Source organism: Plectropomus leopardus, chromosome 10 (assembly GCF_026936395.1).
Source record: "Plectropomus leopardus strain MGB_pleo_1.0 chromosome 10, ASM2693639v1, whole genome shotgun sequence".
Taxonomy (NCBI): domain Eukaryota; kingdom Metazoa; phylum Chordata; class Actinopteri; order Perciformes; family Serranidae; genus Plectropomus; species Plectropomus leopardus.
The window spans coordinates 36,063,089-36,351,446 of record NC_142185.1 but is presented as its reverse complement, the minus strand read 5'-3'; the positions used below and the strand labels follow the sequence as shown (position 1 = coordinate 36,351,446).

At 40.0% G+C, this 288,358-nt stretch overlaps 9 protein-coding genes and 1 long non-coding RNA gene across 27 annotated transcripts; 6 read left to right on the top strand and 4 right to left on the bottom strand.

Annotated features, from left to right (window-relative positions):
* Positions 1–21,090: 21,090 nt before the first annotated feature.
* Positions 21,091–23,946, bottom strand: LOC121948940 (ADP-ribosylation factor-like protein 4C). The gene has a single exon (XM_042494493.2). The coding sequence runs from the start codon at positions 23,434–23,436 to the stop codon at positions 22,858–22,860; it is 579 nt and encodes a 192-aa protein (XP_042350427.1). The 5' UTR covers positions 23,437–23,946; the 3' UTR covers positions 21,091–22,857.
* Positions 23,947–44,227: 20,281 nt separating this feature from the next.
* Positions 44,228–89,337, bottom strand: LOC121948776 (SH3 domain-binding protein 4). 3 transcript variants are annotated; one of them, XM_088083790.1, is made up of 6 exons: positions 89,116–89,337; positions 73,929–74,023; positions 66,642–66,849; positions 62,538–64,891; positions 47,980–48,168; positions 44,228–47,224 (listed from the first exon to the last, which is right to left on the bottom strand). In XM_088083790.1, exons 3-6 carry the CDS (start codon positions 66,763–66,765, stop codon positions 47,000–47,002), a joined length of 2,892 nt encoding a protein of 963 aa, XP_087939916.1. In that variant the 5' UTR covers positions 66,766–66,849; positions 73,929–74,023; positions 89,116–89,337; the 3' UTR covers positions 44,228–46,999. The 3 variants fall into 3 exon arrangements, with proteins under 3 accessions (XP_087939916.1, XP_042350168.1, XP_087939917.1); XM_042494234.2 differs by lacking the exon at positions 73,929–74,023; XM_088083791.1 differs by lacking the exons at positions 73,929–74,023; positions 89,116–89,337 and adding an exon at positions 70,710–71,095.
* A 27,086-nt stretch (positions 89,338–116,423) lies between these two features.
* pde1a (phosphodiesterase 1A, calmodulin-dependent) lies at positions 116,424–151,524 on the bottom strand. Its single transcript, XM_042495291.2, has 16 exons — positions 150,285–151,524; positions 139,168–139,194; positions 133,314–133,427; positions 133,035–133,217; positions 131,665–131,731; positions 130,156–130,272; positions 128,548–128,688; positions 128,237–128,337; positions 127,065–127,190; positions 126,837–126,938; positions 125,002–125,122; positions 123,603–123,684; positions 122,841–122,961; positions 122,064–122,248; positions 120,558–120,746; positions 116,424–120,097 (listed from the first exon to the last, which is right to left on the bottom strand). The coding sequence occupies exons 1-16, from the start codon at positions 150,911–150,913 to the stop codon at positions 120,042–120,044; spliced, it is 2,361 nt and encodes a 786-aa protein (XP_042351225.1). The 5' UTR covers positions 150,914–151,524; the 3' UTR covers positions 116,424–120,041.
* Positions 151,525–160,048: 8,524 nt separating this feature from the next.
* LOC148188604 (uncharacterized) lies at positions 160,049–171,077 on the top strand. Its single transcript, XR_015777736.1, has 3 exons — positions 160,049–160,423; positions 162,662–162,798; positions 170,644–171,077. It is a non-coding gene; the product is annotated as an uncharacterized LOC148188604 (long non-coding RNA).
* dusp19a (dual specificity phosphatase 19a) lies at positions 162,448–169,683 on the bottom strand. The gene is made up of 4 exons (XM_042494037.2): positions 169,383–169,683; positions 168,253–168,299; positions 166,290–166,442; positions 162,448–162,864 (listed from the first exon to the last, which is right to left on the bottom strand). The coding sequence occupies exons 1-4, from the start codon at positions 169,603–169,605 to the stop codon at positions 162,658–162,660; spliced, it is 630 nt and encodes a 209-aa protein (XP_042349971.1). The 5' UTR covers positions 169,606–169,683; the 3' UTR covers positions 162,448–162,657.
* Positions 171,078–174,910: 3,833 nt separating the features above from the next.
* On the top strand, positions 174,911–192,942 carry frzb (frizzled related protein). Its single transcript, XM_042495253.2, has 8 exons — positions 174,911–175,295; positions 182,144–182,392; positions 185,793–185,828; positions 186,021–186,080; positions 187,143–187,208; positions 189,764–189,968; positions 190,170–190,233; positions 190,870–192,942. The coding sequence occupies exons 1-8, from the start codon at positions 175,091–175,093 to the stop codon at positions 190,927–190,929; spliced, it is 945 nt and encodes a 314-aa protein (XP_042351187.1). The 5' UTR covers positions 174,911–175,090; the 3' UTR covers positions 190,930–192,942.
* A 134-nt stretch (positions 192,943–193,076) lies between these two features.
* dnajc10 (DnaJ (Hsp40) homolog, subfamily C, member 10) lies at positions 193,077–216,241 on the top strand. Of its 2 annotated transcripts, XM_088083786.1 has the most exons (26): positions 193,077–193,568; positions 196,981–197,474; positions 200,227–200,486; positions 200,984–201,149; positions 201,293–201,343; positions 202,255–202,337; positions 203,160–203,291; positions 204,172–204,265; positions 204,374–204,451; positions 204,974–205,017; positions 205,361–205,426; positions 205,756–205,821; positions 206,631–206,720; positions 206,810–206,920; positions 206,991–207,105; positions 207,347–207,474; positions 209,000–209,116; positions 209,210–209,311; positions 209,495–209,555; positions 210,740–210,834; positions 211,703–211,836; positions 213,006–213,059; positions 213,669–213,816; positions 213,988–214,110; positions 214,672–214,773; positions 214,853–216,241. In XM_088083786.1, the coding sequence occupies exons 2-26, from the start codon at positions 197,456–197,458 to the stop codon at positions 214,862–214,864; spliced, it is 2,451 nt and encodes an 816-aa protein (XP_087939912.1). In that variant the 5' UTR covers positions 193,077–193,568; positions 196,981–197,455; the 3' UTR covers positions 214,865–216,241. The 2 variants fall into 2 exon arrangements, with proteins under 2 accessions (XP_087939912.1, XP_042351178.2); XM_042495244.2 differs by lacking the exons at positions 193,077–193,568; positions 196,981–197,474 and adding an exon at positions 198,270–198,410.
* Positions 216,242–217,484: 1,243 nt separating this feature from the next.
* On the top strand, positions 217,485–222,250 carry nup35 (nucleoporin 35). Its single transcript, XM_042494941.2, has 9 exons — positions 217,485–217,806; positions 218,898–219,053; positions 219,150–219,277; positions 219,381–219,432; positions 219,880–219,988; positions 220,125–220,194; positions 220,809–220,937; positions 221,020–221,154; positions 221,941–222,250. Exons 1-9 carry the CDS (start codon positions 217,794–217,796, stop codon positions 222,016–222,018), a joined length of 870 nt encoding a protein of 289 aa, XP_042350875.1. The 5' UTR covers positions 217,485–217,793; the 3' UTR covers positions 222,019–222,250.
* A 3,563-nt stretch (positions 222,251–225,813) lies between these two features.
* Positions 225,814–247,267, top strand: ddx3xa (DEAD-box helicase 3 X-linked a). Of its 15 annotated transcripts, XM_088083774.1 has the most exons (24): positions 225,817–225,969; positions 226,067–226,139; positions 228,344–228,395; positions 228,687–228,734; positions 229,453–229,512; positions 230,957–231,049; positions 231,148–231,219; positions 234,901–234,990; positions 235,796–235,969; positions 236,249–236,372; positions 236,816–236,920; positions 237,007–237,106; positions 237,412–237,547; positions 237,735–237,832; positions 238,252–238,350; positions 238,462–238,622; positions 238,735–238,879; positions 239,047–239,191; positions 239,512–239,562; positions 241,467–241,648; positions 242,730–242,847; positions 243,011–243,161; positions 243,339–243,460; positions 244,072–247,267. In XM_088083774.1, exons 2-24 carry the CDS (start codon positions 226,095–226,097, stop codon positions 244,155–244,157), a joined length of 2,457 nt encoding a protein of 818 aa, XP_087939900.1. In that variant the 5' UTR covers positions 225,817–225,969; positions 226,067–226,094; the 3' UTR covers positions 244,158–247,267. The 15 variants fall into 15 exon arrangements, with proteins under 15 accessions (XP_087939902.1, XP_087939901.1, XP_087939904.1 ...); XM_088083776.1 differs by having other exon boundaries at positions 225,814–226,139; positions 229,456–229,512; XM_088083775.1 differs by having other exon boundaries at positions 225,814–226,139; positions 234,904–234,990.
* A 3,242-nt stretch (positions 247,268–250,509) lies between these two features.
* Positions 250,510–260,947, top strand: nyx (nyctalopin). The gene is made up of 5 exons (XM_088083785.1): positions 250,510–251,314; positions 251,488–251,558; positions 253,541–253,827; positions 254,563–254,867; positions 255,755–260,947. Exons 2-5 carry the CDS (start codon positions 251,537–251,539, stop codon positions 256,572–256,574), a joined length of 1,434 nt encoding a protein of 477 aa, XP_087939911.1. The 5' UTR covers positions 250,510–251,314; positions 251,488–251,536; the 3' UTR covers positions 256,575–260,947.
* Positions 260,948–288,358: the final 27,411 nt, after the last annotated feature.

Here is a 288,358-nt window from a genome sequence, read left to right as displayed (position 1 = left end):
GCATATTCAGGGGTAGGAATACTTTTTTTGTTTGCTTATTTTGTGTTTGCATATTTAAAATTAAGATTAATTCAGTCATTTATTCAACAATCTAGGCGAGACGTGTCGTAACTTGCTTAAAGCATTTTAATGAAAGACAAATTTTGTGAATTTCAGCTGGGGGAAGTCTTGAATTTTGACTTGGTGGCAGCGCTGGAAAAAAAAGGGTCATGTGGTCACCCAAAACAAATCATAAATATCCTCTGATGGCCAAGAATATCACTTCAGATTTCATGTCGGTTTGTTGATAAATTACTTTCAAAGACACATTTAAATCATTTATGGATTCGACGGGAAACAAGATTAAAACAAACAGATTTTCGGATTATTTTTAAAGAATTCACCCACAAACTCTAAACATGCCTTCAGTATAGACTTGCCGTCCGTCTTTGTGTGGCGTGTGAATGTGTGTGTGTGTGGGGGGGGGCTGCCAAACAAGGTCTGTCCCTGTGGATGGGGGGTTGGGGGGGCAGCCATGACATTCCTACAGCCCCGAAACAGCCCAACAGCCACAGACAGCTGGACTGGAACCAGCTGACCGGGTGCTATGTGAACGCCTTTCTTTGCTTTTATCCCAAAACAATAGATGGTGAGCGACTCGGTGGCCCTTTAATCCGGCCCTCCTCTCGCAGCGTGACCTCACGTCTTTGTTCGGGCTGTTTGAGCCGGAGCTGTCGGCCGCAGCTTGTGTGTGCTTCATTAGAGTCCTGTTAGCTGCTCTTCACTGCCAACAGACAGTACTTCTTAATTTGTGGAGTAGATTACAGCTTTCTGAGATGATGTTTTATACATTCGAGGCCTCGATGTGCTGAGAAACACTAAAGACGTCCTCTGAACACAACGTCAGAATAATTTATAAATACTTTCCTTTGAGATTCTTTTGCTTTTAGTTGGACCTCACAGCTCAACTTGTGATATATTAGAGGCAGGTTTCCGTCAGCCGTCATTATTTCCAATCCAAGGCCACAAAGGCGTGTTATGGAGCCATGATGGAAAGGCGAGCCCCTTATACGTGGGAGCGGACACGCAGGGCTCTTGGCACAGGCGATATAGGAGGTGGCTTTGAGCGCCAAGCGCTGATTGATAATAATATCCTGCGCCTCAGAGAGGGAGAAAAGCTGACACGTCAAAAGGAGGTTATAAGTTATCTACGTTTACATTTCTTTTTTCATAAAAAATATCATTATTGATTTTAATTCTTGTTGTTAATTTCATTGTTAATATTACTTAATATAAATGTTAAATCTTGTTTCAAACTAAATGCAGGTCTTTGTCTAAAAAAAAAGTTTGTACAGTACCTGCTTTACATGGCGTATATTAAAACTACAGACTGAATGCAGTGGTATAACAGCGTGGATTTACGCCTCTGTTTGAATCCAGCTGCAGGTCAGACAGCAGACACCACCAGCATCACCACATCCAGACAGTTTTATAGTGTAAATCCTGGTCTCTCTGCAACGTTGACATTATTAGTATTATTACTTAATATTCCAGGGGGAGCTAGCAGAGAGCACCAAAATGTCTAGAGCCAGCCCTGCGGCCAAGTATGGGGGATTTCTGTGAGCTGATAGTCTTTATTAATATCTTTTTTTGTCCATCTGTTAATCCGTTGCCATGGTGATGTCTAAATGCTGCTGCTGATTGATTTTCTCCTGCTGGTGTGAAGATGAATTGCCCTTCTGGGATAAATAAAGTTGTCTGAATCCTGAATCCTCATAACTTTGCAGTAACTATGGACTGACGCATTGTTTGTTTGGAGTTCTTAATGAAATCTTTTAACACACATGTTTCTCCTTTAGCTGCGTAATATTCTGCAGAATCCTGCTTATAAAACTATACTTATAAAACTCTCCTGACCCTTTGACCTTCTGACCCCAAAGCTGACTTATATCACTGTATCTGTAGCCTTTGTGTCTTTTCCCCTCAGGACCCGACAACCTCAAAAGCAGCCACGCAAGTGGAAATAAAGCCGCTCTGCTTTCCTCCCAGTGTGACCAACTGTGATTTCTGTGCGAGTGTCAGCGGGCGAGCGGACAGCTCACGGGTGGAGACGAAGCTTTCATCAGCGCCGTGTTTATGATATCAGCCAGAGACTCTCCGGTCAGCTGCAGAGACGCGGAGACAGGCCAAGCTTTGTCTGCTCTCACAGTGATTGAGTTGTCCGTCAGTTTTTGTGTGTCTGGAACATCTTGTGGTTTCTGATAAAGGCCAGTTCGCTTCGTTAGAGGAAGTTCTTGACTCAGCTGTTATCCAAACACATGCAGGGTGGTTATAGCAACAATGACGCCTTCAAAAAGTGACTCATGAATGTTCTGACCTGTCGCATCTATGGTTCAAGTCTGGTTAATTTTAGGAAATTAAAAAACGACCCAGCTAGGGTTAACCTTTTAGAAGCGACCTCACTTTTCTTTAGCTGCTGTCAGACACCTTTATTTCACCGTTTGACCTCAAACTGGTGTGATTACTTTAAAAAAATGAGAAAAATGGCAATGAGCAAGTTGGTATGAAATGTTACACAAACTGCAAGAAATAAGAAGATTTAGATTTTTTTCAGTCAAAATGAAAAAAGGCAGAGTCAATTCAGTTTCATCTATAAAGCCCTGAAATCAAACATGGTTGATGCAGAAGGGACAAACGCAGAGTTGTCTGTTGTCTGGCCAATAAAATATATCAATGAAGGATAAAAATGTATGTTGCCATGACAACAGTCCAAAATCGTCTCCCATAGTAATGCTGTTTTTTAAAATGTTTGCTAAGCCTTCCAACATGTGGCTTTATTATCTCAAACAGGCTTTAGTGGATGGAATTACATGAAGCGACACACTAACACCAACGCAGCCGCCTGTGTTTTCTCAGCGTGGAGCTATTTTCACTGCGAGCGCCAGCTGCAACGCATGTACTCTGACTGTTGGACTCCAGCCCCTCCGAGACTGGCACAGACCAGTCTGCTGCCTTCATGATTAAAAGAAATCATATTTTCAGTGATAAATCTGGGAGCTGAGGATGTAGAACAGTTACCTACAGTGACTGAGAGAGTTCTGTCAGTCAGGTACCAGATCAATTATTCTAATACAGGAAGTCACATTAGTTTCTTCCACTTTCCCTTAGCTCTGTCAGGACGGCATGCTGTTGGTCAACAGTGCAGTTTCCACCAGAGTTTCACTGAACTCCTGCGAGCAAATCCACTGTGTTTATACTGAAATAAATTTAGGAATTCAAACTTTATTGTCGACAAATGTGAGAATTTGCCCTCAGTTTCGCGTAAATCACATATAAGCCAAATGACAGGAATACATTCTGTGTCAAAAGTGTTCAGTATTAAACATCATCTTGTTGCATTGTTTTGTAGAAGGACGCCTTTAAGCACAGGCGCATGGTCTTCTTCTGGCATGCATACTGCAGCGTTTTAGGTTGTTTTTGTGGATCCGTGTACACCAGGACTGCTTTCACGGCGTTATCTTAAAAAAGTGGTCATAGGGCCGTTCTCTAAATATGGCCTACAATGTCAAACCAGTTGGCGGCTGTGAGCAGATGACGCTCACAGTGAATTTTCAACCTGCTGACTTGTAAATGGGAGCAAAGGTACTCATCAGAGGTGTTTCCACGAGTCTTGATTCAGATGATGATGAAATTCTTATTCAAGGCAGCACGGTCACTGTACATCTGGAAACATAAAGCTACACATCCATATTTTATCTCCATGTGCTCGCTGGCCGGCGTCGCCGCCTCCTCCTCCTCCTTTTGGATGCTGGATCTGCGTTTCCCTAATCTCATTCAAGTCTTTGTCTTTATGCTGACAGTTTAGCCCGTTGCCATGGTAACATCCAGCATGTGGAAAGAGGAAGCTGGCTTGCGAGAGAGGAGAAGCACATTAAAGCGTTGAAACGTGTGATTCCGAGCTTCACACCTCGCCGATGATATCAAGAAGTCATTATCACCTCTCAGCGGGGAGGAGGGGAGCGCACAGAGAGGACAGGATTATTCCTCGCTGCATTTCCAAAACGGGTTTCTGTTTGTGCACGTGTGTGTGTGTGTGTGTGTGTGTGTGTGTGTGTGTGTGTGTGTGTGTGTGTGTGTGTGTGTGTGTGTGTGTGTGCGGTCACTTGGCTCGTGGCCATTGGGACATGTCAGCTTCCTGTTCTCAAAGTGAGAGGGGGTGGCACTGTTTTTTGGCTCTGTGACACTGTAGGGAGGGTCTTGCTCTCTCTCTTACACACAGTTGGTATTGCTGATGTTTCTTCAAATAAAGACTACATTACCCATGAACACCATGCCTTCTTTATGCCATTTTTTAACGTAAGCTCCCTTTTCCTTTTTTTTTCTTCATTAGATATACATAAAGATATATCACATGTCATGTGGACATCCAGGTTCAGTTCAGCAGCAGTGGACTTCCACATCCACAAATTATGTTTCAGATTTTTCTTTGTCATTTTTGTATAAAAATGCAGCTCAGCAGCTGATAATCATGACGTGCAAGTTACAGTGAGTAATATTTTTTGCCAGTAGTCCGTCAGCTAACCAGGAACTTAATCTTCTGTTACACGTTTACCCCCTTTTTTTTCAACTTTAGTTCATTAAAATGGTCCAGAATTTAAAGAAAACTTGAAAAAAATAATTGAAAAAAAGAAAATGGTAATCATTCTTACAGTTTGACAAAAATTGAAAGATCTCTCAAAGCATTTAAAGGCTTGGTTGAAATGATGACTTATGGACTGCCAAAATATTCTTATTGCTGAAGGCGACAAATACCACCACTTTTGCGGTGCTTCTGGTGTTAGATCCCAACACCAAAGGTCGCTAAACTGGAGCCCTTAAAAAAGGAGCAGCGATATACAATTGCAACACACTCATCACATGTTGCCGCTTTACAGTAGACCTCCTCGTCTACATATTACGCTTTAGGAATCCTTATGTGTTTGCTGGCACATGGTTAGGTGCAGAAAAAAAAACATCACATTCAGACGCGAAGCAAACAGCAGATTCCTGCATCAAAGTCTGCGTCTGTTTGAGCCATCTGCGTCCCCTCCCGCCCACATCAGAGGACCCATGGTGCTCTCTGTGTAGCGTCTTTACGGGCTGCGTGTCATGCACATGCAATAGGTGTGTTTTTGGTTGTTTTTGGTGTCACGTTCTTCTTTTTTACAAATTTGGTATGACATGACTTACACCAAAATCACTGTAAAAGTGGTGGTTTTGAAGACTTTGCAATGAGAAGGGGCTGTTTTTGTAGCTAATATTTTTCCAAAGCTGAGGGGACTTTCAAACAGTCTAATGTAAATGTCTTCTGTCCTGTAATGTGATAAAGGAAGACGACATGTCGACAACCTTGTTTACACAAAGGAAGATAGTAAAATGAGTGAAACTATGAGCCTGTTAGTACATCACCGTTTGCATTTTTTTTCAAACTCTCAGTGTTTTTTTTCTTTCTTCATACAACAGAGCATGAAGCAAAGTTGTTTTTTTTCACCAGAAAGAGAAGAGTCTTTCCTAATTAAAAATACTGTCCCACACTGATGAAAAACACATGTTTAATTTGTGTTGTTCAACTCTTTGTAACCCGGCATGGAATTAAATGTGGTGTTCAAGTTTTTTGATTTAGTTTCATCATCAGATGAGATGTTGCTGCTCTGATGTTAACAAGCCTTTTTTCTGGTTTGCAGCCTTCATGTCGTTTAATGGAATTAAAGTTCAAAACAGCCTCGTTCGTTTGACTTTTAATAGATTCCAGCTCTGCTCGTTACCGACGAACACGAGAGGGGTCGTGATGAGATGAAACTGTAACCGAGTCAATTACAAGCTGCTGACATTTCAGGGATTTCACGAGAGAGCACATCTTTTTTGGTGAGAAGCGCATGAAACCCGTTCTGGAGCTTATTAGTGCAAATCATCAATTAGTCCAAACACTCTGTAGTTAATGTTCAAACGGCCTGCAGGAACACAGGAGCGCTTGTTTACTCTTCAGTCCTCGACGCTCAACTCACAATCTGCTGAAACATTTATCGGTTAATGTTCAACGCTCCTCCAGAGACTCAAACAGACGCACAAGTGGCTGTTGGTTAGCAGTAAAAGTCTGTTTGTGTTTACTCTGCCAAGCTGAGCCCCAGTGAGCTCTGACCTTTGACCTCACCCATCCCCCCGTCAGCTAACAGGCTGCAGACTTCCAGAGACGTCCTCAGTGCAGCAGTGAACTCCCGCCGTGTTTTTCTTTCACAGTGAAAAGTTTGTTACAGTCTTGTAGTCACAGAGCTCTGATGGTTGTCCACAAATATTTGGCCAAGACCCAAAACCCCTTTTTGTTCAGTAATGTCTTTATTATTTTCAACAATTTTCCATTAACAAAACCACACACACACACAAAATAAAATAAATTTAAAAAATAGTATGATTATACAAAGCAATTAAGGATAACATAATTAATGAGTAAACTATTTAAAAATAAGTAAGTAAATAACCCAAAAATCTTTTAAGTGTTGTCATTTTATTTTTACAAGTTAAAAAAAATGTAAGATTTATAGACTGGCTTAAGGTCACAAACCCTCGTAAATAAGTAAATGTATCATGCAGTCGTGAAAGGTAACTTTTGGCGTCTGCATGTTATGCCAGAATCACTGCAAAAGCGATGCTATTTGACTACCTCAAAATGACAACGGGCTGGTGTTATCAATGATACAGCATACACACAACTTTCTGCAACTTTCAGCAATGACTACACTTACATGCACAGAACATTTTCTGTTATTCAGAAAACCCATTACTGCTACTAAGCTGTTTTTATAACTAATGAGAGTGAATATTCCACTAATATTCCCGTTTAGATGCAGCCGCACTGCAGTCTCATTAACTTGCCCTAACATCAAAAAATAGAAAAGTTTTGCATAAAAATTGATTTTTTTTCTTCCATTTTCTTGTGTATTTAGTACAGACTTACAAAATCTTTCATCACAGACCTTCTTGATGACAAATCAGTTCCTTTCTAGGAAATTATAAATTATTATAAAACTACAGGATTTTTAAAATAGAGTTAATTAAGGGGTTTCATTTTCAGTTCCACGATATTCAGACACACACAGAGATACAGAGCAGATTTAGTCTCACTCGCCCATCTTGGGAAAGATAAAGAAGACATCTAAAGAAGCCTGTTGGTTGTCAGCGATAATCGCAGGTTTGCAAGTGTTTAATTTGAGGATCTGACCGCTGAGTCAGACTGTGACAAGAACGTCTTTGTTCAGTGATTTTTCACGTCAGGCAGTTGGAGAATTTGAAACATCGCTGTCAGGTCCACTAAACGTCACATGTCACCACAGCAGACAGGAGAGTCTCTGACACGGGAACACTTCGCACTGCGGTGTGTATTTTAAGTAACGGATGAAGAAATAGTGGAGTGGAAACGCAGAAAAAAAGGGAAGAACAGGAGGAGATCCTCTTAAAAGAGGCTTACAACCACATTTCAAATTAAAATTACACAATTCACTCCAGCTGTGAACAAATGTGAAAAGTCAAGAGAGTTCAAGCAAAGCAAAGATCTAAACAGGAAACTGAGCCAAAGACACTCAAACCAGAGTTTGAAAAAAAAAAACAGGTGAAAACCCATTTTTGGATGGAGCAGCGCTCTGAACGTCACATCTCGCTGCCAAAACTCGGTTTGTTTAAGATAAGTGTTCTCAGGCTTTGTGGAGCAGAGAAGAGCCATTAGTGGAGCGTCGCCTCTGTTGTAAAGCCCACACCTGCAAAGGTAGTGGATCAAAGTGGTCTAATAACTGGGGCACAGGACCAGGTGTGCCAAAAAACAGGCAATAAACCCATTAGACTGACAGAGGCCCGTAAACACACTGGGTGGTTGGGAGTGTGTGTTGGTGGATGTGTGTTTTCACACATTTTAAAGTGACCTGGTTTCTGTCGGCTGTTTACAGTATCTTCATTTATAAAATCGCTTTTGGTTTCAGAGGTCACTAAGTTAACCAAAGTGATCTCTTGGTTGCCAGACTCTTATTTGGCATAAACTGTCAACACATCTGACAGACACATAAAATGGATATGAAGTCTAAGCAGCGCACGGTGTGGTGGTGGGTGGCATGAAATGTGTTTAAACTGCATGCTGGAAACATGAAATCAATGCAAATCTTTACAAACCATCAAAGTTTTGTTCTTTTATTATTTTAGTTTGGTAAGGTTTTAGGGGGAAAAACTTGTTGAATTTAGCAAAAGATCATGTTTTCGGTTAAAATAACTAATTACAGGCCAAAAGTGACATCATCGTACATATTTTGCCCAGTTGTGTAAAGTACACGTTGATTTTTGGTTTCACACGGGACACAGACAGAGGGCTCCAGGTTGAAAGTACTTAATTAAGTTAAATTAAGTACAATTAAGTACTTAATTGCTAGCAGTCTGGTGACGTTTCACGCAACAAATTGTGCATTCTTTGTATCACTTCTTGGTGAAAATATCTTGTTTTGACATTGTAAAAGTCCTCTCCTATTTTCACTAAATTTGGAAGTCTTTCACAAGCATTGAAATCTTTGAAACCTGATAAAATCAATGTGGCTTCTTTTAAAAAATTGGGGAGAAAAAGAAAACTTGGCAAGCAATGAATTCTGCATGAACCTGGGAGAAAACTCTGTTTCAGAAATATGCAATAATATACGTAATTTTCAGGTTTTTTTAAAAATGTCTTTTCTTTCATTGATAATTATCCTGAACTTTTTTCAAACAAAGTTCTTGCTCATTTTGAGTCATTTCCTCTTAAGCTGTTCATTGCTTTCTCTTCGTATTTTTTAAAGAAATCAAGCCAATTTGCTCAAGTTTCAAAGGTTAATATTTGTCCCAAGGTAGGAACGTTTATGCCCAAAAGTCAATCACTGTTGATTTTTTGAGTTCTGAATTTTGGATGCTTTCTTGTTTTCAGCAGAATGAAAATGATGTTTTCTGTCTATAGATCTATAGAAACCCTGTTTGTTCTGTCTGACGGTGAAGTGTGTTGTGTGTGTTTGTGTGTTTGTGTGTTTGTGTGTGTGTGTGTGTGTGTGTGTGTGCTGCAGATTGATGTTGGCGGTATCAGTTGTGAGGCTCATTCATGAGGCGAAACAGAGCAGAAAAGTCTGCAGCATGGTGTCATGCGAGAGCCGAGAGGCCTTTTATAGACAGGTGAGTCTCATCAGCTGAACTGCTCACAGGTGATCAGGAGAGATGAGAAACAGCTGAGCTCAACTTCCTGTGCTACAGCAAAGAGTCTGAATATATCTCAGAATAAAGCGAAATATTTGTTCTCTTTATTTGTTAAAATCCTGTTTTCACTTTGTCATTATGGGGTGATGCATGTAGATTGATGAGGGTGAATTTTAATTTCAATCATTTTATCATAATACTGCAACTAGTAAAAAAACTCTTAAAATACCAGGGATGGAATACTTAACTGTACTTTAGTGCAATTTTAAGGCATTTGTGCACATCCTTTTTATACTACTTTGACTACTACTACAACTTTTACTTTGGTAATTTATCCTTTTTTTGTTTTATTTTATTTATTTATTTATTTATTTTACTAATTTTGAGGTAATTTCTCACTGCCTTCTTATTTTTAAAGAAATCAAGACAATTTGATGAGGTTAAAGAAAAGTAAACTGTTGAGCTCCAAACACACCAGTTACATTAAACAACACTCACTGGAGCCATTTTCATGCAACATGTGACAAACTTGGGACGAGAACGTGTTGGAATATTACTGTATATATAAAAGAGCTGGATACAATAAAGCTAAAAAGGTTTCACTCCATACTGTCATACCTCGAATATCATTTTTTCTTTCATACATTGGAGTTTTTAATAGACAGAGCTTGTCATTTATCAAATTAAAATTGTGGCCATGTGGACATGGACCGCCTGCAGGACTGAGGAGCCTGAGCAGAGTCCTCCATAAATAAATTTCTGATCAAACCTCCCGTGTTCAAACACAGAAGGTCCCTTTGGACATTGGTGCACATGTGGAGGAACCTGGGAAAAAGAATAAAAAAGCCAAATCTGTGAAGTTACACTTTTATTTCATCCTTTTTGTAAACCATAGCAGTAGTTTGTTTGTCCCAGGTTTCAGAAAAACGGAGAAACACTTAAATAATAAGGTCTGCATCTCTGGAAAGCTACAACAGAAATAAGAAGAAGGAAAAGAAACAGCGAGACGGTGAGTGGGAGGAGGCTCAGAGAGCGAACAAAAACTGGGGCAACAAAAAGTCTGCTGCATTTCCATCTGAAAGACATTTCCCCTGGAAGAAGGAGGCCCTCTGTGTCTGTCTGCTGGGCAGGGACGCTGGGAGATCCCTCCCTGCTGCTCCTCCTCACCGAACCTTCATCTGCCCACTCTGACTCCCAGATAACCCCGACTCTCCTTCACGCACCCCGACATCAAAGTCACCGGCTCAAAGCTCAGGTAACGTATCCATAATCCAACAGCAGATTCATCTGCCATTCACTCCTCCATCTCAGCGGGAGCAGTGAAAATTATTAATGACGACGGCCAGTATGGGAGCCAGGAATATCTGCAGCAACAAACACCAGTTACATATGATAAGAACTGTTTACCAGAATAAATACTTAACAAGAGATATTACCCCAAATTCAAAGTGAAAAAGTCCCAACAATTATCTATTTACTTTTTATCTTTTTTATTCTATTCATTTATTTATTTTTCTCATTGATTGTGCATCATTAGGAGGGTTAGCATTATTCATGCTTTGTCTGCATTTATGTAATATTTTAGTTTGATTTTGATCATGACACTCATATTGCATTGGATACTCATGTACATAGTACGTCACTTGCTTATTTGTAGGCATCTTGGGATTTTAGACTCAGGTGACCTGTCAGGTGACTTAAATGCTTGTAATTATGTGTTGTATCTCTGCACTTTTTCATGTCAGAAGAAGCACTTGGGGCCGAAACATCACACATGTGGAGGTAAATAAATGTTCACGGGAGCATTATCTAGTGTATGGACTTTATTTGTATTTTTGTGTCTGTTTTCTGTCCAACACTTTGTCCTCACTACTTTTGGATGTGTGTGCTGCTAGAACGTTTTTCTATTCAGTCAAAAAAAGTTATGCATGAACTCACAACACGGTCTCATACCAAGTCGTAACAGTGGACTTCCACGTCTACATGTTACTCTCTACGTATCCCTCTGTGTCTGCTGCTGATGTTCTGGGATGTCGCTACCGTCAACAAAAGCATGATGCACGTGGTTATGTTTAGACAACAACAGCACATGGCAACCAACGCCGCGGAGAAAAAAGGCATCACATTAAGACAGGAAGCAAACACCAGACTCCTGCATGAAAGTCCATCCTTCCCGCTCTATCGGCACCATCACACTCCTTATATCACGTTGTTACCAGCAGCATTTAACGCCACATCATACGCCATTCGGTGATGTATCATGCAGATGCGACAGGTTCTGTCCAGCCTTGTTCTGCACTGACACCGTCCAGCAGCTTATGCCACGGTATGGTATTTGATGACTTCAAAATTAGAACTCACTGATCTTTACTCATCATACATCAGTTTTTTGGGCCTGTTTAAGTCTTGCTTTGGCTGTGTAACCGTATATTTCCCATGATGCCAAAACAAAGCCTGCAGTATATAAGAAAACAGCATGTTCAGCAAACTGTTTCCGTTTTGCTTTTGTCAGGGCGCCGCAGGATTCACACGCTTAACTTCAAACTTCTGAAACTCTTCATTCAAGGTGAGATCAATGTTGTGGTTTGGCCAAAAAATACAAAGTAAACAGAGACTTTTTAAATCTTTCCTGATCAACCAAGTGCTTTGAGCCTAAAAAACAACCCGAATGAGATAAATCAAGCTTCAGTTGCTATGAGAAGATATTGTCGGGAAAAACAATAAAATAAAGTTTTACAGACATGTTCATTAAAAAAAGTAGCCCATCATATAAACTACAAAAAATAAATAGCTGGCTTTCAAGCTTACTTTTGATTTAAACATCAAATAGTTATAATTTAATTTAAGCAGCAGCTGATTTCTTAGCCCTGATCAAAGCTCTAGATTAAACCAAGTTTTAATCTGTTACTAGTCTAATTTTTCGGTCTCCAGATTTGGTTAAAAAATGACTCCTAAAGCTACTTTAATTCTCTGATTTAGGTTTTGAGTTTAGTCTCTGTTGCTCCTCAGTTTTCTGCTTCAGCGGCTCACCTGATTGTCTCCACCTGGCTGCACAGCTGCACCTTGTTAGTCATTTCTTCTTCCCTGAGGTGTGTTTGACTCGTACCCGAGCGTGTGCTGTCTGCGGGTCGCAGCAGTCTTGTCTGGGTACCTGATCGTCTCTTTGACCAGAAGTTTGAGATTAGAGAAAAATCTGATCATAAATAAACCACATTCACGATCATATATTGCACACATTATGTATATATATCGTGCACATTTCTTATTCTATAGTATGTTGCTATGTACACTGAAACATATAGAATCAATGTTTTATATATCTAAACCTTAGATACTAGTTTATACATTGTAATTTTGCACAAGGCACATATTTGTGTTTTATTATACACTTTTACACACATTACATACTCAGCATACTATACATATGTTACATCTTTAAAGTTTACATACTGGTGCGAAATTGAAGCATATTACATGCAATTTTGTTTTGTATTTTTACTAATGTACATAAATATTTCATAATTCGTATTTTAATACATCTTATTTCTACTTCTGTAATTCTCTATGCCCCCCAGAGATCAATAAAGTGTTTTTTATTCTGGTCAACGTACAGTCACTCATCAACATCATTTTCAGATGTATTAAAGACCTTCATTGTGTATATACAAATACATAAAAATATGAATAAATATTTTTTTTAAAAATTTGAATACCCCCGCCTTTAAAAAAAAAAAAAAAAAAAATGCACTGTGGTTATTAAACGTGGCCATGCATGTGATGTTTCCTCCTGCAGATGATGGATGTCCGCTGGCAGCCTCACTGAGCTGCTGTTTGATTATGCACAGTCTGACAGGCCTCTTTTGTCATCCGATAAAATGCATAATTTATCTACACTTTACTAAGCAGGAAGCGAAAAGAAAGGATTGTCATTTCCTCCCTGTGTGTGTGTGTGTGTGTGTGTGTGTGTGTGTGTGTGTGTGTGTGTGTGTGTGTGTGTGTGTGTGTGTGTGTGTGTGTGTGTGTGGTACTGGGGGGGGGGGGGCAGTCTCTGTGCCAAGATGAACGGTCTGGACTTTTAGCGTCAGTGTCTGGAGGAGTGTGTGTGTCCCTGAAGGCCTCGTCTCCTTATAGAGGCATGTTTCTGCTCTCAGACTAAACTGCAGCAGCAGGGCGACACATTCTTCAGCCTGCTCCAAAAACACATCACAGCACGGAGGGAATAAACCGACACAACAGAGCACAACGTGTGGAGGACCTCACTGTATCTCTGTCTTACCTCGTGAAACCAATAACACACAGGAGGAAATATATATCACGTATATAACGATACATTTTACATTGGTGTGCTTTCAGATACTGGACTTCTTCAACCTCAGAGATCTAACTGTAGAGTAAAAGTCAGCTAAGCAGAGGTTCTCACATTTGTATCAACTAATAAAAGTATCCAATGCCATTATTAACTCCTTTACATTTATATAAAAAAGACAGGTGTAAATGAATCTAGTAAGTTAGCATAGTCAGTGGGAATCCGTGTCACATTCACTTGTCTGTAGCAGTGACAGTAGATTTTTAACAGGAACTGTAATTACTGGATTGTTTTCACTGTTTTCAGTGTTGTTTAGTTTTAGGCAACAGAAGCAGCACATTCTCATCGGTGGACCTCCATGTCTAAATATTACACTCTGGTCATCCTTCTGCGTCTGCTGTTGACGTTGCGTGATGCTGCTATCTTGATGTCAACACAAGCACATGGTGGGATGACGCTGCACGTGGTTATGTTTGGTCAACAAAAGCACATGGCAACCAACACCAGGACGTCAACAAATGTTGGCACAGAGGGTTAGGATCAGGGGAAGACGGCACATGGTAAGGTGTAACAAAAATGCCAGAATGCCAGACTCCTGCATGAAAGGCCACGATTTGTCAAATCCATCCAACACCCCTCCAAATCTACAGGTGCCCTCGTGCTCCTTATATTCTTCATTTCCAACCTGACCTGTGTTTCAACTTGACGCCGTCCAGCAGCGAATCATGTGAACGTGAGCAGGTGCCGTCCAGCTCGCCGACAACACATCATAACACCAAAAATGGTTCTGTCTGGCCACGTTCTTGGTAGTGTTTCATTCTGGCACTAAAAGTGGCTTTTGGTGTTGGGATCTGACACCTAAAATCATTGCAAAAGCGACAGTTTTTGGTGACTTTGGAATGTGGATGGGCTGAATATTCAGCGAGGCAGGAAGTGCTCTGTAAGTAAAAGTAACATTACAGTATAAAACTGATACATAGCAAGTAAAGTCTTGCAGTCCAAATCAGCATAAGCAGCAAAATCAGGGTTCCTACATCCTAAGGCAAGTTAGATTTAAGACTTTTTTAATCACACTCAGAAAGAAATGTAAGACCAATTTTACAATAACCACAACTGAAAAAATAACAGCATGAATCTGCATCAGTCACTCTGGATTAGAGACAATTCTTAGTCTCCAGCAGCGTTTCATCCTGATGCCGTCCAGCAGCGTATCATGCAGACACATCAGGTTCCATCCAGCTGTGTTCTCAACTAAAGCCGCCTGACGGCATATCATGCGGCCGTGGAAGGTGCTGTCTGAAGGCATGTGATAACACTGCAAATGGTTGTGTCCTACCACGTTCTCAGCAAACGCTACTCAGCAGCATATCATACAGCTGCGAAAGTTGCATTCTGCCGTCAGGATCTTATGCCAAAATCAATGCAAAAGCAGCTGTATTTGATGCCTTTTAAATGACAACAGGCTGAAACAAAACGTGTATTTACCCTAAACTTTTGTTTGCCACAGATTCTATTTTCTGCAATGATCCAACAGACAATTTCCATTATTGTTTTGTAGAGGAAACCAGGGCGATGTTCCCTCTGGGTCGCCTCCAAAAAACATCATCCCTGCACAACTTGATCTTCTCCTCGCTGTTACCAAACAGCTTCAGGTACATTACCAACACCCTCTGAGCCGAAGTACGGCCAACGCTTTGTTTATTTGTTCTGCTGCAGTGATGAAGAGATGACAGCCAAAATGAAAGCAGCTCTTACAGGATGTTCAGGCTGAGAGCGTACAGACTATCTTTACAAGACGAACACATTAATGCAGATAACGGTGCATCAGGTTCAGGGCGCTTTTGTCCACATTGACTTGTACTCTGCTGGAGATTACAGAGGGGATGAAGGGGATCTGGCACCGCTGCTGTTGTATATTGTTGAGAAAACGGTGACACATACCCACACATGCAGTATACATACACAATGGAGAGGAGGCAGAACAACAAGAGCATGACCTATATATGCCAGGGACACCCGAACAATGCACGGCTTATCAACCCTCTGAACACACAATAACAGCTGCAGGAGCAAGAAAGAGCTGATCCACCAGGGACGGCAGCTCGCAGATAACCGTCCCACACAGTCTAAGTCTCAGCGTGTTGGCTGAAACCAGAGATGTGAAGTGACTGAGAGCATGTACTCTGTTCAAAACCACTTCAGAGAAACATCTACATTTTGCAGACTTTCTATTTTCACTTGAAGGACAGTTGTATTGTTTTACTCCCCTACATTTATCTGACTGCTCGTATACCCAGATTTTACAGTAATCTTTGAGGGATAGCATGAAATCTGGTCTCTATCTCATCAATCAGGAGACACTGAAAGTTTAACTCTGCGTCAAAACCTCAGAGTGGTTTTCCAAACATTAATTCTTCTTGCGGACTTCATAACATGCAAGTTTAACCCTTTGAATTTTGATAGAAATGTATTGATTTCTCCCAAGACAATGAGGAACAGAAGAAGAAATGGCCCCAAAAAATTGGCAAGAAATGTGTAAAAAGTCAAAGAAAAATTGATTACTGGTTTGAAGTATTCCTCTTCATGAGCACCGGTGGTTTGAGGGACACCAGAGGTGCTCCTGCTGCCTCTCTTTTTCACGTGATTTTAGATCACCTGTGTACACTTTGTAACAAATAAGGGATTAAATCTATTTCACCTTATAAAAGCCTTGAGCATTTGTGCCTCAGTGTGATGAATTGTGACAAAAAAAACATCTCAGTCTAAAAAAAATCTCAGTTTAACTTCCAGAAAATCCACTCTACAATAACTTACTTACAGTTACTTTGATATAAAGTTAACTGTACTCAGATAAAAGGTTTTATCCATCTCTCACTTGGGTTATCGCGGCCTGAAGACTGAGGTAGGTTTACCAGGGCGGCATTCATGTTTCCACAAACACCGGAGCCCTCAGGAGACAATAAAAAGCCTCTGAAACTGAGCTGGCTGTCGGGGCTGAAAGCTTTTACAGTGTCAGCTTATTATCTTTTAATTTCTGCAGTGATTGTAGCAGCACAAAGACACACTGCTCTGTAATCAGCAGTTTGTTTTGCTCCAGCAGAGACAGCTCTGTTCCTGCTTTAAGTAGATAATTGGAGAGCTGGGGGAGACACCAACAAAGACCACAGGAGGAGGAGGAGGAGGAGGAGGAGGTGGGGAGTTCAGAAGTGCAGTCTGCAACTGATTCTGACTTGAAAAGCAGAGTATGTAGTCAGAGGATATTATCACTGGCCGACCTAAACACGAGCTGAAATTAATATTAAAATCTAAACTCAACAATCAGAGGGTGTAGAAAGTTTGTGAAATCACCACAAACAAAGTCCAAAGAACAACAATCAGTGAATCTTCTGAGCAGCAGAACAACAGCAGCTTTAACCCTTTGAAACCTGCATTGACATCACTTTTTTTGTGCTGCGTTCAAACACCTCGTCATCTCGCAATTGTGTTTTTATCGTCATTTTGAAAATATCGAAAAGTTTTGTGCAAATCTGTAATGGAAACCCGCCTTCTGACACCTCACCGATCATGTACAGAAGTTCGTCAGTTAAAGACCAGAAGATCTGGATCAAACTCAGAGTTGTGTCTCTTTTCACTGAAAGATTTTGACTCTGTAATCCCTCAGTCTGGCGCAGTGACCATCCGTCATGTAGTCTGATCCAGGCGGACTTCACCAAGCAGCTAAACCGAAGCTTTGCCACAGCGGTGCCAGATCAGACATTATGTGTCACTCTGAAGGCAATGAGAAACAAACACGTGTTCCCCTCAGATGACTTCTTGTGCTTCAGGTTATAAACTGACAGCTTCTGCGTGCAGTTTGACAGAAGTCAGGCCTCGTTCTGCAGACACTGAAACCGTTCCTTCAGTGTAAGCAGGGCAGGCTTCTCTGGAGGCGCTGTATATTTGGAGGCCGTTGTTTTTTTTAGGCCACTCGTGTGTCTAACTGTGCTGCACATGTGGCCTTCGTTTTCCTGCATGTTTCAAACTGATAAATGGGTCAAACCAAAAGAGACTCTGCTGCTACGTTACTGGCGTCAAATATAACGAGTCACCATGGCATCACTTTGACCTTATGATTAAAATACACGAGAAGCATATTCACACAGCGTTATGTTTACTTATGGTAACGTGAACTTCAGCTGTAAACAGAAACTGAAGATAAATATTGACTGAAAGATGATTAACTGAGTTGGCCCCGTGTTGCAAATTTGGCTTGTTTAAAGAAATAGATGACTACGTTTCATAAATACCCAAAGACAGAACCGCACACTATTTATACCAAATTGAACCCCAGAATCTCCAAAGTTGCTACATGAGTCGGGCATGTACGGTTCACTGAACAGGTCTATTGGACACAGGCCGAGGGGCCCAAAGTGTCAGGCCTTCACATGCAAAATTTTACTCAAATGAACACATAGTGACCAGGAAGAGACTCGAATAACCACAAAGCTGTGCAAAGAAACTCCAAAGAGGCACAAAAGGATGATGAAAACAGGCAAAACTCCCTCAAAATGACAACAAAGTAACAAAACGTCCAAAGAAACCACACAAAATGACCTAAAAGAAATCACAAAAAGATGCACAGCGACTACAAAGAGACGCAAAACCACCACAAAGTCTGTGTGTCTTCCTCTTAGGTAGGCGAGGTGGTGGGGCCCTCTGAATATCTGTGCCCAGGGGCCCCTTGTGTTGTGATTCAGACATGATGTCCGGCTGAATGTGGGGGGAATAATGCAGGAGAGTATGCGGGGTATTAGACGGGATGCAGCAGGTGCAGCTCCAGAGAAAAGCTGCATGAAGATAACATACGTGTGATTAACATGACCGGACCGACACGTGAATGTTGGTGACTCCGGGCGAGGTAAACACGGACGTTAATGCTGCAGCCGACGAAGGGAAGCGGGTGAAACCTGCTTCCTAAAATCACTGGGCTGGTTCTGCGATGCTGTTGCCATAGCAACGGGTAGTCCTGATATGACAGGGCTCTCTGTTTGTCTTTCTGTGGGGAAACCTCTCCGCTTCAAACCCAACTACAAACCCAACCTGAGGGTGTCCACCAAACACTAAACTGATGGTTTTTGGCTTTTTTAACAGACTTTGATTTGGAGACGTATAACTCGACACACGTCGATGTCATGAAATCACACATGGGAGAGAAATGAGGAAAAACAAAGTTTTGCTACACTGATGTGAAACCATTGTTTTCTAATATTTGCCGTCTTTGTGGAATTTTTGGTAATTTTATTTCTCTGGGACTCACTGTAATTTAAGTGAAACCACGTGAGTAGAACTTTGCTTTTGGTAAAACAAACATTTTGCAAATTACTCATTTAATCTTTAATGTTGCAATTATATGTGTTTTTTTAAGTTAAATCTTAATCTGAAAAGTCACCAAAGCTGTCAAATAAATGCAGAGCAATAATATTTCTCTCTGAGACGTGGTGGACTGGAAGTATAAAGTACCAAAAATGTAAATGTATCTCAAAATGTACTGAAGTAAGCACTAATTACTGTCTACATCAAACATTCAATCACTGAAAACTGCACTCACTTGATATTTTTCTCTCAAATGCTGGTTACAAATGTCAGGTGTGGTGGATCAATACGCTAACACAACAGGTGTGTCTTGGGATGGTTGCGATAAAAATCTGAGCGAAATAAGTCTTAAAAAAATTCTTGATTTCTTGATTGATTTCTTTCACAACAACAACTTAACAAGGAATGATCCAAAACTTAGCAACAAATATGTAAAAAGCAAATTTATAGAGAGTTAGAGTAAGTAGGAAAGAAAATTATCTAAAAATATTAGCAACAAAGGAAACTAAAACACAAGGAAATGATCTAAAAGTGTCACAATGTATATGTATTGTGCAGCATATTTTGAATATTTAATTCTAATAATCATAAATATAGTTTCTGTATATTTTTCTCTTTTTATTAAGATAATTGTCTAATATCTCTTTCTCTCCTGTTATAATATTAATTTTCAGACTGTTTTCTTATCACCTTTACGATTTCTTGCAATTTACTCATAACCTTTCCCGTGTTTTGAAGAGAATTAAAGCTTTTTGCTCAGTTTTTACAGGTTTTAATATTTGTGAAAGGCGTCTAAATGCAGCACGAGTATAAACGATGTCCATACAGGTTTTAAAGTTAATCCTCCAAACAGTTTCCCCCTGAAGTCAGAAACTCTGACAAAACTGGAGCACATGTTGTACTTCACAGCAGCTCTGGCAGCAGAGAGGCTCTAATCCAAAAATATGAATATAAAATGATTTAAGTGAGCGCTGGTAACTGCACTCAGGACAGAAACTGACTTACTGGTGAGCACTGGTCCCATTGGAGCGCCGCTCGCTGCTGTAAACACTGTTGTGAAGCAGAAAATTCAGCACTGCAATGCAGATCCATAAATTTCCCAAACGAGCTCCGGCTGTGCTCGAAATGTTGCAACTCACGTGCAGAAATCTGCGCCGAGGCCTTTGTGTAACGTCTGCAGACTTCAGAGGGATTTCCTCTCATTTAACCTCCTGCAGGAACCTCTGACCTCTGTGACCTTTGACCTCTTTGATCCACACCTGTGAGGATCTGGATAAAGAAACCGATCAGGTCACAGGTTTGCAGATCGTTATCATCCGTCTCACTTCCTGCTGCTCGTGCTCCCATCATGTTTAATAAGGAGCCCCAGATCAAAACATACATGTAGTTTCAGATATAAGAGTTGGCCTTAGGGACTGTTCTTTATTTATCAGAGGGTGGCAGTTTGGTTTTTTTTACCTTCCCCAAAGCTACACATATTTTTTGTGGGAAATGCACGAGCCGTTCGTCCAACATGATGTATCCAAGAACCATCTGAAATCGGAAAATCCAACAATAATTTCAATACACTGATTTTTTTTACATTTCAGGCAAATCACTAAAAAATGTAAAAAATAAAAATAAGAAAATTTAAAAAATCACCAAAAGTTTTTTTTAATCACCAACACCTTTGCAGAAAAACTGTTTAAAGGAAAAATAAATAAAAATCTAAAGGATAGCAAAATTGCCATTTTTTTAATTAAAGAAAAATTTTAAGAAATAAAAACTGGGGAAAAAACAATTCAAGAAAAAAAATCAGCACAAATTTTTAAGGAAAACATAACTTCCAATAAAAAAGGCGATAAAATAAATACAGAACCATTTAAAGTTGCATGCCCTTCCCATAAGCCAAAATTAAAACAAACAAACAAAAGAAAACGTAAGTCAACCCAATGCTTAAGGAATTATTTTACATGCTCCCTCTTTTTGCACCAGCCACTGTCCTCTAATAAATAACAAACAGTCCCTAATAATGATATAAAAACAGCCCAGGATCGCTAGTTTATAAAGTTTTTAAGTGTAAATAAGATGCCAGAGTGAATAAAAAAAGCATCAAAACAGAGATTATTCATCAAAGGAGGAGGATCCCCTGGACCCCCTACAGAGGCCTAAGCCCCCAGTGTCCTCAAATCCTGGAAACGCCCCTGCAACCGCATCCTGTAAATGAAGAACAGCCACCAAAAACATGGATTTTAAATCTTTTAATATTCAAAAAATACTTCAATTTTGGCTTCTTAGTACATAAACCGCCTGGATCTGCTCCTCTGTTAATACAGTGTAGTTCTCTACTGTCTGTTAGGAAATGAAAAGTGCAAAGTAGTGGACACTGTGTCCTCCTCCCGTCCAGCACGCAGAGGAAAGGCTACTTCAATGCTCCCAAAGAAACAGTCAGCACGACATCCAAACTCCCGATGTCGGATCTCCGAAACAAACAAAAGATAAAGAGCCGGGGGCACGAGTGACCCGAGCCACGTGCAAAATCAAACCCCACAGTTCCCGTCCTGTGGGTGAAAACCAAAACCACAAAGTCCTCAGTGAGCTTTTTCTTCAGTGTTCAGAGTCCACGATAAAGCAGCAGATGGACGGGCCAGCCCGTCCCTCGTCCTCCATGCTGTCCATCTCAACAGTCTTTTCAAGTTTCTCCTCTTAATGTGTCTTTTTGGTTAATATGTGGTTTATATCCTGCAGCCTGCTGGGCACCTGAAAATCTGACAGCTTGATGTTACTTTATAAATTTTAGGAAACTGATCGCCTTCAAAAATGTAAATAAATATAACATTCAGTCTTAATTTGTGTTTACTTTATATCTGATTTTTAAGTTTACTTAAAATGTAATAATATTTATTTAATTTTGTGAAGTTGTCGCAACTCAAAAGTGAATTTTCTAATCATATCAGTCTTTCTACGTTTTAGAAACTTCAGTAAACTAAGTTTAACATGTATATATCTGTATTCTGCTGGTCGAAAACTTGTCAATCATATTTGTATTTTCTTTAACGTGTTAAAAAGAACTTGCAGATCTGCAAAGTTCATTATTTCAAGTTGCAACAACTTCACAAAATTAACTAAATATGCTTCAATTTTGAGTAAACCTAATGATAAAATATCAAGTAAACACAAATTAAGATTAATAGTTATAATTACAGGGTTCCCACACATGGTCATAACCAAACATTTTTTCTTAAAAACAACCAAAAAAATTAAGGAAGAAAAAATTGTTTACGGTTTCTGTAAAATTTGCCAAAAAATTAGAGAAAAAATGCTATTTTTTTAAATGAAGAACAAAAAAGACATTTAAATCAAATATGCCTTCCAAACATGTTTTCTTAAAAAAAAAAAAAGAAAGAAACTTAGGGTTTTCCATAAAAATCAGCAAAAAAAAAGAAAAGAAAAGAAACAATTAAAAAAAAAAAGAGCCTTCCAAACCAAAACCCTTCAAATTGGTGATTTTTTTTATATTGTCCATGATGAACAATTAAACAAACAATCAAAATGTTGTCGCCCATCAAAACTTATTAAAGTTACTTTACATCAGCTACAGAAAATAAATTCACTTTTATGTTACATTAATATCATTTAATTTATCACACAACTCATTTCCATGATTTTTCCAAAACTTTCAGTGAATGTTACTATTCCATTGTTTTTCAAGGTCTAGAAAATGTCATTGGGAAATTCCATGACTTTTCAAGGTTTTCCATGACCATGGGAACCCTGTATTTACTCTTCTTTTTCAAGGCAATCCGTTTTCCCAGAATATTTTGAGTGAGATCGACCTGTCAGATCGTGCTGAGTGTGCAGGAGCATCATTCAGCAAACTTCACAGCGTCAAATAATCCAAACTGAGGATTTTTTTTAAAAATCACTGCAAAGTAAAAAAAAGGTGTTCAGGGCAACACTGGCAGAACCCGGATCCTTCCAGTCCATGAAAACTGTCCTCAGACCAGCAGCTGTTACCGCTTCTTCTTCTGTTTCAGGGATTTCCTCCTCTTCACGATCATCTCATACAGTTTGTCCATGCCCTCGTGCAGCCCCTCACCTATGATCGCGCACGCGGGCTGGATGTGATAGGTGGTGGAGGGGGTGAGCTCGTGCAGAGCCAGCTGTTTCTCTATGTCCGCCACTGGCAGAGATTTGGGCAGGTCCTGCTTGTTGGCGATGACCAGCAGCGGCGTGCCCTGGTTCTCCGCGAACTTGGTGACTTTGTGCAGCTCGGTCTTCGCCTCCTCGAGCCTGTCCACGTCCACGGAGTCCACCACGTAAATGATCCCGTCGGTGCACCGGCTGTAGGACTTCCACAGCGGCCTCAGCTTCTCCTGGCCCCCCACGTCCCAGAAGTGACAGCTGATGCCCTTCGCGGTGCCGTTGCTCAGCTTGATCTTCTCCGTGTTGAAGCCGATCGTGGGGACCGTGTTGACAAACTCGTTAAATTTGAGTCTGTAGAGGACTGTGGTCTTCCCCGCAGAGTCCAAACCCAGCATGACGATGTGGAGAGACTGGAAGGCAGAGATGTTGGAGAAGCTGTTGCCCATGTTTTTTTCTTGTATCCACCGCCCGGTTTTAGGAAAATAACCCAGCTCCGGACCTCAGACCCCGCTCATGAATCCCCGTGCAGAAGCAGGGGAGGTGCGCAGGCCCCGGTGCGCTCTGGATGACTGATCGGCTCCGCTGTGGCCCTCAGCAGCAGCGGGGGACGCGGTGCGCCTCGGCAGGACGCAGCGCGCCGTTCATTAGTATTCTCCTCACGCACTCACATCCATTTGGCCACGAAGAAGCTCCACGGTTAAAGAGGGCTCCTCGAGGACACAGTGGACGGTGTCAGCGCGTGGAAGGACAACCGTGATGTCAACCTTCAGCAGCCCAAAGAAGCCGTATCCTCAGATTCCGGATCAAACGCTCCCTCTGGAAGCTGCGCACAAACACGTCCGCCTCCTCTGACTGCGCCCTGCTCCCGTCATCAAAATCCACCGATTCGTCGGCCGGTCGGTGTCGGGGCGCTGCGGTGCTCTCCGGTCGGCCGCTGCAGCTGCTCTGTTGTGAGTCTGACAAAACAAGACCGCAAAACAAGAGGCGGCCCCGCTACGCTCCACCCCGCCGGGACATGTGCCAATGAGGCAGCGCGCGTCCTCACGAGCTGCTGTGGTCCGGCTCCTGACACACACACACACACACACACACTAAAGTACAAACTTCACGTGCAGCGTTTGGCTCAGACCACACTGTAAAGATCTTTGTCTTAGAAATAAAATAAATTAAATTATATTCGTTTCTGAGATTGTCGGTTTGATTTGGTTTGATTTCCATCAAAAACATGGGAGGAAGTCAGTGAGCAACTTAAGAAAAAGTGACCTACGAATTCAAATTAGAAAAGACAAAAAAGTACAAGAAAATAACAAATAAAAATGGACAAAATAAAAATCACCAACAACTTTTAATTAAAACATGCCTTCCAAACATGTTTTCTTAAAATAAATAAATAGATACTAAATGAAAACAAAACAAAAAATAAAGGGTTTTATATAAAAATCAGCAAAAACAAACAACAACAAAAAAAAACAAAACATCACATTTAATAAGAAAAAAAATGCTTTCCAAACGCTGCCAAATTGATGATTTTTTTTTCTTCTTTTATTTAGAAAAAAAAACAAAACATTGTCACACACAACATTTGCTACGTTAGGCTACATTATAACTTCAGCTACAGAAAATAAACTCAGTTATGTGACATTAATAGCATTTAATTTAACACATTAACATGATTTTTTCCAAAACTTTCAGTGTTTTTTTTTCCTTGTTTCATGGCTTTTCCAGGCCCGGAAAATGTGATTTTGAAATTCCATGACTTTTCCAGGTTTTTCATGTCTGTTTACTTTCTTTTTTCAAGGCTATCGTTTTCCGGGAATATTTTTAGCAAGCCTGACCTGAAAATTAGTTTAAAAAAGAAAAGACAAACAAGAAAATGACCTGAAAAAGCCTTAATAGTTATAACAATTCCCCAAAATAATTCATAAAATATAGTTTTCTGGATTTTTTAAAATAATTTTGAAAAAAAATCAAACCAATCAGCTCAGTTAGTTCAAAGGTCGAAGCACCTTTTAAATACGTCTGAATGCAGCACAAGACAAGTGATGTCAATCCAGGTTTGAAAGGGTTAAATCAGAGGGAGTTCCACCCTTGTCTCACGCTGTTGTTATCATCTGTTGTCATGGTGATGGTGGAGGACAAATCACAGACAGCAGCGCCTCCTTCCGGTCTAAATAGAGCCTGAACATGAAGGAGATAAAATCTGCAGAGTTCAGTTCACTCTGCCTCTGAAAAAAGAGAAACTTCATAAATATCATCATCAAACTTCCTCAGCTGAATTACACTTTTCCTGAAATGTCATGCTTAAATATGCATATGAGACATTATTGAATAAGATATGCACTTTTTGCATACATTTCCGGAACAGAAATCAGATCTCAAATATACATAAATGTGCATTTTGTGAAGAAAAAAACTAATGCAAAAAATTATTTGTATTTTTTTGTTTCTATGGGGCTATTATAACAAAATCATTATTATTATTATTATTATTATTGTTGTTGTTGTTGTTGTTATTTATTATTATTATTATTATTATTATTATTATTATTATTATTATTATTTATTTATTTATTTATTTATTTATTTATTTATTTATTTATTTTTTAACAGAATCAGATCTCAGGCTTTCACCAACAGTGTCTGTACAAACTGCAGCACCACCTGGTGAGCAACACGAGATTACATGCAGGATCACAACACAATATTTAAGAGGAGATCTTATGCACGTGTTGAATTTTGGTTATTTTAGTTGGCAGTCTAATCATAATCATTTTAAAGGCTATGCTCTGATCGTCACTTTTCTGTTTGATATTTGTGGTTTGGAGAGAAATTTCTCTTCAGCCGTTTGATGGATCAGACAGTCATCTTCTCCTTTTAATAACTTTAGTGTTTAGATCGAATTAGCAACGTGAACACACTAAACTAAAGAAGATGACAAAATTATATTATATTATATTATATTATATTATATTATATTATATTATATTATATTATATTATATTATATTATATTATATTATATTATATTATATTATATTATATTATAACACAGCATCTTAACAAAATACATCTTAACCCTTAAACACCTGGATTGACAGCAGTCTTTTTTAACAAACACCTTTCACAATCATTTTCTCCTCTGACATCTGAGAAAATTGGTTTGCGTTCTTTCAAAACCATGAAAAACATAAAGAGCAACTTGACGATGACTGTCCTGCAAACTGTAAAAGATCAGAGTTCAGTATTCTCTTTTTATATTTATATTCACTTATGTTATGGAAAAAAACATATTTTTTAGTACTTTCTTGAGGTCTTTTTTGTTAAAACATAGTGGCATCATGACAGAAAACTGGCATTTAAAGAGAAAATGAATGAACATTTGATATTTATGATTAGGACTGATGTTGGTTTAAAAAAACTCAATTAAAGTAGAAAATGATTACATTCATTTATATTATTACATTATTGTTTTTTATAGCATGAAAAGCATGTACAAGGGTATATAATATTGAAGCAGGCCTTAAAAGGTTAATTATATGTGAAAAATCCCTCTTAATCTTTGATTTACATGATGCATCTCGCAGCACTCTTTAATATGCGGTGTACCACTTTCGTCCAGTAGGTGTCAGATCGTGTTTGTCTCACTCCTCTCAGCGCTCAGATGTTTGATTTCATCACCACAGAGCGCTGAGCTGCCATGTGACACGAATCTGAGCTCAAAATGTGATTTTTAATCTGGAGTTTATGCACATTTCCGGCTGCGTGTGAGACAAAGAGAGTGTGGCTGATGTAGGTGATAACATCTGAATACATGGTCTTTGCACGCGCGCGCGCACGCACACACACACACACACACACACACACACACACACACACACACACACACACACACACACACACAGAGTTCCAGGAAATAGCTGTTACCTGTTAGGACAAACAGTGAGAGGTGAACATGTGCACGCATGTCTTCCATTTCTCCTTCATCACTATTCCAGAGAGGATACCTGCAGGAGCAACTCTCCACCCACCTCCTCTTCTCTGGCAATAAATGCACACGCACACACACACACACACACACACACACTAGACTGTACGTGTTTGTGAGAGCCCTCTGCTGACTGCATCCATCCCCTGAAGCCTGATTCCCTTCCAGGGATGTCATTACCAGAGGCTGCTGGAGGATAAACATAAATAAACTCCATTTACCCTCAGCACAAATCACATCCAAGGTGTCTCTTTTCTCATATCGCTGGATATTGTTATCTTCACAGGAGCACAGAGGAGCCATTAACCCTCCGCCCACATGCGCACACACACACACACACACACACGTCAGCTGCAGGTAAAAACACATTAACGCTCATCTGCAGCTCTGACAGTTGTCTGCTCTACACACACATAACATTTACATCCGAAAACTACTGTTTCACTACTGTTTATGTCTGTGATCATAAATAAATCTATGTGAAGACTTTTTTTCATGACGCCCACTTTTACTTTCACTATGTTACTGGCTTGGCTGGCTAACAATCTTTTTATTTTATTTCACTTCTTTTAATCAATACAGTCCTGAGTCCTCTAAGACTGAAACCGAGTAAGAGGCTTTTTTTTACACTTCAGTTCTTGAGTTGGAGACTTGATGGATTTTTCAGGAGGCCTGTCATTATCATTTGGTTAAAATACACCATTTTTACAGATTCTACAGTGAATATTCATTTAATTTACTGTAAGGGAATAAAATGTCATCAAAATGCTGCAGTGTAAAGAAAAAATGTGGTGAGATGGAGGCTAATGGGTTAGTAGTTAGTTGAAAGTCAAAAGAATAAAAAAAAGTTCTGTCTTTTGGATAAAAACATCCAATAAAAATATATGTTAAACATCTGGAAAATATTCTTAAAATATCCAATAAAAATATGTGTTAAAGAATGTGCATTTATTTTTCCCAAATAAATGCATAAAATTAGCAGACTTTTTTTTGAGAATATGAATGACTTTACATCCTAAACTGATGCAGAAAAGACACAAATTGGTGCATAAAGATTCATCACAATGCAGGACATTAAGTGCTTGATGCTAATATTTACAAGTTAACCGTACGCGTCAGTGCGTTTGCATCGTAACGATTAGATCGATCGATTAGACTAATTTGTTTTGGTGCAGCAGTAATGTCTTCGCGTGGCTCCTCTGCTGGGAAACATTCGTAGATCTTAATCTCTGTTCTGTCTGCATCCAAAGGACCCACACGTGTGTGAGCCAAATATTCAAAACCACAATTTATTCATGTTATCAGTCATGTTTTGTACAGAAGCATCTTCATGTGGGCGCTTTCTAATCCATTGAGGTGTGTTTCCTCAGCTTCAGAAGCCTCAGTGTGTGTCTGAGTCGCCGCCTCTGCAGAGCGGCTTCAGAAACTCTCGACACTTCAGGTTTCTGTTTTGTCTGAATATTAAACATTCAGATATGAAGCTCAAAGTGGGTCATCTCTGCACAAACAGCCATGAGAGGATGACTGTTTGTGAATGAGATCCAGCTGCGTCATGTCTGCAGCAGAGACCCTCACCTGCCCCGCATGGACCTCGAGCGTGTCACAAGTAGGTATAATGTTGTGCAGAACATGTGAAACCAAGAACCAAACAGAGACTGAAGTGAGAACCAGGACTTAAGTACAAACCAGACTGACAAGGAGACGAAGTGCTGCTGCAGGAAAAGTTTAGGTGAGCGGAATCAGCTGATTGGCTGAGAGAAACTGAGGAGCAGGAAGGACTAACGAGGCTGATGCAGGACAGGAGTGTCGCTGGTAAACGAGGGAGAGACAGCACAGGAACACCAGAGGAGAAAAGCACAGTACCTGATACCCCAAAAACAAGAAAACCAAGTAACAAAGACAGACTTACTCATAAAGGCGACTTAAATGAGTCTGAAACATCGGAAACATTAGATTCTGCGCTCCCATATGAGTGACAATAACTGAAAAACCAATAAGTATTTCCACTATTTCATTTTCAACTTTTCACTTTTATTAAAGGACACATTTTTTAAAATCATCAAATCAAAAACAATCAAAAACATCTGACCACTGTTGTTCATTTTGGGAAACTGGTCACATCCTAATGCTAATCTTGCTGTGTGCATGCTGTTTGATCAGATTAGATTTCATTTTATTGTCAGAAATAACTCTGAAATTTCATCCCAAGATGCCAAGTGTTTCAAATAAATACACATAAATACAAAAAATACAAGCAATACTTCACCAAACACCATTTTTAGAATAATTGCTACAAATCACAAGAGACAATATGAGAAGTGGATGTGGAGCAACATTTTACTCGTTTCATTCAGTGTTTGACTCGAGCACACGGAGGCTACTTAGAGGCCAAATTCTGTTTTAATAGATTAACACACTTTGCCAACATGTTCAGTTGACTCTGAATCTCCTGTGTGGAGGAAAAAGCTTATATTCTTCAAGGTGTGCGTGTGCAGGGGTGTGTGCGATGGTAAGGGTTGCTAAAGTTTGTCAGGTGTGTTCGTGCACCCACATTCTGCTGAAGTGCACACGCAGCTTGTGTGAGAAGGATTTGGGTTTAATTTAAGAAACAGCTGTTTGTTCTGCGTGGTAATTCTCACTCCTTCAGTGCTGTTTTCTCGCTGCATTGGCTCCAAATTGATGCATTTGTAAATAAATGGTCTGCTCTGAAGTCGTCAACTACCGCCGCTTTTGTAGTTATCTCGGCGTAAGATCCCGACGCCAACCTCTCGTGTATGCATGACACGTCAGTGAATGGTGTCACCTGAGGACGGAGGACAGTACAGACTCAGTAGCTGTGTTTTTGTTCTCTGCAGGATGGTCAGAAGGCTCCTGGTGCGTCCTCATGACATGGAGTTGGATGGCGTCGGGTTGAAATGCTGCCGGTAACGACGTGATTTGAGGACCTGGGAGGTAGGGCAGGTGGAAGGCTGGTCTGAATGCGACGTTTTCTTTTGACACCTCAGCATAAGCCTCCCTCCCCTTATCCTAACCATCAGTGCCAGCATGTGCGCTGGTTGACGTCCCAGCGTTGGTCGTCATGTGCTGATGTTTCCCAAACATAACAACATGCAGCGTAATCCCACCACGCGCACTTGTTGACAACACGGTAGAAGCATCCCAGAACATAAAGAGCAGATGCAGAAGGATAGTGTGATATGTCGACACGGAAGTCCACTGCAACATGTGACGACGATGAGAACGTGCTGAAATAAAATCTAGCGGGGGCGTATTTATGGTGGAGGGGAGGCTGTGCATTTTCCCCCAGTCATTCAGGGAGGCTCAAGAGAACTATATGTAACTTTGGGGAGGGTTAAGATCAAATAATAATAAAAATGAAAGTCACACTTCAGGCATCCTCCTTCTCTGATAAAAACAATAGCCTCCATGAACAATCGGATGACGGGAGGCTATCAGAGCATGCACTTTTTTTCCCTCTTCTGCACAAAGTCTGATATGAGCTGTAGAATCAGACAGCTGCAGATGTTCAGGACACAGCTGTTCATGTCCACACATTTTGATTCAGCCACAGTTTGTCTTTTGACCCAAAAATCCAGAGAAAGAACATCACAGCACACAGGAGGAACCCCACAGGTTCTATTCTAGATGCTGTAATTGCATGAATATATTCATATAGTGGTGTGAACATGAAATATGGCCACAGAGAAAATACAAAGTTTCCAGTTTGTGTTGTATATTGCAGGCGTTGTGCGTTCACACCTCCGACCAGCCGAGAAAACAACAAAATATCTCTGCTTTGATGTATTGTTGTATGTAATGTATTATTACAGATTTGAAGGCTCAAGGTAATAACCATAAAAGTCTTTATACTTTGTGGAGGAAGTTTCTGGCTGATGGTGCAGAGCTGTGTATTGTTTTCCATCCTCAGCTGAGTGGAAACGTCTCCGAGCGGCCTGGAGGAGACTGTTGATGGAGCAGTTTGATTGCTGCAGCTGGAGGTGAGCGGCACATTTTGTGTTCTCCAACCTGAGGTACAGCAGCGTCTTAATGGCTCCTTCAGCCCGCCGCTGGGAGATAAAAGCATCGCTCTGCGTGTCCGTGCTGAGGTCTAATGGAGGCTGACAGGACGGGTTCTCCTCCCCGAAGAACGCATCTGGACTCTAGAAGCCCCTCAGATAAAAAGAGCGAGAAAGTGGCGGTGCAGTATCAAAGAGACGGAGACTTGGCCTGAATTTTTACTTTCAGTCTTCACATCTCAACTCAAGTGCTTCTGATGGAGGAGTTTTGTTTTTTTTTATTCTGCATGTTTCTGTGCGTGTAAACATAAACAACCAACCATGCACCGAATATTTCATGTAGTCGGTGTTGGAAATGTTACTTTTTAACCCTGTTTTAATATCGCACACACAAAATAATTTACATCCATATTATTTTCTACTTTCATTGTTATTTTTTTTCTACCAACATCAGTCCTGATTCTAAATATTAAGCATCCATTAATTTTCAAAACTTTAACCATTTAAATGCCAGTTTTTTGTCAAAACAATAATAATAATAGCTTTATTTATAAAGCACTTTTCACTTGAGCACAAAACGCTTCCCAAATAAAAATGTTTACAAAAAATAAGCCCCCCATGACATAACCAAAATTAAGAACATGAAAACACAAATAATAAAATAGCAGTGTGTACAAACACATATTAGGGTGCAAGTTCAAACTGTATTTGTAGGGCAGACTGTATTTTTAGGTTATGATGTTGTGGACCAGTGATCAAAATCTCGGTTTTATTGCTATTGAATTGAAGGAAGTTCGGTGCCATCCGGTCCTTGACATTAGATAAACAGGAATATGGTTATATTGTTCAGTTCATGTGGTTTAAATGACAGGTATAACTGTGTATCATCGGCGTAACAGTGAAAAGAGATGTGGTGTTGGCGAGTGATAATGTCCAAGTGGTGACATATACAGTGAAAATAAAATCGGTCCCAGATTAGATCCTTGAGGCACTCCACAGGTCATGCTCGCTGTTGATGATTTAATATCCTGAATGGACACACACACACACACACACACACACACACACAAAAACCTCTTAATTTTTAGGTAGTAGATGATTTTTTGCTCTGAACATAATTGGAAACTTTTTGAAATCAAACAGATATTTGAGTTTAAGTGCTTTTAATTTGATAAAGAGTGGGTTTGTTGGTTCTCTGTCGGTGGGTATCTATCATGTTTAATGATGGACATTTATAGTTTCTTCTTGTGCTGACCTCTTATTCCTGCATTCACAGGATGTTCCTAACTGCCTCCAGACTTTCAGAGACACTGCTGTGACCTGCAGCTATTCTTTTCTCAATCAGTGTTTCTCATTTGGATCCAACAGGTGGTGTTAATGAACGGAGCTCGCTGCGTCTCCTTCCCTGCAAACAATCACACACGGCTTTGTCCTCGCTGTGGCTGCAGTGATACATCTGACTGATGTCGGTGCTGTTGTCTGTGTTTGAAAACCAGCTGAATGCATCAGCGCTCAGACACCTACGCATGATACGCCACAGAAGGCATCAGATTAAAATCTGACATTAACAATGCAATAAAAGGAGTGCAAGGGCGCCTAAAGGGCGGGTAGGAGGGGTTTAGGTCCAACAAACCGTGGACTTAAATGCAGGAGTCCAGTGTTTTTTCTAAACCTTACCATGTGCCTCCCCTTCCTAATCCTAACTATCTGTGCCAGCATGTGCTTTTGTTGACGTCCCTGCGTTGGTTGCTATGTGCTTTTGTTGTCTGAACATAACCACGTGCAGCATCTTCCCACCATGCTTTTGTGCTGACGTCATGGTAACGGCAACCCAGAACATCAACAGCAGATGCAGAACGTATTTAGAGCGTAATGTGTAGATGAAACTGAAAACCAGCTGAATGCATCTGCTCTCTGCCTGACTGAGTCCAAAACAGGTCATGTTTCCTTATAGAAGGCAGGTTTCCATTAACCCACAAACTGCACAAATTGATAATTGCAAATATAAAATACACCTGTTGATTTAGAAAGAACTCCCATGTATCACGAAAAACTTTTTATGCTCAGAATTCGGAAATACTTCATTGATCGTCAGGGGGAAATTGTGGGAAAAAAGTAATTCCATGGTGAAAAAATAAACCAGAACTCTCTGCAAAAGCATGTTTAGGGAGAGCATGTTCAAGTTACTAATTAAAAAAACAAAAAAGTACTACAAAATAAAATAACTTTAAGTAAGAAAAAGTAAGAAAACAAGCAGGAGTGACTGCAATAGGCTGCATGCACATCAGCACTCTATACACTACACATGCCTGTGTGCTTGTCAGTAGGAACTGGCTCCCTCATGATGCAGCAGGAGCTACGAGAGCTGTTACTGCATCACATAACTCTGAGAAAGTTTTGAATCCACAATTCCTCTGTGAAATCGTGGACTACATCTCCCAGAATTCCCTCATACGTGGCCGCTCCCACATATAAGGGGCTCATTGGAATCAATGATGGCTAGTTTGGTGGCTGCAATAGAAATAAAGCTGCTGATGTTTTGAACATCCATCGCCATGGTTACTGGGATGTTGTTGCCAGAGGAGAAGATGTATAAAATCACTCAGTGGAAACACAGTCATCTCCACATTGTGTTTATTGAAATTTCGAAAATATTGTTTAAGTTTTGTGCAAATCTGTAACGGAAACCCGCCTGGTGATATTTCACAGACTGCAATTTGGGTGAACTCATCCTTTACGAAGTATCCAGTAAAACCAGAGCAGAAAGATGAAAAGTGATGAGAGGCCTCAGAGATGTTTGCTGTGAGGAAATTGTGTTTTGTTGTTTCCTTTTGTTTCCTCTCAGCTCGCACATGATTCATCTCCCGGACTCCAAAAATATTCTGTTTGTTGCATTTCTGACAGTCATTTATCTTGATGTCTTTCAGTCATTACCTCACTCTTTTTCCTTACTGTCTCTGTCTCTCACACACAGACACACACAAACACACACACACACACGCACAAACAGACAAAGGTTGCCATGGAGATTTGCATGCTGTGCTCCGGAGGTTGCCATGGCACCAGTTTTTACTCGGAGCAGAGTGTTCAGTTGGCTCTGTGGTCGCTCTGCCTCCTCCGAGCAGCCTCAAATTAATAAAAGCATTTTGTTTGAGTGTGTTGAACACAGCTCTGGGTGTTTACTGACTCCTGGAATGGATCATAATGACTGGGATGGAGGGAGAGGAGGATGTGGGCGAGACAGAGAGTGAGAAAAGGGCCGTGCTCCAGTGATGATCTATGATCGGATGATTTGAAAAACAACCCTGAAGAGGCTGTGAAGCGCCCAGCGCAGCGCTCAGGGTGAACCGGAGGAGGAGAGGCGGCGATGTGCTGAGTTACAGCCTCACTTCAGCTGCAAATAGGAAGAAAAATACAACTTATTATCTTCCAGTCATGCTGTTTTTACCATAAACTTTTGCTATCAGTCTCCATCTCTGAGCTGCTCATGCATTAAAAATGTAAAACCTCCCTGTGAGTTTGGGTGTACATTAAAAGAGAGTCAGCGGAGCCTGCAGAAGAGACACATCAACAGATTAATCGGCTGAATCCAGAGAAATTTACCATCCAGCGAGACATTACTTCATATTTTCAGATAAAGAGACTCTCTCTGCAAAGTGTAACTCTCAGATTTTGGAATATTTTATTCTGTTTGTTACTTTCCGGCCCAGAGTGAGTCGAGCTGCTGTTCACCCTGAAGGAAAATTCAGACACTAAAAATACACTCAAATCAGCCCCTACATCATGTGATTTCTAAATGATAATGTCACACTCAGATTGTGTGCAAAATAAGTTTAACGCAAGAATCAAGATCGATGGTGAAACGTTGAGTTGCTCTGCGGTGATAAAAGGCAGAGTTAAGCCAGTCTCGGGTGTAATGCTGATGAAACGTCTTATCTCTGTAAAACCATCCTCCTTGAAATCAAGAGGGTTACAAACCGACGAGGTTTCCAAGGAGACAAACGGCTAACGTCACCCGCAGCCTGTTGTTGACAAGAAAGAAATAAGGAGGGCGAGAAAAAGGCCGTGATCAGCGAGGTGGTGTCTGTGAGACCCTCCGACTCTGAGAGAGGTGTCGCCACTTAAAAGTGATATATTCTGTCCATCACTGCAGCACTCTGAGAGCTGCAGGAGCCGTTTGGCTTCTTTCCAGTTTTACCTCCACAGCCTGTTCTCAACAGCGAAACCTAAAAATCCAACAACAAAAGTCCCCGGCTCTGGTGTCAGTGAGGGGACTGTGTGTGCAGAGCGTGCAGCTAATCAATGCTCTGCATCCCCTCGAGCTCTGTGACGCTTTCCTCTGCACACCACTGACCGACCTAAACACTGCCAAACGTCATTTAACATTCTGAACACATAAATGCAGCTACAAGAATACGATAGAATAATATGCAAAGGTAAAACGGCATTAAAGCAGCACTATGCAACTTTTTGGCAAAGCACTGTTATCTGATAACTTGGGAACGAGACTCAACAGTAAACTCAAAGTTGCATTATGTCGCATTACTTGGGTTTTAGGAGGTTTTGTCAGCAGGGAGCAGCAGCCGGAGTCGTCACATACCGCCACTGTTGCAGTGCCTTTGGCGTAAGATCACAATGCAAAGAGTCACATTTCACGTCCACATAATACGCCGCTGGAGGTCCTCAGCTGAGAAAACGGCCGGACAGAACCTTAGTGTGTTGTTATATTTTATCGCCGTATGGCACCTGCTGCATCAATCTGAACGACAGACTTGAGAATCTGACCAGACGGAGCCTGACGAGTGCACAATACACCACAGAAGGCGTCAGATTGAAAATCTGCCATTAACAACGTAATACAAGGAGCACAGGGGCGCCTAAAGGGCGGGTAGGAGGGGTATAGGTCCAACAAACCCCGGACTTAAATGCAGGAGTCCAGTGTTTTTTCTACACCTTCCTATGTGCATCATTTTCCTAATCCTAACTATCTGTGCCAGCATGTGCTTTTGTTGTCTGAACATAACCACGTGCAGCATCATCCCACCATGTTCTCGAGCTGACGTCTTGGTAGCAGCAGATGCAGAACGTATCTAGAGCGTAATGTGTAAATGTAAAGGTTCAGTGGCAAATGACACATATATGACATCTTAAGATGAGAACCTGTAAGTTGTTCTCCGTCCTAACCTCTACCTCTGCGTCTTCTTATGATGATTTCCGAGCTGTTTACGTGTTACAAATTCACACGTGGTGTGATGATGCTGCGTGGTCTTTACGTTTACACAGCAGCATGGACTCTCACGACGGTCAGGATTAGGCAACAAAGTCACAGATGGTTAAGTTTCGGCAAAAGAGGCACATGGTAAGGTGTAAACACGGGCCTCCTACATGAAAGACCAGTTTCATCCGTCTGCGTTCTTAAGTGACACCACCTGTGCATGTTGCACATGGATGCAACCACTGCCCTCCGGCCGTACGTCTGCATATAATAACAACGCCACCAGTTCTGCCCGAGCGCATTCTCATCTGACAGCCGTGCTCTGGCTGGACGCAGAAGGTGGCTTTTGGTGTCACACTTGTACAACAAAAGCACTGAAAGAGCAGACGAATTGGACGAGTTCAGAGTGAGAATGGGCTGCCATTTCTGTCACTCTGGATATAACGTTGTTGTGAGACACACTCAAAGACATCTGTAGAAAATCCCTTTGAAATTATATTTCAAACACGGACAAATGTGGGATCAGATTTGCAAAAAATTACATCATATAGTTTTTTTTGTGTTGTTTTTTTCTTTTTTTTAGCTATCCAGAATCTGGATACAGTCTGGATATACCAGAAATGGATTTGGGCTGGCAGTGTGAACAAGCATGAGTCTCGTTTTTATTGATAGTTAATGATAGTGTTGTCACAGGAGAGGGGGTTATGGGTAACGATCACAGAGTAACGGAGGCTTCAGAGCAAAACATGAGCAACATCACAACATTGACAAAGCGACCACCGTCTGTGGTAAAGGTGCTGGTGTACGCAGGGCTGATGAGGGAGCAGGGGCACAGGTGTGTGGAGGTCAGCTGACTGGGAGTGGGAGTGGCTAAGACGAAGGTACAGTATCGGGTGGACAAGTAGAAAATAAAATGAACAGGTTTTTGGCCAGTTAGAAAGTGGACAGAGTGTGTACATATACACAAGAGTGTGTATTTGTATAGGCGTGAGTGTATTTGGGCTTTTTGTCTGATCAAAACAGAATTCTTTCACCTGGAAAAGCCTAAAAACTTGGTGGCAAAAACTGCATTTTGAGTTCAGAAAAAAAATCGATCCCATGACGTGAACATGTTGTGTTTGTGCGTCCTTCAGCAGCGTGTGTCAACGTGTAAACAGCAGCAGTCTGAGGCCTCCGCCTCCATCCATCACTCTTTCCTCCTGCTCCTGTTTGTGAGCGCTCCTTATCTCTCCGCGGACCCTCATACCTGAGTGTGTTCACTGCACACACACACAAAGGGTTAAGCGAGTCTCACACACACATGCACACACACACACAGACACAGAGGGAGGTTTGGTTTGTCGGTGCTGAGTACACAGAGAGACTCCCTGCCAGGTTTCGATCTCACTCACCTCTCTCATCAGAGAGCAGCTCCGAGAACAAACACACTTCTGTTCTGCTCATGTCAGCACACGCACAACACACACACACACACACACACACAGACACACAGACACACAGACACAGACACACACACACACACACACACACACACACACGCTGCTGGAGGGAGATTGTAAAACCGTTCACTTGTTTCTAGTCAGGCAGATATCCAGTTTATGATATTCATATATTAGATTACATGTAAGTCTTAACTTTTTAGTAAATATAAGCTTTTATGGACACACTAATAAATAACACATGAATAAATAGTAAATGACTCTAAAAGGCGTCGGTGTTTGACAGGAGCAGAGTGATTTACAGAGATTTTCAGACAGATTTGATGCCCCTGAGGAGTCCGCGTTTCAGTTTGTTCGCTGCAGCCGGCAGCCTCTGTTATTTATTTACTCCTCTGGTGGTGCAGACAGATTAAAATCTCCTTTGACTGATGGAAAGTGAACAGAAACACCGAGAGAAAAAACATCAAAGAGCTGCTGAGTTTCTCAGAGTAATAAAAACAGAGAAATGTGAGAACGGGCGAATCTGACTTCACTCTGAGGTCTGTGATACTGATTGTTTTTTCATCTCACTTCTTTCATTTTAATTAACCAACATTTAATTTTCAGATTGTTTTTTAAATTGAAAAGACTTCACTCCAGGGGCTAAAAATATAAAGATTGTCTACAAGAGAGAACTCATTGATGTCAGAAAAATAAAAATAAATACAAAAATAAACAAATAAATAAAAGGTTTATCCTCTGGGGAGCCGCACAGTGCTAAGTAAATACAACAATAATCCGCTTCTCAGACATTATTTATTCTTTAAAAATAGAGATTTCATCTTGATAGTGATGCTTGCAGTTTTTGTCCAAACGTTTATTACAGTTAATATTATTGTTGTTGTTGTTATTGTTATTGTCATTGTCATCATTGTTGTGGTTGTTGTCATAGTCATTGTTGTTGTCATTGTTATTGTTGTTATTGTTGTTGTCATCATTGTTGTGGTTGTTGTCATAGTCATTGTTGTTGTCATTGTTATTGTTGTTGTTGTCGTTGTTGTCATCTTCATCGTTTTCATTCTTGTTGTTATTGTAATTGTTATTACAGTCGTCCTTGTCGTTGTTGTCATCGTCATTGTTGTCGTAATCGTTATTGCAGTCGTCGTCATTGTCGTTGTTGTTGATACTGTTGTCGTAATTGTTACTGTTGTCGCCTGCATTGCTGTTGTTTTTGTCATTGTTATTGTTTGTATAGTTTGTGCATTTTTTGGACTGCACAGCACTTTGGTCCATTTTTGCTGACTAAAATGTGCTTCATAAATAAATTTGGATTGGGTTGGTTTGTGGGATTATTGCTTTTTTAGGAACGAGGGCAAAAACCAGAATATTTTGTGGATGTCTTCATATTCAGACATTAATGAGTCGGCTGAAGTCGGTCCGCTCTCAGATGAAGCGACAGGAGGCGTCTGTGTGAAGAAACGTTTATATAATATCAGCTGTGGACAATAAATTGATCCTTTTGGTTCATAAAATATCTGTCTGACATTTTTATCTCTGACTTCATACAGTATGTGTTCCCGCAGCACGAATAAGCTTCAGATGAAACAAAACCGATTAAACCTCCAAAAGAAGATGAGAAAGCAGAAGTTCAGAAGACGAGGTTTTAACAGACAGAAGAAAATGCTTCCATTAGGCGTCTCCGAGGCTCTCGGGCTGAGTGGTTCATCCAGACGTTGACCTTTTCTTGGAGCTGCTGATAGCTGCCACAGTGAAATGACAGCACGATGATAAAAAATGACTCAAATTACAGCCAGCTCCTCCTCAGCTGGCAGCCATGTCACAGCTCCCGCCACAGCCGCAGAGGTAGTTAAAGTGACATTTGGCCGCTGCCGATGACAGAAGGAGCCGCCGCTCTTCACAGAAAAACAAAAGACCACAATCATTGTGTCAGCAGCCGGCCGGGTTTCATTCTCTCACAGCTTTATTTACATTTTGCGAAGAAAATCGTAGTTATGTTTGGAAAATAAAAATGCAAATACTGTGTGTTTCTGTGAGTGTGACTTTCTGGAATGTCGAGAAACAATTTGTTTTGACTAATCTGTTATTGTTGTATCCAAAATGGGTTTTGTAGCATTTAGAGGCAGAATTTAATATTTTAATTTACAATATGTGGCCAAAAGTATATGGACACACACCCTTTTTAATGCATTTGGCCTGAACTGGGACTCTTAGTTCCAGTAAAGGAATATTCACTTTAATTTTCAATTCAGTTTTCTTAATAAAGCCCTTAATCTCACTTTTGCTTCAGAGGGCTACAACATCCCTCTGTCCCTGAAACCTCACAGCAACTAAAGAAAAACTCCCCCAAAAAAACTTTTAACTGGGAAAATAAAACCAGTAGAAACCTCAGGAAGAGCGACTGATCCTCTTCCAAGACGGACAGACGTGCAACACATGTCATAAAGAACTGTAAAATTACAGTAGATGACAAATGATGACAAAATCCTAATGCTGCAGCACACGCTGATATTTTAACACCACAACATACAAAAGCAGCATATCCGGTGTTTGCCAACATTTTTTCTGTGGAAGAAAGACTGAAACCAGAGGAGTCGAGCAGCTTCCAGCTGAACTTTTATGTTCAGACTATCGTGGTAACATGTCTGCGTGTCCATAAACTTTTGGCCTTTCACTGCATCAACTAGTGGTTATAAAACACTGACAGAGACTCGTGAGAGTGACAGCAAGTTTGGCCTTTTGTTGTACTCCTGTCTGGTCTTGACTCCAGTCGTGTTTTTATCCCAGAATTCTCTCTGTTTGGCGGCCACATATTCTTCACTGTTGACCACGTGCAGACCGCGCTTTTGTTCTTTTCTTCCACTTCTTGTTTTGTTTCTTAAATTTACTTTAAGCAGCAACATCCACCTGGAAAATGAGCGTTTCTGGGCTCACACAGCCTGCTGTACATTCCTCAGCTGTGGGAACAAACGCTGTCATGGCTGCTGTGCACACAGACACACAGGAAGGATCCAGCTGCAGGTAGTTTAGGGGAAAATGAGGATTTTCAGGGAGTTTTTATTAAATCAGTTTACAGACAGACAGACAGACGTGGAGATGCACCAACAATGTAGCAAAGCAGACGAACAAGCAGAGAACAAGTGGAAATGAAGCAGTATATGTACCACCGGGCTGATTAGAGGAAATGGGAAGCAGGTGGGTGAGTGGGCGGGAGGGTCAGGTGAGTGGCAGCGGAGGGGGAGGAGTTACTGCAGAGTTAGAGTCAGTGATGCGGCCGATGCAGGTGGAAAAGTCAAAGTATTTGATGGACGGGTAGAAATTGGGATGTGAGGATGTAAATATGTAACTTTGATAACTTTAAATCTGTGATGTTTGGAGATGATCCGACTTAAGTTTTGGGATTATTGGCCGAACGGTGTAGAATGTATAATTTAGAGAAAACTGAGAAATATTGACAAAATTTGATATTTTTAAAGCACAGGACCGCGGGAGCAAAGGTGCAGATGATAACAGACTCTTAAAGACTCCGTTTTTGAGAGAAGTAATGAAACATAAAGTTGATTGAGTGGAATTTGCAGCCTGACTGCCAATTTTTGTGAGTTTTTGTCCTCCTGTTTTTCCTGCACACTTTTAGAAAAGAAGAAGAAGCACAAAAACAATAGAGGTCCAGTGGTAAGTGTTGCTGCTTGGACCCTAAAAATAGGTTTCCAACTTTTTTATTTATTTATTAAAAAGTAAGTTGGATTTATTTCTGAAAACATGGGAACCTTTCATGGCTCTCTGATCACCACCTCAGACTTGATCTGATACTGTATGTAAAAAATAAAAATAACAAATAAAAAGTTTTGTAACCGTAGTTGATTTATTCATTTTATCATTTTATCATTTCATTTATTTACTTACTAACTTATTAACAGTTTACTCATTTATTTTGTTGTTCTCATTGACTCGTTTGTTAATGGCAAAATATCATGAGTGGAGTAAACGGTGTAAAAAAAAAATTAGCTTTGAGTTAAAAGTGGTACGCTCAACTTGATCTTGAATCTGCCGGATTTTTACTTTTCATTAATAACATTTTCATATTTCGCTCCAGCATATTTTAGGTGTAAAATGTGCTCGTGTGCCTCAGATATTGTTTGAGGAGTAAAAAAAAAAAAAAGAAAGATGGATTCGTGCTTTGAGGAGGATGAAAAGCAGCTTGTGTGCTGGTGTCTGCGTGGCCTCTCTGCGTCTCAGGGGAACTTTGATTTCCTGCTTCATGCTCGGTCACCACAAAGGGCCAAATTTAGAAACTGCATTATGGAAATGGAAATCTATCATTCAGTGAGCGGGAGGCGGAGCGGGAGCCAGAAACATCAAGACTCTATCCTTTATAAAAATGTTCAGCATGTGTTACCACTGTGATCCCGGACAAAGAAACAGGCGGATTATTAATCTCCAATTTTCCATTCTGACCTGCGCCTGTGTACAAAGTGAGACCTGCGGGTATTTCTGGGCTATTTAATTAGATTAATCTAAAGCCTTGAGCCAAATGATCACAGCGATAAATCTGAGGGACGTATCAGCCCGGACACGTTGGACATGACAACGAAAAGTCAACCCTCGCCCTCCAGTCGCCTCTTTGTACAGATTATCTGAGGATCTTGAGGCTGAGAGCGGAGCGGTGCTGTTCTGTGAGCCCGTCACCCTGGGGGAGCTCATTACCAGCACTCCAGGCGGGGATTTGAAGCATGTCAGCCCATACTCTGCTGTATTTAACTCCACTGCTTTTGGCTCCTTTTTTCTCTTCCATTAATCTGTGTATTTAATTAAGATCTGCTCGCCCCAACAGCACAGAGAGAGAGAGAGAGAGAAAAGAGTGGGAGGAGAAAATGAGCCTCAAACTTAGAGACGAATTCAGGGAGAAATCCTCCCAGTTATCTGAGCGAGGAGGCAGATCTTCTCCTGACAGCGTGTCACTGTGGTCACATGACCGATGACCGCACATGTTCACCTTATTCATTCTGACACCAGCCTGAAGATGTGCAGCGTTTGGTGCCGCCAAAACCTCTTTAGCCAAACTCGGGACGGTGACGTTGGTCAGTCCAGAATTAAATATCTTGAAGGCAGTTGGATGAGATTTTGTGCAGATATTTTTTGTCCCCAAGAGGTTTAATCCACATAATCAGCTGCGATTGGAGCTGAATTGCGGTTGAGCTCTCAGGCCACAAACCAAACAAGTTAGCAAGCAGCAAACGACTTAATGTTCACCGGTGAAAACATGGACGACCTTTTGGCACTGTGCTTTTCAAACACACTCTAGAGTTTATTTGGTACCTTTGTCTTCTTTTCTTCTTCTTCTTTAGTTGAATTTATGCGGTTTTATTTCCGGGTCAAAGCCTGGAAGCTCGGGCAGAACGCCCGAACCGATCCAGGTCCAACGGAGGCGTGTTAGTCCAGTTAAAACTTTAAAAACACACGTTAACCTGTTAGTCCAAGTAGAATTTCTCAAAGGCGGCTAACACGTCACCTTTCGCAAGATTTCAGAACGAGACTGTTTTTGCATCGGTTTGTTTGTCTGTTTACAGAAAACTTCAACACAATTTCCATAAAGCCTGTTAAAGCGTGCAGCACGGGGCAGGGAGGAGCACGATGAATTTGGGAGCAGATTTGAATCAAGGGACGGTTACTCGAGAAAACGAGCAAAGGAGCGAGGAGTGCGAGCAGGAGTTTTTTTGGACCGTGCACAGGTTATATTTTTTAAAAAGAGCGCCTGGCCTGAACTCTCTCTCCAGTTTTGCTTCAGTGTCGCTCACACCACGACTTCAAAGCCAACTGACCCAGAGTGAATCGCTGTATTGTGCACACGCACAATTTTCTGTCTGTTGTGAGCTCGAGCTCTTGAGTTTACAAAATACTTTCAAAAGTCAAACAGGTATATGGCCTAGTGTTCCCATTTTTTAGGAGAAAACAGAGTCGTGTGGAGTAAAATCTGAGCGGAGCGAATATTCTCACCGCTCCGCTCCGCTCACATGCTCGGGCAGATATCTGAATCACTCCTCACTTTGGTTAACATCAAGCCATTTGGTCTTTTCGACGGTCTGCACTCTTCAAGTGCCCCTCCAGTTTTCTGTTTGCGATGATCAAAAGGATGCGAGCCTTCTTGTAGATTTTGATTCTTGTTGCTGTGAGAACACGATCACTCTCTCTCCAGGAGAAATCTGCTGCTGGAAAAGAAAAAAAAACTTTTTCAGAGGCAGTTTGATCTTAAACGTAAGACACGTGAAACGACGAGGGCAGCGTGAAGATAAGCGGGCGAGCCGCTGGAGGTCGGCGAGGCTTCTCTGCTGCAGAATCCTCTTCTTCACTTATCTTTTTCTCGCCTGCGTGTTCTGACCTCGCTCTGTCTGCACCCTGAGGCCGGCCTGTCTTCCCTCCTGCACATTTTTGTCACATGCTGTATTTTCGGGGTATTTTCCACAAACGCAACACTGATAACACACAAAACACGGCCGCCTGTCGCTCCCGCTTCAGATAAGAGGAGCTCTTGACGGCGTCGGTGCTTTTACGGGGAGACTGTCACAAGAAGCAGGTGCCATCAAAAAAGTGGTGTGTACAAATATTTACATTTTATTTAGTCTTTTCCACAAAAGTATGCAGTCACAAAAAGGTTTTCAAACTCACCACATTATACAGTATGCAGCACAGACGAAAACCGAACCAGAAGCTTTGACAGTGTGATCACAACAGTGGTCTCAACATTGTACGAAGTCGTGCGTGAAGAGGCCGAGAGTCTTTTTTGGCAAACTTTGGTAAAAAGTACTTAAAAGAATTGAAGGCAAGAGACAAAAAGTCGAGACACGAGTGGCTGCAGTTTGTTATCTGGGGGGTAAGGCTCAAAATTTGTTGATTAGATTCATTGTTGACAAAAAAAATCTTGAATACTTTCTCACTGATTCTGGAGCTTTTCAGTCTCATCACAGATTTCTCGTTTTCGAGCGCCTCTTTGCCCCTCGGAACAGATTCGCAATAGTTAGTGGTTTAAACAGAGACGAGACGATACGTCATCGCTAGTTGACGATGGTCGCTTACATAAACGGATGCGACTACGACAGTCGTGGTATGAACTCGTCATGTGCCATTTATCTGACGGAGATCGAAAAGAATTAGTTTCAAGCCATAAAAAAAAACACTGCTTGGTTATCAGGCTGCTGTTTCGAGCGTGTGCTTCTGCCCCGCCGGTCCGCACCGACATTTAAGGAGGCAACAAGTGCAGCACCTTCACTGCTGGACACAAGATTTCAGGCATCATATTTCATTAAAGGACATGGACGTGTCAAAATGTGGGACTGTCATCAAATCAGCAATAACAGAGTAATGTTAGAGATGTAAGTGTAATACTAGTGATGCACTAAAACAACATTAAACTAAGATTTTACAATGGTTACTGTTATTTTAAATCTTTGTTAACAAAGACAACATGTTTGGGAGTTTCTTTTGTAGCTCGTGCAGCCGTCTTACCGAAGATTTCCCACAAACTCCTCCTAACTCTTCACCCTACCCTGGAAAACGGAGGGGAGGAGCCAGGTTTGGGTATGGTACTTGTTTTTGGTATTTTACTCTTTCTGTTATAACAAAAATTGTTTTTATTTTTTTGACATGCTGCAGTCACCGTGCTGCTCTGCTGCTCTGCTCTTTTCTGCTACATGAAGAAATGTGTCTCTTTTGGATCTTAAAACAGATCTAAACCGTCCTTTATCCCACAAATGATTACGTTTTTTAACACACAAACAGTAAGCAGTGTGTCTCCCTCTGTCCTGTCTCATCAAGGTGCAATATAATATATAAGGTTGCATTTACTGATGTGTTCATTTTTGTTATGTCCATATATGAAAATGTCAAGCAAATAACGCGTCTGTCTGTCTGCTCGTGTCTGCTCGTCTCTCGCTCCGTGTTTAGACACAGCTGACAAATATGTGGAATATGTTTTTAAAAACATAACCACAACCAGTATCGATGCGAGGCTATTCCTAAAATAAAAAAGGGAGCGAAAAGAGGAACTATTGGCACTGCAGTTTCGGCTCGCTGGGAAGCTTCACGGCTTCGAGGCATTTCTTGGCGATTTCGCCTCTTTTCTGAACCCTGCGGCACTTTGTTGTCTTTGCTGAGAAGTTCTGTGGGCGATTTCGAGCACTCGCCTTCTTTCTGAACTCGGCACGCTCAACCAGATGCGCTCTTAATTTGGCATCGGTTGATTTGACAGGAACTGGAGCCGGGTGGTCTCATCGTAATTCACTCGCTGCTCTTAAAAGAGTTCAGTCCCGATCTGTTAGGAGCAAAGAATTAGGACACACTGAGCCTTAAACTCACAGGTACGGAGAGAACCGACAGAATCTGCCGATGAAGACGGTGAGATTTGGCCAAAAGCTCCAGAAGAAGTGAGTGAGCGTACTTTGAGTTGAGGCCGTTCAGGTCGAGGACAAACTGTTGCGCTCCATAAAGAATATTTCAATTTTAAAAATGTCAAATGTAATTTTAAAATGACTCTTTTTGTCCACATCCAAACATTCAACTAAAGAGAATAAAACAGAAAAAAACAGCGAATTCTCTGAGAAGCAGAATCCAGAATCTTTTCAATCCAGTCGATTTAGATCCGATTCATCTGCCGCTGATTCATTTCTGTAAAATGACTATTCAGTAATTTGACTAAATCTTTTGGCACTGGTAGAGAGTTTGGCTCAAACAGGATTAATTAATAACTTTGTTTTTTTTTCGGTGCCAGGTGTTAAAAAAAACGCAGACGGACAGCCGAATGTTTGGAGGTGTGAAATGAGCGGGACCACAGTGAGAGAGAACCTGAAGAGAGAAGCAAAAGTGACTTTTCTCTTTGATGTACAAATAAATAGAAGAGATGTGACACGTGACAAGGCTACGGTAACAAGGATACGATATCTAAAAGTGTCTTTTCTTGAAAAAGTGTCTTTCTTGGCGTTCGATCCAGAGTTCTTAACCAAAAAGTTCAAAGTGTTGCTTTAAAAAACGCTGTGCCGTAACAAGAGTACAAAAATACAGAACTATGCCAGACAGGAACTATTAAAAGAGTCTCTGTGAACACTGCGAGCTCCGGACAGCGCTGTGTTGTTTGGCCGGCGGCCGCGGAGACGCGGGGGCGGTCTGGCGACGCTCCCCCGGGCACGAGGAGCCGAAGGCGGCACCGCGGGAACAAAACAACACGCGACAGCAGTAGTGGCGTTCAGAGTGAGCAGACGGCTGATATGCAGCATTTCAAACGGTGTTCAGAAGCTCCAGGAGAGCGAGGTGAGCCGGTGCGGGCGGGGGGGCACCGCCAGGATTAACACGGAGCGGCGAGGGAGGGGCTTCAGATGGCGTAGTCGTCCTGAGCGGCGGGGCTGAAGGCGGAGCTCCGCAGGGCGTCCAGGCAGTTGACGAGGATGAGCGTGCCGGTCAGGTGCTTCCAGCGTTTGGTGATGGGGTTCTTCATCTTGTCTAAGCCCATGTGCAGCTCCTGGATCACGTCTCGGTAGCTGTCGCCGATCTGAGCCGCCCACGTGACCAGGAAGTCGTACGCCGGCTTCCACATGGCCTGCAGACATAGAGAGAGCGAACATCGTCACAGCGCTCCTGCAGCTGAACGCAAGGTACATTCAAGACTTCTCAAGACTTTTTAATGACACTCAAAATAAAGTTTAGTCAGATTTGATTTTGCCCAAATCTTTACTGAAACATGATGAAACGTGAATTTAAAAAAAAAAAAAATCTACATCAAATGTTAGAATAACAACATTTTTTAGAGTGGAGCACATGGAAGAAAATAAAAATATTATATTATCATAAATGTAACAAAAGTGGAAAATATGGGGTAAAATCATTTTAAATGTATATTATTATTATTATTATTATTATTATTATTATTATTATTATTATTATTATAGTTTTCTGGATATAATTATTAATCCCTCAATCATTGTTTTAGCAACTTTTTCAAGATTCATTTTGTGGGACATTTAATTCCAAATTTATTTCATTCCCCCTCCATATTTTTGAATTATTGTTTTATTTATTGACTTCCAGGAGGCAGATCTATATAATCTGCTGGTACATTGACATTTATTTTTTATTTATTTATTTATTTTTTTTACAAATTTTCAGATAATTATCTTGTTCTTTTTACTTTTTGGGGGGGTAATTTTGGTTATTTCTTCTTTTGTTGCTCATTTTCTTTGCTCTGCTCAGGTTGCAAAGGGTTAAGTAAAGGGTTCCTGTTGCATTTCAACACGCTGCGCTTCAATAAATCAAACATTTCCATGACAGCAGTAGTCCCCTGTGAGATGGACGTACCTCACTGTCCACCACCCCGTTCTTGTCGCGGTGCGGCGCTTCATACGCGTCCATCTGCTGCCGCGAAACCTTGACGAGCCTCTCGGCGAGCTCCCTCCAGCGTCCGGCCACCTCCACGGCGGTCGTCAGGAGCACAAAGTCCATGACCAGCCGAGCCACGAGACCCTGACAGTCCATCTTCAACAGAGCCTGCAGAGACAGAGGACACAGAGGACACAGGAGGACTTGAGACTGAGAGCAGTTTTCTGGAGACTTGCAGGGTTTGAGATGTAAAGAGGAAGCAGATTCTAGCTGTGACTGGGACTCAGAGGACGGGGTAAGACAGAGGACAACACTGACTGAAAGCAAACACTACATGGAGACTCCTAAACGTACACGTACAGGTTTCATTCCACTGACTTGATCCTCTGTTATTTTCCAGCCCGCCTCCCAGATCCCCCTGCAAATCTGGGCTTTGTGCATTTTTCACATGCTTTCTGGTGGAAACAGAAATAAGAGCCTCGTGTTGGTTCAACGCTCAGGATTTAAGTCAAATCTGAGCCGAGGGGAGCAAGACGCCTGGGGACCAACGCCTGGGGACCAACGCCTGGGGACCAACGCTGGGGACCAACGCTGATGCAGACGATGCTGCACAGCAGGACACAACTAGTGCTGAATTCAACACAATTATAGATCCGTCAGCGTCTCCTGAATCCAACACACTGATGACCCGGCTGCAGTTTGTCCTGAGGGGACGGGAGAGAAGTGTCACGGTCATGGATGGATGACGTCGAGCTTTGTCCTCTGCACCAAAGTTTAAACGACGTCTCCATCTGCAGGTCTCGCTTTAAGTCGAGCAGTCGTTTTTGTTTTTTGTGCCGTGCAGCGTACTTCTGGGGAAGTTTTGGTCCCCTGATTTTGCTCTCGACTTTCAAGATACTTTTTGATCCACAGAGCTGCTTACAGGCTGAAACGTTTGCTGAGCCCTGTTCAAGATTTAAAACTTTATATGAAAAGAAAAAAAATGTCTCTTCCAATATTCATATTGAACTGCTGAAAGTGATTTGACTGACATTTTTCTGAGTACAGCCTCAGTATCAATACTACAGACCACTACATACAGATACTTTAAACATCAGAGCCAGGTCTTTTATTATGGGATAGAAAGTACTCTCTGCTACTCAACACCAGAAGAAAGTTGTCCTTTCACGTTATAGATTTGTTATAATTATCTTTAAAAAAGCTAAATTGTACGCCCTCAATGTCAAGACTCTGGCCACAAATGATGTCACCAGTGTGAGATGGCAGCGGAAATATCCAGAATATTTTGGCTTCACTTTTGTACAGAAGTGGAGACGTATTTTTGTATGCAGTCTTTGGTGTGGACGGGAGCCCGGCTCCTCCCATCGGCCCCCGTGACCTCCTGGACTCCATCAGCTCTGCTCTGACGGCTGGTGGGAACAGAGAGCGCTGTGAGACTCAGCGTGTCCCTGCAGCTGACACAACCTGCAGCACGTCACGGAGGATTTGCAAATACAAATATCACACATGCAAATACGTGTTTGCACTGATGAGTACACAATGACACACATTCACAGACACACAAACATTTATACGACCATGAGGATCGAGTCTTTATCGTTGGGAATTTTACAAAATCAAGACGCAAAGTGTTTCACAAAAGTCTAGAAAAAAAGGAAGATTAACCCTTTTAAACCTGAGAAAATTGGTTTGAATTTTTTTCTCTACCTGTCTCAAATTAAAATTTAAAAAAGAAAGAAAAAACACACAAACAACACAAAAAAGTGCAAAAAAAAGAAACAAAGAACTATACTTTCCCATCTCTTTTTGCTAACTTATAAGTTTGTTGCATTTTGCGGAACATTTCTTGCCAAATGACTGACGGCGTTTTCCTTCATGATTTGGAAGGAAATCAAACAAACGTGTTTACGTTTCAGAGGTTTCAGTGTTTGTGAGAAGCGTCTGAATGCAGCAGGAGACAACTGCTGTCGATCAGGGTCTCACAGGGTTAAAGATATCAATCTGGACTGGGACCGCTTTCCAAAAAAAGTCCCCACTGTCCACATGTCCTCATTCTCCAGGTCTTAAACTCAAACTGGTCCTCACACACACACGCACGCACGCGCGTGCACACGTGCACACGTGCGCGCACACACACACACACACACACAGAGGGACTGGCAGACTCAACAGAGCGAAGGTGAATTTAAAGCTGCACTTTGGGCCTCAGTTCAGTGTGCAGGAATGTGAGGAATGGCAGGATATGAGGGGGAGGAGGAGGATGAAGGGGGGAGACGGGGGATTCAGATGCCATGCTTCGGCGGCCTCTCTCACTTCGAGACCGGACCAGAGGACGAGATAGTGGCGTCTGTGGGCCAATCGGACGCTGCGGGAACGCTGAGCCGCCGCAGACTCGATCCATCAGAGAAAGTTCAGAGACGCTTTTTATTTTGTCTCTTAGCGACCGACTGACGGCGTCTCACGGCGTTTGTTTGTTTGTGTGCGGAGGGGAAGAGGCTGTCAGGAAGATAAACTCTTTGACAAAAGCACCTGTTTCCTCGCTGGATAACAACGGCAGGAAATCCCGCCAAAATAAAGGAGATCACTTCCTGTCTTACTACAGGTTGCAGTCTGTCGAGCTGCTCGGTAACAATATCCGTCTCAGTTTGTTCAGGACCGAGAGACAGTCGGGTTCATAAAGTCAAGCAAATATTATGATACAGAGTAAACATTAGATTGTCTCTGTAGTCGTCCATATTTACAGCTTAGTGTAGTTTAGTTTAATTTGCTCACAATTAAAAACTGCATAAAACCCAGACGAATAAATAAATAAATAAATGAAAATGCAAAACAAACAAAAAACCCTAAATTAACATTTTACAGAAAAATACAGCAAACAGATAAATGACAAAAAAAAAGCAAAAAAGTGTCCAATACTAATGTTTTTGTAATTTGTGGGACACTTCATGGCTTGTTGGTGCCATTTTTCTATCTTTTCTTTAAAGAAATCAAAGCGAACTGCTGATGTTTTAAAGGTGTAAATGCTTGTGAGAGGCGTCTGAGGGCAGGGCCAGGTTTCAAAGGGTTAACAGAGACAGCTGATAACCACCTTGGTGGTTCCTGTTAGCTCTGAGCTGCAGGGTTAGCGGAGCAGCTCAGTCACAGCCCGGCTCTGTTGGTTTTAGCTGCATGTTTTGAGGATAATTTAATTTTCTCTGCGAGTGTTTCTGCAGATGAGAAGATTGATTTCACTCTCACGTGTGCGCTAAATATGAAACCGGAGCCAGGAGACGTTTGGCTTAGCTTAGCATAAATTCGGCTTGTTAGTGTTTACAGTTTTGTCAGTTCATTAATAACCCGGTTTATGATTTAAAGAACACGCAGCAACAGATTCATCATCTTAATGAGCTGCAGACTTCCTGTGCACAAACGTCTGCTGCGAGCTGAGTAAAAATGTGGAGATTCTCAGCGGCCGATGTCGGTCGCTCCACTCGGTGAAGATATAAAAGCATCAAACGTCTCCGTTACAAAACGACAGACGGTGAAGTAAAGAGCGACTCATCAATATTTCCTCCTGCATCTCTCCCTGGTGCCTCGTTTTGCTCTAAGCTGACGATTAATTCATCCAGGTCCTTTTTAATTGCTGAAGTAAACCTGATCCCCTTCACAGAGACGCGGTCCTGAACACAGAGGATTCTGGGAGGTTTTACACACCATTAACCCTTTGAAACCTAGTGCGACATTTATTTGTGTTGCTTTCAGACGCCTGTCAAGCATTTAAAATGGAACATTTGGTGGGATTTCTTTCAAAAACATGGGAAAAAGGCAACAAGCAACTTAGTAAAAATGATCCACAAACTGCAGGATTTTAACGGATTTAAAGATAAAATTATAAAACACAAGGAAAAATATCTAGAGAAAAAAAATTAAAAATGGGAAAACTACATTTATAAATATAACAAGAACACATTTCTATCTGTTTACAGAGTTATTATAATATTTTAATCATTTTTTAAAATCTTGTCTGACAGTTTTTTCCCTGTTGTTTGCTTGTTTATTTTTGTTGTTGTTTTACTAATTTTCAGGTAATTTCCTTGTTTTTTTAGTTATTGATTTATTTTTAACTAATTTTTAACTCATTTCTTCTTATGTTGCTCATTGTTCTCTTCCTGTGTTTTTGAAAGAAATTTTCTCAGGTTTATCCTTCACCTCAAATATTTCATGACAACAGGACACATTTAATAATCTTCTGGAAATCACATGAGATAGATGCTTTTTATTTCTGCTGATCTTTCCTCATGAACACTGAATTTGATGTTTTTCATGCAGTTTTAGGCAGAAACCTGTTGCAGTAATAATATTACTTTTCCCAGTAACAAATTATTGATAAATATCAGTAACTATATTACAGTTACCCCAAAACAAATAACTTGTTACAACCGCACTCTTTTTTTGGTGATCTGAAATCCATCTCTCAGTGGATCACATCCTCAGATTGTAATTGTTACACAACCGAACTTGAAAAATGGAAACGCTTAATATTTAACGGCTGAAAATTTTCATCACTTTCTTGTTATCTTGGAAGATAGATGACTAAAACATTGTTGTTCCAGGTATTAGTGCAAAGACAAACACACCATCAGAGCAGCGCTGAGCGGTATGAAATATTTAGACCTTCACAGCTTCAGTTCTGGACCTGAAGACGTTCAATCATCTAAAGTCCACCGAGAGACCAGAATATCCAAGTCAAGAACGGACTGTCCCGCTCTGGAAAGAGAAGGCGACTAACGCAAGTTTTATTAAGTGTGTTTATTTGATGTTTTTTATTCGTCATGAAGCGGACCGGTCCGAGCTTTGAGAAGTTTAGTGAAGCTGCTCTCTGCTCTTTTCCCGGCTCGTCTTACGGGCTGGAAACGTTCAGGCTGCTGTAAATCTTTGATGGCGAGTTGTAAAGTATTTATCACAGAGCGTCGTGCCCTGCGAGTCTCCGGACTGATTTTAAACTAATAATTGCACTGCAGCAGGCGGAGGCGCCGTCGTTACGGCGGCTCCAACAGCTCCAACAGCTCCAACAGCTCCTTTGCAACGCAACAACACACCGAGACAGAGCAGGAGTTAATGCTGCGCTGTGTTTCTAAAATGTCAGCTGGACTGGGTGGAGGGCTTATGGGAGTGTGTGTGTGTGTGTGTGTGTGTGTGTGTGCGCTTTAGTTAAATGCCACAGAGTTTGTTTCACAAGCTCAGCAATCAGCACTCTGAAGCCCTGCGCCCCCCCCCACATAAATCATCTGCTTGTCAAAACCAGAAGAAAATTCCTGCAGACATATTTTCAGAGATAACGTTGATGTGGAGACGAAGCGAGCGCTTCAATCATGTCTGTCGCTGCACACCAGAGCCTGTGCACGCGCGCACACACACACACACACACACACACACACACACACACACACACACACACAGTCCCTCCCTGCTTTCACGTTTGGAGAAAGCTGCAGAACCAAACCCTCGGTGTAACCAACAAGCTCGCTTTTTGATAAATGACTCGTTTCTTCCGTCATCCTGTTCCTGTTTTTCCTCTCAATCTCTCCACTTCAATCTCATCTTTATTATTTTTCTATCCCATCTTCATTTTCCATCTGACTTCCTCCACCTTCCCCATTTGCAGCCTCTCCGCTCCATCTTAGCCGCACTGTGGCTTTGCAATTTCATTCCTCTTCCAGTCTGGCTTTAAAAGCCGCGCTCGTCTCTTCACCTTTTCGTTCACAGACCTCGACCTCAGGGGGATTAACCCTTTAACCCTTTGGATCGACAGCTGTTTTCTTGTGCTGCTTTCAAATACCTTTCCCGAGCATTTAAAACTCTAAAATGTGAGAAAAATGGTTTGACTTCTTTCAAAACACAGAAAAAAACATATTGTGTGACTTAGCAAGAAATATCCAGTAAAATGAAAAAACTTAGATAAGAAAAAGTAGAAAATTATCTGAAAGATAGCTGAGATGTCCCGGAAAAATTTCCAGAAAATGTATCATCATTTATCATTTAGAATTTCCATATTCTATTTCAAATAATATATATTACATATTTTAATTAATTATATTTAAAATTATGTTACAGAAAAGTTAGAAAAAATAATTTTTATTTTTTAGCATTTTTTAAAGCTAATTGTCTTGTCTTTTTTTTTTTTTTTGGGGGTATTTATTTTTCACATAACTTGCAAATTTTGCAGCTATGTTCTTTCCATGTTTTTGAAAAAAAAAATCAAGCTAATTTGCTTAAGTTTCAAAGGGTTAAAAATTTTGATTGAAATAAATTCAGATTTTTATTTGTAGCACTTTCTTGAGGTTATGTTCTTGTCTTTTTAAAAACTTTCCATTCTTTCTCTTTTCTCCTTTTTTGGGTCATTTTCTTGTCACTTTTTACTAGTTTCATGCTAATTTTGGGTTAGGGTTAGGGTTCTATCCATGTTTTTGAAAGAAATAAAGCTAATTTGTTCAAGTTTCAAGGGGTTATTATGTTTGCAGATGATATTTAGTTGTTCTCAGGGCTCCCTTTAACTCCCATTATTCTCCACAGTCTGCCTCCAAAATAACTCCAACATTCCCCACCAGGCCAAAACCTCCAGAGAGTCGCTGATCTGTTGCGCAGTCAATTATTCCAAAAACAGCAGCTGGCCACACCCGGCCGCTGAAGGAGGGGAGAGGAGGAAGGTAAGGGAAAAAAAAGAGGAAGGAGGCCGGAGATGGCGGAAAAACAAAAAGCTCGATTTGTGTACAAGAATGGCAAAGCGGAGAGCTTATCGCACATAATGGTCCTGACTGTCAGAGTCGTCCTGCACAAAGAGGAAGTTATTATTATTCCCCGCTCTACCTGCAGCGCCGAGCGCACTGCAAATAATTCAGGAGGGTCAGACGCTCGGCTGCAGAGCTGACTGAGAGCTTCAGAGGGAAAATCCTCTTTTAGCAGAAAGACACAACAAAGGTTCCACCTCTGTGGTCAGAGGAGGAGGAAGAGGAGCATGAAGGAGGAGCGCAAACACTGGAGGAAGTCAAACAGAAGAAGCAGGAGAGAAGCTGACCGCAAGATTTAGTCATATTCTCATCACAGGTGTCAGGAAGAGCAGGATTTAGACCCAAGGTGAGGGGTGAGGGGTGAGGGGTGGGGGTGAGGAGGTGGGGGGTGAGGGGTGAGGGGTGAGGGGTGGGTGAGGGGTGAGGGGGTGAGGGGGTGAGGGTGAGGAGGTGAGGGTGAGGTGGGGGTGAGGGGTGAGGGGTGAGGGGGTGAGGGGTGAGGGGTGAGGGGGGTGAGGGGGTGAGGGGTGGGGGTGAGGGGTGAGGGGGTGAGGGGTGAGGGGTGAGGGGGGTGAGGGGTGAGGGGTGAGGGGTGAGGGGTGAGGGGGTGAGGGGGAGGGGTGAGGGGGTGGGGGGGTGAGGGGTGAGGGGTGAGGGGGTGAGGGGTGAGGGGTGAGGGGTGAGGGGTGAGGGGTGGGGGGTGAGGGGTGAGGGGTGAGGGGTGAGGGAGGTGAGGGGTGAGGGGGTGAGGGGTGAGGGGTGAGGGGGGTGAGGGGTGAGGGTGAGGGGTGAGGGGGCTGTGAGTCTGGGACTGTCCATTTAAATGTGTGTTTGTTGCTGTGAGGATAAATCGATAAATCCAGCTGATAAGAGAAAAGTTCTGTAGAAAAATGTGTTGGAGGCAGAAATGTGTTTTATTGTGAAACCTGAATGTCTCTCGGCATGATGTGGAGGACAGGTTACAGGAGGACACGAGAGACAGACACAAAGAAAGACAGAGACGTAGAGATAGAGAGAGAAGGAGACGGGTGTATTTCTTTTTGTTTTGCATTTTTTAATTTCTATGTAAATCCCCAAAGACATCTGCAGCACTTTAAGACACAGAGACACAGAGACGAAGACAGAGACAGACAGAGACACACAGAGACAGACAGAAATAGGGAGGACCTGTGCAGGCTTGCCCATTTACAGTCGTTTCACAATGCATGTTGAAATCGAGTAAATTCCTCGCATTAATAAATTGGGGAAGCTACCAGCGTCTTGCATCAGCTGCCCTGAAATCACGTCTCTGACTTGGACAGTCTGGACAATCTTTGTCCTCTACGACACAACAACCTTTGATGAGTTATGATGAAAAACCAGCTGTGATCACACTGAGACTGTTTACATGCCCCAAAACCTCCACTCTTTGCTCTTATTCTGAAAATATTCCAAATAAGCTCTTTACATGTCTGCATTTCCTGTTTTCATGCAGCCGTGCAGACTGCGATTAACGTGTCCTCACATGTCGTTTATCACGTCGAAATGAGTCCAACAGCTGGACAGAGACGGAAAGACGAAACGCCAAAGCAAGTCTCCTGATGATGGCAAAAAAGTGAAAATGTATTCTCAATTTTCACAATAGAGTCATTTGGAAAGAAGCCACGATATATCGAGTAAAGTCACTTCAGCGCAGCTTGGAGGCAAACAATCAAAACTGAGTTTCAGACACTAAAACGCTCCCAAAGTTTAGGGAGCTAAAGAGAAGGGCGCTAGTTCGACGGGTTCAACATTTTCCACATCACAGTCTTTTTATTTCGTCTCAGTCATTAATCAGGGAGACAGCTTACAAATGTCTCATTAAAGAGTCCTGACCAAAACAGGCAGCAACAAGCATCAAAATAAGCCTCAATTACGGACTATTTCAAACTACTGATGTCCGCAACACAATCACAATTCTGCACAAATCCAATAATCAAACCCAGGAAACTGTTTTCATTACAGTTACGTTCAAGATTTTTTCCAAAAACACACACAAAAAGCGATGCAGTCACACACATCCAAAAACTGTTTTCAGCAGGAACCGGACCGATGACAGACAGAAAGCATGAAGGTCAGCGAGCTGCAGGCGTCGCGTCACCTGACGATGTGCTAATAAACTGCACTCAGCGTTTCTTCGTGTTTTGCATCTGAGAGGAACCAAAGCCGAAACTTCACGATTCAAACAAAGCGAAGTGCGGTCCGGCACGCCAACCGAGCCGGACATCGTCTGGAAGTTCTATTTTTTCTGTCAGAGTTTGGAGGCACATTTTGGGATAAGAGTGCAAAACGTGTCCCAACAACACCTGCGTGCGCTCATGCACGTGAGCCTGGAGCATGACTGCAGCTCACAGTTTCTGCAGCGCGGATCTGAATTCACAGAGAGAACCCAAATCGAGCTTTTTTAGGTCTGATGGTTTCACACACACACACACACACACACACACACACACACACACACACACACACACACACAGACACACACACACACACACACACACACAGCTCAGTGTTCTCCGTGGAACATGTTCCGCTCACATGTTAATATGTGGAAAACCAGAGGACGAGAACGTCGGCCTGAGTAAAATGAAATAATTATTACTCATTAATTATGATGAGTTTTAACCCTTTGAGACCTGGATCGACATCAGTTTTCTTGTGCTGCTGTCAGACTCATTTTGCAGCTGCTTAACACCAACAAATTGGTTTTATTTCTTTTGAAAACATGGAGAAGAAAATCAGTGAGCAACTTGGCGAGAAATGTCCCAAAAATTTCAAGAAATTAGTAAAAGGGGAAAAGAAAATGATCTGAAAATTGCTTTTAAAAAAAAACTTGAAAATAGAGAAAAAAAACCCATAAAACTCCGTTCATAGGTATTTTAATTAAATATTTAAAACTGTGTTACAGAAAAATTATATACATTTAGTCTTTTTTCAGTTTCCAGCACTTTTTGAGTTATTTTCTTTTTCTATTTCTATTTTCTTTACTTTCTTCTTTTTTTTTTTTTTAACTTTTTGTGTCTATGTTCATGTCATTTTCGTTTAACTTTTCCCCAACTTCTTGCTAATTTTTAGGCCATGTCTTATTAAGTCGCTCCTTCTCCCAGGTGCTCAGGTTTCAAAGGGTTAATCAAGCAAATGAATTGTGTAAAATGGATAAAACGGAGATCATGATGTGTTAGCAGAGGACGCCTGTCAGTGTGACAGCTGGATGTAAATGGTCGTGTATGTGCAGAGGAAAGTTCTGGGTCAAGGAGGATTATGGGAAGGACGGGGAAGTGGTTTGGACTGCAGGCGCCTGCAGGTCCACAACTGGAGCTTCTGTTTAGTGTCTGAACAATGAGGCAGGAAACATCTGCAGGCCTGAGATCCAACAGACACAATCCTTTCCATCACCCGCTGACAACACAGCCTCACACACACACACACACACACACACACACACACACACACACACACACACACACACACACACACACACACACACACAGATTAATATCTGATGGCAGCTTCATTCATACAGATGTTATTACCTGGGACAGGCTGTTCTCATAAACTGTTCACACATTTTCCTGCAAAAATAAAAGCACTACAGGTTGACCAGTATTGGTTTTTATGGTCGATACCAATACCGATTAATAGCAGTTAATGAGAGCGATAACCGATATTTGGAACAGATACGCATTTACAATAAAAAAATAAAATCTTTCTGTCAAAAAAAGTTTCAAAGCCTGTCGCACACGTTTGATCAAAACTGAAACTTTCACCATCATATGCAGCAAGTTCCCTGCAAATGTTTTTATAGTCAGGTGATAATTTAAATTAAAAAGGCCGACCAATTGTCTAGGGAAGAATGTCCAGAATGAGTTTAGTTTCCTTTTTTTGCAGCAAAGGGTCACAGGTTGGAGTCAAACCCACGGCCACAGCAGCAGGGACACAGCCTTTGTACATGGGGCGCCCGCTCCACCAGGTGTGCTAATCTTGGTTTTCTACCTTTGAGCCAAAGCGAATGCCACCTTCCTTTTTCTGTTTTCTCTGGTCATGCAGCAGCAGTTTCAGAAGTATCTGTGTCTTTCTGCTGCAGAGACAGACTACTTTTATGTGAGGACCCTCTTATATATAAGTGAAATACTTCTTTAAATCTGTCTTCTGACCAGCGGAGAGCGATCGTTCAATCCAGAGAAACACGTCTGGCTTAACTCTCCCCCTGCGTGCACTTACACAAAGACACCACAGACGCCTGCAGCAGCACGCCGAGTCAGACCGTTTATATTTGTAATCTCCTCCCAGACTACGTGTGATGTCACACATCACAGAAAAGAGCAACGAAGACGTCCAATAAAGTGAACGAGCTACAGGAACACCACAAAGTCGATATCGATGTCGACATTTCTGTCGAGCTTAAAGGTTCCTTTGACTCCTCAGTGAGATATGAAGATATCATCAGGTTAATTTTGAATTAAATACTTATTTTCTGTCAGACATTGAACATGACAAATATACTGTAGAGCAGCATCACCAGCTGGAGGACCTATTCTACTAAAACTCACAGAGGTCCAGGTACTAAAATGTCCTCCCAGCAAAGGTCAACATTTAGTCATTATATCCAGTCGGCACGCTGACACATGATGATAAAACTCAACGTGTGCTGCTGAGATTAACACTGAGACCTCTGACATGATACTGCTGCGCCTAACCTGTTTGTGTACGCTGTTCCTGTGAACAAGTAAATACTGCAAATATATTTAACCCTTTGAGAACTGGCTTGATTTCTTCCAAAAACATGGGATGAGAGCAATGAGCAACTTACCAAGAAACGAGTAAAACGTTCCAAGAAAATTACCTCAAATAAGCAAAAAAACAAACAAACAAAAAAAAGACACAAGAAAATGGCACAACAAAACTGAAGTCGATCCAAGTTTTAAAGGTCTAAATTTTGAGTCTTTGAGTAAAAATGTCACATTTCTCTGGTTTACGGGACCCGTCTGCAGCCATTATTAAAATACTCTAAGCTAATGTCTATCACTGTGATTTTCTGTATATTTTGAACGTTATGAGACAAATGCACAGGCGACACTGACCAGCCTGAGCAGCAGGATGCAGAACAGATGGGAATGAAAAATCTATATTTGTAACAAATCCACTGTATCTGCGACATGCACTGCTGCTGACCCCCTTTTCTCCACCCACAATCAAAGCACACCACAATGGATTCAGACATTTGAGCACAAAGAAGGCGACCACAGCGCTTTTGATTTGCTTCTCTTTCTTCTATAAATAGACGTCCGTCCATGTCAAACGACACACCGGCAAATCATAAAAGATTTTCCTCTGTGACATGAAATATTTGCAGGAGGAGACAAAGACGAGGATTTCATCTGACAGTGTTTAGACTCACTCTGCTTCACTCCGAGGCCCACACAAAATCCACTTTTCAGAGGACAAAAAATAAATAAATAAATCAGACGTTTGCACATGGAACAAACAGCATATTTGTGTTGGTTAAACAAAGCGGCCCCGAGATTTCAAATTTGCTGGATTGTTGCGTGCTTTGTCCCCGCGGTAACTGGTACTTTACATGTAAATCCTGACAGAAGAAACAGAAAAACAGACCTATATTCAGACATGAATGGAGCAGAACTCCCTCAAAGGCCATATTTTCACTCACCACCTTTTATTATGTTCTTTTCCATACTGCAGTTTCTCCGTCTATAAATGGTCCTAACTGGTGTTTACAACCGAGCGTAAATTACAGTGTTTCTGCTCCGTGTTACTTCAGCTGTAGTTCCTCTGTGACCTCTCACAGAGACTCTCAGCAGGATCACTCCACGACAGAGACACTAAGTCGAGGAACAGCAGGGAAGCTGAGCACCACTCTCTGAAAACCCAGTATTTCAGGAACCGACACAAATAAAAATGAAAATGCAAAGGTTTATGCAGCGTTATGGGCTATAAGCATAAGTCAGAGAGGCTATGATGAGGATGTTCAGTGTGTTTCTGCATCTCAGGATGAGAATGGCTGCCATGACTGCCTGAGGCGACAATGAAAATCCACATTTCCGTGACAGAAGACGCACAACCAAGTGCCTGAGAGAGTTTGTTAGCACACTTAAAGCGAACACAGCTCAGCACTTTGTCCTCTCTGAAGAAAAGCTGAATGCACTGGAAAAAAAAGAAGAAAAAAAAGCACGAGGCATGAACAGGCCTGTTCATCTGCTGCGGACACATCTGTTCCTTTGTTAGAAAGGCACGAAAATCCAAATTAATGGCTGACTAGGCTGAAAAACACCGGTCTGATCAGTGTAATTACAGCAGAGCACTTCGAGGAAGAGAAACTTCTATCACTGCTGAATGCAGGTTATGCTCTGTTTTTAGAAATGCAGTAAGAGTATGTGATATTGAAACTGAAGGAACGATTATTTGTTTTCTTATTTTACCACTCGTAAAATTTTGTAGGCCCCGTCACGTTTCACCGAGATGCATGAAAATTGTAAGAAAAATATAACATGCAAAGACGTACAAAAGAGTCTCTTGGAGCCATTTCCTAAACCAAACAGGACGTCAGCCATTCTGAATTTAATGTCCAGTTTTGGTGACCTTTTGGCCATTTACAAAGGGTCATAATTAGGGTCATGCAATAATTTATCTCCTAATCACTAAAAACATGACTGAAAGTAGCAATAGACGTTAACCAACAAGTAAGTGTGAAAATGAAATAACGTCTAACTCATGTTGTAAGAAAAGCTTTCGCACTGTGATGATACTTGGCCAAGTTTTCATTGAACAGTGTTGCCATGGCGACATGATATTTACCAAGAAACAGAAAGTTTTTTGTAAGCTGATTGTATTTTGGCCAATGTGCCCCAAATTTCAAACGTTTGATAAGACTTCAGGTCTGAGGACATCAACATGTCACTTATCTGTCAAGGAAGTAAGCCTTGATAGACAATTATCATTTAATTTACATAAAATCTGTGTGTTGTGATCTAAAACTGACATACAGCAGCATGACATCAGATTAATGTGCTCTCTAACGCCACATAGTGGACACAGGAAGTGGAAAAAAGTGTGAAATTCCACACTTTATGCAAACATACCATCTCACCCCCGAGTGCATTGTTTGACTTTTTAATTACAATCGCTTCATGCAGCCTCCTTCCAGTACCCCGACTTCTGCAAAGCGAGCGCCCGTTCATCGCTGCTTGCAGCTTTGATTTCTAAAAAGACTTCATACTGTAAAAAACGAGAGCGTGTGTCTGTGTCACTGTGCTGTTTTCTCCCTCGAGGGTGTTGATTCATATGTACATAAAGATAGAAAATTATCTTAGTAGTACACGCACTGCACACTAAACCCTGTCCTCAAACCGGCGTCTGTTGCTTGAGTTACAAAGTATTCCTTTGCCCTCCACGGCTCCTCAGGTCCCGATTAGACCTTGGTGCCTACACAGCAGTTATCGACTGCACTCCCAGCAGAATTAACAGACTGAACTGAAGCCTGAAGCCAAAAGCCTGAAGCAGCTGTGGGCAGATAACAGGAGGGAGGAAGATTTGTGCTCCGAGAGAGAAATCTCCAGCCGGGAGGATGCACACACAAACACGTGACCGTTTAATTTGACATGTGAAGGACAAAGGACGCAACAGAGACTTCAACATTTAAAACAGGGGAGGACAATTTGCATTTTCTCAAATCAGTGACTCGGAGAAAATGCTTAGTCATTGCAACAGAGGAGGATGCCAAGGGTTATAACTTACCGTCAGGAGTTCTTTCTGGAAGGACTTTCGCTCTTTGCTCTCTGCATTGTTGCAGTCCTCCTTCAGCTTCTCCAGCACCGATGCGACCCGCTCCGGCTCGCTGTCCAGCTCCGCCCGGCAGAAATGGGTCAAGGGCAGGTTGACGTATCCGAGGGCGTCCGCGAAAGCTCGCCAGTTGCCAATGTTCTCCATCAGTATAGTTCTTACGGAGGCGTAGATGTACGTGAGGAACTTGCAGGGCTTTAATATCTGCTCCAGCAACAAAGAGGTCGTGAGGTCAGGCCCGCTGAAGTAAATGGGCTTCACTTTGCCGACCACCAGCACGTTCTTCGCATGAACAAATCCCATTTTGCCCTGATAATACCCGATGTACCATTCCTTCGTCCACAGCTGGCCCTTCAGCTTGATCTTCTCTTCGCTCAACAGAGCCACAAAGTCTCCTTTTTTGTACTCCAGCAAGTACTGATTTTTTGTTTGTCGGATGACGGTTTTGATTAATTTTCCAAACTTCAGGTTATTTATTCTCCTGTCCTGGAACACAGGGTACTTGGTGGCAATGGCGAGAGGAGACAAGACGATCTTGCCCACTTCCTTCTTCTTGAGGAAGCGCCGCTGCCCTGATGTCTTTGGGCCTGCTTTGGGCGGCGGTGTTGGTGTCTGGACACAAAACTGTGCCAGTATACAATCTTGGTCGTCTTTGACTTGAATCCTTAAGGTGAAATCCGAAACATCTTCAGTGTTGCGTGAGGCGATGATGTAGACAAGCCGGCTGACTTTGCCCAGTTTGACCTGGAATCCCCGCACCACTCTGGCCTGCTCGCTGGCCTTTACCTCGTAGTTGGCCATGTTGGAGTAAACTCCCACGCGGAGGTCCTGCGGTTTGGACAAGACAAATTGGTGCTTCCCCCAAAGCTGCAGCACCACTGATGGAGCGGTCTGCGCCTGTTTGCCCACCTCGTTCACCAGTAACGTCTTTGGCGCGCAGTCGTGTCCAAACATTGCCACGACTGTCTTGAAGGACGGGTGAATGTGTTTGGGACCATACACGCCTAATGTGATCTTTTTTACCACATGCTCCCAAACTGTGGAGTCTGGAGACAACGACTGGGACTGAGCCACAACACACACGTACATGCAGGGTTCCAGGTTATCCAGGCACACCTGGACTGTGTCCCCATACATGTAAGCCTGAGGAATGGGAGTGTACGGCCCCTCTTTACAGTCACTCCTGACACACAGCACTTCTGTCGTCTCCCTGCTCTCCATTTTCACCACCACGGACACTTTCATCTCCAGGGTGATGGTGGTTTTGGTCTCCATGTTGCTGAGTTTGATCTCCACCACGGGGCTGACGGTGGTGCAGCGGTCGTTGTTGAGCTCCAGCGGGGGGTCGAGCAGAGCTTTGATCGAAATCTGCTGGGTGTCCCCCGCGGCCACGTGCCCCTCTGGTATGTGGATGCTGATGTTTGTGTCCGGAAGCTGGACGGCCCCTCCGGAGCTGTCCAGACGACAGACGATGTTGGTCTCCACCGGCTGCGTTTGGCCCCATCCTGGATTCTGACCCAGCGAGTCCAAGTCGTGGCAGGACCTGGCCAACTTGCGGTGGGTGAGCCACGCTGTCCGAAAGTCCTCCCTGCTCTTGAACTGCTCTGGCGCCGGTGCTTTCAGGCCCCCGAAGAAACCCGAGGAGGCCTGAGGGGCGTCGGACTGAGCCTGCAGGATGGACAGCTCAGACAGACTGTAGGACCGTTTGCTTCTAAAAAACGGGTTGTCCCTGCGCAACGTCTGCCCCACCCCTGCAGTGGGACTAAGCGGGTTAAAAACCCCGCTGCCAAAACCATTGATGGCGGTGCTGCTGGTGGAGTTGGGCACTGACGGAGTGAGCGTATCAAACAGAAGGAGGTCAACTGATTTCTCATTACTGTTCTGATCAAGCGAGCTCTGAGGACCTCCGTTTAGGAAAGGGTTTGTCGAGGTATGGGTTGTTGCGAAAGGATTTCCGTTTTGGAAGGTGGTTGGTTTCAGGATCACGCCGGCCCACTCTCCTAGAAGGTCCATTTCTTTGGCTGCCTCCTCGTTGCCGTCTCCCACAGTGTCGATCATCCCGCTGTCGCTGAACGACGAGTCTCTGAAGTTGATGGGCTCCACGTAGGCTGCGGGGATGTAACCCATCTCCGTGTTGTTGTGGGCGTACCACCACTCTCCTCCCGACGAGTCCAGAACGTAGAGGCGGTCCCCTTTAGAGAACTTCAGGGTGGTGAAGCTGGACGGGCAGTAGTCCTTGATGGCGACGACTTCCCTGGCAGCGCCAAAGGAGGCAGTCGCGTCCAGTCGTAAGGCACTGGGAGAAGGCACTGGACAAAAAAAAAAAAACACAACAATATCAGCCAGAGGTGGATGATACGACCTGGACATCAAATCTTTGAGTTCACAGGATTACAGCATCCTTCATAAGGTACTGATGCCAGAAAAGAGGTGCAGATTTATGGAGTAAAGAGACGTATTAGCATACATTGCTGTCTACCAGTGTCTTTTTCACATGTCACTGGGGAGCGTCCTAAAAGAGCTCATTAAATCCTCTCCATGGGGGTTAACACTTTGAAACCTGGATCGACATCACTTTTCTAGTGCTGAGAACAGATGCCTTTTACAAGCATTTAAAACCTTCGAAATGTGAGCAAATTAGTTTAATTTCTTTCAAAAACGTGGACGAAAAAGGGAATCAGAGACTTGGCATGAATGTCCCGCGAAGTCCAAAACATTAATCAAAGGTAACCTGATATCAAGAAAACTATATTTCTAATTATGTATTTAAAATTAGGTGACAGAAAATATATTTTTAATTTCATTTTAGTACTTTTTCAGGTCTTGTCTTTTCCATTTTTTCCTTTTGTCAAATTTCAGGTAACTTTTTACTTATTTCTTGCCAAGAAAAGTTTGAAGTTTAAAAGTTTGCCAAGAAAAACTGAATTTACGACATTTTAAAGCCTTTTAATAGTCATTTTCTTTCTTGCAAAAGAACAAGACTGAAACTCGGGCTGAATGATATGGAAAATGTCAATAAAATGTTATTTTTAGCCAAATACCTTGAAAATGATATTGCAATGATATTACATGGTTGACTATTGGTGCTTTCACAAAGTGATACTTGATCATCATTAATGTGGATATAATGACTAAGTTAGTAAAGGCAAACAATATATTTAGTTATCCAAAATCTAACACAATTTCTCGTCTGATTCCATGATATCTAATATCGATATATTGCTCAGCCCTACTTGAAACATCTTTCTGAGGCCTGCGTGCGCTAAACAGTCAATAAGAATAACAAAAGAGCTGCAGTGCATGCAGGGACATCGTCGTTATGCATCTTTTAAAAACACAGTGTATCCCACGCAGCGCTGGACTGTCACTAACAGATGCTCCAACAAAGTAGAGCACAGACATCCACTTAATCTGCCTCAGCTCAGACGGGAGGAAAACTCAAAGTCTGCTCACTAATTCATCTGCTGTGTGTGTTTCTTGAAGGGACGAGCTGAACGATCTGCGAACGCTTCAGTTTCACCTCAATATCTCAGCAACACAAAACATAAAGAGTCTTTTCTCAGACTGTCACAACAGTCCTGTAACCTGCAGCAGGTAGGTACACACACACACACACACACACACACACACACACACACACACACACACACACTGTGTAACTATTCACATGACAGTCCAAATATGACTACTCTATTTGTCTTGTAAACTGACATTTCTGTGCACACTGATGTAAGTTTAGTCATTTTGCACATCATTAAAAAGCAAAACCTTCACATGAATCAAAAAAGCTAGGGGTAACTGTAATTGCGATGATCTTAATTACATATTTAAAATTATATTACAGAATTTTTTTTTTTTTTATTTGTCCTGTTTGTTTTTACTTTCTGTTTTTGTTTGTTTTTGGTTTTAGGATGATTTATTTATTTATTTAATTATTTTGTAAGTTTTTTAAAGTGTTTTTTAAGTTATTTATTTTTTTTCCCTTTTTTTTAAATTTTTTTTTAAAAAATTTAAAAAAATTTAAACAGTTAAAGGCATTTTTCTGTTGGAGCAGCTGACCTTTGACGTCATTCAGACTGGCTTCTGACACGCCTTCGCTGAGATCGATGAGCGTCCCCTCGGACTTGCAGCGCGGCAGAGACGTGTTGTTGGTGGTGGCGGCTCTGATTCGATGGGCGGCCATGTTCGGACCCGTCGACCTGCGTGTTCAGGCTCCTCGGATGAGTTTCCTCCTGCTGGCGGCCAAGTCAACAGCCTCCCATGATCTCTGAAAGACAGAATTATTATTAGTTTTTAAGCACTTTGGGTCATTTCGTTGTTTTGTTTTTTAACTCTCTTTTCTTACTAATTTAAATTTTAATTAAAAATAAATTAATTTTAAGTGTCATAATTATACATGTCATAATTTAATTATGACATAACCTAATTTTTCTTTATTTTTATTTAACAAAATTTTTATTTTGGGTTTCTTTGCATTTTTTATTTATTACTTTAGACGCTCGGTGTTGTGTGTGAAACAGCTCTCCTGCCATCTACTGAAATCTGTCTTGCTGATGTTTAAAGTTCACTTCATGTTGTAACATTTTCAGCTCACTTTAAAATGAAAATGTTTTTCATTTTCTGCTTATGAGCTCTCAGCGCTACAAATCAGCATAAACTCTGCAATAAACAGCAGAATAAAGTGGATGTGCATAAATATGAGTGTGATTAAAGTTCTTCTAAATAACTCCGATCCTCTCAGGAGTCTAAAACGGAAAATTAATATAAACAGAAAAACAAATTTCACACAGCCGTCTGACTCATAAATGCAGATGTGTGACTGATGTTCACAGATACCAGATGATTTATCTACGCCCAAACATGATTTTATGATCAAAGAAACCGGTGAATTCTGTTTTTAAAAAAATGAATATTTAAAGTATTTAATTCATGTCATTATTGAGGCTGATTACAGTAGTTTTCAAAACATTTTACAAGGTCCCAACACATTTTCATGGACAAAATGTCCAGACTTTCCCCTGATTCTTCAAGGACCCATAAGAATCAGAATCAGAATCAGAATCAGAATCAGAATCAGAATCAAGTACATTTAAACATACAAGGAATCTGACTCTGACTCCCAAACTCTTTTCAAACATAATTTCATCCGTTCATACAGGAAAGGAGCGACGAAAACAGCAAAATATATCATTATACACAAGACAGTTCCATGACTTTTTTCCAGGTTTATCATGACCGTGCGTACGTTGATTATAGGAAAAACAGACTTCTAGATATAAAAACATTTAATGCCTTTCACCCTTGAAATGCCAGGTGCCTGCCAGGTTTTGCAGGTTTACTGGCTGAAATTTGTAGGTTACATGAAAGTGGAAACTTTAGCTCAACAGTTTAAAAAAAAAAGTGGTACAGGTTTGATTTATCCATTTCAGACACGGGTGTGAAAGTGGCTCGACATATCACTATTTGTTAACATTAACCCTCAAATTTCCCAAATTGAAATTGTGAATATAAAATATGCCAAATGGAAACACATCAATTAAAAAAAAAAATCACATTTATCACAAAAAAGTTTTTACGCTTGCATGAGGGGTCATTTCAGGCGACTGGAAAAAGCCATATTTTACAAAACTGCAGTGGAAACATGGCGTCACATGACGCTGTGAGGTCACATGATGCTGTGAGGTCACATGATGCCATATAAGGGGCTCGCCTTTCCATCATGGCTCCATAACACGCCTATGTGGCCTTGGATTGGAAATAATGACGGCTAGTTTGGTGGCTGCAATAGAAATAAAGCTGCTAATGTTTTGAAGATCCATCGCCATGGTTACTGGGATGTTATCACCAGAGGAGAAGCTGCAGAACATCACTCAGTGGAAACACAGTCAGCTCCACGTTGTGTTTTATCCACATTTCCAAAATAATTTTGGTGCAAATCTGTAATGGAAACCTGTCTGCTGCAATGAAGCAGCGTCCGACAGTAACCCTGATTCTTTCTTTGGCATTCCCGTCATCCTCTATAGACACATTCTGATTTGTCTTCAGCTGTTTTTAGTTTGTGTAAACTGAAGATATGAAACATTTCCGTGAGATTGTAGAGGGGAAAGTTAAACACTGACTTCATACCTCAGCTGGCTTTTTAATCATCCCAGCAGTTATATTGTGTCAGAAGTGCTTTTAAACAGAATGACAAATATTCCAGCCACAGTTAACAACGTAAACTCGCTCCCAGAAATCAAAAACAAAGAGCTGAAACAGAGCAAACAGCAGATGTGGGTCAGTGGAACACAGCGGTTTGAGAGACACCAGGCTTTTTACTTCAATCCATAATTCATCAGGGTGTCAGCTCGGGGACGACACGCTGCAGAGACAGGAAGAGGCGGAGGATAGTTTACTACTGACACACTTCTGCAGCTTTCAGAGACATTCGGCTGAAACAAACTCTGCCAACAAATACCACGACTGCTCTGCTCAGTGAAGATGATTTTATATTTTTATATTGAAAAGTGTCGTGGTGCTTTCACAAGCTTTGAAATCTGAGCAACTAGATTTGATTTCTTTTAAGAACAAAGAGGAAAAGGCATCGACAACCTTGGCAAGAAATTTTACCTAAAAAATAGTTTTCAAATAGAAGGGAGTACTATTAGAAAACAACCCAAAAAGGGAAAAATATCCAGAAAACTATATTTACAATTTTACTAATTTTATATTTAAAATTATGTTACGGGAAAAAATGTCATAAAATGTATAAAATAAATACATATATTTATCTATTTTCAGCACTTTTCGAGGTTTTTTAAATTTGTTTATTTCTGGCTCTTTTTTGTGCTTATTTTCAGGTAATTTTCTTGCAACTTTTTTAAAGTTTTTTTGCACATTTTTGGGTCAGGTCCCGTTAAGTTGCCTGTTGCATTCCCCTTTATTTTAAAGAAATCAAAGAAATTTGCTCAGGTTTCAAAGTTCTAATGTTTTGGTCAGTGTGTCAAACCTGCAGTAAAAATACACTGTTATGCATGTAAAAGAAAACTGTCGAAAAAGATTTATAGTATAATATGTGTAAAACATCTAAGAGATTGCAGTTTTGTGCTGCGATCACAGTGTGGTTAGTTAGTGCTGCTGCTGCAGAGACAGAAAGAGCACGGAGGTCGAAACAAGCCATCAAGCACCTGTTCTGCTTTGTGTTCTGCTTTTCAGTTTGTTTTCTGCAGAGAAACCAGAAGCACCGTGTACCAACTTCCCACTGTGCTGTACTGACATTTAGGACTTCAGAGGAATTATTCTGTTATAGTTGTAAGCCGCTAATGGCCCATTTGCTCATGCTGAATTATTATTTTGATATATAAACCCCCGCAGGGTCAAACTGCATAAAGCTTACAGCTGCATCACAGCCTGCTGTAAAATCCACACAAGACGACGTCTGTGAAATGTAAATGTGGAAAACTGCAAGAATATTTAGGCAGCACCTTTACATGCTTTTAACATTCATTATTGTGTGTTAAGTCTTTAACAACCAATGTTGTGAGCTCTGTGCCAATAAAACTATCAGCTAATATATTATCAGACTTGGATTATCCTTCAAGGGAAAAGAGCACATTCAGTGCCAAATTTTTACTGAGGGTGCCTGTTGATTAGGGGATCAAACACTCATTAAATTGATGATGAGATTAGCTATCTTCTTCTGGATGGCTTACTGCATCTGCTCACCAATTCTGCAGAGGAAACAGCTATCTTTAAAAACACCAGCAAGCCGCTTAAAAAGCAAAGCTTAAGAGCAAACTGCTCCAAAATACATCAGCACATCCTCGTCTCAAGTCGTCACATGTTGTTTTGCACTTCTGCGTCCACATATTATGCTCTAGGTTTCCTTCTGCTCCCAGAGGCACAAGCAACACGACACAAGCACATGATGATATTACACTGCACGTGCTTATGTTTAGGCAACAAAAGCACATGGCAACCAACACCTATACGTCAACAAAAGCACATAGAAACCAACCAGATTTTTTTTTTTAAAAAAAAAGAAAAAGTGACCAGTTTGCTGTGGTTTCAAAGGTTTAAATCGATGTGAAAGGCATCTGAACGCAGCACAAGAAAACAGATGTCTTTCCAGGTTTCACAGACCTTTACCTGCACTGGTATGTGTGGATAAAAGTATCAATAGTTTGATCCGGCAGTGTGTTCGAGTATCTGCAGCTCTGATCCCAAAGTATCAGAATCACACTGAATAATCACCTCAGTCCGACCCTGCAGGGAATTCTGTCACTCCGTTCATTCCACCCTAATGTTGCTCTGCCTCCTCGCCGACATGACGTCTGGATCTCATCTCTTTGAAGCGGGGGGAGGTGTGGGAGGTGCGGGGGTGACGTCGGGTCAGATGTAAAGTCTGGGTGGTCTGCAGCAGCAGCTTTCCACAGCTCGGCCCGACCACGCTGCACTGTTTAACTCCCACCTCAGAACAATGGTGGGTGGGGGACCGTTGGCATGTAAATCTAAGAAAACACAACAACAACTCTGTCATGCAAATCAGCACACGTTGCCCGGTAATAAGGCGCTTGGAGAGGCCGTAACGAGGCTCAGCCAGCTCCCCTGCTTACGGCATGTCACAAACTCTCCCTCCGGACCTCTCTAATAACATTTCTGCAGAGTTTAACTGCTCGCTCGGCCGTCTGCACAGACTTTCATAATGTGCGGTATCAACAGCCGACACTATTTCATGTGTCTCATCGGGGGATTGTGTAGAGGAGGAAAGTCTTGGCTCTAATGTCGGTACTTTCCTCAGAACAACATGGAAACAAGATCTGAGTGCTGATTGAAGGTTTATATTTGCTAATGTTTGAGTCTTTGATGTTCAGGTGGAGAATCACATTGGGCGGCAGTAAAAGTCAGAAATCATCACAGAAATTCAATTTTCTAAACTGTTACATTTAATTTCACGTACAGATCTGCAGCCTGATGATGATCTGATGGGAAAAAAAGGGACTTCAGACAGATGAAAATGGAGTCAATTTTGGTAGTGTCGCTTCCCATGACTGTGGCTCAGTGTTAGTCTGCCCTGACCGCTCTGTGGCGAGTGATGTATACGTCCGAGTCATTCTCAGTACACAGGGAGGTGGCAGTAGAAGCAGTTTAAATTTATCACAACAATCTAATGTAATAAAATATGCTGATTCATAAAACAGCCTGTGCAGCTGCATCCATCTCATCCTCACTTGTCACCATGTTCATGGCCGATTTTTTTTCTTATGAACCCATTTTTCTGGATCTGACGCAGGAAGACGACATCCGTCTTCTTGAAAAAGCTTCAGCTCGATTTTGCGTCTCACAATTTCTGCACATTGATGTTTTATGAGAACTGGATGTTTATAGTTTAGTTCTTCCCACTTTGTACTGCAACACTGCACAGTAATTTAAGTTTTCATCTCATCTTGGTAAACTGAGGAACTTCCAAAAAAAAATTAAATAAATAAATCCAGCTGTGTTTTGTGCCTTTCAGCCACCAAACGTGGGTGATTTTTGGCAAACCATCACCGTTTTTTCCAGTGAGCATTTCCTGCCAAGATTGCGCCCCCAAAACAGCTTGCTTTAAGCAAAAACGATGTTTCCTAACCACAACTAAGTGCTTTTTGTGCCTAAACATAACTGCACTGACCAGCATAAACGATCATTCTAAAGGTACATAATTACGTACAAATGTAGCGCATCCGTGGTTTACAGTAACATAAAATCACATTTATTTATTGAATGCATCACGATGTAAAATCTGAAAATTTTGTTGGGACTTTATATTAAATTGTAGTGGAAATACAAAAGTTTCCAAACATAACAAATATGTCTGGTTGAATTTTTGGAAATTTGTACAAAAAAACTCCCAAACATCTGGAATATTTTTACGCGATGAACTGACGCAGCCGTAGAAAGTCTCATTTTAAAGATCATTATGGTTTCAGTGAAGACCTCGAGCAATGAATGAATAAAGAATTTGGTAGTTATAATGGAAAGTTTAAGAAAGTTTCAGGACAAGCAGATATTTTTTAATAATCTTTTTCTTTTTTTTTCTTCTGGAAGTAAAAACATCAATTCCTCACATTTGCATAGTCAGACCTGCAATGTATTTCATCCAAAAAATGACTTATTGTTCCTCTTACTACTTTAGGCAATCTGACTTTAAACTCACAGAAAACATCTTCACAGTTGGAGGGAGAAGCAATAAATGCCTGAATTATTTACATAGGACATTTAACAGGCTGCAGATCGTCCAGTAAACTGCAGCAGAGAGGAGATCGTTTGGTCATATCTTTTGTTTGCTGCAGAGTAGTTTAACGGTACAGATCCACTGTCAGCCCTGTTAAAGCTCAGCCGCCTCGGGCTGCCTGCTGCTCCGTCCTTCAGACTGTCTGCAGCAGGAGGAGCAGCAGGAGGAGGAGGAGGAGGAGGAGGAGGAGGAGGAGGAGGGAGGCTCTGTTGTGATAGCCGCTGCCTCAGACTGATAGGACTCTCCCAAAGCAAACCAAAGCTATGAATATAAAATTCTAATCATGTCTGCCCTTCTCCAACCTCTGCTCTCATTTCCTGTCTGGGCAGGGAGGTGGTCATTGTCAGCGGGCAGCAGGAGCGGCGGCGCGTTGACCCCGCTGAGGCACCGTAAGCCGATTTCCACAGTTGAATTCACTGCGGCGGCCGTGGGAGAACAGCCCGTCTTCGGAAAAAAAAAAAAAAAAACACTCAGCTTTTCCTTCTCAGTCCCCACAGAGGAAGTGCTCTATGAAGCTGTCAAGCGTCCCACTCCTTTTATTCAGCAGCTCACTTCCTGTGGGGTGGTGTCCCCCAGGAGAGGGGCCCCCCCCAGGAGGGTTTTTATTACAGATTCACGGAGGAAACACAAAGCGGCTTTGATCAGCGGGGACACAGCGGCTGCTCACCTTCCTCTACAAAACAGATTCGAGTCCTCGCTGTGGGCCCCGAATATTAAATGCAACAACGTTTTTAAGCTTTAAATACGTCTGTGAAGCTGCTGAAGAACCTGAAGATGAGACAACAACTTTTGCTCCAACATACACTAAAAGTTTTTAGTCCAAACAGTCAGAAAGAAGCAGCGAATAAACACTCAGCGACTGCGAGACCATGTTTACGTTACGAAGCAACCTAAAGCTGAGCAGTCAAACAATAATGATCTCAACATCATTTTCCTCGACAGAAATATAATAAATGTTCGGAAAAATTACAAACACCAGCTGCCACCTGCCGTTTAACACAAGAAGACACATTTTTGTGATGTTCAGCATGTTCTGTGAATTTGATGGACATCATTTAAATGACAGCCAAACAATGCAAATCCAAAACTCTTACAAACGTGCTGTTAATTCAGAAGCATTTCCAGGCCTGAGATGATACAGCGATTCAGATTTCAGAACCTTTCAAGGCATTTCATTATCCTGGGAGCCCTGAGATGAAAAACAAAAGAGAAGACAACGAAGAAGAAGAGGAACACAAAGATGACAGCAAAGAAGACAAAGATGAAGAAGACAACAAAGAAGAAAACAAAGATGACAAAGAAGACAAGGACAGAGAACGGAGAAGACGATTAATGAATGAATGAATAAGAAAAAGAAGGGGAAGACAAACAAGATGATGACAACAAAGAAGAAAAAGAAGAAGAAGAAAACATAGTGGCCAAACTGTGCAACGACGACTTCCTGCTCTGTCAGGTCAGAGTCTAAACGCGCAGAGAAAATACTGACCTCAGTTTAGATTTGACTTTTGTCTTTTTATTTTGTTGACATTCTCAGCAGTTTGACGTGTCCCTGATCAGAATTAATATTTGTGTATTTGTTTATTATTTTGGATTATAATTGTTTTGAACCTGAGATTTGTGAAATGTTTCACTGTTTGCAAGTCTAAAGCAAAAATCTGCCTTTAATTTGAAAGAAACAATGACTTTGATATTATCATATTTAATATTGATATCGCTCAGCCTGAAGCAAACACCAAAATGAGCCTGAACTTCCTCCTGAACCAAAACAGAAAGGGACGTCCCTCACTTCCTGTTGTGATGATCTGTTGGATGACAGATTTTTTAACGGCGGCGTCGCTCCTGCTCACTCATCATGTTCGCTCTGTGCTGCTTTAATAGGACGATATATTCTGAGTGTATCTGTGAAGAGGAGGCGACTGCGGAGGAAGAACATTAATGAGGCTGGGCTGTAAAACTGGTCACCGTGCAAGGTCAAAGACACAACAACGCTCACCCCGCAGCAATAAAAGCCCCAGCTGACTGGCTCCATATCGCCCCTCGGAGCGAGCTGGTCTCTGCTGTGAGTTTAAGGACGAGCGCTCCTGAGCAGGAAGTGGCTGAGGAGGAAATGCCTTTGTGATGAGAGGTGGCGACATCTCTGCAACATTTCCTTCAAAGCACCGCCTTCAACACATTGTTCTGTGCACTCACGGGCCAGAAAGACGAAAAAAGGATGTCAGATTTCACGTTGGACGGACCCTGGAAGGACATCGTGTCTACACAGGAAGTGATGACACTTAGCTGTCATCCAAAAAATGACCTGATGTTCTGTCTGAAGCAGCTCAGGCTGAGTTCAGTGAATGCTTTTTGTTTTTCACCTCCTCCTTTTTATCAAACGCATGAGAAATATTCTGTGAGCAGCTTTCATCAGGGACAACAGATCGTTATCAACTATTTCCAACGGTTCAAGTCATACTATGAAGCTTTTCAAAAGAAGAAATAAATTCTTCCTCTTTCAAATGAAAAGCTGAACTCAACAAAACGAGAAACGATTGAGTGTTTTCTGCGGCTTGTCTTCATCAGCAGCTCGTGCTGCTCAGTAGTTCACTGACTTTATGAGTCTTGACTTTTTCCGTCTGTTCACTGCGCCCCCCGCGCTCTCTGTAAACAGAGCCTGCACTGAATATTCTCAAATTCAGAGATGAAAATTAAACTGTGGGGAATATAGCCACGATCACATATGATACACCGATTAGCTGCCTGATATCAGACAGGACTGTCAACTCGTTACACTCTGTGTCTTCAGTCTGACATCAGACAGGTTTACATTACAGATTTACACAAAATCTAAGCGATATTTTCCAAAAAAAACACAATTGCAAGATGACTGTGTTTCCACTGAGTGATTTTATACATCTTCTCCTCTGGCACTAACATCCCAGTAACCATGGCGATGGATGTTCAAAACATCAGCAGCTTTATTTCTATTGCAGCCACCAAACTAGTCGTCATTATTTCCAATCCAAGGCCACGTAGGCGTGTTATGGAGCCATGATGGAAAGGCGAGCCCCTTATACGTGAGAGCGGCCACGTAAGAGGGATTTCTGGGAGATGTAGTCCACGATCTCACAGAGGAATTGTGGATTCAAAACTTTCTCAGAGTTATGTGATGCAGTAACAGCTCTTATAGCTCCTGCTGCATCATGAAGGAGCCAGTTCCTACTGACAAGCACACAGACACAGCATCATGTGACCTCACAGCATCATGTGACCTCACAGCATCATGTGACCTAGAAAAGACTAAAAAGTGTTTCCATTTAAGATTGGACAAATACGGCCTTTTATTTTGCCTGAGATACCTCCTCGTGTGAGTTTAAAAACTTTTTTTTGCAATAAACGGGAGTTTCTGAAATTGACTTGTCTCCATTAGGCGTATTCTATATTCGCAATTTCAATTTGCGTAATTTGAGGGTTAATGGAGACCTGCCTATTGTATCCTCTAATTGATTTCTGTGGGGGAGGGGGATTCAATTTTCTTGAACAAATCACAAGAGACCAACACATTCACCTGAATCTAAAGCCCCTACAACACCAACTCCAGCTAAACTTAACTGATATATTATTGAGAATTATAAAATATGCTCAATATGTCCATTGCAAAGCAACAATATGTGAAACATTGTGATGAGAATATGTTGAAAACTGACAGACCAACTGCATCTGTTGTTTATCATCTATACATTACAAAAAGCGTTGCAACATTGCGAGAGAATGAGACAAACACGCAGGGGAGAGACCAGATGAGAGACAGCGGTCGGAGAAATGAGAGAGTCAGAGAAAAGTGATATCACGTGGCCTGTTGTCAGAGAGAAAAGCAGAGTGAAAACAGCTTTTTACCAAGAACGGACAGACTCTTGAATGTTCATTCTTCCCACGAGCTGCTTAACACCAGCAAGTCTCACATCAGCAGCTGATTTGAGGGGGATACCAGAGCAATTCAGCTACAGGGGATAGTTAATACTTTGGCATAAATCCAACTTAATATGCAAAGATAATGACTTCAAAATATAAAACCAAGGTTAGAAGCAGCGTATTCTGCTGAGGAAACACTGAGGATAAACAGAACAGTGTTTGTTTCCAAGAAAACTCCACAGGGCATCTTTAGACGGCGGTTTACATAACGCTGTGACAACAACACCATCCACAGCTGTTTCCAGAGACACACCTCATATTATACAACACACACACTGAGATCATGACAGCGGAGGGACGACTCAGCAGAACTGCGGGGTACAAGACCGAGTGTTACTTTCTGAAACAAGTTACGATTTTTCTTTTACACAAAAGTGTTTTTGCAACATTCAGAGTTTAATATGTTTGTTTTCTGTTAATCTGATTAAGCTTCTGAGATGAAAACAAGCAGGCTCTCACTCTCTGTGCTCTCACCACATATGGACCCAACAGAAGTTAAACTGATCCCAGCGCAGCCTCACATTCACAGCCACAAACACGCAGAGTCGTCTGCTTGTGTCTCCAGCGAGGGAGGATTTAGGAGCTGACGAGCGTCGGCTGAACGAGCTCACAGACCTCGAATTAGCTCCTGAACTCATCAGATAACAGGAGAAGCGAGTCCACACGGCCGAGAGTAACGAAACAAAGCTATGAGTGTGCTCACCGCTAACTTTTCCCATTTATGAGAAAAAAAGATTGATATGAACCTTGTGGCTGATACAACTACAACAGCAGGCAGCAATGGGTGCAACCAAAACCAATATTGGAACAAGAGACGGACACTTCCTGTGAAGTTTCTGATGTTTAAAATAAACTAATGCTGTCAGCTTCAGACAGCTTCGAGTCTAAAAAGAGCGAGATAAGGTGAGAGATTAAAGAGCGAGAGAGTCAACTAAGTCAACAAAGCGTGGGAACAAAGACGAGGAATTCAAGAATATGCTACTTTATTCCCAGCAGCCACTCAGTGCAGAAAAAGGCCACTTTTAGACGACAGCAGCCAAACTAAAACCGGAAAAGTCTTTCCTTTGAGTTTTTTTAAAAATCCGGCTTCACATAATAACATTGTGACAATCCTCGTGTGCACAGATCCTTAAAAACAACGGAAACAACTGTAGTAGGCATGCCAAGTCAGTAATGACACACGATAGAAGAACATCACATGCATGCGTTAATCGCTAATCACTTTTACATGGCAACAAAAGGGCTGACGTCAAAAGATGTCACTCTGGCCCCCAAAACGCCGCTGCCATGTGAACGAAAGGCCAAACAGCAACCAAATTTCCATGTGAGAACCATTGCCATGTAAAAGGACCCTTAAGAGAGTGAGATAAGGTGAGAGATTAAAGTGCGAGTCAACAAAGCGTGGGAACAAAGACGAGGAAATCAAAAATATGCTATTTTGTTCCCAGCAATCATTTTGTGCAGAATAAATCAGTCACCTGAGGAGACAGGTGCTCTGCAGGTTTCACTCTCCTTTCCCACCTCTGCATGCTGCTTTTTAATTTATTCATGGCATTTATTCAAACATCAGAGTCGTGCAACAAGAAACACAAAGAACAACGGGACGACTGAGCTGTTGTTTCCTCCTCAGTGAAAATTACTTCTCAAATGCCGCTGACATTTTTAATCCATCATCCGTCTGATTTGCCAAAGAGTCCAGAGATGCAGAGGAAATGGAAACGGCTGTGAGATGTAGAGCTTTTAATTCCTCTGTGTTGTTTCTGCAGCTCGATGGTTCCTGGAACTGTTTATCTAAAAAGACGCTAATTATATAAAGCACCAAAAGGCAGCCGGGACCGACTCATGTTTGTCTTTGTGCTTGTAATAAAGTTTCAATTGATTAACCAATCAATTAATTGACTTTCAGCACTATCTTATAGCATATGCACACAGGTCGCCGTACACCGCGGTATGGCATGTGGTGGGAACAGTAAGAACCCATCTCTACCAATAACCAGCCACTAAATGACTGTCCCTGGCAATAACTGACCGTCCAGCAGCGGACGTTTGGGGAGCTCTGGGGATCTGTGCACACTGTGATGACACTCTGCCGGTTAAACGTCGGCAAAGTTTCCCTCCAAATATCCTGCTGTTTGGAAAATGTTATCATGTCAAATAACAGTTTTAACTTATAATTTATGTTTTTTGGGTTGTTTTTTTCCATTCAAGTTTCACTCAGGAGCAAAAATCAACTGTAAAAAAAGAAAATAACAATGTGACTTTTTTTGTAGTTTACTATCAATATTAACCAATATGAAATGTATTATTGTGACAGTATTTTTAGCGATATCATCCAGCCCTATTTGAAATCAGATAGTTTCAAGTCTTGTGGTTTGTAAATAGATTATAATTAGTTAATTTATCATTAAAGTGAAAAAGTGTCAGAGGCACATTTAGAGAGTTTACTCAAACAAAAGAGTGATGAGCTGTGCCTGCAGGAGTGCTGACTCAGCAGATAGGTTTAGATGAGAAAAGTTGATCTACAAGACAATAAATATTTGAAACTAATACAGGATGTCTGAGAAACTTACTGCATAATATTCCATTATATTGTAATATTTTTGAATTTTCACCAGCTATCAAATGTAGTTTCCCTTAATGGAAATAGACATTTTCACCTCATATCGGTGCATAAACAAAAACATCAGAACTCAGGAAATTAAGTGTTTGATGCTCAAAGTTTCTTGAGAGAGAAATACCAATGTTGAAATGAAACATTTGGCCGATCAGGATACCAGTAGTGGAACGTAACTAAGTACATTTACTCAAGAACTCTACGTAAGGACAAATTTGAGGTACTTGCACTTTACTTGAGTATTTTGGTTTCACACCACTTCATACTTTTACTCCACTACATTTCTCTGACAGCTTTAGTTACTTTACATATTCAGATTTTTGCATAAAAGTCATAAGAAGCGCTTATACAATATGATGTTTTGTCACAGGGCAAATTATCCAAAACTTTATACAGTTACACCTGAAAAAAGTCAATAATATCAGCCAGTTGACAGAAAATGAACTGCCAACTATTTTTGATAAAAATGAAAGTCTTTTTCTAGTTTTTGTACATTTTTCTATGTTTTCTCTAATTTAATTTTGAGTTTTGGGATGTGTTTTTGTCTATTTTTTATAATTATGAGTTTTTTTGGTGTTCGGAATTTTTTTTGTATTTTTTTTAGTCATTTTAATTTTTTTCTTTCATGTTTTAAAAATGTTTTTTTTTTTTTTTTACAAACTACTTCTCCTGTATCTGCCAACAGCCTGCCAACATTCCCAGTTAAAGAAAGGCTGAAAAATCATGTGCTTGTGGCCCCGGGCCCCCAAAACATTACATCTGCCCCTGGTAATAATAATGAGAGCTCAGCGCGAGCGGCTGGACGAGACACGGAGCGATGCGTCCTACTGTTTCTAAATAATTCATCCAAAGTTTGATTAAAGCAGAAACTAACACAAAGTTGTCTGTAGAAGTCTAAAGAAGTCACTTTCACCTCTGCAGATGTGTCTGATTCAGTGCTGTGGCTGTCAAACACTCAGCTGTTCTACAGTCAAAGTTGTTCACTGCATTTGGTTCTCCGCAGCTATTCTTATTATCACTGGCTGTTCGTGTTGTCTGTCAAAACATGTCTATAATGTGTTCTATAGATATTTTATCAACTACCTGTCATATTTCAATCAAGGAAAAGTTATTTCGCGATTGATATCCTTATCGTTTTATCGCGCAGCCCTATTTTCAGTGTTTTTTTAAGTACTTTTATTCAAGTAAAGGATCTGCATACTTCCTCCACCTCTGCACAATAAGCAATGAAGTAAATGGGTTAAAAAAAACAAACGGTGCAAGCCCTGTGTGATGTGTCAGCTTCAGTGAGGTCGTTCCCCTGCTGAGCTCGTTTATGGAGACCACGTTCATTATTTCACACTGCTCTGACTGTCAGAGCTGTCAGGAGTCTGCAGCCAGCGCTCCTGAGGTCCACAGCGCCTGAGGACTAATTGTGTGATGTGAGATAAACCCACAGACACGTTGACTACGAATTTTAAATGCTGCTCTGTATTTTTTATAAGACGCTCCGTCTGTTTGTTGACTTACAAACTCTCCTCAGAGCGCTCTGCTGCTGACTGCAGGCAACAAACTGCATGCTTAAACATTCAGGCTGCAAACACCTCTGGCTCCGTCACTCACAGGAAACATTTGCTTAAGCACATATTTACGGATGTTTAAAGATATTCTGCAGACAGCAGCTGAATGGGTTGATTTTCTCCGTCTGCCGGCAGAAATGAATTGTGTGCGTGATTGTGTCTGTGCTGCAGCAGCTGCGGCCATCATTCACTCCTTCACTTGACAATAAAAACATAGCAAGGTGGAAACGGCTGTGGGGATAAAGTAGGAGGAATGTGAGGAATGCTGAGCTCCCAATGAAATCATGAATTATTCAAGCGAGGGAGAAGAAGAAGAGGAAAACGAATCATTCTCGTGACGACAAAGAGGAGGTTGGAGAGCGTGTTAAACTGTCATTCTGGGCTTTTATCAGGAAAGTCATTGGGCTGCTCTCCTTGTTGCCAGTCTTGTCACGAATCAGAAAACAATGGTGTTAAACTCACACCCGTATCCCCCCGACCCCATCACCCATCCCACACACACACACACACACATACACACACACACACACACACACACACACACACACACACACACACACACACACACACACACACACACACACACACACACACACACACACACACTTTGCTTTCTTCATCCTGAGTGGTCACGCTGGGACACAACAGAGCTGATGGATGAGCCAAACTTGGCTGTTCTTTAGCGGGATTGTGACGTTTCTCTAAAGCTGGTGCTCACAGACGTCTGCTTGTGTCTGTTAGAGAAAGACCACTCAGAGCTTTTTAAAAACGTCATCGACATACGTAGCTACACAGCTGTCCATATAAATTAGCCACAGAAAACGAGACATGGACTCAGATGTCAAAATACAACGTGCATATGCATGGTAGTGCTCGTAAAACTTGTCCTGTGTGCTTAATTTTCAGATATACCCAACCACTTAATCCTGTGTTCACACTACAAGCAACACAAGCTGCGTTTCCATCACAGATTTGAGCAAAATGTAAGCGATATTTTCCAAATGTCGATAAAACACAATGTGGAGATGACTGTGTTTCCACTGAGTGATGTAGTGTGACCTCTCCTCTGGTGATAACATCCCAGTAACCATGGCGATCCATGTTCAAAACATTAACAGCTTTATTTCTATTGCAGCCACAAACTAGCCATCTTTATGTCCAATCCAAGCACAGCCATAGCATCATGTGACCTAGAAAAGACTAAAAGGGGTTTCCATTGCAGTTTTATGAAATATGCCTTTTTAAATTACCTGAAATACCACCTCATGAAAGTGTAAAAACTTCTTTTTGCAATAAATTGGAGGGTTTTTATTTTAAAATTGACGTGTCTCCATTAGGTGTCTTTTATATTTGTAATTTTAATTTGTGCAAGTTTAGCGTTGACTGAAACCCGCCTACAGCAACAGGCCTCAAGCCATTTCCGATGGAAGCCGGTGACATAAAGCTACAAACTGACGCCCAGCACTAGTTGCTGCTGGACGGACAGATGGACGCACTATAAATCAAAGCTGAGCTCCAATGATGGGGTGACGTGTCAACTTATCATGTGTGTTTGTTTCCAGCTGTGGTGCTGTGTTATTCAGCATTCAGTTTTATGTGGATTGCAGTGCACACAAGCAATCAGTCAAATTTTATCTATATATATAAAACACCTTTCAAACAAACCGAATGCAATTCAAAGTGCTTTACAACATAGGAAATAAGCACAAATTGATCTCAATAAATAGAATAAGTACAAACCATAAAATTGTGATTGTAAGACACGCCATTTATGCCATACGCATGAACACAGCCAAAATTTCAAAAAACAAAGCCTAAAAAGCGTGTAAAATGTGGCAAACAGTCCCTAAGGGTTAAATCATCATCAGTGCTCCTCATCATGGAGCAAACTGTTCAAAGGCTGGATGCAAAACAGTCTGATAAAGGCGAGCTTCCTCTCTGACAGCAGGTGGAGGTGACGGCGAGGCGGCAGTGAGCTCGCACTGAGCTCCAGCTGACGGCGAGCAGTGGGGTGGGGGGCGGGGGCTGATGAGGGAACACCGAGCTACACGATGACTCACGGCTGGCATAAGGGCTGGCTTCAGTCCTGCACAAGTAAAGCTGACAAGGGCGGCCCCGGGCTGAGGTCGGGACGAGGGGGGAGAGGGGGGAGAGTGGGTGGGTACCAGCTGCCTATCTGATGCCAGCTACGAGCCGTGCCCTCGCTATGATGACTCGTGCTGTAATCAGCTGGAGCTGAGCCGCAGCGACACCAGAAGACGCACGTTCACCCCTGGAGGGGAGGGAGGTTGGGGGGCTTATCTGGAATCACATGCATTCATTCAAACAATGAAGTCTATTCAAGTCCAGCTGTAACTCGACATCAGCTCCTCAACCATACAGATGGATGAAGAGGGTTTTGCTTAGAAAGTGCTAAAATGCCATGAACAGGAGTTATTAATATTCAAACTTCATAATCTGTTTTTTATTCAAGGTCAAAGGTCCGGAGCGACTGGTGATAAGTGTTTGCCGAGCAGCAGAGAGAGAGAGAGAGGCTTCAGCAGCTCTCTGTGCTGCGTCACAGATCTCACAAACAGCTTGTTTGTGGATTCATAAGAAGATTTTAACTGTCAAAGTGTTTTTGTCCTCTATTTTCCACAGGTTTCCTCGTGTGTCTGCGGTTGATGTTCTGGAGTGGCGCTCCTGCAATGTCAATGAAAACATGTGGTGGGACTATGCTGTGCACGGTTCATTTAGGTAGCAAAAGCACATGGCCACCAATGGCGGAGACAAACAACAACAAATGGATGGATGATTGGGATCAGGTGAAGGAGGCACATGGTGAGGTGTCGAAAAAAACATCACATTCAGACGGGAAGTTAACACCAGACTCCAACATAGAAGTTCAGGTCTGTTGAATCCATCCGCCACCCCTCTCCCCAGCCTAAAGGCGCCCTTATATTACGCCGTTACAGACATTGTTTCAACCTGTCACCATCATGCCGCATATCATGCAGACGCAACAGGTTTCCTCCAAGTGGCGTCGCCCGTCCGCATATCACGCAGACATGGCAGGTGCTGTCCGGCTGGCCGCCAGCATATAATGACACCACAACTGCTTCTGTTAGGCCACAATCTCACCTGACGACTACCAGCAGCTTATCAAAGGTTCAGGTCACTTTAAGGTCCCACGGGGTAATTTGTGTTGCAGCAATTGCAAAAACATAATGAAAACACATAAAGCACAAACACTGTGACACAGAAACAAACAACGGGTGACAGTAACTGCACCTGTGCACATTCAAGCTCCACAGGAGCAGATTAACAAGAGTCCACCAGAACTCCACAGAGCCGAAAATAATTCAGCGAGCATTAAATATCATAAAACATCTCCTCATAACTTAAACCATTTCCAGTGTAGTACACATCACCATCAACAGGTCAGCACAGTCACAACAACGCAGCATCAGGACCGACACCACAAGGCCGATACTGCAGTACAGCTCACAAGTACGATATGTACTGTTACTGTCACCCTATCATTATCATCATTATCATCATCATCATCACCGTCATCATCATCATCATCATCACCGTCATCATCATCATCATCATCACCGTCATCATCATCATCATCATCATCACAGGTAATGGACTACCAAAGCAGTCACCTCCTTCAGTTATTAGTATTTAAGATATGAACAGAAACAGGAATGAAGGACTTTTTATACCTTTTTGACTTCTGATCAACAGGTGCATGTCGGCTTTGGCCAGATTGTAAAAGCTTGTACTCAGAATTTCGGGGATGGGCACAGTCAGAGCGAATGAGTGATGCTTTTTTTGAGCACCTGCTTATTAAATAAGTCGTGTAAACTCCTGAACTGTACCGCCACTATCTGACTTAGTTGGCTTATAGCACTGAGATCTTTCGACAAAAACGTCTGTATTTTCGGGACTGTGGAATGAGAACAGGATGGGTAGGAGGGTGTATTTTCAAATTCTGCCATATTTTTTGTCCTTTTCCAGGTTTCTGCTGACCCCAGCTGTAAAGGATGTTTCTTTAACACATAAATGTTGTTTCTTACTGAAAACAAATTCATGAAAATGCTCAAACCAGCCTGATATACAGTATGCCCTTTCTCTGACCCATAGCGGTCACATGTTGTCCAAAAGTCTGTGCATACTGTATCCAATGTATGGTTTAGCCAGAAGGCTAAAATAACAGGAGACATCATCCTTTAATCAATCTAGGCCATCACTGAGCCTGTTTAGTCTCTGGTGCCATTAATTATTGCAGCTACATTATTTAATTTATATATGCAACATGAGAGGCCTTCATAATGTAATCACTGCGAGTGTAATTGTTTTTTTAATTAAAATATTAATGAATCATTAGATATAAGAACCACAACACATTTTGATTAATCTCTTTTTTCTTATTATATCCACCATTCCTCTTTTCATAGCGGTTTATGTTTGTAGACATGTAGAGGGAGTGAGTCACGGTCACACAGTCTGCTGCAGCACATTTCACCGTCTGCTGGAGCACAGAGAGATGCTGCTGAATCAAACATACGGCACTCATGTATCATTCAATATGGAAATTATATCAAGAGTCAATAACAGAGTGTGGTTATGATTAAATCAAATCTACCAGGAACTGACGACTGATGGTGAGCATGCTGGGAAGTCACCCACTTTATTTTCCATGTTGTTTGAGGTGCAGCAGAAAACATCACATCCTCTTTTTTTTAGATCTAACTTCACTGTCAGACTCAATTTTAAATAGTGTGAGTTTGACCAGTTTACTTAAAATGACACTTTTACATTTTCAAATTATATTTTTCTGATTCTCAAGTGTGCGAGTCTGCATCACGTCTGTGTTACTTTTCAAATCATCTTTCAAGGAAAAAACAATTCATTTTACAACCAGGATCTTAGCTTGTAGTTTTGTCCCCACTTTTGAAGTATTGGACAAATAAAGACACTAAAGCAGTGATACTCAACTTAGGGCTCACGGGCCAAATCAGGCCCACAACAGGATGCTGGGTGGCCCCTCAACCATTTTCTAATTCACACTAAAAATGAAGTGATTCACACTGGAATTGTTTTTATACTTTTAGTCTCCATAAGGTGTCAAAGTGCATAAAACAGCGTCAAAATAGAGTTTGTTGATCAAAAAACAGTGTCAGTGGAGGATCCCCCACACCCCTGGACGGGGGTCCTAGCTAAGACCCAAATGTGCTAAAATTCAAGAAATGTCCTGAAATCCTACAAACGTCCTAAAATCTGAGAAACATCCTAAAATCCGAGAAACGTCCAAATTTTTTCAAGAAATGTCCAAAACTCCTGAAAACATCCTTAAATCCTGAAAGCGTCCTGAAATCTAAGAAATGTCCCTGGCTTTCTGTCATTTTGCAGAAGTGGCTCCCAAACAAATGTTGCTCTAAAGAGTCAAAGAATCACCAAACTGTTTATAGTTCACACTGAAAGGAAGATGAACGTCTGACCTAAATTTCATGGAAATCTGTCAAATAGTTGTTGTAGGTTGTAAACAAACTGCAAGTATGAAACCATGTTATTTACAGGTGAAACCAAAACTGTGCACAGCTGAGGTGTGCACAATAAGCCCTCACTGCACAGGAAAACTGTGTGCACAAAATCACAGCAAATACAGTCGGTCAAAGTTGAAGCAGGAAGACTTTGTTTACAATAGACAGCTCAGATAAGAATTTTAACATTTTCCTAACAAATCATTTGGTTTGGATGACTGTTTGAACCCTTTTTAAAACCACACAGTCAGAAAACATGATGAATGATCCTCACATCGCAAAAAACAAAAAAGATAGGGCTCGTGACATGTCATCACCATGACGGTCAAAACTGTGGTATGGGCAGGATTACACCAAAAATAACACTCGAGCAGTTTTCCTTTAAAGGGCGGCTTTAAGGTGCCAACTTCAAGGAAAGAAGCAAACCCAGCGTGCGGCTGTCAGATACCGACTAAACCTGTGAAGGTGGCGTGTGTGGAGAGCAGCAGGGCGGCTCAGACTACAACAACAAAAAAGTCAGGAGGCCTCAGAATATCAGCAGCTTCTCCGTCCACAAACATTCGGGTTTGGGATTAGAAAACGTGAGAAAAAATTTGTGCTCTTTATTCATTCCACAGTTATGAAGTTGTGCATCCAAATTATGATTTAAATATTTTAAGTCCCAAATTTAATGTTACTTTTCATCTTGGATAGTTAACTCCAGGCTATTGTTCTAATATCATAAATAATACTACCTCTCACACTGTTGTCACAGCTTTGTTTACTTTCTTGATAATATATATATATGAGAACCTAAAAGTCCTGTATCATTGGGAGATATAAGCTAAAATTCAGACATTACAGATAAACACAGATAAATTTGCATTATTCATTAGTAAACTTAAGGTCTATCATAGAATCGTAGAAAAAGCAACAAATACGAGATGCTGAAACCAAGAATTTTTTTTGGCATTTTTGCTTAAAAAACATCCAAATATCAAAATTATTGCCCATTAATACTCTATTAACCCTTTGAAACATGGATCAAAATACATTTTCTTGTTTCTAGTAGATTTAGATATTTCTCATATTTATGTATAAAATTGTTATAGAATAATTATTATTATTTTTAAGCACTCTTTTCAGGTCTTTTTTGACTTTTTTAACATTCCTTTTATTTTCCCTAGTTTTTGGGTAATTTTTGCAGGTTTTTTTGTAAATTGTTGGGTAATTGTCTTGGCTTTCTTAACTTTCTGTTTTGCTCATTTTAAAGCAATTTTATTGTTTGATTGTTTGCTGTTGATGTTTTTTTTAAATAGATTTTTTGCATTTTTTTTGGTCATTTCCTCTTAATTTGCTTATTGTCTTATTTTCATGTTTTTGGAAAAAATCAAGCCAATGAGCTCAAGGTTTGAATTAATCATAATTAAATGTATAATTTCATCTCTAATCTCCATTACTCCTCCTCTTCCTCTGTGTATTTATTTCAGGCTGCAGGATCCCACGTCGAGAGTGAGCCGGCTCCAGCAGTGTGAAACCTCAGTGATCCGGGTTTCAAGCAGACTCGAGCCAGTCAACATGATAAACAAGATAATGTCAAATCCTCAAACTGTGGCTGTTTTTTTTTGTTTGTTTGTTTTTTAAATACATTTTACCTTTTTTCAGAGGCTATTTTCTGGGGAACAGTTTTTTCCTCTCAAAATCAGGGATTGTCTTTTTTGCTTTGGTTAATTTTAAAAATACTTATTTTATTTTTTCCAAAAAAAAATATAAAGAAAACAGTGGAGCTGTGGTTGTTGGCTTTTTAAAACTCATTTATTCACTATTATTATTGTCATTATTAATTATTATTATTTATTTATTTATTTTAAATGAATATTTTATTTATTTAGTTAAATCCTGAAAATCAGTGGAGCTGTGTTTGTTGGCTTCCTTTATTTATTTAATTTTAATTTTAAAAATCAGTGGAGCTGTGTTTGTTGGCTTCCTTTATTTATTTAATCTTTTAATTTTAAAAATCAGTGGAGCTGTGTTTGTTGGCCATGCAATGCCATGGCAACTAGTGTCAGCAGCAGTCCCACTCCAGCCACAGACAGAGGGACACACAGACAGACAGACAGACAGACAGACCACCGTGTCCATTACAGAGAGACTTAACGGGCTCTAACACCGCTACGGCTCAGCGTCTCATTTATTACAGCTATAGTTTTCTCTCTGGCGGCTTTTAAACTTAAAACGACGGATTTAAAAGACTTTTAACGACAATAATGTGGCGAAAAGCAGCTGCAACAACCGTTACTGTAGTTAAACGGCAGGTATGATCCAGTTCCACCCACAGAGCTTTCTGCCACTTCAATAACTGCAAGACGGAGCAAAACCCGAGAGGTGGAGCTTTAAAATGTTAAACTGAGGACATTACGGGACTTTAAAAATAATGCCAAAATCCAAATTGTTGTCGAATAAAGGTCGCTTTCTTTCTCCCTTAAAAATGAGTCCCACTCCAGCTGGAAAAGTTCCTCCTCTCCGGGATGAAGCCGTCGCTGCCCCTTCCAGGTGGAGCAAACATTTCCTCACACTTTTCCCCGTTTGGAAGAAATTATTTAACGGAAACAGAAGGAGGAGAAGACGAGGAGAAGATTGAGCTTACCTGGCAGAGAGGGAGTCCTGTTTTTTCCCATGGAGAGGGAGATAAGAGCCGAGCAGGCGCAGTTTCCGTCGAGCTCTCCGGTGCAGCCGCTGGATGTGTGCGGATCCGCCGTGTCCTCCTGGAGGAGAGCAGCAGCTCCGGCTGATGTCACCGGGACAGGGAGGGGCCTCCCCGGCCACATGATGTCACCGCACTGGTTCAAATCTCTCCACACAGCAGCTCCTGGAGAAAAACTCAACATTATTTCCTTTATTCAACCAACCCCGTCCAACTGTCTTGACCTTAAAGATAGTATCTGTTATTATAATGTCCCAGATGATCTTGAATATGTGATCAACTTCGTCATACTCTTGGGCTGGGCCTAGAAATAATATCACGATATTTTGGGGCCATATCACCATATGCACCAGTGGTTCTCAAACTTTTTTCTGTAATGTTCCCCCTTTGAAATATTATTTCAGCCAAGTACCCCCTGACCAGGTACAACACAGCGCTGTGCCATCAGTGTCTGACTTAAACAATGTTGTAACTGAAAGACACTTTCAAATTTCAAACATTTGTAAAAAAAAAAAAACAAAAACAAACAACTCATTTTAAACATTTCAAATGTTAAGAATTCATGAATAAATTCAAGAAAAATCACTTCTTTTGCCATCATGCAATTCTTAATGTATAAGAATTTTCAATAAGCATCACTTACCTGAAATTGAATATTTAGTATAACATTCAGTTTATGAATTTAGATTAATTTTTTTACTGAACTTTTTATAATATAATTATTTTCTAGGAGTGATGCATGACTGCTGTTTTTTAAAATACTTTTTTTTTTTTTTTTAAATCTCACATACCCCCTGGGGTATGCCTACCTCCATTTGAGAAACAGTAGTGTATATCACCATATTTTAAATATCTTTAAAAGCTTCATAAATTCTGACGTGACAACAAAATCAAATGTCACGATATGACGAAAATTAAATTGATCAAGGTGTCAAGGTGGAAACAAGTTTTGTTTTGTTTTTTCAATATTTTACAGAAAAAGCACAACATTAAACTGATTAATGTGCAAACAGGTATTTGTGTTCAATATTTTTACAATAAAGAAATAAACAAGCAATTGACTGATAGTTTTTATCCAGTATTTTACCAAAAAATGCATAAAAAATGATCAAGGTGCTAATAGGTATTTTATCCTATATATCACAACAAAAGCACAAAAAAAACTCATCAAGGTGCAAATAGGTGATTTTGTCATGTTTTACACAAAAAGCACACGTAAGTCCAGAGAGCAAAACCAGAGTTGTGTTTCAGTGCTGAGTTCTTGCACTCGTTTCAAATGTTATCAGTTGATTAAAAGGTTGTTATCGGTTGTTATCAATAGCAATACAGACTTTTTCACTGGAATCACAGATAGTCGACAGCTTGGGTTCATGTTTACTTCCTGATATGTTGATATCTGTCACATACAATGCAAAATATTCAGACAGGAAATGCCACAGACACATTTAAAATATTTAGGTTTTCAAGTTTAAAAGGTTGGAAACTCAGGTGGAAAGTACACCGTTTATTTTCAGATAATATAAGATCACTTTTATTTTTATTTTTGTCATGTGAATCATTCCACTTGGTGGAATATAAATAAATAAATGAATATATTAACCTCAAGCAGCTACAACAGTGACATGCTGCTTGTTACATTAATGACTCATTATTCATATATAAAATATTATAATACTTTTGTAACTTTCAGTAGGATTTTAAAAGCAGGACTTTTACATGTTATTAATGTGTTCATACCTTTACTTAAGCAAAAAATCGCAATACTTTCTCCACCATTGGCTGAACAGTTTATGTGCATAACAATATAGTATAATTTACATTACAATTAATACAAACAATCGAGGTGGAAATGTTCATATGTACTTTACTTGAGTACTTTTAAATGTAGTGGAGAACATTTTCTTTCTTTTCCCCATTAGATTTAATCACTAGTCATTTTGCAGATGATTTTACATAAAATATAATGAAACTGAGATGCTGATATCAAACTCATAAGCTACAAACAGCAGGTCCGTTTCCAGAGAATATATTTGTTTAACAAAAACAGAGCCGCTCTTCAATGTTTTATGCAAAACGTGTTTTTACAGTGTTTGTTTTTACAACCACCTCTCCAGGAGTGGGGGTCACAGGAAAGTCGGTGATTGTTATTAGGAACACAATGAGCATGAGCAGACATGTCCTCTCTTTTATATATATTAAATATTGTATAATTAAATTTCACATCATTTAAAGGCAGTCTGGCTGACACGAGTGGAGATGTGTGCATGAGGTTCAATATAGTGTCTGACAGAATAATTTATGATCTTTGGTGGAAAGTTCAGAAACAGAAGATCAAACTTGGATTCAACCTCCACCGAGACGCAACATCAGAAAAGATTCTCTATGCCTCCATGATAGAAATCTTTGGAAAAGTCTGTATCATGACATGCTTTGTTTTCTTTTTTCTTTAATTATTTCACACTGGCTTCCTTACAGCGTTGTTTAACAAGCAAACAATAAAATTATTTGGATAATTATGTTGAAAATAAGAATTACTGCTGTTTGTCCACACAGTTTTCCTTGAGTCATAGGTATTGTTTTGATTATTTTCAGCTATAACTGGACAAAAAAAGCCCAGTGAGCATCCCCTAAAGGCTGCAGCCTTCATTACATCCCACAATGCAAACATGTCACAGCACATCCCCCTCTTCATCCAAACTCCTCATCTGCTGCTAGAAAGAGTCATCCCTCCATTCTGTCTCTTTCTTTAGTTATGAAGCAAACATATCATCAATTTTGCATTTTTTTTGTTTCTGTACTTGTCATCTTTCCTTTGGATTTGGGAATTATTCCTCAAAAACAATTCAAAAAACTTCACGGTACCAGTCACAGTGAGCACACTTTCATTTGAAGACAAAAGTCTTTGAAAACACACCATGTTTATTAGAAAGTAGTGAACCAAAAACCCTGCACCATGGAGTCATTAACCCTTTGAAACTGTGAGCGACATCACTCTTGTGTTGCCTTTAGACGCTCTACACAGGTATTTTTAACCTTTGAACCCAGAGCAAATTTGTGTAGTTTCTCTCAACAACATGGGAAAAAAGGCAATGAGCACAAATAATTACAAATTAGTAGATTTAGAAAGTATTTTTAAAAAGCTCAGGGAAAATTTCTATAAGAATTTATTTTAAAAAGCTAGGGAAAACTATATTTATCATTACAATAAATCATAGTATAATTATAAATTATAATCAAAATTACACATTTACACAATTAGAAAGAACACAATTACACAATTATTATGCCTTTTTGAGCACTTTTTTAAAGCTCATTTCTTTGCAGTTTTATTTTAATAATGTTTTGCTGATTTATTATTATTATTATTATTGTACTAATTATCAAGCAAACTTTACTTTATATTTTTTAAATTTTATTAATATTATTAAATTGATATTTATTTTTATTAATGTAAGCTCAATGTGCCTCCCACACAATAAAACAGAATAAAACAGGGTGTGAATGCATATTTAAATGCATATGCAGAGAAGGAGAGAAAGGAAAAAGTAATAGTTACATTAAGAAATACAATTATTTTCTTGCACTTTTACTAATTTCTTTCATATTTTGGGGTCATTTATTCTTTCATTGCTCATTGCCTTCTTTCCAAGTTTTTGAAAGAAATCAATAGGGGTGTCCACTTACATTTGGCCATCAAAAAAATCTGCGAAGTTGAAAATAATGTCAATCACCTCAAGTAATGCCTCAAAAGTTTTAGTCTGTGGAGTCAGATCTGCACACAGCGGCTCCGTCTACCCAGAAACCATCAGTGCGTTCGCCTGAAGACGGAGCTTCACAGCATCAACAATACGTGCTGGAATATTCTGCAATAATGGCTCCATTTGTTTCATGTGCAAACACGTATTATGAAACCACGGTTACATTTGCAATCTGTCTCCAATCTGCCTGCGAGCCTCAATCTTACACCACACATCTTCTATATATGAAGAAAAGCTGATGCATTTTACCAAGCCGACGTCTCCCACTGAATATCAATGAAGAGATTTTTATGCAGAATGCTCGCTGTTAGTACTTTTTTCTGGGTTTGCAGAGATGGAGGATTGCTCATTTTTAAGGGAACATAATTTGTTAGGTGTTGTGAGTTATTATACAGTGTTTATATCAGCTGTCTGCTCTGTAGTGTGTGTGTGATGTGATGTAGTTGCAAAGCTGTGATGTTTGTCCGTCAGATATAAACCTCCAGACTCTGATTTATTGCAGACAGGCGTCTCAGAGTCGATCAATTCCTACATCTCCACCTTGTCATTCATCACGCCAATTGAATGGTTCGATAATGACGATACATAAACAAATCAATCATTTAGATTCTCATTTTTTTCTTTTGTTTTGATTCGAGGGATGGTCTGTTGGCCAGTCAGTCCATCACTTTTGTCCAGACTGAAAAATCTCAACTACTATTGGATGGATTATGTGTTTGGTTCCCCTCCAGACAATGAATGGCAGCAGACACTGGACGAAAAAAACCTGGACGTTTGACAGTTGGGCTGTGTTTAGACCATCTGACTTTTATTTTATTTATTTATTTGCACCATTAAAACAAAGTTAGAAACCCAACTGGGCTCATAGAAATACCTCACAGAAGGGAAAACATAAATTACATGTTATACAATAAATTACAATACTTTGATACTTGGTCCTACTTTAGCCCAAAAATACACGTTAAAAATTGGGCTGTGTTTAGACTTTCTGTTTTGTCCTAATTTAAATACGGCAATGAAAATAGGGTCTCATTCAGCAAATGTGAAAGTTTCCTGAACCTTTTGATTGCTGTTTAAATACTATAAGCAGTGTGTATATACATATACACACTGCTTATGGACATTCTCTGGATGATCACTATGTCTAATTTTAGGGCAGTTCCAATGCCATACATTTATATCCAGATATGTTTTTGTTTGTTTGTTTGTGTTTTATGGGGCGAGTGTAAACCGCTCAGTAGCTCAGACTGACCCCGCCTACTGCGCATGTCAGGGAGAGAGGGAGCGCGTCACTCGCATTTTGAACGTTCCGACCGTTAACATTCCGGAACTTTCTGGACCCTTAGCTCGGAGGACACTCAGCTTTCTGGACCCTTAGCTCGGAGGACACTCAGCTTTCTGGACCCTTAGCTCGGAGGACACTCAGCTTTCTGGACCCTTAGCTCGGAGGACACTCAGCTTTCTGGACCCTTAGCTCGGAGGACACTTAGCTCAGATTACTCTTAACTTACTGGACATTAGCTAGGTGGACCCTTACCTTTTCTGGACGTCAGCTTGATGGACCCTTACCTTTCTGTATCTTTCTGGACCGCTAACATTGTAAAGGAATCCTTCGCATTTGGTGAGTATCTCAGAAATCTTCCAACATTTTCAGTGACATTATTGCGGTAAAAAACGCAGTATTATTTTTTCTATCAGATGTATTACTGATGTATTCGAGGCTATAATGTTATACTGAGGTGAAAATTGTTTCTCTGTGACTGGAAAACTAGTATATTTCGGACAATTTAAAATTGTTTTTAGTAACTTAGGTACCACTAACATAAGCGTGCTGCGTCACGGTTAAGCTAACGGTAGACAGCTAGCTAACGTTAACTTTAAAGTAGCATTGGCTAATGGTGGAACGAAAAGTGTGGTTTCGCCCGGGGGCGTTCACGTTCGCCCGATGGCGCTCACGTTCGCCCGGGGGCGCTCACGTTCGCCCGGGGGCGCTCACGTTCGCCCGGCGGCGTTCACGTTTCGCGTGCCTGATGCGCGTTTTCGTCAGCCGGCGTTGAGAGCCTCTCCTCACTTGTTAGTTAAACTCTAAAGCCATAACCTAAAAAGTTGTTTGTGAACTTAATATTTACATTAACCCCATTAATAAACTGAAAGGAGATCTCCTGCCCAAGTGTAACATCAAACAGAGATGATTTTGTAATTCATATATTCACAAACGACTGTCACCATGGTAACAAACCAGAATCACTCTCAACTTTCATACACTCAATAGTAAATTAAACTTTTATTGATACGGTGAGGTTCACTTAAAATTGGTGACAAACTGATGTTGGGGGTTTATGATTGAATTTAACCAATATTCAGGAATTCAGGAATATAACATGATTAAAGAAATACTAGAACCTGCTCATGAGTGCACATATCTCCACAGCGTGCCAAAAAAGTCTCAAAAGGCATTGGATTAAAAATCTAAAAATAAGACCTTAATTAGCATCAAACTGTCTTAAATAAATCTTTCCCTTACAGTGGTGGCTCTGTAACCTGCTTGATGGTGGTCTGGCAGTGGAGGTTACTACCCAAAAAATACGTAATGAAATATGTTTTATGTTTTATTTTTTAAAATTTTGTTTTAATTTCTGTCTTTATTTTTTTATTTTTAGATACTTATTTAGTTGTTTTTGTGTTCATCTGATGTGGTGGGGTGATACATATATATATTTTTTATTGTACATAGTTTTAAATAGATGCTTTTTGTTTGTAATATCAATGAATGTACTTCTTTATCAGTTGTCCCATTTTGAGGAAAAAAACCCCCAACCTCATTATCAACCATAAATTTATGATTATACATTTACTGTGTTACAAATTTAGTACTATATTGTCAGTAAATGTGGGTAAAAGACAGCCATCACTTATCCTGTGCGAATGCGCGCCGTGAAACTGAAGATGATGTGGGAGGGGTAATTTTGACATCACACGAGGTCCCTAGGTGATAATAGTCCTGTGCGAATTGACCTAATGTCTGTGTTGTGTTTTTGGCCGCTCTGCCATGACTATCCCTCTATATCTCCTTATTCTTTGTCTTTCTACCAGTCCACACTCCGTAACTTGGTCCCCGCTGAACTTCTGGACTCCAATCTGCTACCCTCTGGTTCCCACACCAGACTGAACTACTGCTGCCAAACTAGACCTACGAATAGTAAGGGCCATTTTGATTTTCTTTAATACTGTGTTGTGGCTTTGGTTGACTGCCGTGCCGACCAATCCGTTTGATTATTGATCGTGGCCGCCGTGCCATGGCTATCCATTTCTCGTCTCTGTAACTGTCCTTTATCTCTGGTTTTACCACTCTATCTCTGTCTATCTCTATTCCTCATCCCTCTTCGTCTATATGGCTGACCATCTCTTCTGACTATCTCTCTATATCTCCTCTGTCTCTCTCTATCTGCAGTAAGATTTGTGTCATTTACATTTTGCTACCTTATTACCTAATTATGTGTTTTTATCTGCATTCTGAGTGGTTTTGAGATATTGAGCTTCAAAGTTTTGCATTCATAATTGCAAAAATTATAAGAATGTTTTTTTTTGTTTTCTAAATAAAAAGTCCAAAAATACATATAACTTGATGAAACATCTCACATAATGTTAAGTTTGTAACTTGACAAACATGTCAGATATAATGCTGAGGTGGCGGTTTGTGTTGTGTGTGGTTGGTCTGATTATCTGTCACAGCCACCGTGCCATGACTCTGTTTATTTATGTCTGTCTATTTGCTTGGATCTATTAGTTTAGATCTATATGATACAATAATTGTTGAAATTTAATAATACACTTTGTTATTATTATTTATTACACACACACACACACACACACACACGTACGCACAGGACTTATAGACATGCATTAGTTGCAGAGAGATGTTAGGCTGATGGAGCTGACACATACTCAGAGCTCCAAGCAGTTAGAGCTATAGTGCCTTGCTCAAGGGCACCATCCTCCAGTCTCCAAGTCCCTGCAGACTGAGCTATTGCTGCCCAGCAAGATCTACAAAAAGTAAGTGCCATTTTTATTTTTAATGTCAGTGTTGTGTTTTTGGTTGGTCGCCGTGCCAACCAGTCTGTTTTGATTATCTGTCATGGCAGCTGTGCTGACATGTCTGTTTGGTTATCTTTAATGGCTGCTGTGCCATGACTATCCCTCCATATATAACCCTACAGTGTCTTTCCCTCATCTTTCCAACTATATCTCTATTTATCTCTATCTCTGGCTTATCTCTCTTGCCTCTCACATAAGATATATAATGTTTTTATTTTTCTACAATCTGTCATGTGTTTTTGGATTCCAACTTATCTCTTGGAATGTTCTTGTATGGCTGCCGTGCCATGATTGTCTGTTTTGCTTCTATATTGTTCTGGCTGGAATCAATATTGATACAATAATATATTTTTAATTATTAATCCCTCAATGGGGAAATTTGGTTTATTCACTTTTGTAATCCTTACACACACAGACATACCAAAAATACACACATTGTACCACAGGACCTGTAGGCATGTCAATAACTGTGATGATGTCAGAGAGATGGAGCTTCTATATAGTGAGCACTTCAAGCAATTCGGGATTTGGTTCTTTTTGGATTTCACCATAAGCTGTCTGTGCGTTCCAGTACCCATACTACCATACTACACTGTCAGAAAAAGGGGTACGGTTGGGGTACATTCATGTTCTGTAAAGTACAACTGCTGTTGATGCACCGTCAAAGGGTCATAGTTGGTCCATCAGATACTATCATGTACCTTTTCTAGGTTAAAGGGTTCATATAGAGGAAGATAGAAGGTAGATTTATTAGTCATTTTTTAAACAAACTTTAGAAAGCAAAATTACATTAGTCCTTGATCCTGCTACATCTTTGGAGTTGAAGGATGAGTTGAAACAGCAGCTGCTATAAAGATTCCAGACGGTTGCTAGGTGAGGTTGCTGCTGGTGGCATCATTCAATTCCTGCAGTGCATTTTTTGAATTTGTATCAGAGTCTTGTGTCCTTATGGTTCCCAACAATGTCCCCCCTTTCAGAGCAATAGCTTGATCTGGGATGTAAGGGGTTCACCATGTCTCTGTGAAGATGTGCACAGAGCAGTCTCTGATCTCCTGTTGCTGACCCTCAATCACATCTCATCCACTTTATTCTCCAATGACCTAACACTAGACACTGAATGTCAGAGTTTCTACTTTTAAACTTGTTAAATGCATCTACGAAGAAGTTGTCTGACATCACACAACAATGGAAGCACCCATGCAGGTGCACATGAGGCGGGTTTCCATTAACCCTGAACCTAAGCAAATTGAAATTGCAGATATAAAAAACACCTGATAGAAACATAGAAGCTGAAATATTTGGTAAAACTATGAAGCTGTGGCTTGTTAGCAGGATAATTCCAGTGTTATCTGTAAAAGAGAATTAGCTGGACGGAAAATGTGCAGAGTCAGAAAGAACGTTCAGTACTCCGCACTGCACTGGTACAAACACGGTGTTCACAACGAGCAAATGAACCAGCAGTTTAGCCCAGTAAGGCAAAATGAAGCATGAGTCAGCTCCCAGTCTGCAGATGTCAAATCCAGCTGTTGATCTGAAAGAAATGCTGGAGGTAGCTGAACAAAGGAGGGAACACCAACCTCCGAACTGCTGCTGGCACTTTGTTTTCCTCAACTTCCCACCACAGTTTCATTACATCACTCTGCAGTTTCTCAGGAGACACTGATTTGTGTCTGCTAAAAGGTGTCACTAAAACTAAGAGGGGTAAAATATGTCCTCTTCCAATCATAAACTACGGTGTATCATCCACTCATATCATCATATTCACTGACAGCGTTCTGCAGTGTTTAGTCAGGAAGTTATGATTGTAGTGATGGATGGGTGTGGAAGTGTTTGCCTTAAATTTGGCATCCCACATTCACATCCTGTCTCTTAATAGTCGTCGGTGTTGATAGTTTATAAAGTAACCATGACTACCATTTCTTACTCAACTCCCAAAACATTGGGAGTTGAGGCCAAGATAGTTAAGATAGAACTTAATTAATCCTGAAGGTAAGTCTTGTGCTAGATTGCTCAAAAATATAATAGAAAGTGTCTAATAAAAATGTAAAAATGTTCAGAAGTAAAAAGTAATATTAAAGCAAAGTAATGCACCAATGTTCTTTTTTTGACCAAATTTTTATTTAGTTTTGTGCAGAGAATAATAATAGATCACATATCTGCATCTCATCCACATGTGCCCATATGTTTCCCAAATTTTGCAGGTATTGCAGCAACATTCTCTTAAATTTCTCTAATATTTTCTCTTAATTTTCTGGTAAGAGAAAAAATATGCTCCCAACCATCCAGATCTGCTTTGACCAGGTATGCTCAGTGCTGAATCCCACCGATTATAAGTCACCTGTCAGCACAGGTAACGCCCCCTAAACACCATATAAGGGCAGTTTTTGTGCTGTATGCAAAGACAATGTGCAAATTTAACATATTTGTGGTATGTGGAAGCGTGCAACACCAACATTGTCTTCAGGCAACTGGGAAAACGTAAGCTATACTTTCAAAATGTCGATGAAAGACAATTTGCAAGATGGCTGCGTTTCAACTGAATGATGTTCTGCGACTTCTCCTCTGACGATAGCCGTCATTATTTCCAATCCAAGGTCACGTAGGCGTGTTATGGAGCCATAATGAAAAGGCGAGCCCCTTATATGTGGGAGCCGCCATGTATGAGGAATTTCTGGGAGGTGGCAGTCCATGATTTCACAGAGGAATTGTGGATTCAAAACTTCCAGATGATCCACTCAACTTTTGAAAGTTATGCGATGCAATAACAGTTCTTGTAGCTCCTGCTGCATCATGAGGGAGCCAGTTCCTACTGACAAGCACACAGACACAGCATCATGTGACCTAGAAAATGTTTCCATTGCAGTTTTGCGAAATATGGCGTTTTTGAATTACCTGAAATACAACCCTAATGCAAGTACACAAACTTTTTTTGTACAATAAATGGGTGGTTTGTTTGTTTGTTTGTTTGTTTGTTTTTTCAAAATTGCTGTTTCCATTAGGTGTATTTTATATTCACAATTTCAATTTGTGCAGTTTGAGGGTTAATGGAAACCCGCCTTGTCAGCGGAAATGATTTGACTTATGGCTCATTCTCCCCTCAGCTGTTAGAACAGTTTCCATGTTGTAAGAATGTAAATAAAGTACAACATGTTAAAGGACACCTAACAAGTTACTCCCATTATTTTTTAATTTGCTCCATGAATGTTAAGAAACATTACCATAAAATTTTTATTTCACCTGTTAACAGCAAACTCAAGAATCAATCTGCACAAGCAGCCAAACAGAAAACAACCCCATGTAATGGTATGAACAGATAGAACGTGTGATGGATGTATAGACAGATAGATATGATTATTTTCCTCACTGAGAAGTAAATAAGAACCTCAGTAGAAGTTTGAGTCCTTTAGGTATCACAACATTTGAAAGCATGAGCTGAGAATCACAAGGCGAAGCCGCACAGCTGCAGGACAGACAGAGTCTCAGTAAATATTGTGGATCAAAGTGAGGAGTGCTGTGTGGAAAAACTTCAACAGTAATAACCCTGTGGTCGGCACGCTGTGTAAAAAAACTTTAATTGACACAGGACTCAACTGCGGCGAGTGAAGTTGGAGTGTCTGCATGAAAGGAAATGTGCTGAAAACAACTTTAAATATTTAACAAGCAATCCCTCAGCAATCAGTCGCGCTGTTGTTGGAAAAAGGAAATGTAAACACACTTTGAGCATCCTGACGCTTTGCAGCTCGCTGAACCGCAGACAAACAAACAGGAATGTTTGGTTTCAAATGCTGCCAAACGCTAATATCTTGAATTAAGCTCATTAAAGGCTCCATCACAAGTTCAACGCAGCCTTAAACACAGGTGGAATCACATAAATGATACTGCTGACCGTGATGGGAATGCCAGTGTGTATTTTGCTAAATATCTGCTGCAGGAAATGTCTGTAATCTGGAGTCTGCAACAAAACAGACGTTATTTGATTAAGTGATAAGTTTAAAACTTATAAAGAAGTAATATCCAGTACCCTAATTTTTATTTGACTTTAGTTTATTAAAGTAGTCCAGAATTTAAAGAAAACTCAAATGACTGAAAAAATGGTAAGCATTTTTACAGTTAAACAAAAATTGCAAGATCTCCCAAAACCCCTTTGATAACCCTTTGATACATGAATTGATATCATTTTGCTTGTGTTGCATTCAGATGCCTTTCACAAGAATTTAAGACCTTTGACACCTGAACCAATGAGTTTGATTTCTTTTGAAAAGATGGGAAAAAGGCAATGAGCAACTTTGCATGAAATGTCAATAAATAGATAAATAATAACCCAAACAAGAAGAGAGAGAGAGAGTAAATTACTGGAAATGATAAAAAAAATACATTTTATATTTATATTATTATATTATTATTTATATTACTATAAATGTATTTAATAGTTAATAATTACTTTACTTTTTTCTGGTCATTTTCTTTTTTTTGTAAATTTCTTTAATGGCATTCTCCCCGTGTTTTTGAATCCAAACAATTTTCTCAGGTTTCAAAGGGTTAATAACTCATCTGGTAAAAAATGTCTCTGACACCAGAGTCAAATGAGGATATCATTAATGATATTTACAATGTGTGTGTTTGAAATGTCAAAATGTCTGCAAGAAAAGATAGACCATGAGTCACACTCCAAATCATCTTTTCTTTTTTCTGGTGATTCACGTTGTACAAAAATGATGAGACGAGAGTTTCCTCCATGTCAGATTGTCTCTCAAAGGTCAGCGTGCACAAGACGTCTTCTCTGCTGTCAGAGTTCATCACTGGGGCGGAAAATTACACCCTCACATTATTAAGATAATTACGATTCCACACTTTTCAGAGGTCTGAGCGTGTGGCTGTCTCCATGCTGAGACTTTGTTGTAATGCATGAAGTGATGTTGGCATTAACTGACGGTTCTGCAGCTTTAAAGAATGCTTTCAGCTCATTACTGTAAGATATCAAAAATACCAATTACCAGCACATGCAGCTGCAGAGTGGTTGTGAAATTCGGAGATAAGGGCGAGGGCTGAATATTTTAAAAACACTGATAGTGGCTCTGAGAGATGGTGAAATCACTCACAGCCAAATGAGTCTTAACCTTCAGTTTAAGTTAGGGAGGGACACAGATGGATATTGAATGTTAATTTCTTCCTATGAGGCCTACGCTGCTCAAATTTACATTTTAAGTTAAACGCTGAGACACCTGATAGCGCTTTGGGTTGTTACCAAACACATACAAACAGATTTATCTCAAATGCTAAGTAGGAGGACAAGACAACTCGTCTCATTCACCAATTTTCTTATAACATTTACTAATTACATTTTTAAGTGGTCAGACATGTTGTCATTAGTTTTTCTCTCTTCACAAGGGAAACAAATTATCATAATGCTTCAAAGGGACAGTTCATCCCAAATTCAAAAACACATATATTTCAAATAAATATAATATTAGAGATGTCTGCCTTCTCTCCAGCATAATGCAACTTCTTGGCAATCAGCTTGAGTGCTGCTAAAAGCACCAAAGAAATACATTAGAAAAACTCAACAGCAAAGTCTGTTTCCAGAAATCATGACTCAAGATAATCCACAGACCTTGTTGTCAGCAGTTTGATGTAGGAACTATTTTTTAGTCTACTTAACTACACCCACCAACTGTATCGCCACGTAGAAAAGAGCATGTATGTACTGCTCGCCAACACGTTTTCATCCCAAGTCGTCACATGTTGCCACTTTGCAACGCACTTCCGCGTCTAAATATTACACTCTAGGTGTCCTTCTACGTCTGCTGTTGATGTTCTGGGATGCCGCTACCATGATGTCAACACAAGCACATGGTGGGATGACGCTCCATGTGGTTATGTTTAGGCAGCAAAAGCACATGGTGGCACAAAGGGTCATGTTAGACATTTTTTTTATACTTCGGTATCATTTTTATTTTTACCTCCACCAAGGTGGTCATGTCATATATTCTATTTGTTTGTTTGTTTACCAATTATGAAAAGACTACAGGCCTGATTTTCATGAAACTTTTTGAAAGGGTGTAGCGTGGGCCATGGCTTTATCTGCATCACAGAGCAGATAAACACAATACACAAATACATCACACATAGTAAGGACACACAGAGGTGTCTGAGCCAAAGTGGTGTCTGGTGTGGTGTCTAAATGTCATATAATGCACCATCAACACTAAAAGGGGGAATTTTCCTTCAGGTCTGCACTCTCCGACTGCCCTTCTAGTTGTGAATAAAACCATGCAGATCCGGCAGCCTTATAGGGAGAACAGGTGGTACTCATCAGGCTGAAACGGGCAACAGAAGACAGGTTTGTGCAGTTAAGAGTTTGATGAATCTGACTTTGAACACACACACACACACCAAAAAAAAGTCATTTAGGAGAGGAATACAGATTTTTTTTTTTTTTTTAATACATCTGATTTTTTTAGAGGTCATGTTTTGTCACAAAGCAATCTGCTGAATAGCTCTGTCCAAGGGCACATCAGCATTTAGAATAAGAGCCGCTCTTTTCTGCAGTGCAAGTCTTCGCTCTCCCTCCTTGTCCTTATTGCACTCCTGTAAATTTTCACTTTTTTGCAACTCATCCATACAACATGATCTCACCTCTGAAACACGCTGCTGCTTCACTCCTCAGCCGAGTGATTGATATTCTCTTCTCACAGTTGACAGAAAACCCAAACATCCCGCTGAAAAAGCACCAACCTTTTCCCCTGCTCGCCATCCAGCCGCTTCAATTTTAAGCAGCGCTTATTCATTATCTTTTTATTTAATATTTGCTGGGAATACAGCACAGTTAACTCCTGTTCTCTCCTTTTGTTTAGTTTCCCGTTAGTAGCTCTATGGCAAGAAGAAATAATCTACGTTGTCTGACAATCATACATCAGCTTGTTCATTTTCACTGACTACATTTAGATGCAAACAAGTTTTCCATTATTATTTAACCCCTTGAGACCTGAGCGAATTGGCTTAATTTCTTACAGAAACATGGAAAGAATGCAATGAGCAGCGGAAGCAGAAATGACCCAAAAGTTAACAAGAATTTTTTTTTTAAATCAAAAGAGAAAACAAGGACATTAGCTGAAAATTACATATTTAAAAAAAAATCAAATAAGAAAAAAATAGAAAGGAAAAAAACAAGGTAAACAAGACTAAAAAATAGATCATTAGAAATATAGTTTAGCTCTTTTCTCTTTTGTTCCTCTGGACATTTTTTCCTAGTTTTTATTAAAAAAGATCTACTGTCTTCCAATTTGTGGAACATTTCTTACCAAGTTGCTCATTTTCTTTTCACCCATGTTTTTTTTAACCGTTTAAATACTTGTGAAAGGCGTCTGAAGCATGCTAAGCTTTTACTCCAGGTTTCAAAGGGTTAAGCAACAACAATGGTATATTCTGTTTGGATTTTCTGAATTAGGCCTTTTTCCAGATTTAGTATTTTCCAGTTGAGACATGTAGGATATGCAGATCCCTTTCAGATTTTAGGAGCATTCTTGCAGACAGTGCGTTCTGAATACGTGTCACAGTTGGTGTTTTCTCTGCAGTTATGGTCATCTCTGTCTGTGTACGCAAACTGATTGGCCAACACTTTTTAAGGCTGTAGTGTGGAGATGCTTGGCCAAAAGAAATACACAGATTTGTGGTCAGAAGGAGAAATATAGCAAACCATTATGAAAGATTTGGATATCAGGTTTTGATAACAGGTTTCTGGATATGCACAAATTTTACCTTTTCAAGAAGGTGGTCAAATGAATGATTTTTGTCCTTTTTTCTGCTATTTTCAGTCTTGCAATGTGAAAAAATAAGGTTTTCAGATCACAAAGCTCCAGTTTGATCACAGGGAATGTATGAAATATTGAAATCTTTAAACTCAAATCACATGAATTGTCGGCTGGTGTGAGAGTAGCACACTGAGAGGCTGCGTATCTCACCTCAGTATCAGAAAGTGTCTATTTCATGATTTCCTCTCCAGACACACAAAGCAAACAAACAGATGATCTAAGTGAAGGATGGAGTTCACACTGTGGGGATCCCACTCTCATTACATTTATGCAGCCCGACGTACTGCAGGCTTATCAAATCTACACCAGATAGAGACTAAATTACAAACTCAATCAGTGTTGCTTATGACTCCATTTCTCTCCAGCTCATGTGGGACGTCAGCACGATAGAAAGATAATAAATATTTGATGAAAGAGGAGATTAATGAGAAAATCCAGAGTAGTCTTGGAGTATAAAAAAGATGAGTTTGTGGCATTTTAATGTCACAGAAAGTGTCCTCTGTTGCCTTCAGAAAAGGCATTTCAGAAACCAGCTGCAATGTGAAATCTCAATCTGTGTTGAAATGAAGTGCCTGTGTGTATCCTCTGTATCTATCACATCCTCATTACAGACCACTACTCCCACAGAGGCACTTCATTCTCTCCTCATAAGGCATGGTGAATGGTGATATGACACACGTCTGGGAGCTGAGGCCGCCACGCATTAAAATTCAGCTCACAGGTGAAGCTGAACAACGGCAGAGAGTCTCTGAGGAAGCCGGAGTTCAGGTGTTTTCACTCGAGAAAGAGAGCTTCTTCTCTGCACTCCTCCGAAATACAACACACACACACACTGCTCAGACATTCAAACACACACACATGCACTCATTAGCATGCATGCACATGTGCATTTCTACTTGCACGCTGGGCACGCTGACACATGCATGCTGGCATTCTCATAAACACTTTCAGTGACTTGCAAACATGCCAACAAATTCTCATGGGAATTTTTTTTATGTTACAGTATTCATCTTTTTGTCAGATGATGACTAAAGTTCTGCAGCTTTGGTAGCTGAGGGAGTGACTGTAAAAACGACTGCGACTTAAAGGAATTGTTTTGGGGGAGTATATTTTTTACTTTATTGCCAGCAATGAAATGAGAAAATCAAATACCACTCTCATTTCTGCCTGCTAGATATGAAGTCACAGCCCAGGGGGTCATCCCTATGCTCCTGGGGTTCAGCCTGTACTCATTCTGCAGTCATCAAATGCCAATGCTTTGTCAGTCATTTTGGCATAAGATACCCACGCCAAAAGCCCCCTTACACTGTCGGACAACACCTGTTGCCTCAAACACAGTCTAATCCAAAACTGTCACTTTGCCGCTTTGTAGTGGACCTCTACATCTACATATTACGCTCTAGCTATCCTTCTACTTCTGTTGTTGAGGTTCTGGGATGCTGCTACCATGATGCTACACAAGCACATGGTGGGATTATGTTTAGGCAACAAGCTCACATGCTTGCACAGATGGTTAAGATTAGGCAAAAGAGGCACATGGTAAGGTGTAGAAAAAATTAATCACATGAAATACATGAAAGTCTAGGGGTTTGTTGGATCCATCCGCCTTTTAGGACCTTCATGCTTCTTGTGTTACGTTGTTACAAGCAGCTTTCAACATGACGCTGTCCAGCGGCGTATCATTGGGACACAATCAGTTCCATCCAGCAGTGTTCTCAATTGACGCTGCCTGTTTAGCATCCAGCAGCATATCATAACACAGCAAACACTTCTGTACATCCGCGTTCTCAACTGATGCTATTCAGTGCCATATAACACAGACACAAAAGGTGGCTTTTGGTGTCAGGATCTTACGTCGAAAGCACTGCAAAAGCAGAGACCTGTGACGACTTCTGAATGAGAACAGGCTGGACTGGCGGCAAGAGGAAAACAGTAGCCGGTCACGTAAAATAGTTTAAAAAAGTATGTCTAAAGCCCATTGAGTAGCACTTTTTTTGTTTGTTTCAGCTTTAAAAATGAAATAGTAAAAAACAGGGCCAGGTAAAAAAAAAAAAGATTTTGGTTCAGTATTGATTAATAAATTCGTGAAATCGATTATTTCCATAGTAATGACACCCTGCTCCCGTGGGGACAGTGTGAGTGCCACTAGAGTGTGACTGACGTTGTTCAGAGGCCCCGCTTGACCCCCAAACAACATCTGTTGTTTATTCTTTAAAATGATGACAGTGGTGCGAGGTAACGGTGTCTTAAAATCAGCGGCAACAACATTAAAAGCTGACGTTTTGATACACGAAGCCGATAGTAGTTACTTGGTGTGTGAGCCCCGTGAGTCAGTTTTAAAACTTAGCAGCAATACAGCAAACCTAGGTGGCTGTTTGCGCCGACAACACGCAACTGTTGTGCAACCTGTTGCTAACGCTAAAGCTGTGGATCACACACAAATGCAGGTAGACAAATCCTGCATAAATGTTTATTACTTTTGTTAAGTTTGGCTCAGTCAAATGTGCACTTTTCTGTACTTTAAATTTATTTTAGTTTAATTTTTATTGAATAAAGAATAATGTAATGTGAAAATAAGTTTTGGTGTCAGTTTATTCTAAATCAATACAGATAATGCTCGCTTTATTGAACACATATCAGAAGGTATTCTAATAAATTATCTGGGTATTTCTGACATTGACACACATACCTAATCAATATTGAAGCAACTGGATCAATATTGAATCGAATCAAACTCGAATCAAATCGTGACACAAAGGATCAGACGTGAACTGAATTGTGAGGTTCTTGACAATACCCAGCCCTAGTAAAAAACATTCATTTGTGGCTGTGCATTACTTGAGGTATTTATGAATATCTGTATTTAGTTTGTTCTGTCAAAGTGGTGAAGACTCTTACTTTTTTGAGTCTTTTTAAGTCGCAGATTGTTGAGTTTTTCAGCCACCACAGGCCCCAGACAAGCATCTATTCACCAACGGAAAGTAAGAACGAGGGAAATGTGTCCTGCCAGATAACTTTTATCCCCAAACACATCTTCTCTGGCAGAGATGGACAGACTCCCCAGGAAGTTGAACACAAGCCCATGTGTCCCCATCAATATGTGGTGTTTAACCAACTCCAAATATCGCTTCGCATTGCCACACATATCAGAGTGAAATTAGAGTTTTGCAGAGATAAATGTGAACCTCTCTGCAGATCTCGTGAATGTCACTGAATGGCACCTGAGCACACTTGCTTACATGCTCAGAGGAGCATGTTCTTCTCCATCAATCAATGAGAGGACAGCCAGTCCTGTTTGGGCTCGAGGTTGAAATTGGGATATTCAGCTTGCATTTTTGTGTTAGTCATGTTTTTGGCCTGTTTATTATGTCTGTTTCATCTTTACTGCTGCAACATTGTTTTATTGTTGCCTTTGTGAGCAGGTCTCAAAAAGAGAATTTAATCTAATTTGGGCTTTTATCTGGGTGAATAAATGAAAAGATAAAGGTAGGTTATTTTGGTTGTTTTTCATCCAAACGGTGACAAAAACTCTGATGGGTGTAATTTCTCTGCAGCTGCACCCCTTGTCCATCAGCAGCAGGGATTAGGTTTGGGTGATGAAACAAACACAGTTAATAACATCCCCATTCAGCAGCAAACTAAATGACTGTATTCACAATCCAATTATTATGATCCTCGGTGTGGCGGGACCCCTTCCTCCCTCTCTGTTTGATGGCATTTGTCACGCCATCAGCCCAAATAAAGAGCAGACACACTGAGTGTCAACAATGAGACAGACGCTTCATTCACATGTGATCAGACAGACAAATGAGCGGTGGGCGGCCAGCGTTCCCGCAGCCTTTGATGATTTTTCTGAAGGTCTTTTTTCATTAAAACGCCTTTTTCTTGACATGTCGGCCATCAGTTGTTTTCTGTGTTGGCAGGTATTTTAAGTTTCCTCCGGTGCCAAATGAGTTCACTCTCTCATTTCAGAATCAGCAGCCTGCAGCAGCGCGGTAATAAAGGAGGTTAACAAATAGAGCAGGGAGCTGGTGGCTTGGTTTCAGAGGTGGAGCAGTTGGTTTATGACTGTGAGGTTGGATTATTGTTTGGGGAGGCAGGAGGGATCAGAGACAGTAAACACCTCTTAGTGTATTGCAGTATAGTACAGCCACACCTCTAATTAAAGGAGTAATTCACCCACAAATAATATAAATTGTATATAGTGCTCACCTCCCCAGCCACCAGAAGAAAATGTTTTCCTTATACATTTCTGCAAACCCCAAATATGTTACATTTAGATGTCTCACACCAGCTTGTTCTCATTCCAAAGTCATTAAATACCCCCACTTTTTCAGTGATTTTGGTGTAAGATACTGAAGCCAAGAGCTACCTTTTGGAGCAGTACCATACACCACTAGGCATCATCAGTTGGTTATGTATCTGGATGAAACCTTTCGTGGTGTTATGATATGACTCTAGTCAGCTGAACGGCAACTAGCACGGCAGTATGATACGCCAACACAACCTCATTCCAAGTTGTCACAAATTGCAGCTTTATGAAGTCAGCAAATTCACATGGTCGGATGCTGCTGCGTGTGGTTATGTTTAGGCAACTAAAGCACATGGCAACCAATGCTGGAACGTCAATAAACACACATGTTGGCACGGATGATTAGGATTAGGGAAAAGAGGCACACGATAAGATGTAGAAAATCACATTCAGACAGAAAGCAAAGACCAGACTCCTGCATGAAAGTCCAGGGTTTGTTGGGCCTATCCACTACCCCTCTCTCCTGCCTTATAGGGACCTGCATGCTTTTTAGATTGTGTTGCTGGCAGTGTTTCGACCTTATGCCATCCAGTGGCGAATCATGCAGATGCAACAGCTTCTGTCCGGCCCTCCAACTGACGTTGACTGCTCGCATATCATGTGGACACAGCAGGTACAGCCTGGCTGTCCAGTAGTGTATCATAACACTGCAAACTGTTCTGTCCAGCTGCATTCTCAGCTGACACCAGCCTGCTGCATATCATACTGCATCAAAAGATGGCTTTTGGCATTGGGATCTTACACTGAAATATTCCAGTATGAAGCAAAATGGTGAACTGACTGACAAACATTGCCATCCCTAAAATACTTGGGTAACATTGTACTTTCACATTATAGCTACATTTAAGTAAATAAATTCTATTTGATATGATGTGATGTGATGTGATGCCCAATTTTTAAATATTTACATCAAATGGTAAATGTGGTACCTCAGTGGCTTCAGTTAGTGGCACTTTGAAACCAATTAAATACCAACACGTTCTCATCCCAAGTCATCACATGCGCTTTGTTAGTGAACTTCAATTTCTACATATTGCACTCTGCTGGATGAAAAAACCAATGCCGGGATGTCAACAAAAGCACATGCTTAGGATTAGGCTACAAAGGCACAGGTGGTAAGGTTCAGTAAAAAACATTATGGTTTGGCTCGACATTTATACAGGAAGTGAACACCGGGCTCCCAGGTGAAAGTTGGGGGTTTGTTGGGTCCACTGCCCCTCCTACCCATGCTAAACGGACCCTTGCACTCCTTATTACACATCGTTTCCAGCAGTGTTTCAACCTGATGCCATCCAGCAGTGTATCATACGACCATGACAGGTTATGTCTGGGCACAGTATAAACTGACGCTGTCCTTCTGCATATTATATGGCCGCACCATCTGTGTTCAGGTATCTGACGGCGTATCATACCGCCACGACAGATGGCTTTTAGTGTTGGTATCTTATGCTGAAATCACTCAAAAAGCAAGTATTTGACAGCTTCAGATAAGAACAGGCTATTTAATTTATTTAAACAGAAAAAACCTCTTGAGATTGAAAATCTCTTTCTTCATGGCCAAGGCAGCCGGCAACAAAAGTATCAGACAACACACACATGCAGCCAGGACTACAGGTTTTTGTTTTTCTTGTGTAAATAATGTGACCTCCTGAGTGCTGTAAACTTCCTGACCTTGTGTGCACAGTCCAACAAAATATAGATTTTCCTTCTCCTGTCAAATGTTGGAGGGTAAATGTCAAAAAATAAAACACATCTGAAAGTGGCCACTGGCTCAGACGTTCATGAAGTGAATATCAAACAGCTGCAGGTACGTCTCGCTGTTCTGTTGCTCTACCATCTTCAGATTCTGAAGGAGATCACATGCACTGCCTTTGTGCTCCGGCTACTTCACAGCTCTCGCCTAAATAAAAGGGATCCCTGGCTCACAAAAGCCCTTTCTAACTTTGCTCCTCTGTTAAAACCTTTGAATCGCAGTGTGGAGACAGAAAGGTCCTTTCAGAGGAGAGATGTTTGCTCACCGGAGCTGAACGAGTTGCAACAACCTTCTTTTTTTTCCTTGACGTGACTCTTCAGGTGTCGCCTGAGTCGATATTTGGCCTGCTGGTTGATCGAGACTTCGGGGGCATTTCACTTTGATCGTACTTTATGAGTTTGACACTCCTTTACACCTTTTCCTGCTCTCCTGCAAAGAAAGTCATTTAAAGTTTAGCACAGCTTTCTCGTGCGCTGACCTGCTGGTCTTTCATTTTGAGGAAATGTTGTGCAGCTCAGATGTCAGCTGTGCCTCCAACTGTCAGGTTTCGACCCGATCAAACGGTTACAACTGCACAGGTGACCTCCTACTCCTCCAACTAAAAGTGGTTTGAGAATTATAGTAAAATGAAAGATACACACACTGTGAGTAACACCGCCAACTACTGGGCTGGCATGCATACTACTGAGTTTTTGGTTGATTTAGTGGATCCGTGTACACAAGGATCATTCTCACACTGTTATATCAATGCAGATTTTTTTAAAAAAAATGCATGGGAAAGACTTTTCCATTTTTAGTAAGGCCGTTCTAGTCTAAACTTGGCCTAAAAATGTATGGCTGCAGACCTGTGACTTGAGAGCTCTCCTGCACAAAAAGGGCCTCAGCTGATAATGAACAGGTGCTACAGTCCGATATGCAACAATAATCAATCAACTTGGTAGTTCAAATTAAATGCAGCACATTATCCACAGCAAAATGCAACAATACAACAAAAACTGAACATTAAAAACGTAGTGATTGAGTATTTATTGTGGCACTGTTGTATTAGACTGCATTAGTTTCTGCTTGATGTCCCTAATAAAGTGGAAACTGAGTGTATGCTTGTTTTTTTTTTGTTTTGTTTTTCTTTTCCCTTTTCGCTGCAGCAATAATTTAATTCCAAATCGCGATCAATAAAATCAATCACCATGTCAGATGCAGAGTAAACACAAGATGTTTTTATAAAGTGATCCGAGGCTCGGCCTTCGATCAGGGCCGTGCCACTTTGAATTAATTAAGTTGGCTGAGGTGAAGCCTCCTCCAGCTGCTGACACAGGCCTGCGTCCCCTGGCAAACACTGTCAATCACAATTATAGGCTTAATTATAATGAGTGTGGCCAGACTTCACCGGCTGCTGCTGCTGCTGCTGCTGCTGCTGCTGCTGCCACCTGATCGTTTGACCCTCTGAACTCAGAGTGAAACTCAGTTAGTCACAGGCGTCAGTTTGTTTGAGACGTTCTGCTGAGTCAGCTGGACGTTTATTACTGTGACAAATGAGTGACACCCTCATTTATTGTGGAAAGGATCATGTTAAAGCCTTTAAATGGGCTGATTATGAGCTTTGGTTTTAACTGGCAGCTCACACGGATTGATACGTCAAACTAATCAAGTGACTTTAGGAGAAATACAGTTGAAGTCACTGTAAAGGAAACATATCTGCAATCAATATTCTTCTATTACAAAATCATGCAGAAGGATACCCACAGAAGTCCACTGCAAAGCAGCAATATGTGACGACTTGAGATGAGAACATTTTGGATAATTTGACTCCTGATAAAAACTCCTGAACAATAAACACTGAAGGAATTTTAAGTTTCAGTAGGTTGCTCTCTGCAATCCTCACAGCTAAACACCACTAAGTCCCTCTAAATGTGACACGTTGGACCTTTAAATCCACTTTGTGTGGAGATTAAAAAACCTCCAACTTCCACAAACAAAAATGTTTGAGAGATAAAAATAATTTCAAAATGCTACAATATTTAATTATCATGTTTTCCATAGATATGGCAAAGAGAGGAACATTATTATTTATTTGGAGAGGTGTTTGTGTCCAATATTCAGTCTATTTTCAGCTCCTAAAAAAAGTTTTCTTTATCTGCTAAATGCTCCACTTAGTTCACCAGCTATTCTCTAAGTGTGTGTGTGTGTGTGTGTGTGTGTGTGTGTGTGTGTGTGTGTGTGTGTGTGTGTGTGTGTGTGTGTGTGTGTGTGTGTGTGTGTGTTGCTGAGCAGGTAGAGTACAGTGGCCTTTTACAGCGTTTTTATTAAACGCAGCTGCCTGCTGTGTGTGAAAATGCTGCTAATGGGAGCAGTGAGAGTGAACCAAAGCATTAAAGCTGCCAGCCATAAAACCCAAACAGAGCTGAAGGATAAAACACACCTCAGAGCCGCGTGATCGTTCTCTCTTTGTCACCTCGAGTGACCGTTTTAACATTAAAGTTGTCACGTGATTTATTGTGAAGGTATTGATTAGCGCAGCTTTAAACTTTCTGTTAAAGATTTGTAGTCTCTGAACCCGAGCTGACGAAGCCTGAGAGACTTTACAGCTGTTTTCACAGAGTCAGTTATGTTGTGCATGAACAGTTAAGTGATTTTTATGTGTACAAATCAGTAAATTGTCCCTTTAAAATTGACCTCTGTGCTTTTCTAGTCTAGGGTTTGACTATTTTATTTTATTTTATTTTATTGTATTTATTTTATTGGTTTAACTAAGGTGTGTTTTTACAATTACTGACTGATTGTTATTTGGTCTTTTTTTCTTTTTACTCATGCATTATCATGTTTTATTTGACATATTTTATTCTATTATTAGATATTTTATCCATTTTAATTCATATGTATTTTCTTTTTTTAATGGCCTACTTTTAGCATTCTTATTTTATTTAATTTTTTACATTTTTTAATCAGTTCTGACTCATACCTGTATATTTCTATTTGTTTATTCTTCATCTTAGTTTTTTTTTGAGTTTTTACTTTTAGCTTTAATGAATTAATTAGCTTTTATGGTCAGTTGCTGGTTTTGTGCAGCAACTTGTACCCTACACTTTGTGCAGCATATTGCGCTTCCACCTTGAATGAAATGCGCTATATAAATAAAGTTTTGCTAGCTTGCTCATGTAAAATTTTAGCTCAGCGTCCTTAATTCAGATCTAGTCAAAGAACTTTGTTGCAGATTCTCCCCATGTTTCCTCTCTCTCGTCACTGTCATGAGTTAAGATAAATTTCCAAATATTGCTGATTAAATACTCTAGAATTGCTTCTCACTAATGGTTCTGGTACTACTTATTAAAACTGCACAGGACTTCTTTGGAGTAGCAGCTGTTTCTCAGGTCTGGACTGAGACAGGAGAGTGTCGAGTGTCTTTTCTTGTGTTTCTGCTGCTGCTGTTAATCAGGACCTGAGTGACTGTGATTAAAGACACCTGTCTGTTTCTAAACTGGACTAATCAGTCCGTTAGCTGCAGCTGAGGAGTGTGTCAGTGAAAAAACAAACTGCTCTGGATTGTTTAACCCTTTGAAACCTGCAAACTGACTTGATTTCTTTAAAAACACCTGAGGGAGTTAAAGTTAGGAGATACATGATTTCTGAAATTTTGCAGAAAAAGAAAAAAAAAAGTTTAAAAATAAATAAATAAATGAATTTTTTTTTTTAGAGTATTAAAAAACTAAATAATAAAAAGACATAAATATATAGATAAAAAATATTATTATTATTATTATTAATAATAATAATAATAAATGTACTTTTCTGGACATTTTTCCCAATTTTATCATCTTCTAATCTTCTAAAAATTAAAAGATAATAAAATTTGAAAAATGAAATAAAAATAGGAGACATGAAAATACTTGTGTAATTGTGTATCATGTATCAGCAGAGTGTTTGTACCTGAAAGTATCTGCTGCTCTCTGGTGGTGGAGTGGATTTACAGGTCAGTCACAGGATGAGTACTCACTCCAGCATGGACACTGGTTTATTCACACTGCCCCCTGCTGTCAACTGAAATTTAATGCATCAGATCAGACGTAATTTGCAGGGTAACACGGTATTTTCACCCATCAGCCACAACAATAAAAGATAGATGCGTAGAAGCTTAGAGGGGATAAAGCACCTGAAATGATGAGGCTATCATGTCAATGAAACATTTACACGTTAGCAAGCACTTTCAAATCTCTATTATCTTTTTATCCAAACTTTTAGGTTTGTTTCTAAATTTTCCACCAAATCACCGGATGAGTTTTATTTCGATTTTTGTGTTGAGTCAGGAGGAAATCTTAGGTTTGCATGTGCTCTTTCAATCAAGCAGATCAAAATCACCTGAGAGATGAATGTGCCTGTGTCTTTATGTTGCTTGCTCTATGTGACGATGATCTTGTTGAAGATCTCCAAAAAAAAAGTTTAAAAAAGTAAAAGAAAATTAGTTGGAAATTTATAAAAATAAATAAATACAAAAAAAATAAAATAACGAACTGGATAAAGTGCTTTAGAAATTATAATAATTTTGTAACATAATTTTGACATAATCCTTTATTATGATAATTGATATAATTTTTCCATAGCTTTTTTTCTTTTCTCCCCCAGACATTTTTGCCTTGCTTTTTAAAAATTATTTTCTAAATCTGACAATATGTGGGACATTTATAACCAAGTAACTCATTGCCTTTTTTCCCTAAACAAAACACACCTATTTCCTTAGAGTTGACAGTTTTAAGTACTTTTGAGAGGTGTCTGAAAGCAGCACAACAAAAGTGATGTCGTCCACAAACCATACCATACGCTTTCCCGTCTGGTTCCCGCTCACCGCCGATCCCGACAAAGTGAGGTGAGACTGTTGTTTTGTAAAGACGACCTTTGACCTGAAGTATCTGCAACATCACATGCAAGAAATATGACTTGAATAAAATGATAAGAAGACGGGAGTGGAGTTCTGAATGTTTAATACAATAATACAGAAACCACCTGTACAGTATACAGTGCACACACACACACACACACACACACACACACACACACTCAGATTCTCTCTCTCTCTCTCTCACACACACACACACACACACACACACACACACACACAAAGAGCCAAAGAGCACACAATGACTATAGCACACATTGCATTAACAAACACAGTGCTCAGAGGATCTACAGAGTTTTTCACTGTCGGCCATGTCGGCTCCACCCCTCAGCTCATAGGCCATTGCTATAGAAACTGGTGTTGCCCTTGTCGCCGTGGTGATGTAATGGACGGCTTCTTTATTCACAGTTGGGAGAGTAAAGCAGTTTTATCGCCGAAGCAACAGAAGCTGTCTGATCTCTGAGCGTCTGTCCGGTTAAAGGAACATTCTGCTGTTTTCTGCACTCTCGTTTCCTCGCCGCCGTTGATCTGTTTCCATCGGAGAGTGCTCAAGTCCGCAGTTTCTACAATGATGGCGGAGAGTATAATGTTATAGCATATGGGTATGTTTGCCAAAAGTACAAGATGACCCATGTTGTTAAAAAAAAAAAGCTTCCTGTCAAGTGTTCAAATGTAAACCCACACTGAGTCAGTGCTGCTGCTCTCTGCAGGTTCAAACCTCTGGCCACGCCCCAATCAGTGATGTCACAGCAGGTACAGGTCAGTTATAAGACAAGAGTCAGTACAACCAGACCGTTCTCATTCCATAGTCGTAACATGTTGCCACTTTTGCAGTGTTTTTGTCATAATATCCCAATGTCAAAAGCCACCTCTTGCATCTGCATGATACACCCCTGGACAGCTAAAAACGCGGACAGAACTGTTTGTGGTGATTAAACTCCGCCAGATGGCCGGATAGCCAGACTGCAGCATGATAAGTGGATTGGTGGTGTCAGTTGCATCCGTATGATACACCACTGGACACTGTGAAGTTGAAACGCATCCGGTAAAGACGTAATTTAAGGAGCAAGAGGACGCCTATAGGAGGGGCGGTGGATGATGTTCACTTCCTATCTAAAGGTGACGCATTGGCACTGTGGCATTTGTTGACGTCCCAGCATTGGCTTCCATGTGCTTTTGTTGTCTAAACATAAACACATGCAGCATATTCCCACCACATGCTTGTGTAGACATAACAGTAGTGGCATCCCGAGACGTCAACAGCAGACACAGAAGGAAACGTAGGGCGTAATATGTAGACGTGGACAAAGTAACAACATGTGACGACTTGGGATGAGAATGTGTTGATATTATGCAGAACGGTCATGAGGCTGAGTGCAGTTCGTTTTGCAATAGTGATACATTTTTAATTTTCACATACATCACTTTATACCTACTGAGGTACCTTTACAAGTTCCCTCACATCTTCTGATTGAATTTCTCATATCTTTTCTGAAAGTTGCCCTGTGCTCAGTCTGAACACGTTTCGATTGTACAGCAAAAAAGTGCCATTTTTAAGGTCTTTTCAGACGAAAAGTGAATAATTTGTGTAAATATATTCAAACCTTTCTATCTCTATGAACAGATTTACTCTTAATAAGAAACTTCACATATCGCAGTGCAGATTTTTTTTTCTTTTTGTTTTTGGTTTGATAAACACAGCTGATGTGATTTCTGCTCATTTCAGCTGACGATAAATTCAAGACGACCTATAAAATAATGACTTTTGCATGGGCGATTAATAGATTTTCTTGAACATCACTGTCATTAATTCTGTTCTGACTGTCACACAACGGATATTGATCAATTGATGCGTTTGGTCTCAAAGCATCAAGTTCACATGATGAACAAAACAAACCTAAACAGGACATCTGCAGAAAAGCAGCAGCTGAACTTAATTGTGATGGTGAATAGCTGGACAGGGGTAAACCTTGTTGTCAAGATAACTTGTAGAAAACAATTTATTTCCAAGTACATTAGCTGATGTTATACTGTGGAAATCACATGTTGGATATATGTAGTTATTATGAAAGGTTTACTATAAAACCTGACTATATAGGATAAACATTAAACTTTCAGTGAAATTCAAAAACCCGCCAACATTCATTGGTGTGAAAGGTTTAAACTCTAAAAATCGCCAACACACTATATACTTTTTTTTTTTGTTTCGTCGTAGGTATGTAAAGGCCTTTGTCTCATACTTTCATCTCAGGAAACAAAATATCACCAACCAATCAAGGAACAACACGACTAACAGTATACAGCCATGCTAGCGGCTCTGTGAGGCTAATTAGGCACAGCGGTGTTTTTAGCTTAATGCTAACATCAGCGGGCTAATATATTCACAATAGTAAAGCTGACATGCTGATGTTGAGCAGGTATAATATTTACATGTTACTGTAGGGTGGTACCATGCTAACATTAGCGAACAAGCACGAAGCGCAAAGTACAGCTGAGGCTGATGGGAATGTGTGTAGTTTAGCAGATGTTGAGTTATATACATGCGATGATGGCATGAGACAAAAAGTTATTACAATTTTTGAGACATTTCACCAGAAAACAAAAAACAACCTCTGGGTGGCGCTAGAGGAAAAGTCGGAGGATCAATCAAAGTTGATAAAATTCACCCTTTGGGAACCATGAATATCTGCGCACTAATTCATGGCAGTAGTTGGTCAAATATTTCAGTTTGGAGTTAAAGCCCTGCTGCTAACAGCTCCGATACCGGCCCCCGGGAAAGCAGCTCAGCCTTGATTTCAATTTTTCCCAGTGGGCACTCATGGTATTGCAGTAAATTTAGATTTAGACCACCATTGTAACATAGACGTCTTTAAAACTGTTGGACATATCAAATTCTTTCTATTAGGAATTTTTTATCTATGGAGGTTTTATATTTGTAAAACTTTCCTCAAGCCAAAAAAAGTGATTTAAAAATCAAAAAGTCTATAGAGTGCCCCAGGATTTTTTTTCTGTCTTTTTTTCTTTTAACCCTGCAGCTAACGTCACCCTGACTTCCAAAAAAGCCTACGGGATTTTTCCATTGGATTTTAGATCATTGCATAAAGTAAGCTCTGTGGCTATCAAACAATAATGGTACTTGGTACTTTATAATGGTAATGGTACTAGGTTCTTGGACTTGGAGAGGTACTTGGACTTAAGACTCTTGTACACCTCCACGCCAGGCAAATTAGACAACCCATGGGGAAAAAAATCGCTTTTCCGTTAAAGTATAGGGATCATATCCAATGTGTCCGGAAATTTTCAGATGATAGCTGCTGCATGCAGGACTTTAGCGTATTCACCCCTTTCTATTCTCAACGATTCCCAAAAGTGTTCTTTACTTCTTGCCCGCCATCTCACTTTCCGCACATCATCAGGATCACGTGACTGCAAACAAGCTATTGACTTTGAGACGAGGAACCCGAGGGTGCTGGAATGCTAACTCATTTCTGTTTATAGGACTTATTCTTGTAATTTTCTTTACCGCAGAAGTAAACGTGGCAGCTAAAGAAATTGTTCGGTGAGTGCACCAGGTGAGCAGTTGTCTTTGGACTGAGTAGGCGCCATCTTGGGGTCCAGTCTCGAGTTATTACCCATCCTGAAGGATCTATTGATTATTCTTTGACAGCTCTGACATCACATATTGGGGCCCGATTCCTGGCCCGATTGACATCTGATAATTTGAACCCAGAACAGAGAATAAAGCAGAAATCACGCCTAACATTAAAGACGCCTGTCACTGTGCTCAGCTTCACTCACAAAAACCTCCTCAACTGCTTCTCATAACAGGTCCATGACTCATTCCCAAAGATAAAAGACTTTTAACCTGCCTCCGCCACCAACAGCCGCTCTTTGGTTTTCACCTGTCTGTCTTTATTTTGAATAAACTGTCGATTTTTCCAATGATTTCACAGACGTTGTTCCTCTGAGCTGCTATTAAAATCATAAACACTTTGACCGCAGTGAGCCATGGACCGTGAAGCTGCTGAGAAGCTGTGATCGGATGAATGTCGTCACTCTCAATGTGGGTTTTTTCAAGGGCAGTTGTAAACATAAGGTGTAGTGGCCCTTCGGGGGCCACCGAGGGGCCTTTGAGTCGGCTGCTGTGTTTAAACAGAAGAGTCTGAACCCTCGTTGTCATTGCACCGCACCACCTGTTGCTATGGTGATCTGCAACATTCAGAAACAGTGGTGAGCTCGCCGTTGAGCGCCATCAGGCGTTTTCAGGCACTTCATCGTCTTCCTCCTTCTCCTCGCCTGGCCCCGCCCCTGCAACGGTTACCATAGCGACAAGTCAGCTATACAAAATACGCTGTACATGTTAGGTGAACAAGAAACAGACATTATACAAACATTATAATAAATAATAATAGTAATAACAACAATTGTCATAATATCACTACATAAATCACCAAAAATCTTAAAATGAAAAAAATGGACAGAAACAAAAGTAAACAATCAAAAATAATTCATATTCATATCACATCAGAGGGTTTCGCTAAATAAGTTTTTGTAATGTTTAAAAATTCTTTCTGTGGATTTACTGATGAAACTTTAATCCATTTATTCTTTCAGTGTAAAATAACAAGTTATAATAATGGGAAAATCTTTATCCATAAACAAAAAAGTAGGTTCACAACCCTCTTTCCATCTTTTCTTGACTGATTTCAACTCAGCGCAGCGAGAGTTATGGTTTGGAAAATGTTTGCGTATGATGTCGTGTTCGTACCGTTCCAGGTCAGGTGGACAGGTGACTTGTCAGCTTCCGTTTCATCTTGAGGGCAGCCTTCGGAATTCTGTGATTGGTCAGAGGTTTGTCCATCAGGGACGCTGTGACTGGGCGAGGCATGTGATTGGACATCGGAGTTGACGGTAGACGCCGCTTTCTCCTGCTCCTCTTGCTCCTTACTGGCCAGCTCTGTGCACAACGCAGGAACATTTCAGAGACAGGAAACAAGCGCTGTGTTTTATCAGTAGTTTCACTCATGGATGTATTAAGAATCTGGATACAGCGTTGGAGGCGGGGCCTCATTAATTCCTATGAAAGCGTCACCAGTAAAACAATTGTTTCCCACAGCTTCCCTGTTGTGCGCTCCTCTCTTGCTGCTGCACAATACGTTTTTCTGGCGTTTTTTTGTGTGTGCACAAAAGTTAAAATATTTTCAATTTTTACGCTCAAGGCATGTTTTTTTTTACGCTTCTTTTACATAAATTTACCTCATTATTTGAAACTTTGGCCACGTTAACTATGAACATCCAACAACAGAAAATAAGTTAAAGCATTGTGCGGCATATTGCATCAGCCAGATTCATTCTGTGGGGACTATAAATACATATTTGATGGCAATCCACCAGGTACTTATTGAGATATTCCACTCGGGACCAAAGATGTGAACAGACCGACAGTTTTATGGTGAAAAATCAGCCAAATGTTTCACCTGTAATCCTGCTGCACTCCACTGAAGTCGCCTTCTGTCTGCACTAATGAGGCTAATGACTGTCAGACTTCAAACGAGACGCCACACTGAGAGAGGTGTTCCCTGTTTAGACTTTTTTTTTCTGCATGATGAAATCGACCCAAACCGCTTTCACAACCCAGCCTCCGAGCCAGGAAATACAGATGATACAGCTCAAATTGAGAAACTTAGCCGCAGTTTTTGACAGCATGTTTGAGGCTGATGGCAACACACATAACTTAGATACAGAGCTCCAAATTAACATTTTTTAAGTGTCCTGGCCCCTTAACTCTTTAACACCTGGATCAAAATCAGCTTTGTAGTGTTGCATTCAGACAAGAAAATTTGTTTGATTTCTTTGGAAAAACAGAGAAAAAGCAATGTACAAATTGGCCAGAAATGTCTGGCAAATTGCAAAAAATTAGTGAGAAGATATTAAAATTAGCTGGAGAGGATCATTAGATATTATCAAAAAGCTAAAATTATGTCATAGAACAAAAAAAAGATAATTGTCACTGTCTTCTTTTTAAGTTTTTTTTCTCAATTTCATTTTTTTTTTCTTTTTCCTTATTTTCAGGTAATTTTCCTGTAATTTTTTACTAATTTCTTGCTTATTTTTGGCTCATTCTTGGTCAAATTGATCATTACTCTCTTTCCACATTTTATCAAAGAAATCCAGCCAATTTGCTTAGGTTCCGAAGGGTTAAATCCACTTTCGGCTGCGTGTGTGTGTGTGTGTGTGTGTGTGTGTGTGTGTGTGTGTGTGTGTGTATATATACCGTGCACAGACAGCTCTTTCCATCGGTCCTTGTTGCTGCCAATGACGCCCGATAGGTGGAGCTTCATAGCCGGCAGGTCAATGGCTGTCAAGGAAAAGTCTGTCTGTCCGTCATCGCTGTTCCCATGGCGACCACTGCTGTGTCTCTGCACCGACTCCACGGTAACAGAGCCGCTTCCTGTAAGGCTGGAACAGAGCAGAGTTACGGACTGGGGATAGCTTCTGGAGGGTCAGAGCCACAGACTGACTATAAAGATAGATGACATGACAGCTGCTCAAAAGTGAAGCCCAAACATCTGGATCGGCCCCTGGTGGCCAGTATAGGTCATAAATCCCGTGAATGGGAAATGAGCCAAACTCAACATACACTCAAAATAAAAAAAAAGACATCCAGTTGTTGGTGGCGAGGGATAAAAGTTGATAAAAGGCTTATCGGAGAAATAAATATGAGTATTGACATAACAGTCATATGACACATCTTAGAAATGTGAGGCAGCATGTACAATAAAAGAGGATTGGTCCAAGGACCGACCCCTGAGGAACGCCACACAGCAGGGGAACTATGGAGGATCCATGATTGTTTATAAAGACATTAAAATGTCTGTTTGTCAGATATGAATGAAACCAGTTTAAAGCAGTACCTGAGATGCCAATCCAGTTATGCAACCTGTCTAGTGAAATTGTGTCATTGATGGTGTCAAAAGTGGCAGTTAAATTGAAATCAAAAGGTGGCTTTTGGCGTCGGGAACCTACACCAAAATCACTGCGAAAGTAGTACCTTGACCTCCTGTTTCCAGTCTCTTTGGCCTTTCTGTCCTCTTCTATCAGAGGACCAATCACCTTCTCTGTCGTGTCGATCAGAACACTGAACGTCGGCTCAACAATGAAGTCGATGAATCCTGCAAACAGAGAGAGAGAGATGGCCAGATGGGAAGAGGAAAGGAGAGAAAAGGAAAGGGGTATTAAAACGGAATAAATAATAAACATTAGTTCCCTCTTTTCTTTATTTAAAGGAATACTTTATCTTCCATATGATCATTTGTTTATCACTTAGTCACCCTGAGTTACATTGAATTACTGAAGAAAAAACTAAAACTAAATAAAAATTATTTTAAAAAAATAAAATGCATAAAAATAAATATTTGAATAAATATAAATATATTTAAAAATGGAAATATAAAAAGCAAAGAAAAGACCTGGAAAAAAGCTTAAATAAATTGTGAAATAAATATATAATGACAATAATTAGTATAATTCGTTTTCTGGACATTTTTTCATTTTGTTGTGTTTTAATTTTGTAGTAATTTACTCTCTCTGTCTTTTTGTTCAAGTTATTGTTGCTCGTTGCCTTTTTCCATCTTTTCTAAAGAAGTCAAACCAATTTTCTCTGGTGTCAAAGATCTTAAATGCTTGTTAAAGGCATCTGAATGCAGCACAAAAAAAAATGATATCTGTCTTATCTAGTCCTCCAAGTATCAGTTCATGGTGCTCCTCACCTGCCCGAGCTCCTCAGCTATTATTGGTCAAAGGTTGCTCTTACCTATCTGTGATTGGGCGATCATGGTGGCTTTGCGGTCACAGAGCGGAGAGAAAGGAAGGCCGAGCTCCACCTCTTTATCTCCCTGCAAAGACACAGTCACCACGGCAACATGAAAATGGTGTGATTTCTTTTTTAAGGTCTCAAATCAACAGTGTGATATTTACATCCACGTTTTGCCACTTGAGCATAATAAATGCAGCAAAGCAAAGAGTGTGAATTCAAACAGAAAGAAGGAAAAGCAGTCTGACTGCAGAACATGTTACCTCTCCTCTTACAAACATTACCACAGCATTAACACATAGTCCACACAGGCCTATTAAAAGGAGCATTTCTCTTTATTTAAATCTGATAGTTACCATAAATAAGAATAATGTGGCTCTAAGCTTTGTGCAAATGTTTCATTCGCCTCTTTCATTGTAGAGATTCTGGGAAACGAGGTCTTACGCAAAACAATGTTTATTGGGGCAATTGCAGCTTGCATTGTTGTGACCTTTTGAAATTAACAGGATTTTGTCATGAATCATTTATGAGTCTGACCTAAAGTAAACAGAAATATCTAACTGTGTAGGAATCTATATTCAGGTCAACATGACTGAAATAAAGCAAAATTATTCTTTAACACTAACAGGTCAGACTGCTGTGACTATCTCAGACAAAAATAAAAGCTTCCGAAGATCCCAAAGTGAAACCTTCACTTCAGTCCAAACCTTATCATCATTAGGAATAAATTGAAATAATAAAACAAAGTGTGAAACAATTATCAAATTAGTTGCAAAATACTTTTCTGTCAATCTACTCTATGTATGTTTTCTATGCCAAAATAACTGCAGTGATTATAATAAAGTAACTAATAACTAAAGTTGTCAGATAATTTAATTAAATTGTTTATTGTTTATTTCAAAAAGGGCAGCACATAATTAAAAGTAATTGCACAAGACTGAACAAGCAAATGATTTGCATCCAATCTATGACAAAACATGATACTTTATACACTCTGTAAGTTTCATATGCAAAATTTTCAATTTTGTTATGCATTTTTATTTATTTAGTTTAATTAAATACAGTCAGTGATCAATATAAAGTAACTAATGACAAATGCTTCCAGATAAATATAATTTAATTTAAATTTGATAGAATCTGTTGTTTGTTTCTAAAGAGACAGCAGACAATAAAAGTAATTGCACGAGAGTTTGCAAGCAGCTCATTTGCAGCAGAAGTAGAAAGTGGCACGAAAAGAAAAAAGAAAAGACTCAAGCAAATTACTTGGGTGTATTTACATAGTTGCATTGCACCACTGGTGTGCGTGCGTTTGTGCGTGTGTGTGTGTGTGTGTGTGTGTGTGTGTGTGTGTGTGTGTGTGTGTGTGTGTGTGTGTGTGTGTGTGTGTGTGTATACACACCTGTCTGAAGAACTCCTCCATCAGACTGTGAGTCCAGCGATAGTGCAGCGGCCAGGCTTTAGCTGGATGACTAATGTCTGCAGCGTGAAGCATCAGAGACAAAACTTTCACTTTGTCCAGACTGCAGAGAGAGAGAGAGAGAGAGAGAGAGTACAAAAATAATTCAATTTAAAAGTCATTTAATAACAATCTGTAACAAAGTAAAGTAGTTTGATGAGGCAAAATGATCAATGCCCTCTGAAACCTTCAGCAAAAAAACTGCTTCAGTGAATCTGATGCTGCTCTGAAAAGATAAAAAAAAACCTGCTCTGTGCAGTGTTGTGTCTTTTATTTTGTATTTTGATCATAGTGTGCAGCGTAGAGTTCCCCAGACGGCCACTGCTGCAGCAACACAAGCAGAACCAGCATGTCAACAGGCTGATGACAGCGTCTTCCCCAAAATCTCATCCGAGCGTGAGCCGCGTGACAGCTGCTCCCCTGTACACCTCCACGCCTCCAGCAGGGCTGACAAACAGAGAGGGGAAGCTGGACTCTGCTCAGACTCTGTCCTATTCCTGTGAAAGCCCCTACAGGGACGCTCTGAGCAGTCTGCTCCAGCAGCCTGCAGGACCGTATGTTGGCCATTTCACCAACCTCCCACTGATGATCTTCATCAGATGGAGCAGACACACTCAGTCTGCCACAATGCACTCATCAAGCCTTTCTGAGGCCGCTCGAGCACGAAATGCTGCTTTTTAGATCAAAAACAGTATAATTATCTGCCTGGAAAGGTGTGATGAAATAATGATTTCATCTGAGCGTTGGAAATATTTAATGAGTCCGGTGCAGGCATGATGGGAGGACGGTCGGACTACACAGAGAACATTTGTTATAATGACACGTTTTCTTATTATCACTAGATACCGAATGATTTTCTTATTTTACAACTAACCTATTGTGATACTTTTTTCCACAGTACATTCCTGTTATCGCACAATGTCAATGTATATTTTATAATTACCATCATGATATCTTGCATCTCTAAATCAGTTATGTTACAGATTGATTTAGGCTGCAGTGTTTCTTAACTACTTCTATTTTTCATTGTTAAACACAAAATTACCTCAAAGAGACCCAAACGGCTAAAAAAAAAAACACAGAACATACATACAACATACAACATAATGACAATAAAGTTACACAAAATGATCAAGAAAAACACAAAATTGCCTCCAAGTGACACAAAATGACAATGACGAGACACAAAACAGCTAAGACAGACATAACGTTACCTCAAAGAGACCGAAACAACTACAGAAAAGACACAAAACAACCACAGGGAGACAGAAAACGACCAAGACGCAAAATGACCACAAAGGGACATATAATCACAAAAAAGCATAACAACTAAAAACAGGTGCAAAAGCGCCACGAAGACTGTGTCTTGCTCGTATAGGAGAGGTGGTGGGGCCCTTTGCATGTCCAAGCCCAGCGGCCCCATTGTTTCCTTATCTGCCCGATTAACGCCATATAATACCAACTCATCCTAAAAGGTGCTTGAGCAAACATTAGTTCTGTGTAATAGCTGGACTGTTTCATGATACAGATTTAATGACATAAGAAGAACCCTAAACCTTAAATTAAAATAAATAACTAAGGAATAATTTAACGAAATAAATAACTAATAAATAATATATCATGTTATAACATGACCAAAATCTTGTTATAACATGAAAGTGAGAAAATATTTAAGAAACGCGTTAAGAAAAGCGTCACTTTGAAATCGAGGCTAAAACAATCGTAAGATTTATGTACAGTATGAGGTCAGGGGTCAGGGGTCAGAGGTCAGTACTCACCTGTGCGTCTGTGTCAGGGAGTTCCTCATGGTCTTGATCTGCTGGAAGTGACAGGACATGTCTGTGGACATCACCATCTCAATCACCAGAGCCCGCAGCTCCCTGACGGCCATCAACACACACAGTCAACATAATCAATCACCAGGACAGTCACTGACATGTGACATGTGATCTGTGAGTGTGTGTGTGTGTGTGTGCGTGCGTGCGTGCGTGCGTGCACGCGCTCACCTCCAGTCGTCCTTGTTGAGGTTCACCAGGATGTTCATGTCCTCCTCGGCCATCAGCCTGTAGGCGGCGCTGACGTGATGGTTCTCCAGCACCGAGCGGTCATTGTACAGGATGGCCACCTCCGACCTGAAGGAAACGCGCAACAACCAATCACACGCTGGCGTCTGCTGTGGTCTTTCATATTATACTATATTGAATTTAATAGAGCAGTGAAGGGATGACGTATTTTTAATATCACACTGGTTCCCTCGTCAAAAAACCTTATGGGATTTTCGATTATCCCCAAAAATAAGCTCTGTGACGAACACAAGTTTATGATACTGAGACGTTTTGTTCACGTCATCGCACGACTTAAATGTCACCACTGCAAATTGTTCAACTTCACTGTAGAAACTCGTTAAAACACAATTGAAAAATATTATAAACAGATAAATCTACAAGTTCGAGTGCGACTCTGTAAAGCTGTAAAGGCTGCGAGTGGGTTGAATGAGTTTTTGTGTCCAGTGTGATGACGTCTTGTAAACAACCACCTTTTTTAAGACGTGTAAAACCTTAAAAGTTAAAAAATCGGGTTTAAAAGGACGTATTTTATGTTGTAGAACAAAACGACCTTAACCTGTGTTAACCACAGACCTTATTTTAGGCATCTTACCCAAATCTCATTAAAAAAAACAGACACTTTGAGACAAGGGATTAAGAATGTTAAAAAGAAAAAGACAAAGAAAATCAATACCATCTGTGGCTCACGACAACTAAATTTTGTACAGCTTTTTAAAACTGGTTGACACTGAAATATTTAAACATCTATCTGATGGATTGAAATGACATTTGTCATATTCATAGTGCTCAGAGGACAAATCCTACTGACTTTAGTCATTCGCTGAATTTTCATCTAGTGGCAGCATCAGATCAAAATTTAAACGTGTAGAAGACCGTAGCTCCACTAAACTGTGCGTGTGAACGTACTGAGAGTCTTTCAAAGTTACACGAAAGACCTACATTTTAAAGGGCTGAAACATTATTTTGCAAAACAGAGACAAGACGAAGAAGATGTTTATTTAAAAGCAAGCAGGCCCAGTCAGTGAGAAAAATCTGTCACTGTCCAATCAGATCGTTTGATGATCATTATAGATTACAGATTACTGTGATGATGTCACTGTCCACAGTATTACCTGGTGTGGATGTGGAAGTTGTTGGTGGTTCCTGTATGTTCAAAGTCGTGAATCGCTGCAGCAAAAACCATCGCAAGGATCTCCAGCTCGCTGAGCCAGTGCTACACACACACACACACACACACACACACACACACACACACACACACAGAGTTAGCTGAGTGGGTTAATATTAGTCACATTGTGGATGAATTTCTACAACGTGACTGTCCGTACAGACTGTAAACAGACAGTGAGAGACAGTCAAGTGACAAAGTGATATCTCTGTCTGTGTGTGTGCGCGTGTGTGTGTGTGTGTGTGTGTGTGTTACCATCAGTCCAGTGTGCAGCATCAGGAAGTGGGCGGTCTGAGTGACATCAGCGGCATGGATCAGGTTGTGGTAGGGGTTCCTGTGTTTGCTGTAGCCGGTCTCCAGAGCTTCAACAAACTGCACCAGAGCCTGCACCGGGATCTGGACCACAGGGGGAGACAGGGGAGACAGGGAGGAAATGTACCATGAGTACTACACAATGTCTACTTAGATATTCGTGTAGGGAAAAAGACATCTAGTAGCTTGGCTGTTTTTGAGATTTATTTCTTTATTTAAAAACTGGAAACATCTATACGTCCTACCCCCACCTGCAAACTGAACATTAAGTCCCTTTGTGGATATTAATCAGAAAAATTCAGACCTTTACAAAAGTGAAACTTTGAGGCAGTTTTCTTGTATTGTTTAGTGATAACAGTTCAGTTTTATGAAAGACGGTTACAAAGAAAAAAAAGAGGTTTCCTCTTCCTTCAGCATCATGTAATTATGACAGCGGCTCATTACAAATGCCTCAATTACAACATGTTATCTTTGGGATCTTTATCTCATAATCCAGGAGTGCCAAGCAAAGTTTACGAGATCGGCGTTATGTAATTATGGGATAACATCTCCATTTTTTGTTACTTTGGTGAATGTAGCGCCTCATAAGAAAGATGTGTGTGTGTGTGTGTGTGTGTGTGTGTGTGTGTGTGTGTGTGTGTGTATGTTGTATGACAGGATAGTTTTAGGGGCTAGTCCAGCACAACTTTTTAAATCTTTTTTATTGATGAGCTTTAAAGGTGATTGAAGGCAGATTTACGCTGCGTCTTAATACCCACACTATTCAGTATGTTCCGATACGTGATGATGCGTGGATGGGGGACGTCATTTGACAACGTGGCCGGACCGAACCTGTTGTGTGCACGATACACGGCAGAACAGCGTCAAGTTGAAATGCTGCCAGTAGTGACATGATATAAAGAGTGCGGGGGCGCCTATAGTGCGAATGTGAGGGGTGGATGGATCCAACAAACCCTGACTTTGATGCGAGAGTCTGGTATTTGCTTCCCAAAATGGTGTGTTTTTTTTCTACACCTTAACATGAGCCTCTTTTGCCCAAACTTAACCATCTGTACCAGCATGTGCACTTGTTGACGTCTCGGCATTGGTGCCATGTGCTTTTGTTGTCTAAACATAACCACCGTGTGCTTGTGTTGACATCATGTTAGCAGCATCCCAGAAATGCCACCAGCAGACGCAGAGGGAAACCTAAAGTGTGATATGTAGACGTGGAAGTCCACTGCAAAGTGGCTACATGTGACGACTTGGGATAAGAAATTGGTATATTCCCAGTGTGTGCTTACTTCATACAACTGTACATGTGAAGGCAGCTGCAGTACGTACCGAAAGTCAAAATAAAAAGTTTGGAATGCAGGGCATGTTACCTTCACGCAGCGCTGAGCTTATTGTAGCTTCATATTTCAACAATTTGTTTTGGCATTTTCAGGAGAATAAAAATATATAATTTAAGCGTCAGTCCTTCTTCACTCTGAACCCAGTAAACCTAGCTCCACCCACCCTCATACGAGGCCCCACCCCCTCAACAGGTGTTAACATATGATGCATGTGTACCCTGAACCTGTTGATGAGGTCATAGCGGGTCAGCAGGTCGTACACCAGGAACTTGAGGGCGTGGTCTCCAGTGGCCTCGTGGAAGGAAAAAACATCAAACGACCACTGATCCACTTCCTACAGGAGACATGACAAACAGCTAGATTCAGGCTGGACACGAACTCTTTGAATACTGGATTGACATCTGTTTTCTTGTGCTTTGTTTATGCCTTTGACAAGCATTTAAACCTTTGAATAGAGAACAATTTAGTTTAGTTTCTTTGACCTTAAATTTAGCTGAAAAAGACTGAGATATTCACTACAAAATCAAAAACTTCAAGAAAAGTATCATTCTAATTATTATAATTATATATTAAAATTTTGGTTACAGAAAAAATGTATACTTTTTTGGAATTATTATTTATATTTAATGTTTTTTATTTTAGTACTTTTCTAACTCTCTGCTTTTCTAACTTCTAACTCTTTACCTCCTTTACATGCACCTTATTATTATTATTATATTATTATTATACTTTATTCACCTATATACTGTATATACACAAATATTTAAATTATCTTTATTTTGATTTCTATTTTTTCTCTCCTTCTTACTTTCATCTTTACCTTATTGCTTGTCATGCTGCTCTGTGTGCCTTGAATTGCCCCCTGGGGACAAATAAAGTTTTTTGAATTGAATTGAACTCTAACTCTCTTTTGCCATTGTTGTTTTGTTTTTTGTTTTTTTTTTGCTAATTTCAGGTAATTCTCTTATAATTTTTACTATTTTTTAAAAAATATTCTTTACATGTTTTTTAAAAGAAATCAAGCCAATTTGCTCAGGTTTCAAAAAATGAAATAATATGTGAAGAGTTTATAGATGCATCGATTTGAACATCAGTGTAAGTCACCATAAACTGCCAGTAGAGGGCACTGTGATGATACTGTTGGCTCGCATAAGAAGGAGGTCAAACAGCGTATCCTATTATATTAATGATTATCATTATTCATCAGGGCATAATGACATTTTAAATGGCTGGGATTATGATTTACACAGTGTTGTTGTCCAAAAGTTCTTTTGTTTCCGCTTCTGTTTTACATCATTACAGAAGCATTAATAAGAAACGGCTGCAAAATTGTTTAATTTAATTTTTTTCTGAGTTTGTGCAGGAAGTGCTGAGGGAAAAACATGCCATCCTGCACACACAAACACATACCACTGAAACTATTTTTTTCTTTGTCCACCTCTTACTCTCCTTCCTTACCTTAGAAATCCTCCGTTATTCCTTCCTGACTCCCTCCTTTCCTCTCCTTTTCTTCCCTAAACTTTTACTGTCTTTTTTCATTCTTTATTTTTTATTTTTTTCCTTGCCTGCCGCCTCCTTTCCTTTCAAGTTTCTGGAGTTAAAAAAACACTGTCTTGCAGAGTAGGAGCTCACTGACTGAAAAAAGTGTATTTATATGTTTTTAAATAAATAATAAAATGATGCAACTTCCTGCAGATGGGACTGCAGCAGTAAAACAGTTTTTTACCTTCAGAGCTGCCAAAGCTGTGGGAGGGTAGGTCAGACCAGCCATGTTGGACGTCCGTCTGTACATCCTAATGTCACACACACACACACACACACACACACACACACACACACACACAGAGTTAAAAATATCCTGCACAAATCTCACACCCTGGTACAGACAGTTGCATGCATATAAACCCTCCTGCAGACCTCCAGCCGCCCTCCTCCACAGTTTGTGACCAGGATGGACTGTTGGTCGTCATGGTTACAGTGTTCTAAACACACACAGAGAGTGCGAGTGCGCTGCCTCAGTGCAGCAGATATTTTTTGATTTCATGCGTCATTAAGCCGCAGCAGATGAACTGATAGTGTTCTATCACTGCGAGTCATTTGCACTCTAATGACATTGGACCTCATGGTTTCCCTATATGATCTCCATCTCCAGCTCGCCAGCACGCTAACATCGTTACACCTCATGTTCGACCTCTTAATCACATCTGCGGTGAGGTTGGGGCCGGATGCTTTCTGATCTTTATTTCGAAGAAGTTGATGATTGTTTTCTGGTTTTCTTCAGGTGCTCCAGAATTTCTGCCGGAGACAAAAATAACTGAACATTACAGAGTTGTCGCTCCTCTGTTGGAAAGAAAACATCCAGCCTCCACTCTTCTGGTTTTAGTTTTTCCATCAGATGTAGAAGGTTTACTCCCATCAGGTCTGCCTCACAGTCGGTGTCAGTTAAAAACTGCTGAATGGGGTTGAGTTCAGGGCTCTGTGCAGGCCGGTCAAGTTCTTCCACACCAAACTTTGAAGCTTTTTTGTTTCGTTTACTTCGTTTCCATTCTCTTCCTCAGTAGTCTTTATTTTTCTGCCTCTCTGTCACTCCCTCCAGTTTCTGCATCTACAGCCCAATTGAATCCTAACCATCCGTACCAGCGTGTGCATTTGTTGACGTCCCGGCGTTGGTTGCCATGTACATTTGTTTCTTAAACATAACAACATGTAGTGTAATTCCTACATGTGCTTTTGTTGACACCATGGAAGCAGCATCCCAGAACGTCAACAGCAGACACAGAAGGAAACCTTAAGATGTGGAAGTCCAGTGCAAAGCACCAACACGTGACGAGTTAAGGTTAAGGTTAGGGTTAGGCTGCACATTACGTCTTTCTGCGGTGGTACTACAGTCTGCTTCTCCAAACTGACTGTCTTTTTGTCATGCTTTGGATTCAAATGTGTTGTTTCACTGAGAAAATTAACTCTCTAAACAAACTTTACTTACATGTAATCGACTAACACCTCTCGACCTCTGTGGATTAAATATAAAGTACAACTAAAAGAAACAAAAAAAATTGCATTTTTACCTCTCCACAAATAAAAAAAATGCATTTTTACCTCTCCACAAATATCCCAGCCTGCACTGCGTGGACGATGCTCCTGAATCTCGGCTTCTCCTCGGGACGACGTTTTGCCACGCCCATCTTCCTGCTGAAGGTACACGCCAGCCAATCACGCACTTCGGTAGGCACTGACTCTGCCTGCAGGTCGCTGAGCTCGTCCTCTGTGTCCAACAGACGCCTGCAGGAGATACAGACACACCCGTCAGCTAGGAGAAACAGTGAGGAGGATTTATTTAGTTTCAAATTCATCCTTCTGTCCGTCTGTCGGTCTTACTTGGTCTCATCAGTGTAAACAGAGTCCAGCATGGCCGCAGCGAGCTCCAGGTTCCTGCGGAGCTCCTGCAGGTCCACGACACCGCGGTCCATCTGCTCCAGGGCCCCTTTCAGCCTGACAACACACACACAGGGCACACACATGTGCTCAGTTATATGAGCATACATCAGAGGACAAATCCACAAACACAGTACAAGTACACACAAATCAAAACAGTAATTTTACCTGAAAGAACACAGGAGTTGCAGGTTAAGTACTGCTTTAATTGGTTAATTTGTTTGTGTAAATGTTATGTTATTCGCAAAAGTTTATAATTGACCCAGAATATGGAGCATTTTCACAACAGGTGGTAGAAGAGACCGAAGGTCGGTTTCCACGACAAATTTGTGCAAAACTAATTTGATACTTTGGAAAAGTGGATAAAACACAGCCACAAGATGACTGTGTTTCCACTGAGTGATGTTCTGCAACTTCTCCAGTTATTTCTATTGCAGCCACCGCACTAGCCGTCATTATTTCCAATCCAAGGCCACGTAGGCGTGTTATGGAGCCATGATGGAAAGGCGAGCCCCTTATACGTGGGAGCGACCACGTATGAGGGATTTCTGGGAGATGTAGTCCACGATTTCACAGAGGAATTGTGGATTCAAAACTTTCTCAGAGTTACGTGATGCAATAACAGCTTTTGTAGCTCCTGCTGCATCATGAGGGAGCCAGTTCCTACTGACAAGCTCATAGACACAGCATCATGTGACCTAGAAAAGACTAAAAAGTGTTTCCATTGCAGTTTGGACAAAATGTGGCTCTTTTGAATCGCCTGTAATACCACCTCATGAAAGTGTAAAAACTTTTTTGCACTAGTTTGAAGTGAGACTGTGTTGGAAATGGACATGTTCCCATTAGGCATATTTTATATTTGCAATTTGCACAATTTGAAGGTTAATGGAAACCTGCCTCTTGGTAAATGCCTAGCTTTACTGGAAAGGACCCTGTTTACGCCCAGTTTTGTGTCTTTTCATAAATGAGGCCCATTGTCTCCAGTTATAAACAATAGTATGCACAATGTGAAGGTCAGCTCCATTGTTTGGGCTTTGAAACATTGAAACTGTTGCTCTTTTCTGCACTTAACGACAACATTAACATATTTCACATAGATGATGATGCAAGTGTACTGTACTGCAGAATAACATTACTGATGTGACAGCTGGACAGTCGTGCAGGGGCAAGGCACAATCAACTGTATCTAATATGAAAACACTACCTTTTTTGTAATCACCAAGGTTTCAGATTTTTACAGCAATGCTGCGCTGGATGTCGATTTGTCTTAGAATATGGAAAGTAAAATGTTGACTGTGTGATTACATTGAGTTACAGTAGAGCTACTGTGTCAGTAACATGTCTTCACCAGTTATTTACAAAGAAATAAAAAGCTAGATTATTGTTCCATCGACTCTTGTCTCACTCCTCACTGCAGACCAGTCCTCTGTTGTGGACCCGTTTACACTCCAGCAGCTCCTGGTGAAATAACACTGGATGGATTTTGGGCTCCATTTCCTCAAAGGTCAGCACTGACAAGACAGCGTGTTATTGTTTCCCTGTTTTAGTGTGTCCTGAGAAACAGGAAAGGGTGAATTGTCTGCAGCACAACAGCACAATTTAATGACAGCTTTTCACTTCATGCTGTGTTCAGCCTCATCAAGCTGCAGATCTCTTCCCAAAGTGGATCAGCAGGAAATATATTTAGTCCCAGCTGTTATCTTCATCTCATCTTCAGAGCCTTGTCACGCTGAGCTGTCTGAGCTGACTGGTGCCAGATTTCAGTCAGACAATCACAGCCCTGAACTCGCCCACCCAAAACTATTTTTACCTGCCCACTTGGATAAAAAGTGGCCCAATTCTGCCAACACGTCTGAGCTGTTGTTTTGGGCTCAGAGTGCTGAGAGCTCAGGTATTCTGATAATATCTACGAACAAAGAAAATTACACGGTAACGGTATATTTCTGGAAGCTCAAAGCTGTCCTCCGTGTTTGAGCTTCTTTTGCTGAAATCTGAGTGGACACTTAAAAAGGTCAGTGACAAAATGTGTAAATCACATGAACTTCAAGAGCAGCAGAGAGCGCTAAATCTGTTACATGCTGCTGCACTGTCTGCGCTGCATTTTGTTAACTGTCATCGCGATTTCAACTCGCATGATAAACATATCACAAAAGACCGATGTTGCACTTAAAACAATGGGTAAAACAAAGTAATTTGATTGGACATGAGGCATTTAACGAATGCTGATACAGAGTACAACCAACATGTTCTCATCCCAAGTCGTCACATTACCACTTTGTCAGTGGACTTCTGTGGCTACATATTACGCTCTAGGTGTCCTTGTGTGTTTGCTCTTTACGTTCCAGGATGCCACAACCATGATGTCAACACAAGCACATGGTGGGATGACGCTGCATGTGGTTATGTTTAGGCAACTAAAGCACATGGTAACTCGATTTTAAAAAATGCACATGCTTGCATGGATGGTTAGGATTCGGCAAAAGAGTCAGTCAGACTGGAAGCAAACACTGGACTCCTTATAAGGAGTCCAGTGCCAATCTAACCAAGTGTAATAATCTTATATTTAGATTAAAAAATCTAGTTAGTCTTGTTTTAAGTATAAATGGATTATCTAGTGCACACAGTTTTACTGGTTTTAAGACATCTTAACAAGCAAAATTTGCTTACTGCACTGGCAGCCAAATTTGCTTCTTTTAAGTGCAAGTATGCTTAAATCTAGGGTGTTTGGCCTTAAATTTGACAGGCCATTTTTGCAGTGTAGTGAGAGTGGTTCCTGGGATCCATCCACCACCCTCCTGCCTGTCCTAATATTACATCATGATATTTGCTTTTTAACCTGATGCAATCCAGCGGCCTATAATGCTGCCGTTGCAGGTACCATCCGCTTGTCCAGGAGTGCATAACAACACCGGGAACGGTTCTGTCCAGCTGTGCTCTCAGCTGACATTGTGTAACGGCGTGTCATGCAGACGTAAAAGGTGGCTTTTGGTATTGTGAGCTTACTCCAAAAGCATTGTCAAAGTGACAATTTTACGAGCTCAGAATGAGAACAGGCTGGTGTGTCACGTAGAGACATTAAAGGTTGCCCTGTGTGATGCCATGAGACCTAAAGGGTTATTTTGACGACTATTTGAGGACCAGGGCATGAAAATTGGTATCATGCAAAGATGACTGGTTACATCTGACTGGCAAGTGCCGTCCAGCTGTCTGACGGCGGCGTATAATAACACTGCGACCACTTCTGTTTAGCCGCATTCTCACCTGACGCCATCCAGCAGCATTAAATGTGCACGTGAAAGGTTGCCTTTGGCAATAGGATCTTACGACAGACGTACCGACAAAGTGACCGTATTTTAAAAGTCTGGAATTAGAACAGGTTGGACTTTTATGCATGAGTCCGGTATTTACTTCCTGTCTGAATGTGATTTTTTTTTTTTTTTTTTACCTACATCTTACCATGTGACTTTTTTGTTTTTGTCGCATTAACATAACCATGTGCAGCATCATAACACTATGTGCTTGTGTTTACATCACCACAGCAGCATCCCAGAACATCAAGAGCAGACGCTGAAAGTTACCTCGAGCATAATGTGTAGACGCGGAAGTCCACTGCAAAGTGGCAACATGTGACGACATGGGATGAGGATGTGTTGGCTGCTCTGAGAGTGTGGTGCTCTGAACAGAATGGTATATATATACAGCGCCCAAAATTTAAGAATGGTCTATTTTGTGCCGGAGTGCGCTTTGGTGACTGTTTCTGAACGTACCTCGTGTAACAAATGTTTGCACTGAAAAGACTTTGGTTGACTGTTTTAATCAGGCTCGAGCCCAAACCTGCTGCTGTCGTTCTGGCTCAAATCGGGCTTGAAGAAAAGCAGATTTTTTGGGACCATTTAAAGCTCCAGCTGCTGTATTTTCTGCATGGCTAAAGACGGAGAGTGTGTGACAAGATGAGTGGAAATGAAAGTGTGAAGCCAGAGAGGAATATTTTGGCAATATTTTGGATACGAGAGAGACGATGTGGTACGAGCACGGGTTCTGTGCAAAGTCTGAGACAAGAAGTGAGGTTTTTTTCCTCATATTGTGCAGCCCTAGTTTTTTCACTCTGCTGTAATGTGCTGAATTCTGCTGCACTGCATCATTAAACACTGTCACTGTATGGATTTCTGGCTAACACACCTCAACCAGAGCAACAGAAGTCTGCATAAATCCTCTCTGCAGGCTTCATCCACCTGCTGACTGACAGAAGGAAGTCCCGATCTTCATACTTTGCACCCACACAGCTGCTGTCCTGTTCACACCACACAACCAGAACATGGAAATCTGTTTCCTCCAGATGGACACATGACACGCAGCCTCCTGTCAATCAGCTGACTCCCACAGTAAGCAATGGGAGTCTCCTCCAGGAAATAAACAAGCCCGACTGTCGGATCCGTGACTTTATACTCGCTCTGAGTCAGAACAGAAAGTTCACAGCAGTTTGAAACTTTTGTTTTTAAAAGAGGATTTAGAGTTTTTCCAGTACGCTGTAAAGTTTCAGGAAATATTATCTCAATATTTTATTTCTGAGATGCTGAGTGGGTGTGAAGTAATGTTCTGTACCCCCCCAAAAAAGTATTAAATATATTCATCCAGTCTGTTTATACAGTCCTGGTACACAGACAGAAGATGGAGGATATTTTTTGCACCGTGAACGTGTTTTTACTGTTCACGATGGAGGGATGGTTTTAATGTTTACAACAGAGGACGCTGACGACAGGGAGACATAAAGACTCCGCTGTGGCGAGGCATCGTGCCGTTGTCATGGCAATGAAAACACCTTCCTATAAACTGGATGAAATCTGTTTTAGTTGCCATGGTTACAGCTGGAGTCAGACGGGGAGACGGAGCGAGGGAAAAATAAAAGTTCAAGACACTGCAGACATTCTAGCAATTCATTCTCCTGAGAAAAAAAACAGTAAGGCTTCAGTTTTTTGTAATATATAATTATTATCATCAGTAGTAGCAGCAGTATTAACTGGAGCGCTGCTGTCTTTAACCCTTTGAAACCTCGATCGTCATCACTTTTCTTGTGCTGTGTTCAGACGCCTTTCACAAGTATTTAAACCTTTGATTTCTTCTTCCAAAACATGAGGGGAGAGGCAAAGAGAAACTTGGAAAAAATGTCATGCAAATTGTAAGATTTTTTAAAATGATATATATTTTTTAAAATTAGAGAAAAAAATCTGGGAAATATATTTATAATTATCATAATTACATATTTAAACTACATATTTATATTGTAATAATGTGTCAGAATCATTATTATTTTTAATATTTTATTAGGTAGTTTCCTTTTGTTTTTTACTTTTCTTCTCTTTTTTTGCTATTTTTAAGGTAATTTCAAATTTTTTACTACTTTCCTGCGCATTTGTGGGTCATTTCTTCAATGTTTCAGAATTATAATCATAATTAAAATTTTCTTTTTAGGTAGTTTCCCTGTTTTTGTTTTTAACCTTTTTTTTGTTGTTATTTTTATGGTAATTTCTGTATAAGTTTTGACTGATTCTTTACTAATTTTTTCGGTAATTTCTTCTGAAGTTGCTCGATGCGTTCTTCTGCCCATGTTTTTAAATAAATTAGGACAATTTGCTCAGGTGAAAAGGGATAAAGGTTAAATGTGTCTTTGCTGGATTGAGATTAAGTTTTCTATACGTGTGTGTGTGTGTGTGTGTGTGTGTGTGTGTGTGTGTGTGTGTGTGTGTGTGTGTGTGTGTGTGTGTGTGTGTGTGTGTGTGTGTGTGTGTGTGTGTCTTACCTCTGGGAGGTACTTTTGTATTTCTGCCTGTAAACAAACAGAAAAAACAGCCATCAGTCAAATGAACCCCAATCACACGCTGTGACTTTATCATGTACTGATTAAGTCATAAACTGACCGTGTGTGTGTGTGTGTATGTGTACGCGTGTGTATGTGTATGCATGTGTGTGTCTGTCTGTGTGTGTGTGTGTATGCATGTGTCTGTCTCTGTGTGTGTGTGTGTGTGTGTGTGTGTGTGTGTGTGTGTGTGTGCATGTGTGTGTCTGTCTGTCTGTCTGTGAGTGTGTGTGTGTGTGTGTGTGTGTGTGTGTGTGTGTGTGTGTGTGGGTGTGTGTGTGTGTGTGTGGGTGGGTGGGTGTGTGAGATCAGCCAAGCTTCCAGGAACATTTTGGCCATATCCAGTACTGCAGGTCACACTGACCCAAAATAATTTTTCCCCCGAAAACACAACTATTACAGAAGGATTTTGTTGCTTTGAGTGTCACAAACAGTGAAATGACTCTTTCTATGATCCCAATTAGATCCACTCAGTCCAATTAAAATTCTTGAAGAGTCATATCATTAAATCAGCCGGCTCCCGAGAGAGACGCTCATGTTCCCCTGCAGAACAGAGGTACACGTGTATTAACACTAATGTTCCCTTTGAGCTGCTGGAGCCCCCAGGTTCTCTTTAACTGCTCCAAAAATACAGTTAATATCGTTGTATTAGTTTGATACCTAATGAATTTTCCTAATTTCTCATTAGAGATTAGAAGACTTGCAAATATGATTTTACATTAAGCAACATGACTTCTGCAAAATCGGTGCACACACACAGTCGAACACACACACAGATCAGCTGCAACATGAAAACCACCGACAGGTGACGTGAATAATATCGATTATCTCGTTACAGAGCTGCAGGGGAACCTGGGTGATGGCTTTTACATGGATGCCACTGAACACGCTCCACCCACCTAAACGCCAACGAAGAAAATTCTATCTACCCCATTTTTGCAAACAAAGATATTACGTTTTGCTCCTTTTGTAAACCGTTTTTTGGAAAAACTAAACTCTTGCAAGAGAGAGAGAGAGAGAGTTGAAGACTAGAAAAATATATAAAATACGCCAATGAAAAATCAGCTGAGCATATAGAAAGTTTTCATGACTGGAATGAGTTGGCCGTAAGTTTGACCTCACAGAACACAGTGTAACAGCCTGACAGGTGAGCTTTATTTGTCCTTTAGCCGTTAAGTTGCAGTCCTTTAGTCATGTGTTTGATGCACATCTGCACACGAGAAAGCGACAGAGATTTGCACTGGTATTGAAGAATTGAGGATCTGTTTTGTGTGCAATTTGGATTTGCAAATCATGCATACTTTGATGTTGTGACACTTTGGGCACATAATTATTGCACTCATGTGCTTTATGTGTAAGCCATATTGGCGTTTGTTGTTACTGCTTTTTGCTTTATGTGTTTAGCATATTGGCCTTGGCCATGTGTTATTGCAGGTATGGTACACTGAAAAGGAGGGGCGGCATGATTGTTTTTTGCCTGGATCGGCAAAAGTGCCTGCGCCGGCTCTGACTTTGGGTTCAAATGAGGTCAGAAGGAGAGAAAATAAAGGAAAAGATTGGTTGCAATCGTTACCCAAAACAATGAGAAAGTAAAGCCAATGTCAACAAACCATGAGCGGTGATACAAACATCACGGCTCACTGCTAAATCCATCACATGAATCGGACAAACCAAAAAGCCCCTCCGGTATGTAAATACGAGCACCAGGGGCCGGTGACGAGGATGTGAACGCTCCATTTGGTCTGAAATGAGCCAATCACAGCTGTGGAGTCTGACCCTGAAGGCTAATCACAGCTCTAACAAGTCTCTGCTCTGAAAGGTGGCAGCAGGAACCTGTTATTTCATGGTCGATTGGTAATTGTACGCCGGCCTGCGTGGGCGGATCGGCACTGAATTACAGAGCGGGGTACAGCGGGGTGAGCGGTGCCGGGCTGCAGGCTGCATCCTGTTTTTGGTGGAAAAAAGACAAAAGAAAAAAAACAAACGCATGCTGCAGCAGCAACAGTGACAGGTGAGGACAGAGATAGTTTCTGGGGAATGACTCACCACTCTGTCAAGACTTTTCCAGGCTGACGCCTTCACTGAAAAGAATTAGCATTTCTTCTTCTTTTTGCTTTCTCTACTCTCCTCCTTGCGCTGATACTTTCACCTCACACATTTTCCTTCCCCTCATCCTTGAGCATTATTAGCAGTGAGCATGTAATGTATTCTTAGATGCATTATTTCTCTGCACGACTGTTTGTGTTGCACCACCGCGGGGTGCGTTTCGCGCTTTTTTAGTGGTTAACTTCATTTACACCGCCTACATCAAGACCGAGCGCCCTGGCCTGAAGAAAAAGCACAGCATCTATTAAAATGTAGCAGCCTGATAATAAACCAACTGCAACACAAACACACACATGAATAAATATATAAATATACATGAAAAGAACTTGTTTTCTGTCGTTTTGGAGTCAAACTTTAAGTGAAATATTAGTTTGAATGTACAGGAACAGAAATAAGACGGCAGAGAAAGAATAACACTGATTTCTACTGTTATTCAGGCAGTTTCTGCAGGCATTAGACTGGTTTCTACTGTGTTTCTGCAGGCATTAGACTGGTTTCTACTGTGTTTCTGCAGGCATTAGACTGGTTTCTACTGTGTTTCTGCAGGCATTAGACTGGTTTCTACTGTGTTTCTGTAGGCATTAGACTGGTTTCTACTGTGTTTCTGTAGGCATTAGACTGGTTTCTACTGTGTTTCTGCAGGCATTAGACTGGTTTCTACTGTGTTTCTGCAGGCATTAGACTGGTTTCTACTGCGTTTCGGCCAGTAACTAGAGGCATTAAAATGCAACAGTAAAGAAAGTCCTAACTAATATTCTTAATTTATGTTTATTCTACATGGAATTGCTAAGTTTACTTAAATATAGTTGTTTTTAATTAATTTCGTGATGTTGTTGCAACTTGAAAATGACATGTTTTATTACTTTAAGTTAGTCTGACTTAATGTGATCATCGCTAAGAGGATTTTGCCACTGATGAAGTTCAGAAGTTTGTTTAGTTCGTTAAATTTGTTAATATGGTTAGGGGAATACAAATATGATTGACAAGTTTGCAACCAGCAGGCCTTGCATGGTTTACTTAAGTTGCCAAGACTTAGAGAGATTGATTTTATTAAACTTGTCATTTTTTAACTGTCAACAATTTCACAAAATTATGTAAATATAACAAAATTTTAGGTAAACTTAACAATTAGACAATTAGATATGACGTAAACAAAAATTATGACTTATTTATATTTACTCACATTTTATGATAATCAGTAGCCTAGATGTTTTAAATTTTAAATCAACCTGTCAGATTTTACTGTAATTTCAGCATGTTTAAATGTCAAAATCCCCCTCAGATTTCCATCAGGTGCGCGATCATGATGAAGTATGAAGAGGTGTGATGTAAGACTACATGTTATATTCTGTTTTAATATTGGTTTCTACCGTTATGGCATTAATAAAATTAGTGTCTGTGCTGCTATAAAATATTGTTTTATGTGCCCCTTTCTAATTCTGAGCACCTGCCCCTCTAAAGGTCTCTGCACGGCCCTGGTCCTGGCATTTTAAAATGATTTCAGGTGACTGGATTTAAAAAACGAGTTATCTTGGTTTTCTTCAGTTTTCCATCGTAGTCACTGAACTGTCTCATCTGGTTTCTTTTCTATTTTCCGCTTCACAAAACACTCTGATTAACTCGAAAGCCGCCTTTTTTTGCTCTTTCGCTTGTATTTTCTATCTCATTGTTTCATCGCTCTCTCAGCAAAGTAAAACAATTTTAAAAAGCTAATTAAAAAAATACACTTCAAAAAATGAGCTACAAAAGATTCAGAGTAAGACAGAAGCTAAAATTCTGTGTGAAGCAATCAAAATAAATAAAGAAATATGTGTCCCTTTCTCCTCAGCGGAGAGTTTGCTGCATTGAGCTACTCTGCTGTTACCACGGAAACTAGGGAGGACGACAAAAAAACAAATCTGTACTCTTTATTTGTTTTCCCAACAAACAGCACAAACCGCTGCTGTTTGTTGATCTGCGTCCACAGTTCATACCTGTCATGACGAATTAATACCGTCAATCCAGAGAGACAAATAAAGATACAAGAGGGCAGCGAGTGGTTCAGGCTGTGCTGGTGCCAAACACACACACACACACACACACACACACACACACACACACAATATGCAGCAGCTGATTGTGTGATGAGAATGATGAGTTGGATCGAATGTGTTTTTGGTTGTTTTCATTGAAATTCGGCTGCACTTTCATTCATTTGACTGGAACACGCCGTGCACACTGAAAATAGCACCACTTAACATCTCTGCGGATTTCAGAGCGATTGAACATTCAGAGAAGTGTCAGCTTTCAGCCTCTTTGCCTGCAGGTGTGGCAGGTTTAACTGTTTCTGTCTCTGCTCGACGACACGGCAGAATATCAAAAACTGTCAAGTATCGAGGGTCGGCGCCTCAGTCAGATTGATTTTCCGCCTCATCTAAAAAACTTTTCTAACTTTAGAAATCATTTCATTTACACAAACGTATTTCACACAGATTCATTCAGCTGTTTGGCACATTTTGTTAAATGAAAAAAGCATGTTTGACTCTTTAACAGCTGGACTGACATCAGTTTTCTTGCGCTGCATTCAGACGCCTTTCACCAGCATTTGAACCTCTGAAGAGTAAATGGTAAAAAAAAATAAAATTGGTAAATTTATAGTGTTTTTAAAAATCCCAGAAACTATATTTATAATTCATACAATTATATATTTAAAATTATGTTACAGAAAAAACTTTTCACTTTCTTGAGGTCATTTCCATGTATTGTTATTATTATTATTATTACTTTATTATGCATTAGCTTATTTTTTCATTTATTTACTTATTTTCAGGTAATTTTCTTGTAACTTTTAACAGATTTCTTGCTTATTTTTTGGCCAGTTCTTGTAAAGTTGCTCATTGCCTCCCACGTTTTTGACAGAAATCAAGCCAATTCGCTCATGTTTTAAACTGTTAAATGATGTTATCTGAATATTGTTGCGGTGTCGCTGCTGAAATCAGAAATGTGAGACATGCAGCCGTTCTGTAGGAGGCAGCTTGTCTACATCTGTCAGTCACTTCGTCCTGACTCCTGACAGAGTGTGAGGTCTGAAAAATGCCCTCGAGTGATGTCGCTTAAACACTTCAACCTTGAAAAGTGGAAAAAAAAGAAACCTTGAGGTGTGGAGTGAGAAAGATGAGCAGACCTCTGCAGCCCGCTGCTCATCTCTGCTGCAGCACCCATTAGCTGATAACTAACACAACACATCTGAGTCTTTGACCTTTCTATTGTCCGTTGACTTGCATTGTGGGTAATGTAAGCGCAAGGTTTTGACAAGGGAGAAGAATGTGCAGAATAAAACAGATGATGTCTCTGGTTCTGCTGCATCAACTTAAGGCCTTTTTTTTAACTGTCCATCATAAATCAGACAGTGCTGTAGGAGTGTTATGCTAAAATGTTCTCTTTTAATGTCAGCTTGTCTCAACTTGAGCAGAGAAAAGCAACAAATATTACAGGAAACTCCAGACAAGATAAGACCTGTAGAATTACTTGTAATCAACAGAGTTACCGTCACAGATGATGATTGTATTTTGGGGGGGGGGGTTGGCTACTGAGAATGTTTCGTGAATAGAAACTTTTACTGGAAAATATCTTGAAGCCTTAATGCTGAAATAGGCAGCTTTATTTTGGTGTCAAAAAATCCCATAATTACCTTTGAGCGTATAGTAATTTATTGCAAGTGGTCTGAGAGAAAACTAGACTTCTGTACCTCGTCTTGGCTCTGTTGTCAGACTTTAAAAACAAAACAAGCACATGACGGGAGACTTTGTCCAATCACAGATCATTTCAGATGCAGATGTAAGTGCACGTCCCTTCCCACACGTTCTCATCCCAACTCATCACATATTGCCGCTCTGTTTAGTGGACTTCCGTGTTTACATATTACACTCAGAGTATCCTTCTGTGTCTAGGGTGCCAACTAAAGCACGTGGTAACCAACGCCCGACATGGCGCCAATGCTGGTACCGATGGTTAGGTTTAGGAAAGGTAAGATGTAGAAAAAAAATCACAAAATAATCACATTCAAACGGGAAACGAACACCAACAATCCAGGTGAAAGTCCAGATGTCGGACTGATGGGGACCTTTGTGTTTCTATGTCACGTTATTACCAGCAGCATTTTAACCTGACGCCATCCAGCGGCATATCACGCGGATGCAACAGGTTCCATCAGGCCGCGCTCTCAACTAGTGCCAACTGTCCATGCACCATGCTGCATCCAGCAGCGTATCATTACATTGTAAATGGTCCTGTCTGGCCACGCTCTCAGCTGACACTATCAGGTGGATGCAAAAAGTGGCTGGCGTCAGGATCTTGTACCGGAAGTATAGCAAAAGCAGCGGTATTTCACGACTTCGTAATGAGAACGGGCTGTCCCTTCAGGTGGTGAAAGTCTGAGTCAGTGGAGGAGAATCCTGCAGAGAAATCCAGAAATCCAGGTTTTGCAATAACTGTGTATACTGCACAGCAACCCAAAAAAGGAAGACAGACTGATCGAAGAATCTCAAATAGTCTGACAATAAATGAAATATAACACGTCAGTATCAGCGAAGACTTTCTGAGATGGAGTGAAAATGTTGAACATTGTGCCATTGTCACTAGAGTCTCAGTGTGTCCTCCATCTCACTCCCGCTGCAGCAGGCCACCTCGCCGGGAGGAAAGCGACAACAGCACCTGAGACTGACCCCCAGTCAGCGGCCGCAGCAGCCCGAATCCAGACGGTGCAAACCTCAGCTGTAAGAGACCAGATAGCCCGGACTACCCAGCCCCTTCTTATGCCGAAGTCGTCAAATTCCTCCATGTTTGCAGAGATTTGAGCATATGTTCTGAAAACCAAGAGCCACCTTTCATGTCCAAATGATATGCTGCTGGTTGGATCAGCTGATAATGCAGCCTGACAGAGCCATCAGGTGTTACAATGCACCATTGGATGTCTGGATAACACCTGATACCTAGAGCTGAATATGAAGCCACAGAGGTCCACTCTAAAACGGTTATATGAGACTACTTCGAATGAGCATGTGTTAGACTACCTGCTGAATCAGCAAACTTTCTGTTGCTGCTGTAAGGGGGCGATCACACCAAGACGCATTTTGCCATGTGCAACTGCTCCAAAAATGCCTTTGAAAGCACATCTGGAAAACAGCTGGGAGTGCCTATGGAGCAGGGCTGCATGCGCATAGTCAAAAGTGACTTTGATGAGCAGTAACGTTTCAATGCCTTGAGCAGAAAATTAGAAAATATTTTAACTTTTATGCCTGACCAAAAACTGCCAGAAAAATGCGCCGCACAGCAGCAACAGGGGAGTGCTCAGCAGGTGCTGTCCCATGGGAAAGCAATGGTTTTGCTGGTGGCATTTTTGTAGCGACACGTCTCGGTGTGATTGGTTCTTTATACAGGTTAGGCCGATGCTGCTGCTGGCCACCTGCTGTGACATCCGGGAGTGGGGAGAAGAGAACCTCTGGACGTGCCGCCCACTCGACTCTCGGTGGAGTAGTCTGGAGTGGTGGGAAGTGAGGCGGAGGGACCTTCAGGGGGCTTGCAGCTAATTCCAGTCTCATTTCTGATAAACAGAGAGAGAGCGGGGCGAGGAGGGGCTGAGAGAATGAGCTGCAGGCAACAATGAAATAAGATTAAATAAATCCAAGTATGAAAACATTGGGTTACCGTATGACGCATGTGCTTGTGCCCGTAGTCATATTTTCAAATTCTTCTTTTTCCAGACTTCTGCCTTCTCCAGCTTTCAGTCAGTGTAGTCGATGAGCTTCTGTGTTGAATTCTGCTTTTATATTTTTACACCTTGAGTGTGTGTATCTCTTTGAATCACTGCTGACAGATCACACCTTCACTTGCCAATGTTTATTACAGGAATTGGCAAAAATTAAACACTTCTCTTGGCCTCAACTTCTTAAACCAATACACCAACTTTTCCTGGTAAATCTTTTGCTCTGTTGCCAACTAGTTACTAACGCAAGATGCTGTATAGCGAGCCGGGTCTGTTACAGGAATTGCCAAGGGGCATAAATTTGTGTGTGTGTGTGTTTTATGAAAATGATAACACACATTTCATTTCACTGCTACCGCTGATGCGAGAAACTTTCATTAAATCAACATTGGATTTGACTGTTTTTCTGCCATAATGTGATGAATGAGGGCACGGTAATGTGAGGAAAGACAAATTATCACATTATAAGTTGCAAATGCAGAAATACACATCATCGAGTTACAAGAGTGATATATGAAAGGATGCAGCGCACAGTGTGTTTATAAATATGTTCATTTCATTCATGTGATGTTCTGGATCTTCACGGAAACATGAGATGCTTGTGATCTGAAGAGCGTCCGCCTGTGGACCGATGAGTCATGGTTCAGCTGACGAGGATGAGGATGAGGGCTCTCATGTGTTCGAGGGCTTTGCATTTTCCAAAACTGCACCAGAGCTTGAAAAAGGACCAGCTTTACAGATAATATTACATCCTACAAGTGAAAGACGCCATATGGCCAGAAGTATTTGGACAGATGGACACACGGGCGCATAGTTGATATTTTCCAAAAACAAAACCATGATCATGAATCTGCTGCTCTAACAGGCTGCACTCTTCAGTCTTTATGCCACACGTTGAGCCTGCTGCAGGGATTTACTCCCATTGAGACAGGAGATCATTGGCAACGTCGGACACTGATGCTGGGTGACAAGGTCTGGCTCACAGTCTTCTCACAGTTCATCTATCATCAGAGGTGTTGGACAAGGTCAAGGTCAAGTTCTTCCACACAAAACGGGGGAAAACTGTTTCTTTATGCAGCTGTCTTTGTGCAAGGATGTACTGCAGGGAAACCCAATTTGCAGGAGGCCAGTCGCAGCAGCCGCTGATCCTCATGTACATGAATCCGCAAAAACAACCGAAAATGCTGTAGTTTGCATGTCAGGCCAGTAGGTGGCAGTTGACACACAATCAAAGAGCACCATACGCATGCACAAAGTGCGGCTGTGATGTCACGTTCTCACAGGATCCGCACATTCCCAGTTTACGCAGCGACAGAAGAGGTGGTGTTTCCAAAAGATCATACTCTGGTTTCAAAAGTTTGCATTTTCAGGCCCCCAAAATACCGTTGTCATGTGCATGAAAGGCCAAACTGCAACAGAAGTTTAACATTTCATGCAAGAACTGAAATGTAAATGGCCCTTGAAATTATGTTAGAGACTATTTTGTGTTTATTTCAACACTTTTTGGGGTAATTTTCTTGTTTGTTTTTGTTATTTATTTATTTTGCTTATTATTGCTTATTTTATTTTGCTTAGTTATGATGACATCAGTACGATGCAGCAGCCAGTAGCTCCTCAATTCTTTGCTACTTTTTTCTGTTTTTCTATTTTTTCGACTCCGTGGCCTTTTTTGCTGAAGAAGGACTTTTCTACAACAGAGAAGCACCAGAGGGGAGAAACAAAACCGAAAGCAGCAGACAAAGAGAGAAAGGAGAGCCGGCATCAGGGCGAGGCTGACCCGACTTGGACCGAGAGCTGTTCCTCTACCAAGTCTTCTTATGTCTAGTGTTCTGTCGCAGGAGAATGATGTGGATTAGATGTGATTTAGGCTCACTCAGCAAGATCAGAGACTGCCCTGCGCACATCTTCACAACCCTTAACCCTTAACCCTTCTTAACCCTTAACATCCCGGCTCAAGCTGTTGCACTGGTTGGGCGGACTTCGTTGGTAGCCATAAGAGCACAAGACTGATGCAAATTCAAAAAATGTCCTTCAGGTATTGAATGATGCTACCAGCAGCAACATGCGCAAGAAACCAGATGGAATTTGAATAGTAGCTGCTGATTTTAATCAACCCATATTTCAACTCCAAAGATGTAGTAGGATCAAGGACAAATCTTAATTACATGTTTTAATAAATCTACCTTCTACCTTGTTTTACATAATTTTCTCAGAACTTTTTACTAATTTCTTGCTTTTTTGCACCATGTGTTATGAAGTTGCTCATTGCATTCTTCCAATGTTTTTGAACAAAACCAAACCAATTTGTTAATGTTTCAAAGGTTTAAAAATCCAGATTTTTTTTTTTTGTGAAGTGGGAAAAGAAGCCTTATATGCCGTATTACTCTCCAACAGGTGGAGACACACTTCAAAATCAGTTCCCAATATGCTGAACTTCTGCTTAAATTTCATGATCAGCTGTGATGCTGTTGCCACATGCTGCTCTCATTAGACTCCATTAAAGACACGCTCGCTCTCAATGTGTGTGGCGATGATGTAATGAGGCTGCAGTCAGTGTGTAAACACACACACACACACACACACACACACACACACACTTGAAACAAACATTCCGACGCTCAGTTTGCTTTTATTCTTTTCTTTTCTGCATCCACTGAGTGTTCATGCCCTGCCTTCATCCCTTTCCCTCGCTCCTGAGCCGTCTATCTTTGCAGAGTTTGCTGCATCGCAACGCTCTGCCGTTGCCATGGCAACCATGGAGAATAAGGGGGGAAAAAATAAAAGCAGCTTTACATCTGCTGCCGTAGCCTCAGATTCAGGCAGATGTGGTGGTGTGTCGTTCCTGCTGCGATGGGAGCTTGTTAGCATCCACTGCGAGAAAATATCTGACAGACACACGCAGACAGACGGACGGACGGACGTGAAGCTGTGACCTCATCAAAAACACACACACTGTCTCTCCCTCTTTCTCTCTCATGTTCAGTGATGTCGCACGCCCACAGTTTTCAGCTCATTTTCTGTCGTCCGTCTTCCCTCCATCCTCGCTCTGTGCCAACATCACCACAGCAACCACAGTGAAGCCGTCCCCGAGGCTGTCAGACCGATTCCACTACTGATCACTGATCGATTCACAACACGATCACCAATCACCAATCACCAATCGAGCCGTTTCACACTCACCACCAACATTACATCATCTGTGTTTACTCACATCCCGCGCAGTCGAATCAGGACCTGGTTGTTGTGGTTCTGCTCCAGAGCGTCCTCAAACTCCTGCGCCTCCTCAGTCCGCCGCACCTCTGTCTGCTGCACCTCCTGTGTTTGTTGCACCTCCTCAGTCTGCTCCTCTTCACTCTGCTGCTGCTTCTCCTTACACTGCTGCTCCTCTTCAGTCTGCTGCTGCTGCTGCTCCTCCGTCTGCTGATCCTCAGTCTGTGACATCTCCTCAGCCTGCACCTCCTCCTTCTGCTGCTCCTCCTCCTCCTTGGTCTGCTGCAGCTCTTCAATCTGCTCCTTTTCAGTTTGCTGCACCTCCTCCTGCTGCTCCTGTTGCATCTCCCCCTCCTCTTGCTGCACCTCCTCAGCCTGCTGGTGCTCCTCAGTCTGTTCCTCCTCCTGCTCCTGCTGCATCTCTTCCTCATGTTGCTCCTCCTCTTTCTGCAGCACCTCCTCAGACTCCACCTCCTCCTGATCTACGTCCTGTTGGGGCATCTCCTCTTCCTGCTCTCCCTCCTGTTGCTGCACCTCCTCCTCATCTTCTTGCTGCTGCATCTCCTGTTGCAGCTCCTGCCCCTCCAGCACCTCCTCAGGCAGCTGCAGCCCGTCCGCCTCCTCGCTCATCTCCGCGTGGTGTAGGAGGAGAAGGAGGTGGGGTTCTTTGAGTGTTGGTCAAAGTGTTCACGGAGCAGAGTTTGGTCTCTGTGAAGCGTCCGGACGTCTCTCAGACTGACAGAGTTGTGAAAACATCGACGCCGATCAACGCCGAGGGCTTCGAAGGAACTTCTTCCAACTTCCTGTGATGTCACCCGACAGCCAGGCCGATCCAAAATGATCTGACCCGTAAGAGAAGCCCAGGGGTTAAAGGTCACAGGACAAAAGAATAGTGCTCTTTAATAATAAAAAAAAAAAGTTAAGGAGCAGACGGACTGCGTCTTTCAGTCGATCAAAGTGACGACCTCCTCCACAGCAAACAGTTGAGCTCTGTGCTCCGGCACTGCGGCTGCAAAATGATCCAGCTCAGCTGTCCCAGAGCATCGCTGTAGCAACGCAACGAGGAAGTCGACCAGCAATAAAGACAGGAGTGAGTGAGAGAGAGAGAGAGGGAGAGAGAGAGTGATGGAGGACAAAGGAGAAGCAGAGAACATCGCAGAGCGTTTCCGTGGTAACTCAACAACGGTTGCTAAGAGTGATGGAATCCTGCAGCCGACAGACCTCCCTCCTCCTCCTCCTTCAAACACACATAACTTTATGCTCCATTCAGACGCAACAGCAAATCTCAATCTGTCCTTCTCTGCTCACCCGCTGCGCGCGCGTGTGTGTATGTATGTGTGTGTGTGTGTGTGTGTGTGTGTGTGTGTGTGTGTGTGTGCGTGCGTGCAATACTGAGCTGTGCATGAGAGAAAGCAAGCCTGTGTGTGTGTGTGTGTGTGTGTGTGTGTGTGTGGTTTTTAGACAATGATGATGTAATGGTCCTGAAAATGAGAGTCACAGAACCTCTCCAGTCAAGTGGCAAGACCAGACGATCAGCCGTCAGTCCTGCTGGCGTCCCCTAGAGGCCACAGTGATCATTACACTCTCAGTGTAAGAGTGATGGGCTCAACAACATTTTGTTATCACTTTACCAATGGTATAAATAAAGTAAAGTTTAACCTGAGGGTGGTGTGATGCCGTACGAAGGGTGATATGTTCATTAAAATCTAAAAGGCTCATCCTGTTGCATTAAAGGAGCAGTGAGTGAGATTTAGGGATATTTAGTGGCATCTGGTGGTGAGGATTACAGTTTGCAACCAACTGAAGCTCCTCCTGGATTATCCTCAGAGGTCTCTTCCTCCAAAACAAAGAGATGATTTAAAAACACTGATTGAAGCAGTTTCAAAAAATCAGCGTATCTCCTGCACTGTTTGGTTCTTATTCCAGAATATCGCAACTTTTCCTGTGATTTCAACATAAGATCTCGAGGCCAAAATCTGTATGACACGCCACCGGGTAGCGTCACTTGAGAGTGCAGTCGGACAGAACCTGTCACGTGTGCATGAAAGATGGCATCAGGTTGAAATACTGCTGGTAACAATGGAATATAAAGAGCACAAAGGACGGGGAAGGAGGGGAGGTGGATTAGTCCAACAAACCTCGGACTTTTATGCAGGAGTCACGTGTTCGCTTCCCATCTGAATGTGGTGTTTTTTTTCTAAACCTTAACACACACCTCCTTCCCCTAATCTTGAACATCCGTGCCAGCGTGTGCTTTTTTTGACATCCTGGCATTTATGGCGGCAACAGCAGGCGCAGAAGGATACTTAGAGCGTAAGATGAAGACGTGGAAATCCACTGACAAAGCAGCAATATGTGACGTCTTGGAATGAGAACTTTTTGATTTTGAATCCAGAGGTTTACAAGGTTTTTACGCTGAGCCAACTAATTTACTGAGGTCTCCTCTCGAACTCAGTGACTTACATTGGTTAAAAAATAGCCCAAAAAAAAACCCCTACACACAGATGAAAGCAGTTTCACCTTTAAAAAATTGTGTTTTTCCAGTGCTGTTTGTCATGGAGAGGCTTCTAACTTCGGTGGCCAATGTTTGGTTCGTCTGGGCTACTGTAGAAACATCGCGGTGCAACGTGGCAATCTCCATAAATGAGGACCTGCTACCTATGAAGATAAAAACGTCTCTTTCTAAAGTTACGAAAACACAATTATTCTTATTTTCAGGTGATCACACACTATAGCAAACAGACTTTTTTTTTTATCATATTCCATCTCTGACAATATCCTCCTAAATCCTGTTAGGCTAGACATTAAAAGTTTTACTCCTTGTCATAAAGTTGGGGGAGTTATAAGAGACAGATAAAAAGATAAAAGGTCAAAACTGAAGTCATCCTCACTCTTAATACGGTCAATATCCAAAGAGACTGCATACTATATTGCCCACAATGCAACTCAGTTACTGTTATTGAAACAAAAACAGTTTCCCTAAAGCAAACTCCTCAGCAAACAATCTGTTGTAAGGTGTAACTGTCTTCCTCATAAGTTGTTAGTGCCTCGTGGAGGGAAGTGAGTGAACACAGTAACATTAAACCCAGTGTGAGCTCTCTCCGACTCGGGCTGCCTTCCAGTCAGACGTTTCACCAGCTTGTGTTTGCTCACCTCCAGGACATCCCTGTCTTTTTTCAGCACTAACAGATGCTGCCGGAGCCAAAAAAACACACCGAGAGTGTCTCATCCAGATCCACCGAGCAGCAGTGGTGTTAAATAAACCATTAACCGTTTCTCAAAGTTTGTTTGTTGTCACTTTGTAGTATTGTTGCCATGGATATCTCCATCTGTCTGAGCTTTATTTTTACAGTCAGACTTCTCCACGGGCAATTTTCATGAAGTCTTCCTTAAAGCCGTATGACAATATTCACAATGTCTCTAAGAATCGTCAGTAACTTCTTCAATATTAACCCTTTGAAACCTGGGCAAATTGGCTTGATTTCTTGCAAAAACATGAGAAGGCAAGGAGCAACTTTACAACATATGGCCCAAAAATAGCTAGACTTTAAAAAGTTACAAGAAAATTTTCTGAAAGTAAGCAAAAAAAGACAAATTTAAACAAAAACAAAGAAAATTACACGAAAAAATGTTTTTTTTCTGTAACATAATTTGAAATTTACAGTTACAAAGATTAAGAATATAGTTTATATATATATGTATATATATATATATTTCCTAGTTTTAATTTTTTTTTAATAATAATATCCCCCCTTTTTTTCGAAACTAATTTTCAGGTAAATTTGTTTGTCACCTGTTACTTATTTCTTGCAATTTGTGGGACATTAATTGCTGAGCTGGTCAATGCCCTTTTCCCCTTGTTATCGAAAAAAAAAATCAATCCAGTTTGCTCAGGGTTCAAAGGGTTAAAGAAATTGTTCATCCCAAAAAATTGTACATACCAGTGGTATGCCAACAAAATTTTGAAAAAAAAAACAGAACTTTTCTACAAACCACAGATAGGAAACTTTTGTGTAGTGTGTTTTTTAGCAAATCTGTTGAAAGTTTATCTTCTCAACAATGCTATGGCTGGTTTTTGGTACAAAACAAACTCGGTTACTGTTAGAAAAAGATCATGTTTTGGATTTAGATACCACGATATGTTCTCATCCCAAGTTGTCACATGATGCCGCTTTGCAGTAGACTTTTGCGTCCACATATCACGCTCTAGGTATCCTTCATCTGCTATTATGTGGTTATGTTTAGGCAACAAAAGCACATGGCAACCAGCTCAGGGACATCAGCAAACACACATATTGGCTCAGGTGGTTAGGATTAGGAGAAGGAGGCATACGGTAGGTTATAGAAAAAAACATCATCATCTTCATCTGCATGAAAGTCTGGGGTTTGTTGGATCAGTCTCCCTCCTGCCGTATAGGTGCCCTCACACCACGTTGTCTTGTTACCAGCAGTGTTTCAGCCTGCTTCCATTCTGTGGTGTAACACGCAGACACAGCCACGTTCTTAACTGACGCTATCCGGTGGCATATCATGTGAGTCAAGGTGGCTTTTGGCGTCAGAATCATCCGCCAAAATCACTTTCAAAGTGGCGGTATTTAATGACTTCAGAATGAGAACAGGCTGCCAATGAAAGCTCATTAATCTTAAATCTTAAAGCTTTTTACCAGGTCTTTGGGTTTTTCACAGCACAGCGATTGGTGGTTCGCCTCCTGATGCTGCACCTGTTCCTGATTGGATGCTGTGGCCGACTCACTGCTTTCATTGGCTGTATGGAGTCACCTAAAGGAGGAAAGAAACTGTTTTAAAAAAGTGGACTAGAAAGAGGGTTTCCATTAACCCTCAAATTGTGCAAATTGAAATTGTGAATAGAAAATAATGCCTCATGGAAAACATGTCAATTCTCATCATTTTCCATTTACCACAAAACGTGTTATTTCAGGAGATTTGAAAAGCCATACTTGGGAAAATGGCAATGGAAACACTTTTTAGTCTTATCTAGGTCACATGATGCTATGAGGTCACATGATGCTGTGTCTATGTGCTTGTCAGTAGGAACTGGCTCCTTCATGATGCAGCAGGAGCTACAAGAGCTGTTATTGCATCACATAACTCTGAGAAAGTTGAGCAGATCATCTGGAAGTTTTGAATCCACAATTCCTCTGTGAAATCGTGGACTACATCTCCCAGAAATCTCTCATACGTGGCCGCTCCCACGTATAAGGGGCTCGCCTTTCCATCACGGCTCCATAACACGCCTACGTGGCCTTGGATTGGAAATATTGACGGCCAGTTTGGTGGCTGCAATAGAAATAAAGCTGCTGATGTTTTGAACATCCATCGCCATGGTTACTGGGATGTTATCACCAGAGGAGAAGCTGCAAAACATCAGTCAGTGGAGACGCAGTCATCTCCACAATTGTGTTTACGAAAATATTGCTTACGTTTTGCGCAAATCTGTGATGGAAACCCAGCCAGAGATGAAAATTTTCTGCAAACATTTCAGCTATTGAGCTGTTGAACAAAGTTTCAAGGATGCTGTCTGAGAGCTCTACTGTACTTTAAGGACTGAGGAGAATACCAGCAATTCTGTTGAGATCTCAAGTGTCTGATGATTGCATGAAAAATAAATCAAAAGTTGCATAGAGCAGAGTCATTGGACGATAGTGGAGAGGGTGATTTTACTCTTCTGTCTCTGACCACAGCCCTCCTTCTCTTTTGACTCCACCTGCTCTTCAGGGGAATTTTCCACATAAAACTGACCCTCGCAAATTGCACGAGACGTCAGATCTAAAAATAGATGAAGCTAAAGGAGACTGAAATTAAAAGGCTCCACGGCAGCAGCTCGAACAGTCTGAAAACAGGCAACTTTGTACTTCAGTATCACACATTCTACTTTTTCTTTATCTTCAAGACAAAAGTGAAATGACAATTATTCTACAATGATTTCAATTTCAACATTTATATATAACCTCTGTGTTACTGCATGTCGTGACTTCCTGCCCATATGTGGTCGTTCATATGTATGACTCAGCTAAGACGAGGGGGGTTATTATGAAAATGTCCACAAAGAGATTGAAAGAAGATAAAATGCAAGAGAGAGAAAGTGCAGAATATAAAGGCTGCGTGGGAGGAAGTAAACAGTGAAGGAGGGCGAACATGCATCGATCAAACTGAAGTCACGTTGTCAAAACTCCTCACGCAGTCAGTGAAAACAGGAGTCTGTGCAGGCCAAACTGTGAATCATCTTTCATTGCCCTCACATAAAATGCATTCAATAGCGACGTTTTTCCAAAATCCACAATTTTTTTCTCATTCATATTCCACCACCTGCAAAACACTGTATGTCTGCAGCACCTTTCAGATGCTGACACACTTTTTTCAAATCTTTTTTCAAAACAAAAAAAAGCAGAGTTCTGGTGGATGTTTTGCATTTCTGCAGAAACCATTTTGAAATTTATAAAAAGTCTTAGCATCACGTCAGTGAAGAGTCTCAGTTATCCAGGTCACAGTGTTTCTCGGAGCTCAATCATTAGCAACTGGACTTTTTTGAGTTTTTTGACGACGGTTTATCTCTCAAAAGAGGCTTCTTTTCTAACAGACCAGTGCAGAGTCGCAGGCTTTAAAACTGGTGTGGGTGTGAATTAAATCAGTTCACTGTTGAGATATTGTGTAATGTGCAATATAATAATAATAATAATAACTATAATAATAATAATAATAATAACAAGATAACAATAACAAGAACGCCTTAAATTGGATTCGAGGATGAACTGATTTGATTTTGGTGTTCAGAGGTCAAGGTCACTGTGACTCTGCATTCATACTATTCGTGTCGTGACACAATATCTCTGCTGGTATGGATGTCGTGTGTTCCTGTTTTTTGGCTGTGTTTCTGTGTGCTGTCAGAGGCTGGGCGTGGCCTCTCGGTGCCGGAGCTCTGCATGCACACCTGCTGCTCATTCCACACTCATCAGCTGACACTCTCCAGCTTAAAAACCCGGAGCTCTCTCTTCCACGCCGCCAGATTGTTTCTGATCTTTATAGTGTGCCTCTCTCCTCTGAGCTCGAACACTTCAACTCCAACCAGTCACCACCAGCCCCAGCTTTACTTCACCCAGGATTTCCACTGCTTGTATGTGCGTTGCGGCACGGCTCAGCTGCAGTTTCTTCCGTGCTCCCTCATCCGTCAACTCCCGCCGGTTGCGGTTTGAGCGCGGCATGGCGCAGCACTGCTGGATCAGCTGGAGTGGCGAGACCGAGGAGTTCCCGCAGTAATTACAGAATCATTATATCAGTACAGAAGAAGTTATAACTCCATTCAACTCTTGACATGGTCTTCCACGCCATTTCCTCTCTATGGTTGTCTTATAAAAAAGATAATTTTGTGGTTTTCCATAATTAGCTTCTCTTACTCCGTGTTGTTGGTAGTGACCTCTGAAATCCTCTGACCTGTTGACTCCAGGTCTGGATCTGCTCACTGTGACATATGTTGACGCAGTTAGGTGAAATACAATCAGATGTAAACACAGAGCGTTTTATTCTGAAAATTAACCTGACCTTGTGTTGCTGTCTGACTTCCTGTCTGCTCTGTGCTTAATTTGGCTGAATTGATGCAAAGTGCTCCAGCGTACGGCAAAAAAGGGGCCTTGCGTATCTGAACCGCAAGGGTCCGGACTGCCAGAGCTGGGCCGGAGTCAATTCACGACGCAGCGGAGTCAGTGGAAGTTAACACATAGACTGATCTATTGGCTCCGTCTGCCATGACGGTTTGGAGCCGGACCAAAACGGAGCCGGACCGAAATGGGAATTAGGGGTTAGTCTGCCTGCTTCATTCACCTGCAAAAACCCCACAATGAATTCCTTTTCTCCCGTTTTCCCTTTATCTTGTGGTGCTGTCCAATTTAAATCCGCAGTAAACCATTGTTATCTCAAGAACGTCTCAAAGGAATTTCTTCAAATTGGGCGTAAATGTCCACTTGCATCTGCACTATTCTTGTAAATGGGATATCTGCAGAATACACGAAGGACGTTTTTCAAATTTGGCACAAACGTCAACCTGGATTCAACGATAAACTGGTTCAGCTTTGGTTGTCAAAGGAAAATGTGACCTCGTGTCCATCCAATACTCGTGAACACGATATCTCAGAACGTCTTGAGGGAGTTTCTTTAACTTTGGCACAAACATCCACTTGGATTCAAGAGTGAACTGATTTGATTTTGCTGGTCAAAGGTCACTTTAAAATCACTTCCATCACATAGTGCTGAAAGCAAGATCTCAATGATGTCTTGAGGGAATTTTTTCAAATTTGCCACAGACGTCAACTTGTACTCAGTGGTTAACTTATCAGATTTTCTTGGTCAAAAGTCAAAGTTGTTGAGACCTTGCTTCCATCTTATTCTCATCACACAGTATTTCACCCGTACCTCTAAACTGGTGACACTAATTTGGGGTTTTCACCTTGAAACTGCTGATTGTGCAGATCTTCTATGCTGCCATGTTGAAGATGTGTTTGAAGCATGCTTGTTTAAGAATATGTGGCGTCTTTGCAGCAACATCTGAAGCATCGTCATGGCAACACACGAGTGTGGACAGACATTAATGTAAACTTAACAACTCGACCCAACTTTGTGGAGGCATAAAACCACAAGGCAGTAATTCTGGGTTGTTGTGGTTTTTGTAGTTATTATTGCAGCTCTGATGTTTAACTTTTTTTTTGCACCTTTCTTATTTATATAAAAAATGTTATATCCAAAAACAGTGAAAAAAAGACTAGAAAAGACCATGCTAGAGACCTGAAAAGACGTTACAGTCTGTGTGTGTCCATGTCATTCAACAGAGCGGCTCTCGTGATTCTAAACAAACCCTTGTTGCAACATGCGGACCGTCTGATTGGTCAGAGGACTAATTGACTGTTAATTGGTTCTTCATAATCAGCACCAACACTTAACAGACAATTAAAGACGACTGCGTGGGCGGCTGGAGAAGTGTGTGTGTGTGTGTGTGTGTGTGTGTGTGTGTGTGTGTGTGTGTGTGTGTGCATATCTGTAATATATTCAGGTCTTTGTTTCGCAAAAGGCTTTTGAGGCAACAAGTAGAGCAACAGGGACAGAGCGGAGAGATTTAATTATGGACATTAATCTGACAGAAGCTATAAAGCAGCTATATTTTTTTAGTCATTTCATGAACTATGTTTTTGAAGGATCCTCATCAGACATTTTTAAGGACATTAATCTGCATTGAATAATAATTTATTTATGATTTGTTTCCACAAAAAGAAAAAATGGTTCATGGTTCATGTTCACAGTATATAATTATGATAAATACAGTGTTCGGGACATTTTTCCCTATTTTTCTTTATTTTTTTCTTTTTAAAAACAAATTTTCAGGTCATTTTCTTGTCACCTTTTACTTATTTCTTGCAATTTGTGGGACTTTTCTTGCCAAGTTGCTCATTGCCTTTTTCTCAATGTTTAAAAAACTGTATTGCTCAGGTTTTAATGAAGATCCAGATTTAAACGGGTAAATAGAAAAAAAACAAACATTTAAAATTGTGTCATTCTAAGCTCATTTTACAGCACAACAACTTGTCTACAAGTGTCGACTCATTTCAGTTTATTTCACCTTATTGAACCTTCTTTTGAGATACATTATCACAATTACAAGAAGTTCAGTTCATTGTTCGTCCCCACAGCTGCTCACATCCACATCTACACTAAAACTATCTCATCGCTAAATATCACACGAATAATAATGTAATGAATAAATGGGCGAGATTTTAAAAGTTTAAAAAGCTTTTTCACTCGGAGGACTTCGAGCAGTGAGACTGGTTTGCAGAGGTAGAAAATGACTTTCTAACCTGTCACTGTCTGAAGGGGAGACTCCTCACGTGACGTCGCCGTCATCACCACCATCTTCCTGTCCAGAGCGGAGCAGAAGGAGCCCATCGTCAGCAGAAACCAAAGGAGGAGGAGGATGGAGACGCCTGACAGACGGAGGACTCTGTGTCTCTGTGTTGATTCACATGTTGGAGAGACATCTTCCTCCTGCTTTCATCCGCATGCTGCCGAGCCGCTCTCAGGCTGTCTGACTGCTGCCGTCTCTCTCACTGCCTCCCTCTCGCCCTCTCTGCACACTCACAGGTGATCAGAGGTCTGCTGCCCTCATGAGCAGGTTTCAGCCATGGAAGAAGGGTCAGTCTGTGTGTGTGTGCGTGAGTGTGCATGGCAACCAGGATTTTACAGTTGCAGTAGAGCACTTATAAAGTTTGCAGTAGGAAGGTTTGCATTGACCCTGAAATTGTGCAAACTGAAACAGCCGATATCAAAACTGTCTAATGGAAACACGTCAATTTAGAAAAAACCTCCCATGTGTCGCGAAAAGTTTATACGCTTGCGTGAGGTGGCATTTCAGACATATTTGTCCACACTGCAGTGAAAACACATTTTAGTCTTTTCTAGGTCACGTGACGCTGTGAGGAAACATGATGCTGTGAGGTCACACGATGCTGTGAGGTCACATGATGCTGCGAGGTCACATGATGCTGCGAGGTCACATGATGCTGTGAGGTCACATGATGCTGCGAGGTCACATGATGCTGCGAGGTCACATGATGCTGCGAGGTCACATGATGCTGCGAGGTCACATGATGCTGTGAGGTCACATGATGCTGCGAGGTCACATGATGCTGTGTCTATGTGCTTGTCAGTAGGAACTGGCTCCCTCATGATGCAGCAGGAGCTACAAGAGCTGTTATTGCATCACATAACTCTGAGAAATCGTGGACTACATCTCCCAGAAATCCCTCATACGTGTCCGCTCCCACGTATAAGTATAACAAAAGTCGAACAGCATATCATTCATAAAAGAAAACCTGGTAAAAAAAAAAGTGAAGAAGGAGAAGAAGACGAAAACAAAACGAGACAAAGGTACCAAGTAAAGTGTAGCGTACGTATGAAATTTACAGTGCTCTATGTTGTCACAGTTTAACATGCAGTCTGTTTGCCACTTGCAAATTTTTTGGTATGTGAGGTAATGGGTTAACAGGAAAAAGGTCCAACAGCAACTAGCTGAAAGGGGGCATTTTTCCACCGACCGTGGAGAAGCCGCACGTACGAAATGGTCAAATCGAACTATAACTGTAGCTCGACTTTACTGTTCATTTGAACAGTTTTCACGTGTATTTGTCAGCCCCTCTGTAACCACAGCGTTATAAAAACACTGATGTTTCTTAACACCAAACTGACTTTTTCTGTGTTTACTGGTTTAAATCACCTGGTTTGTTAGTTTTGGAGAGGAGAAGACATCTGCGGATAATCTGGCTTTGGTTTCAGACGGTTGAATCTGCGAGCACACTGAGCAGAGGTGAAACCCATGCACTCGCCCCCTCGTCTGTGCATACGTGAAAGATGGTGCCATACAAAGTAATAACAGTAACGGCAAACGTTTCTGCCTCTGTTATTTATTTATTTATTTATTTATTTATTTATTCATTTTCATGTTTAGAAAGAAAACACTGTGGAGTTCGTGGCTGCACACCGCTCCGAAACACTGAGGACGGGTCAAATGCAGAGGATGAAAGTCCCTCCACAGAGATTTAATTTAACAAAAAACACAGATGACTCAGAGAAAGAGAAGAGCACCAAAACACAAAGACAAAGACACGGTCCTCAACAACACGAAAACAAGCAAGAAAATAATCTTTGTTTCAAATCTTTGACAAATAAAACCACTTCTAATAAAAAGCCTACTGCTAGAAAGAGGAGAGAAAATAAATATCGATTTTTTAATTTGGATTAACTTATTTCCAATTACATTAAAAAAATCTCATTTTCTTATAAACTGGGATGCTTTTTAACTTTTTTGATAATATATATATATATATACACATAAACGTTATTATTATTGCTGTTTTTGTTGTTGTTGTTGTTGTTATTAATTATTAAATCTTTGAAACCTGAAACAAAAAACATGGAAAGAAGGCAATAAGCAACATACAAAAGAAATTACTCAAAAAAATTAAAAATTACATAAAATTACCTGAAAAGTTGTTTAAAAAGTCAATAAGATTTGGAAAAAGTGCTCAAAAAGTATACAGTTCTGTGACATAACTTTAAATATGTCATTGTGATCATTATAAATATGTTTTCCCTTGCTTTCTTTTTCTAAATCTATTAATTCCTTGCAAATTTTTGGAACATTGCTTACTAAGTTGCTCATTGCCTTTTTGCCATGTTTTGGAAAAAAAACAAAACCAAAACAAAACAATTTACTCTGGGTTCAAAGGTTTAAATACGTGTGAAAGGCGCCTGAAAGGTGACGTCGCTCCAGGTTTCCAAGGGTTAAACTGTCTAATGGAGCGCTTTCTCTTCCTCCTTCAGTGTTTGGATCCGTTCATCGTCGGCGTTTTGTAGCTCCTCAGTTGTTCCAGGAAGCCGGGGTTTGGGGAGGAGGCCGGCCGAGCCGATTTGACCAATGAGAGAGCGGCGTCAAAGGTCTGGCCCTCACATGACATCAGGTAACCAATGACCACCGCTGGCGCCCGTGACACGCCGGCGTTACAGTGGACCAACACGATGCCTTTCTGAGGAAGGCAAAGAGGAAATGTTTATTTTAAAGATGAAATAAGAGAGTCAGTCACCTGGAGGACGAAAAACTCTTAAAAAAACTTTATCTTCTCATAAAGTTTCTGTCGAACAAAGTTAGCAAACGTTAACATGCTGCCTTCACATGCCACTCGGAAATATCGTATTTGCGAGCAAGATTGTGATTTCCAGCTCAGCTCCTACAATAAGTCTAAAATACACTGTGGAAACTAAATAGTTACATTCAGACTGTTCAGGTCCAAAAATGCTCCATTGAAACCCATTCAAACTGACATTTTTGATCCCACAGCCATCAGAGCAGAAAAACAGGACTTGTATTATTTCTGGGTGTCATTCTGGGCTTTTGACTCTGAATTTGTCATTTTTACTATTTTCCACCTGATGAGGTCATTTTGACCATATTTGGCATATGGAGGAAATACATGCTATTTCCACTAGGTGACCTGTCACAGTCAATGTAGCTGCTGATCACTGACATATCCCAGACTGTCAGCAGCTACACTCACACACTGACATATCCCAGACTGTCAGCAGCTACACTCACACACTGACATATCCCAGACTGTCAGCAGCTACACTCACACACTGACATATCCCAGACTGTCAGCAGCTACACTCACACACTGACATATCCCAGACTGTCAGCAGCTACACTCACACACTGACATATCCCAGACTGTCAGCAGCTACACTCACACACTGACATATCCCAGACTGTGATAATAAAAGAAAAATCTACTTAACATGTAATATATTGAAAATAATGAAAAATTTAAAATTAAGATTAAAATTCTGAAAATTAATGAATACTTGATATTTGTAATCAGAACTGATGATTTTGTGTCTGTAATATTAAAGCTCTAAAGGTTAAAATCAGTGCGGGTCCATGGCTCAGGGTCTAGTGGGACTGAACTTGAACGTCAGAGGGCTCCGCAGATCCACAGATCAGAGCTGACCGCCGCCGCTCCAGCCGCTCGCCTCGCCTGAGCTGTTAAGTTAATAGCCGGCTTGTTTGTTTGTGTCCATTAGCTTCTCCATTACAGCCTCTGTTTTCTTCCTCATGGAAGGTTTACACCACAGCTCTGTCCCACTTATCAGACCGAAACCTCGCAGCGCTGCAACCAGAACCAAACTGGCATCAGCGCTCTCATCTGAGGACAGAGAACAAAGAGCTTCACTCACATTAACACGCTCGTCCACCAGGACTTTACAGAATCCAGTTTGGACCGATTTTATTCTCACCAGAAGCAATAAAAACATCCTGACCTGCAACTTAAGTAAACTTTGATACTTTCAGTTTGTGGACGGCTGTTTCAAGGCTCAAGTTTGGGATATTGGTTGGTTTTTTGGAGCCAAATTTGGAGAAAAGGGTGGAGCTGTGGAGGAGTGAGACGACCTCAGGCTGCGTTCATGTGATGTCTGAAGGTCGTTGTTTCTGAGTCGGGAAGACAATCTTTTCCGACTTTGTTGTGTTCGTGAGCTTTGAGGTCGTAAAGTGGGATCAACGCGGGAAGCAAGGCATGACTCGAAACTTTCCGTAAAACCCCGAAACTTTCTTGGGGCATATTCAGAAATCTTAGGACGTAAAACTGTGATTAACCCTCTGAAACCTGAACAAATCAGCTCGATTTCTTTCAAAAACATGGAAAGAGGGTAATGAGCAACTTCACACGAAACAACCCAAAAATGAGCAAGAAATTAACAAAAAGTTACAAGAAAATTTTTGACACTTGCACAAAAAAGTCAAAGAACAAAAAGGAAAATGTCCTTAAAAAAAAGTGCTAACACAAAAAATGCAAATAATGTTTTTTTCCGTAGCCTAATTGTAAATATAGAGTTACAAGTGCAGATTTCTTGTTTTTCCCCGTATTTATTAATGTGTATTGATTATTTTTCTCTTGATTTAAGCTCATTTTCAGGTCATTTTTTGTCACCTTTTACAGATTTTTTGCCATTTTCTGACCGTAATGACAAGTTGCTTATTGCCTTTTCTTCCCCCGATGCTTTTGAAAGAAATCAACCCAAGTGCTCACGTTTCAAAAGTTTAAATGCTTGTGACGCAGCACAAGAAATCTGATGGAAATCCAGGTTTCAAAGGGTTAAAAACTCACCCAGCATGTCCTCTAGTTTATGTATCTGCACCATGAACTCAGTCACATGATGCTGTCGTCGCCATGACAGCGTCAAAATGTGAATGTCATGATCAACCAGATGGCCTGCTGGGTAATCTGACCCTGCTTTTCAAAGTAAAAGCATCAGTTTGATTATCAGGGCTGGAATTACCCCATACACACACAGTAACATATCATAATGAACACACACTTCCTGTAATGATACACCTCTAATGACTGCCTAATGACTCTGTGTGTGTGTGTGTGTGTGTGTGTGTGTGTGGTGTCATGTTAAGGTGAGCCGCAGGCTTTGCTGCTAAAAGCTTGTATGACAGTGAGATCTGATCTGTGTGCAGGTTAATAAAACATGAACAAAACTAAAACATCTATTATTTAAAGGCGAGGAGAGGAGAGAAGGAGAGGAGATGTAGAAACATGTGTCACATGTCAACCCTCATTTTAAGACCCTTACACCCGTCTCCCTCTTCCCATAATCCTTTTGGCCTTATGGGATTGCTTCCTGTTGTTGGATTTGATCCGGTCATTTGTTTCACCTGAGCTGGAGCAGCTCTCACCTCACCTCTTTATCTATCTTACAGTATCTGTAAAACTCCTGGTTATTTGTGTAGAATACAAAATTAAACGGCAGTCTCTTTGACTTTTAGTCATGATTGTCCACAACGAGGTGAAACGTGACTGCAGCCTATAAGAGATCAGCCTGGAGACGATCAAATGATCGGAAACGGAGACGAGCGTTTGATTTTCCTGCAGTGTTTGCAGACAGGATGTTTGAAGAGGATTCACGCTCTGTTTTATGTTAACAGAGCTGAAAACATCAAGGTCAACAGCTTCCCGTTAGTTTTCACAGTGATTAACCCTTTCAAACCTGCATCAGTTTTCTTGTGCTGCATTCAGACGCCTTTCACAAGCATTTAAACCTTCTAAACATGTGCACATTAGATTTATGTTTTATCATAAGACAAGGGGAAAACAAGCAAAACAACTTGGCATGAAATGTCAGAATTTTTTTTTTTTTTTGGTGCTAATTGCAGGTCATTTTCTTTCATTTTCCTCATGTCTTGGTTAGTCATTGCCTTTTTCCAGTGTTTTTGTGAGAAATCAAGCCAAAGGGTTAATGTTTCAAATGATCTTTTTAGGGGAAAAAACACTCCAATCCAAGCACCTCAAATGTGAGGATTTACTTCTTTGTCTCCCTCTTCGGGTTTTAGGACTGTCGGTCAATAGATAAATGAACGAGTGAATCTGATGTGATGCACTGACGGTGATGTTACCTCGCTGCGAGCCTGCTGGATGAAGTCACAACAGTCCTGCATGTAAAGCAGCACGTCGGTGTCAGGATGATCCAGAATACTGACGGTCTTATAGATGAACAGGTCAGGAAACACGTTTTCCACCCCAAACGCCACATTCAGGATGTGAGACACCTGAAGAGGAAGAGAAAGATGATATACGGCCGTAAAATCTGAATGACAGACAAACAAGAATCACATGAGAGGCAGCTAACAGCTGTATTCAGGATTTACTGTGTCTTCAGGATTTATTTTGTCCCAGCGGTTCTTGCTCAGTTTTCTCTCCCCTCGTTCGTCAGTGCAGGTCTGAGGCTACATCCACAGTGAGCCGTCTCAATTATCAACATGCTTTTTTGTTACATTAGGCTGTTTTAGTGGAGGCGTCTGCTGACAGATAAATCTCTTCTTCACCCTCTTCACTAACAACCAAGCTGCATCATAGCCAACACCTGCCGAGCAGCGAGACGGACAGCTCGCTGAATACATCATTGTTTCAAGCTTGAGACATCGTTGACAAAATCAACATAAATGCAGGTTGAGGACAGCAGCTGTGTTATTGTCTAAATCAGCGTTTCCCCAAAATTCTCCACCAGTACCACTTCTCCCGCATGTTTTAGATCTGTATCTGCAGCACAGCTGATTCGTGCAAAACTTAAAAGATATTTTGGAAATGTCGATAAAACATAAATACGCGATGACCGCGTTTCCACTGAGCGATGTTCTGAGACTTCTCCTCTGGTGATGACTTCGACTTTCCATTGCAGTTTTTTGTGAAATATGAGTTAATGGAAACCCACCTAGTAATGCCTACATTGACGTTTTGAGAAGATTAATATGTTTGCAGTCATCTCAAGTGCAGTTGCATTGCAGTTTTGCGAAATATTCAAATTTCCTAAAAAGTTTTGTGGAGAATGTGATCAGTGTGAGGTTTATGGGAAAGTTAATAGTAAAGCCATAAACCCATTTTATTATGTTAAGTATATGCAGAGAAGTACCATCATTACATTCTATATTTAAAACTGTTTTGTTTTAGGCTCCATCTGGTCCCGGAGACCATTTTGTTTTATCGAACAGTAGATTATCTGATAAGAGCCAGCTTGTAAGACTTTGAAATCTGATTGAAGGGCAGATTGAATTTGTAATATTTGTAGTAAATGAGTTTTAGACGTATACATGACAGTGTCATCTGAATAGAAATGAACAGAGGAAGGATGATTGTTGATACATATCTCGAAAAAAGAAGTGGACCCAGTGTCGAGCCCTGGGGTACACCTCTTCGTTGAACAAATAAATCAGATTTGCACCCTTTAATGACACTTGTGAAAAGACAAAGGGCTGAAATGCAGAGAATAGGATGAATTAAGTGGTTAAACCGCCTTACTGTGGACACTGTCTTGTCATTTAGTCTATAAATATGCATGTCACCAGTAAAACCAGTTTTAGGACCATTTTCCTCAGAAAAGGTCTAACTTTGAAACAGTTTCTCTCTCCAATGGTTTTCATTTACTCCTTTTCTCAATTCCATTGAGGATGGATATGATGTATCACATTTATTTGGGTTAAATAAATCTGCCAATGTATGTGTTTGATGAAGAGTGAGTCATAAGTGTATTATTTTGATTTATTTTGATTTATGCGTGCTGCATAATATAATGCATGTACAATACAAATACACATCTACAGAACGTGTTTGATCTGTTTTTATCTTAATGCTGTTTCACTTGTTGGCTGCTTTAATCTAGATGAAAGAAAGTCTAACCGGGGACTGAAGCTGCAAATTACAATGACATGTGTTTCATCCTTATGTAACACTGTTTACCTGTTCGGTTTTTGTTCAGTAAATGAATAAATTCAGCTATTGTCTGAAAACCTTTTACAGCTCTGCAGAAGCCAAAGCAAAGATGGATTAGTATGTAGAATCAGTTCAGAAGGAAAAGAATCTCACCTTGTGTTTTCTCAGAGTGCCAAAGTCATGTGCAGCATCTTGAGAACCTACACACACACACACACACACACACACACACACACACACACACACACACACAGTGAATTACTGTCTTTGTTTGGCATAAGGCGCTGTCCAGGGTGCTGAACCAAAAAGTAAACCTTAAAAGGAATTCCCTGCTGTGTGCGTGCACGGCGTCTGCTGCAGGTCACGGGGTCATGCATGGTCCACCCTGATGGGTCACCTGTCCCCCGTCCTCCCCCACGTCTGGGCTCAAGTTACCGTCTGCTCTGAGCTGACAGTTTTCAGTGTTGAGGTGATTTCCCGGACAGGACGGGGGGGGGGTGACCCGTCCGTCGACTGCAGCGGCTGCTCGATGAATCAGTTCAGTCTGCTGGTTGGTTCGTCCTGTCGTTGGTTTTTGGGATTGTTGGGATGTTGTGAGTATGACTGAGACATCCTGACTAACTGGGCTGAACACAATCCAGACGAACACAGTCTAGAACCGCAGCCACGACATCACAGAAACACGCTAAAGCACAGATACTCAACCTGCTTTGTTTTGGGGCCACTTTTCCAAAATGACAGCAGGCCATGTTCCAGTGCCAGCAGCCCCATACATGTTTCTAGGATTTTAGGACGTTTCTAATAATTTAGGATGTTTCTAGGCTATTAGGACATATCTAGAACTTTGGGAAATTTCTAGGGCTTAAGGACATTTCTCAAAATTTGGGACATTTCTTAGATTTTAGGACGTTTTAGGATTTTAGGACATCAGGGTCTTAGCTAGGACCTCTGTCAGGGAGTGCGGGGGATCCCCCTTTGGTGCTTTTTTGGATAAACAAGTTCTTCTTTGATGCTTTTTATGCACTCTGGCATATTATGGAGACTAAAAGCACAGAAACAATTCACAGTGTTTTTATTGTGAATCAGAAAATAGTTGGGGGCCACCCAACACCCTATTGGAGGCCGTATTTGGCCCGCAGGCCATAAGTTGAATTCAGTCAAATGAAATGAGAAATGACTGAAGGCTGACTCCTTGATTTGGGGAATCGTTTGATGACAGAACTCTACATGTGGTCCACATGAGCTGACTGCTCAGTCAGTCATTATGTGTCCTGTCAACTCACCCAGCAGCAGGAAGGGCTTGACGATGCCGACCTGCAGGTCCCAGGAAGTGTCCGGGACATACCCCAGCATCTTCTCCGGGGGGACCGGTTCTTCAACCACAGTGATCGTAGAACCTTTCCAGGTCTCGATGATGCGACGGCCGCTCAGTGACGTCACACGGGTGCACTGCTTCCTCAGCCGCGTCCTGGAGAAACTCTGGATCTCCTCAGTCAGGGACTGCATGGCTCCACCTGACTGAAGTGGGTTGGACTGGAGTGAACCTGAAAGATAAGAAAAGGAGGTTGGATGATTTTTGTAGTAGATATAATGATGCAGGATGAGGTGATTAATGTCTACAGTTGTGCAAACATGCTCACAGTGATGAGGATAACATGCTGATGTTTAATAATGTTACCATCTTTAGCTTCATCATGCAGCCCAATTATCAGGAAATAAATTTGCATTGGACCTTTCTGTAAACCAGTGATATGTTACATGGTGCCTTAAAAACATTTGAGCCTAAAAAGACGCTGGAAAAACAGCAAAAAAACCCCAAAACAAAACATGTTTGCTGCAAGTCACTGGAAATGTAACAATGAGTCGCCAGAAAACACCCAAATTTGGTACCAAAAATGCCACTGGAAATATATATATATATATAAAAACACCCATATGTGCTGCTTCAAAAGCTGCTGGAAATGCAGTCACAAGTCGCTAAAAACACCCAAAATCGACTGGTACATAAAAATCTGCTCTAAAAACAGAAGTACTGAATTGCCAACAGTAGGTCAAAGTTTTGGATGGATGGACTTGAAATTCATGATCTTCACAGGATGAATTTAATAACTTTGGCTCCTTTTCATCCTGCACCATCATCAGATCAACATTTTAATGTGTGTAAAAACACCTGAAAAACCGAGCACAGCTTTAGATAACAGCTGTATTTTGTGGTTATTAATAATAAGCAGCATACGTGAGTATGCTCTGATGGTGAACTCCAGCTGCTAAATGTCAGCAGGTCAGCTCTTTTTTGTCCAGTTTACTGCATTTATTTGTCGTGATAAACAGATTCATCAGATTTAGACCTTCACTGTTCATTTTACTCATAAAATAAGCACAGGGATCATTTGAAATACAGTACATATTGTATGCAAATATGTAATATATTGTATGTAATAGAAAACCTGTTTGTTCAGATGGTCTGGGTTGGTCCGGCTCGGCTCAGAGTCCAGTTCAGTTTCCAGAAAAGAAAAACACTTTCTCCCTCATTTTCTGTTCCAGGATAAAAAATCCTCCAGTCTGGTCCTACCGCTGAAGAAACCTGGTCCGCGACAAACCAGGTCCAGAACAAATCCAGTCTGACTGTCTGTAGTCCTGCAGTCCGTCTGTCCCACCTGTGAGCTGGACGACTCTGCAGGAGGTGACACCGAACTGCTGCCGAGTAACATGAAACCTGCCGTCTGTCACTGCTGCTCCATGACAGAGACGCCTCGACCACTGACGCACACCGACGCCACGGTCAGTAATGTCGGAAATGATTTTAGATACGTGAAAAAGGAAGCACGCGGCAGGTTTGGTGCCACTTTCTTTAATGTCATTAACTCTAGAATCTTTCATTGTGCTGCTTTCAGAGGCCTTTCACAAACATTTAAACGTCAGGAACCTGCAAAAATGGTTTTATTTTTTCAATAAATTGCAAAAAAAAAAAAAAAAAAAATAGTGTGTAAAAGGTTACAAGAACATGTTTTGTTTTTTTGTTTTGTTTTTTAATTTAAAAAAATAGCTGAAGGGAGATAATAACATATTACAAAAAAATGTCCAGAAAAAAATTCTTCCTATGTTTTGCCAATTTACTCAAGTGGTTAAAAAAACTTATAAACACATCACACAAATGCAGAGAAAGCTTGAAATGTATTTTTAATTTGAAGACATTATAAAATGATAACATTAACCTCATGTCCATTCATATTTCAACCATTTAGACATCAATTTAGGGTGTTACTTCTTAAAGAATCCACAGGAGGGAGCCACATTTCTGCTTTTACAGAAATGTTTCAGGAGAAACTGCAGCTGAAGAAGCTGATGAAACTAATATGTCTCTTTTTATAAATCCTTAAACAAAAATAAAAGAAAATGGAACAAAATGTCTTAAAATGTCAGAAATGTATTTGTTAACAGGACATCTTCTGTCATTTTAACACAAATAGACGTTATATTAACCTGTTAGGAGGAACATAATTTTCTTTTATGAACCATTTTAAAACTAAATTTGCTTGATTTTTTTTCCAAAATCAATGGCAGAAAGCCAGGGCAACTTAAGAAGAAACTGCACAAAAATTAGCAAAAAATATTGAAAAAGTTCACAAAACGTACCTAAAAATTAGCACACAAAAAAGAAAGAAACAAACAAAAACACAAAATGAGAAAGTGAAAACAACAAACGACAAAAACAAGAAACTGACGTGAAAAAAAGTGCTGTAAATTAATATTCAACATGTATTTATGTCATTTAAAAAGATGGTTTCTGGATATTTTCCCTAGAATTTTAAAAATATATATTCCTTAATCTACTCTTTTTTTTGTTGCAATATGTAAAACATTTCATGCCAACTTGCCGATTGTCTTTTTTCCATGTTTTTGAAAGACTCAAACCGGCTTATAAAAGGTGTCTGAACGCGGCACAAGAAAAGAGTTGTCGATGCAGGTTTCAAAGGGTTAATATGACGTCAAAATAAACACTTGAGTCGATCGGTGTTCCATAAATAAATGCCCTAAAGTGAAATCACGTGACTCAGAGTCGGCTGAAGCGTTTGAAGCAGTGAGGCTTTTCTGCTCATCTCTGCTGCAGCGCAACACCTGAGTCTGTCAGCGCTCCAGGTGCATTGTGGGTAATGTGTGCATCAGGTTCTGACAGGGAGGAAGAGTTTTTGGGAATAAAATGTCCATCGTGAGTTCAACGATGTTACGGGAGTGCAAAGCTAAATCTGTGGAGTCTTCTTTTAATATTTAATATGAGCTTTTGGTCCCGCTCCGCCCTCAGGACAAACCGCAGCTCCACGTTAAAGCTCTGTAGCAAAATCTGTAATTGTTGTAGATTACTTTCAGTCCTCTGTGTGTGTGTGTGTGTGTGTGTGTGTGTGTGTGTGTGTGTGTGTGTGTGTGTGGACAGCTGCAGTCTTATTTATGTTGGAAAAGATTCTGGTAGTTTCCAAGAATATTTCCACATACAGAGAGAGAGAGAGAAACAGTTTTCTGGCTGAAATTGGACCTTTTCATTCCCCACAACACACACACACACACACACACACACACACACACACACACACACACACACACATGCACAGGCACACACACATGCACACACGCATATACAGGTCAGGTTTCTACAGAAGTTTGTTTTGCCTCTTAGAAAGAAAAGAAGAGAGGAAACGAGAAAAGGAGAGGAGAAAAAAGGAGAAAAATGAGAGAAGACAAGGACAGGAGAAAAGAGGAGAGGAGAGTGCATGAGGTGTGTGTGTGTGTGTGTGTGTGTGTGTGTGTGTGTGTGTGTGTGTGTGTGTTCCAGCGATAAGATTTTCCTGCCAAATGTGAGCAGCTTTTACGTCAGAAACACAAACACACTCGAGAGATGAAATCATGAGAACGAGGAGAACAAAAAGAAAAAGAAAGAGGGGGAGAGAAGAGAGAGAAGGAGGGATGGAGGGGAAAGTGCTGACTCGGTTTTCTGCATGTTGATCCATGAGTCAGAAAACCCGGAGAGACCGTGTGTGTGTGTGTGTGTGTGTGTGTATGTGTGTGTGTGTGTGTGTGTGTGTGTGTGTGTGTGTGTGTGTTGGCTGTAACTCAACCCTAACATGGGAAGCTCCTCCAACATCTGACAACCATTACTGCTATCAAACACACGCACACACACACACAGGTTGCAGCGTCATATTCAGGTTTAATGGACCAATAACGGAGCGGTTGATGCCAAGAGTTCACCGGGGTCAAAGGTCATCGGTTACATCACTGTCAGTCACCTCACTGGTCAACAGAAGTTTAAGGAGTTCATTTATTTTTGAAACACTGCAGCAGTTAATTGTGTGTTAAGGGCAGGGGGTTGCCATAGTAACGGGACAGCAGTGTTCCTGCAGGGCATTATGGGAAATGTAGTCTTGTGCATAATAATTGGACATCTTTCCAAAAGCGGTGCGGAGGAAGCGCTCACTTCATCTTCTGACTAGATTACAAACAAGAGCAACCACAGCGGTTTGTTTCTGTCCAGTTTTAGTGAAGTGTGTTTTATGATGAGTTAACGAGGAAATTAATCCTCTTCAGTCTCCTGTGACGGAGAGAAAGGTGAATTCAAAAGGTGGACAGGTGTTTTTCTCTGTTAGATAAGGAAAACAAGTGTGAGAATATTACTAACATTAAGCCGGTTTGAATTCACTAGAATTCACATTTACCTACCAGAGAGACGCCGAAAGATTACAAAGAGACGCAAAGGGACTGCAAATAGACACGTAATTACTACAAAATCAGGCAAAACAACTGCGAAGAGACACAAACTACTACAGAGTAACATACAACATCCACGAGGATAAACAAAAGGATGACAAGGAGACAAAAAATGGAGAAGAAGGTAGAAGGTAGATTTATTTATTTTGTGGCATTTAAGCACAAAATGCCGCTCAAATAAACTCACACCGACCAGTCAGAGGGTCAAAAAGACCACAAAGAGACATGAAAGATTCCAAAGTGACTCAAAGTTACTGCAAAGAGACACAAAATAACAACAAAAACAAGCAACCAACCACAAGGAGACACAAAATAACTACAAAGTGACATAAAACAACTACAAAGCATGACAAAGTTACCACAAGGATACACAAAAATCTACAAGAGACACAAAATGACCACAAAGAGACACAAAATGACCACTAAGAGACACTCAACAACTACAAAGCAGCACAAAATAACAAAAAAAAAGACTCAAAATGACAAAGGGTGACACAAAACAACCACTAAATGTCCCTCAAAAAAACACGTCCTGACCAGCTGCTGCATTTTCATTCGAGTGACATTTTGTGGTCAAAAAGACCGAAAGATTACAAAAGGATGCAAATGAACTGCAAAGAGACACAAAAGGTTTTACAATGATTTAAACATGTGTGTGTGTGTGTGTGTGTGTGTGTGTGTGTGTGTGTATATATATTATTCTGCAGAACAAGTACTTCTACTTTTGATACTTCGTAGTACTTAGTAAATTTTGCACTACTTTAACTTGAGTATAATGAGTGCATGACTTTTTACTTGTAATGGAGTATTTTTACACTGTTGCATTTGTACTTTTACTCCAGTAACTGATGTGACTTCATGAGATGTAACGACACACACATCTATGAGCTTTTAGCGGATTTACTGGTGTTGACTTTTCATCTAAAAGGAATCTATCTTTTCGCACGGAGGATAAGAGAGGAGGAGGAGGAGGAGGAAGGAAGACGAAGAGGAGGAAAGCGGAGAGGTGAGGAGGAGGGGAGTGGTGGAGAAGGAGGGATAGAGGAAGAGGAGGAGGAGGTGAAAGTCTGAATAAGAAAGCAGCTCCTCCCGCTTCCTCGAGCTGCCTGCAGTCCGGACAGCAGCGGCAGAAAAGCACCAATCAGCCGCGAAATCGCGTCCTTCTCTGGATTTAACGCACCGACGGTGAGCGACACTCCGCCGCAGCACCGACAGCGAACCCACCGCCGACATGCTCTCCCCGGGACTCTCCGTGTCTCTGCTGGCCGTGTCCTGCGCCCTGTGGCCGGCTGCGGTCCGGGCGGCGTCCTGCGAGTCGGTGCGGATCCCGCTGTGCCGGTCCATGCCGTGGAACATGACCAAGATGCCGAACCACCTCCACCACAGCACGCAGGACAACGCGGTGCTGGCCATCGAGCAGTTCGAGGGGCTGCTGGGTGAGTTTAATTAAACTGCTAATTAACTCTTTAATTAAGTGACTGATGCATTCACGGACTGACTCTACACGCAAAAAGTTTAAATCAGACTCTGTGTGCACTTTATCCTCACTCATGTCGTGATTTTTTTTCTTTAAGAAAAACTCTTTCTGTTAAATATTTCACACTTTTTAAACTGTGCTTTGATAAATATTTTACCATTTTACCAGTCTGAAGTTCACATTTTTACAGCTCGTTTTTTACAGATGTTTTTGTCAAATAAGTCGAAATTCTTAAATTGTTTGATTTTTTTAAATAATCTTACCATTTCTCCTCTTTGCACAACATGCAGTCTGAATTTCACATTTTTAAACTTTTTTCTTTTTAGGGGTCTTTTTACAACTCTTTCTGCCAAATAATTCTTAATTTAATTGTATTCCTCTGTGTAAAACATGCAGCCTGAAGTTCACATTTTTATTATTTTATTTTCTTGTTTAAAGATGTGTGAATTATTTAACACGGTAAAAGGTCCTGAAAGGGGGAAAACGTATAAAAATGTGAACTTCAGGCTGTACGTCTTGCATAAATGGGAAATGGTAAAATAAAAAAACAGATAAAATGACTCTAAGATACATAATTCAACAGAAAGAGTTACTAAGATCCTTAAAGTGATTTTTTTTTTTTTTCATTTCACCATTTCTCCTGTTAAACGTGCAGCCTGAAGTTCTCATTTTTATATATTTTTTCAGGACATTTTACAACTCTTTCTTTTAAATAATTCACATTTTTTTAAAGTGATTTTATTTTTCTAATCTTCTTAAAACAAGCAGCCCGAAGTTCACATTTAAATTTTTTTTTCTTTTTTTTGACAGAATTTTGAATAAATAAATAAATAAAATATTTTAATACATTTAGGTTTTTATTTAAAAGGGACAGTGCAAATAAGTGAATACACAAGGTATTAAGTGCCAGAATTAGCCAGGAGGCTATTTTTCATCCGTAGTTTCTCAACCGAGGTGTTACACAAAGCTTCCTGATTCATTTTCTGTAATATTTAACGCACTAATTCTATTATTTTAATTGGCTCCTCGCTATCACACAGCCTCTGAAACAAGCAGCTTTAATGACTTTGAGAGCCAAATAAATTCATCACTAAAAAATCGATCTGGATTATTTTGATCATAAAGCACAAACAGGAGCATCTCTGAGGCAGACAGTGAAACCTGAAACACAACACATGATCACTCAAATAATGATGAATAAAATTTAAATAACATCTAAACTGGATAAATCAGTTTTACTGTGCTGCGTTCAGGCACCTTTCACAAGATATTACATCTACTGAAACTTTAGAAAATTAGTTGTTTGGTTTTTTGGTTTTTGTTTTTTTTTTTCAAAATGATAAACTTAGTTAAATGTTACAGGAAAATTACCCAAAAAATAAAACTTATTAGAAAACTATCTAAAAACAGGGAAGAAATGCCAAGAAAACTATGATAATTTTATACTTACAATTTTGTTACATAAAAAAATAATAAATCATAGGAAATATACTCTTTTCTTTTCTTTTTGTTACTTTCAGCACTTTTTGGCCATTTTCTTGCCTGTTTATATGTTTCGGCTTTTTTGTTTCCCTTTTTTTGTTGCTTAACTTCAGGTAATTTTCTTGAAGCGTTTTCTTAACTCTTGAATTTGGAGCATGTTTTTGTTAAGTTGCTCGATGTCTTCTCCACGTGTGTTTGTAAGAAATTAAACCAACTTTCTGAGGTTTCAAAGGGTTAAGAAACTGGATTAATTTACTTCTCAAATGTGATTTTTAAAATGTGACATTTTAATGCTGCAAACACTGCAAACTGAATAAACCATTTTATCAGAGTTTAGGCAGAAATCTCAGAGAAATACATTTTAAAAACAGACTATTTGAGCCAAAACTAAATTAAAAAAGATACTGTTTGTTTTTTTGGGTGAACTGAACCTTGTCTTGACATAAACTGACAGATTCGACATGATGTAGCTGCCGCGGCTTCTTCTTCTTCTCCTGTTTGTTACTCAGAGGAGAAATAAAAGCGTCTGAATCTGCTCTGAACTCCACGAAACCTTAAACCATCAGTTCACTTGGAAATCATGGAAACATTTTTGTGGAAACCATCATTCTGATTGAGTTTATTCAAGAAGGAAGAAAAGCTTGGCTCCTGCAGCAGCAGGCGGTGATAAAGCAGCCGTGTTTTGAAGAGCTGGTCAGAGTCGCGGCACGATGTTGGTTTCTGGTTTGACTTTAGATCCAAGACGATCACACCGCCAATCTCCGTCCCGAGGAACGTTTCGGTCGGTCAGATCAGTTAGAGGAAGAATGTTGGAAACACAAACCAAAATCCAGTTTTCTATTTGAGATGACTGAGTATCTGCAAAGATATTGATCTTCTTAAAATGGAAAGGCATCAGAAGGCAGGTTTCCATTAACCCTTTAAACTGTGCACATTGCAAATATAAAACACGCCTAATGGAAACATGTCAATTTTGGGAAAAAAACTCCCATTTATCACAAAAAAGTTTCGACGCTCGCATGAGGTGGTATTTCAGGCGATTCAGAAAAGCCATATTTTGCAAAAACTGCAATTGAAATCTTTTTTGGCTTTTATAGTTGACATGATAAATGTCGGGCAGGAGCTGCAAGAGCTGTTACTGCATCACATCACTCTGAGAAAGTTTGAATCCACCTTCCTCTGTGAAATCGTGGACTACATCTCCCAGAAATCCCTCATACGTGGCCGCTCTGGAAATGATGACGGCTAATTTGGTGGCTGCAATAGAAATAAAGCTGCTGATGTTTGAACATCCATCGCCATGGAGAAGCAGAGTTTTGTGCAAATCTGTAATGGAAACCTGCCTGCAGTTTCTAACGGTAAACGGCGATGTCATGAAATGTCATGTTTTACTATGATAAGAAGGGAAAAGCACAAAATTCAGACCTCGAGAAGCTGGAACAAACAAATATTTCACATTTTTGCTTAAAAAAATAACTGAAGCAACAATTCCTCCTGCTAATGTTTTATATTTTTTTTCTGTGGCAGCGTGTCGTCCTGCCTCGGCCGTCTTTCCTGTGGTCACGCAGCATCACAGAAGGAAGATAAAGATCATTCATTTATTATCCGTCATTCTTTTTAACACCGAAATAACAGTTTCAAAACATCATGAGAAAACCTTTAACCCTTTACTCAGGTCAGCAGAGCAGACGGCATGTCAGTGTGTCAATATCATACCTTCACACTTCTTCAGACCTTCATCATCTCTTATCACGCCTCCTCCTCCTCCTCCTCCTCCTCCTCCTCCTCCTCTTCCTCTTCCTCTTCCTCTGGATCTTTTACAACCACCAACTAAAAGAAAAAAAAGGCTGAATCATAATTCTGCGGCGTCTCTTCAGAACCTGCCCGTTGAATTCACAGTAAACGCGTCATGTTTTACAGTTTCAGCTCTCTGCGCTCACACACACTCAGCGGCGCGCTCACAGTGACTGAGCCGTCGTGGTTTCGTGTTTACGGGGTTAACTGTCCTGGTTTAGGGTCCGTTTACACGGCAGCGGTTCTTGCATGAAACGTTAAACTTTTTGTTGCGGTTTGGCCTTGCGTTCACATGACAACGGCGTTTTGGTCTGTAAACCCAAACTTTTGAAACCAGGTTCCAGCGTGTAGTCTTTTGAACTTTGAACTGTGACGTCACGGCCGCACGTCGCGCATTACGTTTCAGACAAACAGCCGCGGCGAGCAGGAGGTCAACAATAACAACGATGGCGTCCTGCTGAGCTGTGTTTGTGCTGCTGACTCCACTGAGATTATTAACGCTGTCGGTTTTTGTGCGTGCGTCACAATCGTCTTCTTCTTTGTTTATACTCAATGGTGGAAGAACGCCTTCATGTGCAGGCGCGTGGTCTTCTTCTATGGTGTGTCAGTACAAAGTTGCCTCGCCAACTCCTGGCCTGGCGTGCAGACTGCAGCATTTTCAGTTGTTGTGGATTCGTGTGCACGAGGATTGTTCTCACAGTGTTTTCATATGAACACAGATGAGCGAAGACTTTTCCGTGTGTAGTTTTGCCGTCCTCGTCCAAACGTGACCGTAGACCGTAAGACCGTAAAGAGCTGAACGTCGTTATCTCTGCACGTGTTTGATCATAAAGAAAAGTCGTGGCCACGCTGGAATTTTGACCTGATGTTACAAGTCACAGAGAAGCACTTTAATATTATCATATTTCACTGAGACTCCAGAAGAGTCGGCCTGCAGGTGGCGCTGGAGGAAACATCAGAGGATCACTAAAGTCGGCATGCTTCATCCTCTGAGGACCGTCAATATCTGCACAAAATTTCATAGAAATCCGTGCAAAGGTTATCCAGATATTTCAGTCAGGACGTAGTTGGTAGACCGAGCAGATGTGATACTGTAGTATTGCCATTTTCGAGGGTAAAATCCAGAGTTTAAAGGTTTATTCGGTGTATATTTATTCGGTGTGTATTGGCTCTTTGTTGTGTTGAGCTGAGGCTGTTTTACTGTCGGGTCATTATGAAGGAGGGCCGCTCCGTCCAGCTGCACTGCTGCCAAACCTTTGTTTTACACTTCAGTCCAGAAGGTAATAAAATCAAATCTGATCATTAGATGCAAACGGCCTGACTATTAAAAGTTCACCTAAATCATAAAAACACTCTTTTTATTTTAACCATGCAGGCAGTTTTGTTCTAAATGATCCGTCTGTTGAAATCTCTGCCTCCACGTCATTTCAAATATCGCAGCTTTTGTTTCAGGTCTGCAGCTATAAAAGTGAATTTATATGCAGAAGATTCAGATTAATCAAACGTGTCAAAGCATTTAGTCAGTTACATTTGAACATTTAACAGACTGAAACTGGCGACCGTTTTCTCTTTATTTCTTTGTGTTTTCTCTTCCAGCAGAAACTTTTCTTCCTTAAATGTCAGCTGATACTGAATATCAAAATCTGTGTGTGTGTTTTTTGATAAGCTGAGTTCATAACGCTGCTCTGCAAACCTGCACGTTTGGTACACAAACACTATCTCCACCTGCAAACGCTTTTATAGTTACCAGGTTTTTTTTTACAATGTACAGACTCGTTTCACTTTCTTTATCTTGATGTTTTTCTTTGTAGGAAACAAATATTACACACTTCCTGTATTTAAACAGGAAGCTGATTCAGTGAATCAGTTTAAACTGTTTCCACACTGATAAGATTTCATGTTTAACGCGGATATATTATTATGAGTTATATTTTCACGTATTTTATCGTTTTATTTATCTAAATAGGTGCTGCTAATATTGTTTTCTGTATTTATTTTATTCATGTGGAAAAGCTGTGTATCACTGTGCTTTTCATGATTATATTTAACCCTCTGATACATGAAATGTGAGCAAAAACATGGGAAGAAGGAAGAAATGACCCAGAAATAAGCAAGGAATTAGTAAAATTAAGTAAAATAATAACAGTAAGAAGATGAAGTTTTTTTTTTGTTTTTTTTTTGAAGAAAATTATCTGGAAAATGTGCTTTAAATATAAAATTCCTGCAACATAGTTTTAAATATGTAATTATGATAATAAGATGTAAAAATAATCCATCACATTTTCCTCTAGCTTTTTAAAAATAATTTCTCTGCTAATTTCTTGTTGCTTTTGGAACAGGTCTTACCAAGCTGCTCATTGCCTTTTTTCCCATGTTTTTGGGGAAAAAATGAACAACAATTTGCACGTGGTTCACGGGTGCAAATACTTGTGAAAGGCATCTGAAAGGGTTAAATTGCAGCTGCGATATTCACATGGACTCAGCAGTGAGTTATCTAACTGTATCTAACTTGTTGCATAATGTAAATGTTTGTGGTCACAGTCATCAGCGTTCTGTGCCGAGCTCGGGGCTTTGTGGCACGGACCCGTTTTTAAATCTTTTACTGTAAAGCGAACGTAAAGGCATGTGGACGACCTCGTTAACTGCAGACATATTTCATGATGCGTACACGCCTGCCTTCAATAAATACATTTAGGTATTGGCTGGCGCTCAGCTGCGGTCGGAGGAGAGGAGAGGGAAAGTGGAAAGGCAATGAGCTCTAACCAGAAAAATGTCCTAATGAAAGACCTGCAGGCCAGAAACCAGGAAGCCGTTTCAGGTCACAAGTTCAAAGTATTTCTGTGACTCCTTTGTGGAGCCGTGCAGCCAAAACCTCAGAAAAAAAACACCCGCGTCCTCCTCTACAGGCCTGAACTCTTTCTGGTCCCGTCCTGGGAAACCCACAGCAGGGTAGCAGTCAGCTTTAGTCCTGTTTGGGTTATCCAGATGTCCCTGAACGCACCGTCCCCTTGCCCTCAGAGCAGGAGGACTCTGTAACGTCAGTCAGCCGCCGCCATGACAACCATCCCCACACAGGCCTGAAGCACACACCGTGTTCCCCCAGATATGTCCAAAAACAGGAGAAGCAAAAATATTGTAGTTCATTTTTTTAAAAAGTATTTCAAAGTACTTTAAAGTTTCTTTAACTCAAGCTTCACCAAATTCATCCTCATTGGTTGATTAACCCTTTGAAACCTGAGCAAACTGGCTTGATTTCTTAATAAATGTTACAAAGTTTTATATTTATATTATTAAAACTTATTTTCAGGTCTTTTTTTTTTCAGGTCACCTTTTTGTAATTTCTTGTGATTTGTGGGGCAAACTGCTCATTGCCTTTTTTGCGATGTTTTCAAGAAGAAGAAGAAGCAATTTTGTCAGGTCTTAAAGATTTAAATGCAATTTAAAGCCAAGAAAACTGATGTTGTTGTTCCGTGTTTCAAAGGGTAAAAAAAGAAAAGCCCTCGTGGTAACGCGCCTGTCGGTGTTTTCCAGGTACCGGCTGCAGTCCAGACCTGCTCTTCTTCCTGTGCGCCATGTACGCTCCCATATGCACCATCGACTTCCAGCACGAGCCCATCAAACCGTGCAAGGCGGTGTGCGAACGGGCCAAGTACGGCTGCGAGCCGGTGATGAAGCGCTACAACCACAGCTGGCCCGACAGCCTGGCCTGCAGCGAGCTGCCGCTGTACGACCGCGGCGTCTGCATCTCACCGGAGGCCATCGTCAAGGCAGAGGGACCAGGTAGCACTCCATGTTTATTATTAATATCACCACCTTTATATTTATGTGTGGAATTTGTATCCAAAGGCACCTGAGGTTGTATTTTTGTCAAAAACATGTTGACTGTTTGTACAAGGGTTTGAGGTCGAAGTAAAAAACGAGAAAAAGGAAGTGTTGTGTTGAGCTCGTGTAGCTGAGGGGCAAAATGTACAACTTTGTGCTGCTGCCAAAATCACATACTGTGCACATTATACCTAATATATGTACTTACAGCATAGAGGTATACGGTGTATGAAAAGTGTGCAGCATTAACCCCGGTTCTACTTATTTTCAGCTTTTTATACAAACACAATAGAAACCCTCAAAATATTGATAAAAGGAATATTCTCACACTTATTTTCCTTATTAAACAAAGAAATACAACTGTACACCTTTTGAATTCAACGTTCTCTCGGTCACCGAAGAGTGACGAGGCTTAATTGCCTCATAAACTCGTCATAAAACACAAACCGTCGTGGTTAATCTTCCTAGTAATCTAGTTAGTAGGTCCACTGTTCAGCCAAAGACTGTAGACCGAGATACAGATGTTGCCATCATGCGAGGGTGATGTCACTGAGAGGCGGAGTCTGCGCAGTAGCGATATCCGCGGTGGAGGAGTTCCCGATAAAACACCCGTTAGACCAGTCATGAGCAGCTCCATTGAATGTGAGCACACGGATTGGCTGTCACAGCTGCCAATCATGGCGGAAAATCCTCTTTTTATGTAGTTTAATAACTCATTAAAAGCAAACTTTTAAAAACAAACACTTGAACAAACATCAGGGGGATGAGAACTACCTTCAGTGACAGAAACCATCTTTGGGAAACATTTATGTGGTGTGTACACTGACTTTTTAGTTCGGCCCGTTCACTAACATGGAGGGGCGGGCTTTATGAGTTATACTGCAGACAGACACCAGGGGGCGATGCAGATTGAAAAGATACACTTGGGGGGAGCTCTCATGTTGTCCATCATCATATCCAGTCTGTTGTTCCAAAAATCATCAGCTCCATTTTGGTTGAAATGAATCCTGTATTCGCTAAGTTAGATGTAAAAGAAAATGCGCCGTTATTCCCCACGCTCTCTCTGCCTGCTGGCCGCCGGCTGTTTACCGTCCTGTAACTTCTCCCTCCATCACTAGGTGTCGCTTTGTCTTTCAGCTCAGCTGCCTGTCCCACCAGGACAGACCGCAGACTGAGCTCTGGCGGTGCATGCTGCGCAATACATACAATTACTTAAACAGAAAGAGGAGTGCCTGTATGTATGATGGTATTGAAAAAAAATACCTTTGGGATTTCTAAATACCGTGGTATACCGTGATACCGCACAGCCGCGTTTCTGTAAATATTAAAAGTAATGTACTCTATGTACTCTGTTACATCATCATACATTTTAAAAGATAAAGTACATTAGAGATGAAACAGAAGATATGAGCTGTCACTAAATTTTAATACAAATATATTGTCTAATGTCTTTTATTTTTATTTATTTATTTTAACATAATTTAAGATAATTTAGAAGATTTTTTTGTGTTTCCTTTTGCCCAACTTTTTGGGGTTGTAGTCAAGTTTCATATACTGTCGCATCTTCAGCAACAAGGCAGTTAAAGATGTTTTACATTTCTGTTTGTCCAACAACAATGAGAGTTATGAATTCATCATCCATATATCAGATTATTACGATATTGCTTCTGTTTTTACCTGAAACTGATAGAAGCAGTCTTCACAAAACTTCCATAGTAATAATATATTCTTACTGAAAAGGAAAATATGGAAAAAGTCAGAATTAATTACGTGTCGGTCTCTTATTAAAGTTACAGATCATGGACAGGGAACAGGAAGAGGAGCACCCGCACACACCCATCTCTGATATTCACGTTTAGTCTGATATCAGCGACTTCTTAAATGTCACAAACTCTGTAAACTTGTCAACACGGAGGCCACTTCTGCATATTTGACTCTGTCCAGTGAAAAACACGGACCATCAGGAAGCACTTTCCCTGCTTAGCTGAGCCCTATCTGTGTTTTCTATCGTGTTTCTGCTCTCAGCAGTTTGTTTCTGCTCCGTCTCCCAACAGATAGCGTGAGTCATTTCCCCTCCGACTTCACTCCCACTGACTTTCTCAAAGAGCTCCTTGATACAGGCGGCCCACTCGTTTTACACTCAATAAAACCCTCACTGTCCTCTGCTTCTTTAAACAGGCCCCGGACCAGCGAGTCCTGAAAAAAAAACTCATCTCAATCCCCTCGACCTCCATAACGATACGCCCACGTATCTCGGCGAGGCCCCGGCTCGGCTCGGCTCAGCGGGGTTTGGGGATTTTCCCTCGGTGTGAGTTGTTGATTTGCTGAGGTTCAGCCAGGGCAGATCGCTCCGGTCGTTCAAGTGATTTTCAGCGGACGGTCTCCAGACTGAGAGTTTGTTTCTGAGCGGAGCAGAAATCTAAAGCAGTTTGCCTTCGTTCTCTGCTCGTGCCAAAAGCAAAACTCTGCAGTCACAAAGTCAAACCCAAAGCAGAGTAATCTCTGCAGGTGAGAACAGGTGATGAATAAACAGGACTGTGAGTCTGGCAGCTCTGTGAGGCTCCGCTCACGCACACAGAGGCCGGTTTTTACTACGAGCTCCCCCTGGACATGTGACGCCAAAAACACACCAAGCAGCAGCGAAGTGCAGCCGTCAGCGAGCTTCTTTTTCTATGGAAAGCTGCTGCAGCCGCTCTGAGCTCGACGAGCTGCGTCTGTTTGAATCTGCTGCGGCCAAACTAAACGGCCGTTTACACGGCAGCGGTGTTTGCATGAAACGTTCATTCTTTAAAAGCTGAACCTCACTTTATTTAAACCTTTGAAATCTGAGCAAAATGTTTTGCTTTCTTTCAAAAACCCCAGAAAAAAAAGCCACAAGTAGCTTGACAAAAACTGTTCTGCAATTTGCACAAAATTATGAAAAAGCTATCTTTAAAGAAGCGAGAGAAAGATGTTGTTGGGGTCATCTACTTTTTTCATGTTATTTTTCTTTGGTTTTCTAATTTTTAAAAAAAACTAAATAAAAATAGCCTTGAGGTTTTCGAAGCAGAAGTTTCGGCCCAGGTTTTTTTTTTGTTGTTTTGTTTTTAAATCAGTTTTATTGGCGATTATTAAAATAAAATGCTGATACAGATCATCCAAAAATACCAAATATGGGTGCCAGTAATCTTTCAGGCCAATAACCCGTCGAGCCCAGATGAACACCGTTAATTGTTGTTTCACATTCATGTTGCTCTGAAATAAACGCAGCAGTCTCTGGGGGACGCTGTGATGGGACATAAGAGCATCTGGTTTAAACGGCAGCATGGTTCAGTATTTGTGATTTCTGACGCTGACCGCTGCCTCTCTGTCTCTGCAGATCCATACTACCAGGACCCAGCCAGGTGTAACCCAGGTGAGGCTGACCTTTGACCTTTTCTCTGCCCACGCTCAGATTGCTTTCCTAGAATTGGGGTGAATAAAACAAACATACCATCTCAGTCAGAGCAACAACACAGTCAGACTTGTGTCTGGAGATCCTGTATTTCTCACTAACATGCATGTCCCGTTTAACCAGTATGCTTTTCTGGGTTTGATCCTCTGACAGAATCCAGTCCAGACTTCCCAATGGACTCCAGCAACCTCCACTGCAGAGGACCCAACGGAGGTAATGTGTCTGTTTACCTGTCTCTCCCGCTGTTCCAGTTCAGGCCTCTCCTCTGAGGAAGGTGATAAAATAAGTCAGCATTTTGGGAAATCTAAATTCATTTTCTTGCAGAGATTTAGAAAATACCATTCTCGTATTTTTACATTAAATATCATGCAGTTTGAGTTAATATGAGACCTAAAAATATGAACAACAAAAATGTCATTGTTCTCCAGCTGTCTTTATTTTTCTGACACAATAACACAATAAATACAATCATTTGTCTGATGTTACTTTTTTAAACTATGTGGATTTTGGCTGAGGTTGGCTCCTGATGAAAATGTTCCTTATAACCACAGTCCATATGTCAGTTAGCTAGCCTGCAATCGAAAAGCATCTGCCACCAGAAATACATGTTGTATTTTTGGAGCTGGGCCAAGTATTCGGAGCACTATTGAATATTTATACTGTTTGGTTATTCATTGCATCACGCTGTCGGAGCACGGAGCATACTCTGGACACAGAAGGAGCAGCAGAGCGCCAGGTGCAGTGAAAGTGAAACTGAACTGGTTTATTCTTTGGGGTCTAAAGTTTGCTTTCACTCGCTTCTGCAGCAGCTGCTCCTCTCATCCATCGATGTGATCTGATGTGTTCTGATTGAATCAATAGAGTTATGCCTGAGGACCTGCAGAAACCTCCAAATATAGAGAGGGGACACAAAATGATACAAGGGACACACAAAAGAAACAAAAAAAAAGAATAGAAAATGGAAAGTTTGCCAAACCCCTCACCTCCCCTCGTCGTCAGCTGGCACCATGCATAGATTTTAATTATTTCGGAAACACTGTTCAGCCTTTTTGAGTTAACGTGATCAAGACATGAACATGTGACTCTTTTCCATCTCTAGTATCCGTCCCACGTGACATGAACTCAAAGTGACAAATTCAGTCGAGTTGAATGGACTTGTAAGTAGGTGCAGCCTGAACCGTTTGTGTTTGTTTGATTGTTTTTGTGTGTGTGTGTGTGTGTGTGTGTGTGTGTGTGTGTGTGTGTGTGTGTGTGTGTGTGTGTGTGTGTGTGTAGATCGCTGCAGGTGTAAGACAGTCAAAATGGGCCAAAAGACCTACGTGAAGAACAACTACAACTATGGTGAGTTAGCTCGGACTTTTTCAAGTTTTTGCAAATATGATAATTTATTTTAGCGGGACGCGGATGTAAAAATGAATACCTGCTGATATATTGAGAAAATATCTGTCATCTTTGTATGAGATGATCTAATAAAGTTGTTGATCTAAGCAGTAAATCCTTCCCCTGAAAGTGTTTCCATTACTGCTAACCCCGCTGAGAATCAAAGGTCAGTCTGCAGCTCGGAGACGATTTCTGCAGTGTTCAGGATGTTTTCTATTTCATGTTAATGTTTCTTATAATAAAACAAACACAGAAGTTCACCAGAAACCTGGAATATTTGTGATTATGAGAACAGTAACTTGTATTTGCAACTTGCTTTAACTGGGTTTTTGGTAACTTCCCAAATCAAAGCTTCAGGGCAGCGATACGCAGCCTGCTTTGCAAAATGACAGGAGGCCAGTTGCAGCGGTGTCTAGGATTTTAGCACAATTTTAGGATTTAAGGAAATTTCTAGGATTTTTGTTGTTTCTCGGATTTTAGGAAGTTGTTCAAGTTCTAGGATGATTCTCGGATTTTAGGACATTTGCAGGATTTTAGGACACTGGGGTCTTGGCTTGGACCTCTGTCAGGTGTGGGGGATCCTACGCTGACACTTTTTTTTGGATGCTACTTTATGCACTCTGGCAGCTCATGTATACTAAAAATACCATTCTCAGTGTCACTCACTTTAGTTTTATTGTGAATTAGAAAATGGCTGGGGGGCCAACTGGCACCAAAAATCAGTTTTTCAGGTGATAATGTGGTCTGAACATCAGCAAATCATCACGTGAGATATCAAGTCTTAGTCCGCATCACTTCACTAACTGTTCTGTGTTAAAAAATCTTTGATGTGTCACGAAACTCTTCAGCGGATTCTTTCTCTCTGACTTGTTTTCCTATCCCGTGTCGAGGGAAAGATTTCGGTGCCGAGGCCGTTTGGTTACTCAGATTGAATTAGACACACTAAAGCTAAAAGCCCAGAAAGGCTTTTCCAGATGATTTGGCAAATCCAGCAGAGATTTCCATGTGGAATTCTGGAGCTCACTAATGCCTTCGGCCACAGGATCCATTTGGGGAAGATTTTAGATTTTTTTTTTCCAGCCGTCATTAAAAACGAGCTCACTTTCAAAATATTCAGATATAATTACAAGAGTTCAGTGAAGCGTGGCGGCACGTCATGATGGTCTGTATAATCTGACTGCTGGCGTTCTCACGTTGCTAATTAACGCCGGTTTTGCTGTTGACTCCAACCTGCTACATCACAATGTTTCTGGCTGTGCTGGTTTCTCCTCCATCGCTGCAGCGTGCACCTTTTCTCTGTGCCATAATAACGATGCTTCATTCTCGCAGTCTCGTACCTTTTCAGTTCTTTCTAAGAAAAACAGTGAAGGTTTACCTGGTTTGCGGCTGTTGGGTGTTCTGGATAACAGCAGGTTTTGTGACAGAGGTGGAGTCAGATGGGATGGAGTCCTGGTTTTTGGTGTCACTGGTAGCTGAGGATTACTCGTGTCCAGTTTAAATGAGAACAACTACAAGACACTTAAGGAACGTAAAGGGGCTCTATGCAAAGTTCAGACCTTACAAGATGTCTGGACACCAATTTCAAGCCGGCGGGTAACAGCAACTGGTGCTAACTCCACAAACAGTGTTAAACACCAGCAGCAGTGGTGACAGAGCTAACGGTGTTAACCGGGGCGGGACCAGAGGTTGGGCACGCGGGCTGTACCCGAATTATGCCAGTCGAATCAGATTTGAATGCTCAATGCGAATTTGCAATTATTCGTTTTCAGTTTTAAAATTTGAACTAGCTCAGCGGGACATTTAGTTCAATTCAATTCAGTTTCTTTTTATTAAGGCCGTTACCACAAATCACAGTTTGCCTCAGAGGGCTTTACAGTATTGGACATCCCTCTGTCCTTAGACCCTCAGCAGGATGTTTAGCGGGACATTCAGCGTGACAGCGGCATTACGTGCTAACGATGGGTCATTTTTTGGCAACACTAGATTAGGGCTGTCCTGAACACCATTTTCTTGGCTCCATAGCAAGTCTATCAGCAGTATCCCAAACAAAGAAAAAGAATATCCAAAAGCCTAAATTAAAAACCGAATACATACCCAATTAACAAATACCTGAATAGTCGAGTATTTGAGTCCGGACTCACACTAAATATTAAACAGAAGCCAGAGACCGTACGGTACGAAGTTGCTGTGAGCTGTTTATATGTGTGTTGGCTTAATTATGTGTAAACTCCTCAAGGACACATCAGTCTCTCACTGTCAGCCATGTTTTTTGTTAAAGTCTGCCGTGGTGTTCGATGAGCTTGTTGGTTGGAAGTTTGGTATTCCAGTTGGGAAACTCCGACCTCCAACTTTGAGTTTTTTAAGGCCACATCAGAACCAGCTGTCTTTCCAGCACCAAGGACAGCAGTTTTCAGAGTGACTCATTTTAAGAAATCCAACAAACAACAAAACAACAACAAAAGTTTCAAGATTTAAAGTTTAATGTTTCCATATATGCTGATGACACTCTCCTTCAGTGATCAGGGCCAGGGTGAGGGAGGTGAGGAACCGCGGCCTGGAGCCCACAGCGGTGGTGGAGGTGAAGGAGGTGCTCAAGTCGTCTCTGGTCAACATTCCCAAGGAGACGCAGACGCTCTACTACTCTTCCTCCTGCCTGTGTCCCTCTCTGTCTCCCGGGGAGGAGTACCTCATCATGGGCTACGAGAACGAGGAGACATCCAGGTATGAGTACGGTTAACAGATAGTTTAAGTGTGTTATAGACGACCAACTTGACTCCAACGTGATGCTCTTCTGGGTAAAGCGTGCGTCCAGTTAAACTCTGATGTTTTGTATTTTTTCCTCGCAGTTTAACACGCTGCTCTGATTAAATGTAGCACCGCTAGCCTCTCTGAATAAACCTCCCTCTGTGTTTGTGGTTGCAGGTTGCTCCTGATTGACGGCTCTATTGCTCAGAGGTGGAAGGACAAAATGGGCAAGAAGGTCAAGGTGTGATTCACATCCAAACGGACACACACACTGTTTCTGAGCAGCAGTTTTAAATCTAAAACACACTCACGCTGCTGGTTTCAGAGCAGCGTCTCTTCAGCAGCACTACAGGCCGAGGCTTTATAGGCTGACTGTCGTACATGCAGCCGGCTGCACCATCTGAACATTAGTATGATCGGAAATTTGGGTTCCCAGAGGCTTTAAACATTATGAACGGCATAGATATCAACATTTTTTTTTTGGATATGCACAAATATCACAACAGCGACCTGTTCAAGAGAGAGCAAGTCCATTTTGAAGCAAGGAGGCAAAATAACAAGTGGCTCCAGCTGTTCTACTTTTCCATATTTTGACATAATAAATAACATTTTAGGGCAAATTAAAAACTAATATACACGGCTGCATGTAAAAGGGAGCGTTAGTGGAATATTCTCTTTCATGAAACATTTAAACACCTAATCCTAACTCCTCCCATTAACTTTAAATAAAATTTGCTTCGCTTGCACCTTTACAATAAATCAATCAAACAGGTGCTAAAAATCCTACAGATCACCATGGCAACAGATCATGAACATAACTTATTGTGTATGAGGTCACCGATCTGAAATTTGACTTCCTGTCTGTCTTTGTGTCCAGAAATGGGATCAGGTCCTGCAGGGGAAAGGCCGAGCAGCTCAGCGCCGGAGTCGCCACTGAGATCTGACTGTGTGTGCGTGTGTGTGTGTGATCATGTGTGTTTGCTTGCGTGTGTGTGTGTGTGTGTAGATATTGCACTATCACAGGCTGTTGTAGCTGAATGTAGTTCATCTCTTCATCCGTCAGACTGTTTGCAGTCTGAGATTTGTCTTTTATTTTCTTTGCACAAACAGTATTTAGTGTGCGTTTTAGTGTGTGTGTGTGTATTTGTGAGTTTGTGCATGTGTGCGTGCATGTGTGTGTCTGTGCGCATGCGTGTGTGTGTGTGTGTGTGTGTGTGTGTGTGTGTGTGTGTGTACACCTAAAGCACTCAATTGAGACAAGAAGGGGGTGGAGCTTCAGAGCTGTAGTACTAAACCCTACGCACAGCCATGCAGTATGTACATGACACTTTTTTGGACCAAATGCTCCTCGCTGTGGTCACAGCCTCTAATTATCCGGGAGGTTGACCTTGTTGCCGTGGCTATGTGACGGAGGACATTTGAAGCCGTTTGGACTTGGACATTTTGGACGATGTAAATCTGTAGCCACGACTTTAACTTTACTGAACTCTGCAAAAAAAAAAAAAAAAAAAAGAATGATATTCAAGCTGTGTTCAGACAGCAACAAGCAACCAGAGCAACAGCAACCAGAGCAACTAGAACAACACCAACCAGAGCAACAGCAACAAGAGCAACCAGAGCAACTAGAGCAACAGCAACCAGAGCAACAGCAGCAGCAGAGCGTGGGCAGCATGGTCCAGCTCCTCCTCTGGTCTCAATCACAACAGAAAAATGTTCGTGTTAAAAACTGTCGGACAGGAAATCTACACTCAGTGGCCACTTTATTAGGTACACCTGTGCAATCTAATGCAACTCAGTGCAACAGTTAAGCCGTAAACGCTGCCTTCACAAAGTGTATGATATTCAGTTTTTGTTGAAACCTGACAACATGGGGAAAAGGCATGAGCGACTTAGCAAGACACGGCTCAAAAATTGGCAAACATCTTTAAAATGCATCTTTAAAATGTGTATTTTAATTGATTTGGTCATTTGACAAACGTTTTGCTTTGAAGGGAAAAAGTGCAACTTAAACCATTATTGAGACACACTGCTTGTTTTATTGTTGTGATGCATTTCCTGTTGGATATTGGGTGAGTGAGGGATATTTAAAATGTTTTTTGTTTTTTTTTCATAGCAGACAGTTCGATTTGGCGTAGTAGGAAAAACACGTGTTACTAATGCTGCATTTCCGCTTCGTGGCACGGCTCTACACAACTCGACTCGCTCGTTCTGAGTTTTCTGTTGGCAGAGGTTGATAGTTTTCGCTCTGATTTTTATTTTTATTTTTTCATTTTTTGGTATCAGTAAAAAGTCGCCTGAATTGATACTAAGAGGTTGACTTAAATTCCTGCAGACTATTGAATGGTCAGAGAGAGTTGTGCGATGTGACATCCTGCACAAACTCACTATGTACAAATCATAGCAAATGCAAGAAAATGTATTCACTCAACACTGATTTTTAAAAATGGCAGCCTGAAAAACGAGGCCGTGCACTATGTACACTGCGCCAAAGTACACAGTAGACCACTGCAGGAGTTAATCTGTTGGGCTGCCAATGAAAGGATTCAGCGAGTGTCACATTAAAGATGATGTGGTGGCAGATTAACGCGGCCCCAGCCTCCCCTGAGGGCCCCAAAGCGAGTTGAGTCGAGCCAAACTGTGCAGTGGATACGAGGCGCAATACCATTAACAGTCGCTGTGTTTCAGTCAGGCGTCCCGGTCAGACACGGCAGTGTGACGGTGAATCAGCATAAACAAAACCAGGACCCTGAAACTGAAGCAGTGGAATTCAGCCATCATTTTATTATTACGTTTGTGCTTTTCCTGCTGTCTGAACACGGCCTGTGATAAACAAACTCTCCATCATGTACACTAACACTCAATACTACACTTATTTTATCAGAAAACTATACCCGATATTTTGAACTCTGGATTCTTCAGCTTGAACCATTAAACATGATTTTAGACGACATGGTCGAAGTTCTAGTCTGTGGTGTTTTTGTCTGGAAGGTCTCACTGGTTTCCCACAGATACTTTGCATTTATGCACTATTGTAATGGCTGTCAACATTAACTCGTTCATTAAATCTGTACATAATGCAGTTCTTTTAATTGGCTAAATAACACTTCAAAGTTAGGCTAAAATTTGGGCGGTGAAAAAGCCTCATGGCCATTTCAAAGGGGTCCCCTGACCTCTGACCTCCACGTACTTGAATGAAAATGGTTTCCATGGGTACCCATGAGTCTCTCCTTTACGAACACGCCCACGCAGTTTTGGGCAAGAGAAAAACATGCAGATTTTTGCATGCAGTATAAATATGTTATTTCATTGTATTTGAATATTTCTGCATATTTGGGTCCCTAAACAGTCTTGAAATTGCTCCCACCTACAAGCTGAGCACACAGGTGCAGCTAATCAGACTGATGTCAGCCGGCAACCGCATCACCAAAGTGGCAAAGCACTATTGTGGAGTGTGTGAATCTCCACAGAGCTCTGGATTAAAATAAAGAAATTAGCTACAGCGCTGCTTAATGGTTGGAAATTTACTGCAGAGGAGTCAATAAAAGCTGTCATTTGATTCCCAATCAAGATAATCTGGTAAGAACTGCTTTACTTTGTTGATATGGACTTCAAAACTGTGTTGAAATGCTAAATAATGGAATTGCAAAAATGCAATTAAAACACCAATTAATCTCAATTTAAAGAATTTGTTTGACAGCCTGCGGTGCGACCCGTTTTCATTTATTGATGCATAGATCCTCACTTAACAGCTATGTTTAAAATTTATGAGGGGCTAGTGGAAAAATATGACATAAAATAAATCTAAAATTAGTGTGAAACAGGCCTCCAAAATTCAGATGGAGTATCAAACTAGAGGAGTTGAACCTTTAGACCTTCAGTGTTTCTTACTGAAGGGAGGAAAGGCTGTTTAACAAAACAGAGCAGCAGCATGAAACACAGCCAGAGAGAGAGAGAGAGAGTGTGTGTGTGTGTGTGTGTGTGTGTGTGTGTGTGTGTGTGTGTGTGTGTGTGTGTGTGTGTGTGTGTGTGTGTGTGTGTGTGTGTGTGTTGGTATGTTCAGTGTGTGTGTGCGTGCGTGCGTGCGTGCGTGCGTGCGTGCGTGTTGGTATGTTCTGTGTGTGTGTGTGTGTGTGTGTGTGTATGCGTGCGTGCGTGCGCGTGTGTGTGTATGTTTTGGGTGTGTGTGTGTGTGTGTGTGTGCATGCGTGCGTGTTGGTATGTTCTGTGTGTGTGTGTGTGTGTGTGTGTGTGTGTGTGTGTGTGTGTGTGTGTGTGTGTGTTTGTGTGTTGGTATGTTCAGTGTGTGTGTGCGTGCGTGCGTGCGTGCGTGTTGGTATGTTCAGTGTGTGTGTGTGTGTGTGTGTGTGTGTGTGTGTGTGCATGCGTGCGTGTTGGTATGTTCTGTGTGTGTGTGTGTGTGTGTGTGTGTGTAGGCATGCTTCCAGTAGTTCCTGCCTACTAATTTCCAGCAGTGTTTTCTCAGCTGCAGTTTCCATGAGAGAGAAGAGAAAATGTTTTCATGGATTTACTGCTATTACACCTCCTTATCCTCCTCCGCTCTCCTCCTCGCCACTCGTCTCCTCTCTCCTCCGTGTTTGACTTCAGCTGACGGCCTGACTGAAAACACACCTGGTGTTGGTATAAGGTGTAGTCTGTTCCTCCGGGCTGAGTGCCTCTATTCATGTACCTGAGTGCTGACACAGCAAACAGTCACACACAGAATATTTTCATACCGACTGACCTCGCTGAAAGCTCTTAAAGCTGCGCGAAGTGAGTTTTCAACACTAGAGGGCGGAAAGTGGACAAAAACAAACAGCTGGAAGCCTCGATACACTGCATCAACTCACCAACGTCTCAAGGCCAACGCATTAACACAAGCAGAGACGCATGTTCGTCCCATTTCAGTCCACTCTGAGCTTCAGTCCCATATTTGCTTTAACTCGAGTTTGGACCGGTATTTATTGCTGTTGGCCGGTTCGGTCTTGTATTCTGTGATGTTTTAGTTACAGTTTGGTCCAGTATTTGTGAGAGTTTTAGTCAAGTTTTAGTCCAACAGTTACATTTTAGCCTTGGTTTGGACCTGTATTTATTGGTGTTTGGCCGGTTCGGTCTTGTATTCTGTTATGTTTTAAGCCTGGAAGCCTTGGAGTAATTTCGGCATGAGATCCTGACGCCAAAAGCCACCTTCGCAGCCGTATGATACGACGCGGTCAGTGTTTTCATTTTAGCCTTGGTTTGCTCTTCTGTTTTTCTGTTGTTTTAACTCTGGTTCAGATCAGTATAATCTTGTGTTTTATTGTCCTAATATTTGGTGGCGTTTTAGCCCTGGTTCAGTCTAGTATTATCTGATATTTTAGCCCAGGATTGGTCTGTTTGGTGGTATTTTAGCCTCGGTTTGGTCTAATATTTCCTAGTGTTTTAGCTTTGGTTTAATCTTCTATCCTTTTGGTGTTTTATCCCTGGTTCAGTCCAGTATTATCTGATATTTTAGCCCTTCGTTGGTCCATTGTTTGGTGGTATTTTAGCCTCGTTTGGTCTTAGTATTATTTTGTTGTTTACTCCAGTATTATCTGCTATTTTAGCCCAGGTTTGGTCTCACATTCGCTGGTGTTTTAGCGGTGAGAGTCAGAGTTTTGATATATTTTATTTCAGCGTCACAGGAAGCGCTGCTGTCCAACTCAAACACGCACATCCAAAGCTTCAACAATCCAACACACAGCGATTTTAATCTGACATCATCATCCAAACACACGCTCACAGTAATACCAGGTCGGTTCCCACAATACCTCGGCGAGCGTTTATCCAACTTGCTGCTCCATTTCACATCATGAAACAATAGAGCGCACACACAGTAAGTGGTTCCAGTGGTTTATGGAGCAGTGCTGCGTCAATGCTGACCTCCGACTGCCCACAAAACACAGAGAGGCTGAGCAGGAGGGCGAGAGGGAGACATATACACAAATGTCCCGCTCTAATCATACTCACGAGTGGAAAGTAGATGTCATTTAGATAATTACAGCAGAGAACATTTTTAAGTGGTGGTCTTTTATCAGAAATATTTCCACTGTGCGAGACCTTTTACTCCTCCTGGCTGGATTTTAGACCATGAGAGAGAAACTCCTAAAATCTGAGCTACGTGAAGTTGAAAAAGTATAATCTGGGGTGCGAGGTGAAGCACACATGAATCACTCTCCTGTTTTTTGCTTAGTTCTTACAAGTTTATTTGCATATTTAGATATGAAGAAGAAAAAACAGAGAAAGGGGCTATAAAACACTTTACATGTGCACGTGGCATAAAAAGCAACAATGGGCTTTTTTAAAGAAAGCATAAAATATATATCGATTTAAAGTTACAACATGATGCAAAGTAAAATATCAATAGAAATGCACATCTCCCACCCAAAAATAAATCAACTTCCTCAGTGATTCCCAGCTGGTCCAGCCAGTGTGTCCAGTTTTTTACTTGGTCATTAATTCACATGCACATAAGAGAAATGACCACATATTCCATTTTATATGACAAAATGTAAATAACATGAAGGCTTAAAACACAATGAAATAAAAGTATTATTATATTATAATGCTATAGTATAGTAGTATAAACAATAAAGTGCAATTAGTTGAAATCAGGGGTGTTTCTAGGATTTGAGGACATTGGCGGCATAGCACAGACTTCTGTAGTAAAAACAATTGTCCAAAAAATGCAAAGAATAAAAACAACAAAAGTTTTTTAAAATTGCCCAAAAATTTTAAAGGAAAAATGTTCGGCAAAACATTTCAAAGAAAAAAAAATTGCCAAAAGTTTTTTTTAATTACCTAAAAATTTAAAAACGAAAAAATTTAAGGAAAAAAAGAAAAAGTTTTTTTGGGGGGCATGGATTCTTTTTGTACTCGTTTTCTTTTCTCCCTTTGAAATTTTGTTGGTGATTTTCAAAATGTCTTGCTAATTTCCTTTTTCTCATTTTTTTGTCTTTTTTTTCTTCTAAAGGTTTTGACCCACTTTTGGACTGCGACCCAGCAGTTGGGAACCACTGATCTGTACAGCACTGAAAGTTTTTGACATCGGGGACAAAGACGTAGAATCAGTTAAAAAGTTGAAGTTCATGTTTCATAATTTGTCTCTGTGGTTTTTCAGTGTGTGATACTTTGGTAGGTTTTATTTGTCTAATAGGATAAAAATTACCTCAGAATTACAGATAAGAAATCATTTAAAGCTTTCTGGTAAGTCTGTTGTCATATACTTTACTTTGAAAACAAACAAACTAAAGAGAAACATAAGACGATTAAAACATTATATTCCAAGGAAAGAGGAGACGCTGTCGCCAGTCTGCACTGACTGTTCATCACAGTTCAGATACTTCCTGTTTCCTGTTGAACTGTTTCCCAGAGGAAACACAGCTGAGGAGCAACAGTGTCCCCTGCTGCTTCACCTGGAGACGCTCAACGAACCGTTGGACAGCTGAATGAGGACTGTCTGTCAGAGTCAGTGAAGGTTTTATGTTTTGTTTGTTTTGTTTTTTTTATTTGTTTAAGGTTTATTGTCTCATTTTATCACTTATGTTTTTGTAATTAATAGTTTCCTTTTTAAAATTTGCACTTTAAGAAATTATATAACATAGTAACACGTGGGTTACGATCATGAAAGATGCAAAAAAAAAAACAAAACAGGAAGTCAAAGAAATACAGAAATAAAAATACATTAAAAAAAATATGTAAAAAAAAAATATGTAGAAGAAAACAAAAACAATTACATAACATTTGGGAATAATTAATTTAGGACCGTGCGGCCCTGAACGCACCGTGCTGATGTCATCGGAATGCGGCCGTCGGTCGCTGAGTTTCGTCAAGTTCACACAGCTGATGAAAAAACACGCGGGTAAATCACACTTCTCTCCTGTCAAAATAAAAGCGCAAAGTCAACCGAGTAAAACATGGGGTTATTTGGATTTCCTGATTAAATTATTTCGACCCACTGTCTTTTTAACATACCATACAGACAATTAAAGATGTGTTTCTGGGCCCTGACAAGGTGCCAGGTGCTAAATTCTTTGAGCTCTTCCAAAATCCTAAAAATGTTCTAAAATTTAAGAAATGTCCTAAAATCCTAAAAGAGTGCTGAATTTCTCGAAATGTCCTAAACTCCTGGGAACATGTATGGGTTTGTTACGACTGGCCCCTGGCCTCCTGTCATTTTGGAGAAGTGGCCCCCAGACAAAGCTGAGGTGTGAATCGCTGCTTTAATTCTCTGTTTGCGTTCTGGCTTAGATACCTTTATTGTGAAGGGCTCCTGGCGGAAGCTGGGTGTGTTGTTTTGTAGCTAGCTGTTAGCTTGATCCCGGTGTGTGTGTGCGTGTGTGTGTGTGAGCCGGACGCTGATGCGGATCTTCAGCTGCTTCTGAAAGTTGGGACACATCTGAGGTGAGGAATCTGCTGCTTCTTCATTCAGATCCAAAGTTTTGTAAACGATAAATAATTATTATCTTTAGCTTCGCCGAACAAAAGGCGGGAAGATTAACGTCCCGGCGAAGCTAATCGGCTAATTAGCTAGCAGGTTGTGTGAGAGTTGCTGCAGACTGAGGGACACGCAGCTAGCTAGCCTAGCTTACTGCAGCGTAATTTTAGCCTTTTTATTGTGTCAAGAATGAGTTAAAGTCTGAGACATGTCGTGTTTGGCCGTCCTGATACCCGGCAGCGTCGATGTCACCGCTGAACTCTTTCCTGTATTCGTGTATTGCAGTATTTTTGTGTAAACATGTTATCTAATGTTAGCGACTGTTCATCCAAACTAAATGTTCCCAGAATGATCCGAAACGTGTTTTTATTCTAATGCGATTTCTAAAAAATCATTTAGGAGATATCGTGAGCGAGTAATGGGACAACTACGCAGATACTTTACTGTAGTAAAAGTACAAATACCACAGTGTGAAAATACTCTGTTACGAGTGCAGTACTGCACTGAAAATATTACTGAAGTAAAAGGAAGTTTAATCAGGAAAAAGCACTTAAAGTACCCAGTGCAGAAAAGTCTAAAAATACAAACAAAACACCTCATAACCTCAAAAATACCTTTAAAAAACGAGAGGGCAAAAAAGAATAAAGTCAAAATTATTTAAAAACAGGCTTTAAAACTCACTCCAAAAACTAAAAAATGCAATTATAACTCTTTGAATGTACATGTGAGTATTGTGTTATAATAAACCTGAAAAAAAAACTGGATCGGTCTTTATATTACAATTACATGACCAGGTATTTAACCCTTTGAATTTTTTAGATTTCTTTCAAAAACATGAGGGATAGAGATGGGTAACAAAAGAAGGAAGCACCCAAAAATTAACAATATTTTTTTAAATGGAACAAGAAAATTACTGGAAAATTAGTTAAAAAATAATTTATTTTTTTTTTGAGGGTAAACTAATTAAATCATAGAAATGTTATTGAAATCTAGAAATGTCCTAAAATCCTATAAACGTGTGGGGCTGCTGCGACTGGCCCCTGGCCCCCTGTCATTTTGCTAAAGTGAGTTGAGTTTCTGTGCTGTAGGTGCAGGCAGCAGTAATACAAATACTGGGACAGCAGCTGTAGAGATGCGGCTCCTGCTGACGGCCCAGCGTGCTTTAAAGTTTGAGGGGTTGGCGGCTGGTGAGGAGACACTCCCCCAGCCGCCCTCAGCCAATCCTCCTCAGCCACATGTGCACACGGGACGTTCACACACTCAGAGAACAAAACAGAGCAACACAGTACAATTAGGTTTGGACAGTACGGGCTGTAAGGGTTTGCACATCATCCCAATAAACTAGCGTAACTGGAGGATGTAAACGGCTGCAGGGCTGGGTGGACGAGTTTTTTAATTTTGGGTTTTCATCACGCAGCAGTAAACCTGGCAGCACTGACTTACTGATCTGCACAGCGAGGAAGCCGGGATGTCCCGATCAAGCTTTTTTTTTGGCTGTAATCAGCCAGAAGTCATTTGACATTGAGTATGTTTATACAAAATATCAAAGTAAAACAAATAAAAATATTTTATATGGCCTTTATCACAGTTCCACATAGTGCAGCTTTTGTTTTTTGTTTGTTTTTTTCAACTAAATAACAAAGTTAAAAAGTGGTGTCAGTTGAACATGAAAAAACAAACGGCTGATCAGGCCTGATACCAATCCTTCTTTGGTACGTTCCTACATGGAAGCAATGACGTTTGTGTGTGTGTGTGTGTGTGTGTGTGTGTGTGTGTGTTAAGCTGCTCCTGCTCTGCTGGTGATCGTGGTTGTACTGGGAGAACTGGTGATGGGGCACAGGGTTGTCCTCGGGGTTCAGAGGTCTCGTCTCGTTCAGCTCATGGTGCCGCCGCTGCTCGTCGTCGTCCTGCTGGCGACGGCGTCGTGGGCGGAGAGCCAAGACTACTACGGTCTGCTGGGAGTCAACAGGGAGGCCACGACCAGAGAGATCCGACAGGCCTTCAAGAAGCTGGCGCTCACCATGCACCCCGACAAAAACCCCGTGAGTTACTCCGAGAAACCACCAACCATTCGCCAAAAACCACAAACCCCGAGTTTAACCTGGGAGGTCGGTGTACTTTTCAGTCTTTGAATTTTCCTTTCAGAAACTGAAATAAGAAAACAAAAAATAATAACTTTTTGATTTCAAAATCAAAAAAGGAAAAATAAAAACAGGTCAGTTTTCGGGGACAGAAATACAGAAATAGAAAAGTCCCTTACTGTAAAACTTTGAAGAAAAGTCCCAGGAAAAAGAGAGAATTATTAACATTTTCAAGCTTTTTTTCAGGTCTTTTCTGGCTTTGTATTTTTTTATTTTATTTTACTTTTTACTTTCTTGTTTTTTTATTTTGTTTTGTTTTTCTGCAGATTTGTACAGGTTTCTTAATTTCTTTTTCTGAAAGTTAAATTCAGAGACCAAAAAGTACACTGATGCTGAAACCACCAAAAAACCCAACAGTCAACGATGTACAAATCCTGAGAAAAAGTGTTGTGTTTCAGGGCGACCCTGCCGCCCACGAGAAGTTCCTGAAAGTGAATCGAGCCTACGAAGTTCTGAAGGACGAAGACCTCCGAAAGAAATATGATAAATACGGAGAAAAGGGATTGGACGAGCAGCAGCAGGGAGGACGCTACGAGAGCTGGAACTTCTACCGTTATGACTTTGGTAAGCCTCCGTTATAACTGTGATGACGCTACAAGACCGACAGCTTTGGATCCTTTTTAGGACCGTGATAAGACAAATGTTGTCTTTGAAACTACCAACTGATTTTACTGTGAAAAAAATCTTAAATCTGTTCTTTTGTGCAGGTATTTACGATGATGATTTGGAGATCATCACACTGGACAGCGGGGACTTTGGTAAGAGCTCGTTTTATTTTCACACCTCTGTATTAACTGTTATTTTGCTCCTTTTAATTAGTATTTGAAGTTTCTAATTTCTTTTCTGCTGTCACATTTGCTGGTTAAAGGGTTTGAACAGCCCTGAAAAGCCTCCATAAATTTTCCATGTTTTCTTCAAAAATCACCCAACATTTTAAACGTTTAAAAAAACTGCCATTTTTTTCTCTTAAAATTGCCAAAAATCTTTAAATAAAAAAAAAATTGCCAAAAGAAAAGACAACCGCCAAAAAATTTCAAGAATAAATATCATAGAAACATTTTCTTTAAAAATTGCCCAAAATTTTTAAAGGAAAAAAAACACAATAATATTTTAAAGAAAAAAAACATTTTTTCTTTTAAAACCACCTAAATGTTGGGGCGGCCTCTCGCTCAGTGAGTAGAGCATGCGTCCTCGGCAGCGGCCCACGTTCGATTCCAGCTTGCAGCCGTTTGCTGTGTCATCCCCTCTCTCTCTCCCTCTTTCCTGTCACTCTCTTACTGCACTTAAATAAAGGCAAGACAAGCCAAAAAAAATAATCTTAAAAAACCCGCCTAAATGTGTAAAGTTTAAAAAAAAAGTCACAATTTTTTAGAGAAAGACGTTCACCTAAAAAATAATGGTGAATATTGAAGCAGCAAACGCAGATATTTCCTGAATTTTAGTGCTCAGCAGCTCGATCTCACACTGCATTTTCCACAATAGTGTCTCACTTTGTCTCTCTTTGTCCCCAGTGGCTGTCTCATGACTTTGAGACAGTACAGGCACTAAAACATGATTACTGTGAGAAAACGCAGACGCGACATGCAGATGGGTAAACATGCAGTGACTGTCGTGTGTGTGTGTGTGTGTGTGTGTGTGTGTGTGTGTGTGTGTGTGTGTGTGTTTTCAGAGGCAGCAGTGAATTCTGGAGAAATCTGGTTCATCAACTTCTATTTCCCACGATGCTCACATTGTCACCAGCTGGCTCCAACGGTAACATAACACAAAAATACAAAATCATCACACGTTTGCAGCTCACTGTCAACTTTTTTTGATTCTTGATTTTTCTTGTAAGCTCATTGTTTTGCTCATTTTAAAGTCTTTGTTTTATTTTCCTCTTAAACGGCTTTACTGAAAAAGTCTTTAAATCATTGATTACATTCATCTAAAAATAAAGCCTTAATTGGTATTAAAATGTCTATTTTAATAGAACGTTAATAGAACTTTAGTTCTATTGAAAACACTCGAGTTAGAATAAAATGAAACCAGAGGACAAATATTGCAGTAACGCAGGACGCACGATGTCAGTATGAAATAGTACAAAGAAAAAGACCAAACACAACAACAGAAACAGCAAAAGCAATAAAACCACAAACAAAAGGAAAATAAAATAGATCACATGTAAATAAAAGATAAAAGAAATAAAAGTTTCTCATTGTTTTCATGTGTTTTTAAGAGAAATCAAGCCAGGTTTCAAAGGGTTAATCAGGAAGTTGTCTTCAATAGAAATCAGAAACACACAGACGAGTGTCCGTCTGTATGTCTCTCTGTCTGTCTCTCTCTGTGTCTCTGTCTGTCTGTGTGTGTGTCTCTGCCTGTCTCTCTCTGTGTCTCTATGTCTCTCTGTGTCTCTGTCTGTGTCTCTGCCTGTCTCTCTGTGTGTCTCTGTATGTCTCTCTGTCTGTCTCTCTCTGTGTCTCTGTCTGTGTCTCTGCCTGTCTCTCTGTGTGTCTCTGTGTGTCTCTGTATGTCTCTCTGTCTGTCTCTCTGTGTGTCTCTGTCTGTGTCTCTCTAACTAACGTGTCTGTCTCTCAGTGGAGGGAGTTTGCCAAAGAGATGGACGGAGTCCTCAGGATCGGAGCGGTGAACTGTGGAGACAACAACGGCCTGTGCAGGAGGAAAGGCATCAACAGCTACCCGAGTCTGTTCATATTCAGAGCAGGACAGGTCTGTGTGTTGATCCTGTCCTTATCATCTATAAATATGGAGCTGAAGGCGCTCTGCATTTCAACCCACAGCAGTGTCTCATCTTCCTCCTCTTTTCATCTCCATGTGAAATGATCTGTATCTCATGTCCGTGTTTACACTAAAAACCACCTGCATTAATGAAATTCAGCAGTCATCCAATGACAGCTCACCGGTATGATTTTGGTGAACATTTAAAGTGCAGATTCTCATTTCATTTCATTTCATTTCATTTTATTTCATTTTATTTCATTTTATTTCATTTTATTTTATTTTATTTTATTTTATTTTGTTTTGTTTTGTTTTGTTTCCTCTTTTAAAAAAATAGTGATTTATTTTTTTGTAAAATCTGATGTTTTCCGGTTCTAAGATGTGAGGATGTGCTGCTCTCCTTGATCCTACATTTTAGTAAATTTGATATTTGGGGATTTGTGAATGTTGTTTGGACAAAAAAAGACATGTAATTCAGTTACTTTAAGCTCCAGGAGATTTCGGACTTTTATCACTGTTTTCTAATATTTTGTAGATCAAATGATTCATGAAGATAATAATCTACTGGTTAATTGGTTATAACATAATTGTTATAAGTAGTCCTTATATTATATCATTAGTTAATTCAGTGTTTATGTTTTGATTTTTTCCATTTGCAGCAAAAAAATTCCAGTTCCTGTAAATCAATTACATTTTTATGGAGCAGTGACAATATTGGGGAAAATTGTAAGAAAAAGATCAGCTTTCTCCTGTTTTTGTCTGTTGTTGCTTTAATGAGCGTCACCTGCTTTCTTTTTTTTTCCACTTGTCTGTCGTGTACAAATGTCAGTGAATATTTTGTTTTTCTGGAAATGTGTTTATCTTTCTATAGAGACCAGAGAAGTTTAATGGGGAGCGCTCTAAAGACAGCCTGGTCCGCTTCTCCATGCAGTTCATCACGACAACCATCACTGAGCTCTGGCAGGGTGAATTATTCTACGTTTATGTCCTTTTGTTTATCTTCAACCTGATTATCAGGCTGGTTGTTGCGGTTCTGTGTGGTCTGACCTGTAGGCGTGGTTGTGTTTTATCAGGTAACGTGTTCAACGAGATAGAGAGCGCGTTCTCGTCGGGGCTCGGCTGGCTGATCACCTTCTGCTCCGACACCGGAGGTAACACGCAAACTCAAATTACTTTTTTTATGCCTCAAAGTGTTGTTGCACGTCACATACAAATACACAGGTGTGTGTGACGTGGCACAAATCTATCAGAGATGTAAAGTGTCACATCATCACACCTTTTTCTGTGTTCACACAAATTTCACATTTCCTGGGAAAACCTTTTTTTTTCCAAAGTTTTTATTGTTGATTTTTAAAAAAGTTTGGAGGGCATGTTTTCTTTAAAAACCTTTCACAATTATTTTATTTTATTTTATTTTATTTTATTTTATTTTATTTTATTTTATTTTATTTTATTTTATTTTATTTATTTATTTTTGAAAAATCTTTGCTTAAATCCCTAAATCTTTTAGCAGTTTTTATAGAAAAGTTTAAAAAATCTGGGTGATTTAACTTTCTTAAATTTTTGAAAGCTATGTCGGGAATGATGTCAGACGTTCTGACACAATATTCCTGTTAGTATTTAGTTAACCATATCGAGTAATAATGATGTACTTTCCTTGCTTCCTCTCTCAGATTGCCTGGAGTCAAAAACAAGACAGAAGTTGGCGGGGATGTTGGTGAGAACACAGCAGTAATATTGTAACACCGGATTCCTTCGACAAAAAATATAAGTTTTTTGTGATAATTCTCTAATAACCCCCCTCCTTTTAAAAATAATTTGTAGGTAATTTCTTGTCACCTTTTCCTAATATCCCACAATTTGTGGGACACTTCTCGCCAAGTTGGTCTCTATTCCCCGTGTTTTTGAAAGAAATCAAACCTGTGAGCTCCGGCTATAAAGGGTTCAAAAGCTTCAGAAAGGCATCTGAAAGAAGCACAAGCTGTAGATCTGGTTTGAAAGGGTTAATTAATGATGGTAGATATGTGTGATCTGACTGTGTGTGCATGTGTGTTGTGTAGGACGGTCTAGTAAAGGTTGGATGGATGGACTGCACCACACAGGGACAGCTTTGTGACAGCTTCCAGGTAAGAGCCAGTGCAACTGCAATACTGCTGATACTATTACTGTCAGATACTTAGAGCACTCACTTCCCAGTTTGTGGTCCTTTGTTGGTGAAAAGACTCCCAAAATTCTTTGCTAGTTTGGTTAATGTGGGAGATAAATCAGAGTATCGTCTGCAAAGATGCAGAGGGAGATCATTTGTTTCCGAGTGTCTTTGACTTCTCTGAACTGTAGATTTATTTTCAGCTACAAAAATGAGCCCAGCAGGAAGAATAGCAATTGTGGTTTTAAGTAGCTGGGGTATATTTTTTTACTGCAGTACTTGTACTCGTGCACTTCTGATGTATTTCAGGTGACCAGTGGAGCGACTGCTTTATTCCCACCTGGAAGTTCTCTGGATCAAAAAGGCAGCGTGCTGGTGAGACACACACATTAACACATTAACGTCCGTCTCTGCACAGCGTCTCCCGCGGATCCTTAAAAAGTCTTGAAAGGCATTGAATTCAGCAAGCTAAAAATAAGGCCTTAATAGGCATTAAAATGTCTTAAATCAGTCTTTCAAAATTCTTAAAAATGCTTAGACATTGGAGTTAGGATTTTTTTTTCATGTCGTTGCAGTGAAAAAACTCATTAAGAGCTTGAAGCTACAGAATGCCTCTTGCATTAATTTCACCAAAGAAACATGTTTTATGTTGGAATATTTTTCCATCAGTATTGGCAGTTGTATAACTGGTCTTCAATTTTAGTTCAAGTTGCATCAAAAGAGACTTAAAAAGTCTTAAAAGGCATTGAATTTATTTCTCGATAATAATAATTAAAATATCTTTAAAATGCTCTTACATTAGAGTTAGTCTTTTTTTCGTCTCTTTTTCTCTAATTCGGTGACATTAAAAGCATAATTCACAGAATGTGTCTTGTATTAACATGACCACAGAGTCATGTTTTAGGGTACAATAAATAATTAAAAAACTAAAATAAAATTCTCTCTAACCTTAAGTTATTGATTTCAGTATACGTTTTTTTTTGTTAATTATTGGCGATTGTAAAATTGGTTTTAAATCTCAGTTCAAGTGGCACCAAAAGAGTCTTAAAACATCTTAAATCCCACTTGAGAAGTTGTAGGAGCCCTTGTTGTACTGTGTTAGTAATACTGTGTATAGTACTGCAGCACTGACTCAGTGTGTGTGTGTGTGTGTGTGTGTGTGTGTGTGTGTGTGTGTGTTTCAGTGGTTGAGTACTCTCGACAGTAAAGAGATTTACAGTCAGGTCATCAACCATCTGCCGGATCTGGAGCTGCTGACCGGTGAAAACTTCCAGGTACATTCGTAAACGTACCGCAGGCTTCAGGTTTTACATCAACGCTCGACGCTACATATTTAAATCCTGTTGTCACTTCCTGTCCCCAGAGGAAGCTGGCACATCATCGCTGGTTGGTCAGTTTTACATTTGGAGACAGAAGCTCCGCCTCCAACGAGTACAAGAAGCTTAAAGCTTTCCTCCGAAACGACCACATACAGGTACCTGTCTGTCCGTCTGTCTCAGCGTGTCTCTCTGCCTGAACGTCCAGCTGACCGTCTGTCTCTGCAGGTCGGCCGAGTCGACTGTTCAGCAGACTCACAGTTGTGTCAGTCTCTCTACATCCATAAATCCTGCGTGGCCGTATTCAAAGGACTGGGAATCCACGACTTTGAGATCCACCACGGTCAGTACTACAGACTGTGCAGGGTTTTGTTTTATTTTATTAAGTTTACAGTCAGGAAGTTTATGTGCTTTGAAACCTGAAATAAAATAAAATCAAACCACTTTGCTCAGGCTCCAAAGGCTGTGAAAGAAAAAAATCATATTTTAGAAGTTAAAACCAGGGAATATTTTGGTTAAATGGATAATAGATTAGCAAAAGAGTTGCTGATTAATGCTGTTTATTCTCTCCGTCCCGTCTGTAGGCAAAGATGTGCTGTACAACATTGTGGGTTTTGCGAGGGACAGCGTTCGTGCTCACGTGACGACTTTGAGACCCGACAACTTTCCTTCAGACAGAAAGGAGCCGTGGCTGGTTGACTTCTTTGCTCCGGTTCGTAACTCTCCTCTTTAACTCTTTGAAAGTTGGAGCAACATCATTTTTCTTGTGCTGCTTTCTAATGACTTTTACAAGTATTTAAACCTTTGCACCTCGAGCAGATTAATCTGATTCTTTCCAAAAATTGTACTATTTTTTAAATGTATTTATTTTGTACTTTTTGGCTCCGTTTCCTTTTCTTTTTTTCAAGCATTTGACCCTCCAGCACTTTGTTTCGCTGCTATTAACTCAACACACACTGAGCACGCCAGTCTCAATATTTTTTTTAGAGCTGGGGTAAATGTCTGGGGAAAAAGGGAAAATCTAAGGAAAATGATCATAATTAAATATTTTTATGTATGAATTATAATGTTTAAGCACTCTAATTTTCCAGCTTTTTTTAAAAATTAATTTTCAGGTAATATGTTTGGACTTTTTAATAATTTCTTGCTATTTTAAAGCTCATTTCTCCTTTTGTTGCTCTGTGCCTTTTCAGTTTTTTTTTTTTAATCAAGCCAATATGCTTGGGTTTCAAAGGGTTAATCAAAAGATTGATCAATATTGCCTGATCAGGTTAAATCTTGACTCCAGTGGTGATACTTGGTTTTGGTCATTTAATCTGTTTTTTTTGTAGCATTTGACAAAGTAAACCACTAATGACGCATCTGTATCTTTCTCACATGCTGTATCTCAAGCCTCTTCCCTCCCAAAAATAAATACACCGCGTACCTTAATACGTATGAGTTTGTCTCAGAAAGAAGCAGGAACGTCTCATAAAACACGTCCTCCTGATCATAAATCAGCAGGTGGAAATGCCACATCATCACTGACAGGCTTGATTTCAGCTCAGATCGTTTTGTTCTTGCCGCGATGATCGGCCCGTCTGACTCCCTGTTTACCTTCAGGGCTGGTGATGGTGTCACACCTCCAACGCAAACACAGAGTGACACAGACAGAAAAAGAGAGGCGGGCAGGAATCTACCTCACGGTGCACGCCGTTATGTGTGCCAGCGAGTGAAGATTACTGTCCAATCAGAGCTGAGAACTTAAATTACTGTGAGAAAACATTAAGTGTGCGTGAAGAGGGGTTTATTAGACGAGTTTCCATCAATTTTTGGTGCAAATTCTGACTGAATTTAAAGAAAATTGGTTAAATAAATGCAAATTAATGCATGTCTCCATTTTTACAAATAACAGAAGTGTCCGGACCACGTCTGTTTTATCCGGCGGTTGATATTGAGAATCTGCTGATTTACTTGATTTCTTTGGAAAAACATGAGCAATTTAAGAATAAATAACCCACAAATTAGAAAGACATTTGTAGAAAATGACCTGAAAATTAAAAAATGAAAGGAAAAAAAAGTTTAATAAAAAAGAAAAGAAAAAAGAAAAAGACCAGGAAAAATAAAAATAAAAAACAAAACTAGATAATAATAAAGGTAAAGGTATTAAAAGGTTTAAATACTCTGAAAGCAGCACAGGAAAATCGATGCTGATCCAGGTTTCAGAGGGTTATTAAATATTTGATTCTTGTGTGCAGTGGTGTCCTCCATGTCGAGCTTTGCTGCCTGAGCTGAGAAAAGCCTCCATCCAGCTGGCTGGACAGATGAAGTTTGGCACTCTGGACTGCACCATCCACCACAGCCTCTGCTCCATGGTAAGCACAGACACACCTGGGCTGCACCACTCTTTACGGACAGGTACATACCACGGACGGGGCGATCATTTTTTGTCTTTCTCTGTTTCTCAGTATAATATTCAGGCTTATCCCACCACAGTGATCTTTAACGGCTCCTCTGTTCATGAATATGAAGGACAACATTCAGCCGACGGCATCCTGGAGTTCATACAGGTACGACTGCACGCCAGTCTCATACTGATGCAGCATAAAACACACGACCCCTGTTGTCTCTGCCAGCAGGAAGTGACATTTACAGCTGCAGCCTTCCCCAAAAAAAGGTTTCAGTTAAAATGGCTGCATCATAATCGAGTGAAGAACGTCTTTGTCTGAAAGAGATTCTCTTTGTCTCTGCAGGATCTGGTCAATCCGTCTGTGGTGGTTCTGGATCCTTCCAGCTTTGCAGAGAGAGTTAAAGGTAAAAGTATTTCTGACAGCAACAGAAAGTCACAGTACAAACTGCAAAACCAGTTTGCACAAAGATGTTTTAATGCATCAGATTCACCCTGACCCTCGGGGGTGGACACCATCAATGATATACACATAATGGTAAATATCAGCCTCTCACTTAATTTACAAATGGTTAAATTCACTAAAATAAAGAATTTAGAGATCTAACAGACTTTTACAAAAACTCCTAAACAAACCTCACAGATATGATGATGAAAACCAATACGCTGTTTGCTAATGTAACTGCATTATCATTTAAAGAAATGCTAGATTATCTCCCTACAAAGGTGCTTTTTTTCTTCATTTCACATATATTATTGTTCCACACATCCCTGTTCTATGCTCCAATAAAAGCAGGTTCTTTTACCTCTTTTTATTTTTATTTTATTAAATTAATTTTTTTTAAATTTATTTTTAATTATTTTAGTCATGCTTAATATTTTTTTTTTTTTATTATTTACTTTTTTACTTACTCATCTATTTTCTTTAATATGTAGATGTGTGTGTGCATACTTGCACACACATCTACATACTTGCTTTTTATTATTTTATTTACTTTTTTAAATATAATGCTGGATAAAAATAGACTCATACCAAAATGTAACTTTCTATCAACAGCAAAAAAACAACTGACAAAGTCAGGAATGAATGCAGTACTCTGAAAAAAAAATTATCCAGGCTGCACAAAACTTTCTAGTTACTGACCGAACAGCTCAGTTTTTTTTAGCAAAGCTCTTTCACCCATCAGTCTGGGAAAACAAAAAAATCCTCTCAAATTTAGAAACTGTTTTACTGTGAAAACACTTCAGGCAACAGCAAACATACAGTGTGTATTCTGGAAAAACTTCACAGTTACGGGATATTTTAGTGAATCTCCACCAGAATAAGTGTCAGTATTTTTAAAGGCATTGCTGCAGCCTGTAAAAGTTGTTTTTCCTGTTTTTTACTCCCTCGCTGTAACAGCTGAAAACACAACTCTCAGTTCTTAAATAGCCCTCAGGAAAGGTGGATTTTTACATTTTTAATTATTCATTTAATTATTATTATTATGAGTGTCTTTATTTTGATGCACCTCGGACCAGGTTTTGTTACTAGTTGTCATAAATAAGTTTCCCTGTCCTTGTGTGCTCTCTCCCGTGGCGTCGGCTGCAGGTCGAGCTGAGGGGCAGATCTGGGCGGTGGATTTCTACGCGCCGTGGTGCGGTCCCTGTCAGGCTCTGCTCCCAGAGTGGAGACGCATGGCGAGGGTACGTCACACATCATACACACCAAACACACACACACACACACACACACACACACACACACACACACACACACACACACACACACCGAAACAACCTGGACCGTGTAAAGAAAACCAGCACAGAGCGATACTAACTGTAAACTATCCTGCAGAGAAACTCAAACGCACCGGGGGGGCGGCTGGTCGATATGGCCAATAAATACAGATAATTAACCCTTTGAAAGCTGATTGGCTTGATTTATTTCTAAAACATTAGGAGACAATGAGCAACTTAGCAAGACAATACTGGCAACAAATTTGTTTCAGAAAAAGAAAGAAAGAAAATGACCTGGAAATTGGCACCCAAAAGAATACAAGTAAAACAACACCAAGAAAATGACCCAAAATTAGCAAAATATAAAAAAATGACCTGAAAAAATTAAGAAAAGAAAATAAGACAAGAAAATTACCTGAAAATTAGCAAAAAGACATGGGATATATAAAATAATAATAATAATAATAATAATAATAATAATAATAATAATAATAACAATAATAATTTTTCAAATTAATTATAAGTATAAATAATAAAGTTTTCTGGTCATTTTGCTGTAATGTCCTAAAATCCTACAAATGTCCTAAAATCTTAGGAACATGTATGGGCACATTGAGTGTCCTTGCTCCTGTGACAAAGACCGCTTAAAGTGAGATTTTTTTGGGGCTATAGATGCCTGCGTTTAGTGGGGCAGGTGGAGTATTCGAAGGGCATTGCCTAGAACCGCTTTAGCATCACATCACACGGGGTCTCGACTCAGAAGAAATGCAGTTGTTGGACCGGACAGAAGTGTAACTTGTACAACATGTGTCTTTCTTTCTGTCTCACCCTGCAGATGCTGTCGGGTCAGATCCTGGTCGGTTCAGTTGACTGTCAGCGGTTTCAGTCCTTCTGTCAAGGTCAGAGTGTGAGGGCGTACCCTGAAATCCGCCTGTACCCCGGCAACGCCCGGCAGCCTGATCGCTACATGTATGTACTACTACACTTAAAAATACTGTTCGTACAGACATTTTTTTCCAAAGTGTGTGCACACTATGACATGTTGGGAAACTCTGAGTTAACAAGTCAGATTTTTCCAATACTTTAATAAATTATTACGTTTATTGACATAAGCTTTTAGCTTAGGTTGTGCAGATCATAGGGATATGAAACATTTGAAGATACTACAAAAATGACATCACAATAAGCAAAAACACCAATTTAAGCACTGGAGGACCATTTCTATTGCACAGAGTTCCCACAGATCCTTAAAAAGTCTTAAAGGAAATTAAATTCATTAATTCATAAATAAGGCCTTAATTTTGATTAAACTGACATAAATTAATCTTTCAAAAGTCTTAAAAATGCTCAGACATGGGAAGAGGAATTTTATCTTTTTTTCTGATAATGTATTGTAAAATCTCAAAATAATTGGCAACATTTTTTTTTAAATAAAATAAAATTAGATGATTTAATAAAACCATTTTCTTAATGTTGTCTTGATTGGAATCCAAGCCAGAAATACCCAATATTTTCCTTTTCTGTCGGTAAACCAAATAGATACTTTTATGATAATAAAATATTTTTTTGTCTGCCATGTGTTGAACTCAAAAAAGGGTTGTTTTTCCAACATTATAGCAAGATAATCAAATTTTTTTACTGGACTAAAAGTCATGTTTTGTGTTACAATAAACATTTGGGAAAAATAAATTTGTTCTTAAATTTTGGTTTTTAGAAAAGTGGTCTTAAACTTAACTGCAAGTGGCATTAAAAAAGTCTTTAACAGACGTAAACCAACCTTGCCTTAAGCTGCAGGATCCCTGTCGCTGACTTCACAGGGTTAAAATGTGATAAAGTGTCAGTGTCATGTTTGCAACTGTTTCCACAGCCACCCAGGTAGCCAAAAAAGCAGATATTGCAGTTTTTAATTCTTCAGGTAAAGTAATGAAGCACTGATTTGCTGTGGAGTTCCTCAGGGTTCTGTGTTAGGTCCTTGTCTATTCCCATCACATGTCCCATTTGGAACTTGTAATCCAAAAACACATCATGTCTTTCTAAATGGGATTTTTCTCATTACTTTTGAATGTTAGTATCATCAGTCACAATGGGTTTAAGAGCGTTTCTCTTATCTTATTGATCCTATCTTTGTGTCTCTTCAGGAGTTATAACGGTTGGCACAGAGATGCCCATTCACTGAGATCATGGGCACTAAGGTGAGTCACATCAGTTATTACAGCGGCTCCCAACAGGTGGATCCACCAGGTCCAAATTTCTCCTTCATCATTAGTTCAAGGTCCGCACATACGAGAAATTACCACATATTCAGTTTCATTTCACAAACTGTAAATAACATGTGGGCTTAAAACAGAATGATAACATATTGCAAATGTACAGTGCAGTTAGTTAAAATAACGAGCGTTGAGGACACTGGGGGCTAAGCTTGGACCTCTGCAGAAAAACCTGCACTTTTTTGTCTCTTTTGAAATTTTTGGTGATTTTTAAAACTTGTGGCAATTTTTTTTCTTTAAAACTTTTTGGCAATGTTAATTTTTTTACTTAATTTGTTTTTGGGTGAGGGGCATTTTAATTTTTTTTTTTTGTCGATTTTTCCCTTTTTTTCTCAGGTTTTTTCTTTTTTTGCATCTTTTATAATTTTGGTCTATTTTTTAAGAAAACGCGCCTTCCAAACCAGCGGGCCTGCCAAAATAAGTCACCAAAATTAACACCATTTATAACAGCCAAAAACTGTAAAAATAGAAATTATTGTTGGATTTTCACGTTTCTGAAGGTCCCTGAATACATCATGTGTCTTGTGTGTCCAGCTCTTTACCGAGAGCGTCGGTGGACCTGACTCCAGAGTCCTTCAGGTCTCAGGTTATGTCAGGTCAGGATCACTGGGTTCTGGACTTTTACGCCCCTTGGTGTGGTCCCTGTCAACACTTCGCCCCGGAGTTTGAAGTCATGGCTCGGGTGAGACACCGTTTTGTTTTCCAAACAATTATTTTGATCTAATAACTTCAGTTCTGTGGCGCGGGTCAAGCACAGGAGCCACAGACATGAATTCGCTCGCTGACGTGTTAAAGAGAAGGTTTCTGTGTAGCTGAGGCTCTTTATGTGGGTGTTTTTTTGTGTGATTGACAGATTCTTAAAGGAGAGGTTCGAGCGGGGAAAGTGGACTGTCAGGCTCATTTTCAGACCTGTCATTCAGCTGGAATCACCGCCTACCCAACCGTCAGATTCTACCCGTACCTGGGAACAAGGAGGGTAAGTACACACAGAAATAAAGAGCTTCACCTGTCCAGACTTCAGTCTTTAGGTATCATATCAAAGTATGAAAACAGACACCTACAGGGTTTCCTACACATTCATTTATTTGTGGCGGACCACCACAATATAATTTGCCTCCACGTATGGATTTTCTCTCTGTGTCTTGCGTTTGCTCTCTCACTCTCCTGTGCGTGCTTTAACCTGTTTAACAGCAGCAACAGAAAGTTTGTTTTCACTCACCTCTGCAGCTGCTGCTCCTCTAATCCGCTGATTTAAGTCTGGTGGCTTCGAAGAGATCGATATAACAGCTTCAGTTTCCCATCAGAAAGGGCTTTCTGACGGCAAAGTTATTCAAAATAGTTAATTGAACACTTGAACTGATAATGACGTTTATCGGTGGCTAAAATGCATTTTGTGTTTTTAACCTCTGTGGCGGTACTCCTGCCTGCTTTTCCAAAATAAAACACTGACGATGGAGAAGAGCCTCATGCAACCCCGCTTAAAAAAATCCCCAAACTCTCTCTTTAAACATAAGCATGTGCTCGTTTTTGCTGACAGTATGAACATAGTGGGGAACACATCAACAGCCGGGACGCCAACGTGATCGCCGACACCATCAGACAACGATTACAAAAAGTGTCGCCACAGTTACACAAGAAGGTGAGTCTCTGTTCACCTCAAATTCAAACACAAACCGGACGGAGAAACGGAGTCTGAAATTGATGTTTTTTCTCTGCAGGACGAGCTCTGATGATCGGTGGGCGTCGCCGTGAGAAAGACCAGTGATCTGATTGGTCGGGGAGGAACAGAAGTGAATTTGATTGATCCGGCACAATAATCGATCAGTCGACACTCTTTGACCACAGCTGTAACTCAGAGACAGACAGACTGTCAGCTGCTGTGCGTTGAATGTACAGAACACTCCTGCCTTGTTTTTATTTGTTTTTATTTTTGTCTCCATCGTTTGTATTTACTCTATGAAGTAAAACTGTGGGACGCTGTTTACGGGACACGTTACTGACGGGCGCTGTATGGCCAGCCCTTTTAACTTATTTAGTGACTTCAGCATGTTAAAATGTTGATTTAAGATCTCTGTAAAACAGTTTTGACATGTTGCATATATCCTTCATTTAATCATTTAAAAGTCTCACTGAGATTTAAATCTTTTTATAGAGAAACCTGGCCAATTTATATAAATTTTCACTTGTAGATCACATTTCGCCTGACCAAAAATGATGCACAGATATCTTAAACTTTTGGATGAAGTACCTCAAAAACGTTAGTTGACCTTTTAATTACCATATTTATTTAGTGGAATTTTTTTCATATCTTAAAATTTAATTCGGTCTAGTTACAAAAGGTATAAAAGGATCTGTAGATATCTCAAATATAATTGTTGCTAGTACAAATACATATTTTTTTACTAGTTAGAAATGTATTTAAGATATCTAAAATGCAACTCTAGATATGTTATTTATTCTTCTAGCTTAAATTCCAAACATACAGTAAATAATCAGTAAAAGTTGACTAGTTGAAATTAAAGTATCCAAAATGAACATTTCTACTCATGAGAAGTGAAGGGTAGATATCAGTAATTTGAAAAGAACAGTAAGTTTGAATGGAAGTCAATGGTAAAAGGTGATTTGTTGTAATTAAGTTATAGATATCCACAAAAAAAGCATTTCAACCAGTAAGACATGAACAAGAAATGAACTGTGGATATTTGTAATGACTTTTGAATAGAAGTCAATGGTATCAGTTGACTAGTTGTAATTAAGTTTAAGATATCTACAATTTCAAATTCACACCAGAAAGAAACAAACATCACGTTTTGTTTGAAATGAATTGTAGATATCTGTAATTCAGTTTGAATAGAAGTCAATGGTTTCTGGTTTTCACCAGTTAGAAATTAATTATAGATATGTTAAATTTCTATAAGCCAAAAAAGCAGTCGTTAATGTCTACAGTTGGTATTACAGCTGCTGATTAAATGTTAAAAGGGCTTGCCACACACACACACTCACACACACACACACACACACACAGCCTGATGTTGACAGTGTTGTACTTTATTGTTCATGTAGAAACTGTTGGACCTTCACAATAAAACGGTGTGTTTCTGTTTAAAGATTTAAAGTCACGTCACTTTTACAACATTTACTGCAGTTTTCTTTTTATTCCACTTTTTTTTATGAATTCAGTCTCATCTCAGAGGTCATAATAATAATGATGATAATAATATAATGTTAAAGGTCATTAATTGATAAGTCATCTGACAGACAATTCAACTGTTATTTAACTCTTTGCGATACTGGACATAAAAAATGCATTTTTGTGTGAATTAATGACTGTGGATTTTGTCCCCCTCTCTTCAGTGTAATTATGGACGCGTGACTATTGTTTTACAGCAGATTGGGGAAAATGTGAACGTATTCTTTAACCCTTTGAAACATCGATCAATTTTACAGATATTTAAAACCTGTGAACTCTGAGCAAACTGGAGCATTTTTTTCAGAAACATGAAAAATAAGGCTTTTTTTAAAAAAAAAAAAGCAGGGGAATATGCCTAGGGGAAAAAAAGATACAAGCTATGGAAAAACTATATTTACAATTACATAGTTGAAATTATCATACAAAATCAGAATTTTGAAGTCCCTTTTCCAGGTCTTTCCTTGTTTAAAACTTTATTTGTTTTTGTTTTTGTTTGTTATAACACATTTTAATTAGTAAAAAATAGTTTAGGAGTTAATAATAAAGGAGTTAATAAATAAAAAGGGGGAAAAGTCCAGAAAACTATATTTATATATGTCATAATTACATGTTCATTGTTTGAAATTATTAATTTTTTTCTGTGTTGTCTTTTCTGTTTGTTTGTTTTTCTATTTTTTTGATTAGTAAATATAAATGTTTAGATATAGAAAATTACTTTAATAAAAGCCAGGGAAAAATGCAAAAAAAAAGTAAGAGGTGACAATAGAATTATTTAAAAAATAAAGTCCAAAAAATATTTATAGCTATCATAATTACATATCTAAAATTATGTTACAAAATTATTTGCATTTTGAAACTTATTTCACGTCATTGCTTTGTCTGTTTTTACTTTCTTTTTAATTAAAAAAAAAAGTGCTTCTAATTATTATTTTAATTGTGCTACTAATTTCTTGCTAATTTTTCGGTCATTTCTTTTTCGTTGCTTGTTGCTTCCTTCTACAATTTTGGAAAAAAATAATGCCAAGTTGCTCGTGTTTCAAATGCTTTAAACCTCGGTTCATCTGTCAAAAAATAATAATAAAATATTAAATAAAATTTGGTTTTATAAATTCCGCGGGAAAAAAAAACTCCCTTGAACGCATCTTCACACTGACGCAGACTAAATGCGCCGGAAGTTCACCCAGTTAGCCCAGTTAGCCGCAGTGCTGCCAGCTCCGGTCAGTCCAGTCCTCCAGCTGCTCTGAGCCCCAGAAACAAACCACAGCGGGCGGAGACATCACGCATTTAACCGCTCAGCTCTGATTAATCGGATAATACCCATTATCTGTTGGTTTGGGCCGAATACTCGGAACACAGGGAGTTACCGATACGTTAGCTCTGCGTTAGCCTCCGGAGCTAGCCGCGCAGCGCTGCGTGCTGGCGTCACTTCCTGCTTTTAAAACTCGCGGCCAGAAAATAACGAAAGAAAAATGGAGCTACAAGGTAAAGAAACTGTTTTCTAACGTCTCTAATCTGTCTGTGTCTGTCTTAAATAATGTCCTGCTGTTAACGCGTCCAACTGTCCCCTGTCTGCGCGGACTTCCGGCTAGCTGCTTTGTTTCCTGTTTCTGGTGTTTAAAAAGATGAAAACATTTCATCAAACGCTAAAGTTAAAGGATTTATTCCCAGATTTAGATATTTTATGATGTGTGTTACTGTTTCTGTGATCAAATTCACCCCGAACAGCGTTATAATCTCACTTTACCTGCAGATACTTTGACTTTTACCAGAAGGATTTATAGTCTTTTTTTAAGGTAATTAAGAAAAATTAAAATCAAAATGAGTCCATAAATCCTACATCTTTACACACTTATATATATATATATATAAGTAGTAAAGTATGTACTTGTACTGTACTGTGCTAAGTCGAGACAGTATTATTTTGATTTTTATGTGTTGCCATGTACTGAATATTGCTACAAACCAGTGCTGTGCAACTTTTGTTTGTTTTTTGGAGGCCGCTTTTGGAAAATGACACGATTTTAAAACATTTCTAGGATTTAAGGATGTTTCTGGAATTTGGGGATATTTATGGGATTTCAGGACATTTTTATTTTTACACATTTCTATATTTTAGGACGCGTCTAGGATTTTAGGATGTTTAGATGGTTTTTGCACGTTTCTAGGAATTTAGGACATTTCAGTGATTTTAGGACATTTCAATGATTTCGGGAGGTTTTCTAGGATTTTAGAACTTTTCTGTGGTTTTCGGATGATTCTGGGGTTTTTTCTGTAACATAATTTTAAAATCTTTTTTTTCTTTTTTTCTTTGACTTTTTTTCTCCTTTTTAATAATGTTTTTGCCACAGCTAATATTGAAGTCATTATCTTGTCACCTTTAATTTATTTCTTTTCTTGCCATGCTGCTCGTCACCTTTTTTCCGTGTTTTTTTAAAATAACTTAAACCAGTTTTCTCAGTCTTTAGCGGTTTCACTACGTGTGAGGAACACTGATCCTGGTGGTAAAGGGTTAAACTGTCACTGTCCCTGTCCCTGTCCCTGTCCCTGTCTCTGTCCCTGTCTCTGTCTCTCAGTGGGATCTGAACCGATGACCCTGGGCTCTCCCACCTCTCCAAAGTCGACCCCTGGAGCTCAGTTTCTGCCCGGTTTCCTGATGGGCGACCTGCCGGCTCCGGCCAGCCCGCAGCCCCGCCCCTTCAGTCTGACCACGCCCATCGCAGAGAGCACAGGTGCCCCAGCACGAAGACACCTGTGTGGACACCTGTGTGGACACCTGGTTGTTGTTACTCTGTGGATTTATTCTTGTGTCTTGTTGTGAACTTCAGGAGGAGGTGGAGGTTCGGCCCCGCAGCCCGTCGTCCCCACGCCCAAAGATAAGAGCGGAGCCCCACCTGTTCGCAGTATCCATGACGACCTGATCAATGTGGCCACGCCCCTCAGCACACACAGACAGGTGAGTCCAGAGACGGCGTCTAAAAAACGCAAAGTATTCAGACTCGGACGGCTCCGATGATAAAAACCTGATCGACGAACTCGTTTCCTGTTTGTCTCTTCAGTCTTTTCCAGTGATGCAAACTCCTCTGTCAGCACGCGGAGCCTCAACTCCAGGTACGCTCCGCCCCGCTGCGCCCGAAAAACTGAAGGCAAAAAAAAAAAGTTTTCTTCAAAAATCTCTAAAGAAAAGGCTAAAATGTTTTCTCCAAAAAGTAAAATAGAAATATGCCAAAATGTTTATTTCAGAAATCATGAAAAAAAAAGTCTGTCTTCACCTGTCTGTCCTCTGCCTGTCTTCACCTGCCTGTCTTCACCTGTCTGTCTTCACCTGTCTGTCCTCTGCCTGTCTTCACCTGTCTGTCCTCTGCCTGTCTTCACCTGCCTGTCTTCACCTGTCTGTCTTCACCTGTCTGTCCTCTGCCTGTCTTCACCTGTCTGTCCTCTGCCTGTCTTCACCTGCCTGTCTTCACCTGTCTTTCTTCACCTGTCTGTCCTCTGCCTGTCTTCACCTGTCTGTCTTCACCTGTCTGTCCTCTGCCTGTCTCCTGTCTCTGTGTCCAGGTGTGCAGCAGCTGTGTCTGTCTCCGGCTCAGGTGGACCCGTTCTACAGTCAAGGAGAGTCTCTGTCATCTGAGGACCAGCTGGACCAGACCTGGGTCACCGTGTTCGGGTATTTATACCCCTAAAAATACTGCTAACACTGCTGTACTGCATCATTAATATACTGTGAATTCTCCTACATAAACTCTGTGTGTGTGTGTGTGTGTGTGTGTGTGTGTGTGTGTGTGTGTGTGTGTGTGTGTTAGTTTTCCTCCAGCGTCAGCCTCCTACATCCTGCTGCAGTTCGCTCAGTACGGAAACATCCTCAAACACACGGTGAGACACACACACACACACACACAGACACACACACACACAGAGACACACACACACACAGAGACACACACAGCTGTGTTCGTTACTTTATTTATCAGATTTCTTTGAGAGCGCGTGCTCGCTGTGGAAAAGCTTGTGGTGGTTTTGTGCTCACAGAGACGACGTGAAGAAGGACAGCGTCATTTAACGTGACGCCTCCGTCATAACGACAGCTCCGACCGGCGGCGACGCCACGTTGAAAACAAGACAGGAAGTTGTGAAGATAGCAGGAAGTTTGAGTTTTACGTCATGAACTTGGAGAGAAATCAAACTAATGGACTGAATCATGTAAACCCGTCAGATCAGATTATTACCGTCACCGGATTATTAACCAGTTATGGCACTGGAGCGCCGTGACGCCGCCGTCGTTCGGTCTGCAGCTAAATCTGAAAACAGCTGCAGTCAGACTGGTGCGTCCCTGCTGTCCCCACTGTCCCTGCTGTCCCCGCTGTCCCCGCTGTCCCTGCTGTCCCTGCTGTCCCCGCTGTCCTCGCTGTCCCCACTGTCCCCACTGCGTCCGCTCGGAGTCTCGTTGCGGGTCTGTGTAGAGAAATGACGGCTGTGTCTCCTGACAGATGGCGTCTCCTGGAAACTGGATGCACCTCCAGTATCAGTCCAGGCTCCAGGCCAGGAAGGCTCTGTCCAAGGACGGCAAAGTGTTCGGAGACGCCATCATGGTGGGAGTCAAACCGTGCATCGACAAGGTCAGTGCCCGTCTGTTGCCGCCGCCGCTCTGCCGTCTGATCACGACATCGGGTGACACTGAAGTCTGTCTCTGTCTTTCAGAGCGTGATGGACAGCAGCGTCGCCGTCTCGCCTCCACTCTCCACCTCCTTCTCGTCCTCCGCGCTCCCCTCCACGCCTCGCTCCGCCATCCGGCCGCTCAGCGCCGCCTACAGGAGCTCCGGCAGCGACTACCAGGTGACCTCTGACCTCACAATTCACTGAAAAATCCTAACCCAGGGTTCCCATGGTCATGGAAAACCTGGAAAAGTCATTCAATTTCATAATCACATTTTCCAGGCCTGGAAAAGTCATGGATAAAGTAAAAATCATTTTATTTTATTATTTTTAAAAATATTTGAATTTGGCAACACTTTTGTTATTTTTATTTATTTATTTTTTCATTAATGATTTTTTTCATTGTTTTGGTAATTTTTATAGAAAACTTAAAAGTTTGGGTTTTTTTAAATATCCTTTAAAAGAAAATTTTGATTTTTTTGTCTTTTTAATATTTGGCTAATTTTTATTTTTCATTAGAAAAATGTACTGATTTTTATAGAGATTTTGCATAAGTCAGGGCTATTTATTTATTTTTAATTGTGTAACTTATTTATTATATTATATTTTTTTAAGAAAACAGGGTTAACAGTCATTTTTCTGTTAAAAAATGACATAATTTATCGCAGCCACAAACTGTTCAAACAGAAATAATCGTTGGATTTTGAAATTAGAGCTGCTCCTTGAACACATCATGAGGGATGCTAAAATAATGTTTGATTATAGTTTGAGTCATTCAGGTTTTAAAAAACGCCCAGCAAGAGGGGCACGAACAGGAGAACGATTTTGGGTCCTTGAAAAGTCATGGAAAAGTTTTAAATTTAGTCCATGAAAAACATGTGGGAACTTTGTTAACTGCATTTAGTTAACGTAAAAAATGTGTGTGTGTGTGTGTGTGTGTGTGTGTGTGTGTGTGTGTGTGTTTAGGTGTTGGCAGACAGACAGACTCCCAGGAAAGACGACAGTTTTGTTTCCAAGGCGATGGAGTACATGTTTGGCTGGTGACATCACACAATGCATCATGGGAGAGAGGGGAATCCATGGACAGACGGATGAACTGATTCACTACACTGTGTGTGTGTGTGTGTGTGTGTGTGTGTGTGTGTGTGTGTGTGTGTGTGCGTGCGTGTGTGTGGAGGTGGAGGATCTTTCTGTCTCTCTCTTCTTTTATAATCAGTGTTTTTTATTGTTTTTGTGTCAATAAAGTTTTTCTCTGATTTGAATTCAGAGAAGCAGAGGTTTCAGTCAGAGGTGAAGTTCTTTCTGCAGACACATGGTGGCACCGTTCACGCCGTTCACACTGTCTCAAAGTGTAGTCACGTCCTCATATGTTGTGGACAGAAGTTTATGGACACTGACGTGCCGCTCTAACTGCCTCCACTCTGCAGTTTTTGAGCCTTGAAGCTGCTGCAGGGATTTGTTCCCTCAGATAAACGTCACCGCTGATGTTTGGGGATCAGCTCTGACTCACAGTCAAAGATGTTGAAGTCAGAGCGCTGTGCACGCCAGGCAAGATTTTCCATGCCAAACTGGGGGCACGTATTTCTTCATGGAGCACAGGGACAAGACACAGACGCTGTGGACACAAAGCTGGAAACAATACTGAAATATGATTGTTTAATGCAGCATTTAGACTTCTTTTAGTGAAAGTGAGAAACCCAAACCACAGGAAAATAATATATTTATAATATAAAAAGAATAAGGAAAACTGTTGAGCAAGTTACATTTATTATTGCATTAATTATAGATTTAAATTAATGTTTTAGAAAAAAATATGTATGCATGCATTTATATAATTTGTGTGTGTGTGTGTGTGTGTGTGTGTATTAACTAAAATTATAGATTTAAAAGAAAAAATGTGCATGTAAATATTTATTTGTTTATTTTTATATTACTATCAAAAAAATAGTGAAAACTGTCCAGAAAACTATATTTATAAGTACTATAAATGAAGATTTAAAATGATGTGAAAGACAAAGAATATATATCAGTACATGTATATCTTTTTCAGTTCTCAGCATTTATTTTTTTTTTTTTTCAGGTAATTCCCTTTTTTTCTAAACCTGTGAAATTCAAACCAGTCAGGTTTCAAAGGGTTAAATTTGAGGTGGTCGGTCTGGGCTGCATCGATTGTCACAAAGATGCATTTGTATAATTTAATGGACTCTGGTGTGAGCGGGAATTTAATTTTGTCCAGCAGGTGGAGCCAGCATTCCTGCTGCCACTCAGGTTAAGAAGTTCATTACAAAAATCCGTGTTAAAAGTCCTTTTAGAGTCTTTTAGTGTTTGAAAGATGACTATAAACCTGCAGAGCTCAAGTTTTCCTAAAAAAAGTAACAGAAAGGTTCATTAATTCAGTTTAAAGACGTCACAGGTTTATGTAATCAGTCCTGCCGCACGCCCTCTTACATCAAGTTCAGCAACATATTTTGAGTAACAGGCAGGAGCACCTCAGTGTTTGGCGTGTGTGTCGGTAAATACACGGACGTCACTGAATGACTCACGGATAATGACGAATCAAGTTGATACATGGTGCAGTTAGCTGCAAATACACACATCGACGTTCCTGCTCAACCTGCCGAAGAAGCTCAACGAGTTGTTTAGATTTAATGAATAAAAATCAAACTAGAGGGTCAGTTTTTCTGTCTCATGACGGCTCAGTTTCACCTGCAGAGTGACTGATGCCTTGAGGAGTAAGGGGGGGGGGTTTCCTGTCCTTATCGCCTGTCATTTCAGAAATCTCTCACCGGTTGACCTCTCTCCCAGGAGCCAATTATCTCTGTGTCCCTTCTGCCAGCAACATATGGCCTCCTCAGCCCCCGCTCCTCCAGCAGCAGAGTCCGAAGATCAATGACTGAGCAGGCCTCACGGGCGACACTGTGGACAACAGAAGGTCCAGAGGACGGAGCGAGAGGAGGGGGCTGTGTGGAGGAGGAGGGGGAGGACGGGGGAGGATGGGTGAAGGCTTTGGTTGAGCTTCTGCTTAACCCTGCTGACCTTAAAGGGCATTTGAAACCACACGATCAGGGGAAACGGTTTATGTAAAATCTCATATGATACTTAACTTACAGCTCCCGATAGGATGCATTTTTCAACATTTTTCTGTAATCCAAGAAACATCCCAAAATCTGAGATACAGACTAAAATCCTAGATTTGCCTTAAAATCAGGGAAATGCCCCAGAAACGTCCTAAAATCAGAGAAACTTGCCAAAACCCTTAAAATATTCCTAAATCATGGTAATGTCCTAAAATCCTACAAACATCCTAAAATCTTAGAGTCTTCCTAAAATTATATAATGTCTTAAAATCCAAGAAACATCCTAAAATCCTACAAACGTCCTAAAATCCAAGAAATGTCCTAAAATCTTGTAAAAGTCTTAAAAATTCTATAACGTGCTTTAATACAAGAAACATTATAAATCCTAGAAACAGAAAAATCGTGTAGATTTGCCCGTAAATCTTAGGAATGTCCTGAAATTCTGTAACGCCCTAAAATCCAAGAAATGTGCTAAAATCCTAGAGACACGGAGCTGCTGTCATTGTCTTTGTGCTGCAGGTTGTGTGACATCTTTCTGGATACATATTCTCCGTATGTTTGCACTTATTGTGTTTATTCAAAGTGTACTCGTAACGTTGTTATTTGTGTATTCTGTGCATAAAACATTTCTTATTTGTATTTCTGTCCTGGAGGAGTTAAAGGTAAAGTTATTGTCCGTATAACTTTGATAAGAGAACCCCAAACCTATCTAGAAACACTTCTTAGTTTAGGTAAAGTGAGGCAATTTTAATAATAAAGCACATTTCATACACAGATACGGTGGCCCAGAGGGTCAAAACTCAACAGCATTTCAGAAAACCAAAAAAACATTTCACAAAACAAAACAACTTTTCATGAAACTAAACATTTGGCAAAACAACATTTCACAAAATGAAACCTCTGAAAGGCTTCAGGTGCTCACTGAGTTCGTGCATGTCAGCTCCCTTTTTGTGTGAAGTTTTCGATTCTTCGTGTCGTGTTAATACTGCGTTACTTGTTATGTGCACACGTCAAATGTCACTTAGTGCAGTCAGGCTGCTCAAGTTTTTCAGTGTTTTTTTTTTTTAAATAAATACTGTTTTAGGTGGTGTACTTGTACTTCACATGAATATTTCCATTCTATGCAACTTTACACTTGTAAAAAAAAATGACAGGAAAAAACAGTATTAGTAATAAAAATATTATTATTAAGTCAAAGTCATCTTTATTGTCAGTTCGAACATGTTTGTTAGACATACAGGAATTGAAATTGTGTTTCTCTCCATGCCCACAGTGCAAATAGTAAAAGGACAAAAAGAGGAGAGAAAAACAAGAGAAAAAAAGCTAAAAAGTCTATTTGTACAGAAATTAAATAATTGGGCAATAGAAAGAAAGAAAAAAATATAGAAATGGTGTATACAAATATATGACATGGACATTTAATAATAATAATAATAATAATAATAATAATAATAATAATGCAGGAAGAACATTACTCCAAAAGCATCAGATAGAATAGTATAACACTGACATTGGGGACATTTTTCTAGTGCTAAATCAATACTTTTACTCGTCTTCATGCAGTATTCTGACAGTGTGGCAGCAGTATTTTTCCTTCGTTAAAGGCCGGAGTATTTGATGCACCGCTGCCGTAATGATTGGTTTCATGTGTCCGCAAATAGCTGCTTCTCTCTCCACCAATCCGCGACGAAAACCAAACATCGCGAGATTTTCCCGTCAGCGCGCCCCGGCCTCGGGTTACAGAGGCGATATCTCGCGCTACCTGCGCGCTCGGTGTCTCATTCCACCACGGTCACCGGCAGAGGCTCCGCCACCGCTCACACTAACCATTTCATCTGGAAACTTGAAACGGAATTTATATATTTATAACCAACATCGTTTTATTTATTTAAAGTAACCGTCTAGATAAACGTCACAGGTAACCGTCGCCTCAAGGTCGTAATTTGTACTGAAAAAAGGAAGTTAACGTAACAGCAGAGCCGGTCGAGCTAACAAAGAAAATCCTTTCTCTTCAGAAATAATCCCCCATTACTCTCTTTAGTTATGAGTCATGTGGTCGTTGATAATCCACACGGTCTAGATCAGCAGGTGAGTACTTTAACTCTTACTTATTTATGTCTTTAAATTGTTAAAAATGTGTTGGTTATTTTCCGCTACGCACATGTAGTTTCGGCTGATAAAAGCGTCGTTAGCCTCGCAGCTAAGCTAACGCTGCGGCTGCTAAAATGGAGGTGGAGATGTCGGAGGAGGTTGTGATGGCGGAGCTCGTCACTGCGCTCCGCCGGCTAACATCACCAACCGGCGTCCCAACGCCACATCCCCGCTTTAAAAACACAAACAGGGGCTTTAAACCAAACTACACGCACCGCGCGACTTCGCATTTCACAAAAATATCTTCCAGTGCGGTGAATTTCCGCGGTTAGCTGTCATTAAACGTCGTGCCGGCATCGCAGCGAGTTAGCCGGCTAACGTCGGGCCTCCTCAACCTGAAACGTGGCGCAGGAAAAAATGTTGGCAGCGTTTTTTCTTTTTTTTCTTTCTTCAGCCACCATTAATGTTTCCGAAATTTTAATGATCTCGAGATATGAAACCAAACGTAGAATACGATTTTAGATTATCTATTTTACTGCAAGTATCACAGCGGACATTATGCAACGTTTTTATTTGATCTGCTTCAGTTTGTCACCGTTTCCTTGTTTGGTAGTCGGTTTTGCCAAGTTGGTTGTTTGGTAAATCATGCTAGTTTTACTTTTGGTCTTTAAAGGGATTGAATTTATTCATCTGAAATTGAGTATCAATCTTAATCGCTTAAAAATTCGCGTGGCGTTAAAAAGTCTTAAATCTAACCTAACATGTATGAAACCTGTTAAAATAATGTTCTGAGTGGCATTAAATACTCTTATACAGCTTTAAATCTAACTTAATGTATACAAACCCTGTTTTTATATGTTAAAATTAGCATCTCTGTAAGTCTGTATTTTTAAAAGGCCTTGAGTTTATTCTTCTGTTAAATGTCTTTTATCTAAGTCTTAAAAATTCTAAGACTGATTTTTTCTTCAGTTTTGGTTGTTGCAAAGTTGATCTTAAATGTTATTACGAGTGTCCTCAAAAAGATGCCTTACATTTACCTTGCCTTAATGTAGAGGAACCTTGTTTAAACACGTTAAAATCAAGGTGGCTTTAAGTCCTAAAAGGCATTGAATTTATTCATTTAAAATCGAGGCCTTAATTGGTATTATAATGTCTTTTATGTGTTTTTAAAAAATGTGGGACTGGTTTTGTCTTCAGTTTTGATTGTTGCAAAGTTGAGCTTAAATCTTATTATGAGTAGCATTAAAAAGTCTTGAATCTAACTGGCCTTAATGTGTAGGCACCCTGGTTTTGTACATGTTAAAATCAGAATGTCTGCAAGTCTGTAATTTTTTAAAAGGCATTGAATTTATTCATCTAAAACTGAGGCCTTAATTGGTATTAAATATTTTATCAATTTTTCGAATTGTTAAAATGCAGGATGTTTTCTTTTCCTTCAGTTTCGTTTGTCTCAAGGGGCATTGAATTTATTGATTGCTGGCAATTATTCTAGAATTGTTGCCCTATTTGATATTGAAATGTGTTTCTGTTAAGACTGATGCTAAAACATTTCTAATGTTACAAATCTTTAAACCTTCCACTGAATCCAACATTGTTTTATACTTACGTGGGATGCACTATATAGCATTTTTTTCCCAAAATCCAATATGTTGATGCTGATATCATTATACCTTTTTTTCTCCACCTACTTCTAGTGACCATCATGTCTCTTTTGTAATTAAATTAATATCGGATTATGCATACTCTTAGTGTGATGTTCCACCAGCAGATGGAGACATACAGCACAATGCCCTTAAATGTCTGTAATCTTTATTCATTGTGCAAAATAAGAATACATGTTGGCCGATTCTGATCTTTTTAATGTCGATATTATATCAACATTACGACATAAAACCCACTTCTGCACAAGATCACAAACTACCGGCATTTATACGGGCCCGCAACTCTTAGAAAATTTGATTTGTTCCGAAAATCTGTCTTTAATTTGGTAAAAATATCTGGTAAAGCTTTTAAAAAGCATTACATTTCAGTGTCTTGGACAGCCACTCATGTTAAGTTAGAAAATAACTTTCATCGTGTTAATTAAATAATACTCATTGTGTTGTTTTCCTCCACTATTTGTTGATTTGTTGAGATTCATAGGAACTGTTGATGTGATTTTGAACCCAATTACATCTTTAATTTTTCCTTTTTTTCTGTAGCTTGCTGCCCTAGACTTGAACTCTGCTGACGGACAAGGCGGAGGAACTGGCAGTAAGTAATAAAACAGACTTTACTTGACATTATCACTCAAGTTTTCCTCTGTGTGTCTTCATGAAACTGTTTTTGCAAATCTAAATTAAAGTTACTAATGCAAACCACTGTCTTTGTTCAGCAAATGAGAGTATTTGTACAAGAAGAAAAGATAATGCCTTTTGTAGTGCACTTACCAAAGAAAGTCGGTGGTTTATTCTGGATAGCTTCCATCTATTGTAACAGTGTCTTGCTAACCCGAAATGCATGTGTTTAATTGTATGTGTGACATGTTTTTTTTTCTCCACCTAGGGCGTTACATTCCACCTCACTTGAGAAACAAAGATGCATCTAAAAACGGTGAGTTTAATCTCTCGACTGAGTCACATTGTGGCCTTCAACACGGGTTAGACTTGTGTTGTTCTTAATTTTAAAAAGCCCATCAGAGCATGGTAAAAGCAAGCACAATTGAGGGGAAAATGGGTGAGGCATTAATATTTGTTCTCAACCAATTGACCAGTCAAGAAAAGCGTTTTTGCTGCTTCAGACCACACGTGCACAGAATGAGGAGAGGGAGCCACGTCAAGTGGTTTTTCCATGTCTGTGCATGATAGCTTATTTTGGCATGGCTTAAGTAGGGCAAGTGGTTCTGTAAAATGCCTGGAGCCCGAAACTTTGACCCCAGACTGATCACAAATAAGAAAATGAGGCAAATTTAGAAAATACTTCACACTGTTAGTAACTATTTTTCATGGAAATCTCATCCCAAGTTTATAGTGTCTCACATGTGAACACGATGAGTGCTAGCTGTTGGCTGCTCTGATGAAGGGAAATGTGGAGGGTGGGCTGTTTTTAGTTAGACATTTATACTTTTAACAATGCTTTTAGCAAGGACGAGGTGGTTTTTGAATTTTTTTCTGCACTTGTTTGGCCTCATAAAGGCGTTAAATCGAAACACATGTTGTGTCTGGCATATAATCAGCCACGTAATTTTACATTTTAAGAAATCATGGAATAATGATACTGTGTCATTGCACACTTGACGTTTTTCTCGTTCTACTGTTTTCTTATTCCACAGCAGGAAATGCTTATTCCGCTGGTAGACAGTGCGGTTATTCAGTGGCACCAGTAAATCTCTGTAAGTCCCTTCTGTCTGCTTTCGCTGAGGGCAACCTGCATTTCCAGATGCATGAAATAGCCATTTTACACACCAGCAAAGCCAGTGCGAAGGGGGAGAGGGTTAGGTTAGAGCTGCACACTTCACTGTAAAAGTTAATGATGGACTCATGATTAATTGATGTGCTTCTCTCAGCTGGGATGCTTGCATTCAAAATGAGAAATATTGTATGAGTAACAGGCGGTGGTGGACAAAGTACACAACTCTAATTGTTTTAGTCAAAGTATAGATACTCCTGGTCAAATATTACTCTAATACAAGTGAAATATGCTCAGTAAAATTATTTGTCGTATTTAAAGTACTGGAGTACTTGCTCTCTCTCTCTCAAAAATAAATTAAATGTTCACTATATATATCATGACTTTAAAACAATCCCCTGGATGCACTGACTTACCTGTAGGACCTGCAGAATAAAAAGCTCATTGAATATGCTGTAAACCTTAAAAAATACCCATAAAAACATAAAAAAACACTACAGTTCATGTTTGTATCTCTGTTCCAACTAACTGCCAGCTCAAAAAATTCTTATCATCCAGCAAATGCCCTGACCAACAGTGACCTGCTGTTGATGCAGTTTCTTCAAAAAATAATAAATACAATTTAAAAAAAACAAAAAAAACCCAAAACAACCCCACCGTAACATCGCAGTTTACACATCTGTAGCTTTATAACTGGTCAGCAGAAACTCAGCTAGATGAAGAAATCTTTAAAAACATTGTTTGCATTCACATCCAAAAATAACTTTCGATAATTGATTTTAAGATAGGTTATCCTTCATCAGTCCAACAATAGGGTACCTGCATTCTTACAGCAGCAAAAGAATATCAAAGCAAGGTAAAGATAAATAAAGCAAGAAGAACAATATAAACAGTATAAACTAAACAGTTGAAAATTATTTACACTAATTGCACATGGATAATTGCAAATTTGATAAATTGGACATTACAACATTTTAGTGTGTGTGGTCTACTGGGAGCAGTGCTGGCTGTAATTTTTGGAAACATCCATCCAATTTTTAAGTCCAAAATTGAAATTCTGCAAACAATTTGTTGTGGATTTATGAACTTTTGCATTTTAGAAAAGAAAAGATCCGCTCACTTATTGACTAACAAGAATCAAAGGTACACATTTTGGTATAAAATGTAGTTGTCAAAGAAATAAGTTTCTAAAAAATAATCACGTAAACTACAGATACTAGAAAATTGTACTTAACATAAATGTACTTTGTCACTTTCCACCACTGGTAAAGGGTAATTTGATATGAGCATATGCTTTTTGGGGTTAATGCATTCCTTCACTGTAGCGTGTTGACTTTTAATCTATTGAAGCATACGACAGAGTCACACAAATGTTGTTTTCCACTGTATTTGCAAGCCCATATTTCACCTGCAAATGTCCCCTCAAGTTTCTTCAAAGCAGTACCCACAACCATGGCAGGCAGAGTGTCAGCAAAGGCACAGAAATGACTTTACAGCAGGATGGGATGACTGTAAGATTGGTAACTATTAGTGTAAAAGTCAAGCCCAGCACTCATACTGCATGAGCCAGTATTTATGGGTGAGTCTTTTTATAGCCTGCTTCCCTACCTTTGCTCAGGTTACCCAAGACTGGCCTCTCAAGAGCTTGCCTTTTACCATGCCTACAGTGGGGGTTGGCGAAACAGATGTGGTATACCTTGACCTCTACCTGCATGCCAAGCCATCTACTCGTTGGCAGAGATTAATAGTACATATAGCTGAACACTGGGGCGTAATCAATGTGCCCTTGCTTTGTCATGGTCACTTGAAAAAAAAAGCAGCAGAAATGTGGGCCTAACACAGCGTTTGTCAAAGCTTGCAAATGAAGTTTCTTATGATGCATGGAGATGGTGCCTTCAGAGACTCTGCACTGCATCACGAGTGGCTGTCATACTAATAATGAGACAATGTCCGCAGTGAAAGATGTATACCTCTTTTGAAAATCATTCATAGGCTTTAACGTCTTTTAGTCAGTCATGAAACTAAAGAAGGGGCTTAATTTTTCAAAGGAACATTACATTGCTGCATTGACATGACTGAACCCCACACATTATTAATCACACGTCTTCTTCAGAGACCTTGTAGCTTTTTGCGTCTGCCCGCAGCACACTGTTGAAAAAGTGGGATTATTGAACACTGTGCTGAGAGTGCATGCAGGCTTTTGTTCTACAACCAGCCGCTCCAGGTGATTTCTTTTCACTTGTCACTTCTCTTTTGTGTGAAGTAGGGTTGCAACGGTATGCGATTTTCACGCTGCGATAACCATCTTAGTCAGAATTACTCTTAACCCTTTGAAACCATGAGCAGCATCAGTTTTCTTGTGCAGCCTTCAGACAACTTTGATAAGTATTTAAAACAATGAACGCATATTCCACAATTGCACTTGTGGATTTAGAAAATAAAAGCTTGGGAAAATGTTCAGGGAAGTATGAAAATGAGCTAGAATCATAATGGCATATTTAAAAGTATGTTATAAAGTTATTGTTTTTATGAACTTTTAGTCAAGTGATATCCTTTTTTAAAAACTAATTTTTAGGTTATTTTCTTTTACGTTTTACTAATTTCTTTATCAATTATAGATAATTTCTTTGATCATTGCTCATTGCTTTCTTCCCGTTTTTGAATGAAATCAAGCTAAACCTGAGCAAAGAAATGTTCCACAATTGCAAGAAATTTGTAGATTTAGAAAATTATTTTTTTTAAACTTGTCTAGGAAAAAAGCTAACTATTTCAAATTGTGATTATTGTATATTTAAATTATGTTACAAACTAATAATTTTTGAAGCACTATGTCCAGGGCTTTAAAACTCATTTTCACTTAATTTTCTTGTTTACTTTTCTTTTGTTTTTTTGTTTTTTTTAAATTTATATTTACTTTTTACTAATGTCTGAATAATTTGGGGGTCATTTAATATTTTTGCTGCTTATTGCCAAGTTTTTGAAAGAAAACAAGGCAAATCGCTCAGGTTTCAAAGGGTTAAAGGAAAGAAAAGGAAACATTTAGTTTCGGCTGAACAAACGTTTTATTACTAAAATGAAACTTGGAACCATTTTTAATGAAATCATGTGTAGAAAGTCTCCCTTTTGAAAGTAACTAAATTTGAGGAGAGATTCTCCATCTTGTTGCATTATTTTTTTAAGATATTGTTGTTCAGCAAACATACATGATATGATTTACCGTCAACTTTCATATCACAGCATACGTTAAAACCTGAATATCGTTGCAACCTTAGTGTGAAAGTAGAATAACTGTTGATCTAAATCTTGTGGTGCGCTCGGTGGAGGAACAGAAACCTGAATGCAGTCACCTCTGCAGGTGATTGAACACTCCTGAGCTGCAGCGTCTGAAAGGGATGTTTCTGTCTGAGTTATTTCAGAGTAGAGTGATTATCAGGTGTTTTCCTTGGCCTTTTCTTTGGCATTTGCAATTTAATGATGAATATAAAATCTGGCTTTTAGGCATTTTAATCTGGCTTGCACTGTGTATTTTAAAGTGCTCGGGTGATGATGCACCAGATTGTTCTGTAGCTGATTTATACTCCCAAGTATAGCTCTTGGGTGTAAAGAGGAATCTTGCAACATGCAGCTTTTGAAGTCGAGCAGGCTCGGGTTGCTGCACGAGTATCTCCAGAATATGCAGTTAATTTGCTGTCTGGAGTGTGGCGCACCTGGCGGCGTGATTAAAAGGGCGCATCATGACTTGCCTGGAATATGTGAGACTGTGCTAGACTTGGTCCTTTTCCAAGCAGTGGTGGATTCACCAAACATTTAAAGCTCATACATATCAGGTTTGAATTTCCTCAAGTCATAAATGTGTCTTAACCTCAAAATCCTTAGCTACACATTAATATGTTCTTGTTTCTTCTGTAAAATTAAGACACGTATCTGTTAAGCATTCACTGTTTTTTGTGGGGCTTTTTTTTACATTATGCACAACACATCAGGAAAATTACATAACCTCTTAACTAAACAACAAATGATAAATCAAGCTTATTTTTTCCACTGATATCTTTCTCGTACCATTATCATTATTTGTACACCTAGTTTTGGCTTTTACATGCTATACTTGTATCTCTATATGTAGGCTGCTCAATTATGTCAAATCATTATCGCTATTTTGGTCAATGATGACACAATTATTTAACATAGTTACACATTAACTTTGGACCATCATGTATTAGTTAAACTTCTAAAAATTGAATATAATTGAATCCAGCATTGCTTAGAGAAGGAGAGTAGTTGCTCTACTACAGCTTTCATATTTTTGGTTGCTATGATGCCGTGGCAATATTTTAATATAACTTCATGGGTGAGCTTTGTGATGTAACTTACAGTGTCTTAGTACTCGTAGAGTTGTCTGATGTTTGTTAATTTTGGTGGTTTGATGTGAATCATAACATCACTTGCGTTGCAGTTTTAGAAAGTTGGGCTGTGGCACTGCTGCACGGTGTGCGTTGCAGCGTGCACACTCATTATTTCTGTCTAATACCAGTCTGAGTGACTAAATTCCACCACAAATTCTGGTGCAGTATTTTTGTAGTTGACTGAAAATTGCACAAAGCACTTGTCAACCCGTTGAAACCCGTAAGAACACAATTTTATTGTTTTGGGTTCAGACGTTATTCACATACACTGAAATCTTGCAAATTGGTTTGATTTACTTAAAAAAATGGCTAAAAGGGCAATGAATATGATGAATGAGTGATGTCTCAGAAACTGCAAGAAATAAAGTTACCATTAAATTAGTTTTAAATAAGACATGTAGAAAAGGAGTTTTTTATTCTAGTTTTTTTTTTCTAAACCTATCTGTATTTTTGAAAGAACTCAAGCCAATTTGTGTGAACGCCACATCTGAAGTTGTAGTGATTAGTCCCACGCCCTCTTTGATTGCAATGCAGCCCCAAATACTCTCCAAACTGACCAAAATCTCTATCTTGTCACTGTCAACATGTGACCTCTTAAGCTTGTTTGGAAAATGTGTTATTGTATGTTGTGTAATAAAGAATTTAATTGCTCAGATCAGTATTAGAGACAAAAAATGACTTGTTGATGGATGGATCAGTGTGTGCCTGTGTGAAGCATTACAAGGCTTTTCCTTTGTGCGTACTTTAACGGGGCACCGTGATGGAAGCATTTACCTGTCGGCCCACAGGTAGAAATCAAGATCCTCACCACAGATCTAGAATCGGCCACTTTGGCTGAACCAATTGAAAGCGAGACTAATGAGACTAGATCTGTGTGGCCGGTCTGCCTCTGGGTGCTGTCGTGGCGTAGCCTCAGCTTCTTGGCGAGCCTCAAACCGTGGCAGAGTTAACTGTCCATTGTCCCCCAGCAGCCTCGTCCTCAGCCTGCACTGATAACAGTGTGGCCAACGATGGGAACGATGAAACAGCCAGTGTCCACAGCTGGGCAGATCGTTGTGGTAAATGTCCCATACCGGCAGAGGACAGGGCTCAGTAGGTCTCTGGGTACAGACGAGTCATCCTACCCAAAAAAAGAAGCCAGTGTTCTGACGGTTATGTAGTAAAACAGTAGATTTTATTTATTCTACCTATAACTTTTTGATTTCTCTGCATCTGTTCTCTTCCCGTTAACTACATTAACCCTTTGAAACCTGAGCAAATTGGTGTGATTTCTTTCAGAAACATGGGGGGAAAAGTGGGGATCAAACTGGCAAGAAATGTCCCAAAAAAGTTTTATCAAATAATCAAGAAAAGTTTAAAAGGTCCAGAAAAAGATATTAACTAGAACAATGATTATTATATTTAAAATTGTGTTACAGGGGAAAAAAATGAATAAAATAAATGCATACATATGATTTAATTTTCAGCACATTTTGTAAATTACATTCCCTCTTTTTTTCTTTCAATTTTTTTGGGGCCATTTCTTGTCAAGTCGCTTTTTTCCTTTCTTCCTTTCTTTTTTAAATAAAATCAATTCGCTCAGGTTTCAAAGGGTTAACTTGTGACACAAATATTGCAGCATTTAAAAAAAAAATTGTACTCGTTATACAGGCTTTCAGTCCAGGTTCAGGTCTACAATGGAGTTGCTTGCATCCCTCCTGTCAGTTATTAGGCCAAAGGTCAGTCAGTTGAATTGAGACTCATGGCGAGGAAGAACTATGAGTTCAGCCAGCAGTGAACCAGCTTACTGACACACAAACATCACGTGTGCAGCGTTACGCTCTTCCTCACACTAATTCTCTTTCCCTTTCTCTTCCCGTTAAGACTCACCTGGATGGGACGGAGGACGCAGCAATGGATTTGTGAATGGTTACCACGACAACCGCACAAATGGGGGCTTCGGAGGGCGAGGACCCCCTCGCAATGATAGAGGTGGGCGTGGCGCCTACCGTGGTAACAGGGGTGGAGGCTCGTTTAATCAACCATTACAAAATGCAGGTGGGGAAACCCTGTCGTGATGTAAAATGTCTAACTTTAGCGCCGGTTTTTAGCGATGACAGTGTAGCTTAAGATGGAAACTCGACCCTCCCCCACCCTTGTTGACACAGTTAAGATATTGCATATGTAAAATAGATTTGCAGCCAGGCATAAATAATAATTAGCATAAGCTGTGCAAATAATTTATGGGAATGATCTTTGCTCCTCTTTTGGTAAGAAAGTGGCGCCCTCTGATGCTGATTTGAAGAAAGCGTCCCTAACAGGCTTTGTTTGTTACAGGTTTTGGCGGTGACGGCAACTGGGGAGGAGCTCCTCGGGATGCTGCATACAACAGCTTCGGCGGGCGTAACGATAGGTCAAAGTCAGCCTTCTTCAATGACCGCGGGGCGGGCTCAAGGGGAAGGTGGGTACAGTCGATCACTATCCAGCCGTAACTCTTGTCGTGTGGGAATGGGTCTGTTTATTGATGCTACTTGCAGCTTTAATGTCATAAAATATCTGAAAACTTGCAGTGAGGCATTAAATATTATTTGAACATTTTTTTAATCTCATAATTTGCTTTGATGATAATGAGCATTTGCTTTATTTGTACTCTGCTTGTTTTAGCAAAGAACCTAATCAGTATGTTGGAGGTTTGATCCACATTTTTATGTCTAAAACTTGCTCCTATTCTTTTACAATGTGCAAATACTGTTACATTAAATCAGACATGAAACTTAAGGGTTTCTTTTATCTCCATACTTAAAAACACACTGTGTGTGTGTGTGTGTGTGTGTGTGTGTGTGTGTGTGTGTGTGTGTGTGTGTGTGTGTGTGTGTGTGTGTGTGTGTGTGTGTGTGTGTGTAGATACGAGCGCGGGGGCTTCGCTGGTGGCGGAAACAGCCGCTGGGTGGACGACTCCAGAGAAGAAGACTGGTCCAAGCCAACTGCTCCCAACGAGCGCCTGGAACAGTAAGACGGATTATGCTCACAAATAACAATCACAGCCATCTTGTATTTGCATTCGCTCTCAACTGTTGAAAACATTTCTGTTCTAGTGAGCTTTTCTCTGCAAGCAACACTGGGATAAACTTTGAGAAATATGATGATATTCCCGTGGAGGCCACTGGAAGCAACTGCCCTCCCCACATTGAGAGTGTAAGTTCAGACTCGGGATGTTTGCACATTTGTTTATTTCTTTTTTTTTATTGGTTGATGTGAACTTACAAAGAAGATACACAACCAAAAGAACATCAAGACCTTTCAGTCATGTTAAAAGGAAAAAATAAATGAACAGATTAATAAAGAATGCTATAAAAAAATAAAGGAAAAAAGGGGAGGTTTTTAGATCAAATTCACATTCACAAAATATCCATCTGTATAAATTGATTTAAAATATAATTTACATTTTTTTATAGAGCAGTTTGTTTGCTTTACTGACAACATGTTTGACTGTTCTGCAGTTCCACGATGTGGACATGGGGGAGATTATTATGGGGAACATCAACCTGAGTCGCTACACTCGCCCGACCCCGGTTCAGAAGCACGCGATCCCCATCATCAAGTCCAAGAGAGACCTGATGGCTTGTGCCCAGACTGGTGAGTTTTTCTGTTTTGCATTTGACAGCCTTAAATACATCAGTCAGCATGATTACAACTATATCTTATAAGATTAAAGAAAAGAAAGATTGATGAATCATTTAAGTAACACTTTTAGGCTCCCTGGTTTTATTTTGTAGTTGTAGGTGATCCAAATAATGTATGAATTGTCCCTGCTGTGTTTCAGGCTCTGGAAAGACTGCTGCTTTCCTGCTGCCAGTGCTGAGTCAGATCTACAGCGACGGGCCCGGAGACGCTCTGCAGGCCGCCAAGAACAGCGGACAGGTACTGGGGAAAGAAAATGCACTAACCTTTAGGGACTGTTTGGTGCATTTTAGCTGCTTTCTTTCTTCTTTTTTTTGACGATTGTGTGTGTGTTGATGCATGTGTCCTAAATGTGGTCCAGATTGTGTATTTGAGTGTAATCAGTGAATTTCCAGCTCAGCTCCTACAATAAGTCTAAAATACACTGTTGAAACTAAATAGTTACTTTCAGACTGGTTTTAACCTAAAACCATAGCAGCAACATGACAAAAACCTGGCATTTAAAGGGTTAAAAAGAAAGTTAATGAATATATATATATATATATATATATTGTGCAGAGAGCGATATGAATGTGTGTAATATTAAAGCGGGCCCTAAGGGTTAAACGTATTCTGCATTACTGTTTGATTTATTCTAACATGATTTCTTTCACCTGAAGGAGAATGGAAGGTATGGCCGCCGTAAGCAGTACCCAATCTCCCTCGTCCTCGCTCCCACCAGAGAGCTGGCTCTGCAGATCTACGACGAGGCGAGAAAGGTGAGCTCCAAACACAGTTATTGACACAAACATAGAACAAAACATTGTTTACCTGAACATTGAATATGCACCTCAGAGCTTAATTGTTTCCCCATTCTTTTTGCGTTTTAGTTTGCCTATCGCTCGCGTGTGCGTCCCTGCGTGGTGTACGGCGGCGCTGATATTGGTCAGCAGATCAGGGAGTTGGAGAGAGGCTGTCACCTGCTGGTGGCCACACCTGGACGTCTGGTCGACATGATGGAGAGGGGCAAGATCGGCCTGGACTACTGCAAGTCAGTATAACTAAGAAATCCACACTTATATTGTTAATTTCTTTTATTGAAACAAACTGACTCGTATATTAAATTTTTGATTTGTAACTGAATGTGAAATGTGTCTGTGCAGCTTCTTGGTCCTGGATGAGGCTGACCGCATGTTGGACATGGGTTTTGAGCCTCAGATCAGACGCATTGTGGAGCAGGACACAATGCCGCCTAAAGGCATCCGCCAGACCATGATGTTCAGCGCCACCTTCCCCAAGGAGATCCAGGTGTGTTGGATAGTCAAAACATCAAAAGAATCTTGCTCAGTATTTTTTTTTTTTGTTTGTTTTGTTTCGTGTTGTTTTTTTTATGTAAGGGTGTTTTTCGGTGTTTTCCCTAAAATGCCTAATGTGATACATATCTGCATACTTACCTGATTGACTTGTCTGCGTAGATCCTCGCTCGGGACTTCCTGGAGGACTACATTTTCCTGGCAGTGGGCCGCGTTGGTTCCACTTCAGAAAACATCACCCAGAAGGTGGTCTGGGTAGAGGAGACCGACAAGAGGTCCTTCCTTCTTGACCTGCTCAACGCAACAGGTAAGATCTGCATAAAGAGAGCTGAGAACGGTTTGGGTTTCTGCTTCTCACGAAGGTCACTTTGGGCTCTAATCCATCATCCTGTGTTTGTCAGTCTGCCCCATATCAAGCTAATATTGACTTTGCTACATCTCTGTTAACAAATGTTCATTATAGCCAGAGCTTGCAGTGAAAGATAAAATATCAACACAAAATGTCATACAGGGGTGAGCAGGGACTGAGCTGTGTTTAGCGGGTTTGCTTCTCATGATGATCTAAAGCTGTGATGTGTGTACTGAAGCAGCCTTACGTTTACTGGCCGGTCTGGTTTTATATCTTAGTTATTCCCAGTGAGGTTCAGGAAAATGTGACAGAGGCACCAGAGAAACCGGGTAAGTGTGAACATATCATAATTTCACTCTGACCACAAGCCAGAGACATCACATCCCACAGCTCATCCTGTCCCTCTGCTCCCCAGCTGACATGCTGCCTCCGTTTTGTTTGTGTGTTTTTTCCTTTTCATTTCCAGTGAGAGCTTATAGGACCAACAATAATGTTTGCCTCGCACCGCATGGACTATCCGAGTCAATAGTACAGTCCTTTTCAGCCACGGCGTTACAGAGTGTTATCAACACTGGCACTGAGGTCAGCTGGCTCGCCGTGATCACGTTGGCTGGTTGTCATAGAAAGGGCTCTCAGTTTCCATGAGTCATGTGGCTGTGACAGATTTAATGACACCAATCTGTTACTGTGTTGACCAGAATACAGCAGATTGTGTAGATGGTTCAGACCGCTGAACAGCCATGATGGAAATAAGCAAAAAAGAGCACCATTATTAATGTTTATTTTAATGCAGTGCTATGCAATGCAGGAAGTTAGCAGTTCCTTTACTTTGGTCAAAGTGCTAATACCACACTGTGGAAAAAAATGTTCCCACAAATAAAAGTTCTGCATTGGAAATTTTACTATAAGTATTAAAAGTAAAAGTACCCAGTGCAGAAAAAAATCTAACAAAATAAAAAACAATAACATGCCCCCAAAACTCAAAATTATAAAGAAAAAATGGGGAAAAAATACATCCAACAAACTCAAAATTATTTAAAAAAAAACAATAAACAAAACTTAAAAAAGCCATGAAAAAACTCAAAATTATAAAAAATTAAGATAAAAACCTGAATTTTAAAAAGTGGAACCCCCTATTATTTAAAAAAAAGAGGGAAAAAAAGAAACAAAAGCAAGTTATTAAAAGAAAAAAGCAAAACACTGAAAAATCTCAAAATTTGAAAAAAAAAAAAAAAATCAAGTACATGTATCTCAAAGGTCTTGTCAAGTATATTCCTTGAGTACCTGTACTTGGTTAAATCCCAACTAGTCGTGCTGGTGTTATTATGTAGAAATCTTGTGTTTTGTTACTTTACCTCCAAAGAAGTGGCACACTCTGCTTTTGTTGGGTTTGCATGTTAACTGGTGCAGCTGCCGCAATGAAAGGCGAGCTAAGGTGTCATTTATGTCATGGATGTCCCTGCTAACACACACCTGGCTGTGAGGTAAAGAGGCTTTGGCTCGGTGGTCAACGGCACGGAGATGTTGAGCCAGATGTCCTGTTTCCATCTCAGCTGGTCTGATTAGGCTGATCTGGGCTTTATTTTAAAGTACTCGCAGGCTTAAGTGATGTGTGATATGGAGGCGACGGAGCTCGGGTGGATATTTGGTTTCCTGGCTTGTGCCAGAGTGCTTTGGCAAAGCGGTTAGCTGCAAATGGTGCGACTTGGAATGGCCTGTCCTATCCCATCACCCCTCAGTCATTTTTATTATCTCAAGCTTTTAGTCTGATAGCCATTAATGCCAAATATCTGGATTGTAGCCAAATATCTAATTATAAAATATTTGTTTAAACAAGGGATGTCTCAAGCACCAGTGTCAGACATCCCCAGTTTAAACGTGATAAGTTCTCAGGTATCTTCAGTACAGTGTGCAGAAAAACATTAAGGTTTTATATTAATGGTTGTCAGTAAATGTAAAGCTTTTTACGCAACCCTCGTTTCCATTTCTAAGTTGTCATTTTGTTTTGTTTTTTTTTTTTAATTCTCCTCTTTTACTCCACAATCTTGCTGACCTTTTTCAGTGTGACCATTTTAAGTTCCTGCTCCCATCTTTCTTTTTGTTTAAAGAAAAATCCATCCATACCCTCATTCCCAAATATCGATTATTAATTTATTTCTCTTCTCCTTTCGTGCTCTTTATCCTGCTCTCCTTCCCTTTTTTGTCTCGTCCTCTTTGTTTCCCGGCTGCGCAGGCAAAGACTCGTTAACTCTGGTGTTTGTGGAAACCAAGAAAGGAGCAGACGCTCTGGAGGACTTCCTTTACCACGAGGGCTACGCCTGCACCAGCATCCACGGAGACCGATCCCAGAGGGACAGAGAGGAAGCTCTGCATCAGTTCCGCTCTGGACGCTGCCCCATCTTAGTGGCTACAGCTGTAAGTGACTCCTCTTTGTTTTATCCAAAACTGAGCTGTTACATCCCAAATTTTAATTGTGAGTGAATGAATGAAGATACTTTATTAATCCCTGAAGGAATATTTAACTGTCAACTTAAACTGAGTGGTTAGATTGGCTCCTTTGTATGTAATTTAACCCTTTGAAACCTGGATCGACATCACTTTGTGCTGTTTCAGATACTTTTACAAGTACTTAAACCTGAGCAAGTTGGTTTGATTTCTTTTCAAAACATGAGCGGAAAAAAGGCAAGAAATAAGTAGATTTGGGAAATTTTTAAACAAGCTCAGAAAAATGTAAAAAAAAAAAAAAAAATGTAATTATCAGAATTATATTTAAAGTTACTTTACATAACTATTACTATCATTTAAATACTTTATCTAAGTGAGTTCCTGTTTTATAGATTATACATTTTTTGTCATTGTTTTGATGTTATTGGGATGCTCTGTTTTTTTTTTTTTACTTGTTTTTGGGTATTTTTATTGTACTTTTTAGAAATTATTTGCTTATTTTTGGGGTCATTTCTTTAACTTACTCGTTGTTACCATTGTTTTTAGTATCTATTTTTTTGTTTTGAAAGACATCAAACCAAATCCCTCAGGTGTCAAAGGGTTAATATAACTTCAGATCAGATCTGACAGGTTTCTCTTATTTCTGATAAATCAGTCATCTAAATATCATTCATGTGAGCTTCTTTACAGAAACTGTGAGCAACCCCTTAACTTGCAAAGGCTTTATTACAATCTGTTTTTGATCCACACAGATCAACAGTCTTTTTATTTCTTGTTTGAAGAGGGGGCAACAGACAAGAAGTGGAGACTGCAAGCTTTAATTTATCATTTGATTCACATTATGGGGAAAAATGTGGATGGAAACGGGCCAACTGGGTCATACAGGAAACTGTGGTTTTGGCTGCACTGAGAAACATTGTTGGTGGATTTTATCAGCTGTTCCATAGTTACTTTGACCAGCGAGCAAAATGAATGTTTGATGTGGTTTTGGTTTTTTTGTGGTCTCACTGTCTTGATATTTAACCTATTTTCCCTTCACTTTTTTTCCCAGGTGGCTGCCAGAGGTCTGGACATCAGCAACGTGAAGCACGTCATTAACTTTGATTTGCCCAGTGACATTGAGGAATACGTTCACCGTATTGGCCGTACGGGACGTGTGGGCAACCTTGGTATGATTTCTCATTTTTCTTTTAAAAAAGAATTTCATCTGAGTTTATGCTGCCTGTTAAGTACAATAATATTTGACTAAGTATTTATTTCTTTGTATTTAGTATTTTAATATTGTATTTTTAGGTATCTTAAAATGTTATAATCTTGCTGTGTTTCTTGCAGGTCTGGCCACGTCGTTCTTTAACGACAAAAACAGCAACATAACCAAAGATTTGCTGGACATTTTGGTGGAGGCCAAGCAGGAGGTTCCCTCCTGGCTTGAGAGCCTGGCCTACGAGCACCAGCACAAAAGCAGCAGCCGCGGACGCAAGAGGTGACTCGCTCACGCACGGCGTATTTATATAACACTACTTTTGGCTCGAAACATTTGAACTCTGTCTGTTTGCTGCTGTGCATTTTTTCCTCTCCTCTCACTTCAGGGCTCGTTGAGTGTTACTCACAGTACTTAATATCATCTTCAGAAAGTCTAACAAAGTACGTTCTTGTCCAGGTTCTCTGGCGGGTTCGGAGCTAGAGATTACCGTCAGACGTCTGGCGGCCCTGGAAACTTCAGTAGCAACCGTGGTGGACGCAACACTGGAGGTCACGGAGGAAACCGTGGCTTTGGTGGAGGTAAGAAGACAATATTTCCCCTGACTTTTAATTTTTTTAATATCCTTCTTAATTCCCCCTCATATTGTGCACTCATTTAACAATAAATGCCAAAACACTTGAACACAGACCAGAAGACTTTTGTTTACAACTCAAAAAAGTATTTCCAATGTTTTCAAACACAAAAATCTGATGATTTTAAGGTTTAGGATCCTCTAAAAAAAAAAAAAAATCATAAAATCAGAATAGCCAGCTTTTTATATAATTCTAAGAGCTCTTTTCTGAAATTTACTCTTTACAACTTAAAATAATTAAATCAGTTAATTACATCTTTTAAATAAAGATTGATTTTGGAAATCGAGTTGAGGAAACTTTATTCGTTTATGAGTTAACGAGATAAGTAGTTATTTTAAATGTGTTAACAGTTCTCTTTTTTCAGTGTAATTTCAGGGACTAGATTTGTTTTCTGTGCATTTCCCAAAAATTCAGCACAGTTAGACATTTCAGGCATTACAAGTGAGCAGTTCAAAACAGATCTTTCTCGCTCGACAGCTGCCTTCTTTTATAAAAATAACGATTTTTGATCATTTGAAATTAAAATGTTTTTGTTGCTGTGCGCTTTTCCTCCTCAGGTGGCTTTGGTGGCAACTTCTACAGCAACGACGGCTACGGAGGAAATTACAGCCACTCTGGTAGTGTGGATTGGTGGGGCAACTAGTCGCCATAGGAATAGGTTGCCATGCCAACCCGACCCAATGGAAACCACATGTTAACTTAAAGCCAGACCATAACAACCCTCCCTGTGTAGCTTCACTGACACACAGTACATTACCAACCCTGGTTCTCTGCCATTCGCTTCTCTCAAAAAGGAAGTGCAGCACGACGCAAAGGAAAGTCACCAGCACGTGCAACGCACCGCGGAGACCGCCGCAGAGATTCGCACACCTCAGAGTGAGCATGGATGCTGACGTGCATCGTCCGATAGCAACTTCGGACTTTCATTGTTAAAAGTATTTTTGTTCTTTTTTGTGGAAGGAAGAAAAAAAAAAACCCAATCGAATAACCTGAGGATCATTTGTATGTTAATGTACTGTGCCTTTGGAATTTAGACAGGAAATCTGTGTTTTTCATTTCACCAGATGAACATGGCCAAGAGCTCTAAATTTGATTTTACGATTTTGTTTGGTGAAAATAAAAAATATATATATATATTAGAAAGGTAAAACATAAGCTTGGACTTGATCAAACCTTGGCAAACACTGGGGTATTGTGGCTCTGAGTCATGATTCCATTTGAACTTCAAATTTATCGCAGGAACATCATGTAGCCTTTTCTATACTCAAACAGCTAATGGAGCCATTACTATGTCTAATACAAACTGGGCCACTCTGTGAAGCATTTTAATCCGAAGGGACAAAGTTACATTTTGTTTTTCGTTTTTCTTTTTTTTGCTCACTCTATCCTGGACAGGCTCCTTTTTATGGATACGATAGTCTTTGAAATAGCCATTCCTATTGTAATCTTAAGAAACACATAAAGTCATTAAGCTCAGTGCCAACGATGGCCGAGGTTTAAACGAGTAAAATCACTGCTGGAAACTTGTTACTCCACATTTCTCAAATTTGACTTGACAGTGTTACGGCAGCTAGTGTGATACCAAGTGCTAGCTACGTTAAGTGGGCGGTGTTTTTTGTTTATTTTTACTTGAGACGTTTTTTTTTTGGTGCAGGTGTGTGCGAAAATCGAAGAACTGAGTCAGTTTTTTGATTTGTGAATCGTTTCTCTGCAAATGTGCATCAAAAACAAAAAATGCCTGCCATCTTGAAAGTGAAGTTCAAAATGGCTGCATAAAGGACCACAGCATCGGGAGGGCACAGCGTGGTGTTGGCGGTTTACAGAATCAACCGGCAAAAATAAGAAAAAGAAACCACGAGGCCCGGATGGTATTCTACGCTTGCAAGTGTTTTGTTTTTTGGTCAAGGAGGAAAGACACGTGAACTGAGTCGCAGGCTTAACTTAATTACAAACGTTTTCTCTTTTCAAGCTGCGTTGGAGGCATGGTTCATCTTAAAGAGACAGGAACGATCACTGAGGTTTATCAATTTAAACGGCGAGGAAGCGGCGGCGCGGGGTAGAGCAGCACTTCCACCACCGGGGGTTTTATGGGAACGGGGTTTTCAGTGCACCGCCGTCGTCCGCGGCTTTGGGCTCCATCGCTGCGTCGTGAAACTGTGGAGGTGGCCAAAGACGGGGGAGTGTCCACTTCCTTATTTAAGTACTGTCAGGTCCTCTGGGAGTTCATCTGCTCCGACGTGAATAAAAGTAAACAAAAAAAAAAAAATCTGTGGCTTCGCGGAGCCAGAGCCGGCTTTTCCTCTCAAAGAGGAGCAGCCATCGAGAAGAGGAGGAGAGACGGGGGTGTTTTTTTAACCTCAAAATGCTCCCAATTTTCTCATCATCGGGTGTGTCGTGCCTTGAAACCTTTTCTTTTTTCTCTTTTTTTTTTTTTTTAAATCGAACTAAAAGCGGATGCACTGACAGTGTTGAGAACTTGAGATTGAATGGTGCTACTTGATTTAGGTGTGTAGGCCCGTGTACGTCGTGCCCATCAAGTTTTACAAAAGTTCTTTTATTGCACATCTAGAGTTTTATATAGATGTCTTGGATATGTGTCCTTAAGCTTCCAAATATTGTGTGTGAGGAGATTGTGAAAAAAAACGCAGCTTGTTTACAAAGGGGACGGGTTCTCAACGTTTAAACCAGGATTTATTTGGGACCAGGGGATTTAGCAGTCGGGGGAATTTAGCCATTTGCACAGATTTCTAGATTCTACTTTTGCTGCTAGTTTTGTGTAATTTATTAAGCATTTTTGACAAATATTTATTTTTGTAAGCCTCAAAGTGATTCTTTGAAAGTTTCAGAAACTTGACCAAAAGACAGTACAAAAAACACTGGCACTTGAATGTTGAATGTCACCTGTATGCGTGAAATTTATATATTTCGGGGTAGTGTGAGCTTTTTAATGTTTAAGATACATTGGACTCAGTAAATAATATCCACAGCTGTTTCAGGGCCTCCTCAGGGCCGGTCATCTCGATTTAGATTCTACCAATTGGTCAACAAAATTTGAAATGGAATTGAAACAAACATGCCAAGGTTTGGACTAAAGCTGTCAAACGAGCAAACAAAAAAAGAAATTCTTGAAGCATATCAGTGCTGAAGTGTTCAGATTCTCCAGTTGTGTGCATTATTGATTCTTTACTCTAATTTGACCTGATGATAATTGTTTTTCTCCAGTGAATGTCTGGCACATGGCAATCCTTAAAGAAACAAACATGTGGTTTATTCTCATTGTTGTATTTGCATATATGACCCCTCTGGAGTTCTCCCCGGGTGTGGAGCACGTCTGCAGCCGTGGTTTCCGAGGCAGCTGTTTGAACGCGAGGTTTCTGTCCGCGGGCCGAACCTCGAGAGACCTGTTCCACACCCCCACCCCCCCGAGAACCCCAGAGCTCTTTAGACGTAGACTTTGCTTTCTGTATTAGCTTCTAGGCTCCTGCACTGCATGGGAAATACTCAGCTGTGCAAAAATTGTATGATTTTACCAAAATAAAAATGTTTTGAATGCAAAAAAAAAAGTATCTGGAAAAATCAAGCATGTTTCATGAAGAGTTGTTTACTGTAGATGTGCAGAGAAGACCTGTAGCAGCGGCCTGTTGCCTCCTGTGGATTACGGGGCGGGCGGGCGGCAAAATTCAATTTGGTATAGATTGGATGGGCTTCTTTTCTTTTGGAAAAAAATATATAAAGATTTCATTTGTAAATTCATCTGTGTCAATTGTGTTATTTTCACAAATTTCAAATCGGAGTATTTAGTGTTTCTGCTCAAACTTCACAGCTCACCACGGAAGTTGTGAAGTTTAACTAAAATACAAAACAGAAGCAACACTTGTGTTACTGAGGATGGAAGCTGCCAAAATCAAACACGAAATGCATTTTTGTGCCTTTTGATGTGCAAAAAAATGTAAATGTAGCTATTAATGGCTAAAATGGTACAATTTCTGCTTTAAGTTGTTCTTTATTTACCTTTCTTTATTATGTCTGTTTATTTACATTCCTGTTTAATTTTTACATTTAATAATTTGAATTCATTTCTGGATTTATTTAAAATGTGCTTTTATTTTATGTTTATATTTTAAATGCATGTATTTCTTTTCTTTCTTTTGCATCTTCTTCCTTTTTATTTCTCCAAGTTTGTTATTTCTGTGTATTCTTCATAGGCGTCTGTTTTATTTTGCTAAAAGTTCAAAATAAGGTTAATTCTTATTTTTCAGCATTCAGTTATATTTTCAAGATGATCCGACTTTGTAAAGCAGTTGATGTCACATCATCGAAGTTAGTTACGCACGAGGACAAAATGTCCAGTTTTTGGTACAGATTACACAGTACCAGTCTGACCATCACAAACATGATTCTTCAATGGTTTTTTAACTCTTTGTAGTCGATATTCAGCTTTTTGTGTCTCCTTGTGTTTGTTTAGTGTCTTTTTGTGGTTGTTTGGTCAGTGTATTGTCTTTTTTTGTATTCTCTTGTGGTTGCTTTGTGTCTTTTTGCAGTTTTTTCCTCATGGCTCCGGTAACATCTTCCAGCCGCTGGTTTGTGGGTTTTTCTCCTCCTTCGCTGTCGCCCGTGAGCCACACCGACCAGCATTCAAGGTCAGTCTCTTTTGGTCAAGTTGTGTCTCCTTGTTGTTTTGTGAATCTGTCGGGGTAGTTTGTGGCCTTTGAGGTCATTTTGTGTCTCTTTATTGAGTCTCTTCCTGGTTTGATATTTGACATTTTGCAGCAGGTCCTCTGACTCTCGGCCCCTGATCCTGTGCCTGTCAGGCCCGTTAGGCCCGGTAATTAATCCATGCTGTCATGACAACTGGGACACATAGACAATGCCCTTAAATCCTAGAAATGCCCTTATATTGTCAATATGTCCGTCAGTCCTAGAAATGTCCTAAAATGTTAGAAATGTCTTAAAGCCCCAGAAATGCTCTGACATCCTAAAAACTTCCTAAAATCATAGAAATGCCCTTAAATTCTCATTATGTCCTACAGTCCTAGAAATGTCGGAAAGTCTTTCGGAAATGTCCTTAAGTCCTCGACACGTCCCAATGTGCTAGAAATCCTAGAAATGTTCTGAAATCCTAGAAACTTCCTAAAATCCTAGAAGTCTGAAGTCCCTGAAACATGCTACGGGGCCGCTGTGGCCCCTGGCCTCCCGTCATTTTGTAAAAGTGGCCCCCAAGCAAAGCAAGTTGAGTCTCCCTGATTTAAAAGCACTCGTGTCTGTAGTTTTGGAACAAAATGTTCGTCCATCCTCTGTGTGCGTGTGTGTGTTTTTGTGTATTTTGTGTGTGTGTGTTGCAGGTGAGCTGAATCCCCCAGACGACCCAGATCCAGAGGGTCGTCGCCGCCGTCTCCTCTCACGGGAACCAGATGTGCAGATTAGGGTTTGTGTGCTGAACTTTGCGGTAACGTTCTGCTGAATCGAGGCTAAAACGAACAAAAAAGAAAGAGAGCTGACCTGTTTCCGATGCCTCCACAGATGGTCTGCGCTCGTCTGCGGGAGCTTTTTAGGCAGAAAAAGACAGAACACCCGTTAACATCTATTCATCCTGCATAAAAACTGTTTACCCCAATTTTGGGAGTTTTTTTCATGTTACTCTGAAAGGTCACATGGTCTCTAATGTGCTGAGAGGGTTTCATAACCACTGAGCCAGTGACACCCATTAAAACCCTGTTGTATAATATCTGTGCCACTTTGGAAATCATATTTTAGGGACATTGAAGTGGAGGAGATGAGATCAGATCTTTACCTCCAAAATGCACATTTATCGTCTCACCTGTGGTGCTGTTTCGGTCCAGATAGTTTTGGTGTTTGAGATGTCTGCAAAAGACAATGCATGTAAAGTGTTTTATTTTGGCGGGGGGTGATCGGGAGAGCTGATGTGCATGTTTTTTATTTAACTGATGCTTGTCGATTTTTTTTCAGATTTTTAGTTTCTTTGTTTGCAGCGCCTACACCAATTTACAGCTCCCAAGCAAAATTTGGCCCCCCAATACGGTGCCAGGTGGCCCCCGCAAAATGTTCTTATTCACAATAATCATGAAAAAAATCACACTGGGAATTGTTTTCATATTTTTCGTCTCCATAAGGTGTCAATGAAACAGCATCTAAATAGAGCTTGGTTTAAAAAAAAAAAAAAGCTAGTGGAGGAGCCCTCATCCCCCCGACAGAGGTCCAAGCTAGGACCCTGATGTCCTAAAATCCCAGATAAGGCCTAAAAACTTAGAAATAATTGAAAAAAAAAAACAATTATAAAACACATGATAACTTGGTTTCAGTGAGAAGAACAAACTTATTTAATCTTCTCCATAAATCACCGAATTTAATTAACAAGCTTCCTTATTAATTCAAACCTATACGCTAATAAATTAAATATATGTGCATACATACCCCAAATCGAATATCTACAAATCTGCATTCAGAAAAAATTAACTATGACGAGATGAACTAGGAAAAAGTAAATATTAACGAAATAAATAAACAGTAACTCCTATAAACAGCCGCTGATTGTCAAACCCCCTTTTTCACCCCAGTGCCTCGTGAAAATAATGTTTATCACTATTACTATTATTATTAGTAGTAGTATTACTTTATTTTATACATTAAAGTCATAGGGTGGCACGGTGGCTTTGTGGTTAGCACTGTTGCCTTTCAGCAACAGGGTCCCTGGTTCAAATCCCAGTTGGAACAGGATTTAGTCTGGTCAGGGGTTAGTCAGTCATCACATAATTGTAATGTAGAAAAAGAAGATTGGCATGAGATAAAAATACTCCAGTATTTTACTTGAGTAGATGTATTTATTTATTTTTAATTTCTCTTAATTAATTTATACAATATCTTTATTGGAGTTTTTTTGTTATATAACAAACACCACAAACAAACAAAATAGTCCTGGCAGCAAACATAGCACACCACAAAATGGGAACAAAAACAAACAAAACAATGATAATAATAATATTTATCAATTAATTGATTACTTTAAAAAAAAGCAGAGGTGAAAAACAGATGCTTTCACAGCAGTTACAATTCATGGAAATCTCGAAAACCCATAAGGGCCAAGACACTTAATGAGATGTACTCTGTTACACTCCAGCACAGGAAGTCGGCCGAGCGCTCTCCGCTCTGAGCAGGAAGTTGTCTGTCCGCGCAGCGCGGACGATAAAATAATCTTATTTAACACATTTTGTATCGATCGCCTCTCACATCAGATCGTACAGCTGACGGCGAGCTGATCCTCTAAATCCATTTCAACATCTGCATTTCTCATAAGATTCATGTCCAACTTCATGCTGTGTGTGTGTGTGTGTGTGTGTGTGTGTGTGTGTGTGTGTGTGTGTGTGTGTGTGTGTGTGTGTGTGTGTGTGTGTGTGTGTTTCTAAGTTACCTCTCTGCCTCGTTCGTTTCATCTGAGCGCTTCACTTTACTTCTGTAATCCTGCCAGCCGCCCATCTCCATCTCCATCCATCACTCCATCCAGGGGATTTGACTGCCATTAAGAGATGGCTTTTTGCTGTGTGTGTGTGTGTGTGTGTGTATTATGGGGAACACACACACACACACACACACGGAGTGAAGGGGGGAGGATGAAGTGTAAAACCACGAGCGCACACACACACACTGAGCAGTGTGTCAGGCAGGAGCAGCGGTCGAAGGCGCAGCGTGCAGACTGATGTGGGACGGTCAGGATGGACACACGCACCAAAATTTGGACCGTGACCTTTAACACACATGGATGCAGCTGTCCGGAAAGATCTACAGGTACGAAGTTGTGCATATTCCCACGTTTCAGTCGCTCTTTGTCTTTGTGATATTCTGTCAAATTTATCAGAGTCAAAGGAGCTAAAACGACGTCTTTGAAATCACTCAGACTTCAGACGAGTGTCTGTGTTTTGTTTTTTCACATTCGTATGATCTCTGCTCTTTTTGTGCAGTTTCAGACCTCCGTTAATCCTGGCATGTCCCCGATGAGAGACCACAGTAATGACTGTCATCACTTTCACTGGTTAGTCTCAATCCCTTCACTCTCTGATGTTTTTATTTCCTCCACAGCTGAGACTAAAACAGCCGATAATAACTCGGTAAAGAGAAACCTCACAGTTCAGTGATAGCTAACTAACGGCCCACAGGTCAGATCCGGACCCTGATAGGGTGCCGGGCGGCCCCCCTAACCATTTTCTGATTCGCAAAAAATAAATTTATTAATAGTGGAAATTGGTATTGTAATTTTAGTATACATAAGGTGCATCAGAAAAAAAATACTGTAAAATCCAAGAAATGTCGTTAAATCCGAGAAATGCCCTCCGTTCTTAGAAATGTTCTTCAGTCTTTAATTTTTCCTGAAATCCTAGAAATGTCTTAAGAAATCCTAGGAATTACCTAAAATCCTACAAACTTACTCTGACAAATGTCCGATAATCAGAGAAATGTCTTATAATCCAAAAAAATGTCCTCAATCTAGAAGGTCCTAAAAATGTAGAAACACCCTAAAATACGAGAAATGTCCCAAAATCTAATAAATGTCCTAAATTCCAAGAAATTTCCTAAAATCTAATAAATGTCCTAAATAGTCTGGTTGGTGGTCTGATTGGTGGTCTGATTGGTGGTCTGGTTGACGGTCTGGTTGACGGTCTGGTTGGCGGTCTGGCTGATGGTCTGGTTGGCGGTCTGGTTGATGGTCTGGTTGATGGTCTGGTTGACGGTCTGATTGGTGGTCTGGTTGATTGTAGTGATTGATCGTAGTGATTGATCGTAGTGATCAGACTAAATGACCTGGAGCGAAGGTGAACTGGATGGAGGCTGAAATCCCAGCGGGCACAGACAGTCCCTATTGTTGTGGAGCTAATCTCTGATCTAAGCTGTTCTGTCTTAATCACATCATCATTTCAGCAGCAGCTGGCAGAGCGATGGTTCAGTTCTCGACCTGCCGTCAAACATCAAATCATCGCTCCGTCAGCGTCCCTGCGATGCTGCAAAAAACCCAACAATACCAGCGTTTTATTTTGGTGAGAGCTGACCAGGACAGTTGATGTGAGCTTTTTAATTTACTGATGCTGAAAAGTTTTGTAGATTTTTTTCAGATTCGTAGTTTCTTTGGTGTAAATAGAGAATGGAAAGGTTTATGTCGTGACTCAAACTTGCAGAGCAGACACCAGTAATACTCAACTTATGGCCCCCAGTACGGTGCCAGGTGGCCCCCCAAATGTTCTAATTCACAGTAAAAAATGTTTTGTCCTTTTAGTGTCCATAAGGTGTCAGAGTGCATAAAACAGCATCAAAATAGAGCTTGTTTATCCAAAAAAGTGACAGTGGATGATCCCCCACACCCCCGACAGAGGTCCTACATAAGACACTAATGTCCTAAAATCCTGGAAATGTCCAAAAATCCTAGAGACATCCTAAATCACTAGAAATGTCCTGAAATCCTTAAAATGTCCTAAAATCCTAAAAATGTCCTAAAATGCTAGAAATGTACTAGAAAACTTGAAATGTCCTAAAATTCTTGAAACATCCTGAAATCCTAGAAACATCTTAAATTACTTTAAAACGTCCTAAAATCTGAGAAATGTCTTTAAATCCAAGAAATGTCCTGAACCGACAAATGTCCCCAAATCCTTGAAACGTGCTAAAATCCTGGACATTTACTAAAATCGTATATACATCCTAAAATCTGACAAAACTCCTTATATCCTACATATGTCCTAAAAATTCTTGAAGGTGTCCTAAAATGCTAGAAACACGTGCGGGGCTGCTGAGACTGGCCCCGGGTCTCTGTCTTTTCGCAGAAGTGGCCCCTAAGCAGAGCAAGTTTAGATTTTTCGGTGTGTAATTGGACCTGATTCTTGAATCAGTTCGTTTTTAATGTTGATCATTTATGTCCAGAGTGCTGCTTTGCTGTAGAAATGCTCCGTGTTGTCTGCAGCCGCTGTTTTGCGGCTCAGTATTTGGGACTGACTGCAGTGCTGTCCCCTCTCTGTCCTCCTCCAGTCTCCGTGCTGCTCCTGCTCCCTCAGGCGGTGCCGGCTCGCTGGGCGTGTGTGCGTGCGTGTCCGGCCTCCTGCTCCTGCACTCAGGAGAAGAGCTGCAGCGTGCTGTGCGACCGCACCGGCATGTCTGAGCTGCCCAAAGAGTTCCCCTGCGAAGCCTCGGCCATCAACCTGGACAAGAACAAGCTCAAGTTCCTGTCCGAGCGCGCCTTCGGGACGCTGCCGTCCCTCAAGTCTCTGTCTCTGGACCACAACAACATCTCCTTCATCACCCCCGGAGCCTTCAAGGTCTGTGACGGCTTCCTGCTTAAGTTTGACGCATTTTTCTGAAAGAGAATCAGAGATTATTAATAGCATGTTTTTTTTAGAAGTCTGCACTGAACGAAAGGAAAAGGGGGTGTGGTCTGTGAATTTTGGGGGTCGACTTGCACGCTTCACTCTCTGCTGTTTCCCTGGTTTGATTTATGTTAGAATATAACCAGCAGCAAGTCGAAGGCTACAGTCTCAGTCACGAATAACGTTTAAATTTAGACTTGTTCCAGTACTGATACCACTGTCGGAAGTGCCTTCGATGCTGCTTAAAATTATAAATGAGGTATTAGTGAGTATTGAAAGTAAATTTAGAGTAAAAGGTTACTTTTCCCAGTAAACTGGAGCAGATAAAGTCAGTCGTGCAAAGTATTCTGATTAAAAAAGTTTGTATGATATGCTATGAATCCCATGAGTTAGTGCCCACAAATGTCCGTCAAAGGCATGTGTTATTCAAAAATCTCCAAAAATGAATAATGAAATTGTTTTTTTTACCAAAATAATTTCTTCAAAAACCACCAAAAATGTTTTAAAAATGGCAAAAAAGGCAAAATGTTTTCTTAAATAATCTTAAAAAAATAAAGGAAGCGGCAAAGCAAAAATAACTGCCCAAATGTTCTCTTGTATTATAGAATACTCTTATCTAGTATTTGGTTTGTGTCTACATTCTGAAATCTGCCTATTTTATTTATTATTTTTTTATTTGTCCGGCAGGGCCTCGCCAACTTAGTGGAGCTGAAAATGGCGCACAACGAGTACATCAGTTACCTCCACACGCGGACGTTCACGGGGCTGAAGAAGCTGGTGCGCCTCGACCTGTCGGACTGTAACCTCTTCAACATCCCCGACCGCATCTTCATCGAGCAGACGGCGCTGAAGGAGCTGCTCTGCTTCCAGAACAACTTCAGGAGGATCCCCGGGGCCTTCAGGGGCATGGAGAACCTGACCCACATCTACCTGGAGAGGAACAAGATCGAGGCGGTGGCTTACAACTCGCTGCTGGGCCTGGGGAGTCTCAGGTAGGTCTCCGCCCGGATCGTGTAACCCAGCAGGGATTATTTTAATAGTGCCGGTAAGTGAAAAGCCTAAATGTGTAATTATGCATTAAAGGTGCGTTATGCAAAACTAACTGTTTTTGTCACGTGTCCTGAAACTGTCACTGTACGTGAGACAGATATTCACACAGTCATGAAAAACCTGGAAAAGTCATTGAATGTGCAAATTGCAATTTGGAAATAAACCTATTTAATGAGGTGTTCAGGACTGTCAGCAATTTGAAAACCCACAGATAATTTCTGTTTTTACAGTTTCTGGCTGTGGTGAATGGTGTAGTTTTGGTGATTTTAAAGAACAGAAGTAAAGAAAAGTAAAACTGCAATATTAAAAAAATCTTTCCTTTAAAATGTTAAAAAATACCTAGACATAGAAAAAACAATCGCCAAAATGTCATCTTCAAAATTTGCCAAAAAATCCCAAATATCAGCAGTTTCCTGTAAAAATCACTAAATACTTCTTTAAAACTCACCAAAACTGTTATCGTTTTGCCTCTTTTGAGAAATTGCCCCAAAAAAGAAAAAGAAAAATGATTACCAAAATGTTTTCTTTAAAAATTGCCACATATTTTACAGAAAAGGAAAAAAATGGCACGTTTTCTTTTTTTAAAATCACCAAAAATTATAAAATAAATCAATAGTGTTTTTTTTTTTTAAATCTCTAATAATCTTTTTAATAATATATTTTTTCTTTTTTTAAATCACCAAATGTTTTCTTTTAATTGCCCCAAAAACTTTTAAGAAAAAAATACATCTACATCTACTGTCGAGGATTACAGTTAAACATCAGCAGAACTATGAGAGAACGAACTCTCACAGCTGGTGTTTGAGTCCCTGTCCTCCTTTCATCTCAGGTACCTGAACCTCCAGGAGAACCGCATCAACGTGATCCACGACCAGGCCTTCCAGGACCTGGTGCGGCTGGAGAACTTCTACCTCAACGACAACCTTCTGTGTGATCTGCCGCGGCTCGCCTTCAAGGGCCTCATCCGCCTCAAGATGCTGAACCTCGGCGGGAACCAGCTGACCAACGTGTCCAGGACCTGGTTCAGCGACCTGGTGGAGCTGGAGGTCCTGTACCTGGACCGGAACCAGCTGCTGAATATCGAGGAGGGCTCGTTTGAGAACCTGACCAGCCTTATCACGCTCCACCTGAACAGCAACAACCTCACCAGCCTCCCCTTCCCCGTCTTCCAGCCCATCTACTTCCTGGGCCGCCTGTACCTCTTCAGGAACCCGTGGGAGTGCGACTGCTCCTTCGAGTGGATGAAGGAGTGGATGGAGAGCTATAAGCTGGTGCGAGACATCCCCTGCGCCTCGCCCTCCTCCGTGGCGGGACTGGATCTCAGCGAGGTGGTTTTCACAAAGGTGAACGGCACATGCGTGGACCCCGGAGAGTTTAATTTGACCACGCCGTCCTCGGAGGTCGTCTCCACCACGGAGAACCGCTTCAACAGCCTCATCTCAAAGCTGCTGCAGCAGGAGCTCAGGGAGGAGATGGGGAACGGGACAGAGAGCCTCCGCAACGGGACTCTGCTGGACCCCGAGGAGGGGCAGCTCTCCGCCGGGGTCGGGGGGCGGCGGGCCCAGGCGAGCCAATCGCATCTGTGCTTCACTGCAGCGTGGCTCGTCTTCGGTTTGATAGATTTCTTTTACCGTCTTTCTTGCACATGAGAACCGTGGAAATGGAAACGAGGTTTGCTTCCTGAATCACGGAGCAGCTTTTCACATTTCAGATGAGATAAAAGTTTATCTGTGAAAGCACAGAGGAAGACTCCTCCTCTCAGGTGTTGTTGCTGGTGTGAGTCTGACCTGCCAAACTACGATTTGGGGAGTTTTAGGCGTCTGCGCTGTAGCTGGTGGCATTAGTTATTTGGGGTTGTTTGTTCGTCCGTACCGTTCTTGTAAACGTGTTATCTCAAGAACGCCTCGAGGGAACGTCTTTAAATTTAGTACAAAAAAACACTTAGATGTAAGGATGAACTGATTAGATTTTAATGGTCATAGGTCAAAGGTCAAGGTCCCCGTAACCTCATCTGTATGATTTTTGTGAATGCATTATCCCAAGAAGACCTCGAGTGAATTTCTTCAAATTTAGCACAATGATTCATTTGGACTCAAGAATGTAACAATTAGATTTAGGGGATCATAGGTTAAAGGTCAAGGTCACTGTAACCCTGCATCTTTTTCATTCTTGTAAACGCCTTGAAGGAAATTCTTCAAATTTGGCACAAACGTTTGAGTTAACTTAAGGATTAACAAGTTCAGTGTTGGTGGTTTAAAGTCAAAGGTGAAGGTCGTCACTGTGACCTTGTCTGTGTCATTTTGTGGATGCAATATCTCAACACTTTGCGGTAATTTCTGCACAAACGTTCACTTGGACTCAATGATGATCTGATTAAATTTTGGTTGTCATAGGTCAAAGGTCAAGGTCACTGTGACCTCATCAGTCTCATTTTTATGGATGCAGTGTATCAAAAACACCTTGTGAGAATTATTTCAAATTTGGCACAAATTGGAGTCAAGGATAAACTGACTGATTTTTGAGATCGAAGGTTAAGATCATGGTGACCTCAAATCTGTTTCATTTTTGCGAATATCTCACGAACACTTGGGATAAACTTTTGAGTGGACTCAAGGGTGAAATGATTGTATTTTGTTGGTCAAAGGTCAAAGTCACTGTGACCTTTTGTCAGTCTCATTCTTGATAACGTTGAGAAAACACCTTAAGAGAATTTCTTCAAACACAAACATTCACTGCAACATAACGATGAGCTGAATTGATTTTGGTGTTTTTATTTTCGTGAACACAAAATCTAAAGAAGGCCTTGAGGAAATTCCTCAAATTTGGCACAAATGTCCACATGAACTCTAGAATGAACTGATAAGAATCTGCAGGTCGAAGGTCAAGGTGACATTGACCTCATAAGACGTGTTTTTGGCCACATTTCTCACAGGATACAGTTATGACGTTCTAACATTTTGTATCCGAAAGTCAACTTCACTGTGACATCGAATGTTCTCCGGAAACTGCCAGAATCAGAAGGAGACGTTTGTTCAGATGCTGCGTTGGCGACACTAATCTCAGGTGTCCACCTCGAAACTTTTCTGATTATTTAAATCTTCTGTGTGTGAAGCGTCTGTGTTTTCACAGACGTGGACGTAAACTGAAAGTGCAAATTGACTGGTGCGCAGAGACGCACAACTACGTGGAAGTAGTTCGGATTTTGCGTGAAATGCAAAATGTGGTGAACTGAATGTTTTCAGAGGAAAGACGACGTTAGCAAGGCAACTTTTATGAGCTTTTGTTTACAGTAATCTCTGATATTTTTAGAGGAAATATCTGATGCATTTTGCTCCTCGTGGTTCATAAACAGCTGTACGGTTGCAGGATTCCTACAGTCGCAGCTGCGGGTGTTGATTTCAAACTGCAGATTACTGCAATAATATATGTGAACCTCCACTTTTTTTGTTGCATAACGCTTAATTTGAATTAATATTATGTAATATTTGTAGCATTACATAGCCAGTTTTTGTATTTTCATTCACATAGATGTGTAACGTTAAAGGGGATAAGAGCTCCTGCAGTTATCTCACAAACAGATGTCCTCTCCGCTCCTCTCTCTTCATTCAGCTCTAAATGTCGGTTCTGCAGCTTTTCCATAAATGCATTAATCTTCTTATTGCGTGCGGTTCAGCGGCGTCGCTGCTTGTGTGCGCTGCGGCGTAATGGAGGGTCTATGTTGTTGCTTTCGCCTCCTATGCATGGGCGGTTTTCCCCTTATGGACGTGACCTCTCTGTGCAGGGGGTGTGATTGCCATATGTCAGCCTGTGGATCAAATCATGACGTTCTGCTCGGGATAAAAAAAATCTTTTGAATTTATTGCATGGCAAACAAATGACCTGTTCTGAAACTGCAACATGCTCTGCATACTACAAAGTTTCTATATTTAAACTGAGGTTTTCTCCGTAACTGGAAAAGTTAACCCTTTAAAAACTGGATAGACATCAGTTTTTCTTGCTGCTTTCAGAAACCTTCAAGTATTTAAAGCTTTGAAACCTGAGAAAAAAAGGTTTAGTTCTCTTTTTTAAGAAAAAATGGGAAAAGGCAATAAGCAAATTGCAAGACATTCTGTGTTAAAAAGTTAAGTTAAAATGTTTTTTAAAAAAGGTAAAGAGAGAGAAAAAAATAAGAATATTACAAAAAAGTGAAAAATGTCCAGAAACTATATTTATGATTATTAGAAGTATATTCAAAAAGGATATAAAATATTTTTTAAAAACACAGGTAATGAGCAAATTTCAAGAAATTGGTAAAAGGTGAAAATAACCAGAAAATTAATGTTTAAAAAGGAAAGAAAGAGAAAGAAAAATAAGTGTATTATTTTAAAAAATAGTGAAAAATATCCAGGAACTATTTTTTATTAGAATTAGAATTATATCTTCAGAAAATGTCAGAGAATATATGATGTATTTATTTATTTTATTTTTTCCTTTTCAGGCCCTCTTCTTGTTTATTTTTGTTTTTGTCTTTACTTATTATCTGATAATTTTCTTGTAACTTTTTACTAATTTCCTGCAATTTTTCTGTGTCATTTCTTTAAAGTCAAAGAAATTAAGCTGATTTTTTTCAGGTTTCAAAGGGTTAAGGGATATCGCTGTGAATGTCAGTAGTTTGGTTCAGACAGCCAGTGATCCGGCTCAGTGGTGACAAAGCGCCCTGTCACCTGATTTATTTTTCTAAATAAATTATAAAAAAAAAAATAAAAAAAAAGATTGTTGAACTTTTGACGTGCCTGCTCTGTGACTCCTCTCAGCTGCCGTCGAGGAGTCGACCCGTTTCAGCGGTGAACACCAGTTAATCTGCACGCTGGCCTGCTGGCCCTTTAATGTGGGATTAGGCCGCAACTAAGACAACCGGGGAGGCTGGAGCTCATGCAGCCGGCTTTTATGCGCTCACCGTGTTTAATTCATGTGGGTGAACTGACGGAGGTGTTAGAGCAGAGCTGCTCGCTGTTTACGGTGTCGACACTGCTATGAATGTCACTGACGTGCTGCAGGCAAACTGGAAACACTTCGCTTTAAAGTGCTAATAAGAAGGAAAATATTGAGAATGTCTCAGACGGCAGCAGTGTTTTTAGTGTGTTGTGTATTGAACCCTTTTAAACCTGGATCCACATCCGTTTGTCCAACTTGACTATAAATGAAAAAAAAATAGGTGTAAAGAAAATTACCTAAAAATTTGGTTTAAAAAAACAAAAAGGGTGTTTTTAGAAAATTTAGAAATGCCCCCAAAAAACTCTCTATATAATAAGAATGATTATAAATTGTAATTTATTTGTATTTAAAATTATTTTACAACAAATACACACACACATATATATATATATATATATATATATATATATATATATATATATATACACACATATATTTCCACTAGGTGCACTGTCACAATCAGCGTGCTGCTAATCGATGATATATCCCAGGCTGTGATAATAAAAAGAAATAAAAACATCTACTTTGTATGTAGTATATTGAAAATAATTATTTTTTTGTGTTGGTTTTTTTTTCATGTAAAAACATAGTGGCAGTGACAAAAACACGGCATTTAACGGGTTCAAATTCTGAAAATGAATATTTGATATGGACTGATGCTGCTTAAAAAAACACTCAATGAAAGTAGAAAATCATTATAATGTACAATATTTCTGAAAGCGTTAAGCGTGTGTGTAATATTAACGTGGGCCCCTAAGGCTTAATATATAAAAGATATACTAAGAGTCAATATATTTATAATATTATGTTAACTTGCTTTTTAAATGATATTGTATATATTAGCTAAAATCGTTTAACTAGGGCTTGTACATATGTAAATTTAAAACTATAACTTTCTGTTCTTATTCGTTTTTATTTTTTTTTATATGTAATGTTTAATTTGTACATTAAGAGCAAAGCTAACCGGAGTCAAATTCCTTGTTTGTGAAAGCATACTTGGCCAATAAAGCTGATTCTGATTCTGATCACTTTCATTGAGTGTATTAAAATGGCTTTTACATGTTAATCAGTTGTTAAGGTTAAAAATGGTACTGCCAGCTTCACCAGAGAGCGTCACGGCTGCTGAAGAGAAACAGTTAAATCAAACAGTAAATTAACCAATCAGAGGAGGTATCGGTCATTTCACAGTGACAGTCTGAGGAATCTCTGACTCCAGATTAAAAAAGGTGAGTAATTATTAGTAAAAAGAAATATGTTGGCATGAATGACATCAACTTATTTGATCTTAATTTTTTTTTCCAGACTAACGTCAGCAACTCAGCAAAAGACAACGGAGAGTCGAGATCACTGGGTGGAGATCATTTGACCTGTATATGGACAACAAGGAAACAACCTTCACCTGCAACTGCGTAAGTCAATGTCCTAATGTCCTAATTTAGCATGTTCAAAAAAAAATGGCTGAAAAGGATATCGTGTATTATGTCAAAAACGTCTGTTATGTCCAGATCATTCAAGAGCATAACAAAAAAGGTAGGACCACACAGTAAGCATTAAATTAGCAAAACATTTATGAAAGATAACACAACAAAAGCAAAACAAGATGTAGGTCAGTTGAAAAATGTCAAACTTTGACGTGCCCCAAAAATGGCTGAAAACAACAGATAATGGCCTGTAGAGTCACGTCATGGCATACAATTTTGAAAAAAAAAAAAAAAGCCAAAATACGCCATAAACTAGCATGTTGAAGAAGTGGCCAACAAGCACATAGTGTAGTATGGCGAAAAATGTCAAACACACCATAGCATAGAAAGTTGCAATAACGGCCAAAAACACCATAATATGGAATGTTGAAAAAATGACCCAAAAAGCAAGGCTATAGTATGGCAAATTTGTCAAAAAATGACATGTCCATAAAACAGCCAACAATAACTGAAAACCGTCTTAAATAGTTTCCTGAATCATGCCATAGCAGAAAAAGTTGCAAAGACGTCCAAAAACACCACGATATAAAATGTCGAAAAACTGACCAAGAAAGCAAGGCTTTAGTATAGCAAAAATGTCAAAAAATAACATATTCCAAAAACAGCTGAAAATAGCTTAGACCAGCATTAAATAGCTTGCCGAAATGTGCCAAAGCATAGAAACTTACAAAAAAGGTCAAAAAACACCCAAAAATGTCATTTAAAAAAAAAATGAGCCATGGAAAAATTTCAAAAAATGACGTCCCTGAAAAAAGAAAAAAGTAATCGCTGTAAATAGCATGCCAAAACGTGCAATAGCATAGAAAGTTACAAAAAGGCAATAATATGGCATGTCGGAAAAAATAACCTAAAAAGCAAAGCTATAGTATGGCATGTCCCAAAAACAGCTAAAAATACTTGAAAACCACCTTGAATACCTTGATTAGACACGCCATAGCACAGAAAGTTGCAAAAATGGCAAAAAAACACCACAATATGGAATGTCGAAAAAATGACCCAAAAAGCAAGGCTATACTATGGCAAAAATGGCAAAAAATGACATGTCCTAAAAACTGCTGACAACAGTTTAAAACTGCAGTAAATACCGTGCTGACACGCCATAGCATGGAAAGTTTCAAAGACGGCAAAAAAGATTAAAATATGGCATGTCGAAGAAATGCAAGGCTATAGTATGGCAAAAATGGCAAAAAATGGCATGTTCCAAAAATTGCTGAAAACAGATTAAAACTATATTAAAATAGCACGCCATGACACGCCAAAAATGTCAAAAAATGACATGACCTAAAAACTGCTGACAACAGTTTAAAACTGCAGTAAATACCGTGCTGACACGCCATGGCATAGAAAGTTGCAAAAACGGCCCGAAACACCAAAATATGGCATGTTGAAAAAAATGACCCAAAAAGCAAGGCTATAGTATGGCAAAAATGTCAAAAACTGACATGTCCTAAAAACAGCTCAAACCAGTTTAAAACTGCATTAAATACCGTGTCTAGACACGCCATAGCATAGAAAGTTTCAAAAACGGCCAAAAACAATAAAATGTGGCATGTCAAAAAAATGAACCAAAAAGCAAGGCTATAGTATGGCAAAAACGTTAAAAAATGGCATGTCCTAAAAACTGCTGAAAACAATTCAAAACTGCATTAAATAGCGTGTCTAGACGTGCCATACCATAGAAACTTTCAAAATGGCCCACAACACCAAAATATGGCATGTTGAAAAAATGACCCAAAAAGCAAGGCTATAGTATGGAAAGAATGTAAAAAAAAATGGCATGTCCCAAAAACTGATGAAAACCGTTTAAAACTGCAGTAAATAGCGTGTCTAGACACGCCATAACATGGAAAGTTTCAAAAACAGCAAAAAAAACCCCCAAAATACGGCATGTCGAACAAATGACCCAAAAAGCAAGGCTATAGTATGGCAAAAACGTCAAAAAATGGCATGTCACAAAAACTGCTGAAAACAGTTTAAAACTGCATTAAATAGCGTGTCTAGACACGCCATAGCATAGAGAGTTTCAAAAACGTCCAAAAACAATACAATATGGCATGTTGAAAAATGACCCAAAAAGCAAGGCTGTAGTATGGCAAAAAGCGTCAAAAATGGCATGTCACAAAACTGCTGAAAACAGTTTAAAACTGCATTAAATACCGTGTATAGACGCCATAGCATATAAACTTTCAAAATGGCCAAAACGTCAAAAATGGCATGTCCTAAAACTGCTGAAAACAATTAAAAACTGCATTAAATAGCGTGTCTAGACACGCCATAGCATAGAAAGTTTCAAAAACGGCCAAAAACAATAAAATATGGCATGTCGAAAAAATGACCCAAAAAGCAAGGCTATAGTATGGCAAAAATGTCAAAAAATGGCATGTCCCAAAAACTGCTGAAAACAATTCAAAATTGCATTAAATAGCGTGTCTAGACGCGCCACAGCATAGAAACTTTCAAAAATGGCTCACAACACCAAAATATGGCATGTCGAAAAAATGACCCAAACAGCAAGGCTATAGTATGGCAAAACGATCAAAAAATGGGATGTCCCAAAACCGTTGAAAACAGTTTAAAAGTGCATTAAATAAGCGTATCTAGACTCGCCATAGCATAGAAAGTTTAAAAAACGGCCAAAAACAATAAAATGTGGCATGTCAAAAAAATGAACCAAAAAGCAAGGCTATAGTATGGCAAAAACATCAAAAATGGCATGTCCTAAAAACTGCTGAAAACAGTTTAAAACTGCAATAAATAAGCGTGTCTAGACACGCCATAGCATAGAAAGTTTCAAAAACAGCCAAAAACAATAAAATGTGGCATGTCAAAAAATTGACACAAAAAGCAAGGCTATAGTATGGCAAAAACGTCAAAAAATGGCATGTCCCAAAAACTGCTGAAAACCATGTAAAACTGAATTAAATACCGTGTCTAAAGACGCCATAGCATAGAAAGTTTCAAAAACGGCCAAAAACAATAAAATATGGCATGTCAAAAAAATGACACAAAAAGCAAGGCTATAGTATGGCAAAAACGTCAAAAAATGGAATGTCCTAAAAACTGCTGAAAACAATTCAAAACTGCATGAAATAGCGTGTCTAGACACGCCATAGCATAGAAAGTTTCAAAAACGGCCAAAAACAATAAAATATGGCATGTCGAAAAAAATGACCCAAAAAGCAAGGCTATAGTATGGCAAAAACGTCAAAAAATGGCATGTCCCAAAAACTGCTGAAAACAGTTTAAAACTGCATTAAATAGCGTGTCTACACACGCCATAGCATAGAAAGTTTCAAAAACGGCCAAAAACAATAAAATATGGCATGTCAAAAAAATGACCCAAAAAGTAAGGCTATAGTATGGCAAAAATGTCAAAAAATGGCATGTCCCAAAAACTGCTGAAAACAATTCAAAATTGCATTAAATAGCGTGTCTAGACGCGCCACAGCATAGAAACTTTCAAAAATGGCTCACAACACCAAAATATGGCATGTCGAAAAAATGACCCAAACAGCAAGGCTATAGTATGCCAAAAAAATCAAAAAATGGCATGTCCTAAAAACTGCTGAAAACAGTTTATAACTGCAGTAAATAGCGTATCTACACACGCCATAACATGGAAAGTTTCAAAAACGGGAAAAAAACGATAAAATATGGCATGTCAAAAAAATGACCCAAAAAGCAAGGCAAAAATGTCAAAAAATGGCATGTCCCAAAAACTGCTGAAAACAGTTTAAAACTGCAGGAAATAGTATGTCTAGACACGCCATAGCATATAAAGTTTCAAAAACGGCCAAAAACAATAAAACATGGAATGTTGAAAAAATGACCCAAAAAGCAAGGCTATAGTATGGCAAAAACGTCAAAAAATGGCATGTCCCAAAAACTGCTGAAAACAATTCAAAACTGCATTAAATACTGTGTCTAAAGACGCCATAGCATAGAAAGTTTCAAAAACGGCCAAAACTAATCAAATATAGCACGTCGAAAAAATGACCCCAAAACTAAGGCTATAGTATGGCAAAAACGTCAAAAAATGGCATGTCCAAAAACTGCTGAAAACAGTTTAAAAGTGATGTAAATAGCGTGTCTACACACGCCATAGCATAGAAAGTTTCAATAAAGACCAAAAATAATAAAATGTGGCATGTCGAAAAAATGACCCAAACAGCAAGGCTATAGTATGGCAAAAACGTCAAAAAATGGCATGTCCCAAAAACTGCTGAAAACAGTTTAAAACTGCAGGAAATAGTATGTCTAGACACGCCATAGCATAGAAAGTTTCAAAAACGGCCCAAAACAATAAAATGTGGCATGTCAAAAAAATGAACCATAAAAAAATAGCGTGTCTACACACGCCATAGTATAGAAAGTTTCAAAAACGGCCAAAAACAATAAAATATGGCATGTCGAAAAAATGACCCAAAAAGCAAGGCTATAGTATGGCAAAAACGTCAAAAAATGGCATGTCCCAAAAACTGCTGAAAACCATGTAAAACTGCAGTAAATAGCGTATCTAGACACGCCATAGCATGGAAAGTTTCAAAAATGGCAAAAAAACAGCAAAATATGGCATGTCGAAAAAATGACAGAAAAGCAAGGCTACAGTATGGCAAAAACGTCAAAAAATGGCATGTCCCAAAAACTGCTGAAAACAGTTTAAAACTGCATTAAATAGCGTGTCTACACACGCCATAGTATAGAAAGTTTCAAAAACGGCCAAAAACAATAAAATGTGGCATGTCAAAAAAATGACCCAAAAAGCAAGGCTATAGTATGGCAAAAATGTCAAAAAATGGCATGTCCCAAAAACTGCTGAAAACAGTTTAAAACTGCAGTAAATAGCGTATCTACACACGCCATAACATGGAAAGTTTCAAAAACGGGAAAAAAACGATAAAATATGGCATGTCAAAAAAATGACCCAAAAAGCAAGGCTATAGTATGGCAAAAATGTCAAAAAATGGCATGTCCCAAAAGCTGCTGAAAACAGTTTAAAACTGCATTAAATAGCGTATCTCGACACGCCATAACATGGAAAGTTTCAAAAACTGCAAAAAAAAGGAAATTATGGCATGTGGAAAAAATGACCCAAAAAGCAAGGCTATAGTATGGCAAAAACGTCAAAAAATGGCATGCCCGAAAAAGTGTTGAAAACAGTTTAAAACTGCATTAAATAGCGTGTCTAGATGCGCCATAGCATAGAAACTTTCAAAAACGGCCAAAAACAATAAAATGTGGCATGTCAAAAAAATTAACCAAAAAGTAAGGCTATAGTATGGCAAAAACGTCAAAAAATGGCATGTCCTAAAAACTGCTGAAAACAATTCAAAATTGCATTAAATAGCGTGTCTAGACGTGCCATAGCATAGAAACTTTCAAAAATGGCTCACAACACCAAAATATGGCATGTCGAAAAAATGACCCAAAAAGCAAGGCTATAGTATGGCAAAAACGTCAAAAAATGGCATGTCCCAAAAACGGCTGAAAACAGTTTAAAACTGCAGTAAATAGCGTATCTAGACACGCCATGACATGGAAAGTTTCAAAAACGGCAAAAAAAAGGAAAATATGGCATGTCGAGAAAATGACCCAAAAAGCAAGGCTATAGTTTGGCACGAACGTCAAAAAAAGGCATGTCTTAAAAACTGTTGAAAACAGTTTAAAACTGCATTAAATAGCGTGTCTACACACGCCATAGTATAGAAAGTTTCAAAAACGGCCAAAAACAATAAAATGTGGCATGTCAAAAAAATTAAATAAAAAGTAATGCTATAGTGTGGCAAAAACTTCAAAAAATGGCATGTCCCAAAAACTGCTGAAAACAGTTTAAAAGTGATGTAAATAGCGTGTCTAGACACGCCATAGTATAGAAAGTTTCAAAAACAGCCAAAAACAATAAAATGTGGCATGTCAAAAAAATGACCCAAAAAGCAAGGCTATACTATGGCAAAAATGGCAAAAAATGACATGTCCTAAAAACTGCTGACAACAGTTTAAAACTGCAGTAAATACCGTGCTGACACGCCATAGCATGGAAAGTTTCAAAGACGGCAAAAAAGATTAAAATATGGCATGTCGAAGAAATGCAAGGCTATAGTATGGCAAAAATGGCAAAAAATGGCATGTTCCAAAAATTGCTGAAAACAGATTAAAACTATATTAAAATAGCACGCCATGACACGCCAAAAATGTCAAAAAATGACATGACCTAAAAACTGCTGACAACAGTTTAAAACTGCAGTAAATACCGTGCTGACACGCCATGGCATAGAAAGTTGCAAAAACGGCCCGAAACACCAAAATATGGCATGTTGAAAAAAATGACCCAAAAAGCAAGGCTATAGTATGGCAAAAATGTCAAAAACTGACATGTCCTAAAAACAGCTCAAACCAGTTTAAAACTGCATTAAATACCGTGTCTAGACACGCCATAGCATAGAAAGTTTCAAAAACGGCCAAAAACAATAAAATGTGGCATGTCAAAAAAATGAACCAAAAAGCAAGGCTATAGTATGGCAAAAACGTTAAAAAATGGCATGTCCTAAAAACTGCTGAAAACAATTCAAAACTGCATTAAATAGCGTGTCTAGACGTGCCATACCATAGAAACTTTCAAAATGGCCCACAACACCAAAATATGGCATGTTGAAAAAATGACCCAAAAAGCAAGGCTATAGTATGGAAAGAATGTAAAAAAAAATGGCATGTCCCAAAAACTGATGAAAACCGTTTAAAACTGCAGTAAATAGCGTGTCTAGACACGCCATAACATGGAAAGTTTCAAAAACAGCAAAAAAAACCCCCAAAATACGGCATGTCGAACAAATGACCCAAAAAGCAAGGCTATAGTATGGCAAAAACGTCAAAAAATGGCATGTCACAAAAACTGCTGAAAACAGTTTAAAACTGCATTAAATAGCGTGTCTAGACACGCCATAGCATAGAGAGTTTCAAAAACGTCCAAAAACAATACAATATGGCATGTTGAAAAAATGACCCAAAAAGCAAGGCTGTAGTATGGCAAAAACGTCAAAAAATGGCATGTCACAAAAACTGCTGAAAACAGTTTAAAACTGCATTAAATACCGTGTATAGACGCCATAGCATATAAACTTTCAAAATGGCCAAAAACGTCAAAAAATGGCATGTCCTAAAAACTGCTGAAAACAATTAAAAACTGCATTAAATAGCGTGTCTAGACACGCCATAGCATAGAAAGTTTCAAAAACGGCCAAAAACAATAAAATATGGCATGTCGAAAAAATGACCCAAAAAGCAAGGCTATAGTATGGCAAAAATGTCAAAAAATGGCATGTCCCAAAAACTGCTGAAAACAATTCAAAATTGCATTAAATAGCGTGTCTAGACGCGCCACAGCATAGAAACTTTCAAAAATGGCTCACAACACCAAAATATGGCATGTCGAAAAAATGACCCAAACAGCAAGGCTATAGTATGGCAAAAACGTCAAAAAATGGGATGTCCCAAAAACCGTTGAAAACAGTTTAAAAGTGCATTAAATAGCGTATCTAGACTCGCCATAGCATAGAAAGTTTAAAAAACGGCCAAAAACAATAAAATGTGGCATGTCAAAAAAATGAACCAAAAAGCAAGGCTATAGTATGGCAAAAACATCAAAAAATGGCATGTCCTAAAAACTGCTGAAAACAGTTTAAAACTGCAATAAATAGCGTGTCTAGACACGCCATAGCATAGAAAGTTTCAAAAACAGCCAAAAACAATAAAATGTGGCATGTCAAAAAATTGACACAAAAAGCAAGGCTATAGTATGGCAAAAACGTCAAAAAATGGCATGTCCCAAAAACTGCTGAAAACCATGTAAAACTGAATTAAATACCGTGTCTAAAGACGCCATAGCATAGAAAGTTTCAAAAACGGCCAAAAACAATAAAATATGGCATGTCAAAAAAATGACACAAAAAGCAAGGCTATAGTATGGCAAAAACGTCAAAAAATGGAATGTCCTAAAAACTGCTGAAAACAATTCAAAACTGCATGAAATAGCGTGTCTAGACACGCCATAGCATAGAAAGTTTCAAAAACGGCCAAAAACAATAAAATATGGCATGTCGAAAAAAATGACCCAAAAAGCAAGGCTATAGTATGGCAAAAACGTCAAAAAATGGCATGTCCCAAAAACTGCTGAAAACTGTTTAAAACTGCATTAAATAGCGTGTCTACACACGCCATAGCATAGAAAGTTTCAAAAACGGCCAAAAACAATAAAATATGGCATGTCAAAAAAATGACCCAAAAAGTAAGGCTATAGTATGGCAAAAATGTCAAAAAATGGCATGTCCCAAAAACTGCTGAAAACAATTCAAAATTGCATTAAATAGCGTGTCTAGACGCGCCACAGCATAGAAACTTTCAAAAATGGCTCACAACACCAAAATATGGCATGTCGAAAAAATGACCCAAACAGCAAGGCTATAGTATGCCAAAAAAATCAAAAAATGGCATGTCCTAAAAACTGCTGAAAACCATGTAAAACTGCAGTAAATAAGCGTATCTAGACACGCCATAGCATGGAAAGTTTCAAAAATGGCAAAAAAACAGCAAAATATGGCATGTCGAAAAAATGACAGAAAAGCAAGGCTACAGTATGGCAAAAACGTCAAAAAATGGCATGTCCCAAAAACTGCTGAAAACAGTTTAAAACTGCATTAAATAGCGTGTCTACACACGCCATAGTATAGAAAGTTTCAAAAACGGCCAAAAACAATAAAATGTGGCATGTCAAAAAAATGACCCAAAAAGCAAGGCTATAGTATGGCAAAAATGTCAAAAAATGGCATGTCCCAAAAACTGCTGAAAACAGTTTAAAACTGCAGTAAATAGCGTATCTACACACGCCATAACATGGAAAGTTTCAAAAACGGGAAAAAAACGATAAAATATGGCATGTCAAAAAATGACCCAAAAAGCAAGGCTATAGTATGGCAAAAATGTCAAAAATGGCATGTCCCAAAAGCTGCTGAAAACAGTTTAAAACTGCATTAAATAAGCGTATCTCGACACGCCATAACATGGAAAGTTTCAAAACTGCAAAAAAGGAAATTATGGCATGTGGAAAAAATGACCCAAAAAGCAAGGCTATAGTATGGCAAAACGTCAAAAAATGGCATGCCCGAAAAAGTGTTGAAAACAGTTTAAAACTGCATTAAATAGCGTGTCTAGATGCGCCATAGCATAGAAACTTTCAAAAACGGCCAAAAACAATAAAATGTGGCATGTCAAAAAAATTAACCAAAAAGTAAGGCTATAGTATGGCAAAAACGTCAAAAAATGGCATGTCCTAAAAACTGCTGAAAACAATTCAAAATTGCATTAAATAGCGTGTCTAGACGTGCCATAGCATAGAAACTTTCAAAAATGGCTCACAACACCAAAATATGGCATGTCGAAAAAATGACCCAAAAAGCAAGGCTATAGTATGGCAAAAACGTCAAAAAATGGCATGTCCCAAAAACGGCTGAAAACAGTTTAAAACTGCAGTAAATAGCGTATCTAGACACGCCATGACATGGAAAGTTTCAAAAACGGCAAAAAAAAGGAAAATATGGCATGTCGAGAAAATGACCCAAAAAGCAAGGCTATAGTTTGGCACGAACGTCAAAAAAAGGCATGTCTTAAAAACTGTTGAAAACAGTTTAAAACTGCATTAAATAGCGTGTCTACACACGCCATAGTATAGAAAGTTTCAAAAACGGCCAAAAACAATAAAATGTGGCATGTCAAAAAAATTAAATAAAAAGTAATGCTATAGTGTGGCAAAAACTTCAAAAAATGGCATGTCCCAAAAACTGCTGAAAACAGTTTAAAAGTGATGTAAATAGCGTGTCTAGACACGCCATAGTATAGAAAGTTTCAAAAACAGCCAAAAACAATAAAATGTGGCATGTCAAAAAAATGAACCAAAAAGCAAGGCTATAGTATGGCAAAAACGTCAAAAAATGGCATGTCCCAAAAACGGCATGTCCCAAAAACTGCTGAAAACAGTTTAAAACTGCAGTAAATAGCGTATCTAGACACGCCATAACATGGAAAGTTTCAAAAACGGTAAAAACAAAGGAAAATATGGCATGTCGAAAAAATGACCCAAAAAGCAAGGCTATAGTATGGCAAAAACGTCAAAAAATGGCATGTCTTAAAAACTGTTGAAAACAGTTTAAAACTGCACTAAATAGTGTGTCTACACACACCATAGCATAGAAACTTTCAAAAACGGTCGAAAACAATAAAATATGGCATGTCCCAAAAACTGCTGAAAACCATGTAAAACTGCAGTAAATAGCGTATCTAGACACGCCATAGCATGGAAAGTTTCAAAAATGGCAAAAAAACAGCAAAATATGGCATGTTGAAAAAATGACAAAAAAGCAAGGCTACAGTATGGCAAAAATGTCAAAAAATGGCATGTCCCAAAAACTGTTGAAAACAGTTTAAAACTGCATTAAATAGCGTGTCTAGACACGCCATAGCATAGAAACTTTCAAAAATGGCTCACAACACCAAAATGTGGCATGTCGAAAAAATGACCCAAACAGCAAGGCTATAGTATGGCAAAAACGTCAAAAAATGGCATGTCCCAAAAACTGCTGAAAAAAGTTTAAAACTGCATTAAATAGCGTGTCTACACACGCCATAGTATAGAAAGTTTCAAAAATGGCCAAAAACAATAAAATGTGGCATGTCAAAAAAATGACCCAAAAAGCAAGGCTATAGTATGGCAAAAACGTCAAAAAATGGCATGTCCCAAAAACTGCTGAAAACAGTTTAAAACTGCAGTAAATAGCGTATCTAGACACGCCATAACATGGAAAGTTTCAAAAACTGCAAAAAAAAAGGAAATTATGGCATGTGGAAAAAATGACCCAAAAAGCAAGGCTATAGTATGGCAAAAACGTCAAAAAATGGCATGCCCGAGAAAGTGTTGAAAACAATTCAAAATTGCATTAAATAGCGTGTCTAGACGTGCCATACCATAGAAACTTTCAAAAATGGCTCACAACACCAAAATATGGCATGTCGAAAAAATGACCCAAAAAGCAAGGCTATAGTGTGGCAAAAACGTCAAAAAATGGCATGTCCTAAAAACTGCTGAAAACCATGTAAAACTGCAGTAAATAGCGTATCTAGACACGCCATAGCATGGAAAGTTTCAAAAATGGCAAAAAAACAGCAAAATATGGCATGTCGAAAAAATGACAAAAAAGCAAGGCTATAGTATGGCAAAAACGTCAAAAAATGGCATGTCCCAAAAACTGTTGAAAACAGTTTAAAACTGCATTAAATAGCGTGTCTAGACGTGCCATGCCATAGAAACTTTAAAAAATGGCTAACAACACCAAAATATGGCATGTCGAAAAAATGAACCAAAAAGCAAGGCTATAGTATGGCAAAAACGTCAAAAAATGGCATGTCCCAAAAACTGCTGAAAACCATGTAAAACTGCAGTAAATAGCGTATCTAGACACGCCATAGCATGGAAAGTTTCAAAAATGGCAAAAAAAACAGCAAAATATGGCATGTCGAAAAAATGACAAAAAAGCAAGGCTATAGTATGGCAAAAACTTCAAAAAATGGCATGTCCCAAAAACTGCTGAAAACAGTTTAAAACTGCATTAAATAGCGTGTCTACACACGCCATAGCATAGAAACTTTCAAAAATGGCTCACAACACCAAAATATGGCATGTTGAAAAAATGACCCAAACAGCAAGGCTATAGTATGGCAAAAACTTCAAAAATGGCATGTCCCAAAAACTGCTGAAAACAGTTTAAAACTGCAGTAAATAGCGTATGTAGACACGCCATAACATGGAAAGTTTCAAAAACTGCAAAAAAAAAGGAAAATATGGCATGTCGAGAAAATGACCCAAACAGCAAGGCTATAGTATGGCAAAAACGTCAAAAAATGGCATGTCCCAAAAACTGTTGAAAACAGTTTAAAACTGCATTAAATAGCGTGTCTACACACGCCATAGTATAGAAAGTTTCAAAAACGGCCAAAAACAATAAAATGTGGCATGTCAAAAAAATGAACCAAAAAGCAAGGCTATAGTATGGCAAAAACGTCAAAAAATGGCATGTCCCAAAAACTGCTGAAAACCATGTAAAACTGCATTAAATAGCGTATCTAGACATGCCATAGCATGGAAAGTTTCAAAAATGGCAAAAAAACAGCAAAATATGGCATGTCGAAAAAATGACCCAAAAAGCAAGGCTATAGTATGGCAAAAACGTCAAAAAATGGCATGTCCCAAAAACTGCTGAAAACCATGTAAAACTGCAGTAAATAGCGTATCTAGACACGCCATAGCATGGAAAGTTTCAAAAATGGCAAAAAAACAGCAAAATATGGCATGTTGAAAAAATGACAAAAAAGCAAGGCTATAGTATGGCAAAAACTTCAAAAAATGGCATGTCCCAAAAACTGCTGAAAACAGTTTAAAACTGCAGTAAATAGCGTATCTAGACACGCCATAACATGGAAAGTTTCAAAAACTGCAAAAAAAAAGGAAAATATGGCATGTTGAGAAAATGACCCAAAAAGCAAGGCTATAGTATGGCAAAAACGTCAAAAAATGGCATGTCTTAAAAACTGCTGAAAACAGTTTAAAACTGCATTAAATAGCGTGTCTACACACGCCATAGTATAGAAAGTTTCAAAAACAGCCAAAAACAATAAAATGTGGCATGTCAAAAAAAATGACCCAAAAAGCAAGGCTATAGTATGGCAAAAACGTCAAAAAATGGCATGTCCCAAAAACTGTTGAAAACAGTTTAAAACTGCAGTAAATACCGTGTCTAGACACACCATAGCATAGAAACTTTCAAAAATGGCTCACAACACCAAAATATGGCATGTCGAAAAAATGACCCAAACAGCAAGGCTATAGTATGGCAAAAACGTCAAAAAATGGCATGTCCCAAAAACTGTTGAAAACAGTTTAAAACTGCAGTAAATACCGTGTCTAGACACACCATAGCATAGAAACTTTCAAAAATGGCTCACAACACCAAAATATGGCATGTTGAAAAAATGACCCAAACAGCAAGGCTATAGTATGGCAAAAACGTCAAAAAATGGCATGTCCCAAAAACTGCTGAAAACAGTTTAAAACTGCAGTAAATAGCGTATCTAGACACGCCATAACATGGAAAGTTTCAAAAACTGCAAAAAAAAAGGAAAATATGGCATGTCGAGAAAATGACCCAAAAAGCAAGGCTATAGTATGGCAAAAACGTCAAAAAATGGCATGTCTTAAAAACTGTTGAAAACAGTTTAAAACTGCATTAAATAGCGTGTCTACACACGCCATAGTATAGAAAGTTTCAAAAACGGCCAAAAACAATAAAATGTGGCATGTCAAAAAAATGAACCAAAAAGCAAGGCTATAGTATGGCAAAAACGTCAAAAAATGGCATGTCCCAAAAACTGCTGAAAACAGTTTAAAACTGCAGTAAATAGCGTATCTAGACACGCCATAACATGGAAAGTTTCAAAAACTGCAAAAAAAAAAAGGAAAATATGGCATGTTGAGAAAATGACCCAAAAAGCAAGGCTATAGTATGGCAAAAACGTCAAAAAATGGCATGTCTTAAAAACTGTTGAAAACAGTTTAAAACTGCATTAAATAGCGTGTCTACACACGCCATAGTATAGAAAATTTCAAAAACGGCCAAAAACAATAAAATGTGGCATGTCAAAAAAATGAACCAAAAAGCAAGGCTATAGTATGGCAAAAACGTCAAAAAATGGCATGTCCCAAAAACTGCTTGAAAACAGTTTAAAACTGCATTAAATACCGTGTCTAGACACGCCATAGCATAGAAACTTTCAAAAATGGCTCACAACACCAAAATATGGCCTGTTGAAAAAATGACCCAAAAAGCAAGGCTATAGTATGGCAAAAACGTCAAAAAATGGCATGTCCCAAAAACTGCTGAAAACAGTTTAAAACTGCATTAAATAGCGTGTCTACACACGCCATAGTATAGAAAGTTTCAAAAACGGCCAAAAACAATAAAATGTGGCATGTCAAAAAAATGAACCAAAAAGCAAGGCTATAGTATGGCAAAAATGTCAAAAAATGGCATGTCCCAAAAACTGCTGAAAACCATGTAAAACTGCAGTAAATAGCGTATCTAGACACGCCATAGCATGGAAAGTTTCAAAAATGGCAAAAAAACAGCAAAATATGGCATGTCGAAAAAATGACAAAAAAGCAAGGCTATAGTATGGCAAAAACGTCAAAAAATGGCATGTCCCAAAAACTGTTGAAAACAGTTTAAAACTGCATTAAATAGCGTATCTAGACACGCCATAACATGGAAAGTTTCAAAAACTGCAAAAAAAAAGGAAAATATGGCATGTCGAGAAAATGACCCAAAAAGCAAGGCTATAGTATGGCAAAAACATCAAAAAATGGCATGTCTTAAAAACTGTTGAAAACAGTTTAAAACTGCATTAAATAGCGTGTCTACACACGCCATAGTATAGAAAGTTTCAAAAACGGCCAAAAACAATATAATGTGGCATGTCAAAAAAATGAACCAAAAAGCAAGGCTATAGTATGGCAAAAACGTCAAAAAATGGCATGTCCCAAAAACTGTTGAAAACCATGTAAAACTGCAGTAAATAGCGTATCTAGACACGCCATAGCATGGAAAGTTTCAAAAATGGCAAAAAAACAGCAAAATATGGCATGTCGAAAAAATGACAAAAAAGCAAGGCTATAGTATGGCAAAAACGTCAAAAAATGGCATGTCCCAAAAACTGTTGAAAACAGTTTAAAACTGCATTAAATAGCGTGTCTAGACGTGCCATGCCATAGAAACTTTAAAAAATGGCTAACAACACCAAAATATGGCATGTCGAAAAAATGAACCAAAAAGCAAGGCTATAGTATGGCAAAAACGTCAAAAAATGGCATGTCCCAAAAACTGCTGAAAACCATGTAAAACTGCAGTAAATAGCGTATCTAGACACGCCATAGCATGGAAAGTTTCAAAAATGGCAAAAAAACAGCAAAATATGGCATGTTGAAAAAATGACAAAAAAGCAAGGCTATAGTATGGCAAAAACTTCAAAAAATGGCATGTCCCAAAAACTGCTGAAAACAGTTTAAAACTGCATTAAATAGCGTGTCTACACACGCCATAGCATAGAAACTTTCAAAAATGGCTCACAACACCAAAATATGGCATGTTGAAAAAATGACCCAAACAGCAAGGCTATAGTATGGCAAAAACTTCAAAAATGGCATGTCCCAAAAACTGCTGAAAACAGTTTAAAACTGCAGTAAATAGCGTATGTAGACACGCCATAACATGGAAAGTTTCAAAAACTGCAAAAAAAAAGGAAAATATGGCATGTCGAGAAAATGACCCAAACAGCAAGGCTATAGTATGGCAAAAACGTCAAAAAATGGCATGTCCCAAAAACTGTTGAAAACAGTTTAAAACTGCATTAAATAGCGTGTCTACACACGCCATAGTATAGAAAGTTTCAAAAACGGCCAAAAACAATAAAATGTGGCATATCGAGAAAATGACCCAAAAAGCAAGGCTATAGTATGGCAAAAACGTCAAAAAATGGCATGTCCCAAAAACTGCTGAAAACCATGTAAAACTGCATTAAATAGCGTATCTAGACATGCCATAGCATGGAAAGTTTCAAAAATGGCAAAAAAACAGCAAAATATGGCATGTCGAAAAAATGACCCAAAAAGCAAGGCTATAGTATGGCAAAAACGTCAAAAAATGGCATGTCCCAAAAACTGCTGAAAACAGTTTAAAACTGCAGTAAATAGCGTATCTAGACACGCCATAACATGGAAAGTTTCAAAAACTGCAAAAAAAAAGGAAAATATGGCATGTTGAGAAAATGACCCAAAAAGCAAGGCTATAGTATGGCAAAAACGTCAAAAAACGGCATGTCTTAAAAACTGCTGAAAACAGTTTAAAACTGCATTAAATAGCGTGTCTACACACGCCATAGTATAGAAAGTTTCAAAAACAGCCAAAAACAATAAAATGTGGCATGTCAAAAAAAATGACCCAAAAAGCAAGGCTATAGTATGGCAAAAACGTCAAAAAATGGCATGTCCCAAAAACTGTTGAAAACAGTTTAAAACTGCAGTAAATACCGTGTCTAGACACACCATAGCATAGAAACTTTCAAAAATGGCTCACAACACCAAAATATGGCATGTCGAAAAAATGACCCAAACAGCAAGGCTATAGTATGGCAAAAACGTCAAAAAATGGCATGTCCCAAAAACTGTTGAAAACAGTTTAAAACTGCAGTAAATACCGTGTCTAGACACACCATAGCATAGAAACTTTCAAAAATGGCTCACAACACCAAAATATGGCATGTCGAAAAAATGACCCAAACAGCAAGGCTATAGTATGGCAAAAACGTCAAAAAATGGCATGTCCCAAAAACTGCTGAAAACAGTTTAAAACTGCAGTAAATAGCGTATCTAGACACGCCATAACATGGAAAGTTTCAAAAACTGCAAAAAAAAAGGAAAATATGGCATGTCGAGAAAATGACCCAAAAAGCAAGGCTATAGTATGGCAAAAACGTCAAAAAATGGCATGTCTTAAAAACTGTTGAAAACAGTTTAAAACTGCATTAAATAGCGTGTCTACACACGCCATAGTATAGAAAGTTTCAAAAACGGCCAAAAACAATAAAATGTGGCATGTCAAAAAAATGAACCAAAAAGCAAGGCTATAGTATGGCAAAAACGTCAAAAAATGGCATGTCCCAAAAACTGCTGAAAACCATGTAAAACTGCAGTAAATAGCGTATCTAGACACGCCATAGCATGGAAAGTTTCAAAAATGGCAAAAAAAACAGCAAAATATGGCATGTCGAAAAAATGACCCAAAAAGCAAGGCTATAGTATGGCAAAAACGTCAAAAAATGGCATGTCCCAAAAACTGCTGAAAACAGTTTAAAACTGCAGTAAATAGCATATCTAGACACGCCATAACATGGAAAGTTTCAAAAACTGCAAAAAAAAAAGGAAAATATGGCATGTTGAGAAAATGACCCAAAAAGCAAGGCTATAGTATGGCAAAAACGTCAAAAAATGGCATGTCTTAAAAACTGTTGAAAACAGTTTAAAACTGCATTAAATAGCGTGTCTACACACGCCATAGTATAGAAAGTTTCAAAAACGGCCAAAAACAATAAAATGTGGCATGTCAAAAAAATGAACCAAAAAGCAAGGCTATAGTATGGCAAAAACGTCAAAAAATGGCATGTCCCAAAAACTGCTGAAAACCATGTAAAACTGCAGTAAATAGCGTATCTAGACACGCCATAGCATGGAAAGTTTCAAAAATGGCAAAAAAACAGCAAAATATGGCATGTTGAAAAAATGACAAAAAAGCAAGGCTATAGTATGGCAAAAACTTCAAAAAATGGCATGTCCCAAAAACTGTTGAAAACAGTTTAAAACTGCAGTAAATAGCGTATCTAGACACGCCATAACATGGAAAGTTTCAAAAACTGCAAAAAAAAGGAAAATATGGCATGTTGAGAAAATGACCCAAAAAGCAAGGCTATAGTATGGCAAAAACGTCAAAAAATGGCATGTCTTAAAAACTGTTGAAAACAGTTTAAAACTGCATTAAATAGCGTGTCTACACACGCCATAGTATAGAAAGTTTCAAAAATGGCCAAAAACAATAAAATGTGGCATGTCAAAAAAATGAACCAAAAAGCAAGGCTATAGTATGGCAAAAACGTCAAAAAATGGCACGTCCCAAAAACTGCTGAAAACCATGTAAAACTGCAGTAAATAGCGTATCTAGACACGCCATAGCATGGAAAGTTTCAAAAATGGCAAAAAAACAGCAAAATATGGCATGTTGAAAAAATGACAAAAAAGCAAGGCTATAGTATGGCAAAAACGTCAAAAAATGGCATGTCCCAAAAACTGTTGAAAACAGTTTAAAACTGCATTAAATAGCGTGTCTACACACGCCATAGTATAGAAAGTTTCAAAAACGGCCAAAAACAATAAAATGTGGCATGTCAAAAAAATGAACCAAAAAGCAAGGCTATAGTATGGCAAAAACGTCAAAAAATGGCATGTCCCAAAAACTGCTGAAAACCATGTAAAACTGCATTAAATAGCGTATCTAGACATGCCATAGCATGGAAAGTTTCAAAAATGGCAAAAAAACAGCAAAATATGGCATGTCGAAAAAATGACCCAAAAAGCAAGGCTATAGTATGGCAAAAACGTCAAAAAATGGCATGTCCCAAAAACTGCTGAAAACCATGTAAAACTGCAGTAAATAGCGTGTCTACACACGCCATAGTATAGAAAGTTTCAAAAACGGCCAAAAACAATAAAATATGGCATGTCAAAAAAATGACCCAAAAAGCAAGGCTATAGTATGGCAAAAACGTCAAAAAATGGCATGTCCCAAAAACTGCTGAAAACCATGTAAAACTGCAGTAAATAGCGTATCTAGACACGCCATAGCATGGAAAGTTTCAAAAATGGCAAAAAAACAGCAAAATATGGCATGTCGAAAAAATGACAAGGCTATAGTATGGCAAAAACTTCAAAAAATGGCATGTCCCAAAAACTGCTGAAAACAGTTTAAAACTGCAGTAAATAGCGTATCTAGACACGCCATAACATGGAAAGTTTCAAAAACTGCAAAAAAAAAGGAAAATATGCCATGTTGAGAAAATGACCCAAAAAGCAAGGCTATAGTATGGCAAAAACGTCAAAAAATGGCATGTCTTAAAAACTGTTGAAAACAGTTTAAAACTGCATTAAATACTGTGTCTGGACACGCCATAGTATAGAAACTTTCAAAAACGGCCAAAAACAATAAAATGTGGCATGTCAAAAAAATGAACCAAAATGCAAGGCTATAGTATGGCAAAAATGTCAAAAAATGGCATGTCCCAAAAACTGCTTGAAACAGTTTAAAACTGCATTAAATAGCGTATCTAGACACGCAATAGCATGGAAAGTTTCAAAAATGGCAAAGAAACCACCAAAATATGGCATGTTGAAAAAATGACACAAAAAGCAAGGCTATAGTATGGCAAAAATGTCGAAAAATGGCATGTCCTAAAAACTGCTGAAAACAGTTTAAAACTGCAGTAAATGGCGTGTCTAGACACGCCATAGCATATAAAGTTTCAAAAATGGCCAAAAACAATAAAATATGGCATGTCGAAAAAAATTGCTCAAAAAGCAAGGCTATAGTATGGCAAAAACGTCAAAAAATGGCATGTCCCAAAAACTGCTGAAAACCATGTAAAAATGCAGTAAATAGTGTATCTTGACACGCCATAGCATGGAAAGTTTCAAAAACTGCAAAAAAAACAGCAAAATATGGCATGTCGAAAAAATGATAAAAAAGCAAGGCTATAGTATGGCAAAAACGTCAAAAAATGGCATGTCCCAAAAACTGTTGAAAACAGTTTAAAACTGCATTAAATACCGTGTCTAGACACGCCATAGCATAGAAACTTTCAAAAATGGCTCACAACACCAAAATATGGCCTGTTGAAAAAATGACCCAAAAAGCAAGGCTATAGTATGGCAAAAACGTCAAAAAATGGCATGTCCCAAAAACTGCTGAAAACAGTTTAAAACTGCATTAAATAGCGTGTCTACACACGCCATAGTATAGAGAGTTTCAAAAACGGCCAAAAACAATAAAATGTGGCATGTCAAAAAAATGAACCAAAAAGCAAGGCTATAGTATGGCAAAAATGTCAAAAAATGGCATGTCCCAAAAACTGCTGAAAACCATGTAAAACTGCAGTAAATAGCGTATCTAGACACGCCATAGCATGGAAAGTTTCAAAAATGGCAAAAAAACAGCAAAATATGGCATGTCAAAAAAATGACAAAAAAGCAAGGCTATAGTATGGCAAAAACGTCAAAAAATGGCATGTCCCAAAAACTGCTGAAAACAGTTTAAAACTGCATTAAATAGCGTATCTAGACACGCCATAACATGGAAAGTTTCAAAAACTGCAAAAAAAAAGGAAAATATGGCATGTCGAGAAAATGACCCAAAAAGCAAGGCTATAGTATGGCAAAAACATCAAAAAATGGCATGTCTTAAAAACTGTTGAAAACAGTTTAAAACTGCATTAAATAGCGTGTCTACACACGCCATAGTATAGAAAGTTTCAAAAACGGCCAAAAACAATAAAATGTGGCATGTCAAAAAAATGAACCAAAAAGCAAGGCTATAGTATGGCAAAAACGTCAAAAAATGGCATGTCCCAAAAACTGTTGAAAACCATGTAAAACTGCAGTAAATAGCGTATCTAGACACGCCATAGCATGGAAAGTTTCAAAAATGGCAAAAAAACAGCAAAATATGGCATGTCGAGAAAATGACCCAAAAAGCAAGGCTATAGTATGGCAAAAACGTCAAAAAATGGCATGTCCCAAAAACTGCTGAAAACAGTTTAAAACTGCATTAAATAGCGTGTCTAGACGCGCCATAGCATAGAAACTTTCAAAAATGGCCAAAAACAATAAAATGTGGCATGTCAAAAAAATGAACCAAAAAGTAAGGCTATAGTATGGCAAAAACGTCAAAAAATGGCATGTCCTAAAAACTGCTGAAAACAGTTCAAAATTGCATTAAATAGCGTGTCTAGACGTGCCATGCCATAGAAACTTTCAAAAATGGCTAACAACACCAAAATATGGCATGTCGAAAAAATGAACCAAAAAGCAAGGCTATAGTATGGCAAAAACGTCAAAAAATGGTATGTCCTAAAAACTGCTGAAAACTATTCAAAACTGCATTAAATAGCGTCTTGAGAAACGCCATAGCATAGAAACTTTCAAAAACGGCAAAAAACAATAAAATATGGCATGTTGAAAAAAATGACCCAAAAAGCAAGGCTATAGTATGGCAAAAACGTCAAAAAATGGCATGTCCCAAAAACTGTTGAAAACCATGTAAAACTGCAGTAAATAGCGTATCTAGACACGCCATAGCATGGAAAGTTTCAAAAATGGCAAAAAAACAGCAAAATATGGCATGTCGAGAAAATGACCCAAAAAGCAAGGCTATAGTATGGCAAAAACGTCAAAAAATGGCATGTCCCAAAAACTGCTGAAAACAGTTTAAAACTGCATTAAATAGCGTGTCTAGACGCGCCATAGCATAGAAACTTTCAAAAATGGCCAAAAACAATAAAATGTGGCATGTCAAAAAAATGAACCAAAAAGTAAGGCTATAGTATGGCAAAAACGTCAAAAAATGGCATGTCCTAAAAACTGCTGAAAACAGTTCAAAATTGCATTAAATAGCGTGTCTAGACGTGCCATGCCATAGAAACTTTCAAAAATGGCTAACAACACCAAAATATGGCATGTCGAAAAAATGAACCAAAAAGCAAGGCTATAGTATGGCAAAAACGTCAAAAAATGGTATGTCCTAAAAACTGCTGAAAACTATTCAAAACTGCATTAAATAGCGTCTTGAGAAACGCCATAGCATAGAAACTTTCAAAAACGGCACAAAACAATAAAATATGGCATGTTGAAAAAAATGACCCAAAAAGCAAGGCTATAGTATGGCAAAAATGTCAAAAAATGGCATGTCCCAAAAACTGCTGAAAACAGTTTAAAACTGCATTAAATACCGTGTCTAAAGACGCCATAGCATAGAAAGTTTCAAAAACGGCAAATAACAATGAAATATGGCATGTCGAAAAAATTGCTCAAAAAGCAAGGCTATAGTATGGCAAAAACGTCAAAAAATTGCCTGTCCATAAAACTGCCGAAAACAATTCAAAACTGCATTAAATAGCGTCTTGAGAAACGCCATAGCATAGAAAGTTTCAAAAACGGTATGTTTGCCTGTCTGGAGCATATCTTCTCCCTTTTTTCCTAGTTTTCCCGGATCCTGGCCGTAACCTTGGCTGTGCCTGACCGTGGTGATAGACGCGCTGTGACCCTGCCTTTGGTTGTGCTCGTGCTGTGGCTGTACTGATAATGTGCCCCCCGTTCATCCTGATCGTGGTCTGGTCCTGGTTGCACCGATGCTGTGATCTTGCCTTTGGACACCTACCTATCAATATATGCCTGAGACTCTTATCATCACCCTCAACATCATCATAGAATGCAATTAATAATTTCACACCTATAATCATTGTATTGTTGTTTGTTGTTAATGTTGTTAGGACATGCATCTGTATCTATTATTGCTGTGCCTCTCTCCCCCTCTCTCCCCCTCTCCTCCGCTCTTTCTTTCTCTTTCCTTTTTGCCATGATTGTATTTCATTTGTTTTTAACAACATGTATTGCACATCTGTCCGTCCTGGAAGAGGGATCCCTCATCATCCTCTACCGCTCTTCCTGACGTTTGTTCCTTTTTTTTTTACCCCGTTACAGGGATTCATTTTTAGGGAGTTTTTCCTTGGGAGATGTGAGGGTCTAAGGGCAGAGGGATGTCGTACACTGTAAAGCCCTCTGGGGCAAACCATGTTTTGTGATAATGGGTTCTATAAATAAAATTGACTTGACTTGACTTGATTAGTATGGCAAAAAAAATGTCAAAAATATCAAGGAATGACATGTCCCATTAACAGATAAAAATACTTGAAAACTGCCTTAAATAGCGTGCCGAAACGCGCAATAGCATAGAAAGTTTGAAAAACTGACAAAACCACGATAATATGGCACATCGAAATAAATGACTCAAAAAGCAAGGCTATAGTATGCCAAAACGTCAAAAAGTGGCATGTCCCAAAAACTGCTGAAAACAGTTTAAAACTGCAGTAAATAGCGTATCTAGATACGCCATAACATGGAAAGTTTCAAAAACGGCAAAAAAAAAGGAAAATATGGCATGTCGAAAAAATGACCCAAAAAGCAAGGCTATAGTATGGCAAAAATGTCAAAAAATGGCATGTCTTAAAAACTGTTGAAAACAGTTTAAAACTGCATTAAATAGCGTGTCTACACACGCCATAGTATAGAAAGTTTCAAAAACGGCCAAAAACAATAAAATGTGGCATGTCAAAAAATGACCCAAAAAGCAAGGCTATAGTATGGCAAAAACGTCAAAAAATGGCATGTCCCAAAAACTGCTGAAAACAGTTTAAAACTGCAGTAAATAGCGTATCTAGACACGCCATAACATGGAAAGTTTCAAAAACGGCAAAAAAAAAGGAAAATATGGCATGTCGAAAAAATGAACCAAAATGTAAGGCTATAGTATGGCAAAAACGTCAAAAAATGGCATGTCCTAAAAACTGCTGAAAACAATTCAAAATTGCATTAAATAGCGTGTCTAGACGTGCCATACCATAGAAACTTTCAAAAATGGCTCACAACACCAAAATATGGCATGTCGAAAAAATGACCCAAAAAGCAAGGCTATAGTATGGCAAAAACGTCAAAAAATGGCATGTCCCAAAAACTGCTGAAAACAGTTTAAAACTGCAGTAAATAGCGTATCTAGACACGCCATAACATGGAAAGTTTCAAAAACTGCAAAAAAAAAGGAAAATATGGCATGTCGAGAAAATGACCCAAAAAGCAAGGCTATAGTATGGCAAAAACGTCAAAAATGGCATGTCTTAAAACTGTTGAAAACAGTTTAAAACTGCGATAAATAAGCGTGTCTACACGCCATAGTATAGAAAGTTTCAAAAACGGCCAAAAACAATAAAATGTGGCATGTCAAAAAAATGACCCAAAAAGCAAGGCTATAGTATGGCAAAAACGTCAAAAAATGGCATGTCCCAAAAACTGCTGAAAACAGTTTAAAACTGCAGTAAATAGCGTATCTAGACACGCCATAACATGGAAAGTTTCAAAAACTGCAAAAAAAAGGAAAATATGGCATGTCGAGAAAATGACCCAAAAAGCAAGGCTATAGTATGGCAAAAACGTCAAAAAATGGCATGTCCCAAAAACTGTTGAAAACAGTTTAAAACTGCATTAAATAGCGTGTCTACACACACCATAGTATAGAAAGTTTCAAAAACGGCCAAAAACAATAAAATGTGGCATGTCAAAAAAATGACCCAAAAAGCAAGGCTATAGTATGGCAAAAACGTCAAAAAATGGCATGTCCCAAAAACTGCTGAAAACAGTTTAAAACTGCAGTAAATAGCGTATCTAGACACGCCATAACATGGAAAGTTTCAAAAACGGCAAAAAAAAAGGAAAATATGGCATGTCGAAAAAATGACCCAAAAAGCAAGGCTATAGTATGGCAAAAACGTCAAAAAATGGCATGTCCCAAAAACTGCTGAAAAACATGTAAAACTGCAGTAAATAGCGTATCTAGACACGCCATAGCATGGAAAGTTTCAAAAAATGGCAAAAAAACAGCAAAATATGGCATGGCGAAAAAATGATAAAAAAGCAAGGCTATAGTATGGCAAAAACGTCAAAAAATGGCATGTCCCAAAAACTGTTGAAAACAGTTTAAAACTGCATTAAATACCGTGTCTAGACACGCCATAGCATAGAAACTTTCAAAAATGGCTCACAACACCAAAATATGGCATGTCGAAAAAATGACCCAAACAGCAAGGCTATAGTATGGCAAAAACTTCAAAAAATGGCATGTCCCAAAAACTGCTGAAAACAGTTTAAAACTGCAGTAAATAGCGTACCTAGATACGCCATAACATGGAAAGTTTCAAAAACTGCAAAAAAAAAGGAAAATATGGCATGTCGAAAAAACGACCCAAAAAGCAAGGCTATAGTATGGCAAAAACGTCAAAAAATGGCATGTCCCAAAAACTGCTGAAAACCATGTAAAACTGCAGTAAATAGCGTATCTAGACACGCCATGGCATGGAAAGTTTCAAAAATGGCAAAGAAACCACCAAAATATGGCATGTTGAAAAAATGACCCAAAAAGCAAGGCTATAGTATGGCAAAAATGTCAAAAAATGGCATGTCCCAAAAACTGCTGAAAACAGTTTAGAACTGCAGTAAATGGCGTGTCTAGACACACCATAGCATATAAAGTTTCAAAAATGGCCAAAAACAATAAAATATGGCATGTCGAAAAAAATTGCTCAAAAAGCAAGGCTATAGTATGGCAAAAACGTCAAAAAATGGCATGTCCCAAAAACTGCTGAAAACAGTTTAAAACTGCAGTAACTAGCATGTCTAGACACGCTATAGCATGGAAAGTTTCAAAAATGGCAAAAAAACCACCAAAATATGGCATGTTGAAAAAATGACCCAAAAAGCAAGGCTATAGTATGGCAAAAACGTCAAAAAATGGCATGTCCCAAAAACTGCTGAAAACAGTTTAAAACTGCAGTAACTAGCATGTCTAGACACGCTATAGCATGGAAAGTTTCAAAAACGGCAAAAAAACCACCAAAATATGGCATGTTGAAAAAATGACCCAAAAAGCAAGGCTATAGTATGGCAAAAACGTCAAAAAATAGCATGTCCCAAAAACTGCTGAAAACAGTTTAAAACTGCAGTAACTAGCATGTCTAGACACGCCATAGCATGGAAAGTTTCAAAAACGGCAAAAAAACCACCAAAATATGGCATGTTGAAAAAATGACCCAAAAAGCAAGGCTATAGTATGGCAAAAACGTCAAAAAATGGCATGTCTTAAAAACTGTTGAAAACAGTTTAAAACTGCATTAAATAGCGTGTCTACACACGCCATAGTATAGAAAGTTTCAAAAACGGCCAAAAACAATAAAATGTGGCATGTCAAAAAAATGACCCAAAAAGCAAGGCTTTAGTATGGCAAAAACGTCAAAAAATGGCATGTCCCAAAAACTGCTGAAAACAGTTTAAAACTGCAGTAAATAGCGTATCTAGACACGCCATAACATGGAAAGTTTCAAAAACGGCAAAAAAAAGGAAAATATGGCATGTCGAAAAAATGACCCAAAAAGCAAGGCTATAGTATGGCAAAAACGTCAAAAAATGGCATGCCCGAAAAACCGTTGAAAACAGTTTAAAACTGCATTAAATAGCGTGTCTAGACGCGCCATAGCATAGAAACTTTCAAAAACGGCCAACAACAATAAAATGTGGCATGTCAAAAAAATGAACCAAAATGTAAGGCTATAGTATGGCAAAAACGTCAAAAAATGGCATGTCCTAAAAACTGCTGAAAACAATTCAAAATTGCATTAAATAGCGTATCTAGACACGCCATAACATGGAAAGTTTCAAAAACGGCAAAAAAAAAGGAAAATATGGCATGTCGAGAAAATGACCCAAAAAGCAAGGCTGGCAAAAACGTCAAAAAATGGCATGTCTTAAAAACTGCTGAAAACAGTTTAAAACTGCATTAAATAGCGTGTCTACACACGCCATAGTATAGAAAGTTTCAAAAACGGCCAAAAACAATAAAATGTGGCATGTCAAAAAAATGACCCAAAAGCAAGGCTATAGTATGGCAAAAACGTCAAAAAATGGCATGTCCCAAAAACTGTTGAAAACAGTTTAAAACTGCATTAAATACCGTGTCTAGACACGCCATAGCATAGAAACTTTCAAAAATGGCTCACAACACCAAAATATGGCATGTCGAAAAAATGACCCAAACAGCAAGGCTATAGTATGGCAAAAACGTCAAAAAATGGCATGTCCCAAAAACTGTTGAAAACAGTTTAAAACTGCATTAAATACCGTGTCTAGACACGCCATAGCATGGAAAGTTTCAAAAGTGGCAAAAAAACAGCAAAATATGGCATGTCGAAAAAATGACAAAAAAGCAAGGCTATAGTATGGCAAAAACGTCAAAAAATGGCATGTCCTAAAAACTGCTGAAAACAATTCAAAACTGCATTAAATAGCGTGTCTACACACGCCATAGTATAGAAACTTTCAAAAACGGCCAAAAACAATAAAATGTGGCATGTCAAAAAAATGACCCAAAAAGCAAGGCTATAGTATGGCAAAAACGTCAAAAAATTGC

Bases quoted from the DNA above. Each gene is read 5' to 3' on its own strand.
- dnajc10 (XM_088083786.1), top strand. The intron at 205,427-205,755 runs GTAAGAGCCAGT...GATGTATTTCAG, and splicing joins AGCTTTGTGACAGCTTCCAG to GTGACCAGTGGAGCGACTGC. The intron at 210,835-211,702 runs GTACGTCACACA...CTCACCCTGCAG, and splicing joins AGTGGAGACGCATGGCGAGG to ATGCTGTCGGGTCAGATCCT.
- LOC121948940 (XM_042494493.2), bottom strand. From the start codon at position 23,436: ATGGGCAACAGCTTCTCCAACATCTCTGCCTTCCAGTCTCTCCACATC.
- LOC121948776 (XM_088083790.1), bottom strand. From the start codon at position 66,765: ATGGCCGCCCATCGAATCAGAGCCGCCACCACCAACAACACGTCTCTG. The intron at 64,892-66,641 runs GTCAGCTGCTCC...TTTTTTGTCCAG, and splicing joins CAGTCTGAATGACGTCAAAG to TGCCTTCTCCCAGTGCCTTA. The intron at 47,225-47,979 runs GTACGTCCATCT...CTATGTCTGCAG, and splicing joins ACGGGGTGGTGGACAGTGAG to GCCATGTGGAAGCCGGCGTA.
- pde1a (XM_042495291.2), bottom strand. From the start codon at position 150,913: ATGAGCGAGGAGGCGGACGGGCTGCAGCTGCCTGAGGAGGTGCTGGAG. The intron at 133,218-133,313 runs GTAAGACCGACA...TATCTCCTGCAG, and splicing joins GTTTACACTGATGAGACCAA to GCGTCTGTTGGACACAGAGG. The intron at 127,191-128,236 runs GTAATACTGTGG...CGTTTCCTTCAG, and splicing joins AACTTCCACATCCACACCAG to GTCGGAGGTGGCCATCCTGT.
- ddx3xa (XM_088083774.1), top strand. From the start codon at position 226,095: ATGAGTCATGTGGTCGTTGATAATCCACACGGTCTAGATCAGCAG. The intron at 241,649-242,729 runs GTAAGTGACTCC...TTTTTTTCCCAG, and splicing joins CCATCTTAGTGGCTACAGCT to GTGGCTGCCAGAGGTCTGGA. The intron at 243,162-243,338 runs GTGACTCGCTCA...GTTCTTGTCCAG, and splicing joins AGCAGCCGCGGACGCAAGAG to GTTCTCTGGCGGGTTCGGAG.
- nyx (XM_088083785.1), top strand. From the start codon at position 251,537: ATGACTGTCATCACTTTCACTG. The intron at 253,828-254,562 runs GTCTGTGACGGC...TTTGTCCGGCAG, and splicing joins TCACCCCCGGAGCCTTCAAG to GGCCTCGCCAACTTAGTGGA. The intron at 254,868-255,754 runs GTAGGTCTCCGC...CTTTCATCTCAG, and splicing joins CTGGGCCTGGGGAGTCTCAG to GTACCTGAACCTCCAGGAGA.
- frzb (XM_042495253.2), top strand. From the start codon at position 175,091: ATGCTCTCCCCGGGACTCTCCGTGTCTCTGCTGGCCGTGTCCTGCGCC. The intron at 182,393-185,792 runs GTAGCACTCCAT...CTGTCTCTGCAG, and splicing joins CGTCAAGGCAGAGGGACCAG to ATCCATACTACCAGGACCCA. The intron at 185,829-186,020 runs GTGAGGCTGACC...ATCCTCTGACAG, and splicing joins CCCAGCCAGGTGTAACCCAG to AATCCAGTCCAGACTTCCCA.
- dusp19a (XM_042494037.2), bottom strand. From the start codon at position 169,605: ATGCAGTCCCTGACTGAGGAGATCCAGAGTTTCTCCAGGACGCGGCTG. The intron at 168,300-169,382 runs GTGAGTTGACAG...GTGTGTGTGTAG, and splicing joins CAAGCCCTTCCTGCTGCTGG to GTTCTCAAGATGCTGCACAT. The intron at 166,443-168,252 runs GTGAGATTCTTT...CTTCCTCTTCAG, and splicing joins GCACTCTGAGAAAACACAAG to GTGTCTCACATCCTGAATGT.
- nup35 (XM_042494941.2), top strand. The intron at 219,433-219,879 runs GTACGCTCCGCC...CTCTGTGTCCAG, and splicing joins ACGCGGAGCCTCAACTCCAG to GTGTGCAGCAGCTGTGTCTG. The intron at 219,989-220,124 runs GTATTTATACCC...TGTGTGTGTTAG, and splicing joins ACCTGGGTCACCGTGTTCGG to TTTTCCTCCAGCGTCAGCCT.